This window comes from Acinonyx jubatus, chromosome D3 (assembly GCF_027475565.1).
Source record: "Acinonyx jubatus isolate Ajub_Pintada_27869175 chromosome D3, VMU_Ajub_asm_v1.0, whole genome shotgun sequence".
NCBI lineage: Eukaryota > Metazoa > Chordata > Mammalia > Carnivora > Felidae > Acinonyx > Acinonyx jubatus.
Window position 1 is genome coordinate 9,743,458 of NC_069392.1, and position 212,577 is coordinate 9,956,034.

The 212,577-nt window shown below is 44.5% G+C and overlaps 2 protein-coding genes and 1 long non-coding RNA gene across 12 annotated transcripts; 1 reads left to right on the forward strand and 2 right to left on the reverse strand.

The window, feature by feature from the left end:
- Positions 1-2,377: 2,377 nt before the first annotated feature.
- HECTD4 (HECT domain E3 ubiquitin protein ligase 4) lies at positions 2,378-191,784 on the reverse strand. Of its 10 annotated transcripts, none has more exons than XM_053206225.1 (77): positions 191,412-191,784; positions 133,378-133,895; positions 129,198-129,287; positions 128,046-128,176; positions 125,454-125,562; positions 124,416-124,554; positions 121,217-121,387; positions 106,772-106,964; positions 102,796-102,954; positions 98,676-98,789; positions 97,827-97,967; positions 92,366-92,598; positions 91,845-91,990; positions 90,223-90,293; positions 89,267-89,372; positions 88,566-88,686; positions 87,743-87,865; positions 85,686-85,810; positions 84,051-84,204; positions 83,434-83,534; positions 81,578-81,776; positions 79,351-79,497; positions 78,131-78,235; positions 76,861-77,024; positions 76,059-76,292; positions 74,890-75,082; positions 74,042-74,146; positions 73,455-73,543; positions 72,908-73,083; positions 70,663-70,798; positions 70,410-70,551; positions 70,143-70,309; positions 67,055-67,201; positions 66,276-66,460; positions 64,067-64,220; positions 62,857-63,137; positions 62,448-62,637; positions 62,248-62,322; positions 61,338-61,419; positions 59,466-59,668; positions 58,678-58,813; positions 57,442-57,624; positions 56,792-56,956; positions 56,228-56,397; positions 55,200-55,315; positions 47,855-47,958; positions 45,879-46,040; positions 45,617-45,765; positions 45,263-45,342; positions 43,317-43,480; positions 42,453-42,690; positions 41,357-41,493; positions 40,804-40,930; positions 37,323-37,460; positions 35,738-35,874; positions 33,056-33,216; positions 30,448-30,629; positions 29,065-29,270; positions 28,630-28,760; positions 27,884-28,089; positions 25,876-26,055; positions 21,968-23,274; positions 20,758-20,965; positions 18,340-18,563; positions 18,101-18,252; positions 16,624-16,730; positions 16,027-16,150; positions 13,603-13,793; positions 12,435-12,581; positions 11,757-11,876; positions 10,884-11,039; positions 9,408-9,511; positions 9,079-9,300; positions 6,619-6,782; positions 6,184-6,379; positions 5,380-5,602; positions 2,378-4,602 (listed from the first exon to the last, which is right to left on the reverse strand). In XM_053206225.1, the coding sequence occupies exons 1-77, from the start codon at positions 191,586-191,588 to the stop codon at positions 4,466-4,468; spliced, it is 13,350 nt and encodes a 4,449-aa protein (XP_053062200.1). In that variant the 5' UTR covers positions 191,589-191,784; the 3' UTR covers positions 2,378-4,465. The 10 variants fall into 10 exon arrangements, with proteins under 10 accessions (XP_053062200.1, XP_053062201.1, XP_053062199.1 ...); XM_053206226.1 differs by having other exon boundaries at positions 79,351-79,470; positions 87,737-87,865; XM_053206224.1 differs by having other exon boundaries at positions 16,624-16,727; positions 87,737-87,865.
- Positions 111,039-122,993, forward strand: LOC113595073 (uncharacterized). The gene is made up of 3 exons (XR_003415520.2): positions 111,039-111,231; positions 120,258-120,377; positions 122,533-122,993. It is a non-coding gene; the product is annotated as an uncharacterized LOC113595073 (long non-coding RNA).
- A 13,816-nt stretch (positions 191,785-205,600) lies between the features above and the next one.
- RPL6 (ribosomal protein L6) lies at positions 205,601-209,411 on the reverse strand. Its single transcript, XM_015080261.3, has 6 exons — positions 209,145-209,411; positions 208,950-209,048; positions 207,650-207,793; positions 207,072-207,120; positions 206,269-206,453; positions 205,601-205,791 (listed from the first exon to the last, which is right to left on the reverse strand). The coding sequence occupies exons 1-6, from the start codon at positions 209,379-209,381 to the stop codon at positions 205,639-205,641; spliced, it is 867 nt and encodes a 288-aa protein (XP_014935747.2). The 5' UTR covers positions 209,382-209,411; the 3' UTR covers positions 205,601-205,638.
- Positions 209,412-212,577: the final 3,166 nt, after the last annotated feature.

Genomic DNA, 212,577 nt, shown 5'->3' on the forward strand with positions numbered 1-212,577 from the left:
TTTACACCTAACATGGGGCTAAAACTTACAACCCTGAAACCCAGAGTGACTCTTGATCTACCAATTGAGCCAGCCAGGTGCCCCAATGCAGTACGTTCGCATACTATGTGCCATAGTTGTTTCTTGTTCTCATCTGTGTTATCTATTTTTGTTTGGTATTTCATGTTATAGACTCTTCCTCATCTGTTTCTTGCCTGTCTATATTTAACACTGGGGCACTAAAGATGAGAAGCTTCTTTAACTGTTCACGTTCACTGTAGGGTAACAAGCTGGTGTTTTCACTGAAGAACCCCCTGCTGTGAGAATCTATAGGTCTCATTTCTGGTTTCCTCCTGAAAGGGGTCTTCCAGTCTGCTGTGTAAACTCAGGGTGGGGCTGGGGTCTTAGCTGCTGGGTTTGATTCTCCCAAATAGGGCTTCTGACTTTCTGCAGAGTGGTGGGCTTGAACAACTGCTTCCTACATGAATTTCCAATCCTTGTTTTTCTCTTGGCAGTGGGGCCTCTAATTCCTTCTTTGCTTTGCAACGTTTTGGTTTTTTCCAAGGGACCTACAAGAAGCTTGCTGCCCATGATGTCCTCTTAAGTCATTTATTCTTTCAGTAGCTGTCCTTTGAGAAATTGTGGACTGAAATGATTTCTTTTGGTTTCATGAGGATGGAATGTGTGCTTTTATTTCCTGATTTCATTTTGTGGGTTTTTTTTGGCACGGAGGCATTGGGATTTTTTTTTTTTAAGTAGGTACCACCACCCAACATGGGGCTTAAACAGAGATCAAGAGTCACATACTCTACCAACTGAGCCAGCCAGACACGCCGGTCCGCTTGTATTTTTAAGAAACTATCCATACGGTAGAACATCCCTACAGAAAAGTGCATGGTAGCATAGGGTTCACTCAACACCTGTCACCACCACCCATATCAAAAACATTACCGGGACACCAGAACACCCCTCATACTCTCTAGCCTCCTCTCTGGGACCCAGAATAACCACAATCTTGACATTTTAAGATGTTATTTTTTTCTATTTTCAACATTTAAATGAACTCATTATTTAAAAGTACTCATACCATGAAGTATTTTTTTATGCTTGACTCCTCTGGCTGAACACTGTGTTTCTGACTCACCTATAGGTTGCAGGTGGCAGTTTGCTCTCCTTCCTGTATGGTATTCCATTGTGTGCCGTAACTTTTTCTACTTCAGACCTTCAACTTGTTTCTAGTTTTGGCTACTACTGTTATTGCTGCTGTATTTTTACACGTCTTTTGGTGAATATGGGTGGGTGTTCTGGTGGACGTACACCTAGAGGTGGGATTGGTCTAAGGGGTGCGTAGTGGAGGGCACCCAGGTTTCCAGAGTAGTTGTAGGTTACATTCCCCACATCCAGAGGAGAGTTCTGTTGGTTCCATGTCTTCCCCCAGTCCTGGTACTTTCCTTTTTGGGGGTGGTTGTATAGATTTTGTGATTTTAATTTGCTTTCCCCTGATGACTAATGAGGATGAATGTCTTCTATTATTGGATAGCGTAATTTTGAACATAGTTTTTTAAAGAAGCAACTCTTAAAGGAGATGGCCTCAGCCATCCTGGAGAGCAAATTCTTGCTGTGCTCAGCTGGGACTCTCCACACAAGGCATCCCCATCCACCCCAGCTTCTCTCTGAGTGGTGGCTTTTGCTGTTTCCAGCACCCTGAGGGGAGTTGTTCCTCACCCAAGAGGACCCTTGGTCTTCCTATAATAAAGACATAAGTGGGACACTTTCGCTAAAAGTTGGCATTTATTAAGTGTAAGAAAGGTAGGGTCAAGAGAAGAACTAAATGGGTCTGAGGACCTCCCCCTCCCATGGAGCAGGACCATGTCTGGGAGACTGGATTCTCCTGCATGCAGACCACAGAGCTCCCTGTGGGGGTGGCAAAGGACAGCTGTGCACGAGAGCTGAACATCAACCTTAGGAAAGCAGCCCTAAGTCTTTATCTTCTCTGCATTTCCCTTTTGTACAGTTCTAAATCCACTGCTGGCTCCCACCCCCTTCCACTGCAATTATCTGCTTGAGGAAAACCCTCCCACTGGCCTAAGAGTTCAGACTAGCTCCAGTATGAGCAGGGGGGGGCAGAAGATGCAGGGTGAGGTTTAGCTTTGACCTTGGATTTCCATCCCTTCAGTTATCCTTTCTGTATGACAACCAGGTTCGAGGGGCTGAATGGGGGAGGTGGGGGGGGGGGAGGATTAGTTGGTAAGCATGAGGGAGTAAGAATCACATCAAGTGTAGAGACAATAATTAGAAACAAATTCCTAACCTTTGGACCGCACTTAAGGATCAGAGCCGCCCAGTCCAAGCAGGTCAGTCATTGTATCTTTTCAGTGAGTAGATGACCACACAACTCTTACGGTAAGTCAAAATTAGATGAAGGTTATTTATTGGTGTGACTTTTTTTTTTTTTCTTCCTGTAGTGAGCTTCCTTTACACAGCAATGGTGTAAATAGCCTCAAACTGAATGAAAACTTTGTTAAATGCAACCATAAATAATTATAATAAATATACATCAAGTAACTTTACAGCACACGTTTTTTTAGGGCCAAGGTTTGGATCAGTCTGGACCTCTCAATGTGCTCTCTGGGAGAAGCGTGTTAGCAGCAGACATCTTACTCACAGCTGTCATCAAATCAAGTGATGGGCCAAAAGCAGCTTCCCAAAACCCCCCTTGGGGAGGTAGCTAACAATTCTGAGTCCATTTAAGGGATGGGAAGGATTGGAGGGGACCAAGAATTTAAAAATACAGAGAGGAAGAACCACTTCTAATAATCCAAAGGCTCTCGTTATGCAGAAATGAAAGAGGAGGATCCTTGTCAGGACTACGTCCTGGTCTGACCCCCAGGCAACGGGGCTCTGGCCCCCAGGAGGCAGCAGCCAACCCTCTTCCTTCCAAGCAGGGAGCCTGCGTGCAGGCCCTCCTCTCCAGACAGGACTGCTCCTGCATCAAACATAACTGATGCATCCAGTTTTAGCTTTTCCTTAGGTTGGGGAATCACTTCAGTAATGGTCCTTAACGCATTTCCTAAGAATAAGAGGGAGGAGATGGCTGCTAATGGCTCTAACTCTAAAATCCATACATCTTCCCAACAGGCCAGGGCCACAGCAGAGAAAGGAAAAGCACAGCTTTCTCTCCCCAGCATGCACACTCCAGAACCTTCTAGTCAGCACTCACTCAGAACCTTCAGTATTCACAATATTATACAATAAATACAGTGATGCAATTCCAGGAGAACTGGCAAGGCCCAAAATGACAGTGTCCAACAAGCCGGCATATGCTGCTCTTGAACAAAGTACCATTGGACAAAGACCTGTTTGGGGCACAAATGCACTGGGGCAGCGGGGGAGCCTGGAGCAGCTCCACCCTGGCACACACGCTCACATGGGGCGGCGAGGGGACAAGGGGCGGGCCTGGCCAGAGGGGCAGAGGGACCGCATAGTGGTCCTTGGAAGGTCTTGGTCACCGACGTAGACCCTGAATTGAGCAGAGCACCTCAGTCAGCCGCTCTTTTTAAAATGGGCGTGTGGCCCTTCTGTTCCTCCTGTCACCAACACTGTGGTGAGGAAGGGCCGTTTCTGAGTACAAAAGGGGGGGTAGGCTTGAATCATGTGCTTTCCTGTTCAATCAGTCTCAGAAAAAGCCCCCCCTCCCCCGAGCCCTGTCCGCCCCTCCTCCTCTAGGCGTCCTGAACTCCTGGAGCTGGGACACGCCTGGCTGTGAACTAAGGTCAGAATGAACCCTTTGGTCTCCTGAGCAACATTCAGCAGGAAACTGTCAGGTCAGGGGCCCAGGAGAGACGGAGAGCAGAGGGCTGAGGGGGAAGGGACGGGCAGCCACCGGGGTGCTTTTCCTCTGAAAAACCCAGACCATAAACAAGGTTCGAAAGCTGGAAGATGAACACAGAAAGCTCCCTGTGTGTCTCCCATGTTGGGGCCCAACCCTTTCAAGATGGAAGGAGGCCTGGGGGAGCTGCGTCCAGGATCAACTCCAGCTCAAGGCAGGAGGGGCAGGGCCACAGACCTGTGAAGATGCTGTGAGGAGACAACAGGATGCTCTGTGTGGCCGGCCCCAGGTATCTCACCACCACCTTCCTGCTGGGTGGTTCCATGATGTGGAACTAACTGGGGCCTTATGGCATCAGAATCCGGTGGCCATGAGAGACAATGTCCGGGAAGATCAAATGAGACACAGGCTGCCTGGGAATTAAACTATCCTACAAACATACCACAAACAGGTGTAAAAGAACCAACCCATCACAAAACATACAAATACAAAAGGTTAAGTCTTCCAGGAAGCCCTGGAACGTGGACAAAAGTTCGGAAAAGCAAAACGTCGCCAACTCCTCACGCAGGGCCTGGAGGGAATGTGCCCTCAGTGGCAGGCTTCCCAAGCCGGCGGAGCGGTGCCTCGGTGACAGACTAACTCCGGGGCTCCCTCCCCTCAGCCACTTAGGGGGTCTTCACGGTAGTGAATGGCACAACGAAGTTTCTCCAGCATGATTTCCAGAGAGGAGTACTGGGGAAGTTTGATCATGAACATGCAGGTCTCCACTCGGATGTAGCGAGAGTCTGGGGAACCTGCAAAAATAAAACCCCCACCAGGCCAGTGTCAGAGGCTGGGCTCTGATCCCAGGGAGACCTACTGGCCGCCCTGCTTTCAGGTTTGCTTCTTTGGGTAGCTTGAAGCTAACCGAGGCCCAAGCAGGAGGAGGGGCGGGGGCAGGGCAAGAGAAGATTCTGGAGGAGAAAATGGCACAGGAAGTTGTACGGCACAGGGAGCAGATGGCTGACCTGTGAGGGAATCTGGTGGTAGACAGGTTTGTTCAGTCAGCAAAGGGTTGTTTTCTTATTTTTCTACGTTTAGAAGTTGGAAAATTAAAACATTTCTAAAAAGCCCGTTAGCTTTTTAAAGTTATCAGAATGTAGGGGCACTTGGGTGGCTCAGTTGGTTGACTGTCCGACTTCAGCTCAGGTCATGATCTCACAGTTCATGAGTTCAAGCCCCACATCGGGCTCAATGCAGTCAGTACAATGTCGCCCCCTCTCCCTCCCCTGCTTGCACTCTCGCTCAAAAATAAATAAAACTTGAAAAAAAGAATGGTGAATCCTTTAAAAAAAAAAAAAAAAAAAAACCCAGAACATAGGCCAACCTTGGGCCTGTACTGACTCTTGGCCAAAGTCAGGTTTGGGAGGCACATGACAACCCCTTCCCCTGCGCAGGCCCGTCCCCCGATTTACATTTGGGCTCAGCTGGCCACTGATGTCCCTCCCTCCTGCAGGGCCCAGCAGCCCCAGCTCCCACTGAGAGAAGGGCCTGTGCGTCCCACTCGGAACACGACAAGGGGAAGGCGGTACCTGCTGTGCCATCTGGGGGAGCAATCTTCATGGGGTAGGGGGGCACGTGGGCTGTGTCAGGGCCCCCGTCTTTGCAGGGGCAGGTGAAGGGGATGCGTTCCTGGTTGCAGGCAAATTTGATGAACTTGCACAGCTCCTCCTGCGTGAACACCTCCAGTGCCCCCCAGAAGAACTCGATGTGCTGGTCTGTCTCCATCAGCCCCACCTGGTACATGGTGTGGGCCTGGGGAAGAAAGGCCCCCGGATGTGAGCGGTCCCGGCCTCTGCTCACCCCGCACCGCCCCGGGCCGGGTGGCTGCGGCGGGGAAACGGCCGCGGGACATAGGTTATGAGACCACGACAACGACAAAGGCCACGGAGGTAGTCGTGCCCGCGCCCGTCACGTGGCTGCGGCCCGGAGACCGCGCCCAGAGCAGAGGCTCCACGAGCGTTACCCCCCCCCCCCCCCCCACCGTGAACACACCGGGCAGGTCCTGTCACTGTCCCCACCAGATGTGAAGTCACTGTTCAAGGTCTCGCTGCCAGCAAGAAGCCAGCCTGGGAGGCCGGGGTGCGGCCTGAGGAACGGATGGGGCTTGGCAAGAACGGTCTTCGCCTCGGGATGAGGCTCAAGACCCGGGCCCCGGAGGCCAGCCGTCTGGGGGTGAGACCGACCCCACCGCATCCGGGCAAGTGACTCAAGCTCCGGCTTCCCCAGCTGTGACGTGGGGGGGGGGGGGGGGTCGCCGGGGGGGGGGGGCACGTGAGAACAGGGCACTGGGACACGTGGGGGGGGGGGTCCAGGACAGGCCCCCGCCCACCGACCTTGAGGAACTCGAGGTTGATGTACGGCAGGCCGCAGGTGCGCAGCTCCATCTCCAGCGGGCTGAGCGTGGTGAGCAGCTGCAGGGGGATGACGGCGCCCAGGCCCGCCCTCACGGCCGTCACGCACTCGGCGTTCTGGAGCTCCCGCAGCCGCAGGCTCCGGATGGCCGCCGCGTAGATGTCCTTGTTCTCCCACCTGCGGGTGCGGGGGGCCCGGGCGAGGGGAAACGGTTACCGGGCGTCCTGCCTCTCCTGCCTCCGGGCGTGCGTCACCCGCCTCACGGCTGGGGCCTTCTTAATAAAGTCCCGCTGCCGAACGCACGCCACCCTTCCTGGCACCCCGCATCCTGCCCCACAGCCGTCCCTCTGGTGAGATCCATCACCTGACCCGGCCCAGGCCGCCCGCCCCAACGCTCCCCTCGCGCACACACTCACGCCACGGGGATGTGCCGGCCGCGGCTGCACAGCTCCACTTCCTCGCCCGTCATGGTCAGGTACGTGAACCTGCAGCAGGGCTTGGGACCCTCGGGGCTCTCGGTGGCCAGGTGCTGGGAGGCGATCTCGGCACAGAGGGCCTCTAACTCCGTCTCATCGTTGATCTGGAGGGCGGAGGCAGACGGAGGCTAACTGCCTGTCCTGCTCCCAGGGTCCCCGGGAAGACGGAACCCGAATCTCTAGTCGGGCAGACACCAGGTACTGTTCGCACGGGACCACCCTTGGCCATTATGAACGTGCACATGGCACGGGCCTGGCCAATCGGTTTGCCGGGAGTTCAGGGTTAGGTATGTGGCCCAGGCCACCTGAGACCTAATGAAACCCAAATTGGAGGGCTTTTCCTGTTACCATTTGGAAGCAGCAACGCACTTTCACTGGTGTGGACACGACTCTAAGATGTACATCTTGTACTACTAGGGGCCATCTTGAAACCAATTACTGAGGACATTGTTTGAGCACCAGGATTCAGCCTTGCCTGAAGCCAAACCTACATCCGTGTTTAGTTTTATTTATTTTTTACGTGTTCGTTTTTGAGAGAGAGACAGACACCGAGTGTGAGCAGGGGAGGGGCCGAGAGGGAGACACAGAATCGGAAGCAGGCTCCAGGCTCTGAGCTGTCACCACAGAGCCCGAAGCGGGGCTCGAACTCACAAACCACGAGATCGTGACCTGAGCAGAGGTCAGAAGTTTAACCGACTACGCCATCCAGGCGCCCCGATCCATATTTAGTTTTAAAAGCAAATCATTTAAAAACACCAAAATTAGGGTCCAAAAGACACTGAGGTGCCTGCTGGGCTACTGAGGAGATGCTGGGATCTGGCCCAGAGAAGAACAAACTTGCCCTTCTGGCATGTTGAAGGTGACTGGAACGAGTACCAGAAGTTCAGAATCTCTCTGCCTGGTCTGTGTGCCCCAACCCTGCTGTAGCCTGGTGTCCCAACTCGCTCTGTGGCTCTGCCCAGCGCCTTCAGAAAGAAGTCTCGGATGGACGGTCTTCCTGGACACTGTCTTATATCCCCCCGCGCACCCCAGGCCCTTGCTGCTACCCATAGCCCCAGGAGGACTTCTTGAAGCAGTGCCGGGCAGGGACTCCTAAACCCCTCGCCCAGAGCGGCCGTCCTGCGTTGACCTTTTAGATAATTCCCTGTCAACCCCATTTCTGCCACTAATCCGAGATCCTGGCTTTGGTGCGCCCTCATGCCGGCTGCCCTCAAGTGGCGGCTCAGGGGAGGACAACAGACAGCCTGGCCACGAGGCCGCTCAGGGGGCCCTAGTTTTGTGCCTCCTTCGGCTGGGGTTCCCGTCGAGAGCCGCCTCGGCCCGGCCTCAGTCTGCTCCCCTGTGAACACAGGCAGCCGGGGAGTCAAGGGGGAGGGCCGGGGCAGGGGCACCACCACACTCTGTCTCTAGCTTGAGGAGGCTTTTCAGCCAGACGGGCCTAGGTTCCCCCCGGTGGCTCTGTTCCCAGCCCACCCTCCTCTCTGAGCCTCCCTTCCTCCCGGCCTTGTCACGAGGACTTGTGCACACAGCCCTTCCGAACAGGGCCTCGCGTATCGGGAGAACAACCTGGAAGCTTCCTATGGCTGGGGCGAGAGCCCAGAGCCCGGCCCACGGCAGGCTACCACGACGCTAACCGGTGGACAGACCTGAAGGGGTCCCACGGGCCCAGCTGGCAGCCTGAGCGCCGACCACACCCCCGCCAGGGGGCCGGTCAGACGTGGCGAGCTCTCACTACCTCTTTGTGTTCCCAGGCACGAAGAGGACAGCTACGTTCCCAACTCTGTCCCTGGCCAATCCCAGGTGACCCCCAAGAGCCGGTCTCCTGTGCTCTGAGGCCCTGAAGCCAAACTCTCTTTTGTTTATTTTTGAGAGAGAGTGTGAGCGGAGGAGGGCCAGAGAGAGAGGGAGACACAGAATCCGAAGCAGCTCCAGCTCTGAGCCCCGATGCGGGCCTTGAACTCACAAACCAGGAGATCATGACTTGAGCGGAAGTCGGACACTTAAACCACCTGAGCCACCCAAAACCAAGCTCTTAAAAGTGAAAGTGGGTCCGCTTGTAGGAGTCCCCACCCTGACATCCCTGCCTGCTCAGTCAGCTGCCGGGAACCCTTCACCCCTGTGTCCTTGGGAGGCCCAACAGCAGCAGATGGGCAGTGACCGACGTGCCCCATCAAGCAGGAAGAGAAGCCAGAGAGGCTTCTGTCCCCACAAAGCAAGCCCGGCAGAGACAGCTCACGTTCCCTAACGTTCTCTGGGAGACCCCGATCGGTCCTTGGGGGGAAGCCTGGGCTCCCGGGGTTTGGAGGCCCAGCAAATGGCAGATCACAGAGGCAGCCACGAGCCCCGGGGACACTGCTCTGGAGTTCTGCCGTCCCCAGAATAAATGCCTCACTCACTTACGCTCTCAAATTTCTTGACGTAATTGTAGGTGAGTATGTCTGCTTCCTGCAGGTCTTGGTCAGGGTCCAGAGGCTCACCCACCAGAGTCTTCCAGAAGGAAGGCAGGAGGTCCAGGGGAAGAGGGACATCTGCTCGAATCGCAATCCCCAGCAGCTGGCCCAGGAAGTGCAGGAGCTGCTCTTCCCCGTAGGTGATGGGGCTGGGGGTCAGGATATACTTGCCCTGGACACAGAGGCAGAGATGCAGCGACTGCCGGGCACCTCTCCTCCTCCCCGGGAACACAGGTCCCGGCCACTGCCCCGCCATGGCCCGCACCTCGGCCGTCTTACCTTGTTTTTGTTGACGGCTGAGCTGGGGCACAAGAGCAGGAGGGACAGTGAGGAGCTCTGCAGCTCTTTACACACCTGCCACAGGAAGTGCCGGAAAGAGCCGCCTGCGGGACACATGGAGGCTGATGGGCATCGGGGGCCCCGCCGGCCCGCCCTGCCCGCCCGGAACGGCAGCTCCTTTGCCGGCCTGAACTCGGCTGCGGCGGAGACAGAGCTCGCCTGAGGGTGGGGAGACCTGGGGTCAAGTCCTGCCGGGCCACTTACTGGTTGGGTGACCCCCAGGTCATCACTTCTCAGGGACCCAATCCGTCAAAGGGGGACAGTCACCGTACCTACGTCGCAGGCTAGTTTCAAGGAGTCAGAGAGACCGGATGCAGAGCCCTGCGTATCTGGCACCGCCGTGAGCTTACACGGATCCGCGGGCTCGTTTAATCCACCTCCGTCGCTCTGGGTTGCACCAGGAGTGGGGCCGCCCGTGCTACTCCGTGCTCCCCTCCCTCCCCCCAGGCCCAGGTGCCCAGTGTCTATCTGTTCGGTGAGCAGCGTCCAGCTGAACAGCCTGACGCACGAACGCCCGCAAAGGGCAACCGGCGATCATCAGCATCTCTGCTGCCGTCATTCCAAACGTGCCTGCGGTTTTCTTGCCAACTCCTCTCTCTGTGGCTGGATCCCCTCTCCCCTGTGCACCCCCTGTCAACGTCCTAATGTCAGGAAGCTCAGAGGACAGCTGTGCGTGCCCACTGCTTGGTCGGAGCCACGCACAGGACGCGCCTGGGGACAGATGTCCTCACTCAGCTTCCACGGAGAAGCAGGAGACCCCGGCCTGCTGAAGCCGCCAAGGGCTGGGCTTGGGAATCGGACAGACCTGGCTTTGAACCCCAGCTGGCTGCCCGACCTTGGGGACACTACTTGGGTTGGCAGCGTCCCAGTTTCCCCACCGGTCCAGTGGGACGAGGCCGGTCTCTTGTGCAGTGTTGGCGCTGTGAGGAGTGGAAGGTGCTGAGCACGCGGTCCTGAGAGCCGGCTGTGCCCGGAGCACGCTACGGTGCCGGTTGGTGGCTCTGGCCAGGCCCCCGAAACCGGCCCCCGGGCCCGTGGCGGGGAACCGGTGCTTGCCAGGGACCTCCGCCCAGTGCCGTCCCAGCTTGGGGACCCCACCTCTGGTGAGCACTAGGGGGGTGCCCTTCGTGCCGAACGGACACAACAGAGACACCCTCGGTTTGGGTCGGCCCTCTCCCCCGGGAAGGGCCGCTGGGCTCAGAGTTCGGATGTGTCCCATGGGAGACGGGGGCACTGGGGAGCCCTTCGGTCGTCCTGGCTTCCGCAGAGCAGGCTAACAAGGACACAGCTTCCTTAGTCTCGCCAGTGGGGGGGATTGTGGGCAGTTTAGACTAAAAATAACTCCAAAAATGCTCTCATTTTCAACACAGCCTCCACCCGAACTGGCTGCAGAGCCCGGCGGGGGCCGCCACTTACTGGTGCCATGCACCTCCTCCCCGGTGAAGCGGATGTTGAAGGCGTAGGTGGGGTCACCGCCACTGGCCAGCTTGACACAAAGCTGGGATGAGGGCACCGAGGCCAGCTGCCTGGCAGCCTGGCAGAAGTAGGAGTTTTCAGAAGCTCTGATCTCCCCTGGGAAGAGAGAGGAACCAGTAACACCCCCCCCCCCCACAAACCCCCGCCCCGAAGCACCTTCCTCTCCTTCCTCTGCTCTTCCAGCCCAGGACGGACACCTGGCCGGGCCTTCGCCTGCCTCCTGGCCCTCTCCCTGCCCCTGGTTCTGCCGCCTTGCCTTCTCTCCACTTTCGGAACATCTTCGTGCCTTGGCCGTGTGGCTCCCAGCCTTCCCTCTGTCCCCGGGGAGGGGGGGGGGGTGTCCTCCCCATCTGTGATCCTCTCCCCTCCAGTTCGTGTCATTTGTGGCACGTGTGGGTTCACGTGCCGTGGCAGACTCCTGGCTGCCTCCCCAGCAGCCGCTCGCCCCAGTTGCTTCGATGCCAGAACCCCGACTCCAGCAAGCCCACGGCCAACCAGAGTTCAGCGTACACATCCCAGCCTCCCCTGCTGTTAGGTGTGGCCACGTGGCAGGCCTCCCGGGAGATGGGAAGCCAAGGCGAGCCTCCAGGAAGTGGAGAGCTCCTCCCCTCACTCTTGCTGCCAGGAAGGCAGGCTCACTAGGGGACCCTGAAGGTGGGAGTCACACACTGGGACACTAGAGGAGAAAGACGAAGCAGCCAGATGGATATCTGGACTCCCTTCTTCTAGAGGCTTCTTTTCTGTGCAAATCAACTAAATCCTTTGTTCGATCACAGCTATGTTGTATTTTCTGGTCTGTACAGCTAACTTTACCTCCCACGATTTCCAGGGGGTCCAATGTGATCTCTGGAGCTGCATGGTCAGCTGTCCTCTGTGCGGTGGCATTTAGCACCCGATTCATGACCGTCACCTTCGTGTCGTAAAAGATGAGCCCTGCGGGGAGGAATGTGGGAGAGAGGCTGGGATGGGGCTGCTCGCCTTCCTTCCCTGTGGCCTCTGAGGCCCGGCGGAGGACATGCTGTCCCCTTTGGGTCTGTCTAGTCTCTCCTGGGATGCCCTTCAGGCCCCTGAGGCACTCGGGTGTCATAGTCCTGACCTTCCAGGAGGCAAGTTCATAGTATCTGCTCAAATGGTAACGCACGAACCTTGACTCTGTTGTGCCCAGGAACACCTAGTTGGCAGATAGCGAATCAGAGCCTTATGTATTTCTAAAGAACCCGAAAACTTTTTGTTTTTAAGCTTTATTCACTTAAGTAACCTCTACCTTCAGCATAGGGCTTGAACTCACGACCCTGCGATCAGGAGCCGCGAGGTCTTCAAACTGAGCCAGTCAGGAACCCTTGAAAACTTTAGAAAATTTAATTTTTCAAAGCATAGCTGAAGTAACCGCTCCTGGCTGGGAGCGCCGTTCCTGGGGACACACATGTAAAGGAGAAGGGTCATCCCGGGCAGTTGCTGGGTCTGGCAGCGGCGGCGGGCACAGGCACTGACCTTTGGCCTCCTTCAGCAGGGCGGCGATGCTGTGGGCAAACATGGGGGTCTGGCGCAGCTCCACCAGAGGCAGGAAGAAGGTCTCCAGCGTGGTGTTCAGGGACTGGAGCAAGGCAAACCGCAGGCGCAGGCTCTCGACGGGCACGTCTGCAGGGCACGGGGGGCGGTCAGGCGGAGGCTCTCGGTCACGAACAGACTCAAGCGGCCATCAGGAGAGGGCACTTAGGGGGGACCGGGAGGCTCCCGCAGGGGATCTCATCCCCGACGCCCAGAGACGCTCAGCAAGTGGGGCCCTCAATCTGCCGGAGCCTGTGCCGAGCAGAAGCAAAGGCGGGAGGCCCCGCCTGGCCAGAAGGGAGGCTCGGGCGCTCAGGGAATCCGAGGGCGCCCCCTCCCACCTTGGCCTATCTTTGGGGCCCTGCAGAGCTGCTATTTTTAATTTTCAACTTCAAAATAATGAGACTTCTAGGAAGCCACAAAAATAGTACAGAGTCCCGGGTACCTTTCATCTGCTTTCCCCCAAAAGCGACACATGTCAAGACCTGGACACGGAGATACTGGCACACTGTCTTACTTGTTCACGCTCACGTCCGTCTCCTCTCCAGCTGGGAGAGATGGACATCGGGACCACGTCTGGCCCACGTTTACCTTGGAAGTATCAGGAAGAGAGCAAAGGCCCAGGCCTTGTGGCTGAGCAAGAGTGGGCAGACTCAAAACCGCCTGTGGCACACACGTGCACAGGCACAGAAACAAGCCCAGCGGTCACCTTCCACGGACGGGTTTATGGAGAACGTCTGTGGGTGCATTTGTGGGCGCACACGCACTCCTAGCTTTTAGTAAAGACACGCCGCGCGCTCTCCTAATGGAGAATGCTTCTAACGCGCGGCCAACTCTGAGCCCCGCCCCCTCGCCGACTCCAGCAGGGCATCCACCGTGACCTCTGGGCGGAGGCCTGGGTGCGGTGATGGGGCGTGGTCTCCCAGCAGCACCCAGGGCTTCCTTGCACCGAGCACACGGTGAGGCCTTGTAAACTTTTAGCTCGGCCACAGTCGCAGCTTCGTGCCTTTCTCTCCCTCTTCTTTGCCCACGTGGCTCACGGCAGGCGCGCCTACCCCGGTGGCGGCGCAGGGGACGGTCCCCGAAAGCCAGACCCCCGGGACCCACATACTCAGGAGACAGGCCACTCTGGGGTCGGCGGCGTCTGCGGGGTCCAGATACACCTCGTGGGGGTGGAGCCTCGCGGGCGTGATGGCGAGATGGCGGCACAGCCGGTTGATGTACTGCACGAGCGCCACGTCCATCTCCAGCGTCCACTTCCTTGAGGCCTTGTGCGCGTGTCGGACATCGATGCAGGCACACCTGGGGCCAGGGGAGAAGGGCGAGGTGGGGCGGGGCCGCCGGGGACACGGGGGACTCCTCCTCCCTCCTTGGGATGCCGCCGGTCGCGACCCAGCGGGAGGAGGGAGCAGAGCAGGCCGTAGGGGCCTAGGGGCCGGAAGGGCACATCCCTGCTGGGGTTTGGCGACGCGCGCCCCCAGGTGCTCCCTCCTGCGCGGGGCGAGGGCGCCTGGCTAGGGCTGGGGCTCGGGAGCCGTTGGGCTCAAATCTCGGCCACCTGGCGACCCGGGCCACAAAGAAGCCTGCTTTCTGAGCCTCGGCTTCCTCACCTATAGGATGGAGCCATAGCGGCGGCGCTGGCCTCATGAGAGCTGGCTGAGGGCGCGCACGGCCAGGGCCCGAGAAGCCACCGGCCGCCGGCCTCACTGAAGCCGTTACCCTCGGCCAGCGGCCCCGTCCCAGGGTTGGCGCCGGGAGCTACGCCAACAGGCAAAGGTGTGTTTGTGAGGGCAGCGCTTTAACTGCAGCCACATCACACACGACCCAAGTGCCCACGGCTACAGGACCGCGGAGTCCTCTCCTGCGGTGACACTGAATGATGAGGAAGAACGAAAAAGGCAGACGTCTGGTCTGATCCCACTTCCGTAGCACTGAAAAACTCTACCCCCAGAAAATGTTGGGAGACACGTTTACAGAAGCCCCCTGGGCACCGAATCACAGGCCCTCTCCCCTGTGCCTGCCTATACTGCATGGGCTTTTTATTACGCGTGCACGTCCTTAACCTACAAACGTTCAGCTGCTCACCCGAGAGAGGCAGGCAGGCTGGTGGGTTGGATGGGTGCCTTAGCTCCAGAGCTCGCAGCACCTCAACTGGGGCACGTGCCGCACAGGGTGCATCCTGCCAGGAGGGCCTTCCTCGGGGCAATGGCAGAACCTCTCCGGACAGGCCTCCTCCCTCCTACCCAAGCAGTGCTTAGAGAGCGAGCTTCCTCTGTGGGGATCCCCTCACAGCCCCCCCACACTGGCTGCCCTTGGGCCCGGTGTCGGAAGGGGCTCAGGGCACAGGGTGGCCCCGTGACACGCCGGAACGAGCCCTTTAGCTGCAACAAACACGTCACTTGGAAATCCGTTTGTAGTCCAATTTGCACCCTTCCCACTTCAAATGCACTTTCTAGTCCAAAACAGGTGATTCTACTTTTCAAAAGCCCCAGAGTTCTCTCCCCTACTGGCTTAGTAAGAAACTCATTCCTGCCACCATGATGCAGGCCCATCCAGGGATGGACCCGGAGCCTTACGTGAAGGAACAAAATGGCGGAACCAAGCAGCAAATGGCTTCTGAATCCTGAAAGTGGCTTTTTAAGCCACTCTTTCCCTGACGCCGGGCACACCTTGCTTTGGGCGCCAGGGGTGAGCGCTGGAGTAGGGTAGGCAGGTGTCTTCCAGTTTGCAGACGTCACGCCTGCCTGGGACTCCCTTATGGCTAGAAAGGGGAAACCATCCTTGTCTGGCCCTGGGGACCTGGCGGGCAGTGACCTTGCTGCGCTCCTGCCTGGGAGGGAGAGAGAGTGGGCAACGGAGACTCGGAGACAACGCGGGACTCTGAGGAACAAAGGGTCTTTGGAAACAGAAATCATTCCTGTTAGGGGCTGAAGCGTATCTCCCCCCCACCCCTTTCCTAATGAGGTTAAAGGAGGTCATAAGGGCGGGGCCCAGACCAGCAGACTGGTGTCCTCATCAGATGCGGGCAGGCAGTGGCCCATGTGCGCGCAGTGAGAAGGTGACCTTCTGTCCATAAGGCAAGGGCAGAACTCAGGAAAAACCAACCCTGTTGAGCCCTTGACTTCCAGAACTGTGAGAAAATGAATTTATTGTTTAGAACAGAGTCTGTTTCCAAACAGGTTCTAACACCCACTTTAATAATTATGAAAAAGTTGAAAATAACTCAGTAGGCATTAAGAAAGGCAGACAGAATGGTTCCCTGGAAGGATTTTCTTGGGAATACATCCGGTGGCTGAAAACGATTTTTTTTTTTAAGAGAGAGATAGCATGAGAGCAGGGTGGGGGAGAGAGAGAGAAGAGCGAGAATCCCAAGCAGGCTTCACACTGAGCGTGGGGGGCTCGAACCCATATCCCTAGGATCATGACCTGGGCCAAAATCAGGAGTTGGACACTGAACTGACGGAGCCATCCAGGTGCTCCCCCCAAAAAATTTTTATACAAGGTATCAACTGGGTTGAGAGACATAACTTCTTACCTCTCAAAGTGAAGGTCATAACCGCAGGATAAAATCGCCCTCCAGACGCTACGGATGTCTTGCTTGGCTCGGTCAATGACAAACTTGTGAAATCCTTCCAAGGTCAGATACTTCTCCTCAGGGACTGATGGAGAAGCATTCAGACTGTTAGGAGTTTGGTAGAACCTCCCACTGCAGGGGCCCCACTACAGGCCCTCAGACGTCTCTGGCAGGGCCTAATCCACATAGTGCCCACCTCCCGCCCCTCCAGGGTCCGTCACCGACCTGGCACAACCTGCGACCTCATGAGGTCAGCAAGCCACAGCCTGACTCTTCTCCAGCTCTGCTTGGGCCTTTATGAAGCTCAAGTTCTAATGCCCAGTAAGTGCCTTCTGAAAGCGAATTTCTAAGCAGATCTCCAGATCTTTACTTTCAATCACCATCATCTACTTTTCATCTTGGATACATGGTATTTTGGGAGCTGCTATGCTGACCTCCATAAATTCACAAAGATGGCATTGAGGCCCTGCCTCACCTAAACCCCAAGGGAGCCCAGCCAGTCAGACAAATGCTGGGTCCAGGGGCCTACCAGTCTCCGGCCCCAAGTTACTCATTCACCTTCTTGTTTTTTGGTGGGTGACTTCTCTGGGTCCTTCTCATCTGGCTTGCTCTTTTCTGGGGACTTTGGCTTCACAGTTGGCTTCTTCTCACTTAAGGCAGTCCTGCTATAGACCAAAGCACTGCAATCAGAATCCCTGTGCCTACACCTTGTCCTGACAGAGGACATGCAGAGCCTCACACGCGCATTAGTTCAGACTCCCCCCCTCCCCCCCGGCACCCCCCACGGCCTGCAGTTCCCACAGGGCTGGGCTCAAGATCAGCTCTGTTCTCACCAAGGGGTTTACTGAGCAAATTAGGACAAAATGATGCCTTAACTATGAAAACTCTGAAAGAGATGCTTTTTGAATGTTCCTTCTACATACTTTTGAGCTGCACAAAGCAGTAGTCACTAGTCAGATGTAGCCAAAGTTTAAATTAAAATAACAAACTCAATTCCTTGATCATACTGGCCACATTTCAAGCGCTCAGTGGCCACCTGTGGCCAGTGGCTACCGCATTCAACAGCACAGACAGGGAAACAGCATAGATTTCCATCACAGAAAAGTCTATTGTACGGTTCTGGTTTGTAAGCACCACTTATATATAATTAATTAATGAAAGGACAGTTGATTTTTCTGACCCTTTAAACAATTCCTCTAGAGACTCCTGCCAGGTCACACTTTGCTATCGAAGATTCAGTTTTGAGTTCCTGAGAGTCATCTGCCTATGTCTGCAGAAAATTCTGTTAATTATGTGTGCACACCCACACACGAAATACTATGGCGCTATAAAAAAAAAAAAAGGGCACGAAGTTATTTTTGTGTTGATACAGGGTCATCCCCAAGATTAGTAGTAAATGGAAACAACAAGGGGTAGGCCCTGTGTACAGTATGGAGACATCTGGGAGAACGCTCATGTGCTTGTGTGTGCACAGGAGAGTTCTGGAAGGCTCTGGAAGTAACACTGGCAATCTCACGGAGGGCGGCAGGAAGGCTTAGATGGAGAAGAGGTGTCGCTTTTGACTGCATATGCTGTTGAATTTTGTACTACCTTAAAATTTAAGAAAATAATACATATGCACCAATAAAAGGTTATACACTTAACTGTTAAAAGCGGGTTGCTATATATGAAGTAACGATGTGTTTTTAATATGCATTTTACAGGTTTTCTGTATGACCTATGCATTCTTTGTGTGGTTAAAGAAGTCAGATTTTTTTTTTTTTTTTTTTAAACAATTCTGTACATTTTGGATGTCGTATTACTTCAGACTGGCCTGCTTTCCAGCCTGCATGGTCCAGATTTTACTACACTTATGGGTAAAATGGAACACTGTGTCTCTGAGTCGATGAAGCCGGGGACCAAGACGGCGCAGCAGCAAAGAAGAGCCAGGGTGTCTGCACCTCTGGGGAGCAAGGAGAGCCTTGCGGGGAAACTGTCAAGGCGGCGGCCCCGTGTCCCCTGGCGGACACACACGCCGGGCCCCTCGGACGCGCACCTGACACTGTTGAGCACAGCCTTGTCCTTGGCGGGCGGCTTGGTGATGGGCCGCTTGGTGCTCACCACCTTCACGGGGTGCTGCTCCTTCCCGCCCTTGCTGTACTTGCTCTTGTCGAACTTGGGCTTGGGCACGCCGTATTTCCTCAGGATCTGTGGGCACCAGAGGGAGGGAGGGTCCTCGGGCTCAGCCCAAGGCGCACCTGAGGCCCGGCACGCGGGGCGGGGCGGGGCATCTACCTGCGTGAGCTGGTCTTCCAGCACCTTTTTCGGAGGCCGGACGTTGGTGAAGAAGAGGTGGAGGAGGTTGCCTGGGGTCTGGGAGTTGATCTGCTCCTTGCTAAGATAAATGTCCGACACTTTGATGGGCTTTGCCGGTGTTAGGCTCAGCATCTGTTCCGAATGGGCACAGCTCTTAAATATCTCCGTCAGCACCTCCCTGGCACCGGGCACCAGCTTCTCACCTGTTACAAAACGGGGGAGGACCAAACAATTCTGCCGTGAACGTGCTACGTCAGGAGGAGCCTTGCAGCATTTTCTCAGAAACAGCTCATCTTGGAACGTGGGTAATAGACGTTTAGTGGCAGTGAGGAGCAGGCCACCAAAACCTGGTTTCCCCTTCGCGGGCACACACCCCAGCCGCACTCCCGGCCCGCCCTGCTGCTGGGTGTGGTCCTGGGACAGGAGACGGGAGCAATCCTGGGCCAGTCTGCCCTCATCCCCTCCACCGGCTGCACGGACACGGCAACCCCCTGGGACTCGGACCTCAGCACTCACCCTGGATTCTTCCATGTGCAAGAAACACACTTCCACTGGGTTTGAGCCACTGTCCTCTTAGGGCTACTTAGCGCAGCAGTTTAATCTACCTTAACTTCAACCACATGTTTGTGACGGGCAGTCCCGAAGGAACAAGAGAGTACAGAGTCTGCAAGTGCTTTTAGTGCAAAGCGCAAGCTGTCGAGCACATCTCGCATTATTAGTGTGCTTCAAGACTTGAGCAAGTGGGAAAACAAAGTTCTCTTAGATATAAGAAGATTGTCCATGAGCACAAGAAAAAAAAGTTGGATGCTTAACCGACTGAGTCACCCAGGCGCCCCTAAAATAAACAAACTTAAAAAAAATTTTTTTTAATTTTACCAGTTTGTTCGTTGTGGATATTTTGCATTAACTTTGACTTCTATAAGTACAGAACCAAAATATTATTTATCTAGATTACAGAGGTTTTTGGAGCCCATTAAATTTTGTGCCCAAGACCTCACTTCCCTCACCCTGGTCCCAGCCCTGAGGGAATATTTCAAAATTTTATGATTGGGGCAACAACAAAGCCCATATTTGGTATCATATTTTTGTACTTGTGGAACATGAAACAAATTCTATAATACTACTATGAAATTTCAAATATTCAAGATTTAGAAAAAAAGGACATGGATGAAAAATGTCGAGCAAGACTAGAAAAAAAAAAAAAAAAAAAAGACCGTAATCCTAACAAGAAAATAACCACTGTTTCTAAGTGAGGCGAGCCGTCGGCCTCAGACGGGAGTCTGCTGCTAGATTCTGCTCAGCGGGGCCTCGGGGCCCACGTCCTGGATGAACACTCCGTATGACACAAAAGAAGCGGGGAAGCCACAGAGGGTCCACCCCAAAGAGTCGTCAGAATGACAAAGTGGGACTTGGTGAATAAGGAGCTGGAACTGTTTCTTCCCCAAGAATTAGAGCAGAGGTGGAGACATTTACTGTCCTCAAGCAAATGACCAAACGATCACCAGACATGTGCTTGGTATGTTCCAGCTCCACAGCACGGAACAAAATAAATACACCTGAACTTGAACAGAGGGAAGCCTGGCTAGATAAAAAGCAAAACGGGACTTGAACGCAAGTCCATTCCGAAGAGAGTCGTGGCACAGCCGCTCCCGGCGGTCTCCTGGCTGGAACGCAGCAGTGCCCCGATGGCCCTCAGAACCCTGACAACTGCCGTGAGCCGGGCAAAGAACCTCTTGTCCCAAATCCATGACACCCTCCACATCATTTCTCAAATCACCAACCCCTAGAGGTGCTCCCCAAGGTTCCTTTCTCAGGTAAGAGGTTAAAAATAGGGGATATTGAGGGGCACCTGGGTGGCTCAGTCAGTTGAGCGTCCGACTTTGGCTCAGGTCACGATCTCACAGTTTGTGAGTTCAAGCTGTGCTGACAGCTCGGAGCCTGGAGCCTGTTTTGGGTTCTGTGTCTCCCTCTCTCTCTGCCCCTCTCCTGCTCACGTTCTCTCTCTTTCAAAAATAAACCAACATTGGGGCGCCTGGGTGGCTCAGTCAGTTGAGTGTCCGACTTCGGCTCAGGTCACGATCTCGCGGTTCGTAAGTTCAAGCCCCATGTCGGGCTCTGTGCTGAGAGCTCAGAGCCTGGAGCCTGCTTCAGATTCTGTGTCCCCCTCTCTCTCCGCCCCACCCCTGCTTGTACTCTGTCTCTTTCAGAAATGAACAAACAAAAAAAATTAAAAAAAAAATAAATAAACCAACATCAAAAAAAATTGGGGATATTAGAAAAAAAACAGGGGATATTGGGTACAAAGAAGGGAGGAGAGGACTTTTGCTCATTTTTTCCTGTAAATTTAAAACTGCTCAAAAAACAGGCTATTCATTAAGAAAAACATCCATAACCCACCTTTAATTGATTTATCATTGAAATAATCTTCTAGCCCTGGGCTCCCCTGAGTATCAAACAGACTCTGATTTACTACAGATACAGTGAGAATCTCCTCCGTTGACATCTCCATCAATTCATCTTCACCGTCCAAACTTGACAAACCGATCAAGTCATTGTTGTTAAATAAACTTGCTCGAATTTTCTCAATCTTGGCTCGGGATCTTATCTGTGCGAACAAAGAAAAGGGTCAGCACTGGAGGAGAGGAACGAATGGCCTTGTTTTCCTTCCCGCCTTTCCCTGAAACCCTGTCCTCGTCTTCAGTGCCAGTGCCGTGAGTGCGGTCTGACCCTGCTAGCTGGCCTCCTCCTGGTAAGGTCTCCGCCACATGCCAATAGCACTAACTTGGAAGGGAACATCTCAAGTGGAAATCTCTGTCGCTACTCCCTGGCCAGGTCTGTGGCTTTACTCTGATGCCCAGGGAGCTAAAGTCCATGCTCGGCTCGGAAAAAGCCCCCAGGCAGAGGGTGCATAGATTAAGAGAAGCGATTCCAGGGAAGAAGCCAACCACCAGGTTCTTGAGCTTTCCTGTCAGAGCTCCCTGGAAGAGGAAGGTGAGGCATGTTTCCTTCTGAGGGCCTTCCTCTCCGTGTCCAGGGAGGCGAGGACAGTTTTACTCTGAGCCTGAGTCCCCTTACACAAGGGTGCAGGAAGACACAGGAGGTGGGATTTCTAGACAAGGAGGCCCAAGAAGCAGATGGGATCTTGACGTGTAAATGTGACCTGGAAACTCAGAATCTCTCCAGCAGAACGGCAGGTCTGTTCTCACGCTCATCAGTGAAGATCCCTCCTGCCAATGGCAACATTTACAACGACCCAAGGCCACTCAAAGCTATACCGGCAGGCCTGAGCTGGATCGCGCTTGATGAAGCCCATCCGCCAGGAAAGGCAGGCCCCTCAGACCCCTCTGCCTCCCTCCCACACTCAGCAAGAACTGCAGGACTTCATGAGATCAGACTTGACATCACTCGCAGAGATGTGACCTCAAACACAGATAATCAACATAGTAAGTCACTGCGGTTTCCAAGAGCCGCTTCAGGGAGCTCCCTAAGTGCCCCCGGGTCACCTAGCAGTTAATCCCTTGGAAAGGACATTGGAGGGTTTAAAGAGGCTTGTGGGGGTTCAAGCCGCTCATGATTTCAGTGGTTGCCGAAGCGTGAGCGCCGTTACCTCCACGACCGCGAAGCCTTTGATGGGGCGTGCTGCGAGGGGCTGGTTGTCCAGGGACGTGACCGTGTACGCGGAGCCCATGTCCGACACAGAGGCCGTCTCTGCGTTGTCCAGTGGCTCCGCCAGGCTGCCCAGGCTGCCCAGACTGCCAGTGCTGCACAGGGAAATGTCTAGACTCTCCTGGCTGGACACCACGTGGGGCTCCAATACGCCAGGAGGGATGGGCGGCTCAGGGCCTGAGGGCAGCGGATCCACGGAGAGGTCACTGACTGTCTGCGAGATGCCCTGGGAGCTGCAGGTGGAGGCCTGGCTGGTGGAAGCGGACGCGCTCACGCTCATGGCAGGGGTCAGGCTGCTGGACGTGCTGACCTCCAGGCTGTCTGTGCTGGGGAAGCCGAGGGTCTTCTCCGCCTCGGCTTTTCCATCGCCGCCCTCGGCCTTGTCCTTCGGCTTCCTGGGGTCTTCGTCCTGCAGGGGGATGTAGATCTCGTCTTTGAAGACCCCGCCGTGGGCATTGCAGGCCTTGCGGATAGCACCTCTGACGATGCCCTCGTCCAGGTGGGTGGGGATCCCAGAGATGACCAGCAGGCGGCTGTGGGCGGTGGGGCCCACCAGCGCCTGGCAGGCGTCGGCGATGGCGTCGCTCGTCACGCCCAGGCCCTGCGGGTCCTTCCTGGTGAGGTGCCGGAGAATGATGAGCAGGGTGAGGGCTCGATGAAACCACAGCATGTCCTCGGGCTTGCTGCCCCCGATGCTGAGCATGGCGGAGTCGGACTCCACTGAGCGCGAGGACTGGCGCTTCCCAGAGGAGGAGGCCTTTTCCCGCTTCATCTTGACTTTTTTCCTCTTAGACAGGAGGCTGGGGCTCTGTGGCGTCTGTCCCGGGGAGGAGGACGAGGAGGACGAGGAGTCGCTGAGATTGGGGGCAGTCGTTGAGGGCACCCCACTGGCCGTGACACTCATGTTCGTGGGCAGAGTCACTTCAGCCACCGCCAGGCAGCCTTCCATGAGCGCGTGAAAGTAGGTGGAGAACCTGCCGTGGTCCGCGGCCGCCACCGCCCCGGAGCCTCCGCAGGTGCCGCCCGAGACCCAGCTCTGGGTCTCCTCGTCATACAGCTTATGGAGCTCCGACTGCAGGGCCATCAGCATGGCCAGACAGGGGTTCAGCTGGAGGGCGATGGACGAGGACAGGCCAGCAGGGTGCTTCCTCTGCTCCAGGGCATGCACCGTGCGCAGCAGCTCCGCCAGAAGATGGAAAACAAGCTCCTTCACACAGGCCGCCATGTCCGTGGTCCACAGGAAGTTTCCTGACGCAAATATAAAACAGTAACAGCAGCGGTCACTTGTACGGCCCCGATTCTGTACTAGGGACTGTTCCCGGCCACGTGACGCACTCCGCCCTCCCGGCAACCTCGAGAGAGGCAGGACCTACGCTACTCACCCCCATCTCACACATGAAGCAGAAGCAGAGGCTCCAAGAGCTGAAGCCTGGCCGGCTGGCCCCAGAGCCTGCGGCCTTAACCCCCGTGCCACACGATCGTGCAGAGCCGGCGTCTATGGCTCACACCAAAAAAAAGTCATTTTCTTTCTCATAAGGTTATCAAGTGAGTTAGTGACAAGTCACGAGAACAGGACTTCCCAAACCATGAGACGCTTACTCTGGGGGGCACACCATCCAATTTTATCAGCTAGCACAGAAATCCACACTGACAAGGTATCCTAACTCCTCTTCCAGCCCTGGTTTTTTCAACAAGAAAGCCTTACTGTGAGCTCGTGTATATATTATATATATATCATGATATATATATATATATATATATATCCTTGACAGACAGTGGGCCACAGACCCAGAGCCTCTGACAGGCAGCAACAGTCAGAATTTCCTAACAGTAACCATTTTTATCTCTAACCTTCTGGTTATAGCAAGAGATACTAATTTTCCACTTAAAGTAGCAACATAAAACTCCCCTTAAAGTTTAAAAAAAAAAAGAGAAAAGAGCTGATTGCCAGAAAATCAATAAACGCTGACAAACATGATTCACAGACATGGTGGAAATCACACAAAGAAGGCATGACAAGGACTGAAGTTCAGGAAATTTGTCTAGGACAAGATGGGTCACAGGTTTCTATCAAGATCCCTTTGTGCCAGATGTGTATCTTAAATTCACACACTCATGCTGTGGGCACGGAGCCCCAAGGGCCAGGTCAGCTGACTTATCAAGAGTCTCCAATCAGGCTCAGCACCTATAAGGGGAGGGGATTAAACTGCCTGATCTCTTAGAGGAGATGCTGTTTTGTAACTATTTTAAGTTTGTTTATGTATTTTTGAGAGGGAGGGCACAAGCTGGGGACAGGCAGAGAGAGAGGGAGAGAAAAGAATCTCTGCGCTCACAGCGCAGAGCCCAACGCGGGGTTTGAACTCATGAACTGTGAGATTATGACCTGAGCCAAAATCAGGAGTTGGACCCTTAACCGACTGAGCCACCCAGGCATCCATTTCGTAACTTTAATTGGAAATGAACTCAGGGTTGTCATGCCATGTGGGCACTCATGAAGCCATTCAAGAGAACAAAGGTCACCCTCAGATGCTCATGTGACGTCCTTCCATTGTCCTTCCTCTGCTGTTTGCCATTTATATAAGAGGACAGTGTTGGAGAGAATTCTTCTCTGCCAAGACTGCAAATGGCCAGTGAGTGGAGGCTGGTCACAGACATTTCCTTCCTACAGTGGTTCCCCACTCACCTTCCCTGATCCCTCACCCAGTGTATTTTAAGGAATTTGATTTCATTGCCAACATACAAAAACTGGAAAATTCACATCAACATCTGCATTACCGGTTTTTGAAATAATGCAGCAATGAGTGGCAGGGCTCAGTGATTGTCTGATGGAACATGAGGTGCCCGGGCCCACTTTCCTTCTATTTCCCCCATTTACGTCATCTGTCTGACCCCTGAGGGCATTTAAGTCTGCAATATCATTTCCCGTCAAACATTTTATGATAAAAAAATTTCAAATACATGGGGAGGCTGAACTACTTACACAGTGAATGCCCGTACGCCCACCACCTGGGTTCTCCCATTACCATTTTGCTGAATTTGCTCTTATGTACCTTTCTACCTATCTATTCATCCAGAAACTTATCTTAGGATTTGATTATTTCAAATTAAGTTGCAAACATCAGTCTGTTTTATCCCTGAACACTTAAGCAGCCATATCATTAATGAAGTTCAATATTTATTTAGAATTTGAGGTAAATTTACACATGGTAAAATGTAAAACTCTAAAGTTTACCATTCTATGAGTTTTGCCAAAATGCAACCCCCCCTTTAAAAAAACGTTTTTTCATGTTTATCTATTTTTGAGAGAGAGAGACACAGAGCACAAGCAGGGGAGGGGCAGAGAGAGAGAGACACACACAGAATCCGAAGCAGACTCCAGGCTCCGAGCTGTCAGCACAGAGCCCCTGATGCGGGGCTCAAACTCATGGACCGTGAGATCATGACCTGAGCCAAAGTCGAATGCTTAAGTGAGCCACCCAGGCGCCCCAAAATGCAACCCCTTTTCAACCTTTCTGGAACTAGGAAGTCATGATGTTTGATTTTGCAATGTCATTCACTTCCATACCACCTTTTACCTCCAAAGTTACAAAAATGGCACATACTTGGGTTTTACAATGAAGTATGGTAAAATTAATCTTATTTTCACGGTTAGTTGCTGCCCCTCAAAATAATGAAAACACCCCGCACGTCACGTGTTTAGAAGACTAGGCTATACCCTACTGTCCACTCTGCAAGCCCTCTTCCAATGACTGCAACCTGACAAGAGGCCACCAGCGTGCAAGCCCCTCCCTTTGGCACTGAGCCAGCTCGCCCAGGCCCGATCCTGGGGGGGGGGGAGGGAGGCCTTACCCAGCAGCTCCACCACTTGTAGGAGGACAGATGTTGGGATGGTGTCGGGCTCATCTTCGGATCTCCCTTCACTATCCTCTAATCTCCAGGACAGCAGCTGCTCCGCGAAGGCCATGGCCAGAGGGAACTCCAGAGGCAAAGAATGCAATACCAGCACGGCTCCGGGCGGTGGAGACACCCCTGGAAGAGGGGCCAAGGAGAAAGGCTCATAATTGGCAGCACTGAAGCCAAAATAAACCTAAGAAAAGGACCCACCAGGTGTGCGTGGAAGAACAGGGCCGGAAAGCCCACCTGCTCATCTGTTGGAGGGGAAAAGAAACGTAACCCCCGCCCCCCCCCCCCATTCCAGACCATCAGCTGCAGGTGCAGGAGGAGCCAGAGGCCATCCCTCCGAGGAGTCCATTTGTTGGTACAACAACGGGACAAAGGGCAGCAACGAGAACAGGGAAGGAGACACTCCCCAGCTGGTTAGACACCCACCAGCCGAACGACCCAGCATGGAAATACTAAGTCAGACTCTAAAGGTGCTTCATTGGAACATTCCCATTTTGGTAAAGAAATACTCAGCCGTTTGGTGTGGCTGCAATCCTGTGAGACCATTAAGCTTATAATTAAGTTACAGAGCGGACCAGCTAGGGGTGCCCCAGACTAGCACTACCAGGGCCTTGGGCTTTGATATTCTCTTATTACCCTATGTCACTGCCGTGGCCTGAATCTGGCCTGAGACGCAACAGTGAGAGGAAAAAGGCCCTGAGGTCTGATCCCCCCCTTGTATCCTGCACCGTACCCCAAGGCCCGCTACAAGTCCTGACCAGACAGAAGTCAGGGCGCCAGGGGCCTGGAGATCTCTGGACAAGTTCAGAAGGAACCATAGTGACTGGCCTGCACTTAGGGGTGAATGTTTATATAGTGATCACTGGGGAATGAGAAGATAGAGAACTTCTGTTTTACAATTATAAAGTTTAAAAAACAGTATAGGCAAAACGCGATGAAAAAATCGGTTCTAATAAAATGAGATCATAAAGTTGTTTAGCAATAACCAAATCACTTAAGTAGTCTCCTTTTGTTTCATTCCATAGAGACACAAGGACAGGGGCTGTGGAAAAGCCGAAGGCCCCGCCCCAACCCCCTGCCTTTTTTTTTTTTTTTTAGGGGGAGAGAGAGAGAGAGAGAGAGAGAGAGAGAGAGAGAGAGAGAGAGAATGAGCAGGGGAGGGAGCAGAGAGAGAGAGAGAGAGAGAATATCTTCAGCAGGCTCCACTCTCAGCACAGAGCCTGATGTGAGGCCCGATCCTACGACCCTGGTATCATAACCTGAGCCAAAATCAACAGTTGGATGCTCAATCAACTGAGCCAGCTGGGCACCCCTCTAATACATTTCATCGTGTCTAACAAACACACGTCCGTCTTTTCTTATCAAACGTGATGAGGAAGTGAGGTGGAAGTCTGTGACCAGGTTGTCCTTTCCTCTGTGTGTCTGCTCCGGACAGTCAGCTGGCCCCAGGACACAGGTTTAGCCTCACCTCAACCTAAAACCATGCAGGCTTAGCAAAGAATGCTGGGGAGACAACACCAACTAGGCCTCCCACCAGGCGGTTCACCGCTTAGACTGGGGGGCGGGGAGCAGACGCTCACTGTGGCCTGAACCCCAGGGGAGCCACTCGCACCGGAGAGAATTTGTTTTCACGGAGAACTTGAGAAACGCAGCTGGGAGTATTGCAGCTAAATCACAAGGCTGCTCTGTTCCCGTCACTCTAAAGAGCATCCACTGGCGATAAGAAAGGAACTGTCCACTGAGGTCCAGGCAGCAGGTGCAGGTCCTCCCTGGGCAGGAAGGGTGCTCCCTTCACCTCCTGTCCCTAAAATACACTATCCCAAGCGCTTCTGCTCTTTACGGACTGGGCACTGGAACACAGCAAGGTACAAAATCCTTTCTATCTTCGAAGAGAAAGAGAGCAGAGAGTAACCTCAAGCTGTGCTGATCACCAAGAGCTAATTCAGAGACCTACCCAGTTTGATGTGGACCTTGTCCGTGGACAGGATCACAGAGGGGTACTGGTTGGCGGTAGGCGGCGGCGTGAGGCCGGTGTTGGCCGGAGATGCATCCCTCGGATAACACACGGCCTCGATCAGGTTTAGCTGGCCGTTCCGCTTGACTTTGTGGCCAAGCCCGTAGACGAGCACCCGTGCCCATGGCGCCTTGTACAGGGAGGAGCTGAGGAGTGGAGGAGAGGAAGGGAGGAGAGTCAGCGGGGTCCGGGCGCACGTGCCAGGGATGGGGAGCAGACTCGGCCCCAGAAGGAGGGTCAGGATCGGGCATTTGTGAGTCATTCCCACCATTAAAAATTTTTTTTTTAATGTTTATTTATTTTTGAGAGAAAGAGAGACAGAGGTGTGAGTGGGGGAGGGGCAGAGAGAGGGAGAACAATCCGAAGAAGGCTCCGGGCTCCGAGTTGTCAGCACAGGGCCCGGCGTGGGGCTCAAACCCACAAACCGTGAGCTCATGACATTAGCCAAAGTCGGATGCTTAACCGACTGAGCCACCCGGGTGCCCCCATTCCCACCATATTTTAGAAGGTCGTTCTTCATAAAGACTAATTTCCAAAACACAGAAATATGGAAAGAACTATAGATTATTTTCAAATATAGTACGCATTAAACAATAAAAACAATCTGAGTTTTTCTTCTGTCCATTTCACCAGAATCCATTTTTCTCTTCTCTCCCGTCACCTCTCCCGGAGAAGGGGCAACTTACTCTTTGCGGAATCCAGACTGACTTTCTTTGCACGACACCACGACGAAAGCCGCCCCGGGGAAGTTAACATCCATGTTGACTTTGGACTCTGAGATGGGGAACTCTTCGGAGGGGAACTGCTCCGGGGCTGTCTGCAGAGACATTTAACCAGGAAAGGCACAGGGTACCCACAGGGGAGCATTTCACCTCCCAACTCCCAGGCAAGGGGCAGGGCCAACAACGCATGCGTGGTCACAGGCTCAGGAGGACCAGAAAGCCACCTGGGGCAAAGGCCAATGCAGACGGGACCAGGCGGGAAAGCCTCGAGGGAAAGGAGACTGGTTCGGAAGGCGGGGGCGGTTGGGGAAGCGAGAGGGTCATTCTCAGCAAACCAATAAGCCTTCCGATGAAAGGTGACAACCCAGGTTCAGGGAGAGTTGAGTGTCAGACCGGTACCTGCAGGAAAGAGCAGAGCTGTTTCGTCAGCTCCAACAGGCTCTCCTCGCCCTGGTGCAGGGTCCGGGTGATGGCCACGCTGAGCCACTCTCTCACTGTGTGGGAGCTGCCCTGGTAGAAGAGGTCTGTGGCCGAGCAGTTCTGGGAGCGCACGCAGTGCTGCAGGGACTGTGCCAGGAGGATGGAGCTGGAGCTGATGGTGCCATCTGGGGCCAGGAAAGAAGACCTAAGTTCCCCAGGACCGCAGCGGCCCATGGCTCCCAGGGAGAGCCTGGGAACCGACCAGCCACCCGTCCAGGTAGCCAGGCCGGGACAGCTCGGACCCGGCACCTCGGCTAAGATGTTGCCGATCAGATCCCGCAGGCCGGCGGGGGATTTCACGTCAGTGGTCTATAGTTTTGCTTTCTTTTAAGCAACAAAACCAATTCCTAAAATAAAATCTTAAGTGGAGACCCAAGTCTATCAAACACAAGTAGAGCAGCTTCGATGCAGGGATTCCCACAGCCTGACCTACTGGCGTGCCCTGGCCCGTCCTGGAGGCCCCAAGGAGCCGCTAAGGGAGTCTGTAAGGCGCGTGTTAGGCCATCAGGGCAGAGCTTCTTCCACATACATTTTAAAGCTTTCTGGGTATGTTTTGGAGCTTCTGAATTCTTGGGGTAGGCCAGGGGACCCCAGCACACACACATGGCCGGGACCCCACAGCTGGGAGGTGCCATCAGGCCTCGAGTGCCATCCGCCCTCTCACGCCTTGCTCCTATCTCAGATGCCGGGAGGTCGAGGGGAGCAGGCGGAGGCTGAGGTGCCGGGAAAGATGCAGGGACTCCTCAGTCTTGGACTGGGCTAAGCGGATCCATCGCTTAGCGTTCACTGGGGGAACCAACACACAGCATCGGGACTGGCCAAGGGCCCTAAGGCCAGCAGATACACACAACCTGGGCCATCAAAATGGCTCCACCCGAAGTCACAACAAACCACTCGGGTGTGCCGTGCAGGAGCTCGGTAACAGGAGCATTTTCCTTTTTGAATAACGCCAGAGAGAACGTCTGCGGCAATGGTGCAGTGACGGGATTTCCCAAATAATGCTAAATTTTCCTTGATCCACAGTTTGTTTGGGAAGCTCTATGAATGCTTAATAAAGCAAGGACTCAATACGTCATGTAGCACACTTGCACTTTTCAGAGTGAGAAAACACTGCCAGGGTCACTGGGACTCTTCAGGGCCACTTACCTCCACGAGTCCGAAGGCACCGTGCCACGCGGCGGGCGAGTACCTCACCACCACCCCACCACCCCAGGCTCCTGCCTGGGGCCGGGCTCACCCTCGGGGCTGTTTCCCCCCCTGGGCTGACTGCGCCAGTGGCTCAGTGGCAAAGCCGAGGCTCACCTGGGAGGGGAGGGGCCAGGAGCTGATTGGACAGCAGCTGCAGATGCTCCAGCGTGATGTCCCGGATGGCAGGGATGTGGAAGAGGCGGGTGAACAAGTGTGGCAGCTTGGGGGCAAAGATGTTGAGCAGGGCCATGCGGCAGTACAGCCTGGCCAGCGCGGCCTCGCACCGCAGCAGCTCTCTGTGGGGAAAGCAGGGAGAGGCGCTGAGTGCCGGTGCCCCGGCCCCTGCACGGGCTGGGCCACAGGCCTCTCCTCTGGCCCTGTGTTCTGTAGGCCAGGTCAGTCCCTGGGGTCTTAAATAAAAAGCCACGTTAAAGTACGTTTGGATTTTCTCTACTCAGAAATCACCGCGGAAAAAGCAATGAAGATATAGGTCCCCACAGAAACTCATGTCCACATCAGCATTATTCTTAGCAGCCAAAACGTGGAAACAATCCCACTGTCCATCAGGTGAGGGATGGTAAGTCCACACAGTGGAATACTGCTCAGCAGTAAGCGGGATGCAATACTTCGTGCTTCGACGTGGATGAACCTTGAAGACATTCTGCCAAGAAGAAAAAACGGCAGACACAAACGGCTGCATATTATGTGATTCCATTTATACAGATTGTCCAGAATCAAGCAAATCCACTGAAATGGAACAGAGCTGAGCTAGAGGAGAGCATGGGTACAGGCCTCCTTCCTAGGGTTATGAGAAGGTTCTAAGATCGATGGCACTGGTGGCCGCACACCTCGGTCTCTATATTAAATACCACTGCCTCGTATACTTTAAACGGGTGAGTTATCTGGAATGTGAACTGCAGCTCACTAAAGCGGTTCAAAAATATCCACCGCGAACGTTTTTTGTGTCATCAGTTTATGAAGTCATTGCCATTCACCTTGAATAACAGCTGATTAGTGACTAAGCAGGTCTCATTTAGAATTCCATCTCTTGGCAAATAATCTAATACTAAGCGTAGGGGAGCCTCCCTGTGTTTCTTTAGCTAGTCGCCATTATTAAAAAGTCTCCTGGTATTAAGCACTAAGCTAAAAAAGCAAGTTGGAAGCAGCCCTACTGTTTCTAGGAAGTGTCGGTTTAAAACCCACTTGGAGGCATCAGGGCTCATTCTGTGTCGCCCACTGAGCTGAACTAAATTTAACACTGGTCTGTCCTAACTCAGATTTGGGCACAACAGCAATGAATGAAGCCACCGAATACCTGATGAGTTTGCACAGCTACGAAGATAAACAAGAAGCAGCCAAGATGTGGCATCTGGGTGGTTTCTTTCTCATCCGCACCAGTCTGTAATCAGTTCGTGCCAGAGTTTGACACCGACCACTCCAGGCTTGGAGCTGTCAGCACAGGGCCTGATGTGGAGCTCGAACCCATGAACTGTGAGATCGTGACCTGAGCCAAAGTCGGAAGCTTAACCCACTGAGCCACTCAGGCGCCCCCTTCAGTCACTTTACTGATCAAACGAACCCATACAGCATGGTTCTTATTTCCCCCAATACCAAGATCACAGCCATAATACTGAGAATAAACATCCTACATCTGTAGCCTGCCTGAAACTCTACAAAGCACTGTGCCTTTTCACTCAGCTGCTAGTCAAAGGTCATTAACTTACATCTTAATTACATCTATCAGAGACATTTGCTAAAAACACAACTGATTAAATAAAGCTTTAAAAGCTTTTAATAGCATCACACTGATACTCAAGCCTATGCTTTGGGCTCCTTTTCAATAGATACTTCGAGTTTACAATGTGAGCCAGGGCCCACATTCGGCACCGGGGGCTCTAGCAAAGAATCAGTCTCTGCTATTAAGAACCCCACGTTCTAGGAGGAGGAGACAACCCAAGAAATGAATTTTAAAAACAAGCAAAAACCTCAGGTCCCGGAAGAGAAGTGAAAGGCAGTGCTAGGACGACACGTGGCTCCGCGCTTACTTCAGATGGTAAAGCGAACTCTCTCGGCAAGGGGGACGTACTGAGATCTGAATGACAAGAATGAGACACCCGTGCAAAGTTCTGCGCAAAGCACCCCAGGCCAAGTGACAAGCACACACGAGGCGCTGCCGAGGATGTAAGCGGCTGTGTAGGAGGCACGGGAAGGCCAGCAGCGCTGGCGGAAAGTATGTGGAGAGCGGAGGCTCTGAGGCCCCGGAGGGGTTCGTGAGGCAGGTTAGTGGCGAATTCTCCTCCAAGGGAGGTGGAAAGGCACGGAAGGTCTGAACTGGAGGAGAGAGACAAATGGTCTTTGGGTTTTAACCCACACAGTGCGGGCACATGTTTCCTTGGAGATCTCTGCCCGGTGTGAGGCACAAAGCAGGCGCTCAGGAACGAACACCGAGAAACAAGCTGGCTGTTCACACGGTGTCTGGACTGGCCTTACTCTTTACAGCTTTCCCACACGCGTGCCATCTCCACCCACCCCTCAAGCGCCTGTGGCACAGGCTGGAGGACACGGGATCCCACATTTCTTCCCAACTCCTGCAATTTTGCCGTTATTTTATAGCTTCCCTCTCTCAGCTTTGAAGGAAACCTCGCCAACAATGAATAGTACATGTGGTAAAACACAGTAAGCAAATTTCTGTGATCCCCTAGAAAGAAGGGCTCAATTTTACCTGTGAATTTGAAGGTTGGTATTGTCCAGCGTGACCAGCCCGTTGGTGGCGGTCCTTCGGTAGCCCGCCGGGGGCCTTTCCAGCATGTCAATGGGATACCAGTACCGGACCAGCACACCTTCACTTCGGAGGTATGTTTCTACCTGCACCAATTCGTTTACCTACAATAGTTAAAGGAAATATCTATTGGACTCTTTGGACACTGACCTTTCCCCTCCAAGTTTTAAAATACACGTATGTGTATTATATATAAAACCAAAGTTTTGGGGTGCCTGGGTGGCTTGGCCGGTTAAGCGTCCAACTTCGACTCAGGTCGTGATCTTGCGGTCTGTGAGTTCGAGCCCTGCGTCGGGCTCTGTGTTGACAGCTCAGAGCCTGGAGCCTGCTTGGATTTTGTGTCTCCCTCTCTCTCTGCCCCTCTCCTGCTTGCATTCTGTCTCTCTCAATAAAATAAACATTGAAAAAGAATTAAAAAAAAAAAAACCCAAAGTTTTGTAGTCATAAATGTTAGTTTGATGTCACTGATTGAGTCTAGAAGTTCAAAGATATATGGTTAGTACTGATTGATAGTGTGTTTAGGTTTTTCATACCAGTTTTAAAATTTTAACTGGTATGTATTCATGAGTTAGAAATGAATTTAGATCCTTTTTTTTTTTTTTTTTACTTTATTTATTTTGAAAGAGAGAATTCCAAGAAGGCTTCACATTATCAGTGCAGAGCCCAATGTGGGACTCGAACCCACAATCTGTGAGATCATGACCTGAGCCGAAATCAAGACTTGGACCCTTAACTGAGCCACCCCAGCACCCCTTTAGCTTTTACTTTTCAAGTAACCTCTATACCCAACGTGGGGCTCGAACTTACAACCCCAAGATGAAGAGCTGCAGCTCCACCAACTGAGGCAGCTAGGCGCCCCATGAGATAGAGATTTAAACACAACAGTGCTATAGTTCAGTAATAAGTCAGTACATATTATTTTACGTTCATTGTTCTTAGGTTAGTAATTTTGTAAAAGCAGGGAACCTGATTACTTTTTATTTTCCTGCAATAAAAGAGCTAACTCATGCATATACATTTTGGATTCAAATACAAACATTTTTATTTAGGATTACTGAAACAAAAAGAATCAAACTACTGGAGAAATAATAATTTTTTTTATTTAAAAAAATTTTTAATGTTTATTTATTATTGAGAGACAGAGAGAGACAGAGTGTGAGCAGGGGAGGGGCAGAGAGAGAGGGAGACACAGAATCCGAAGCAGGCTCCAGGCTCTGAGTCGTCAGCACAGAGCCTGACGCGGGGCTCGAACTCACACACTGTGAGATCATGACCTGAGCCGAAGTCAGACGCTCAACCGACTGAGCCACCCAGCACCCCAATAACAATTATTATTTTAAAGAAATTTCTATTTTTCTAAATTTTTACTTGTACACATTTCCAGTTGCTAAAAGCCAGTGTCAGTTATGTACTTTCTGATAACTAGGATCAGAAATGTGTATCAGAAGGCAGTGGGACATTAACAGTATCACCAATGGAATTTCCTACCTTTTTAAAATGTTTATCTTTGAGAGAGAGAGAGAGAGAGAGCGCGCACGCACAGGCAGGAGAGGGGCAGAGAGGGAGAGAGCGAGCGTGAGCAGGGAAGGGGCAGAGAGAAAGGGAGACACAGAATCCAAAGCAGGCTCCAGGCTCTGAGCTGTCAGCACAGAGCCTGATGCGGGGCTCCAGGTCCTGAGCCATGAAATCATGACCTGAGCCCAAGTCAGATGCTTAACTGCCTGAGCCACCCAGGCACCCCTGGAAATTTCTGAAGTTCACCCTAGTAAACCACCAGTCAGATAGCCTCTCTTAAAAATTTAATGATTCAAAATTAAGTTGAAGTACAATGGAGTCAGTAAAAGATGTAAAATTTTCCATTTCCAAGCATTAGTGGTACCTAACATTACCAGTGTCTGTATCTGCATCTCTATCTAGATAGATTCTAGTCTATGTTCATAGTGACAGATCCTTTTTTTTTTTTTTTCACCAGACTCTTAGGCTCAAACTACCGGCATTCATCAGTTTTCTCGCATGGGAAACTTCTCCAGTGTCAGCACGTGCATGCAACCTCAGAAACACGGTCATCGCTTTCACACAGGACCTTGTTTTCAAAAGAAAGCTTTGGCTTTGCCCTCATGCATCTTCTGTTCCTTCTTCCCCACCCGCGTCCCCCCACCCCTGCCCCATGGATTTAATAGATCCATGTTACATATCGGGAAGCTGAGGCTGAGAGGACCAGTGAGATGACGTGATCAGAGTCATAAAACTATTTCTTTGACTTGTGTCTGTAACAGTCACGACAATGACAGATCACCCATTCCTCAAGGACAGCGGGAGAGTTTTCCCTTGGAACTTGGGCAGGTATAATGTAGGGACGGTCTGAACACGGCTGACGGAAAATAATGGCGGAGGCAGTGTGGTCTGAAGGCGCTGACAGTGCTGAGTGTTAAGAGCTTATCATCTATCAGCCCTGATCCCCGGATCCGGGCCCTCGAGAAAACCTCGGGCAAACTGCTGGTGTGAGCACTCGGCCTGCTTTCTTCATCCCTAGTTGGGGAGTAATCCATCTACGTGACTGCTTTTTAAGGCACCTGGAGTCTGGACACGAAAGTCTCCGTGTATTCGAAAGGCTGTTTTACTCACTGAATCAACATCTAACACGACTCCATGAAGCCCAAAGGTTTTCAGCATCCCTCGGATGGCGAACTTGGGCAGAGCAGTTCCCACAGTACTGCTGGCTACGTTGTTGCTGTCTGGAGAGCGGGTCACCACCGTGAGACCTGAGGAGGGCAGAGGAAGAAGTTTCTTCAGAAGCAAATACCATTGTCATCTTGGGATCCTGTATTTCAGGGCCTAAAACAGCGCTACAGCATCCAACAATACCTCGGTTTGGTTGCAACTAAAAAAGGGACAAAGCTCGGTCTGAAAAATTACACAACTAAATGCTGTAAGAGCTCTCATAATAAAAAGCAAAGAAGCCGACCAAAAAATCGGCAAAGGATTTGAATAAACCTTCCTCTAAGGAAAAGTGAAAGATACGCATGGAAAGATTTTCCATTAGAATTAGGGAAACAGAAGTCAGAGCCACAATGAGGTACCACTCCACATCCACTAGGATGGCTGTAATTAAAAAAAAAAAGACAATAGTAAGTGTTGGCAAGATGTGAAGAGATTGGAACCCTTATACATTTCTGGTGGGAATGTAAAATGCTGCAATCACTTTGGAAAACCATCCAGAAGTCAAAAAGTTCAACTTATTCTATGACCCAGCAATCCCACTCCCACATATGTACCCAAGGAAAATGAAAACATAGGTCTGGAAAAAATACCAAAAAACCAAAAACAAAAAACCTGAACGCCAAGGTTCACAGTAGCATTCATTACTCATAAAAGCCAAAAGTTAGAAACAACCCAGGTGTCCAACATCTGATGAATGATTTTAAAAAATGGGGTATTATCCATACAATGGAATATCATTTTGCCATAAAAAGGAATAAAGTACTAACACATGCTACAACATGGATGAATCTTGAACTGTGCTATATGAAAGAGGCCAGATACAAAAGACCACATGCTGTAGGACTCCATTTATAGGAAATGTCCAGAAGAGGTAAATCTAGAGAGACAGAAAGTAAATTAATGGGGCTCAGGGGAAGGAGACGTGGGAAATGGTGGAGGACAGGACTTCTTTCTGGAGGATGAAAATGTTGTGGGATTAGAGGTAATGGTTTGGTGGTTGTACAACTTTGTGAGTATATTAAAAACTGAATACTGTAGAAGGGTGAGCTTTATGGTATGTGAATTATACCTAAAAAAGAGAAAAAAAGAAAAGCAAATATACACTTCTGCCCCTGTCCCTGATACTCTGATATTTTTATGAAAGGCTAATAATGAGTGGTTTCAATTTTTGTCTGTGCTTTTCTGGATTTTCAGTTCCTCAAAATCTGCAACAGATGTTTAATCAAAGGAACAAACACATTCTGTTAAAATTCTAAAAAGCGCAGGGCAACCACACATTCCTGGTTAATTAGCTCAGCAGCCATGATCTAACCAGGCCTACCTGGAACCCTCCACCCACGTCCCATATCCCCCTCTGCATAAGTGCGCCATCTGACTGCACAGGTCGGTGAGTTTGGGACATGTACAGGAGGCCAGCTGAGGCCGAGCGAAAACCCAACTTCTCATTCCACACACAGTTTCATAGATGAAGTAAGAGGGAAAGCAAAACCTTTTCGAACTTTATCAATCGTGAACTTGTTTGCTTCGTCTTTAATGTCTTCGATGGTGGGAAGATACAGGTCTCTTGGGATGCCACCGTTCTCCTCGTACAGGAATTCGACCGTCTGCCGGGCAATGTCCACCATGCCTAAAAAATATTAACCACACTGGAAACTCTCCAAAGAGGACCCGGTCTTCAGATCAACCATGACACTGACTGATACCGAGAGAATCTCCCCAACACCGTCTGTGGGGGGTACAGAGCCTTCTGAGGAAGGTGACTGTGCAGGGTCTAGCAAGTTTAAAACGCTCACTGCCCTGCCTGTAGGAACCTCTCAAATCTCTCCCACAGAAGCACAAGCACGAGTGTGTAAAGATACAAGAACACCTCCTGCGGCACTGCTGGGAAATCCCAAAGTAGGAATAACAAGATCATTTATCAATACAGAGCGGTTAAAAGTGATCGGACACAAAGGGCATGGCTGCACGATGACCTAAGAACTAAGTACGGGACAAACGGACAGTAAGAAGGAAGTGAGGAAAAGGTTTCTTTCTTACTTTATTCATTTTTGTACTGTGTGTGATTTTTACTACAGCAAACACGTGTTGCTTACGAAAGAGTTACATCAGCTTCTACTCAGTACCGGAAGTCGCCCTGTTCTTCCTTCCCAGAGGGAGAACACATCATTATGTTCAGCACAAACAGCCACTATTAATTAATACACCCAGCCCACAAGTCTCCAAAGCCCTGGTGAGATGGCACCGCGGGGAGCACAGAGAGGCGGGTACAGTATCTCCGTCTGCTGTTGCCGCCGTAGCTCGCACGCGGCTCAGGAAGTGTGGGTACAGATACGGGTGTGGACACATCTGCCTTCGCACAAGGCTTATTTCCATCACACTCGCCTCCTACTCCTTTATTTGCCAGCCTTGCTGTAGGGAAAAGGCACAATTTTCTGAGCACAGTTGAGGAGGCTGCAATTAGAGAAGGATGCTGAGAGAAAGAATTGTCAGAAGAAGCCAGAAACGTGGCCTGACACTGGAAGACTGCGGAAAAATAATCTTGGCCACATTTTCCAAAGGGAAGGGGGAGAGAAGAAAAGAAATCCTCTGCTGTCTACTAAGCAGGAGTTCGGGAACACGGGGAGAATGCCGAGCTCAATCACGCTCGGTGCGGGGGTCGTTCCACTAACCTTCCTCGGGGACCTGACAACAGGAGGCGGATGCACCGCACAGAGGTGGTCCTTCGGGGACCACGAGCCCTCCGCACCCCTCCTTTTCACTTCTGCCACTGCTACACTGAAGGAGGGTATGTTCAAAAGGTAAATCTTTTATGTTTGGATTGATATAGTTCATACGACTAGTCATGGCCACACGGATGGAACCCGAGAGAACACCTTGGCAGGATGCCGCCTCAGGAGCCAGAGGTACTTCCGGGGGAGCCTCTGGTCCAGGGGCCGCCTTTGGATGATCACATTTTCTGCTGTGCTGTCTAAACTTCCCCCTAACCGAACTGGGAGCGGAGAAGGCACACTCGGCCACAGACACCAGGGATGGCTCCGGCACCAAAGGGCGAAAGAAAAGGTATCCAAGTTGAAGCAGAACCTCGTCAGAATAAAGGCACAGCAACCAATGATCATACATAAGAGCTTTCCATTTGCATACCGTGAATTCTTTCCCCCTTTCTTACTCTCCCAACAGCAGGAAGTACCAGTCCCCCCCCCCGACAAACGGCGCTTCACGTTTTTCACGGTCAGCCTGCTGGTGGCGAGTTAGCTCCAGATCTCCGCTTAAACACCAGGTAGAGAAGCCACGCTGCATCGGGCTGCCCTACCTACACATGCTGGGGCCTCCTGATCTACCGCCCAGCCCTGACCACATGTCGTCTGCTGCTGCCCCCTGGGATATACGCGGTGAGAGAGGGGACCCTCTCCGTCTTGTTCCCAGAGGCTTTCTTGATTCCCCAGCCAGGGGCCCGATGCCTGGGAGTCGCTTGCTGAATGTGGGGATGGGTAAGTGATGAATTAATGGCTGAATAAAAGCCGCTAGAATAAAGCCCTCCCACCTCTGAATGGCTGCCCGCGTGCTCCCAGGTGGGCAGCGACGAAATCTGGCACCGAGCTGTCTGAGCAGAGGATGTGTTCTGCACTCTGGCAGAACACAAAAGGGCATTTCGCTCAGATGTTGAGGATGAATGCGGAAGAAAAACTCTCTTCTTATCTCTGGGATCGACTACATCGCATTACGTGGCTCATTTGCTTACCACCTCCCAACAGCTTCTGTCTCACACAGAATAAAATCCACAGTCCTCACGCACCCAACGCGTGTCCCTGCCCCTCCCTCGTGCTCTCCTCTTCGGCCACACCTGCTGCCTGGCCTTTTTGCTGGTCCCCCAATCACCCAAGCTCACCCCCACTGAGCGTCTTTCCAATGTTGCTCCCTCTGCCTGAAACTCTTGACAGAAGAGGAGAATACCATCTGCCCTGGAACTGGGTCGGCAGCAATCCCACCAGGTCACAGGAGGTATGGCTAAGGTTACGTCTAAACAAGATCTTAGCTTTGGGGATAGAAAGCATTAAGGAAATAAGTAAATAAAAACAAAGCCACAGCTGTACACATAACTGATTAGCCCTGGTGCCAATATGGGAAAAAAGAAATCACTGGAAATCTGGGACTCAGCCTATAAAATGGCCAAAAAATAAAGGTCTTGGTGGGGGGTGGGGTGGGGGGGTATCTTTATTGGGTCCTAGTCTCAGAACAAGTTAAAAGAGGAGCAAAGCTGCTCACATAGGACAAAAATGAAACTTCTTACACCCACCCCCCCACCCCTGCCCCGGGCCTCCATGTTGGGGGGAAAAAGCAGGTACTTCACAAGACGAGGAAAACTGAAGAGAAATTAGCTACCTGTACTCAAGACTCACTGTCTGGGGTCAAGCTCTGCATTATTCTTTGCTGGATGAACTGTGCCAGCGGGAGAAAAATGCCCATCGCCCCCATCACGGTGGCATCTGGAACCATACGAACCGAATGCTTCCTATGTCCTGGACGCGGCCTTTGGAGGAGCTTTATCTGTATAAGGCAGTTAAGTCTCATACACAGATGAGGTGGTGGTAACCACCACTGGTTCCCTCTCAAAGGTGAGGAAAGCCCAGAAAGGTGAAGTAGCTTTCCTGAGGTCGTAGGGACAGTAAATGGCATAGCTGCGCCTGGAGAGCCACCCACAGCATTTGGCCATCAACTTCCCGGTATGACCATTTCACTTCCATTTCAGCGGCCTATCGACGCCCCCACGTACACAGTTACGTGGACAAGCAAAGAAAAGCCTGGCAAGGAAAGCCGGCGACCGCAGAGTTCAGTAAAGGCACGGGTAGAGGACCCGGTTAGGTCTGGCCTGACTTCAGGCGAGCCCCCCTTTCCTGATTTACATCTACTTTCATCTAAGCACGTCTCTTCAAGTCACGAGTGGCTCCCGAGGAAAGCGCAAAGCACCACACCTAGTTGCAAGGCACCCTTTATCTGGTCCAGGCCCGACTTCCGCTCCGCCTCGTTGCGGAAGCGTCTTCGGATCGTAGGAAACACCTTGGTCTCCCAGGCTTTCACCAGCAGGGCGTAGTGGTCCTCCTGGAAGGAGAAGGCAAACGCATCAACAGAAGAGGAGCAGCTCAGGTGGGCACCAGCCCCCTCCCGGACGCACAGCTCTCACCCCCTCTGAGGCCAGTCGCAGAAACACCCCCTCAGATGCCAGGGGAGAAAACAGCCGGACTGCATGCGGCAAGCCCTTCCCTTCCCTCTAAAGCCTAATGAGCATCACGCGATCCCCGACCTCACTGCGGCATCAAGGTACCTCATTCCTCCCACACCCAGAGGAGTCCCGGGCAAACGAGCCCAAAAGGCTTCGCTACCGATACGTGGTTTGCAAGGTGAATGCTCCAGAGCCACTGCTCAAACACAGGGACGCAGCGGGAAGTGTAACCGCTCCGGCCTTGTACCCTCACATCAAAATCGTTCCCAGCGGCCTGTCCTGGTCAAGGGCCACGGGCCTCGCACCTGTGGGACGTCGTCATCGTCCTCATCATCACTTTCATCATCCGCAATGGGAGGCGGGTGGGGGTCTGGGCCAGAGGTGATGAAATTCTCATAGCTGAGTTCTACTTTATAATGACAGGAAGTGTCACTATCGTATTCTGTAACAGAGCACAGTGACAGTGAATTCTGAGGAAGAGCAGGCTGGAAAAATCACGAACTTCTGCCCCTCAGACAAACCACAGTATCTTCATTTGCATGAAGGACTCCCAGCACTGGGGAGGGATTTCAAAACACAAAGCCAAGGAATAACAAATCATGTATCGTTATCCTGAATCCTAAGATCGTTTTTATGGGTATAATTCATTCAATTCGGAGAAGAATTTGGAAAGTTCTTCATCATGAGAAAGAAGTAAACAGTCTTAAAGCAGTTTGCAAACCCGTATCCCAAGGGCCAGATACAGTCTGCAGATACCTTTAGTTCAGGAAGCTCGGTTTTATTTGATTATGAAGTTTTTCAAATAATCAGGAAAGTTTTTTAGTGCACATCTAATACCCACCACATAGATTCCACAATTAGTGTTTTCTTAGTCTTTGATGGCCTCAGTTTTAAAACAAAAGATAAAAGATTTCAAATAAAATTCTGAGGTTTTTTAATGTTTATTTTTGAGAGACAGAAAGAGAGAGGAAAGAGAGGAGGAGGGGCAGAGAGAGAAGGGGACAAAGGATCCAAAGTGGGCTTGTACCGATAGCAGAGAGCCAGACGCGGGGATCGAACTCAAACTGTGAGATCATGACCTGAGTCAAAGTCAGACTACTAACTGAGCCACCCAGGCACCCCTAAAATTCTAGGGTTTTTAGCTGTCTTACAAAAAGTGGACAATCTTTCAGGCTTGCGTTTCCAGGTGGCAAATATTCTGCCAGCACTGAGTCATGGCAGGCTTCCCGTATGTGGGAATGTGCTTTCTAGTCTCCCATGCTGCTCCTGCTCCCCATTTTATGTCACTGGGCCCATCGCCCCATATGCGACGGGCACCAGAACTTGCCCAAGTGAGAATTTATGAATTAGCAGCATCTGTACTCCCAGGAAGCAGTGGGGCCCTGGGAGGAGACGGCTTACGTTGCTGAGCAGTGGCCACAGCAGCAATGCGGCACGGCGGCCCGTGAGTGCCGGGGTCTGATGCAATACTGGTGCCAGCGTCGTTGTCACTGTCAGATGCCATGGCAAAGGGCAGGGCCTCAAAGTTCGCGCTGATCTCTTCTGCCAGATCGGTGCACAGGTCTGCGGCGTTGCGGTGGGCCTGCCCTTCCGCGTAGGCAAATGGGCGGGAGCCAAAGTTAGCGCGAGTCTTGGTGTTCTGGGAAGGAGGTCAAATAAAGGATTTGAAAGGAGCTAGGGTTGTTGACTTATTTTATTTATTTAACACTCCAAGGTGAAGGTCATCAGAAGAATGGCCCCGGCTCTGGGAGAGCATGTGGGGCGAGGCAGAGGGGCCAGTGTGACCACGTGCACTGGAGCGGAGACCAAGCTCTGCCCAGGCCGGTGCGCCCGCCCTCCCACACCTCACTCTCCCACTCGTTGCTACTCAGACAGCGACCTTTCCTGTTCCCAGCACTCTTCCCTTCCGTCTGATGCCACCGCACAAGCTGCTCCCTTCACTGGGGACATTGTTTCCCTCCAACTTTGCCAAGTTAAGACCAGTTAATAGCCTAGACCTGGCTCAGGCATTGCTTCTTCAGGGTCACATTTGCTCCCTAAGTCTACGATGTGCAATCGTACTGTGATGGTTAATTTAATCGTCAGCTTGACTGGCCGCGGGGTGCCAGACTCAACATTACTATGGGGGGTGTCTGGGAGGGTGCCTCTGGATGAGATAGCAACTGAATGGTGGATTCCGTCAAGGAGATTGCCCTCCCCGGTGTGATGGAGCATGGTCCAAATTACTAAGGAGAACTTGTTTTCCTTCCCAGTAAGAGAACCTGCCTTCTTCTGAATGTGAACCACAGGCCACATCCCACCAGAGACGTCTTCGAGATACGGGGACAGGCGCTGCCCGCAGTATGTGAAATACACCCGGCCCTTGGCTGGCTGCCCCGGAGGAGGTGGCGTCCCCTCGGTTCTCTCCCAGCCAATTCCTGCCACATCACCTATGGCAGAGAACAGGAAGGAAACATCTCGTTTTCCCTTTTACTGATTATAAATAAAGGGTGATCAGGCCACACGATCTCGGACTAGCTTTGTTTATGCCATTAGTTACAACTGAAAAAGGCACGGAGTTACATATTGTACTTAATATAAAGTAACACAACAGAAATAATTTTAAAAGGAGAAGTCAAAACTATTCAGAAGAAATACCTAGTGTCTAAATCAATTCCCACAATTACATATTAAATTCAGCTTTTATTTTCCTGGTAGCCAAGACAAAAAGGGAAAGCATTTGGTACGATTTTTTTTTTTTTTTTAAACAGAGGAATGTAAGTTTTCTTCTACTGACACATAGAGAATTACTTATGGCATAAAGTGAATTTGTGAAAGATTTAGATATGGTCTTAAAAATATAAACAGACGCTTAACCTACTGAGCCACCCAGGCACCCAGTTGAGATTTTGTTGTAAAAAAGTGAATTCTCGATTCCTACCCAGACATATTTCTCTGAGAAGGTAGCATGTTTACATGAGGTCCAAGTCCAAAAGTTCTCAACAACTAAAATAGGACCCAACAAAACAAATGACAGTGACAAATACAAATCCTGACTATCTATTGCTCCCACGTTCTCCCCAAACCCTCCTTGGTGCTTAAAACACTTAAATACTCAGTTGAAATGTCAGAGGTCTGCTCCAGAAAGAGACAAGTAACTGCCCGGAAGTTATCTCCCAGTCGTAACTTGACCATACCCGAAAGTGCTACGCCCCCTGGAAGGTGCAACTTAACAATCAGCTCCCCAAGTTAAGTGATGGCAAAAGTACCCCCAGTCAGCTATACTGGGGGTATACTGGTGGATGGAGTGACTTACTCTTCCCCATCTGAGCAGCCCAGACCATCGACCACGTACAGTGATTTTGGCTTCATTGATACTAAGATGCACTGTCTGAAACTATGTAGCCAACACATCTGGGGCTTCTTTTTTCCAAGTGTTTGTTTATTTTTGAAAGGGGGGGAGGGAAGGAGAGACAGAGCACAAGCAGGGGAAGGGCAGAGAGAGATGGAGACACAGAATCTGAAGCAGGCTCCAACCCATGAACCGTGGGATCATGACTTGAGCCAAAGTCAGACGCTTAACTGACTGGGCCACCTTGATGCCCCTGTTTGGGGGGCTCCTAACGGCAAGAGGACGGTGCCTACATTTTGTTCCTCTGCTGGATCAGGCAGGATTGATCCCAATTCATCCACACAGAGCAAGTGACTTATATGGTGGCTAAAAAGAAGAGGAAAATCTTTTTTTTTTTAATTGAATCGACTACGTAACCGAAACATCCGGGCAGATTTGCCGAAGCGGGACCTGACGTTAGGCTCCCGGGAACAAAGTCTACAGCACGTTATCTACCGATAGTGCATTTTCCAAGTGCCTCAGGGCTAGTGGTAGAGCTCTCTCCTTTTTTATTTTTTTAGCCTATTTATCTGCACGTCAATGAAAAGCTGACAAGGAAGCAAAACCTCAGATGGTTCCAACGATGGACAGATGGACACGAATGAAAAGTGGATGTGACTCCTGCCTCACCAGGTGGAGGCTTCTCAATGAAAACGGCCTCACGAAATGAGCGGTTGGGCACACACTAGCAGACAGCAATGACAAGTACGTGGCTTTCACTAACCAACTGTCCAGTTGCTAAATTAATTTACTTTCAACCTATTTAGACAAAACCAGGGAATAGCAGAAATACGCAGTGTAAAAAAAAAAAAAAAAAAAAAAAGGCTCCTGCTTCGCTCACCAGGAGAGAGAGTCACATCCAAGCGCACGCTCTTCCACTGCAATAAACTGGAGCCATTGTAGTGCACCGCTCGCCCGTTGCTATGAAAGAGAGCAAAGGAAAGTCAAAGACAAGGCTCCCTGGCCAACACAGAGGCAGTTGAGTCACGAACGGGCCCAGGGGCTTCGGTGGCATCAGAGTAATTCAAAGAGAACTCCTAAGAGCTATTCTCTTTCCCTCAATTTGAATATATTTCCAACTGGTATTTTATACACTTTTGGAGACTGAGATTACAAGGATATTATTTCAGTATTAAACACCCACACCCACTATTTTTTTTTTTTTTTTTAAGTAACAGCAATAGTAGCCACTTACTTATGGAAAAGACAAGTCCCCACTGGATTGGTCCAAGCCCCATCTCGTTTCTCTGCTTCTGTGGCAAAGCCAAAGGAAACTATTGGTCCCGTGTCGTCATCAGTATCTCCATAGGAAACAATTTCAATTTCCCAGTAAAAAGATGGGGCCTGAGGAAACACCAGAAGCAGGCAGGCAATCAGAGGGCTCAACCTGGGTTCCTGGAACTTACTTTTTCTTTCAAATATGAAGGAAAGAGGTGAGAGACCGTGTGACTTCTCACCTGCACTGGCAGTGGTGAGGTGGCATAGATAAATGTGCCCCGGGGCAGACCGCCCCCAGCGCTGGGGTCAGCCAGGAAGGTGACAGAAGTCAGGCGTGATGAGAACATGCAGGCTCGGACAGGCGGGAACACTCTCGAGGGGCTCCAAGTGATCTCTTTGGGCTGTGACGGGGGAAAGCGTCTCATTCAATACAACTGCAAACACAAATCTTTGTACCCCCTCAAAGAAGAAAAGTTTTTATCTTAGTGGCATTATAATATAGGTACATCTTTTAAGAACGTAGCTTGTTTTTCCAAAGGAAAACTTCTCTTTATTTAAAAACAAAGGCAGTCTCCATTGCTATGCCCAGCGCTGTTCTCTAGAAACCATCACTCTTGTAGCTCTTTAATGGTTCACTCTGAAACTTACCTCTCTTCTCCTTCTAGGCTTATAATGCCATTTTTAATTCCCTTCAGGATATCGCTTCTGTGATGAAAAACGAGGTTTTCATTCCTACATCTCTCCTTCTCCTTCCACAGACGCGTGCAGGCCCTCACCCCTGCCCTGTCTTCCTGCTTGTGCGATTACACACCAAGCTGCAGACCATCAGTGGTCACAATTTTTATCCCTGTGATTTACTATTCAGCTCAAAGCCAAGAAGTAATATTACATTTGCTTTTTTTGAAAAAATTGTCTTTTTCTTTCGTAACTTTTAATATATCTCATCCTAAACTTCATGCTACTCTGTTGACAAAAGCACATTTTTTTAACCTGTGAGTTTTGTTTTTATCCTAAGGAAAGGGCTGAAAGATGCACACAGTGATGAGCTCCAGTGTCATTCATCAAATCACTGTGGTGGAAACTAGAGACAATGCAGGGCAACAAGAAAAGCCTGCGTGGGGAAACTGAGGCACAAGTGTATGCTGGACTATGGAGTTGCTGAGGGAGAAAAGTTAGACGGTAAGACGGCATGCGCAGCACAGCCCCGTGGTCATGAAAAAGTACAGGTGACACATCACGTGGCTATCGTGACAATGTTAACCAGATGTTGAGATTTCAGGGGACACTTTGTCTTCTATATGTTTCTAATTTTTTATTTTGAAATAATTTCAAATCTACAGAAAAATCACAACAGCAATTTTTGTACACTCTTACCTAGATGCACTGACTTTTCGAGATATAAATCACGTAACATACAATTCACCTGTTTAAAGTGTACATACGATTCAGTGGTTTCTAGTCTACTGGAGTTGAGCAACCATCACCGCCATCAACTTTTTAGTGTTTCTGTCCCCCTAAAGCCCCCAGCCACTAGCAGTCGCTCCTCGTACCCCTTCCCCCACAGCCCCTGGCATCGCCCATCTGCTGTCTCTAGATCTGCCTGTTCTGGACACTTCATACACAGGACATCCTGTAGCACATGGTCTTTTGTGGCTGGCTTCTTTGGCTTGGCATGATTTCAGGTTTCTTCCCATTGTGGCATGTGTTACTACTTCATTACTTTTCAAGGCTGAATAACATTCCATCGGATACACCCGATATGCATACACGAGGAAGGCATCTTCGTTCATCAGGTGATAAACGTTTGGGTTGTTTCCACTTTGGGGCTATTACGAATAAGCTAAGAACATTCACAGAGGTATCAACTCTCAACACTTCACCACTTTTGCTTTTTAATCACCTCTCAGCCTCTCTCTACATACATATGCTTAATCCTCTGTAAGACAGACTATATAACTAAAGTTTTGAAAAAAGCTTTTCTTCTGTTACTGATACCTTAAGAAACTATTTACAAATGGAGTTCTGCTCCTTTGCCACCATCTTTCAATACTCAGGATGTCAAATCAATGTGCTCGGACATTCAAAGATGACAGCACGTCATCACGGAGTGCGTCCCTCCAAAGGGCTTTGTGAACGCTCGTTCTAAAGGTTACTAACGTGCCGGTCGGCATCCTTTAACGCGGTGCGCTGTGGCCTCGCACGGCACGGGGCTCACCTGTCTCCGGTCGGCCTGCAGTGGAGGGGGTGGGGGCCGAGCGCAGTCCCGGTAGAGCATCCGCAGCCGTTCACACTGTACCTCCACAACTGCCAGTCGCTCTCCTGGAGGGAAATCCACCACATACGTGAAAATAAGTCCCACAACCCCCAAGACAGTGCCAACCCTTCTGGAGTAGGGCTAAGGTGACAAGCGGCTTCCGAGATCACTCAAAATTCTTACAGAAGAGCAAATATCCTGAGACAGCTCTGTCTACCACACACAGCTCAGTAGCACAGCAACGTGGCCAAAGTGCACGTGCTCTGAAGTTGAGCTGCCTGGATCCAGAATCTGGCTTCATCACTCAGATATGTACCATCTCACTTCTGATAATGGGGGTTAACAATGGCACCTGTGCCTCACAAGGTTGTCACGAAGATGAAATGAAGTGACACAAGTGGAGCCTTTAGCCAAGTCCCCGGCTAAAGGGCCGGGCGAACACGCAATAAATGGAAGTTCTATTCCCATTATTGAAATTATTTTTAAAAAAAAATCTAGTATCGGGCACCTGGGTGGCTCAGTCGGTTAAGCGTCCGACTTCGGCTCAGGTCACGATCTCACGGTTTGTGAGTTCGAGGCCCGTGTCGGGCTCGGTGCTGACAGCTCAGAGCCTGGAGCCTGCTTCCAATTCTGTGTCTCCCTCTCTCTCTGCCCCTCCCCCACTTGTGCTCTCTCTCTCTCTCTCTCTCTCTGCCTATCAAAAATAAATAAAAACGTAAAAAAAATAAAAAAAAAAAAAATAATGAAAAATCTAGTATCTGAGGCACCCGGGTGGCTCAGGTGGCTAAGCATCCAATGTCAGCTCAGGTCACGAGCTCACGGTTCACAAGTTCAAGCCCTGCATCCGGCTCTGCACTGATGGTGCAGAGGCTGCTTGGGATTCTCTCACTCTCCCTCCCGCACTAGCACTGTCTCTCAAAATCAATAAACTTAAAAAAAAAAAAATAAAAACCTAATATCTATTTAACATCTATGGGCAAGGCACAGTGCTGATGCTGGAGAATACAAAGATACATGAACCAAAGCTCCCATTCTGGGAGGACAGAGGAAATGTGTGCATGCATTTACACATACAAGAACGAACACGGTCCAAGGCTGCAGTATGTGATATGATCTAAGCACAAACACAGGCAGGGAGGAGGGGGTGATCACTTCATTCCAGGACCCAAGATGGCTTCATAAAGACAGCATTAAGTTCGGTCTTAGAAAAGACAGGGTTTCAATAAGCAGAGAAGGAAGGAAATTCCAGGTGGTCTGGCAATATGGGAAATGGTCGTGGAGAGTCAGGAGTCAGAGGTCTTAGGAGTACCTCGTTCGACACACAAAAATTAACGCGAAAATGGATCAAAGACCTGAAAAAACCTTACAGCTAAAACTGTAAAACTCTAAGAAGAAAATATTGGTGTAAATCTTCAACTTTGGATTAGGCCACGGCTTCTGAGATAGGACACCAAAAGCACAAGCAACAAAAGAAAAATGAGATAAAGTGGACTTCACTGAAATGAAAAACTTGTGTGTTTCAAAGGACACTACCGACGAAGTGACAAGACAACCCACAGAATGGGAGAAAAGATTGATGTTATTATATCTGATCAGGAACTAACAGAGCTAAAATTGTAAAGAACTCTTACAACTTAACAACAAAATGACAACCCACTTAAAATGGGCAAAGGATTCAAACAGACCACACCCGCTAGGCGAACTCTAATCAAAAAGACAGGTAACCCCAAAGTTGGTGAGGGTATGGAGTAACTAGGACCCCCATACGATGCTGTTGGCAATGGAAAATGGCGCAGCCACTGTGGAAAACAATTCCTCAAAATAGAAAGCAGTTCCTCAAAAGTTAAATGCAGGATTACTATATCACCCAGCAATTCTACCCCTATATAGGCCCAAGGGAACTAAAAACATACATCCACATAAATTCTTGTATATACATATTTACAGCAGCATTACTCATAATCGCCAAAAAGTACAAACACAAGTATTCGTAAATTCATCAATGAGGTCTATGCATAATGGAATGGGATTCAGCCATAAAAAGCAATGAACCTCTGAGATCTGCTACAACATGGATGAACCCTGAAAACATTATGCTAAGTGAAGGAAATTGGACCAAAAAAGGACAAATATTGTACGATTCCACTGATGTGAAATACCCAGAAGATGTAAATCCATAGAGACAGAAGGTAGATTAGAGATTATCAGGAGCCGGGGGAGGGGAAAAAGGGGAGTTACTGTTTCATTGGCAAAGAGTTTGTATGTGGGAGGATGAAAAAGTTCTGGAAATAGATAGTGATGAAGACACAGCTCTGTGAATACACTAACACTTCAAAATGGTAAATTGTATGGTATGTGATTTATACCTCATTTAAAAAAAAAAAAAAAAAAAAAGAGGTCCTAGGAGAAATAAAAAGTAGTCCAGGGGCACCTGAGTGGCTCAGTCAGTCAAGCATCCGACTTTAGCTCAGGTCATGATCTCACTGTTCGTGAGTTTGAGTCCCACATCAGGCTCACTGCTGTCAGCATGTGAGCACAGAGCCCGGTTCCCATCCTCTGTCCCCGCACCCCCCCCTTTCTGCCACTCACCCCCTTGCGCTCTTCCCCCCTTAAAAAAAGTAGTCCAATGGAAGTTAAAGCACAGAGGTTGTTTAGGATATTGGTGAGAAATTTATTGACTTATACCTCACGGACAGACACTTGGCACCTAATGCGACCCAATGACATGGATTAGAAGGCAACAGGAAAGAGGAGACAAAGACCAAACAGATTTAAAGTGGAGGAAGAAGCGAGGCCAGGCCATGGGGTGTGTGGCCCCTGTCCTTTCTTTACACCTGGAGTGGGACACACGTTCAGGCCTATGCTTCCCAGGGGACAAATCAAAGAGGAAACCATTCAGTTACAAGGTTCATGAAGTCCGTTACATATGTATACTAGTCATAAAGAGCCCAGCTAACTTTGATAAACACTTTCTGATTATTGTTCAAATTAAAAATTTATTCCAAGAAAATTTATATACAAAATACCAGATGATCGAGGGAGTGACGTGGGCAACAATGTCCTTACAATAAAGCAGTAACCAGTGTCGGGCAGATATTTCAAGGATGATGGCTAGAATCCTATCAGGTAAGGGAAAAGCAATTCTTAGGGGGAAGAATGGCACTACCTGGCGGGGGTGAGGCACATCTACCATAAGATGGGCTTAACATGAGAGGAGTTTTTACGCTATCTACCGTGAGAATAAAAAGTTTCTACACTTCATATTCAGGAAAGGCAAGACTGACTGTACTACAGCCGGAGTAACAAGTAACAGCCAGAACTGGCTGTGAACTCATTCCAATCTGTAAGTGACAACTTCACAGTGGTAACTATGCTCAGGAAAGCCAGCCTCTCGGCGACGGCTCCATGCTCTTGAGGGCCACTCAAAGCAGGCCTTCAGGAAGCTAACTGTGACGTGGAAAGGCAAGATGCAAGCAGTAAAAGTTGGGAGAATAACACACATGTCTAAACACAAGAGAAAAAGCACCTGGCTTATGAAGCTGGTAATGGAAATGGGGAGGAAAGGGCTAAATCTCAGGAGCATTTCAAAGGAAGAAGAGAACATGGCAACTGATTGGCTATGGAAGGATAGGAAGGAGGGCTCTGTCATATTTGACTCCCTATCTGAGCCTCAAAAATAGTCTGAGTATGACCTAAAACTGGGAAGTCAGAAAGGAGAGCTGACTCTAGAGGAAATAATGACTGGTTTTAAATGTGGGGTATTCATGAGGCTGGGGGTCCCTCCAAGAGAAAGAGCTGAGAGGCCTGGATAGCAAGGGAGGGAATGCCCACAAGCAGAAGCCACAAAATTGAAGGTGGGTCAGGCAAAGCTTAGAGCAGGTCGGGGGCCCCTCCCATCACAACTGCCCAGGGTCACCTTCAACTGATGATTCTGACTTTTGGGTGGAGCTTGGGAAGCATTTTAAACCTGCTTCCCAGGGATTCCTATGAGGTTTCAGAGTCTGAGGGGAACCTCTGGCTCAGGGAATGTGTAGATTTAACAAGGTAGGGAGAAGGAAACATACCTGAACCTGAGAAGTTCTGGCTTCTGCAAGAATAAAAGGTGGGAATTTAGGGGTTTCTATATGCTTTTTCTTCAGTATCAATAGGTTTCCTATGCTATTTCAACCAAGGGATCCAGTTAACTTCACAGAAATATTTCTTCATGGGAAAAAGCTCTGTAGCATAGTGCTATCTGAGACCAAATGGAATTAGGTATTCTTTTCCTTGGATTAGAGAAGCTATAAAATTAAGATGGGGTAAGTCAACATGACAATGGCCAAATCTTCTGCTTCATTCCAGATGAAGTAAAATACTGGAAGAAATTCATTGAAAAAAAATTTTTTTCATTTGAAAGATTCAGATAGTGTGTATAAATTTCACATGACATTTTCATACACAAAATAAAAAATCTTGATACGTTAAAAAATAAAAATTGAAGAATTCTTTCCCTTCTACCCACCATCTTGAATCATTTATTAAACAGCATTTGTTGTAAGGACAATCTAAGACTCTCTTGTGGGCTAGAAGAATCCACTGTAACCCAGATGTAATCTAAACTACAATCCAAAGTAACCCAGGTGCAGGGTAGGTTTGTTGACTATTCAAGGGTAAAGGACTGAGAAGCCAGCAAACTTTCATATGTACTTTAAACCTCAGAGCTCTTTCTGGTAACCTAATAAATGAATTATTAAGTACAATTATATTTGACATAAGACACCATTTTCGGATATAAATTGATGTGTATAAGCTCACAGTTGTCTCTTTTGTGGCAATAAGTACTTCCTACCTATTTCTATCCAACTCTTTGTGACAACAGAGTTCTTTTCCATTAGGGAAAATGGGTTAGGTGGGTGACTGTTAAAACCATTTGAGACCACTGCTCCAAATTACGACAACTCTTAGCTTATACATTAAGTACTGAAGTTAATCTCACAGATCAAAACTCCCTTATTCTATAAAATGTATAAAAGGATACTCAGAGAGTCCTACAGAAAAGTGACTGATTTATTCAGCAAGTATATGCTGGCTGAAAAATCACTAATGTATGTCTTACGATGCAACCTAGGCTAGAATATTAAAAAGCAGAGGCAGGGAACTAAGGCCCAACCACAAGTACAAAGCCAAGTTACGGGCAAACATTTGGTCACAAGCAATTTCCCCTAAGAAGCCTAGCAAATTCCTTTCCTTCTGTCCTTATTCTTATGCTCGGGGTCTCTCTGAGGTTTATTAACTGGCTCCACAGCACTATCCTCAAAAAAGGAGGAAAATTTGAAGAGTAAAACACATACAGAATAAAGAGAGCAGAGACCAACCCACAGAAATTGATGCCACGTGAAAAAAAACAAAAATGTAAGGACAGTAAAGAGATTAGGGAGTGTCTGAAAAAGCAACAGAGAAATGAGAAATAGTAAATAATACGGATAATAAAAATGACTCACAGACATGAAGGATAAAACCAAAGCCATTATGGAAGTTAAAGGTGCTCATTTATTAGTTACAGTTCATGAAAAGGCCAGCTCTAGAGCACTGGAGGACGCTAATCTAACTGGGAACAATTTCATGCAGAGTCCAATTATACCCCTGGGGACAAACCACACGTCTTCCCTTAAAAACACCCAGGCCAACTACCCATTTACAAGACCAGTGAAGACAAGAGGACACATTAAATGACACCACACAGATTCAATCCACAGAATCCAGAATGTGGGAAACCTTCCAAAAAAATAAACTGCAAGGCAAAAAAGAACATGATGAGGGGAATCTAGATTTTGAAAGGAAATTCAAAGACATAGCAGCAATGAAGTTACAATGTAAGAATTTTATGTGGATCCTGATGCAAACAAATACAGAAACAAGTATGACTTTATGAGAAAATTAGAAACTGGAATGCTGACCAGATACCAATATTAAATAACTACTGTTAATTTTTCAGATGTGATAATGGTATTGTGGTTATTTTTTTAAGGGTCATTTTTTAGGGGTGCCTGGATGGCTCAGTCGGTTAAGCGTCTGAACCTTGGTTTCGGCTCAGGTGATGATCTCAAGGTTCACGAGACTGAGCCCCACATCAGGCTCCATGCTAGCATGATGACAGTGTGAAGCCCGCTTGGGATTCTCTCTCTCGCTCTCTCTCTGACTCTCCCCCACTTGTGCTTGCTTGCTCTCTCAAAATAAACTTTAAAAAAAAAAAAAGAAAGAGTTGTGTGGTGGGTCGGGGGGGTGGTGGGGAGGCGACTAGATGGCTCAAACGGTTAAGAGTCTGACTTGGATCAGGTGATGATCTCATGGTTCGTGGGTTCGAGCCCCAGGTCAGGCTCTGTGCTGACACCTCAGAGCCTGGAGCCTGCTTCCGATTCTGTGTCTCCCTCTCTCTCTGCCCATCCCCAACTCATCCTTGCGCTCTCCCTCTCTCTCTCTCAAAAATAAATAAACATTAAAAAAAAAAAAGTTGGTCTATTTTAGAGACACATACTAAAATATTTAAGAGTAAAAGGATATCTAAAAATATAATCCAGGAGGGTATAGCATAAATGAAACAGGACTATGAGTTGTAACTGTTGAACTTGAGGGTTCATTATACTAGTGTACCTATTTTTGTGTTTGTTTAAACTTTTCAACACACACACACACACACACACACACAGATGGATGTTAGTGCAAACTCCTGACTGAATTCAAACGTAGCCAGTGACAATGGTCAGAAAGTATCTGCAGCCTTATGGGTTTATAGATAGTTCTAGCAAGGAAACAAATACAATGAAATTAATGGAGGACACTGACATGGTCCTCAAGTTAAATTTAAAAATGCTGGTTTCCAGGGCACCTGGGTGGCTCAGTCGGTTAAGCATCTGACTTGGGCTCAGGTCACGATCTCACCATCCGGGAGTTTGAGCCCTGTGTCAGGTTCTGTGCCGACAGCTCAGAGCCTGGAGCCTGCTTTGGATTCTGTGTCTCCCTCTCTCTCTGCCCCTTCCCTGCTAGCACTCTCTGGCTCTTAAAAAGAAAATAAAAACATAAAAAAAAAATTTTCTTTTTAAAATGCTGATTTCCTACTTTGCATGTAGTAAAAGCTGTTTACTTTTCTACATCTGAGATAAAAGTTGTGATAAGTGCTGTCTGCAGAGCTCAGCAGTTTGATGTGTGTGTGTGTGCGCGTGTGTAAGTTCATGCATGTATACACAAATGTTAGCATTCCATCATCAAATTGGAAATGTACTGACAAACTCAATAAAGTCGGGTGGAAAGGAAAGCCACAGGTACTTACCCGCACTGCACTCCTGGGCTACTAAGTTGAGCACTTCAACAGCTGCGGGACACTGTTGTATGAATTCTTCACAAAACAAGCTGTCTTCTAAAAGCTGGGCCATGACCAGGCATGCTCTTAATGTTAAAAGATTTACAATATTTCAAGGTCATCAATGTTCATTCTCTAACAAGTTAACTGTGAAAAGCATTTCAGTCAATTCTGTCCCGTAATTTACAAAAAGATTCACAGTCCCCATTCCTCTTGCTTTTTTTTTTTCCACACTCCCCTGAGCTGGAGTGGTCTAACTTTCCTTGTGCCCCACAGTAACTGCTGACACTGCCGACAAGCAGAGAGGGGGAAAGCGGTTGCCATCTCTCCTAAATGCAGACACAGAGTGCCACGCGAGAAATCAGCATCATCTCTTAATGCTTCCTCATCTGTGCTCCTCGGGCAGTATTAGTGTTCTGGGAACGAGAGGGACCCAAACGCTTGGAAAATCTGTATGCTGATCTGTCACCTACTTCAAAATGCATCTTAGAACCTTCTAAGAAGTCCCATCGCCAAAAGAGAAACTTGTTGCCGTTGTTTTGTGCCAAATAAATGCATTCGCAAGAAAACGCTACTCTTCCTTCTGACACCAACAGTTGAGGGCGTTCCCTAGTTTTCTCATCATGGGTTTGGAAAGCGACAGACCAGATGTATGCTAATGCGGCCCAACCCATTTACATTAGGTAGAGTGGCAGAAGGATTCCCGGGACAGAACAAGGTACTTTTACCAAAGCAGAGCGGTGGAGCCTTAGGCACGCTTTCCATAGACCACGTCTTGATGGCTTACTTATATTCTTAGGGGAACAGCTAAAGTGTTTCAAAGTGTAAAAATTACACAATGCAACAGAACTTGCAGAAATTGGGGAATGTGACAAAAAGGTAGTCAACAAAGCTCAAGACAATGGTCTCTGTTCTCACGTTGGCATGGACTTCACCTGTGGACCCACTAAGCCGGGAGTGGAGTCCCCCCGCCCCGCCTCTGTGGCCTGGGTGCTCACCTTGTTCTTATTTCAGCCAGGAGCCGAACGACTGCCATCACAGGAGCTGACCCATCTCCTGTTGCAGGAAGTGAGGTATGAATAGAGAGACTTCCCTCCTGAGGAAGCAACATGGACTGGACTGCCTGTACTACCTTCTCAGTAATGGACAGTTTATGAAGAGGCAGTGCCTGATGGTGGTGGGGGGGGGGGGCATGGCAGAAAGTTAAATTCAAGTAGTTAGTTTATAAGAAATGAGGGCATTATTATCTGGAGTTAATTCTCACAATTTCAGTTAAAAAAATAAAATCACCATACAGAAAATAGCAAACTAGACCAAAACAATTAAAAACATAACACAATGTGGAATATTCCTAACCAAAGAGATGAATCTCGTCACCTAGGTGAAATTTTCACATAAATGTTACTATTAAATAATTATGCCCAATACATAAATATACATCCCAAGTAGCATTTAAGATAACCAGGTATTTGTGCCTCTGCACTATGAATGTGCATATTGCTCATTACGGTATGGTTACCATTTGCAGTGACATGTGATAATGCATTTAAAAATCACCTTACCTCTGATCTTGGAACACAAAGTCTAGACAATGGAATAGTCAATGTGTCTGACGCTTGCGAAGTCTTTCTACAGTCTATGGGTGGGAATCTGACTGTAGCTATACCTTCCTGTTCATTGATAGAAGCCACTACTCCGATGCTTCCTGATATTCCTCTACCTAAAACCTAGAGACAACGATGGATTAGAACTGCTGACCAGCAACGATGGTGTTCGTAACGCTCTCATGCGACAGGCGGGGAGGAGCAAATTCGCAGCTGTTGTCAGTTGGCATTACAAGAATGCAGGAATTACTGCATGTTTATTACAATGCAGGTACCATGCACTGAATGGGAGTTAAAATAATAGGCCCTAAAATCTGTGTCAAGGTCATCACAAGATGACAGACTCTCAAACTCCCAACTCTAAAATATTAGTGACACCATAGGGCACAAGTATTATAGTTAACATTATATAGTACTGTACTAATATTTAAGTAATCTGTAGCACAGTGTGGATTAGAATTCGTGAGTTTCTCAGATTCCTTGTTTAGCTCAAAAGAACAAGGATCTTTGTCCATTCGGGTGGATGATGCCATCTTACAGATGATCAATTAATCAATGGATGCAGTGACTTGGGGAGAGCAGTGACTTGGGAAACGCTGGCTGGTTACCTGAACCTCAGACCCTATCTTGATGGTCTCTTTGAATCCTCCGAGAGCACACAGTGCAGCGACAGCCTGGCGGGCGATTCTCTGAAGTTTGGCGAGTTTCCTGCCACTGCTGCTACCGTTTTCCAGAATGCTCTCTGCATATTTCCCCAACTGTGGAATGTACATCAGCGCACGAGACAGAACCTACGTTGAAAAAGCAGCCATGTAGTACGAGTTAAAGCTTTAGTCATTTTTAATTTTTTTTTTTTTAACGTTTATTTATTTTTGGGACAGAGAGAGACAGAGCATGAACGGGGGAGGGGCAGAGAGAGAGGGAGACACAGAATCGGAAACAGGCTCCAGGCCCTGAGCCATCAGCCCAGAGCCTGACGCGGGGCTCGAACTCGCGGACCACGAGATAGTGACCTGAGCTGAAGTCGGACGCTTAACCGACTGCGCCACCCAGGCGCCCCTAAAGCTTTAGCCATTTTTGATACTAAGAGCGATGAAGTGTCTGTAACAGTGCCTGGCTCCCGTGTCCCGAAGGAACTTCGGTTATGGGAGGGATGAAGTAACTACGAGGTATGACCATTGACTGATGCCGTATCTGCCTTATAGAATTAGGACTGCACACACACAACCTCAGCATATGGGACAAACACTGTTACCAGAACGAAAGCAAAATCTTAACCTGATGGAAAACCATCACAGCATACTGCCTACATCTCAATACCCACTTTCTTTGAGGACGTGCTATAAGGCACTCACTTGAAAAATGACAGTGGGAAAATGGGAATTGATTACAGATCCCCAGATTTTAGGACACTAGACTTCTGTTTGTAGTGATGAATTACTGATAGAGCAGTCTGGGGGTATAAATCACAGGGACCTCCTCAGGACTTAGTAAATACACTAACAAATCCAATAAACCAAGGCTGTGTGATTTCCTAGTGTCAGTACCAATCAAACACAAGCAAAGAGAAACAAGGAGTTCCGTTCTTTCCCTGAGAATACAGTCCGGTCTGCTAAATTAGAACTGGCAGCGACAGGGGACATAGATTAACAGAGGTGAAACCACTAAACCAAAGCAAATATGTGGTGTTGGTGGGGGTGGGAGAACAGCTAAGCAGTCTATCTGGCCAATTTGGGAAATCTCTCTTTACTAGAATATGACCCTTGCTAGGCAGGATTCAAATGCTGAAACACAACACAAACTTCCTCCTCGTTTCCTCGATGAGGCAGTGACACCGTGCTAACCTTTTCTGCTGTTGTGGTCCATATCTGAGCAGCATTTGACTCGGGTGCCATCAGCAAGCTATGAAGCAAGGCAATCACCTCTGCGGCCATGCTGTTCGCCACGTGCCCGCTGATGAAGGGTCGGACGGGGTCAGTCCTGCAAGCGTCAGGAGGGAAAGGGTCAATGCCCAGGGATGGTTAAGAATGCAGATGAGGGGGCTTTTAGGGTTATCATCAGATGGAAAAAACTTCTAATTATACAGGAAAAAGTGGATTCATTGAGAAAAAGTGATGCTAAATTATCATCAGGAAAAGAAAAATCACTTCATTCATATTCCTTCCAGTAGCTGAAGAATCCTCTGAAACAACACACCTCAACCTTGAACCGCGTAAACCATCAGGATTGAGGGAAGACGCCTAATTCCTGGCTTGAAAGAATAGCACACGTTGCAGACTTGTTGGAGGCAACACTCACTCCTCTCTACTCCTTAGAGTTATTGTATACAGTTGGGCTGGTGGGAAGTATCGTTTGGAAGAAACAGAGGCAGTAAGACCTGAGTTTACTAATGCTCAGAAAAGCCATAGCTGGTGTTCCTGGTGGCGGCCTTTCTCAGAAATACAACCCTCTGGCTATAGCTGCCCACTTGGCCAGCAGCGCCACCCTATTCACCCGCCACAATCTCGGCTGGGTATCTTAAGCCCTCAGTCCTCGTTTTCTGGCAGGTCGAGGGGATGACAGACGATAAAAACCCAAACCACAAGTCCATTACAAAGTAGCTCTGAAAAAAACGTGGACAGGGAAAGACTACCTTGCGAGCTCCGAGTTCCTCTCTCGGCAAATGGAGGTCTGGGCGGTTTTCTTCTTGTCGCCTGTGGACAGTCCGCTCACAGTCTCTGGGTTGATGGACTCTACAGGTGGCCCAACGCTGACAATGAGGCCAGACTGTGCCCACTTGGTTGCCTTCCGAAGAGCGGCTGCGGCCTCTTCTGTAATCACTTCACAGCAGCCGCCCTGGAGGGAGGTTTGAGACAGTCACCACACTCAGCTTCCTTACCTGTTAAAGCCTGCTTCCCGGTTACCAAGGCAACCCGGGCTCATTTCTAAAAATTCACATGTCAAAATACTATGTGTAGAAAGTTAATTTCCCATAAACATCCCATGTCCTCACCCAGTCACACAATTGTTAGTCCTCTAGATTTCTTTCCATGCAGTTTTTTTTTAATATTTATCCGTTTTTGAGAGAGGAGAGACAGAGCATGAGTGGTGGAGGGGCAGAGAGAGAGGGAGACACAGAATCCGAAGCAGGCTCCAGGCCCTGAGCAGTCAGCACAGAGTCCAACGTGGGACTCGAACCCACGAACCATGAGATCATGACCTGAGCTGAAGTCGGACACTTAACCAACTGAGCCAGCCAGGCGCCCCTATTTCCATGCAAATTTTGGCATACATAATCATGGATCTCACTTCACACAGTTTTTCTATTTATTTTTATCAGTTAACAAAAATATCATGTGTTTTGATATCAGTATATACAGATCGACCCAGCTCTTTATATAGTTGTATGGTATTTCATTGTATGCATAGAATTTAAATTTTTAAATTAAAAAAAAACTGAGGTATAATTGACACATAACAATTGTTTAATCAATCCCGTATTTAGGGGTATACAGATTCTACTTTGTTTTCTTATCAACAGAACATGAAGAGCATGGTTGTATCTAGATACTTGAGAAGGACTATTTACTCTCATCTTGACCGCAACAGGTATTCTCAATCTTAACTTCGTGTGACAGATGAAAAAGGATATACTACTATTTTTAATCCTTTGTTGTGTAATTTGTAAATGTGGGCATATTTTTCTATTTTTTATGAGCTATGCGTCTTTATTTCTTATCTATTACTCTTCTAACCTTTCACATGTGATCCCTTTTAAAGTATTATTAGGCTACAAAACTTCATTTTTTATTTCTTACTCTTAGAGCGAGAGAGAGCATGTGTGCAACGGGTGAGAGGGGCAGAGGGAGAGACAGAATTGTAAGCAGGCTCCACACTCAGCATGGAGCCCAATGCGGGGCTCGATCCCATGATTGTGGTATCATGACCCAAGCCAAAATCAAGAGCCAAAATCAAGAGTTGGACGGTCAACTGACTAAGCCACCCAGGTGTCCTGCAGTTTTAGGGTGCAAAATTTTTTTTTAATGTTTGTTTATTTTTGACAGAGAGAGACAGAGGGCAAGTGGGGGAGGTGTAGCGATAGGGAGACACAGAATCCAAAGCAGGCTCTAGGCTCTGAACTGTCAGCACAGAGTCTAACGTGGGCTCGAACCCACAGACTGTGAGATCATGACCTGAGCTGAAGTCGGACACTTAGGCAACTGAGCCACCCAGGTGCCCATAGGCTGCACAACTTTCTTAACAGAACTAAGAAAAAACTTCTAGGTCAAAACCAAGAGGTCTCTTTTATATTTTAACATTAATGACAAATTGATTCTAACTAGTTCTCTTGGAAACAGCTTCAGTTAAGCCAGTAACTTCGATTTCTCACCCTGCCTCCTTGTGGTAACTTGAAATTTTTTTTTTTTTTTTTTTTTTTTTTAAGTGTCTCTTGAAAACCGAAAGCATGGTAAGTGCCCTTCAATCGTGGGTCTTGTCAGGGCAAATATTTCCGTATCGGGTTTACCTTCGTCATGTCTCGATCCATTTTCACAACTTTCTCCATGTTGGCGCCAGTGCCAAGTCGGAAGGGCCGTCCTTCGGAGCTACTAGAAGGGAAGGCAGAGAGAGGGGGCCATCTTACGGGCAAGGTCAAGGTGGCACTGCATGCCCGTGGGGCAACCTAGTGCTGGTCGGAGCTGAACAAACTCGAGACTCCGAACCTATGATCCCAAGAAGGCCTGGGAGGCACTCGGGAAGTGATCTAAATCCCAAAGTGAGGGGACTTTAACTGCAGCATGAATTGGATGCCTTGGTGTGAATGACTGGATGTTTCTGATAACTCAGCTTCCTCTGCCTCTCCGAACACTCCTTCACCAAATTTGCACTCTAAAATCCTGCAATGCCCAAGAATGCTTCTTGGTGATTTCCACATCTAGCAGGACCTGCCTGGCCCTATTGGTTCATACAGTAGCCCAGGAGTGCTTCCAGCTGCCATGACGGCAGACAAGGGACCAATTATGAGGAGGACACCATCATCAAATCATTTATCTGGAAAAAAGTCTTCCACCTGAGACATACACAGGCGTCCTCAACTCCCTCGTGTGCTGTGGTAGGCCTTCCCATCACCCGGGCTCCCACTAACAGGGCCCCGGAGGTCTGTAATCTTTGGACAGTAGGTATATTTGTACTTTCCCGTTGAGCAATCATACCATTCACCTTCAGTGAATTAAAGTTTTAAAAAGTTTCTCTTATTTCTCCACCTCACAGTCAATGGTATCCTTAAACTGACCAATGGCTGAAAGATGCCAATAACTAAAACCAGCCTGCGTTATTCCTTCTCGAAGCCCAAATCACACCGCAGACTCTCCACTGAGCACAAACAATACATTCTCAACAGGGCTTTTGCTCTCTGTTGGGGTCTGAAGAAACAGTACCGAGTCATGGATAACAGCTTGTACTCTGCGGTCAGAGGCCTGCGTCTGTGATTCAGCTCTGCCTCAGTTTCTCCACTGTAACAACAGGGATGACAGGAATAGTGGTTGCTTCTTAGGGTTGTCAAGAGGGTGGAGATAGTTGATGTACATAAGGGGCTTACAGAGTCTGAGGACACAGAGCTATTACAATCATCAGTTACCTCAGTAACGGCTGGAGAACCTCATGGGACGACTGGTCTTCCCGCTTGTGGATAAAGATAGACAGCTTGCCATCCACTGCTTCACTCTCTTCTCCAGGATCTTTATCTCCTTTTAAGGAACTCTTGGGACTGGTTTTCGTCAACGTAGTGTCAGGTTCAGAAGCAGTTGGAGAGAGAACTGTCTGACATCCTTTGAAAGCAAACAGAAAAATCACAATGTTATTTGTGCAGCTCCCCGGCACAGGGCAAGCTCAGATTTTGGAGTCTCTCTTCCTCCCTCTCCCTTCTCCTCCTCTCTCATCATAGGAGGCACAGCGGCAGCTACAGGTGATAGACCGTGGAAAGCTCAGTCTGGCCTGCCCCGGGAAGTGGGTGCCACAGCGCCCTGCTGGGACCAGGAGCTGCTCACCTGGGACCACGTAATCTGCCAGCTTTGCTAAGAGCAATGAGGCTATCTTGGACGCTGGGTCGCTGGGATCCTCCTGCTCACTGTTTAGGGAGGGAACGGAGTAGCTCCACGGTGGGAGCTCCACGTTGCCACAGTCTTCCACGCTCATCAGCGGGAGTGCCGCCCGGCACAGCTGAAGAATGATAAGGACGAGCTTTGGAGATGGGCGCTGGTCAAGCAGCAGGGAGAGGAGTTTGGACACACAAGCTGGCTGGCTCAGGATGGCTTTACCTATGTGACTCCTGGAAAGAGGGAAGAAAAGGCGCACGACACTGGGCATGTTGGTCTGTAGAAGTTCAGACGTGAGAGTTCCGTAAACGAGGACGAACAAACGGATTCACGAGGAAGACACACATTCGGCATTGTGTTTTTATAAAGGAGATCTGAATCTGAGCTTTTCTGTAAATATCTAATGAAGGCTCACAAGCGACCACTCAAAACGAAACATTTCTGAGCAGTTGCTGATGCCCAATGTTTACTTAATTGCGATGCTACAGTTCAGCATGATTCACAGGGCACTACGACTCTGAAATCCAAACTAGGAGACTTTCCGTTTAACCTTTTATTCCTTTTTAAGGAGTGCTTCAAGACCAAAGATACCACACAGTATTGTATAAGCCTCAACAGTCTGCAATCTGTCCCAGCTGAACCTGTGACATCTCACTGAGAAGAAAACCAAGTCGAGCAGAAACCAAAGAACAGCAGCCTTATGTAGACAAGCCGCTGTGGACCTCACCACTCACCCAGGATGTTATCAACCAACCACCCCCTCCCCCCCCCCCCCACAGATTATCTTCTTTCTGAAGACACAGTATGAGAACATGAGTCAATTACAGGTCCTGACTGATTATTCTTTACCTTGCTATATAATGAGGGTAAGGATTTGGGGTTACTTAATGCAACTGTATCTACTTGAAAGGCTAGCAGCTGTTGCCAGCAAAACATTAAAGTAAATGATATCATTTTATAATGCAGATATTCACCTAAATAACCCTCACACTTTGGAACTACTATTTTTCCAATGCTTTTCTTCTCTATTGTTCTTGAAGCAGGAGCAGGTCAGAATGGCCTCATAATTTAGATGTTTCAAAGACACTCACCACCCAAAGGAACCCCAATCATTCAAGAGGAAAGCCACTTTCTCCCACAGCTCCGGCTGGGCCTTCCATACCTTGAGAGATCATTGAGAAGACTAAGGACATCCTGGAGGGCATCGTTCCCGGCGGCCTGGTTGCCACAGCACTCAGTTGCTCGGGCAAGATGGTTGGTGAGAAGGCTGGACACCTGACGGGCCAGCCCTGAGTGCACGGCCTCTGTGGAGCCACCTACAGAGTTTAAAAAAAAAAAAAAGAAAAAGGAAAAAAAATAAAAGAAAAGAAAAAGCAAGGTGAGAACCCGAGGAAGCCATGGCAAGCCTGCAGGCATGGTGAATCCTCCCTCTCAGCCTCCCTGCATTAAAGCCCTCCTCTTGCCCAATCTCTTCTCTAACCTACTCAGTATTCCATTAGCTACCAAAATAAACCGAACAGAATTCACACAAAACTAAGGAACATATTTTGATTAATAGGGAAGAATCACCATTTTCTTCCTGTGATGAAAACCTGTTGATTTTTATTTTGTTTTGAAAAAAATTTTTTAACATTCATTTTTGAGAGACAGAGTGTGAGCAGAGGAGGGACACAGAGAGAGGGAGACACAGAATCCGAAGCAGGCTCCAGGCTCTGAGCTGCCAGCACAGAACCCGATGTGGGACTTGAACTCACAAACCTTGAGATCATGACCTGAGCTGAAGTTGGATGCTTAACTGCCTGAGCCACCCAGGTGCCCCTAATTTTTTTTTTTAAGTAGGCTCCACACCCAGCGTGGAGCCCACCATGGGACTTGAACTCCCGACCCTGAGATCAAGACCTGAGCTGAGATCAAGAGTCAGACACTTAACTGACTGAACCACCCAGGTGCCCCGAAAACCTGTTGATTTTTAAAACTCCCACCCTACCTCTCCTCAAACACAATTAAACACCTTTTGGGATCTTTCCATTTTCACTGTAGATCCAGAGGCCCCTCCCCGCACCAAGCAGCTCTTGTAAAAAGCCACACAAATTAGCTGTCATTTCCTCAACTTTCTCTGCTGTCTTGGATCCCTGTGCCTACACACATTGTTTCTGTGCTCCCTCTGCACTTCACATGCACCTAAAATATGGCACTGATCACACTGTAATCATTTGTTCATTGGTCTATTTCCCCCACTGCACCCTATTTCTTAAGAGTAAGAGCAGTCAAAGTCTTGTTCATCTTACGCCTGGCTCTCGACAATAAAGTGCACAGTGAATGAATAAATAGAGAAGTCAACAAGCTGTATACGCAGGCCTGGGATATTATGGGATATTCAACTTCACTTTTTCAACTGGATTGGTAAAAACAGAATTTGGAAATGGCACTTGAAAATGCAACTAAACCATTTCATAAGAGTATTTATTTGGAGACTGTTAGCAGAATTGACAAAAAGGAAATGAGGTATCTTTTCAATTTCCTGGCTTACTGTACTCTTTCAGGTGATTATCATTCCCCATCCCCCCACCTCCCCAGCCACAGCTTTACTGAGGTATGACTGACAAATACAAGTCGTATACAATTTAGGTGGTTCAATGTGCATTTTTTAGAAGGTCTACATGATTATAGATATAGATATGTATATATACTCTGAAAGGATTACGGCAATCTAGTTAATATATCCACCAGCTCACTAATTACCTGTGTGTGTGTGTTTGTGTGTGTAGAACTTATTCACTTTGTAACTGGAAGTTTGACCCTCTGACCTACATCCTCCCATTTCCCCCTCCTCCTAAAATTCTTAGCAGCCACCATTCTACTCCTGGTTTCTAGGAGTTTGGCTTTTTTCTTTTTACTTAAAAATTTTTTTTTAATGTTTATTATTTTTGAGAGAGAGAGAGAGAGAGAGACAGAGTGCAAGTCAGGCAGGTGTAGAGAGAGGGAGACACAGAATCTGAAGCCGTCTCCAGGCTCTGAGCTGTCAGCACAGAGCCCGACATGGGGCTCGAACTCACAGAATGTGAGATCATGACCTGAGCTGAAGTCAGATGCTCAACCGACTGAGCCACCCAGGCGCCCCACAGGAGTTTGGCTTTTTTAGATTTCACATATAAGCAAGATCATTCAGTACTTGTCTTTCTGTGTCTGGCTTATTTCATTTAGCACAATGCCCTCTAAGCTATTATTTAACGTCAGTGTAGCCATAAATTTCCAGAGAACCGTGCTGACGAAGAGGCTCTCCTGAAATCATTAATTGATTAAACCCATAATTAAATAAACACATCAACAGAAGAAATCAATGAATTCTAAAACAGGATCCTGCTTCTTACCTTCTTCTTTTTCCCACTCAACGCAGCGGTTGGCAAGCACCTGGAACGCTGCCCAGGCCATGGTGGCTACCTTCTGTTTCTTGGTTTGTTTCTCACTGGAGCCGGACTCCGTCTGACTGCTCAAGCTACACAGTCGGTCCATGAGCTGCACAAGGCCACTGCGAACCAGGCACTTCTCTTCACTCCTGGGCCAGGCAGGAAGGGTACATGAAATAAACATAACTGACCAACCCTCAGGTTGGTTATCAAGGGGCAGAAAACATGCCGGTATCATTCTTTACCGCCACATATAACCAAACACAAAAGTACTTCTTTACGGTGAGGATTTCCTTCATAAATAAGAAACTTCAAGTTCTGGCTTGTTCATATAGAACAGCCAAGTAAAAACAGAAGGTTGCTATAACGGAAAAAAAGTTGTATATTTTATCACGAGGGGATTCATAAGGGTACTGAGAAAATAAATGTGCATTTGCAAAAAAATTTTTGCTGAACATATTAAATAATTTCCTAGAGGCCTTTTTCTTTCCTTCAAACCTCTACTTTTTGACCATGTGATATAATCCCTATTGGCCGCTTTTGATCATGTAGGAATTCAATAATATGGAATTTACATAGAAACGCTAGGTGTCTGTCAGGAGGTAAACTCATTTAATCACAGTGATAGTGTCACTGGATAATCAAAGCAAAAAAAAACCCAGGGTATTTCTTAATTTAGAAGTATTTTTATTTAAGCAACTACACTGCAATGCAATTCACCCACAGTAAAAAGCCTTGCTTACCTGGTGTAAGGTATGGTACACAAGAGTCCGATGCTATTTGCACATGCGATAGGGTAACGAGCACACAGAGAAACCACAGAGGTCATGGTCTCGCCAAAGGCTTCCTGGACCTGCTCGACCATCCCACCACAGGTTAATTCTTCAATTCTATGAAACAGAACCAAAGTGCAGGCTTCCTGAGCCATGGCAAGTGACCGTGAACATAAGAGCAGGCACGTTCTGAGAAATCCAAGAGTGTCTAGATGAATCCCAAACTGAAGGGATGTTAGAGATCACCAGTGTTTCCCAGACTGCAGGACCACAGAAGACTGTTAGGCAGCATTTCTTAAGTTGCCTCAAACACAATGCCCATGCTCTAGAGAAGTCTGGGGAATCCTAGGCTAAGTCAAGTCAAGCAGGGTTCTCTACTGTAGGACTACTCGGAGCCTTACAAGGTTAAGGTCCACAATAACTCTAAGAGCAAGAGAATGGCACCCAACATTTCCCAAACGTATTTAATAATGAAACCATTTGAAACAGGCCTGCAATATCCTATGCAGCACTGAATTCTGTAAACATAATTGTACTCATGAGAAAATCAAGGCCCAAATAGATTAGCTAAGTGTCCTTGTCAAGTTCACACTGTGATTATTAGCAGAGTCTGAGAATCCAATTGATATGAACTAAGACTTTCCCAGTGTAAAAACACGACCTGGGGGTGATTCTACAGCAATTCATATTAGTTGAAAACTGGAACTATCCGGATTCATCTACAAAGATAGGCCATAGAATACTGTTTATAATAACAAAAATAAATAAAACCTAAGGTTGAAAAGTAGGGATTGAGCCATAAATAAAGGTTCGGGAATACGATGCAGTGGCTACACAGCCACTAGAGACATACAGGAGGGATCTATGGTTAGAATAAAGACAGAACAAAAACACTAGAGTGTTAACAGGTTTTATCTTGAGATGCTGGATTTACAGGTGATTTTCTACTTTACACTTTGGGATTTTCTGCATTTTTTCAAATGTTTGACCTATGACATTAACAATTGACGGAAAAAGGAATAATGCTGCCAGCGTTGTGGAGAAATTATTCTGGATGGGGCGCCAGGGTGGCTCAGTCGGTGAAGCGTCTGACTTGGGCTCAGGTCATGATCTCGCGGTCCGTGGGTTCGAGCCCCACGTCGGGCTCTGTGCTGACAGCTCAGAGCCTGGAGCCTGTTTCAGATTCTGTGTCCCCCTCTCTGACCCTCCCCCATTCATGCTCTCTGTCTCAAAAATAAATAAATGTTAAAAAAAATGGATAAGAAAAATTATTCTGGAAGTAAGCTGTGGTAGCCAGTGCTACTCACTGTGCCTTGTGGCTTCCCTTTGGTTGGATGAGCATGTGACCAGCCTGGCCAATAAGCCAGAGCTCTGACAAGGGGACAGACAGCTTTTGAGACAGCAGTCGCCTCCTCTACTGGGCTCCTGGGAGTATCACAGGCTGGGGCGCACCTGCGCTGGACATGAGCAAGCACTGAAGTTTTGTTTTGTAAACACGGAGATTTGGGAGGGTTTTGCTTCCAAAGAATAACTTGGCCTCTCCTGATGGACACAGAAATTTCTCAAGATAGTCATGCGGGCTCTTGCTAGTTAACACATTTTGCTCCAGCCACCGACCCCTGCTTATTGGCCAGAACTCCTCAAAGAGCTGTCAGGAGACACAAGCAGCCCCAAGCATCTACTCTAGGATCTGTAGACAAATGCCTTTTCTATTTCTATCTGAAGATCTTTGAAGCCCAGTAGGGAACAGTATAGAAAAACTCCTCACAAATACAAAATGTTCTTCAAAGTTCTTATCTACGACTAGGTTTTTAGAAATTAATTTCGCCAAGGGGCGCCTGGGTGGCTCAGGTCACGATCTCGAGGTTTGTGACATCGAGCCCTGCATCGGGCTCTGTGCTGACAACTCAGAGCCTGGAGTCTGCTTCGGATACTGTGTCTCCCTCTCTCTACCCTTCCCCCATTGGCACGTGCTCTCTCTCTCAAAAATAAACATTAAAAAACAAATTTTAAAAGAAATTGATCCAGTAAAATAAGCACAAAAGTACACAAAAATATAGGTGTAAGAATGTTACTACATCACTGCTATTAATGCAAAAATAAAACAGAAAAAATGAAGGAGAGTAAGAGAAAATGAACCATGTGTCCACCAGAAGGGGATGAGTTAAATAAGACATAGCCATCCATATAACAGAGGTCCATGAAGTTCTTAAAAATGATAAAGCAGGGGTGCCTGGGTGGCTCAGCCAGTTAAGCATCTGACTCTGGATTTTGGCTCAGGTCATGCATCTCACGGTTTGTGGGATCGAGCCCCATGTTGGGCTCTGCGCTGACAGTGCAGTCTTCTTGGGATTCTCTCTCTCTTTCTGCCCCTCCCCACTCATGCAGGTGCTTTCTCTCTCTCAAAACAAACTTTAAAAAGAAACTATAAAGTTGGGCGCCTGGGTGGCTCAGTTGGTTAAGCATCGGACTTTGTCTCAGGTCATGATCTCACAGTTCGTGAGCTCAAGCCCCGTGTCAGGCTTTGTGCTGACGGATCGGAGCCTGAAGCCTGCTTCGGATTCTGTGCCTCCCATTCTCTGCCCCTCCCCCCCCCCTTAAAAAATAAACATTAAAAAAAATTTTTTTAACTATAAAGCAGATCTTGAAGTAATGACATGAGAAGAGATATATCCAACATATATGAGCAAAACAATTCTCATGGCAGTGTTCTATTGTAGTATAATATAATCTGAATTAAGGGGAAAAAAAATCACACACATACATACTTCTGTGTACAAGGAGAAACAGCCATTTATGTGTGTGTAGTTGATACAACAAGCTCTTAGTTAACAGGGTGGAATTTAGAAGAGGAGGAATAAAGGGACTTTTACTTTGTTACACATGCTGCAATTGTTAAAAAAAATTGTGGAATACTTTTACAAAAATAAAAATAAAGATATTGTTTTAGGGGAAAACGTTAGCAAATACCCGTCTAAAATATGGCCTCATGAATAATCTTTGGAATGCCTCTTGCACACTCCAGACAGGATGGTATGAACTAATAGAAACAACTGACCTGGGTCCTCCCTGAAGGACCATCGTCACTGGACCCACGAGGTGCGTCACACCCCCGACGCGCACAGCAGCCGTCAGCAATTCCCGCATGTGCACTAGGGCCTGCTTGCGAGTATTTCCCCTCCGCCACCTCGTCTGTGCAGCCAAAAGAAAGCTGCTGCTGGACACCTGAAACACATGAGAAGGAAGTCCACCTGACTCTTGCTGACTGCCACAGGCCCCCATGCCATTAGGTGGTATTCCTCTGTATTCAGCAAAATGGACATACAGCTTGGTCAGGGTTGGTGCCGATGAAAGCAAACAGCTGCCCCAGCAGGACACTGTAGGTGGGCTTGTCCCTGCTGTCCTCGATGGCCAGTGACTGCAGGAGTGTGAAGGAGCTGCTGCGGTGGCTGGTCACATGGCGCCGCCTATGGGAAAGCAAAACAGCGCTAGATCACAAAACCAGAAATTCAGGGAGCGTGTTTTGATGACTGTCTTCAGCTCACGTGGGAATCCAACCTTGGCCATTAGTCATTTACCTCTGATTTGCTCGAGTAAATTCCAAATCTTCATTACCAATCATTTCCAGGTCAGAAGGAGCCGACATGCTGCGAAGAAAAACAGGCTGTCGCACAGCATGAGATATCACCTTTGTTTCTGAAGCTGATTTACAAGCTGAAACAGAAAGCAATAAAAAGGTTGGCGTATCTGTTATCCGATTTGTAAGGACAGCAACGACAGCTACGCTATCAGTCTAAGAAAGATACTCTTTGCTTTCTAGGAGACTTCAGGATTCTCTAGGAGGTTCTAATCCAGCCAGCATTGCACACTGGTGACTTTTAGGCCCCTTCTTTAAAATCAAGATATTAGGGTTAAAAAGGCATTTCAGTGTGAAAAACTAGAATCTTTCTTATTAAATTGGGTTTCAAAAAAAGGCTGAAAGATTCATTTAATTTCATAAACTCTCAATGTTCACCTTCATATAAGCGTTCTAAAAAGGCAGAGAGGACAGAGACAGTAATTTCTAGAATAAAAAATTTCTTAACTGAAATAAATCCAAATACCGTTTTGTTTTTTTTTTTCAGAGACAGCCTTTGTTCCCCCTTTAATCCCAGATTTATTCAGTTGATTTACTGACATTTGGTAGTACCTTGGCTTTGATCATAGTTGGTGCGAGTAAACATCACACCTGAGCTAGAATCCGACTGGCCCTTCCTCTAAAATACACTCCTTAACGCTATCCAGGAAACTAGTTGTATTATAAAAGAATATTTAATGGAAGATGACAAAACTACATATTAAGATCATCTAAGAAAAAAAAAAAAGTCAAGGTTATTTTGAATTGGTCTTAAGAATGGTTACGAGCACCTGGATGGCTCAGTCGGGTAAGTGTCTGACTTCAGCTCAGGTCATGATCTCATGGTTCATGAGTTCGAGCCCCATCTCAGGCTCTGTGCTGACAGTCCAGAGCCTGGAGCCTGATGCAGATTCTGTCTCCCTCTCTCTCTGCCCTTCCCCCACTCATTCTCTCTCCCTCCCCACCCCCCCCCCAAATAAATAAAACATTAAAAAATTATTTAAAAAAGAATGGTTAGACAGCTTCAGTCTTAAAAAATAGTTTTTGAAGATGTTATTGCTCAGCAAACTATTGGTTCATGATCTCTGATGGAAAGAACCTCTTGGAAAGCATCATCAGCCTTACTGGGTGGTTATGTCTTTCTATAGGACCTTGAATTAACCAAAGCTCAGTGTGACTAAGGACGTGGTCAGCACACCGTCTCAGTATGTGATCACACTGCACACCCTGGTACATGTCCCCGGATGTTCTCAGCCAACAGTACCCTTTCACTAGGGGGTCAGAAACCTGAGTCACCCTGGACTTCTCTCCCATGTGAGGGGAGCCCTGGGCCCATCAGCTGGGATGAAAACAGTTTGCTTGCTTGGCAGGGTCCATCGGGTTAGATAACAGAGTCTCCTGTTTATTCATCCTCTCTCTCAAGGTAAGAAATAACACTTGTCGGGGCGCCTGGGTGGCTCAGTCGGTTGAGCATCCGACTGCGGCTCAGGTCATGATCTCACAGCTCATGGGTTCGGGCCCCACATCGGGCTCTGTGCTGACAGCTCGGAGCCTGGCGCCTGCTTCGGATTCTGTGCCTCCCTCTCTCTCTGTCCCTAACCCACTCACATTCTGTCTCTGTCTCTCTCAAAAATAAAGAAACATTAAAAAAAAAAAATTAAAAAAAAAAAAAAAAGGAAGTAGTAACACTGGTCATTATAGGCTATGCCCAGTGTTGGGGATCAGGCTTAAGAAAGAAGACTCATTGATTTTCCTGAGGAATGTCCTTTCAGGCTAACAATTAAAACGTGACCAGGAAAAAAAAATAGTGAAACTGATGTTAGAAGGTTCCACATAATGACTAAATGTGCAATATAAACTCGGCTTTAAGAGGAAAATGTGATGCATTACAAGATTCATAATGTTCACTAATTATGCACATTACTATGAAAGCGACAAGCCCAAAACTAAAAATCCACGTTACTGGGCTCCCAAGATGCTCCCAAGAAACACCGAGTAAGGCAGGTGAGGAGGCACACCTGACGCTCAGACGGACTCACAAGCCACCACATGAATTCGATGAGAAAGTAAAAGGTAGAATAAAAAAATGCTGAAATTTCTTTTTCTCCTTCCTATGAGAACACAAGAGTGATTTCTCTTTAAGGAGCTGGTTTGTATTTTCTACAAACGGGCTAGTGCAGAGAGCCCGTGCAGGGCTGGCTTTGTACCCGGAGTTTCTGCAGGGGTCCCCGAGATGCTTCTTGTGAGGCCGGACTGGGCCGCAATGGTGACATGTAACAGCAGCTCGGCTCGGTTCATCAAACTCTTGACTAACGTCTTCGTTTTAGCCAGTGGGTGCGACGGTTTCTGAGTAAGAGAATTCACTTCTTGTAGGAACTTCTCCCTGGAAGGAAAGGCTAATGTGCATTTAGTCGTTCTCAGCTTCACCGAAACCCAAGTTTCGTAATTATAAGGATACGAGAAGATAGGGGGAGACCAAGCCAAAGAAAGCTGAGAAACATCGCTCCCCTTCCCTATCAAAAAGGAGCAGCCTTGTCAACAGACCAGTGTCAGCTCCCTTTGCCCAGTTTCAGATGCACCTATGCTGACTTCTGAAGGCTAAGCTAAAAATTTCCATGTTTATAAACTGAGTTCCAACTCAAATATTCAGTGAATGCATCAGATTTTTAAAAAGTATCTCCTAAGAGTATACGTCATCACAGTGTAAGCATCACAGTAGTAAATTAGCTTTGTGTAGTTATTAACATCACTAACCTCAGTGATAGGACCATGTTTTCAAGATCATTTCCATCAAAGGAGACTTCCTTCATTGAACACAGAAGTTCTAGTTCTTTCATTTTGTTCTAAAGAAGGAAAAATCAAGAAAAGATGGTAGGCAGGATCTGCAAAAACTGAGTTTTACCGTTCATGTTAAAAGGAACAGAGAATTTCAGGGGGGGGGAAAACCCACCACCTCTGGTCCATATTTGTACGCCAGAGCACATTTGTAAGTAATTATTTGATATTTTAATGATTACAGATGGCATTGACTACTTTCCGGGGACTTCTCCAGTACCTATAACCGCCTTTTGTTTTTGAAGGCTTAGAAGCAAAATTTGACAACGCTGGTAACTTCCTGATAAAACTATTAATCAGTTAAGAACAGCCTAATGAATAATTTATTATTTGTATCATTGATATGTTGATCTAATCAATCTTATTTAATCTCTGTCAAGAATGGATACATTTTGGTGTGTGCGACATCTTAACAAGAATCATTATTTGGTCTCTACACATACATGATATATACCTTTGCACTGTAAATACCAAAGCCCCAGTGATCAAGCCTATAACTTGCTCACCTCATTAAAATGGTAATCATAGAAGAAGGGCATGTTGTTCTCCAGCTTCCCCTGCATGGCGTCATCAACCTCACTTTGCCATTTCTGTTCCAATTCTGCAACACTCTAATAGGTACATTTAAAAAATAAAACAATGCGAGAATAGGTACAAAACAAAAACCAGTGCTATCTGCAAATTTGGAAATCTTAGTCCTAATGTTTCAAAACTTCAGGTCACTTTTTTTTTTTAACGTTTATTTATTTTTGGGACAGAGAGAGAGCATGAACGGGGGAGGGGTAGAGAGAGAGGGAGACACAGAATCAGAAACAGGCTCCAGGCTCTGAGCCATCAGCCCAGAGCCTGACGCGGGGCTCGAACTCACCGGACCGCGAGATCGTGACCTGAGCTGAAGTCGGACGCTTAACCAACTGCGCCACCCAGGCGCCCCCCCCCCTTTTTTTTTTTTTTAAAGTAGGCTTTATGCCCAGCATGGAGCCCAATGTGGGGCCTCAACTCACAGCCCTGAGATCAAGACCTGAGAGGGAGAATAAGAATCAGGTGCTTAACCAACGGAGCCACCCACATGCCCCTCAGGTCCCTTTTAGAACTTCATTACAGGGGCACCTGGGTGGCTCAGTCACTTAAGCGTCTGACTTTGGCTCCAGTCACAATCTCATGGCTCCTGAGCTCAAGCTCTGTGTCAGGTTCCGTGTTGACAGCTCCAAGCCTGCTTTGGATTCTCTCTCTCTCTCTCTCAAAAATAAACAAACATTAAGAACAATTTTTTTAAAAACTTCATTACATTTCCAGGAAAGAAATTATTTCCAACAGTTGTAGGAGAAATCTAAGTGCTTTCGCCTTCACTTACCTGCAGCTGTCTCTCCATGGCATTGAGTTTCTTGAAGGTCTCTCCCATAATTTTACACAGTAAGTCATATTCCTCAGCATGTTCTTCTTGATACTGGAAATTTATTAGGGACTGCAGTGCATCGACCAAATTCAAGTGCTTAATAACACAGGAGACCACCATTTCCTCCATCACATCGGGCTGAATTACTTCTCTGTGATTACGAAGGAAATGAGTCAAGTATATGCCATGCTCTCAAATTACCAATCCCATATTCAATCGGTTGGAGGGTGTAGGCTTTGATTTAAATATATTAAATACATTAAACCACACCTTCTTTATTACAATAAAGAGGCACGACATTATGACGGCTTTCATATCAAGTTGGCAGTAATTTACTGTTTAACTGACAAAACTGACTTCAGCTGATAAAATGAAAGTCAAAATTAAAGAGACTTCATTTTCTATAATTTGTATATTTTGTGTTGGAATCGTATTAAAGCTCGAATAGGTCTAAGGATTAAAAAAAAAAAAAAGATCTTTAGCACCATTTATGCACCATTACAGCTTGTGATATTTGGATGCTGGGCTGAAAATGAATGGTACTTCTGTCTCTCTCTTTTTAAATTTCAACTATTCTTAAAATTTTTCTCCCTGAAATGGGCAATCGTGTCTCAGAAGACAGGGCAGAGGCCACCAGACTTGAAGCAAGAATACTACAAAGACGTTTGCAACTGCACAACTTCATGTTCTACATCAAAGACCCCTCACCATCTCTCTGGACTAAGGAAACCCAAGTTGAGGACAAGGAGTAGACGGTCAAACCACCATGGAAAAACCTAGAACTTGTCAAACCTTCTCATGCCTCAGAATCTTATGGAAAACTGGTCAAAACATCGATTACTGGGCCCCATCCTCAGAGGTTCTGATCCACTAGGTATGAGATGGGGCCCCAGAACTAATAAGCGCTCAGACAGTGTTAGCTGGAGGCCCACACCTTGAGACCTGAGGACCTGGAATACCACCTGGGGGTACTCCCCAGAGTATCTGGTTAGCATTCATAAGTAAATGCACAATTAAAGGCTCACTTGCTAGACTATAAAAAATTTACCCCCCCCCCACCTTCCATTGTCTAAACAGTTTTTTTTTTTTTTCCAATGGGAAAAGCAGAGCACCGTTTAGCAACATACTTTATACTTGGTCTGAATTGAGGTCTAGCACGCCCAGAAATTTCCCTGAGCTTTATCATGATTCCTGGAGGCAGCCTGATCCGGGGCAGGTCAAAGTAGTTTCCAACAGGAGGCACAAGGACGTCAGAGGGGTAGGTGAATTCTCTGTCTTCTTCAATGGTCAGTGGCAGTGGAGATGGGCTTGGAGTAAGGGCAGGTGAGATCACGCCATTGGCCTCCACCTGCCACTGGCACCTGAACAGACAGAAAAGAGGATCTTCACTCCTCTTCCATCTGAAAAGAGCTACTTAAAGTTTGCAGATATACCAAACATCTGAAGGATCACATTATATGTTAGGTATTCATCAAGCCTTCCCCAGAAGCTAAGGAAAATGAGCATTATATGAAATCACATCTTTGGGAATTTACCTTCTCCCCAACATTTTATTATGAAAACTTTTAAGTATATATAGCAAAGTTGAAAGCATTCCAAGGTTAACACCCATATACCCGCCGCCTAGATTCTAGAATAAACATTTTGATATGTTTGCTTTATCACTCATCTACTCATCCTTTAGGGGATCCTTTAATTTAATTATGCACTATTTGGGTTGGAGAAAAGCTTCTGCAGTTCAAGGCTGTAATTTCAAATTTAGTAAAGTAAGGGCCAAAAGGCACTTGTCGTCTTCTTTCTTAACGACAGTGACACCCTCGGGATTGTCAGGCAATATGCACAATGAGCTGGGAAACGGACTCAAAGTAGTTTGCCATACGAAGTTCTTCCGCCTTTGTGAGCAAAACTAGCCCTATCGGAGCCTTTTACCTTTGTAAAAGTTTGGACCGCAATAGTTCCTGACAGGCTTCTTCTTCTTTGGTGATTTCTGGTCCATTGTACAGGATTCTCAACATGGAGCAGGCTAACACGGACAGACCTAGAGCCAGGTCTACCAGAAAGGGCAGGCCTCCGGACACATCCTCCGACGACTCCTGCAACGCAGACAGGGGCAGACCACACTGGTCAGCGTGCACGGTGGAGCACTTCGACCCGTGTGCACCGCGCTGCACGGGTCCCCAACCACAGGGGCTCACAGAGCAGCGTCGAGTATTATGGCTATGGGACACAGGCACAGCACCCAACACCATGAGCAGAAAGATGGTGGCACAGAGTGAAGGCTGAACACAATTCTGGAGAGAGAAGAGCTGGTAAGACTCCATATTAGAGAGAGCACAAATCACATGCAAGATTCTTTGGGTCGATTCCTCTCTGCTGTGCCTATCCAGGTATAAATCACTACTTCGTTGGGTCACTTCCATCCTGTGCTCGAACCAAGACGTTGTCAATTCTCATACTGAGTTCATTCAACAAATATCTGAGTACCTACTGTGTACCAGTCATTGTTCTAGGCCCTTGCAATACAGCAGAGAACAAAGATTCCTGCCCTCACGGAGCTTCCATTCTAGCAGGTACTTCCGCTCTAGAGTGTGTTAGCTTGGTGAAACTTAAGCAATCTCCAAGTCCAAAGTAGGTTTTACAAATCAAGCAACTCAAGGGGCTAGTAGAGCTCCTACCACTCTCTCATTTTTTTTCCGGCTGGGACAAGAATTCACATAGATTCACGGGGAGGGAAGTAACTATCTGGCACTAAAAGGAGTAGACTGAACCTGCATACAGGGTTTCAGTGGACCATATACAGAGTATAACATACCCAATTAAGCAGAGACGGAGCCTTTGAGAATAGAATGAAAATCTGATCCTACCACTCTAAAAACCCGGAATCCCAATGCTTACTTCTGTTAGGTGTTCGGGTCTTCCTCACCTATGGAAAGATGCTAGAGGCAGATTACCTCTCCAGGCTTTGAAGATGGAGCCCCTAGCAGTGGGTTCTTTCTGTGCCGCTAAACGGATTTTAGGTCACAGCTAGTTTCAGTCCACAAAACTACTACTTATGAAAGTAGTCTACTACTGCCAAATGGAAGAGATGGATGAAACAGTAGCTCATATTTTGCCCGGTCTCCGGGCAAATATGACGTCTGTAAGCAAGGCACACAGGAGAAAGTACATTATGCCCACAGCGGTGGTTAGGTTCCAGTACCTGAGCGCGAACTGTGCAAGCAAAGCCCCACATAGCTTTATCGGGAGTGTTGTGTTCACGGCCACTTCTCATTTCAAAGGAGAAGGTGACTGTATCTCCTTCCACCTTAAAATTTAAGGGGGGGAAAATACACTTTAAAAAAAAAAGACACATGATTTTAAAGAGAGCAATGAATTTCAGAGATTTACTTTCAAAAGGGCCACAGCAATAATTCACTCCTTTTCTCAATCGCATGTTTGACTCAAACTCCATCCCCTCTCTCCTCTGGACACCAGCCTTCCGGGGGGTCTCTCCTGACCAGGTAGTCTGGGGACGAGGCATCTGGGAAACGGGCCACGATCACCCAATAGCAGGATCGGAGTATAGATTAAATCTTGACCATAATTTCAATCGATTCCTCCGACTTCTATTCTTTCTGCCCTCCCCCCTCCCCACCACCTCACTTGTGCCGGGAAGGCAGGCAAACGGCCTGGATCTTGAAGAACAGAGTGCTGCGAGACCTTGCTCTGTATTGCGGAACCAACACCACGAGTAATGAACAAAACATAGGAAATGAGAGAACGATTAAAAGTGTCGTGCCGATGCAGATTTGGATGCATCCAAACTACACCCCCTGGACATAACTTGCTCTCTACCGCTGAATTAAAGAGGGTAGGTAACGCACACGAGATACAAGCTTCCAGAACAGACTTTGGAGAGGTTTTCAGGTTTTAGTGGGCATTTCAGTTCATATGCATAGCCTAGGTAGATCTGTTGTAGTTCCAGGGCCCAGATTACAAAGCATGACTGGAATCTCATCCATCTGAGAAGGATCATTACTGTTGCTCCAAAGGCCCAAATTCATTCGAAAACACGGATTCCACACTTTTAACCTAGGGTGCCCATCACGGGAGAGTGCAGACAAGCAAGCTGAAAGAACTAGCAGGCCTTCATCTAATGGACAGGGAAGGAAATGCCGTGGGCACCTCAGTCCCTGGAGTAACCTGGGGAATGGATGCCAGTTCTGGAGCCGACAGGGGTCTGACAATGCCCTACAAGGCGGGTCATTCTGAATGAGGCAGTGAGTTCACAGACCTGGCAAGATGGCTCCAGCTCAACAAAAGCACCCACAGACCTTTTTTTTTTTTTTTTCCCCCTGGAATTAGAGTTAATACTCGGGCCTGGAAGGAACGGGAGTTCAGTTTTCTTTTCGAGGAAGTGAATCTGACTGGATACCATACCTTCACCAAGTCTTTGGGCCAGCCAGTTCCTAAGACACTACGGCTGCCATATCCCAGTGTGTTGCCTCCATACTCAGCAACCTTCCTACTGTTTGTGTTAGGCCCCGCATATATCACCAACTTCAAAACAGAAAATATACTGTTAGACTGTAAAAGAAAAACAAAAACAACATCTACAAATAAAAAGGCTGCAAAAAAATGTTTGTTTAAAAATACATTCATAACCAGGCACTGATGTCATTACAGGAAGAATATTCCCTGATTTTTTAAGGTATAACTGATACTAGTTTGGATGCAACAGGTATTACCACAATTTAACTGCCTGGGGACCTCACATTAACATAGGTCTACTCAGCTATTACACATATTGTTAAGTAGTTATTGTAATGCTAAGTAATGACGTATAACTCATTAATAACTGGTACAGTTTGCCCCCTGAAGTCTTCCCCCAAATTAATAAAGTGAGCAAATACAGATGGAAAGACGGTGATATCTAACACAACAAAATAAAGGCAAAAAAACAAAAAACAACACAAAACCCAAAAACTCAATGAATGAGGATTTTTAAAAACGCAACAAATTGAAAATAAGCCATACATCCTTTGAATGTTGCTTAATGGGGTAAAAAGAAAATGACATAAATTTAGGCCAGAAAAGGTGCTGCTGCTTCTTGGGTCAGTTTTCATGGATCAGTACTTTTCCACAATAAAGGTTATTCATGTATATGCAATTAACCAACTTTCTAATACACAGGAGAGATATTTAGAGGTCCCTTGGCATTCAAATACTTCCGCGGGAAGAATGAAGCTCTGGTTTCCGTAAACTCCAACTCCTGTCTTCTCATGTGCACTCTGACCACCTCTGACTGCACAGGAGAGCTCGGTTTGGATCTAGAGGCTACATTTTTAGCCCCTGACACTTATCATGTTGTGCTTTCTTACCCTTTTGGACCTTTTGCTGATACCAACCAGGGACCACTGGAAAAGTAAATGTTCCTTTTATCTGTGTAGGAAGCCTCCCTGTGCCTCCACATTTAACGCTAAACGTCTACCGCAGGTGTTGGTTAGCGTAGGTCAGAGGATGCAAATCACTGGTTTTAAAGGAGAAACAAAATGACACCGACTGATATGGCAACCTCTCCATTTCTATTTTCAATAGTCCTATCAGCTGAATCTAGGAAATGGGGGTAGCTGATGTCAGGAGCCATGAAGTGGGGCAGGCCGATGGCAAGACGTTTCTTTTTTGAAAGGCCCATGAAAGACCATTTTCTAAATTCTCCTGCTTCTAGCTAACCTGAGTTTTGGAGACAAATCTTAAGCCCCTCCCGACACCTGACAGTTTTCACTATCCTAAAAGATAAGGGGGAAGGGGACCCTATCATTTGCTCAGTGATGGGTTTCACCACCTCAGAATACATACAGTTAAGAAGTCCTTTATTATTTAACCTAAAAATCTCCCCTGGAAGGATTTAAGACCTTTCACCCTAACACTCTACAGAGGAGCTAACAATCTACATACAACTACATAAAAATAGTCCTGCGTATGTACAAAGCTAGTAGATAATCCTGCAGTTGTTCTTTTAGGAGGTTACACGTCACAGTCACATTCCTCTTTCCTCAGAAGTTCAACATGATGGTTTGCAACACAACAACATAAACAGAAGAAAACACTTCAACCCCTCAAATGTTTCCTTCCACTTAAAATTATCAAGCCACTACACATCAAAAACTACTCTTCCTCAAAATCTATGTGGGCCCTGAGGTACTGACAACAAAGAACAAATAATAAAAAGAAAACAGATCCTAGCACATCTGAAACTCTTCTAAAAGGCCATCTTCTCCCAAAGAATACGTGAGAAGCCCCAGAATGGGGCAGTACGATCTTTCTAGACGAATGCAAATCACCTGTCCACAGGAATTCCGAGCACCGGAGGAAGGCAGTAGGTAAGCAATAAGCAAAGGAAAACTTCCTTTGACTCTCAGATCTAAACTCTGAAAAGCTTACGAAAGTGCACTTTCAACATGTTGTGAAAACGCTGTTCTTCGAACACAGACATGCTGGTTATTTCCCCAACCACTACCCTTCAAGGCGTATCTTAAAGTTTTCCAAAGAGACATCTGCAGACAGAAATAAGTCGGGAATGGTGACCAGAAGCAAAGAAAAATAAGAAGCATCTAAGAAACCAGCCTATTGGCGGTGGAACCAATACTAAGCCAGTCTTGCTTACTTTGTCATAGTCATACTGTGAAGAACATCTACTATCAAATCTAAGGTACAAGCAGCGAGCTCCTGGGATGTGGACAGTTTCTTTAAATTTATAGTTGTCTCTGACAGGGTGGACGGTTTCCACGGTCTTTCCAGCAGCCCACGGAGCAGGAATCTTTAAACCAGTGAGAAAGCCTGGCTCTTCCTTCTCTTCCAGCATCCTAAAACCAGACACAGAGAAAGTGACTTAGCTTAGCAGCGGGGAGAGGAAAAAGAAGAGGTACACATGGTAAAATACAAAAGGTTAAGAAATGTCGCTTTCCTTTTCCACATCATGCAGTCTGACAACCTCAGAGCTTTTAAATGCTAGGTATCAGTGGCGATCAGAAGCACTGTAAAAGCTCCTATGTTTAAGGCTCTTTTGTTGTTGTCGCTAGAGAAGATACTTGCATTTCCCCCCTCTCTTTTCAAGGAGGAGAGCCCAGGAGAGGACCTCACCAACTCTCGAGTTACTAAAAACAAAAACAAAACAAACAAACAAAAAAAAGATGCTATAAAGGACCCTTAAGATTGGTCACTTTCCAAATCCCACAGGATTAGTATCCTATCAAGGTTCCTTTTGTTGATATCTAAATGTCAATTGTTGAAAACTCCATGAGTCTACCTGACTTTTTACTTTAATTTTTGCTAAAGAAGAATGCCTTCAAAGTCCTCTTGTCTACTATAATTAAACCCTCGAGGGCTTTGCAGCCCAAGACTGTGGTATACAAACTCCTAAGACCTATAATACTTGGCTTTTGTGAAATTAACACTCTTCTTTCAGCTCTGCACTAGCAATGTGGTGGCCACGGAGTCAAGTGTGGCCAGGTAGACAGAATCTGAACTGAAAACAATTTAAGATTCAGTTTCTTGATCACATGAGCGACACCACAAGTCATCATGAACAGCGTGTGGCTATGGCTGATGATCCTGGACAGCATGGGGGCAAAGTTGCGTCACTACGCAAAGCTGCATTGGATACCACGCTCTTCTAGAGAAACCTGCAAAGCCGCCCCTTTCTGATTGGCATTGTTGAAGACTGCTCTGATAGATGTAACTGACACGTAATCAACTGCCCATATTTAAAGTGTACAACTTGGTAAGTTTGGACATAGGTATATACTAGTGAAGTTGCCTTCCTTCGCTTGGTAATCCAGGCAATCATTTTTTGCTTTCTATCACTAGAAATGAGTTTACATCTTCTATAGTTTCCTATCTAGGGAATCATATAGCATGTTCTTTTTGAGGGGATCTGGCTTCTTTTGCGCAGCATAAGGATTCTGAAAGTCGTTCCTATTGTCGCATGTATCAACCATTCATTCATTTTTATTGCTGGGTAGGATTCCGTCGTAGGAATGTTCTAATACTCTGCAACTCATTTACCCCTTCCCCCGTTGATAGACATTAGGGTTGTTTCTTATGTTGGGCTCCTCCAAGTAAGGCTGTTATGAACCTTCATATACAAGTCTTTGTAAGAAGCTATGCTTTCCTTTTTCTTGTGTAAATACCTAGAGGTGGAATAGCTAGGTCATGTGGCAGGTATACACTTAACTTTTTAAGAAACTGTCAACCTATTTGCCAAAGTCATAGTATTTTACATCGCCATCGTTGGTATAGGAGAGCCTGTCAATCTTTAATCTCTTGATCTGTGGGGAATTTATTCTCACCTGATCCTATAAATCTATAAAGCAATTCTAGAATTATCTGGAAAACGTGACCCTAAAGTCTCTTTTCCCAGTTACAGAATCCTTGCTAGAATTCAGTGTCGTAAAAGGAGAACGAGGCTTTCACCAGAAGAAAACAAGGCAGGGGTTCCAGCAAGGAAGCAGCATCTTTCACCTCTGATCGGGGAACAGCCTGCCCTTCTGGTCTGATGCACCACATGGGGAACAGCCCACCTCGGCAAAAACTGGACACTGGGTTTTAAGCAGCAAAGCCGTCTGAAACACAAAACCATCATCATGTCTTAAAGTGCTTACTGTCAGTTATCTGGATGGTACTACAGCCAAATTTAGAATTCTCACTTAAGTCATCTTTTTACAATCCTAGTCTGTCCTCCTTCACGAAGAAATGCTTTGCAACTTAGACCACTTAACATCATTTTATTTAATGCTGTCATGGCACATATCCTTTCTATCAGTCACCGATAGCCCGCAAGGCCTCAGGAGGCTGAATACAATGGTAGGCTCTCAGTAGCATTGCAGATTAGCATTTTCACAGCTGACCAGCGATCAACACTTGCTAGAAGATCGCAGTAAGTAATTTAGTCAAACAAAACGTTTCCCCTTAATATTTCGGTTTCTTTTTTACTATGTTTTCCTTCATTCCACTATTATTTCCCTTGACTTCTGAAGGACATGGCCATGTTTACTCTGCCTTCAGTAAATGCACACAGCCGCAACGTGAGAGGTGGGCGGGCCGAAGAGCAGCTCACTTTGGCACCCCAGGGACCGTACCTGACTGGTATAGAGTACCAACTGGACCAGCTGAGGCATCAGGGCATCGGCCATGGTCAGAGTCTGTAAATTTGGATGCATCAGGGAAGTCAGTAACACTGGAAGAAGGTGACCAAGCATAGTAGCCTTAGTAACTTGTTCCAAGCCTTTTAACCTACAAAAAGTTCAAGAAAACAATGGCTTAAGCAATTCCTAATCACGTGAAGAAGCAACCGTCCTCTTTATCTGACAAATTCTCTTAAACTGCATTTCCTTGAACTGCTTAAGCACTTCTGGCTACAGCAGTTCGGTCCACAAATCTCCCACCTTCTACCACTGAGGGAGAGGGAGAGACCAGAAACCAAGTAAGAGATGTCACTGTCAACCCGAGTTGACACGGCACGTATCATAGCACCTCGGAAGCACTTTATCAGTGGGTTCTAACATGCAGACGGCTACTCTAGGTAGTTACCACAGGCAGAGTTCCCTTGGCACTGGAACTTTAGATCGCTGTGCTGTATGCAGTCTCCGACAGAGAGAAAGTAACTAGCTACAACACAGATTTTTCTTTTGTCTTTAAAATCACATCCCCCCATTTTACTGAGACAGAACAGTGTATAAATTTAAGGTATATAACAATTATTTGATAGATGTATATATTGTAAAATGATTACCTAAAATCACATTCTTGATATCCCAATCCTCTGCCAGAAGAATTAAGGTATGTGACTCACCCAAAGAAAGACGTGGGTTATAGAAATTCTCTGAGGCTACTTAGGGTACTGGGGTTGGAACAAGAAACAGACCTCCCATCTCCCAGGCTCTCAGACTATCTCTCCTCCCTGGCAGGCAGGGGGCAGGTGGGGGGTGGGGAGGCCAAATCTGTACCACAAGCCCCAGCGATGGGCCCCATAGGACTTAACAAGCCCTTGTGCAATGCCGATCTGGGTTATACTGCCCCCAGTTCCAATGTGGCCCCCTACTCTCTGGGAATGGGCAGGAAACAAGGGACATGGGGACAGACAGGGTTACCAGAGGAAAAATTACACTGCGGGGTTGTTTTGGATCAGCATCTCTAACATTAAAATCATTATCACACACAGATGCAATGGCAAACCATTAGCAGAAATTTTCATGGGGAGGGCTAAGAAAGAGCTTTATTACTGGGAGAGAGAAGATTACCCTCTACAGAGGTCACTCCTATACTTGAAGAAGTAAAATTACAGTAAAATTTTAAGACATTATGTCAGCGTCATCTTTCGCATGGCAGTTAATCCTCTGTGTCACTAAGTCACCTGCCTGTCTAAAGTACTTATCACGAGGACACCAAGTGCATGTGCTGCTGAGCTAGATGATGGAAGGAAAGGCCAGTTTGGGGGCGATGATGGTGGCAGACCCGAATGTCGGCGGGGAGGCTGTGCACCAGAGCCTCGCCGCCCCCTCAGACTCTGGCTGGCGGCCCAGTCTCACCTAAAAGCACCATTAAAGAATTCGATTGCACTTGGCATTGACAACAGTTGCCGTTTCAACCTAGTCTCACAAAAATCCCTCTATATTAAATGAACATTTGATGTTCTGTTCTAAGAGATTTTGCTTTCATAAGCAATTCTGCTTCCTGAAGGGCAGCAGGCCACAGCTCACGACCCATTTCCTCACCTCTGCTCACGGTCAGCTAGGTCACTATTTATGAGGGCAGTTGTGACCTGCTGTAGCATTTCCAACACTTCATCACATCCAGTCAGGATTTGGGTGGCAAGAGCCAAAATACTGACCTTTAGCTCCTAGGTAGAAAATACCACAATATTATTTTTTAGGCTTTGGGATGAACATACACTCACAACGACAACACGAAACGATGTATTTAATGATGCATTTCCAAACGAAATAATGAGGTGGCCAGAATCAGCCCAAAGCAGGAAGTTCCGCTAGGATGGCAAGTAGCAATTTGATTTGGGAGGCTAAGGTCTGGAGTGCTGACAGAAATACGCAGTATTTCACGGGGAGCACACCGAGTCCCTGGGAGAAAAGGCATTTCTCCCATCCCCTCCAGCACAAGAGAGCTCCCGGTGGCCAGCCCAGAAACTGTCCAGGTGGAAGATTGCCTTGGGTGGTATGAGGGCAGCTAAAGAGAAAAACAGAACAGTAAAAGGCGCATGTAGAGGCGGTGAATAAAATGAGACAAAAACACAACATTCTGAAACAGTACAAGTGACCTTTTTACTTAATGTTGTAAACCATCACACTTGAAAACAGGCAAGTTAAAAATTCAATTGAAGTAGCAGGCAGTTACAGGCTATCGAACATTAAAATTAACTATTAGAGAGTTCATGGGCATACAAATCCTAAATCGTGTGTTAAAAAGCACTCGTTAAAATCACACAAGTGTTTAAGCTTACAATTATTTTCTGTTAAGAAAAAATACAACCAACCTAACCTTCTAGGTGAAATCTGGGTTTTTAATTTTTCCCAGAGATACTGGATAACTCTGCCTCTTCTGCCTTTACCAAGAGTATTTCTCTCCGTGGACTAATTAAAGAATTTACAGAATTTAGCCTTTCAAATAGAAAACACTTGCTTCCATTGTTGGGACTTTTCTGGGGCCTTCTTTGCAATGATTAAGATGTTTTTATCATGAAGAGAAAAGGAATTCTGAACTGACAGGCTAAACCATGGTTTAAGTCCCACGGATCCCATCAGCTGCCATGTGCTGACGGCGCCCCCTGTGGCCGCACAGTGCATGCGGTTAGCATGCCTCCTCTGAGCCTCACAGAACCTTGCAAGGGAGACTTAGTGTCCTTTTTCACTGAGAAACTAAGGCAAGAGAAGTTAATCAACAGTATCAGCAATTTAAATGATTAATTCCTGCATTTTTGCCTATTTAAAAACTGATTTTAAAGTGAGATCAACTCAAGAATTAACAAGTGTATGGGTTTTAGAGTATCAGTGCATAAAGCAGTAAGAAAAGGGCGAAGCATAATGGCTTTTATCTCTATCGCTTCCTCGGTAAATTTCTCAGTGTGTTTCAGTCAACACTTTAGAGAAGAACCAAGTTCTTATTGATTTCTCTAATTCTCTCACAAAGAAGAAATTCTAAACAACAATGCAAGCAACAGCCTCCAGCATCTGTCAAAATTATAACCACCACTGCTATAAAAAAAAAATCTTTGGATTGCTATAAATTGCCATGTGGGAACAAATTATTGAGTTTACATAGAAGCTAACTTAAAAATAATTACAGAGAATGAAATGAACCGTAGGTTTAGAAATTATTCAATATAAAGGTTGTGAGAAAATTACCACCTTTTTAAGTTATTTGAATGGAGAGAATGTAATAAACCAGCCACAAAGTCAAAATTATTTCAAATGTTAGATTATTTTATCTCTATATACATAGATTTCAGATGTGTATGAGATCACTTGTAAGCGCAATACTTTATAGTCCTTTAAAAAAGGATGAAATAAACAAGGCACAAGAAGAGTGACAGAAGAGTGACATGAGCACATGGAGACACGTTATGAGAGTGTCACAAATATGGTAACCACTGTGCAAGGACATAAGAACCTATGAGATGAGTGACCTAATATTACCTCTCACAACAATATAGCCACATGGTGAAATGTGACATCGTAATACACAGAGTTAGCCAGCTGAGCTGCACTTTACACACTGGGTAGAAAGCATCGTTAGAAGAAAGCTTGGTGTTTACCTGTACCTTCAATGTCTCTCCCTGCAAGGAGCTGTCACTGTCCTCGTTCTCATCGGGTTTAATCAAAATAGTGTTACTGAGAAGGTGGTTCTGAACTGCCATCAGATAGCGCAGGCAGGAGGATGCAGCCTTTAATACAAATAAGGGCATTTAAATGATCTACACCTTACAGCAAAAAGGCTTCATGTAATCCTCATGTTTATAAGGGTTGGACAAGGGAAGCAGAAGAGAAAGTACAGAAAACAGACCAGGTTAGTTTCTCAGGTGACTTATTTCCACATGACTTTTGATATGTCATTTGACACATTTACCTTTCTGCCTTCTGCTGCCTAATTCGCACTAGTCACTCAGATACTTACTTGAATTTCTCCCACCCTCTCCCCCTCTCATGAATTTCCACTAGAAGAGAGTCCACCAGAACCTTGAAAGAATCTCTAGGTTCTTTCTAGTCTCTGGGGGAACGGTGACGTTTTAGAAAACGATACCACATTAACAATTAACAGGGAGGACAATCCTCACTATGTAAACAAAACGAAAACATCCAAATTCAGTCAAACAATTCACTGCATCAAGACATTTAAAAGCAAGAGGAATAAAATCTTAGAGAAAGCGATCCAAGTGGGTTTGTTTGGTTCTGTCTTTCCAGGACAAACACAGTCACCCACTGACTCCGTCAATTAAGACTGCCTTGGAGAGTGCATTACATCAGTGTGTATACACACATACACGCGCGCGCACACACACACACACACACACACACCTCAATACAGTAACATGAAAACAGGGACACTTGATACCATTTGGCTTCATTAAACACATTTTTACTTACAGGCACAGTCGAAAGGAGTTTTTGAAAATCCTCTTTAGAGACAGTTTGGCACTTGGTGATTAAGATACAGGATTCCCGTACAACAATCTTCAGAATGTAGTGTAAAAGTTCATCATTTAGTCTTTAAAATGCAGGAAAAATGTAACAATAAGATACGTATGGTTTAATAATAAAAGGATAAACTTTACACAATTGGAATGAGATGACAAACAGGAGATACAAAATTCACTGGCTCTGTAAGTATATCATCTTCCTCAGCAACAATGCTAACAACTAGGTGTACTATCTAAATCCAACTTAAGAAACAAAATGGTAACCAAGGACGTAGTCTGAGTACTTTTGTAAACGGCAAAGAAAACCAACACCTTCCTCCCCTTCCCAGCTCTCACCCACACCCTCACCCTGGCCCTCTCCCATAGCCCACTGAGTTGGGTGGCACCCTTCACCAAGATGTTTAAATAAGTTCCATCCATTCTTTCCACTGAGTACTTTGCTGAGAAAACTGAAAAATGCTATCATCGCCTTTTAGGGCAAGTGTGGGATATATGATCTTTTGACTGATCTGTGATTTCAACTTAACATGCTAATTATCATATTAGATATTATAGGAGACTTACGTTGCTCAAACGCATTTAATGTAAATTAGTTACTGAGAAAAACACAAAGAGAAGGCTATCAGTCAACAGCGTGACTGGGGTCACCTGTAATGCTCATCCTCCTCGCTGCCAAATCGGTTGTTTTGAAGCTGTTCAGCTAAATTGGTTAAGATCACATCCCGCAGCTGGGAGAGGCCGCTGTTTCTCTCTCCTGACACAGAACAGAGCTCCGTGAACGACCCTGGTGATTACACTTAGGAAACTGAGGCTATTAAAACAAGTTTTCAAATGAGCACACTGTTGACGATGTGGGGGCGCCAGGCACACGTACTCTCACAAAGAGCAGCAGCAAAAACAACCTCACAACCAAGCACTTCTTTCAACCAGCACATCCTTATCTAGCTGTAGTTTGCCTCTTCATATGTCACACAGTGGGATTTCTAATTCCTTAAATGCACGCTGCTTATAAACACAGAGTGTCTCTGACAGGGTGAGCTTTGCTGTAGTTGTTCGATCTAACTTTAAAAGTTGGGTTTTAATGTATGGAGGAAACAAACGGACTTGGCAACCCCTAAGAAGTCATTATCTGTAATGCACATTAAACCTCTACTATCAGGCACCTTCTGCTAAGCGGCATGGATAGAAAAAGGTTGATAAAGTTTGAAGATACACAGAACAGGGTTTCTCCTCTCAATCTAGTTGAAGCACTGGTGTACGTGCAGATACATTAAAAAAAATTAACACGGGGCGCCTGGGTGGCTCAGTCGATTAAGCATCCAACTTTGGCTCAGGTCACGATCTCACAATTTGTGGGTTCGAGTCCCGCATCAGGCTCTGTGCTGACAGCTCAGAGCCTGGAGCCTGCTTCAGATTCTGGGTCTCGCTCTCTCTGCCCCCCGCCCCCGTTCGCATTCTGTCTCTCTCTCAAAAGTGAACTTTGAAAAACAAATACTAACAAATACTAACAAACAAGAAAGGTCTATTATCATAATAATCCAGTTGGTTCCTCGCGGACAAAAAAAGGGATGGCTGTTCCAGAAGAAGTCAGGGATAATTCTCACCTTCCGTTAAGACCAGCTTAAGTAAGTTATTGATTTCGGTTTCACCTGGGTACAAGATATTTAAGCCAGAGCTGAAATGACAGAAAAGTCAAAAAGCTTCTCAACAAATATTCTAGAAAATCCAAACTCTAGATATTTTAATTTGCACTTATATTAAAGATGCCAGTGATTACATGAAACTCTGAGGGAAGTTTCATGACTAACAAAGTGGCTGAACCTAAATTCAACATCATGATACAGTCCATTCACCTCCCTGATCAGCAACCAACAGGCTCCCTCTCCTCCTGCGAGTTTCCAGAATGAGAACTTGTCTGAGGCTGGATATGGAACTGGTAAGAGAGAACTGAGCTGTAAAAAAGTCAGTGTAGCCGGGCCAGGTAGATATTCGCAGACTGTGCCCAAAAGCACATTTGGGAAGTGGCATTTCTAAATCTCAGCTTTTCCAAATGGGCAAGAGGAGCATCACAAGTGGTGCCAGAATTTTTTTTTTTTCTGTGAGGTTTCCACACAATAAAGTGAACATTTTTCAAGTGTACAATATGACAAGTTTTGACATATGGGTATACCCATGAAGCCATCACCATAGTCAGAACACAGCCATCACCTCCAGAAGTTTCCTCATGACACTAGATTTAAATTAGAAACAGGGGCATCTGACTTCAGCTCAGGTCATGATCTCGTGGTTTGTGAGTTCAGGCCCCGCGTCAGGCTCTGTGCTGACAGCTCAGAGCCTGGAGCCCACTTTGGATTCTGTGTCTCCCTCTCTCTCTCTGCCCCACTCAAGCATGCGCGCGTATGCTCGCTCTCAAAAATAAACATACGTTAAAAAAAAAAAAAAAACAAAACTTAAAAATAAATAAATTAGAAAAGATACCCAAAGCATAATCAACTATGGAAGGAAAAAAATCCCCTCCCTCTCTGCTCACCCCTGTCACACAGTTCTTGCAGACCAAGCATTCAGTTGTCCCTTGGTCACTAAATTATACTTGGTCACATTAAAACTATATTCCTGGATAACAGTTCATTGCACTCGGAAAACAATATTAAATATTAAACAATATTATTAAATAATAACAAACAGAAAATGGCCCATATATTCTGCCCTCTTCTCTAACAAGATGTTAGGTTTTAAGCAGAATTTAAAAGGTACTTTGCATTTTACTAAGCTCTCACAAACTCTCATAGTAGGTGTTATTTTTATGCCCATTTTATAGCTAAGGAAAAGGAAACCTCAAACCGAGCTAGTAAGTGGCAGAGCAAGGACTAGAACCCAGGTCTGCCGGCTGCCCAAAGCCTGGCTTCTTAGTCACTTTGTGACACTCTCTCCACACATGACAGGAACCTTCACTTGCAAACCATCAAAATACCCAATTAAAGAGCTAAAAATTTTTTTTCTTTCTTTTAAAATCCGAAAGGTAAGATGAGGACACATAGTTATGTGGCTTGGGGCCTCTGGGAGTGGGGCCACAAGACCTCTCTGGCCAAATCATCCCCTGTGCACGAGGCCCTGACTATGGGATGAGGTCAGAGGCTTCCAGGCCACCAGCCAGTAGAGTACAGAGGGTATAGGGTGGCACAGGAGACGCATTTTGCAGAAAGCATGAAGAAAATCATCTGATTACCTGATGGCAAGACAGACTTCCTTCTGAATTTCAGGGCAAATTTGATCTTTTGGTGCCATCAACAACTGCCAAAGCAGCAATCCAGACCGTCGAATGATGTCTCGGTTTCTTTCAGTTTGTGGGCTGAAGAAAAATTTAAATACCACCTACGGAAACATAAGGGGTGTATCTAAAAATGCTTATTCTACTAAGGATAAAATTATCCCTATGAAAAAAAGCACATAGTAGATATTCTTATGAACAGACATCCAGGTGGATTTTTAACCACACTCTTCTATTGTGTAATAGTGTAATTATAGTAAATATTTTACATCTATTAATTGCAGTGAGCTACATATAGCCATACTCCATTAACTGCAGTGCAACGAATATGATTATCATTCCTAATTACAGGATTAGAGTGTGGTTATGATGCAAGACGGGAATGTTATTAAATTTCTCTTTTGGTGGCAATTAGCTGGCTGAAAACAAGTTTTGTGTTTCTTTTTCTCTAGTATCTTATGTTGAAACGGTGCATTTACCTGAAAGACAACGAGAATACAGCGTATGATACAAGTATCTCCGTTAACCATGGCCTTCTCCATAATGTCACAAATACTGCTAAGATGGTGGGCTTCGATTGGATGCTGCTTGCCCAAGACACTTGTGATTGGAAGATTGGGGTTGGTGGCAAGAAGATTGAGTTGGTGTATGCACATCGCACCCACATGGTGCAGTAACTGGTTTATAACCTCATTCGTGGTTATAGCCTCTTCTAGAAAATGAAAAAGAAACTCAGTGAGGAAAGGCATCTCCATGGGTGGCCTCCAAGGAGCAGAACTCTGACTTACAAAAGGAACACACATACTAGGACAGAGGATCTTGGCTCCCATCTCTTCTACTACCTCTGGAGAATCCTTTTCCCTGCCACAGAGTGCTGGGGTGAAAATGAAAGTGCTAGGAAATCCCCATTTTTTTAAAAAAAATTAACGTTTATTTATTGTTAAAAGACAAGAGACAGAGCATGGGAAGGGCAGAGAGAGGGGTAGACACAGAATTTGAAGCAGGCTCCAGGCTCCGAGCGGTCAGCACAGAGCCCGACGCAGAACTCGAGCTCACAAACTGTGAGATCATGGCCTGAGCCGAAGTCAGACGCTTAACTGACTGAGCCACCCAGGCGCCCCTAGGAAATCCCCATTTTTAAAGGGCAGAAGTGACTAACCACTTAGAGAGCCCTTTCTATATGCCGGACAACAGGCTAAATGTTTTACATGCATTACCTTACAATACCGTTATAAAACTTAGACTATTTTAGCCCTGTTTTGTAGAGGAGTCAATCAAGGTCAGAGAGGTTAAGTAACTCGCCCTGGGTCACACAGATACTAAGTGTAGAGCTGGGATTTGCATTCAGGTCATTTCCGCTCAGAGGCCATGCTGCAACCAATCTAGTAAAATCTACCTTCTATGACTTCTCTGTGATGGAACACCACCCCCACCGCATCCCCACTCCCAGGTCCACAAACATCTCCTCCCATGGTACCTCAACATTTTTATCTCAGTCACCACAACCTAGAGAGCCATCAGTTCAACTGTGAGCATTCACAAGCATCCTCTTACATAATAATAAACAGCCCATGGACGGTCACAGCCATTCAGGAAATGGATGTGAAAGTAATCTAAACAGGCAGAGTGAAAAACAGAACAAAACAAAAAAAACCAACCCTGCTTTTCCCCCTTAAAGCAGCTGAAATTAATTGCCTACCAGGAACAGGAAAGCAGCAATCTGGGAGAGGCAGGCCTGGGTAGGGGGACCTTGGAGTCGCTAAAGGATGGTGGGCACTGGGGACTATGAGGAAGGACTCAAGGAAAACCAAAGAGAAGGTAAACTTGGCCAAAACTAAACTTTTCAATTGTATATTAACTGGAGGGCCAGTTCTCTTTTATGTCTTTGAGTCCCTTTGCTTTTAGGACAATAGAATTCGGGTTAATACTACTCGTCCTCACCAAAGACTTTCAGAAAGCCAGCCTCTGGGACCTACCCAAATAAATAAGGTCTTTGATTTTTACGCTGAGTTAGATGGGAAGCCGGTGGAGGAGTCTGAGCAGAGGAGGGACAGACCTGACTCCTGACACTGAGACTGGTTGCCGGGCGGAAAGGAGCCTACAGGGGCGGAGGGCAACCGTGGAAGAAGCAGGAAGACCAGTGAGCGGGCCACTATGAGAATCTGGCAAAGTAAAACCAATGCCTAGGCAAGAGGTAGTGTAGCCCGGGTAGTGCAAAATGGTTGGATTTGGGATACCTCTTGAAGGTAGGACCGGACAGGATTTGCTGATGTCCATTTGGATATGAGGTGTCAAAAAAAAGTCTTAGATGACCCTAAATTTGTGGGCTCAGCGTATGAAGCCACAGTGATCCCTCTACTAGCACACGGGGGATTCAGCAGGTATAGATCTGGAGAAGGGGAAAGCCAGTAAGTCTGTTTTTGACAAGCTGAAGATATCGATCAGATATGCAAGTGGAGGTGAATATATAGTCTAGAGAGAAATCTCCAAGCAAGAGGCTTGGAGAGAATCATTAGGGAGGCACTGATATATAGTTGACTTTTTTCTTCTTTTTGCTGTTTCTTTATCCCCCAATAGCTTTATCCAGATACAATTTACATACCATAAAATTCTCCCATTTTAAGTGCATAATTCAATGATTTTTAGTAAATTTACACACATACCGGAAGCAGGAACATAAGTAGAAAAATTACTACTGACTATGAAAATTAATTCTAAGGAAATAGTATGATCAACTTTACGCCAACAGTAAGAAAACTTAGGGGCACCTGGGGGGCTCAGTCAGTTAAGCATCTTTGGCTCAGGTCATGATCTCACAGTTTGTGGGTTCGAGCTCCGCATCGGGCTCTATGCTGCCAGCTCGGAACCTGGAGTCTGCTTCAGATTCTGTCTCTCTCCCTCTCTCTATGCCCCTCCACCACTCATGCTCTGTCTCTCAAAAATAAAAACATTTAAAAAAAAATCAAACCTAGGGGCACCTGGGTGGCTCAGTTGGTTGAGCATCCAACTTCGGCTCAGGTCTGATCTCACTGTTTCTGAGTTCAAGCCCCACATCGGGTTCTGTGCTGACAACTCAAGCCTGGAGCCCGCCTCAGATTCTGTGTCTCCCTCTCTCTTTGACCATCCCCCACTCACAATCTGTCTCTCTCTCTCTCTCTCAAAAATAAACATTTAAAAAAAAATTTAAACCTAGATGAAATGCACAAATTCTAGAAAGACACAAATTACCAAAACTATCTCAAGAATAAAAACTCTGATTAGATAACTGCAGAGCCTCAAAGTATCACCTTCCTCAAAGTATTAATTACTGTGGTAATTAACATAATTAACATATGTCCACAAATTCTGATTTTTTTTTTAATGTTTATTTATTTGGGGAGAAAGCGGGCCCAAGTCGGGGAGGGGCAGGCAGAGATGCAGAGACAGAATCCCAAGCAGGCTCCTTGCAGAGCCCCACTTGGGTCTTGAACTCATCAACTGTGAGATCATGACCTGAACTGAAACCAAGAGTCAGACAACCAACCAACCGAGCCACGCAGGTGCCCATCTTTGATGCTTTTCCTTTCAGGAAGTGGAACCTAATTCCTCTTCCCGTAAGTGTGGGCTTAATGACCGGCTTCTAACTGGAAAGGGAAAAATAGAAACTTTGCAGTGAAGAAAGCTGGCATTTAAACCAACTGATCAATTTTAACATGGTTAATAATAATAAATCCTGTTGACATTATGAACCCTGTGATAGGATGTAATGAGAAAAGCACTTCACCTCTGGAATTCCTCTCTAAAACCTCAGTTCCAATGAGAAAACGTCAGGGCACCTGGGTGGCTCAGTCCATTCAGCCTTTGACTCGGGTTTCTGCTCAGTTCATGATCTCGAGGTTCGCTGATCAAGCCCCACCTGGGGCTCTGTACGGACAGCATGGAGCCTGCTTGGGATTCTCTCTCTCCCTGCCTCCCCCCGCCCACCTCTCTCTCTCTCTCTCTGCCCCTTCCCTGCTCACATGCACGTGCTCTCAAAGTAAACTTAAAAAAAAAAAAAATGAGAAAACATCAGATGAACCCAAACCGAAGGACATTCTATAAAATACCTGACCAGTAGTCCCCAGAAGTGTCCTTTTCCGTCCTTCAAATAGGAAGACTCTATCCAGCTAGGTCCAAGTTGCGGATTTATTTTTCCCACCATCTCAAGCCTGCTGCTGAGCCCTCTTAATGATTTTTTCTCTCTTCAGTCACTGAACTGTTCAAATCCAGAATTTCCAACTGGTTCTTTTTTCAAACATTATTTGTGGACATTCTCTATTCTTAAGTCATCTTTTTCCACAGGGTTTCCTTTAGATCTTTCAGTATATGTATGAAAGGCTACTCTAGTCTTTATCTGCTAAGTCCCACTTCTGAGTTGTGTCTGCAGTGTGTAGCTACTAATTTGTTTGGTTTGGGTTTTTTTTTAATTCTCGTTTCTACGTTTTTACCTTCTTTCACCTGTTTACTCTCATTATTGTTTTTACTTTTAAGCCTGCTTTCCTAGGGGTCACCTAGTCTGAGTCAAAGGTTGTGCTCAAACACCTTGAGCCAGTAAGTCAGCCACCCTGGCTGGGTCTCTCTTTTGGGGGGAGCACGTCAAGGCTCATACAGCTTTCGGTTCTGCCCTGGATTTCTGTCGGGCCCCCTCACATCGTCACAGGTATATACAGGCTCGTGCTCGGCCAGGCCTGTGTGAACACGCTGGGTCCTCTCCAACTTCTTCTATGCAGATGTGCAGGGAGCTTACCAAGGCCCCGTGCAGCTTTCTCCCGACCCGGATCTCAGGAGCTCATCTCTGGCTAGTCCGCTGGCTCTCTGCTCGCCCTCATCAAAACCACAACCTCAGGCCAGCTAAGCCACTGGTCTTCTCAGCTGGCGTGCCACACAGACGAGTATTGTTACTGACACCGGGGTTGGGCAGGAGTTTTTTCCACGCTCTGCTCCAAATCGAGTCAGCCTCCTCCGGCAGCAAAGCTGCCGGTTGACATGATCTGCCCCATGCCGGTGGGGTCACTGACATGACCCGCCACACCCTGGGGGGGTGGGGGTCACTGCACTGACCGAAATTACAGTGGAGGACGGGAGCTTCCATCCCAGCTGAGAATACCACAGACTTCCGCTTCTCTTACCCAAAGTTCAGTGGTTTTATGAGGATTCACTTCTCAATTTGGTGTATGCCTTTGGTCAGTTTCCAGAGCCTAGAAATAGTTGCTTTTGGTAATTATGTCCCTTTCACCGTTACTGTAAGGGGGGAAGATGTGCTCTTCTATACCACTGTAACTGACCTTGAAGCCACTCGCTTTTAAGTTAATATTAACAATACATACTTAATTCCATCTAATTATAAGTTTATTTATAAATAAGTTATCAGTGTAAAACATTAGAACACCAAATAACCCACGGCAAGTACAAATCATCATTTTTCGCACCACGGTTGTGACAATTTCAGAGTGATGTAACAGTTTGCTCTAAAGAACTCTATGGACTGGGGCGCCCGGGTGGTTCAATCGGTTAAGCATCCATCTTTTGGCTCAGGTCATGATCTCGCGGTTTGTGGGTTCGAGCCCCACATTGGGCTTTGTGCTGACAGCTCAGAGCCTGAAGCCCACTTCAGATTCTGTGTTTCCCTCTCTTTCTGCCCCACCCCACTCATGCTCGGTCTCTCTCTCTCTCTCAAAAATAAACATTAAAAAAAAATTTTTTTAAGTCTATGGGACTAGCTCAAATCCTCTATTTACAGATTTATTTAATCACAAACCAACCAGGCAGCAAGGAGGTCAGGTTTCTAAGTTCAAAGTGGGAAGGCTGTTGACACATTTTGTCGCTTGGCCTAGGTTCCCACTTACTAGTACTGCTGTGCTCTCTCCTAATTTATTTCGTGAAGGAGAAGTCTTTTCCTATAAGACCATGAGTGCACTTCACCTTTGGGCTCTGTGATGATGTGGCTGACTCCAAGTCTCTGGCAGACATAATGGAAGGCCTGGTTCCCAGGGTTACACCACTGATCAATATAATCGTTTGAGCATGTCCACAGCATGTTGTTCACTGTATCGTAACAGGCACCTGCAAAGAGCACATTGTATTCACCGGTCAAGTCACCATCGGCCTGTATACAGACCTCCCAAAAGCACCGTTGCAGAATGCAAAGGCGATTCTCCCCACCACTGACAATCCATACCCCTAATTCCCACATCTTTGTTTGGCAAAGCATTAGAAGGAATCAGCACGAAGGCAGGACTCCATTTCTACTTGGCTTAACTCCTACGTGAGAATGGAGTAAGTCTTGTGAAACAGACGGTTCTTAGTAACGGACTTGTATGTGACCCTTTTAATTCCAAGAAGGATTTAAGTGGCTTAAATCAAAACCAGGACTTATGAACATTAACACCCAATTAGAGCCTTAGTCACCAAGCCCAAACCTAGGTATGAGCTTCCTAGGAGCCAAAGAGAAAATCCAATATATTGCATAATGTTCATTTCCTAACAATAAGGAGCATACTGATTCCTCATGGAAAATAAACTTTTTTACAGCATGAATTTGAGGGGAACTTGTTAAGGGCACCATCATACAACCTAACGGACAGTATCTTCAATAGCAATTTATGTGGAAGAATTTCACCTTGGCAGTTTCTTACATTGATCCTCAAAATTAAACAGTATCAAAAAATTCTTTCTTGCAAGGAAAATAGAAACCACAGGGAAATGACAAGATTTTTCTGCGAGAAACTGCTAAAATTTTGAATTTTCCAGGGAAACACGGACACGTCTTACCCAATCCTGGTACAAGAGCACCACGCCCAAGCGAGCTTCCAGCAGCATCTATGAGATCGGCGCGACTTGTGAACTGACCATCCGAAATGTTATACACCAAGCTAGAGGCAAGGACTTTGGAAACAAACATTAAGCTTGTTTAATAAGCCTTACGGCGATGGCCTACTTTTCAAAGTTTACACTTTAGGCTCTTAACAAGACTTTCACAAAAATCACACCTTTTGTTGTTGTTGCCTATTGGTGGGAACAATGAGGAGACAGAATACACACGTAAGACCACAAGAAAGAAAACAGTCACATCTTCCTAAATAGCGAGTCATACTTTTCCTCAGTTAGTTAAGTAGCCGACTCTTGGTTTTGGCTCAGATCACGATCTCATGGTTCGTGGGTTCACGCCCTGCATTGGACCCAAGCTGAGAGCACAGAGCCTGCCTGGGATTCTCTCTCTCTCCCCCTCCCTCTCCTTCTGTCCCACCCCGCTCATGCACACGCTGTCTCTACATAAACAAACAAACTCTGGGGAACCTGGGTGGCTCAGTCGGTTGAGCGTCCAACTTCGGCTCAGGTCATGATCTCACAGTTTGTGAGTTCGAGCCCCGCGTCAGGCTCTGTGCTGACAGCTCGGAGCCTGGATGGAGCCTGCTTCACAATTCTGTGTCTCCCCATCTCTCAGCCCCTCCCCTGCTCATGCTCTGTCTCTCAATAATAAATAAAGGTTTAAAAATTTTTTTGATAAACTTTAAAAAATAGCCATATTTCTCAAAGTGTTTTTCAAATGGCAACTTTTACATATATTTTTCAATACAGATTATCAAAAGGGTAATTGCAAGAGGAGTTACGCTCACTAACATCACCAGGAAATACCACTAACGAGAAATATCTCATATACAGTTGCTACTCGACAAAGGTTAGCAGACACTCAAACAGAGCTGGGATGCTGTCCCTCCAAGCACTGGCTCTAGAACTTGGAGACACTTTGGCCTTTTCTCTTAACATAGCATAGCATGGTGATGACAGGCACGGCTCTGGGTTTTCTGGGTTTGAATTCCAGTTGTACCAGTTCTGCGAGACCCTGGGAAATTTACCAAACCTCTCCATTTCCTCATGTACAAAGTAGAGATCATAGAAGCACCCACCTTATGTAGTTATCGTGAAAATTAAATGAGTTAAAACCTTTCTGCAGGCTCTACGCCAGCACAGCTGTACTCGCTATAACCATTTCTTTTCTGTTTTCAAACATAAAATTCTAGCCCTGTCTCTTAAGCTCCTCTTTCTTGTTCCCATCCCCCTGTAATCCAGGTCCTCACTACACCAGACTCAAGCTATACTCTAAACTGTACTGTATTTTCTACGTGCTGCTGTTCCAACCTGCACCATAACAAATCATCTGCCCCAAATCTCTTTTTCATTGGGTTTTCCCACAGTGGCCACTTACGTGAATAATACCTATTTTGCACAACTTAAACCCAAGACCTCAGGATGGATCTCCTTTCTAGTTCACTCCACAATGACCCTCTCTCTCACATCCTACAGCACGTCATCTCCCCACCGCTCAGGCAGTGATACGGCATTGTGTACCATTTTGTCCTTGTTCCACACACGCACAACATTTCTCCCGACCATGTAGCCTCCACAGTGACCAGTGTGGAACAGGAAACAAATTTAAGTATTTACGGATTTGTTGGGACTAGAATAGAATCACTATGTAAGCTATAGCCTCATGAAAAAATGGTGCTGTGAAGTCCTACTTTAATCAAATGGGGCCAATTTTCAGTGAGTGAAAAAGCCACGCCAGAGACTAAAAAAAGACTTTAATAAGACTAATGGTAAATAAATAACCCAATTTAAAAATGGACAAGGGATCTGAATAGGTATTTCTCCAAGGGGGACGTACAAATGGCCAATAAGCACAAGAAAAGATGTTCAACATCATTAGTCATTAGGGAAGTGCAAATCAAAACCACAATGAAATACCACTTCATACCCATTAGGATGGCTAGATTTTTAAAAAACCAAAAATAAATGTCAGTGAGGATGTGGAGAAATTGGAACCATTTTACGTTACTGATGAGAACGTAAAATGATGCATTTGGAAAACAGTTTGGCAGTCCCTCCAAAGGCTAAACATATAGCTACCATATGACGAACATTCTACTCCTATGTATACACACAAGAGAAATGAAGACATGCCCACACAAAAACTTGTACTAGAATGTTCATAGCAGCATTATGCAAAATAGCAAGAAAGGAGAAACAATCCAAATTTCAACAAAATGGGGTCTATCCATACAATGGAATATAATTTAGCCATAAAAAGGAATGAAGTCATGATTTTGTGCTACCAAATGGATGAACCTTAAAAACAAAAAGCCAGTCACAAAAACATATATATAATTCCATAAATATGAAAAGTCCAGGGATAAACTCATATAGACAGAAAGACTGATGGATGCCAGGGGCTGGGGTGAGGAGAGAAAAGAGTGTGGCTGCTAATGGGTATGGAGTGATAAAAACGTTCTAGAATTAGATAGTGGTAATGGTTACACAATTCTGAATATACTAAAAACCAGTGAACAGTATACCTAAAAGGTATGGATTTTATGGTATGTAAGTTAGATCTCAATAAAGCTAGTATTAAAAAAAAAAAGACTAATAGTAAATTTACATCATTTATTCAAGAGCTAAAGGGGACATTGTGGTCACATGAACTGCCAGAGATAACAAGCTGTTGAGAAAAAGTCCAACCAATTGGATTCTACAGGCGAAAGAGTTTTGAGCTATTATGAAGATCTAAATCCCCAACACATGCAAACTACTTGAAATGGCCCGAAGGTTGATATGAGAAAAATGATTTTGTATCAACTGCTGAGGTCCAATTTACATCTTCAGGCTTAGAGTACAAAATGCCTTTTTAAAAGTCTACATGTGAAATATAAATCCTTTACTGGGATAGCTGTAAGCAAATCATTTTAAGAGCACAGAATATGAAAATATTGGGAAATGAAAACAAACAGATTTTAAAACATTTTATTTTTCTAAACAACTTTCAAAGAAAAACTGTTACCATATATAAAAGAAACATTCAGGTTTTTGTTTTTTTAAAATCTCTAACATAACTTTCTTGCATATGATCATCAAACAACAGTGTGAGATACTATCCTTTTATTCTTTGTAGGTGGGAAAACTGAGGCTCAGATGGGTCAAATGATGTCCCTTAGAAAGTCAGAAAATGGCCATGTAAAAGAAACATTCTTTTAAGATATTTTTAAGTAATCTCTACACCCCACCTGGGGCTTGAACTCACGACCCCAAGATCGAGTTGGCATGTTCTACCAACTGAAGCAGCCAGGCGCCCTGAAATATTTTTTGATTCTTGATTTTGGTTCTATGTCTTATTCCATTTAACTATTTGTCTCCTCTGAAGCCAAAATCACAACACTTTATAGAGTATGCCTCCCTCTTTTATAAAAAATACACATGCACTTAATTAACAACATTAATTTCCAAATTAAGTTCCAAATTTTTTGCTTAACCTTTTGTTTACGTGCCCTAAAATGGAGGCACTTCACATACTTAAGAGCTTTGGAACTCTATTCATACTGGGTAGAGCTCTTGCTGGGTCATCAGTAAATACTGTGGCAACAGAGTGTTTTCTAAAATTGTCCTGAACTCATTATTTCTAGCAATTTTACAGGATGGTTTTGCAAAGTATATTATTATATCATCTACAAAAATTGTATTTTTAATTCCCCCTATCCTATGACTGTATTGATAAGTTTTTGTGTTGGTATCAAATAGCTTCTGCAAACAACTTTAACAAAGTTTAACATCATTAATAGAAAAGCCTTAAATTTCATTTATTTATTTATTTCAGAGAGAGAGAGAGAGAGAGAACACGAACGAGCAGAGGGGCAGAGAGAGACAGCGGGACAGAGGATCTGAAGTGAGCTCTGCGCTGACAGCAGAGAGCTGATGCGGGCTCCAACTCACGAACCGTCAGATCATGACCTTAGCCAAAGTGGGACTCTCAGCCGACTGAGCCACCCAGGCACCCCGAAAAGCCTTAAATTTTGAAGTTAGAGACAAATTGGGCAAAGTGCCACAGATCAAAGACACTTACTTTTTAATGACGACAAACCACTTGTCCCACCGAAAAGAGAACGGGTGGCAGAGCTGCCGGCGCCCCCTGGCGGGGGGACCAGCATCACCAAGTACGTGCCGCACGTATAGATGGGTGTCTTCCGCAGCATTTTCAGAGGCAGCCCACAGCTAGTATTTGCTGGTGAAAGGGATGAAAATAGTGTGTTTAACACGCAGATTTGATTAGAGTCTAACGAGGGGGCCCCAAATTCAAACAAGGCTATATCCGGATTCAGCAAACACAGCAAGAAGTGGTAAGCTAAGGAGAAATAATCTTCTGGCTCCATAGCCTGGCCCCAGGCCCCCAGGCCCCCCCCCCCACCGTTGCATGAGCTGAACATTTTCAAAGGTGTTCCCAATATTCAATACGCCTTTATGTCTCAAAACTTCTTTCAAAAGAATGAATCCTCACATGGACTAAATCTCAAAATGAAAGAAGAATCCTTCTGTTTGTTTCCTCTGGGAAACTGCACTCCAATAGACCTCTTTCCATTTTATACAGAACAAATTCTTCACGGGTTTGGGTTACAAACCGCTCTGAACATGAGGCCAGCCAGAAATTTCGACCTATATCTAGTTAACAAATGCTTTCACAATATCCAATTTTACACCTGCATGATTTACGATAACCCATTACATATTTTCTATTTTTTAGGGTTGGTGACATAAACTATCATTAAACAAATAATTATTGTTTCTAATCAAGAGGTATAAAATGCACGCTAATCTCTCTTCCTCACTGGCCGATCGGAAAATGCAAATTTAAGGATTTCCTCAGTCAGTCAGAATGCTTTACCTAGGGAGCCGTCAGGGCACAAAATAGAACTGCCTAGGCAGATGTCAAATTGTCTTTAGATGGTTTACATGAGAAAAGCAAACCTAATGTGTCTGATATTTGTTTTGAATGCTTGTTTCTAAACAGCTCCGTTTTTTAAAACTCCAAATCCTCAACAAGTATATTCTTCACTCAGGAAATAAATTCAGGGGCATGAATTTCCACAAGAAACCTAAAAGGGGCAATGACTGGAAAATAAGCAACTCTGTGAGCAGAACATTTTCACCAAGATATTTTAATAGACATCTTATCAACATGGTAATAGGTATCAGTTTATCCCGGAATAAAACATTCTAGACCCTATGAATGCTGGCTTGTCAGAAGTCACTTAGCTTAATAACTGGTGAATTTTTATGCAGCAACATCACGTTAATGAATATGCAGCGACTGTACATAAACATAGGAACTCACAGGTTTTAAATACAAGTAACAGTTTTCACAGAATTCTAAATATAACCTTGCCTTCTGAGTTTTCTTTTTGATTTCTCCCACATTTTCTCATCCAACAAAGATTCCTTTAGCACTTCTACTGTTCACAGGGTAGGATTCAATTTTCTCCCAAGGGATAAACCCAGATCAAGCCTTCAGCTGGTCAGGAAGCTGTTTATTTTAGAAAAAGGACTGTCCTCTACAAAGTATTTCTGCCATTCAAATTATCTGCATACCTAAGTTATAACAACTATTAATAATTTCCCTCCTTATATTTGATATAATAGAGACCTGTGAAAATAAAATTCTATCCTTAAATTCTAACACTAACAAGTAATCAGATAGCTTTATAATCACAAATATTCCTTCTTCTTAACATTTCAATATATAGAAGGATTAAAGCATAAAATTGCATTAAATTCATTAAACATATTAATTTAGATGTATTTTTCTACATGTGGCATATTTTCTTTTCTAGCCTTATCTTTTACTCCAGTTTAGGATTTGTTATAGAGTCACATGGTTGATATTTAATCTGTAAACTCGTCAAGAATAATGGTTCTTAACTTTTTTGGTCATAGATGACCTTGAAAATCTGGTGAAAATCAAGATGGATACACTTAAGATGTTATAGAAGAGGTTCATGTATGTTCGTGAATCTCTCAAAGGCTTAGTTCAGTTAAGAACTCTTTTTAAAAGTACACAGCAGGGTGATGGGTATTGAGGAGGGCACCTTTTGGGATGAGCAGTGGGTGTTGTATGGAAACCAATTTGACAATAAATTTCATATATTAAAAAAAATAAAATTAAATTAAATTAAATTAAATTAAATTAAATAAATAAAATAAATAAAATAAATAAAATAAATAAAATAAATAAAATAAATAAAATAAATAAAATAAATAAAATAAATAAAATAAATAAAATAAATAAAATAAATAAAATAAATAAAATAAATAAAATAAATAAAATAAATAAAATAAATAAAATAAATAAAATAAAATAAAATAAAATAAAATAAAATAAAAATAAATAAAAGTACACAGCAGTGTGCTTAGTAGGCTACCTTTGATTAAGAAAAGGAGGAAAATAAGAACACATAAATTTGTCTTTAATTGTATTTGCATAAAGAAATTTTGTTAAGTCAAAACTAATAAATATAGTTAGCCACAGGAGGCAGTGTGGGAGCAAAATGTATAATATGCCAAGATGATACAGTAAGATTTCTCTGCACATGCCTTTTTATATTGTTTTTACTTTCAAACTCTATAAAGGCATTATCTATTTTAAAATATTAAAGTACAAACATTAAATGATAAATTCTAGAAAAAGTAATCTTGTGGAAGGTTTGCCTCTTCCTTGTTTGACCAAGATTGTATTTAGTGAGGACATTGCTAAACATGAGCTTTTTACATTTATGAATCATATGCTAAACATGAAGTCAATTTACATTAACAGTAATGAGGTATCTATAAAGACGGAGTGGTTTTGAATTATTACAGGTTCACGTTAATTTACATCCACACCAACATGTATTACTTTGGAATAAGAAAATGGATGACTGGAAGGAGATAAAAGGGTGAACTATGTGAAGCAAAGTGCTTTGTACGGCACAATGGAAGCATTCAAGAAAAAGTACTACCCAAGGGGAGCCTGGGTGGCTCAGTCAGTTAAGCATCCGACTTCAGCTCTGGTCATGATCTCACGGTTCATGGGTTCAAGCCCCGCGTCGGGCTCTGTGCTGACAGCCAAGAGCCTGGAGCCTGCTTCGGATTCTAGGTCTCCCTCTCTCTCTGCCCCTCCCCCACTCACACTCTGTCTCTGTCTCTTAAAAATAAAAAACAAAATAAACATTAAAAAAAAAACCACTTTTTTTAAGTACTACCCAAATTCAAGAGGCAGCCTCTCACTAATCACAAGCTGAATATATCAAGCCATGGAAAGACATAAAGGAAACTTAAACACCTATTACTAACTGAAAGAAGCCAATCTGAAAAGGCTACATACTGTGTGATTCCAACTATAGGACGTTCTGGCAAAGGCAACACTACAAGGACTACAAGGAGTGGTGGCCAGGGACTCGGGAGAGGACGGATAAATAGCTAGAGCACAAAGAACTTCTAGGGCAGTGAAACTACAGTGTATAACCCTGTAATGATGAAGACGTGTCATTATGCACTTGTCCAAACCACCAAGAGTGAACAAGAATAAACTATGGTCTTTGGGTGATAATGTTGTTTCAATGTAGGTTCACCAACTGTAACAAAGGTACCACCTCCGGATAATGAGGAAGGCTGTGCGTGTGTTTATGGCATTTGTCTACCTTCCTTTTCTCTACCTTCCTTTCACTTTCGCTGTGAACGTAAAACTGCTCAAAAAAAAATTAAGTCTTGGGCGCCTGATTGGCTCAGTCGGTTAAGCATCCGACTTCGACTCAGGTCATGATCTCGTGGTTCGTGAGTTCGAGCCCCGTGTCAGACTCTATGCTGACAGCTCAGAGCCGGGAGCCTGCTTCCGATTCTGTGTCTCCCTCTCTCTCTGCCCCTCCCCCATTCATGCTCTGTCTCTCTCTGTCTCAAAAATAAATAAACGTTAAAAAAAAATTTTTTTTTAATTAATTAAGTCTTAAAATGTATGTCAACAGCTAAATGGAGCTACACAAGGCAAGCAGTGTAAGTGAGGGGCAGCATACCTGCTTGGTCCTCTTTCAGAGTGTTGGAGATGGTGGAGCCTGTGAGGGCAGCCAGCGTTGCGGATGGAGAAGCTCTGTAGCGTGAAAGTCTGCTCAGAAGCATCTCGTTAATGCTTTTTGCAGATTCGCCCTCTTTTCTCATTAGAATTGTACGTTCCTGAAGCGGATTGGCTACATATACACCATTTTCAACCTAGTAGTTAAAGAAAAAGAGGCCCTTAAGAGATAGTGGTTTCCCCCAAGTCGGCAGATTTCTACTTGAGAATTATCACCGCGATCTGTTTGCTCGAAAACACTTCCAAAGGGGCGCCAGGGTGGCTCAAGTGGTTATGCGTCCGATTCTGGATTTCAGCTCAGGTCATGATTCTCGAGGTTCGTGAGTTCAAGCCCCACATCTCGCTCTGCACCGACAGTGTCACGTCTGCTTGGGATTCTCTCTCTCCCTCTCTGTGCCCGCCCCCCCCCCACACCCCGCCCCCGCACTCTGTCTCTCCAAATAAATGTAAAAAAAGAAAAAAAACGCGTATTTCCAAAGCCTGCACCTGAGTAGATGTACGCCTCAAAACTTAAGTTCTATGGAAACTACTGAGAACAAAAGAAAGGCTGTGCTAAGTTCAAGAGCTTTCCTTTTTCATAACAGCACAGATTCTAAAAGCAGGGAGCCAAGTTTAATAGGATCTGCAAAAGGTTGATTAAAATTCCTTATATTGAATTCCACAGGCAGCTCTCGCTAATTACAAGCTTCTGACAGGTACAAGTAAGAGGAGAGGAAAACAAATCAATCAGTTTTTGATTCGCTATTAAGTATAACCAGGAAGATAATGTCTTCTTGAAATATAATTAGTGGCTAAAATCCAAATTCTGTATGAGCAGCAGTTAACATTAGCCCCAGCTGCTTGGGCACTGCACAGCAATCCTGGAGGAAGGCAGACTTTGTCTGCTAAAAAATACGTGCCAACATCAGCTGGATCCTTGCTGGTGCCCGCCAGTCCTTCCTTCAACACTTGATTGCCCAGCAGAATCTCTGCAGTGAGGATTCCAAAATTCCTGTACCAATCTCGAGCTTGACTTCAGCAGAGCGCCTACCTGTCTTTCTTGCTAAAAAGATCCAGACCACTTACTAGAAGTTTCTCCCACTCATCTCTCTTCCAACTCCAGTATCTTTGTATCCAGCTTCACTTATCCTTCCTTTCCTCTTAATTCAGAGGAAGAAGTGCACTCACCTCATGCAGTTTAAGGTTAATTCTTCCTCTTCTGTCCCCTAACTGCTCCCTTAATTAAGGCCCTTCTGCGCTGTTATCTGGCTGTCAGTCTCCCTATGGTCTTCCTTCTCCGTGGTTTCAAGCACACACAGACCTTACACAAGACTCGGGTGGCCCACTGAAGTACCATGCCTTTTCTCCACTTCCATTCACTGGCAAATGTCTCAAATTACATCTCCTCCAGTTTCGGCATCTCTCTGCCCCCTTCCAGACCCAGGCTCCTGGATCTGGCTGGAGCCTCAGACACTGGTGCCACCAGCAAAGCTGGGTGGGACTGGCCTGCAGCTGTGAGGTACAGAGACCAGAGGGAATAGGAGTGCAGAGAGGCAAGGCTCACAGAAGGAAACAAAAGGCAAAGGAGTCCAATGTAAAAGGCTGGCAACAGAGAAGAGAAAGCAAGTTCAGGAGCACAGCCAGGAAAGATTCCCAGGGAAGGCTGCACACAGTGGGGGAGACTCTTAGGATACAGTCACAAGTGATATGAGAGAGGAGTTCTTGGAGAGTCCAAAAAATGCTATTTCTATTTCCTCGCCCCTACTTCCTCCCCCTTTATAGCGACTTAACTTGGCCCCCTCTAATAAGTGGATGTGCTGAATGGTCCGTGCGTAACCTAAAACCAAAACCACGGACCTCTTCCTTGTCTTCCATGTGGGCTGTGCTGTTGCCATTTCTTTTTCCAGAACACGATCCTGTTTTGTGTCTTTTTTAATATGAATCCTTACTTGTGTGGAAGGTACTGTGCTGGTGAGCAGAACCAACACGGTCCCCACCCTCCTTACTCTCTTATTTTTTGGTTCCCCATCTTCACTTACTCAAACAGAAGCTTGCCTAGGATTAGACCCAACGTTTGGTGCCTAAGACCTCTGCCTCGAACACTCTGTCCCTACATCGTCTTGTGGCTGGCTCTTTCCAATCACTCAGGTCTCAGGTAAAATGCCACCTCCGCAAAGACCCCTTCCCTGTCTACTGATCTAAAAATAATCTCCTTCCCCCCTCCCCAGGCCAGAGCACGTCACCCTGTTTTGCTATCCACATGGCACTTACCGCTCTCTAAAGCTATCTTACTCATTAATTCACTCTTTTACCTCCCACCCCGACCGAATGCCAGGTCCCTGAGAACAGGGATCTCGGCCTGGCTTGTTCACCATAACCTCCTCAGCACTCAGACGTACTCAATGCCTTGCTGAATAAACAAACCAGCGTCCTCGCTTGAATCCGATCTCACCTCTTCATGGTAGGACTCCCACGTTCCTATAAAGAGACCCATCCCTGCTACTGAGATTCAGTCCCACCATCTCCGACTGCCTCCCGCTCCCAGGCATTTCCTCTCAAATAGCCTGCTGTCGCCGAAAATTTAACACATCCACGTCGTCCTCCCCCTCCCCCCCGCCATGCTACAGCAACTTTTACCAAGCATAGCTCTATTTATGTCACACAACTCTGGAAAGAACCCTTCAAAGGCATCCAAGATAAAAATCAGTCACTCTAAGCTTGGCATTCAAAAGCATTGCCCAATCTGGCCCCATGAGAAAATCAATGGAGACCTTAAAAAAAAACTACACCATTGTGTTCAAGTACTTTGAAAATACCGAGAAGCGGGGCGCCTGGGTGGCTTAGTCGGGTCACTGTCTGAAAACACGGAGAAACTGATAAAGCACCCGGGGAAGCAAAAAGGAGCGCGGTTTGGCGTACGAATGGTAAATCTGGGAACCTCTGCTTGGCAAAGAAGCTCTTCAGGATTGAAAAGCTACTGACCTAGAAAGGAGGGGAAGAGGCTGAGAGGAGTAAGCGGAGCAAGAGTTAGTGGTGCCAAGAAGCTTCCCTCCTGGCTGCCTCCCAGGCACAGGCCACCATCATCTCAAGCCTGAGGGCTGCACCAGCCTCTCAACTGGCCTCCCGTTTCTACCTCGGCACCCTATGCTCTCCTCTCTACACCCAGCCAATGATCATTCACCAGTGTAAACAAAACCACGTCCTTCCAGTCTCAGAACCCCACAGTGGCTTATTAAACCCAAACTACCATCAAGGCCCACATAGTCCGTCACTCACAGACCTCCCAGTCTCGCCTGCGTCTGCTCACCCTTTCTCACCACACCCTCGACTGCACTGGCCTTCTGTCCTGCCTCTAAAATGCCAAACTTCCTCCTAACTCTAGGCCTTGGGACTTGCTGTTCCCTGTTCCTGGATTGAGCAACTGTTCAGTTGGCCTGGGAATGTCCTAGTTTCAGCACCGACAGTCCCATGACCGGAGAAATCTCAGTCCCAGGCAAACTGGGATGGTTGGTCACCCTACCCGTCAGGATGGATGGTGGCTTATCATTCAGGTCTCAGCTCCAATGTCCTTCCTTAGAAAGGCCGGATCTGCCAGGTAAACCAAAGTGGCTCCCCACCTCCACCCCATTCACTGTCACATCATCTTATTTTCTTGCCTCCTTTACTTTTCACTAGGTGAAATGGTTTTGTTCTTATTTAATTTACTTTCTTATTGTCGAACTCCCCACACTAATGTGAGCTCCTTGAAAACAAAGGCCTGTTACCCCGCTACCCAGACAAAGCAACAGAGCAGGTGCAGAATTAATACTGATGAATGAAGGGTATCTCAGTCATCCAGATCACAATTTAAAGGAAATAATAAACCCAGGGGAAAAGAGAAGGGACCTAGCATGTCCATTACTATGCTGACCATATCTTTCAGAAGGGACATAAAGAGGACAAAATAGCAGTAAAATGGTCACTGAGTCTATCTAACGAACAGCCTTTTATAGAGAACACGTATATATGGGAGCAGGAAGAACTCAGAACAAAAGATGTAAAAAAAATATGTTCTGAAAAGGTAAAAAAAAAAAAAGGAGTTTTAGTTACTCTGTAGTTTTAAAGGCCAGAATCTAAGTGTTGGAGAATGTCAAAAGCCCGTGATCCCAAGCGCTAGGCTATCACGTTGGTGGCCCCAGGAGAAAGCTGCAACCTGGACTCAGGTCCTCGCCTAGTTCCCTCCCACACAGACTCCAGGCTTGGCCCTCGGAAGCAAGACACAAGCACAGGCTAGAGGAGCACTTGTGCTCTTGAAAAGATGGAGAATGAGAGGCCGACGTGAACATGACAGCCCCAGTCAAGCTCCAAGCTGAACGAGGCTGCAAGTATGACCTCAGCTTCCCCCACGCAGCGAAGAACCACCACCCTACTGAGCCCCATCAACCTGTAAGCTGTTACTGCTGAGAGTCACTTAGTTTTGAGGTCGCCTGTTGAGCAGAAGATAACTCAAACACCCCCAAAGTCAGAGACTGTTCATATTAATAGCTTCAGTTAGGCAGGGTATCTACTCCATTTCTTTCATACTCTAATATTTCTATAGTCTACCTTATGTAATGGTTACTTACCTATTCCACTCGGAGTTCGTAAGAAATCATTTTGAGACAAGCACAGCCAGTTAGTTAGTCCTGCTAGGATTACCTATTTATCTTAGCCAGGCTTCAATCCTTTAGCTTTCACTCAATCTTAAGTATCAACACACCTATTTTGCAGATCAAACTCCACTGATTTTTCGTAAAAATTGACAAGGAAGAACACTGGTGGTAGTCAAGGTTCCAAAAATAGGTTTTTAGTATTTCTTTCCTGATTATAAAACTAATACGGGGGCGCCTGGGTGGCGCAGTCGGTTAAGCGTCCGACTTCAGCCAGGTCACAATCTCGCGGTCTGGGAGTTCGAGCCCCACGTCGGGCTCTGGGCTGATGGCTCAGAGCCTGGAGCCTGTTTCCGATTCTGTGTCTCCCTCTCTCTCTGCCCCTCCCCCATTCATGCTCTGTCTCTGTCCCAAAAATAAACGTTGAAAAAAAAAAGTGACATTAAAAAAAAACTAATATGTGGTCTCTTCCATAGCTGTTTAATCTCTTATAGGATCTTTAAAAATTTTAATGTTTATTTATTTTGGCAGAGAGAGAGACAGACACACACACACACACACACATCATGAGCAGGGAAGGGGCAGAGAGAGGGAGACACAGAATCCGAAGGAGGCTCCAGACACCGAGCTGTCAGCACAGAGCCCGACGCCAGGCTGGAACTCACAGACCGCGAGATCATGACCTGAGCCGAAGTCGGACGCTCATCTAAGCCACCCAGGTGCCCCAAATCTTTAAATCTTGCTTTATTCTTGACCCAAAAGCTACCATGAACTTTTAAAACCAGATCCTGCTCAGAACTCTCTGAGCTCTCCATTGTCCCCTGGAATAAAATCCAAATACCAGTGGGGCGCCTGGGTGGCTCAGTTGGTTAAGTGTCTGACTTCAGCTCAGGTCACGATCTCACAGTTCCTGAGTTTGAGTCCTACATCAGGTTCTGTGCTGACAGCTCAGAGCCAGGATCCTACTTCAGATTCTGCCTCCCTCTCTCTCTGGCCCTCCCTGACTCGCTCACACACATGCTCTTTCTCTCTCAAAAATAAAAATTAAAAAAAAAATTTTTTTTAAAAATCCAAATACTGGGACACCTGGGTGGCTCAGTTGAGCATCCAACTCTTGATTTGGGCTCAGGTCACAATCTCATGGTTCGTGCGTTTGAACCCCATATTGCACTTCAAGCTTATGTTGCAGTGGATCCTGCTTGAAATTCTTCTTTCCCTCTCTCTCTCTCTCTCTGCTCCTCCCATGTGTGCTCGCTCTCTCAAAATAAAAAAACTTAAAAAAAAAAAAAAATTGGGAGTGTGGGTGCCTGGCTGGCTCAGCTGGTAGAGCATGCAACTTTTGATTTCAGGGTCATGAGTTCAAGCCCCACATTGATCATAAAGCTTAAAAAAAAAAAGTACAACAAATTACTATTTGTGTAAAAACAGAAAAGGAAAAAATTATACATGTGTAGTTGTACACGTTCATGTTATCTCAGGAAGAATACAGAAGAAAGTGTTAACGTTACTTGCCTGCAGCAAGGGAAACTGAATCAGGAGGCAAGGTGAAGGAGAGACTTTTGTACCATTTGAATTTTATAACTATGTAAATAGATTTAAAAATTTTTAATTTTTTTTTACTGTTTTTATTTTTGAGACAGAGACAGAGCATGAGTTGTGGAGGGGCAGAGAGAGAGGAAGACACAGAATCCGAAGCAGGCTCCAGGCTCCCAGCTGTCAGCACAGAGCCTGACGAGGGGCTCAAACCCACAAACTGTGAGATCATGTCCTGAGCCGAAGTCGGACGCTCAACCCACTGAGCCACCCAGTCGCCCCTAGAAATTTTTTTTAACTTTAACATTTGAGAGAGAGAGAGAGAGAGAGAGAGAGAGAGAGAGAGAGAACGTGCGCGTGCAAGCAGGAAACGGACACAAAGAGGGAAAGAGAGAGAACCCCAAGCAGGCTCTGCGTGGACAGTGCAGGGCTGGATCTCATGACTAGGAGATCATGACCTGAGCTAAAATCAAGAGATGTTTAATCGACTGAGCCACCCAGGTGCCCCATAAATAGATTATTTTTAAAAACAATGTATTCAAAACAATATAACGATCACTAAATTTGGAGAGAAATTTACCAGTACTTCCAAGTATCTGGGTGAAATCATAATTCACAGCAAACCTAACCGTTTCTAATGATTATCATCAGCCACATCTAAGTAGCAAATATTTATACTATTTAGAAACCAAAAGCTTTTGTGAATCAGAAAATGAATTTCAGCATTCAGCCTTTCAAAAAAGGAAATCCTGCCATTTGTGACAACACGGATGGGCCTTGAAACTATTATACTAAGCGAATAAGTCAGCCCAAGAAAGACAAACATTTTATGATCTCACGCCAGAAGATAAAAAGTCAAACTCACAGAAAGAATGATGGTTGCCAGAGGCTGCAGGGTGGGAGAAATGGGAGATGTGGGTCAAAGGGTACAAACTTTCAGTTAGAAAATGAATACGTCCTGGGGATCTAATGTACAGCATGGTAACTATAGGTAATCATAAATTTCGAAGTTGCTAAGAGTTATATCTTAATGCTGCCGTACACGCAGACACACAAACATGGTAAACACATGAGGCAATGGAGGTGTTAACTCGACGATGGTAACCATTTCACAATATACACATATGTCAAACCTTTACCTTGAAAGTATACCATTTTGTTAGGAATACCCCAATAAAGCTGGAGGGGGTGGGGGAGAATATCAGGGCTAAAAGTTCGAATCGTCTAGTTGAAAGCCCTCATTTTAGGAGTTTTTGTCTGGTTTGGCCAAGGCCATTTATCAGAGGTCTAAGGCTACGCCCTATAACCTGTCAGTCTTGAAGTAGAAGAGTTTATTATCTGTTCATTTAAAATTTTAAAAACAAAGTTAAAAATACTTCAACGTCCCCACGGTCCACTCCACTACCTCCCTCTCGTTTCTCGCTTTTTCATAACAAACTTCTGGAGAGATTTATTCTTGTCGTCTTACCCTCTTCACCATACTTGACCAACTGCACCTGGCTTCACCCCTCCTAACCCCCACAGCCGCTCCTGTTAAGGCTACCACCAAGAACTGCCATATTCTCCACCCAAAGACCTCTTTCAGCCTCAATCTTGACTTTCCCAGTAGAATTCAATGCTATTAGCCACATTCTCCTTTTATAAAAGTTTACTTATTTGGGGGCACCTGGGTGGCTCAGTCAATTAAGCACCCGACTCTTGAGCTCAGCTCAGGTCATGATCTCACGGTTTGTGAGTCTGAGCCCCTTGTGGGGCTCTGTGTTGACAGCGCGGAGCCTGCTCGGTTGGGATCCTCTCTCCCCCTCTCTGCCCCTTCCCTGTGTGTGCTCTCTCAGAATAAACAAACGTCTAAAGAGGAACAGTAAAGGTCTCTTGCCAGCACTGGAAGGACACCGATGCCATCAATTGAAAAGGGAAAGCCTGCGGGAAGAGCAGCTCTGGGGTAAAACCAGAAGTGTGGCTGGGGGCACATTTAGCTTGCGGTGATGATCAGACTGGAAGAGTCTCATATCCTGCACACATACAAACAAACACCCACGTCGATATGCAGCCAGCTCTCTGGGGACAGGTTCTGGCTGAGCAGCAGATTTGAGCACCAGCAGTAGATAGAGGTGTTTACAGCTACACGACAGGAGACCAGCCAGTGAGTAAGAGCAGGCAGCGACAGAAGGCATCCCGAAATAAGTCCGGAAGCACGTAATCGTTGAGAAGTAGGGAAGGTGGGGCAGGGCAGGAGCAACCACTGGCAGGAGAAGTCCTATGGGAGGTCCCACAAGGCAAGAGAAAGCCGCTTCAAGAATCAAATACTGCTAAAAGGTCAAGGAAAAAGACCCAAAGTAGACCTCGAACTCCATAATGTGCAAGTCCCCGGCAAACGTGGAAGAACTTCTCTGGTGGCACGTGGTAAAGATACGAGACTGACTGGAGCAGGCTCAAGACAGCATGGAAGGAAAGAACATAAAAACAAGAAGAATAAACGCTTCCAAGAGTAGTGCTGTAAAGGGAAGCCAAAAGCAGGGGACTGGAGGCGGGCACGGGTCAAGGCACTTTTTTGGGTTTTCTCCCCCCAAGACAGGATATCCTCTGATGTATCCGTATGCTGTGCTGAATGATCCGTCGAGAGGAAAGCTGTTAATGTAGGAGGGCGCTTGCAGAAGGAATCTGCACCCCCACTCCACCTTTTTATAGCAGGTAGGGAATGCAGTGTTCTGAAGCTAGCTTTATCGTGCTAAACGACAGAACTTGGCAATTGATCTGCTTGGTCTATGCGGATCAGCCTCGTTCTTTTTAATGGCTGTACAGTGTTCCATTCCGTGAAAGTACCAGAGGCACAGATACCGGTGTTTAGCTTCCCAAATCGGCATTTTAGAAACTGCTAAACTAGAGGCTGGTGAGGCTTAATTTTTTATTTGATGGAAAATTTCAAGCATGTAAAAATAGAGAATAGGCCAATGAACCTTCCTCCAGATTCAACTCTTATCCAGATATTGCCACACAGGCTTGACCTATCACTTTTTTGGCTCAAGCGTTTTATTTTTTAAAAATTTGTTTTAACATGATTCATTTTTGAGAGAGAGGGAGAGAGACAAAGCATAAGCGGGGTAGGGGCAGAGAGAGAGACATAGAATCTGAAGCAGGCTCCAGGCTCTACGCTGTCAGCATGGAGTCTGACGAGGGCCTGAACTCCCCAACCTCGAGATCGTGACCTGAGCCAAAGTCAACACTCTAATTCCACTTCCAAATATTTCACTACACATCTCTAAAAAATGTGGACATTCTCATAGAACCACAATGCCATTTGCATACTTTACAAACAAATTAAGAATAATGCCTTGGTTTTATCTAATACTCATTTTATATTCAAATTCCAAACGGTCTCCAAAATGTTCCTTAATGGTTTGATTCAGACTCCAAAAATGATTCAAAGGTTGTTCTTTTAATCTAGATCAAGTTCCTTCAGCCCCAACTTTCTATTTTATGCCACTGACAGGGGCTATTTTAGTTCTATTTCCTCCAGAGCAGGTATGGGCTTTTGATTGTATAACTGCGAGGTCTAGAAATCTCTGTTGTCTCTATACTTGATGGACACTTTGGAGAACTGCTAACTTCTGGGCTGGAAATCACTTTCCCTCAGAATTTTGAGAGTGCTACTCCATTTGTGTATCCAATAATGCTACTGAATAGCGTGGTGCTTTCCTTATTCCACATCATTTATACGTGATTTTATCATTTGTACACGATTTTCTCTGGAAGCTTCACAACCCTCTCTTTACACCACGATAATCTGAAATTTCAGGATGATATGCCACATGGTGGGCATTCTTCATTCACCATGTCAGATATCTGTTCATCTAGACACCTGTGCCCTCTAGTTTGACATTTTTTCCATATTCTTTGATCATGCTGCCCTCTTGGTTTTCTGTTCTCTTTTCTGGAACTCCTATCAACTAGGACTTTAGAGGGATTGCTCCTCCACATTTATCAACTCTTCTCTCATATTTATTGTTTTTATTTTTGCCCTTTGAGAGATTTCTTACATTTTTTTAAATGTTGACAGTTTTTTTTTTTTTTAACGTTTATTCATTTTTGAGAGAGAGAAACAGAGTATGAGTGGGGAAAGGGCAGGGAAGAGCAAGACACAGAATCCGAAGCAGGCTCCAGGCTCTGAGCTGTCAGCACACAGCCCGACGCAGGGCTTGAACTCAAGGACCGTGAGATCATGACCGGAGCCGAAGTCGGACATTTAACTGATTGAGCCTCCCAGGCACCCCAACAATCATAGTTTTAATTCCCAGGAGCTCTTGCTCATTTTTTTTTTTTTTTTTTTTTTTTTTAAGGAGCCCCTGTGCTATATTGTATGAATGCAAGATGTTCTCATATCTCATACAGCTAGGAGAATAAAACATTGTAAACCCTATTGGCTGTTCTTCTGATTTCATATTTTCATACTGGAGACTTTCCTAATTGGTCTAGAGATCCTTGGCTATCTGCTTTAATTTTTAATTTTTTTTTTAATGTTTATTTCTGAGACAGAGCATGAGCAGGGGAGGGGCAGAGAAAGAGGGAGACACAGAAGCCAAAGCAGGCTCCAGGCTCCAAGCTTTCAGTCAGCACAGAGCCCGACGCAGGGCTTAAACTCACAGACCTCGAGATCATGACCTTAGCCGAAGTCGGATGCTCAACCTACTGAGCCACCCAAGAGCCCCTAAGGAAATTCTTAAATAGGGTGCTTTTTAATTTTTTTAATTTTTTTTTTTAACTTTTATTTTTGAGACAGAGAGAGACGGAGCATGAATGGGGGAGGGTCAGAGAGAGGGAGACACAGAATCTGAAACAGGCTCCAGGCTCTGAGCTGTCAGCACAGAGCCCGACGCAGGGCTCGAACTCACGGACCGCGAGATCATGACCTGAGCTGAAGTCGGACACTTCACCGACTGAGCCACCCAGGCGCCCCAATAGGGTGCTTTTTTAAATGTACACAAGAGCTCCCCCCACCGCCCCGCCCCATGTACCCAGCACCTAGCTTCAATAATTTAAAAAAAAAAAAAAAAAAAGGTGGGGGGGGAGGGATTGGTGCCTAGGTGGCTCAGCCAGTTAAGCTTCTGACTTTGGCTCAGGTCATGATCTCACCAGTTTGTGAGTTCGAACCCCGCGCTGGGCTCTGTGCTGACAGCTTGGAGCCTGCTTCAGATTCTGCATGTCTCTCTCTCTCTCTCTCTCTCTCTCTCTCTCTCTGCCCCTCCCCCACTCATGCTCCGTCACTCTCTCCTTCAAAAATAAATATAAAAAAAAATTGGCAAAAATACAGATAATCAGATAATCTATTCCTCTTCCCCTCCCCACACACCTCTCCAAAGTTTGGGGTTTTGTGAGGTTGGATTTTGTTTGTTGTTTTTATTTTTTGTTTTGTTGTTGTTCTGTATGCATCTGCTTTTTAAACAGTTTAGCACTGATCAGGAATGCTGTGCACATGGTTGAGGCTTGCTTACTGGAAGACATCACTTGCGGGTGATTCACTAGGGCAGCAAGTCCTTTCCTTAAATGAACCCTAATGTCCATATACTGAGGTCTTTTTTCCAGAGTCACCCAGCTTATTCAGAAAATAAAGTCCAGCCTTCTGCCTGGGCAGCCAGTCTCTAAGCACAAAGGAGTACACCAGGAAAGGGATGGACAGTTCCTTTTATTAACGTTCGGCCTACACCCCTCTCACCATAGCTTTGCACCACACCTCGTGCCTCCCGCTCCCAAGACTCTCTGAAGTGGGCAGGGGAGACTCCTCTCTTCCCCTGAGCAAACATGCATTTTTGGCCGCGGCTCGCCCCACACTGAAAGACAGGAAGGGCCACTACCACCTCCATCAGCTGAGGAACAAGAAATACAGGCTTCACTGTCCGTTACCGAGATAACCACAAGAGGAATGAAAATAAGTAAAACACATTATGAAGAAGGAGGAAAGAGGAGGAAGTAGACCAAACCCTTATCTCCTGTGCTGCCTCAAGTTCTGGTCCACGTGCATGTATTTCTGATAGGCTTCTGTTAAAGAAAAAACTACCAGAGAAAGGGGAAAGCCTTCAATGTTTTCCCACTCTACTCACAATAAAGACCTAAATCATCCTTGGGCCAGCTGGCAGGTCTGTTCCAGGCAGCAAGTACTAAAACTTTTCTGACAACTCTGAACACGTGTTCAAGGAGTACAATCTCTAGCAGACCAATTCAAAGACACTGCAGCTGGAACATTTAAAAAAGATGATGATTAAGCTGAGAAACTAGATAGAAAAACAAGAGGATGTAGGCTTAAGGACACCAGACTCCTGACTGACAGTCAGCTGGCGGGATGGCTGACTGGTTTCCCAGAACAAGTTTAAAGCCTATTAAAATTCATTCGAAAATTACTTCGGTGTTTTTTTTTTTCCCCCAGGAATGCTAATTTCTTCCAGAAGGGGGCTGTAAATTACATCATTAAAACAGGTTTTGTCACAGATTGACTTGGGGCAATTTTTCTTTTATAAGTCTCTACAAATATTATTGAGACCAGCACTGTCCAGCAGAATGTTCAATGCTGACAAGTTCTAGATCTTGGATGTTCAATACAGAAGCCAGTCACATGTGGCTACTGAGCACTTGAAATGTGGCTAATGTGAGCAAACAACTGAAGCCTTAGTTTTCTTTTTTTTTTTAATTTTTTTTTTTTTTTAACATTTATTTATTTTTGAGACAGGGAGAGACAGAGCATGAACAGGGGAGGGTCAGAGAGAGAGGGAGACACAGAATCCGAAACAGGCTCCAGGCTCTGAGCCGTCAGCACAGAGCCCGACGCGGGGCTCGAACTCACGGACCGCGAGATCGTGACCTGAGCCGAAGCAGGCCGCTTAACCGACTGAGCCACCCAGGCACCCCACTTTTTTTTTTTTAATTTTTTTTTTTTAACATTTTATTTAATTCTATTTTAAGTAGCCACATGTGAGGCGCCTGGGTGGCTCAGTCGTTTAAGTGTCCGACTCTTGATTTTGGCTCAGGTCATGATCTCACGGTTTCGTGGGCTTGAGCCCCACGTCAGACTCTGTGCACTGACCGTGAGGAGCCTGCTTGGATTTCTCCCTCTCTCCCTCTCTCTCTGCCCCTCTTCCTGCTTGTGCTTTCAGATTAAAAAAAAAAAAAAAAAAAAAAAAAGTAAAAAATGTTCTAATAGCCACATGTGGCTAAGGGTTCCTGCACTGGACAGGTGAAGTTCTAGACTACCATGGGTCCTCCTCTTACACCAAGCTCTCCTTCCTTCTCTCTGCATTCCAGCCACAGTAGCCGGCTGTCATTTCCTGAAACACATGCTTGCTCCTGCCAAAGCCTTTGCACCTGTGGTCTCTTCTTCCTAGAATGTTCTACTCAACCCCTGGAAGAAGTTGGAGAATAAGGGTAACTACTACTTTTCCTTCAAAGACCTAAAATTCTCTTGTCCACTGATTTGCTCACTTGATTATGGTTAATGTTTTGTCACTCCACCACTACCACCCCAAGCCACCCACAGGCAGAATCCAAGCTCCATTAGAGCACGGAGCCTGCTCACCCTGCCCATCACTGTATTCCCACCACCGAAACACAATGCTGCCTGACTCACAGTAGGCATTCAGCTACCATCGAACGAATGCCTTCTCACAATTTTAACCATCATCACTCTGAGACTCCCAAGATGTACTATAGCCCCAATCTTGCCACTGCGATTTACTTCCAGGTTTCCAACAAGCCCCATGGGCATTTTGGCCTAAAAACCCCACTGTCTAGTGCCTGGGTGGCTCAGTCGGTTGAGCGTCCGACTTCGGCTCAGGTCAGGATCTCACGGTTCAGGAGTTTGAGCCCCACATCGGGCTCTGTGCTGACAGCTCAGAGCCTGGAGCCTGCTTCGGATTCTGCGTCTCCCTCTCTCTCTGCCCCTCCCCTGATGGTCCCCCCTTCTCCCCAAAGTAAATAAACATTAAAAAAAAAAACAAAAAAAAAAACCCCACTGTCTACACATTAAGTATTACTATTTCCACTTTGTTGCCAGATTAACCTTCAGAAAGCTTGACTTTATCTGTGTCCTACAATTCTAGACAAAGAAACCTTCAAAGAAATCCAAGAAAAACCCCAAAATTTGAGCTAAGAGTGAACACACTGCGCCTACTCCACCTTTCTCGGGTCCTTTTTAAACCAATACAAAAAGAAACCAAATTGAAATTTCTCTGCAAAGACACAATGAGACAGAAAGGGAACCTTACCCCGAGTTCAAAAATGTCCATGAAGACAGAATGCCCCTTGGGGGTTTTCTCATTCAGACTGGCAGGAGACCAGATCCAGTAGAAGTAAGTACCATCCGAAGAAAGGTGCACAGTGCTCATGGTGCTGCCAACCGGGAGGTGATTGGCTGGCATTGGCACCACCTGGCACACCTGGACATGGAAAAGGAAAACTTCATTAACGGGACACAGAACTTCCTATTCATTCCGTCAGTCCATCACTAACGCCGTTATGTCCAGAATCAGAACTCGGGCTTCTCGGTCCAAATTAAACTGACAGCGGGGCACCTGGGTGGTTCGGTCGGTTAAGCGGCCAACTCTGGGTTTCGGCTCAGGTCACGGTCGTGACACTGAGCCCCACACCGGGCTGTGTGTGCTCAGAGCCTGCTTCGGACCCTCCGTCTCTCTCTACCCCTCTCCCACTCACACTTGCTCTCTTTTTCAAAAATAAACATTAAAAAGAAATTAAACTGATACCTCTAACATATGAAAATTGCATGACAAAAATATAAAATTCATACAACGGCCCATGGGACAGATAACATAGGCCAAAGATATTTACTAAACGCTTTGAATCTGCTAAGCACGTGTGTTTTATCTAACAATTACCAAAAACAAAGCTTTAGAGGAACCGTACTGAGATTTCCTTAGTAAGCGAATTTCAGACTAAAAATTACATTAAAAGTACAGGGACTGTATCTTACTTTTATATCCCAGCAGCTAATTCAGAGTCTAACTCAAAAGTTACTCAATATGGAAGTAAAAAAAGAGGGCAGAAGGAAGAGGGGAGGCAGAGAAGAGAAGAGAAAGGACAAAGTAAAACAAATGAAGGCAGACCCTAGCCCAGCACATGAGGCTTTAGTGAAATGCATCAAGTCCATCATCAGGAAAGAGACAAACTCCAACTCTCTGTATTAGACACGAAGGCATGTGTTTCTAATACTGAGCATCCTTCAGTTTCAGAATAATGAATGAGCTTTGCATCATTTCACACTAAATGTGTAGTTACATACTAATTTTTACTGCCAGAGAAAAGCCCTTAAAATGAGAGAAATGGAGAACCCCCCCCCCCCAAAAAAAAAAACTGCTGGCTAGGTTTTTCAAAAATGCCAAGAGCAGGAGAAGTCAAAATTCAAAAATAAAAATAATCAGAGATGGTCAGATGCCTCTGGGAGCCCTAAGAGCGACCTTCTGTTATTCTGTCCCTCGAGGTGAGTCACTAGTTTCCCTAAGGTTACTTCCGACCCTTGAACTCATTTCAGATGAACTTTTTTCCAGACTTGTTTTGTCTATTTCAGAAGTTAAGAAGTAATGCAGTTGCTATGACCACACGTTGGAACTTGTAGTGCCAGGCAATCTACAATGTTGACAGCTACTGATTGGCCTCTGTCACCCCCAAACTGCTCCAGTGCATGTAACCTCGTTAGTGACAACAGGATCTTTTTGGTTAAGAATCAGAGTTTTCGCAAGAACACAGACGAAATGGACATTGCTTGAGATAAAAACCATGTTCTAGAATTGAACATCTGTTTAATTCCCAGGCTTATAATTCTATTTCAAATAAATACAGAACATATTCTCACATCTGTCTGCATTAACGATAAAATATGAAGTCAATTGGAGACAGCTGCCTGGCTCAGTCAGTTAAGCATCTGGCTTCGGCTCAGGTCATGATCTCACGGTTCATGAGTTCGAGCTGCATTGGGCTCTCTGCCATCAGTGCAGAGCCTGCTTCAGATTCTCCGTGTGTCTCTCTCTCTCTCTCTCTCTCTCTCTCTCTCTCTCCTCCTGTCCCACTTGAGCACTCGTCTCCCTCAAAATAAACTTAAAAAAAAAAATGAAGTCAATTGGGCATCTATTTGTCAATGTGCTCGTTTTATTCATCCAACAATTATCAAGAAGCTACTGTGTGCTTTGGAGATGCAATGGTGAAGAAGACACAGTCCCTGTTTACCAGGAAAGGCACAGTTGAGGGACAGACGAAAGCAGAAGTAACATTCCACTTAACTCCTGGAGGGGACTTCTCCCAGGGAATTCACTCCACAGATGGCAACTGTAACTATTCTGTTCAACTTCCATTGAAAGGCAGGAAGTTGTAATATAAAAAGCTCAGTCTAGTGCTAAGAACCATGGGTTCACGTTCTTATGCCACCATTAATTACTATGTGCCCCTGGACAAGCCCCATGACCTCTGAGCTACATTCCTTCCTCCAACAATAAACACTTGCCAAGGGGCGCCTGGGTGGCTCAGTGGGTTGAACATCCAACTCTTGATTTTGGCTCAGGTCATGATCTCACAGTTCATGAGGTTGAGCCCCCGTCAGGCTCTGCGATGACAGTGTGGAGCCTGCTGGGGATTCATGCTCATTCTCATTCTCCCTCTCTCTCTGCCCCTCCCCCACTTGTGCATATGCACAGTCTCTCAAAATAAATTTTAAAAAGAAGGAAAAAAACCCCACTTGCCGAGCACTTACAAAATGCCTCGACTCAGCTGCCTTGTCTGTAAAGTGAAACTGCCACAGTTTTACCTCATAGGTAGAAGAAGCGTATGTAAATTGCCTAGACCAGGGCTCGGCACAGAGACAGACACGGATAAATGACAGTTACTATTATCATCATCAATCAAATGCTAGGCACTGTGCTCCATTGTAAGCACACAAAGATAGGGAAGATAGGGTCCAGATCTAAAGGGATGCATGGTAGTGGGGAAGAAACACAAAAGCAGGTGATTTCAGCATAATCCAGCAAGTATGGTGACAGGGTGCTATGTTTGGAAGCAGTCAAGATGAGCTCTGAATGCCTCATCACATGAGGATTTTATCCAAACTCCTTTCAGAAAGGCTGTTTAGAACAAATCAAATAAGGAAATGATACCCTCCCCAAAATAGACCCGGCAAGAGAACAAGATAGCTCGTACGCGTAACATCTTTGACTCTCTAGAATTTTTTTTAATCCTAAAAGCTTGGTGACGGCCTTAGAAACTAGAGCACATTCACTTAGATCATGTGGGACAACTCCAAGACACCAGAGAAAAAACCAGAATGCCCCAATGGTGACAATTAGAAGGATGCCGCTGCGGCAGGAAACTACCTCAACTGTATGCTTCTTCCCTCTGATGAGGTCAGGAACTTCCCTTACGGTCTCCAAAACATAACAGACAAGGTCTTGGTTTTCTTTTTACCTGAAGGGTATTCTGGTCAATGACTTGGAAAAGGGAGTGAGGTTTGTTATCAAAAGATACAGGCCGGTGGAGAAGACCGCCGCTGCCGAAAGCGACCCATCCTGGTTCCAGCTCCTCGTTCCGGCAGTACACAAAACCTCTGCGGGAGGGGGGGGAAGAAAGCACACAGGCTGAGTAGCCAGGCGGTTGCTGGAAACCACACAATGCGCTACAGCAAACAACTTCCACCTGATTGTTAAAAAATGACTAAGTATGCAAAACATCTCAAGGAGAGTACGTGTATTACGTTAACTTTGCGACTGACACTACAGCAAATATTCATTTTCCACAACAAATTACAGCAAAAAAAAGTTGGGGAAAAGATCCAATTAAATATATAGAAGCCTCTCAAACTGTGGTTTCTTGTGGCAGCAATTCACAGATCTGATATCCCCACTGAAAAGTAGGGCTAATCCACGGTCAAATCCAAGTACACAAACACTGAACTAGGGGCACCTGGGTGGCTAAGTCAGTTAAGCATCTGACTTCGGCTCAGGTCACGATCTCACGGTTTGTGGGCTCAAGCCCCGTAACGGGCTCTGTGCTGACAGCTCAGAGCCTGGAGCCTGCTTCAGATTCTGTGTCTCCCTCTCTCTCTCTGCCCGTCTCTCTCAAAAATGAAGAAGTGTTAAAAAAAAATTTTAAAAAAAGACTGAACTAGAAAAATGTCCATTCATCAACATGGAGAAGGCACGAATATTGTAACAGTTTGGATCATAGAGGAATTTCTGGCTAGAAACAATGACCTGAGGGCTACCAAGCTGTTTAGAGTCCAAACAAAGTGAAATGCATTAACAGAACAAGAGTCTACTAATCCAAGAAAAATCAAATTACATGAAATTGTCCAGACTTATTTAGTTACTAGTCAGTCTTTGGGTGGGTTGGGGGAGGGGGGGACAGAAGGGGAAGATCTGCATCCCCAGGTATCTTCCTCACAGAGATTTATGGAAGAAGGGAAATGTTCCAGCCAAATCATTCAGCAAGTTCCATGCAACTGACCTGAGAGTACCATGTAATCCAGACCCCAATTTGCTTACTCCTCTTCCAACTGAGTTAGTAGTATACAGGTAGAGACCATCCGCCGTGAGACAGCGCCCTAAGTCAGCATCTGAAATCATTTTTTCACAGGTAAATTATATACATGATTTTTCTAATGAAATTATAAACATGCTTCTAGTGAAAAAGCCTTAGGAGGTTGAGTGAAAGATAATCTCCTACTTCTAAAATAAATGCTTCAGTGTGACTTCCAGGAAAGATGGCTCAAACCCCCAAATCAAGCCTCTAGAATGTATGTGGGATCAGGAACCAACATCAGGGAAAGAGGTCAGATAGATAATAGCAGGGGAATCTGGTTCTACCTGCCAGAAGTTTTCTTCTTGTCTTTTTGAATAGCAAAAATAGAGTCAAAGTTATGCACTCCTAATTCTAATCTGAGAGGACTAAGACTCGAGGACTTTCAGTAATGATCCGGTGGTTAAAAAGCCATGAGCTCTTAAGAGCTCTGGGCACTTATTAGTTGACCTTAGGCCTTTCTGAACCTCAGTTTCTTCATCCAGAAAATGAGACTACTCTGTACCTCAAGAGTCACTGTGATGGTTAAAGGAGATAGCACAGGGGAACACCCACAGGCCCCTGGTTCAAAACCAGTGTTCCATAAATGGCAAATGCTATTATGCTGGCATACCCATGAAACTGGTGGACCTAAAGTCTGCTTCTGTGGATTTCCCATCCAGTGACTCTGTTCCCCCTTAGCTGTATCCACTGCCAGCTAAAAACCGTATTACTCCATAGAATAGTAAACAGTTTATTAATTTACCCTCAAGAATTTGTCCTAAAGAGACAGCTTGTAAAACTTTCAGTGTTTTCCTCACCATTTCACCATGGTTAAGTTTGTCTACTACCTGTCCTATTAAAGGAAATCCAACAGCACAGCCCTCATATTTAGTAATGAATATGCTGTTATCTTAAGAATTCAGTCTACGAATCCCAGACAACTATAATTTGTAACTATTAGGTTCTTCAAAAGACCGTTAAAGTGAGTAATCGTTTTTAAAATATTTTCTTTCCTTAAGTATTTTAACTTGGAACCTATAAAGATCCATTTATTCGTTCCTCTTTAGATAGAGGCCTAGGGCCTTCTGAGGAGTCTGACAAGGGGTGGGAGTGAAAGTGACAGAGAAGATTGGCCCCGAGTTGATACTTGTTGAAGCCAAGTGAGGAGTGCCAGGGGTTGACTAAAGCATCCTCTCAACTTCTATATCTGTTAGATGTTTCCATGTTAAAAATAAGGTTACTTTTTAAATTCTAAGAAAAATATTCTCCAGGTGGAAGCAAAACTAAAAGTACAAGGGAGTGAAAACCAAGCAGACCAGTTTAACACCATCATCCCCCGTAAGAAACTACCCCAAGGTAGATACTAAAAGAAGTAAAGGGAGAAAATAAAGGGGTTTGGTTTCATTTGAAGATGTAAATTTCAGCCTATAATGTTTAAGAACTTCTTGGGTTTTACAGGCTCTTTGCTTCTCCTGTTGACTCTAGTTGCATCAGATCCATTTTACCACTGGTTCCTTTTACCAGCTCACATGACTATTTGGAAGCAACAGTGGACACGAAAAGACACGGGCCCCAGGATGAGAGGTGCAGCGGTGGCCTGCCTCCCAGACTGCATCCCATGCCCTTAAGGCTGTCCAGGAAGTTTCCCCATCAAGGGTGAGAAATGCAAGTAATCTCAAATTTCTTAGAGATTCACTTTGAGTCTTTCCAGAAGACAACTGAAGGTCTTAGAAACAGTTTCCTGGGGCGTCTTAAATTCCTATTTCATCGGTTACATAGCGTTGTTTAATGACAGAATACCAGCTACAACAACTAACAGGTTTGGGAGCAAGGTAGACAGACTCTTGGTGAGCCTGCACCTCCAGAGGAGGAAGCTAGAAGCAGCCTGTCTGGGGTGCCAGGGCACCGCTCACTACTTCTACCACACAAACGGAGAGGCCACCTTCATCCAACAAGTCAGGTAAGTGAAGGTCAATTAAGAGAAGTTCTGCCATTTTCACGGAGATCACAATAAACTGATATGGAAAACTTCTGAAAGTGTAAAAACATTTTAATCCAGCCCATTTTGTTAAAGGAGAGACTTAATCCATGCTCCTTTGAACAATCTTGTCTCCCCCCAATCCCGCCCCTTTTAGGACAGAGGGTTCAACCACACACACATAGTAAGTTACTAAAAGAAACAGCATCAGGCTTAGGCAGCAAGATCTGACCTTCTGTTCATGGACATAAAAATTTAACTTAAGGCTCCCAGGCTCAAACTCAAATACCCAGGAGTCCACTGCAGTAATTCATGGCTCCTTGGCTAAAGCGTATGGATGATCCCTTTCCCTTGCGATAGTAAAACCTATCCATTTTCTTACCTCCCTGAGCATCAGCTTTTACACTTTTACTGATAAAGCAGACAAAGAACTCACTGTATAGGATCCTAGCGCTTTTAGTTAAGAGAACAGAGTTCTACCCAAATCGTTTGCCACAATGATCCAAGGCCATTCTTTTCACATCTTAATTTCAGTCACAGGAGCAAAACCCCTACGTTACCTTTATTTTCAGAACTGGAGCCGGTGCTACTATCTGGTGCAGGCAACATGTCTTCATACCCCCACGATACTATGTGTTTGCCACCGAGCAAACAGGAGGGGGAGCCAGGCCCCCCTTCCAAAAGCAACAGCCTAAAAACGGGGAGATGGGAGAATCATGAAGACAAGGAAACTATCCATTTCAGCAAGAAAATGAAAGTCAACTCAAAGAGCAGATAACTAGTTTTGAACAAATACGTATCTGGAAAAAACAGTCATGTTTTTAAATTTAAAATTACAAATCCATGCTTACAGAAACATAATAAAAGTACAGCTGTGTATAGGGGCGCCTGGGTGATTCAGTCAGTTGGGCAACCGACTTCAGCTCAGATCATGATCTCATCATGGTCTGTGGGTTCAAACCGCGCGCCGGGCTCTGTGCGGACAGCTCAGAGCCTAGAGCCTGCTTCAGATTCTGGGTCTCCCTGTCTTTCTTCTCCTCCCCACTTTGTGTTCTATCAAAAATAAACACTGGGGCACCTGGGTGGCTCAGTTGGTTAAGCGTCCAACTGCAGCTCAGGTTATGATCTCGCGACTCGTGGGTTTGAGCCCCGTGTTGGGCTCTGTGCTGACAGCTCGGAGCCTGGAGCCTGCTTCGGATTCTGCATCTCCCTCTCTCTCTCCCCCTTCTCCACTCCCACTATCTCTCTCTCGCTCTCTCAAAAATAGGCAGTAAATGTTTATTTAAAAAAAATTTTAAGTACAGTTGTGTATAAAATGTATAGGTTTTATATATATGTAGGGAGGGTAGTTAGGGTAAGGATTGGGAGGCACATACACCAAAACATTAGGAATGGTTATCTTTAGGTAATGAGCTTATAAATGATTTTCAGTTTCTTCTTTACACTTTCACAGATCTTAAAATCTATAATAAAAATTCACTATAAGCGATTACATTTTAAAAAAACAAAATAGAAACTGAAAAACAACACGCTCTAGGAACACTTTCAAAAAAAGGAAAAAGGAGACAGAATTCTTAAGATGAATAGGATAATATTCTTATTTTAAAATATGAATCACTAATTAAGCATTTTAGCGCTCTACCTGTTAAAAGAGACTATGTACAAATCTCCCTCATGGAGGAAGAAGATAAGGATCCAAAGTGACAACTTACCTATACAGTACATCGGCTACAGGCAGGGACCCCAGATCAGTCTGTTTCTGTAACAGATGGACCGTATGGACAAAAGTCTTCAATGATCCCCTAAAAATAAAAGGAAGGAAAATCGTCACAACTGCTAAGTCAAATAAGAAGGTTGATTTTATTAGCCACGTGAGAAGGTTCCAGAAGGGGTCTGTTTCCACCAATCAGAAGACGTATTGTACAAAATATACTTGATTCCTACAGATTACCACTGACTCATACAAAAAGTTTTATGAGTGGCACCAATTATGCCAATTAGGATGTTCTCCTTGCATCTGTAAACGAGTTCCCCCCAACACAAAAGTTCAAAACAGAAGGCTCAAACACAAAGAACATATGGCGATTATGCTTGGACACCATTTCATCAAGTCCTTCTCTAGCCTAGGAGAGAGATTTTACAGAAGGCAGTTACATTTAATAAATAATCTAACAGTATTTCCAAGCTTAGTTTTTGTTTTATTTTTTAAGTTCATTCATTTATTTTGAGAGGGAGGGAGGGAGGGAGGGAGGGAGAGAGAGAGAGAGGGAAACAGGAGCTAGGGAGAGGCAGAGAGAGGGAGGGAGAGAGGATCCCAAGCAGGCTCCACACTGTTAGCCCAAAGCTGGGTTCAATCTCATGAGCCAGGAGACCACGACTAGAGCAGAAATCGAGAGTCAAGCGCTTAACCAACCAAGCCACCCAGACACCTCCAAGCTTAGTTTTTAAATATCTTTAAGTTTATCCATTTTACATAACTCTCCCCAAACCCCATCACATTAAATATGACTGAAGAAGAATACATTCCAGTAATTTTTAATTTTTTTTATTAAGTAACCTCTGCCTCCACATGGGGCTCAAACTCATGACCCTGACATCAAGAGTCACAGGCTCTACCAACTGAGCCAGCCAGGCCTCAAACAATTAAGATTTTGTTCTCAGAGGTGTTCCTTCTGCTTCCCTTGCTGTGAAGTATGTGATTGTAATACTCACAGAGCTCACCACTACCCAATTTCCTTTTGGTTCCCAAGACTCAAGACTCTGGGAAATCTAGAATATGGTCAGCAGGATCTAAAAGAAGGTGTTTTTAAGATGCATGGGACTTACCTGGCCAGATCCTAAGTATAAATCACCACAGAACATTTCCTGAACAAAATGATCACCTGTATCAGATAGGCTGACTTCGGATCGCTGCCTTATTCTCTTAGCCAAGGCTTTAATTGCTGGGTAGCCTATACCTCAACCCTAAAAGAAACAGGATACCGGACACTGGACCGAGTAAGGCTTAAAGTCCTCCTCTTAAGCATCCCTTTCACTACCTCTGGTGTTCAAAGAATCAAAACCAAAGAGCAATACAATATAAAGAGGGAAGGCAGCAGACAGGGTCTAAATGCTCAAGCTGGGAGTCCAGCCACTCACCAGCTGCCCCATCTCAAACCTGTCACTTAATTCCTACGGACTTTTGCTTCTTCATTTCTCCAACAGGGAGACGTCCCTGGGGTGCAACAAGGTTGAAATAAAGGGGCAAAAGCACACTGGAACATTTAAGGCCATGAAACCAACTGTAAGGTATAGTTACCTGCCACAGTCACTGGTTCCCTGGTTCCTAAGCTCCTCCAGGATCTGAGCCCTGCCAAGCTCCTCTCCTGTCCCTTTTCTCTCCCACTGCCTTCCAGCTGGTTACCTTGCTGTCCCCTCGACTACACCAAGCACAGAAAGAGCACCCGAGTTGTGCCACTTGTTGCTTTTCTTGACCACGACACTCGGTCACTGGCTGGCTTTGTCATCTTCCCGGCCTCTGCTCCACTTCAGTAAGGCCTTCCCTGGGCTCCAACGAATGCTGTCCCACCTCCACTTAGTCATTCTGTAGCAAAATATCCTGCTAGGTCTTCCTACAAATGAGCAGCCCTCTCTGAAGTGATCTTATGCATGGCAACTTTGCAATTTTAGGCACCAATGATCTTGCTCACTGCTGGATCCCCACTGCCTAGAAGGGCACCCTGCACACGGAAAGTGAGCAATAATTATTTACAAGGTGAATCGCCCAGAGTCCATTCAACTGCAAGGTATGAAACCATGAGTCACTATGTTCCTAAAACCTAGCAAGGTTCCTGGCAAAGGTGTTCAATAAATGTTAGTTGGCTGAACGAATAAACATCTTCAAAATATGAAAATATTTGGTCTTTGAAAGCATCAATCGCAGAAGTTCAATTAGGTCCCTAATAACTTCATTAAAGTAGATAACCCAACTGAAAAGCTTAGGACTTCTGAGGTAAATACAGTCCAGGGCGGAGGGCAATATTGGCAAGACAATGTAGGAACAATCTTTAAAAACAACACAAGGATGCCTAGGTGCCTTGGTCGTTAAGCATCTGACTTCGGCTCAGGTCATGATCACACAGTTTGTGAGTCTGAACCCCGCTTTGGGTAAAACACGAACCCCCAGTGAGCCCCACTTCTGTCTCTTATGGGATTCTTTCTCTCTGCCCCTCACTCACTTGTGCCCTCTCTCAAAAAACAAAACAAAACAAAACAAAAACACCAAGAGGAAACTAAAAACACTCATTTCAACATTTCTGAGTGGAATTTGGAAACTCAAGCACATGAAGCAATTCCAATAACTAGCAGATTGAATGTGGGCACAAAAAGTAAAGTTTATGATCCTATGTTCAATAACTACAAAAAAATGTTTAAAATTCAAGAGCTGATGATTATTCCTAACATTCTAAATCTGCCTTAAGACAGTTCTACCTAAAAGCATATTTTCTCTAAATGAGATTTTTGTATTAATAATAAATCTATTTAGGGCTTGTAAAATACAGATCAATCCAATATAAAGCCTTTCCAGGGGAACTTATTTCGGTACCACCCAGTAATGTCTCCAGAATTAAGCTCATGTCAGGATTTCCACAATCTACAGTCTTCAGGGATCTGAAACTAGGCTAAGACAGTTTGCTCAGGGCAAAGAAACTGACAAATACTGGTGCCATCTTGCCTTAAAAAATAGCTTGACAGTCAACCATCTGAAGGTCAACTCTGAAACCATAAAAACAGGGAAAGAAGTCTTATAGCTAAGAACTTCACAATCCTCCAAGAAGAATTTTCCCACATACACTTTGCTTTAAAAAAGGAAAAGAAAAGAAAAAACAAAGGGGAGGGGGGTGTTCCTGGGTGACTCACTTAAGTGTTTGACTTCATGAAGCTCAGGTCATGATCTTACAGCTTGTGAATTCGAATCCCACATCGGGCTCCATGCTGACAGCTCAGAGCCTGCAGCCTGCTTCAGATTTTGTGTCTCCCTCTCTGCCCCTCTCCTGCTTGTGCTCGCTCTCAAAAATAGACATTAGAAAAAAAGAAGATAAAGAGAAAAAAGAACTCAAAGAAAATTCTGAAGAAGAGGGACAGATTAGTGTGACATTAATTAGTGACACTAATCTGTCAGACCGTGGTCCCTAACAGGTCTCTAGACAACTAGCTTAGAAGTAAGGGCAGTGGACCTTTTTCTCACAAATATGTGCCAATGAACATACAGCTATCGGGCAGGACAACGTGGAAATCCTCTCCTGGAAAAGTCACTCTGAGCACATTTCCTATTGATACGAAATCAGTAACATCAGCTTACACACAAAGGATGGCACGCTATTAAATCTGGACATATACAGAGAGATCTTTCCATTAAACTAACGGAAGCATCAGGGTCCAGAAACAGAACTTGTGACCAAATCTGTGGGACTGAGTCCAGATAATAACCCACTCACTTGCCGACACGCTCCTTAGAGACACCCGTGGAAAAAAAAATTAAAAGCACTACAAGTTTTCTGACCGTCCTCCCAGGAGAGATACAGATATGCCACCCCCACTAACTACTGCTCCGAAAACGCTCATCATCCAAGGGGCGAGTAGATAACCGCAAGGGTTGGCTCTCCATTTTAAGCGGTTTCAGCTTTATCACGGGAGAGCAGACAGCAAAAACTGGAGCTTTAGCCTCCAGCTGGGGGTTCCTGGTGCCAAGTTTCGGTGAAGGCATCTTCTGCGCAGTCAAGGCTGGGGAATCCAATGCTGCCAACCAAGAAGGCCTCCTGGACACGACGACTTCATCAAATGGGCCTGCCCTCTTACTCACGCCCCACCCCCGGCAGCACGTCAGCGGGCGGTACGTCCGACTGCCCTTACCTGGCACATGCTAACGCCACCAGAGCGGCAGCAGCATTTTCCTTTTGTTTATGTGGGACGTGTCGGCCCGTGTCGGGAGCGTCCTCCAGCCAGGAGCACAGCAGAGTTTCGATGCCATTGAGACAGTCGGCGGGCTCCTTGGTCAGGCTCAAAGGCTGGCAGTCGCGAAGGCAGTTCAATAGCACCTCGGCAGTTATGTTACAGAGGGAGGGGTCCGTTCTGCTCTGGGACTGAATGAGGGGGAAGACCAGCAGGAGCCCCATCCGAGACGTGAAGGGCGCCTGCTCGGGTTGCTGCAGCAAGCCCTGGCGTTTGAGCAGGGCCAGGGTCTCTTCGTCACCCGAACTCTCTCTCTCGTGCTGTTCCTCCAAGGCCAGCTGGCGCTGGGCATTCCACAGTCCTCGCAAGGCGTTCAGGCGGTATTCCAGCAGGCGGGCGTAGGCGTTGCTCTGATTGCCACACACAGAGCGCAAACGTTCGGCTAATTCCGTCGGGTTCTTGGTCTCAAATGTTAAAATCTAAGGGAGGAAACAAACAAACAAACAAAGAAGTTCGTGTGCATGGTTTTCACCACCGCTTTCACCTGCGGAAGCAAGTCTAGCCAATGGTGTCTAAAAACAGTCCACGTAAATCATCCTGTGGCCAAATGTGAAAATATGTGCCATAAAGCCAGGTAGTTGCTGATGGAGATTTTTCTCCTTGTGGCGTTTCTGCTAGTGCTCCAGTTAAAAGTAATATCAGACCTAACTCAAAGAGCCCAAATCATAAAAATAGTGAAGGGTGGAATTCAGAAGTTACTTTGCTCTAGAAAATGGAGGTACAAATCTTAATTAAATGCTCGAGTTATCATGTAAGTCTGACTCCGCTTACCAGGTGGATTATACGTGAAAAGAACAAAGTTTTACCTTCAAAATCGAATATACCTAGTCAATAATTGATAGTTTATGGTTCTTTGATTTTGAAGAACACTCCATTTTTACTACTGTTAATCCATTATTTCAATCGGTGACATGGTATAGATTTATTCAGATTTATACGGACAGAGGAATCACTACTAGTTTCTTGCCAAAACCTACAATTACCAGGAGAGCTTCTCTAGATCTTCAGCAACTAGGGAAATAAAACCACTAAATCCTCAAGCAAGGAAGGAACCAGCTATCAAGATAGAGAATTATGGGGGGGGGGGGGCGGGGGAGGGGGCTGAGTCAGTTAAGCCTCGGACTTAGGATCAGGTCATGATCTCAGTTTGTGAGTTAGAGCCCCGCATCAGGCTCTGTGCTGACAGCTCAGAGCCTGGAGCCTGCTTCGGACTGTGTCTCCCTCCCTCTGCCCCTCCCCTTGCTCACACTCTGTCTCTCTCTCTCTCTCTCTCTCTCTCTCTCTCAAAAGTAAATACACATTAATTTTTTTTTTAAAGAATAGAATTAGGGCCTGCTGGGTGGCTCATTTGGTTGAGCAACCAACTCCATTTCAGCTCAGGTCAAGATCTTATGATATCCGAGCACTGATGGTGCTAAGACTGCTTGGGATTCTCACTCTCACTTTCTCCCCCACCCTTGCCCCTCTCAGGCTTGCACGCACACATGTGCTCACTTTCAAATAAACTTTTAAAAATAAATGAATTAAACTTGGTGATGCCAAAAGTTTGCGCATATAAATTCAACTAGGTTAAAATGAACAAACTACTGTGGGAATGCAAGCTGGTGCAGACACTCTGGAAAACAGTATGGAGGTTCCTCAAAAAAATAAAAATAGAACTACCCTGTGACACAGCAATTGCACTACTAGGCATTTATCCACGGGATACAGGTGTGCTGTTTCGAAGGCACACATGCACCCCCATGTTTATAGCAGCACTGTCAACAATAGCCAAAGTATGGAAAGAGCCCAAATGTCCATCAATGGATGAGTGGATCAAGAAGATGTAGTATACATATTACACACACACACACACACACACACACACACACACACACACACACACAGAATATTACTCAGCAATCAAAAAGAATGAAATCTTGCCATTTGCAACTATGTGGATGGAACTGGAGGGTATTATGCTAAGTGAAATTAGTCAGAAAGACAAAAGTCATGACTTCACTCAAATGAGGACTTTAAGAGACAAAACAGATGAACATAAGGGAAGGGAAACAAAAATCATAAAAACAGGAAGGGGGACAAAACAGAAGAGATTCAAATATGGAGAACAAACTGAGGGTTACTGGAGGGGTTGTGAGAGGGGGGATGGGCTAAGGGTAAGAAATGGGTAAGGGGCATTAAGGAACCTACTCCTGAAATCATTGTTGCACTATATGCTAACTAATTTGGATGTAAATTAAAAATAAAATAAAATCTTAAAAAGTTTTGAAAAGACAAAAACTAAAAAAATGAACAAACTACTGTAAGCAACAATGGAGGACACTCTAGGAGCAAACACATTAAAACAATATCAGGGGCCAGAGGAATCTGTTTCTCAGTAGACCAAAAAAGGGTGGGAAGAGGTTTGAAATAAAAGCAAAAAAAAAAAAAAAAAAAAAAAAAATTTGTCATTGGCACTGACATTTTAAAAGGTTATATAGTTCACTTTATTTCTCTCAGAAACCTGCAAAATAATTTTACTACCTCAAATTTTTCCCTTCAAAATAACCCAATAAAACAACAAGAACTTCCAGAACAATGTAAACCCTGTATCTGCCTTGCTTAGCCATACATGCAAGTCACTGAAGTGAAAAAAATGTTCAGTTTAAAAAGACATATTCCAGGGTGCCTGGCTGGCTCAGTCAATAGAGCATGTGATTTGATCTCAGGGTTGTGGGTTCAAGCCCCATGTTGGGTGTGGAGCCTACTTATAAATAAAAACCAAATTCCAATTCAAAAAATGTATTTCGTGTATCTGAAAACAGTTCATAGTTAAAAAAAAAAATAAGCAATTTGAACTTCAGTGCCAGCCAATTTCAACCAACAGGAGCACCTGGGTAGCTCAGTTGGCAAAGCATCCCACTCTTGGTTTTGGCTCAGGTCCTGATTTCACGATGTGTGAGTTCTAACCCCACACTGGGCTCTGTGCTGACAGTGTAGAGCCTGCTTGGGAGTCTGTCTCTCTCTCTCCTCCCCCCCCTCCCCCCCCCCCCCCCCGCCCTGCTTTGCTTGCTTGCTCACACTCTCAAACTTAAAAAAAATATATTAAAAAAAAATAAAGTTTCATGGCACAAAAGCAGACACTCAGATCAACGGAACAGCACAGAGAACCCAGAAATGGACCCACAAACATATGGCCAACCCATCTTTGACAAAACGGGAAAGAATATCCAAAGGAATAAAGACCGTCTCTTCAGCAAATGGATCTGGGAAAGATGGAGAGGAACATGCAGAAAAATGAACCTGGACCACTTTCTTACACCATACACAAAAATAAACTGAAAATGGATGAAAGACCTCAATGTAAAACAGAAAGCCATCAAAATCCTCGAGGAGAAAGCAGGCAAAAACCTCTTTGACCTCGGCCACAGCAACTTCTTACTCAATATGTGTCTGGAAGCAAGGGAAACAAAAGCAAATGAACTCATCAAAATAAAAAGCTTCTGCACAGCAAAGTAAACAATCAGCAACCCATGGAATGGGAGAACATATTTGCAAACAACAGGTCAGATACAGGTTTAGTATCCAAAACCTATAAAGAACTTACCAAACTCAACACACAAAAAACAAATAATCAATCCAGTGAAGAAATGGGCAAAAAACATGAATAGACACTTCTCCACAGAAGACATCCAGATGGCCAACTGACACATGAAAAAATGTTCCACATCACTCATCATCCGGGAAATACAAATCAAAACCACAATGAGATACCACCTCACACCTGTCAGAATGGTTAACATTAACAACTCAGGCAACAACAGATGTTGGTGAGAATGCAGAGAAAAAGGATCTCTTTTGCACTGCTGGTGGGAATGCAAACTGGTGCAGCCACTCTGGAAAACAGTATGGAGTTTCCTCAAAAAAAATTAAAAATAGAACTACCCTATGACCCAGCAATTGCACTCCTAGGTATTTATCCGAGGGATACAGTTGTGCTGTTTTGAAGGGACATTTGCATCCCAATGTTATAGCAGCACTATCGACAATAGCCAAAGTATGGAAAGAGCCCAAATGTCCATTGATGGATGATTGGATAAAGAAGATGTGGGGGGTGTGTGTGTGTGTGTGTGTGAGTGTGTGTGTGTAGTATTACTAGGTAATCAAAAAGAATGAAATCTTGCCATTTGCAACTACATAGATGGAACTAGAGGGTATTATGCTAAGCGGAATTAGAGAAAAACAAATATCATATGACTTCACTCATAGGAGGACTTTAAGAGACCAAACAGATGAACATAAGGGAAGGGGAACACAAATAACAAAAACAGGGAGGGGGACAAAACAGAAGAGACTCCTATAGGGAGAACAAACAGGGGGTTACTGGAGGGATTGTGGGAGGGGGGAATGGGCTAAATGGGTAAGGGGCATTAAGGAACCTACTCCTGAAATCACTGTTGCACTGTATGCTAACTAAACTTGGATATAAATTTAAAAAGTTAAATAAGTAAACAATAAAATTTCAACCAATGACTTAGCAATAAAAACGGATACACACAACTTCAATGAGTCTCGATGGCATTTTGTTGAGTACAAGCAGCCAATTTCAAAAGGTCGCATCAGTTTGATTCCATTTACATGACTTTCTGGAAAAAAAATAGAACTATCATGATGGAGAAGAGCTCAGGGATTGCCAGAGGTTAGGGGGAACAGTCAGATTATGATTATATAGGAATGGTATGAAGTTTTTTGGAATGAACAAAGGGTTCTGTATCCTGGTGGTGGTTGTGATGTGAATCTATACATGTGTTAAAATTCATACAACAGTATACCTTCTGAAAAGGTCAATTTCACTGTACGATAATTTTTAAACAAAAGGAAAAAAATTCCAACCAGGTTAGATCTGTATTTAACTAGGTTTTACTGGGTAAAGCTATATTGCAGGTCACGTTAAAATTAAGAACTAGGGCCATTTTTAGTTTTTAGTTTAAAAAAAATTTTTTTTACATTTATTTTTGAGAGACAGTGAGACAGAGCGCGAGCGGGGGAAGAGCAGAGAGAGAAGGAAACACAGAATCTGAAGCAGCTTCCAGACTTTGAGCAAGCGGTCAGCACAGAGCCTGATGCAGGGCTCAAACCCACGAGCCGTGAGATCATGACCTGAGCTGAAGTCGGACGCTCAAGTGGCTGAGCCACCCAGGAGCCCCCTTAGTTTTTAATACAACAGGATCAAACAAATAATGATTAAAGGTCTTACTATCAAGTCACAAACTGTTTTTCTACCTTTTGTCTGGATTCAAACATAAATCACCCTTTTATTTTTCACACAGCAGAAAGATATCATTTTTTTTTTAAGGTGCTTGTTATTTCAAGGGCAACCATCTACCTTGAAGCTGTAATCATATCCAAGGAAGGTAGACTGCCCTTTTGTTTTTTTTTTTCCTTTAAGGATATCAACTCAAAAGTCAGTAACCAACCTCCAATATTAACATCAACAATGAGGGGCACTTAGGTGGCTCAGTTGATTAAGTGCCCTACTCTTGATTTCCGCTCAAGTCATGATCTCATTGTGTGTGAGACTGAGCCACACACAAGTTGGGATCTGTGCCAACAGTGTGGAGCCTGCTGAGGATTCTCTCTCTGCCCCTCCCTGGCTTGCGCACACACACGCTCTCACAAAAGAAATAAACGTAAAAAGAATGAAATAAAATCAACCACCAAAGACCAAGGTATTTTTCAATGTTGTTAAAAAAAAAAAAAAAGAAAAGAAAATCACAAAACTTTAAATTTGTCTTTCCAGCTATGAACATCTAAAACAAGTTTTGTTGCGTTTTACAAGCCTTTCCAATACTGTTTTGTAATTTCCGCTGAATACAACTCTTTGATATAAAATACATGTCTTCTACATACGTTTTTACTTATGGTACACTGATCATCTCCTTAAGTTATATGAAGTAACTGTTAAAGATTCAATACAGGCTTTTATTACTCAAGAATCAAAGAGCTTAGTAACATTAAATTCAGCTATTTCTTTTTATTATCAATCTTAAACATAAGAGGTTCTAAAATGTGATATTTCATGGTTCATAAAATATGACAGAATCTATACCTAACTCCAAATATTAAGACTAGCTGAAAAAAAAAAAAAACTAATATACTTCTGCACTTTTTTGTGATTCTATTTTTATAAGTACTTCGGTTATATTTTGGCATTCCACTTGAAAGACAAATATTCTGAAAGGATCTGAGTTATAATTAACCAAATATTATATAATATACACACTTAAGTGACTTGTGTTTATTGATTTAGCAGTAGCTAAAGCACACTATGCTTTCAGAAATCCATTAGACTACTCAGCATTGTCCATTCCAATGGCCCCTTAGAAAAACTAAGAACTGTGCACTACATGGCTGTTTTTCAGAATTCTAAGTTTGAAGGTCATGGCCAAACATCAGCTCAAAGACCTCATACCTCGGAGTTTTAGTGAGTCCGCTATGAAGGATCTATTCTGGTACTTATGAATATTAAATGATTGGTCTCAGATCCTGCTATAAAACCACTGCTCTCAGTAACTGCTCGAAGTAGACCGAAGACCAGAATGTCGTTAGAAAAGGAATACTTTTTTCTTTAAGAAGGGGGAAAGCTATTTAAGACACAGGGAAGATCCCCGTCATCCTTAATCAGAAGGAAGGGTCACTAACTGTACTTTGGTGATAATGAAGTCACCCAACGAAAGGAAGGACTTTCAAAGCGACTTGTAGCCTTAAAGTACTTTTTAAAAAATCATAGGTGACACACACAAGTTTAAGCTAAAACAACAATCATTCTAGAAAGCCCAACAGGGTAGAATTTGCCAGCCAAATCTAGCTTTGAACAAAATTCCAGTATTTGACCCAAGAGCAGTTATAGAGGATCTGCTCACTTCAGCCAATTTCTTTCCATCTTCCACATGGAAAAATACACGAACATACACCTGCCAGCCATGATGTAAAATATGAAATGCCAACATGCATTTCAAGTAATTGTGGTAGTAAGAAAAAGCACAGAGAGGCTTTTAAAGTAGTAGAGCATGTTATATATAAAGAAATTAACTAAACCAATAATTAACAGAAAAGATTAGGGCATGAACTACTGCATTCCCCTGAATGTAAATATCCATATCCATCTACTTCACTGTTTGGAATAGGGATGGAAGTCTCTAAAAGGGTCAAGAAATTAAAAGATCTATTAGAGCCTACCTCTGAAAGAAATAAAGTAATCTCATTTCTAAGAATTTACCCTAAAAAAAAAAATTCCAGAAATAAAATATACAGAAATGTTCACTACAGTTTTATTTGAGTGGAAAGAACAGAAGCAATCTCAACATCTAAAGGGCAGTGTTCAGGGGTGGCTGGCTGGCTAGCTTAGTTGGTACAGCATACAACTCGATTTCAGTGTTGGGAGTTCGAGTCCCACATTGGGTGTACAGATTACTTAAGAACAAAATCAAAAAGAAAGAAAGAAAATAGGAATTAATCTTCGGCAAACCAGCATAGTAAAATAAATTGGGGGCACCTGGCTTGCTCAGTTGGTGGCGCATGCAACTCAATCTCAGGGTTGTGAGTTGAAGCCCCACAATGAGTGCAGATTACTTAAAAATAAATGAAACTAGAAAAATAAAAATTTAATGGGGCGCCTGGGTGGCTCAGTCGGTTAAGCGTCCGAGTTCAGCTCAGATCATGATCTCACAGTCCGTGAGTTTGAGCCCCGCATTGGGCTCTGTGCTGACAGCTCAGAGCCTGGAGCCTGCTTTGGGCTCTGTGTCTCCTTCTCTCTCTGCCTCTCTGCCTCTCATGCTCTCTCTCTCAAAAGTAAACCTTAACAAAAAATTAAAAAATAAAATAAAAATAAGATAAAAATAAAATAAAAATAAAAATTTTTAAAAGTGCTCAATTAAAACATGATATTAGGGGCACCTGGGTGGCTCAGTTGGTTGAGCATCCAACTCTTGATTTCTGCTCAAGTTATGATCTCATAGTTTGTGGTCTTGAGCCCCATGTTAGGCTCTGCGTGGATGGTGAGGAGCCTGCTTGGGATTCTCTCTCTGCCTATGCTCTTGCTCTCTTTCACTCTTGCTCTCTAAGTAAACTTAAAGATAACATATGACAATGGAATATTATGCAGTAACTAAAAAAAGTTGAAACCAAACAAAAAGCAGTATAAGAATTATATATGCCCTGGGGCGCCTGGGTGGCTCAGTCGGTTAAACATCTGACTTCGGCTTGGGTCATGATCTTGCAGTTCGGGAGTTCAAGCCCCACATTGGGCTCTGGGCTGACAGCTCGGAGCCTGGAGCCTACTTCGGAGTCTGTCTCCCTCTTTCTCTCTGCCTCTCCCCCACTCACAATCTGTCTCAAAAATAAACATTAAAAAAACTAATTATATATACCCTATAATTAGGACTATGTAAAACACGCTTGTTCAATTTAAAATGTCATTAGTATTTGTGGTAATAGAAACACGGGTCTTCTCTGTTTAAAAAAAAAAATAGTGGGGAAAAAAAAAGAGAAAGAAAAAGAAACAGGGGTGCCTGGGTGGCTCAGTCAGTTAAGGATCCAACTTCAGCTCAGGTCACGATCTCGCAGTCCTTGAGTTTGAGCTGCACACCGGGCTCTGTACCGACAGCTCAGAGCCTGGAGCCTGCTTCAGATTCTGTGTCCTCCTCTCTGCACCTCCCCCCGCTCACTCTCCATCTCTGTCTCTCTTTCTCTCAAAAATAAACATTAAAACAAACAAACAAAAAAAAACAGTGATAAGTTCAAGAGTTCATATTTAAGCAATCATAACTACAGGGGTGATTTTTCTAAAGCAAATGCTATTTTTAAATAACTGGTAGTCAAACAAATAGTGACAAGTGATATATTTAAAATTTGGGGGACATCTGAGAAAAAAAATCATGAAAACCACAGGCTACAGAGTCCTTACATCAGCTGACTAGTTCCATCTGTTGCACTTTGGCAGCAAATAATGTAGGGGCTGGTTAGATTCCTGGTTAGGAGGGAAGATTGAGTCGTGGGACAGGGAAGACACTGCAGATACTGGGAGCTATGAATAAACAATAAAACCTTTCACTCTCCAAAAAGAAAGGATACTTAAAACTCAGGACTATGCCTGCCTTGGCAGCACATACACTGAAACTCAGGATCACTCAAGCTCCAAACAGATGAATTACTATACTCCCTGATCGGCTACATTAACCAATTCATTAGATGTACCTGTCAGCTTAAAAAGGACTTTATACCTGGGTTGTTATTTCAAAGCAGATCAACTGGCTGGTCTTGCAAACTCAACACAAAACTTTTCAGGAAAGGCAATAGAATACGGAAACCCTCTCAAATGTTAGGGTGAATTTTTAAGTCCTTCTGTAAGTTTTCCCGTTTTTCACATTATGAAGATGGCAATCATGGCCAAATTGAATTGCATAATTGCATATGGCAATTCACAGAATAGAAGATCTCAAGTGAACCAAGTAAATGAATTGTGAATGGAAGGATGGAATTCTAGCTCTAATACAAAAGCCTAAATCAAAAGTGGATCACTTATCAATTAAATTAGACCCCAAATCTGCATATCCCCATCCAGTCCTAGAAATACACATGTTCAAATTCTTTCAACATCTATTTGTAAAAAGGGTCTTTAATGGATAACATGATTAAGTTGCATGCTTTAATTTAGGAGTTTAAGCCCCTAGCTTGGTGACAAAACTAGAATGGGCCCTGCCTTGTTTCCAGGTTGTTCGGCTTTGGATCAGCCCTGTGGAACTTGCTCCAGTGATTTCTCCCACATCTTCACACTCCTGCTGCTGACGGCACGATTATCAGAATTGTGAAGATTCAGGGAGCCTGCCTGGCTCAGCGAGAAGAGCACACAACTCTTGATCTCAGGGTCATGAGTTTGAGCCCCATGTTGGGGATAGAACTTAAATAAACAAACAACAACAACAAAGAATGGGGAGGATGCAGGATCTAAGGAATCATGGTTCCAATTCTTGCATGAAAGTTCTCTCTCAACCTGGCCCTGCCCGATTTTCTCCTCATCTTTTGTCATTTCCCCATGACCAGGGTCCTATTTTTTTTTTTTTTTCATCTGCCTGCTTTTGTTGCCTGAATATTCACCCCATCGGGCTAAGTCCTACCTTTCAAAATTCAGCTCGGTCACCTGCTTTTGAAAAAATCTGATTTCCTTACTTTTTTTTTTTCCCCTTTCCAGAATGAGCTTCCATGTGTGTCCACCAGGTCTAGTACATACCTCTATCAGAGGATCGGCTATAAGCTAGAAGGAAAAAATGCATCTGCTGTTTCAATAGGAATGGATCAAGGATTCGTTTGTTAGGACTAAAGAAAAAGATCTCTGAAGAGATGAACTTTGTTAACTGATTGCATCACCTACTTAAAGACTACCATACTGTGATCTATTCAAACACTCAGCATATATTTTAGTAAGAGGAAAAAAAAAAATCACTGTTCTTAAATATAAAAAATGTATCAAATTAAAGGAAATTATGTAACTCCAATATGTGTAACACCACAGGACTATAATGTGGGTTATTTACAGTCTCTCTCTTTCAACGAGCTGAGTACTAAAGGGGAAAAAAATTTTTTTTTAAGTTTTTATTATTTTGACAGAGTGTGTACGTGCACATACACACACGCGAGGGAGGGAAAGGAGCAGAGAGAGGAAGAGAGACATGCTCTCAGCACGAAGCCCAATGCAGGGCTCGAACTCACAAACTAGGAGAGAAGGACTTGAGCTGAAACCTAGAGTCGGCCGCTTAACCTACTGAGCCGACCTGGCGCACCAGGGGGAAACCAGATCTTATTCACATTTGTACCACCAGAGCTTAGCACAGTGTCTGGCACGTAAACATTTGCCAAATTAACGAGAAGATACATGAATTCCAAGAATAATTCTTTCAGGAGGTACATCTGATTTCCACTGTACATCTGAGTAACCCTTGCTCAGGTGGACTGATTAGAAGTCTGCCTTCTGGAGAAACAGAAAAGAATTCTTCCTCTTCCACATAAGAGCTTTTTCATCAGATGAAGAAAATACGTGTGATGAGAAGAGGGGACACCAGAATACGAGTTAGGGTCGTTGTTCTCAACCCTGGCCGCACATTAAAATTGCTTTGAGAAATTTTTTTTTTTTTGAGAGACAGAGAGAGAGAGAGAGAGAGAGAGAGAGAGAGAATCTGAGGCAGGCTCCAGGCTCTGAGCTGTCAGTATAGAGCCCGACATAGGGCTTGAACTCACGAGTCATGCATGAGATCACGACCTAGGCCAAAGTTGGCCGCTCAAACTGAGCCACCCAACTGAGCCAACCCATCAAGCCTCCCCATGAGAGCTTTCAAAACAATACTAATGAGTGGGCCCCAATCCAGTCAGATTAATTCAGAATACCTGGGGATGGAACCCATGGGTGTGTGTGTGTGTGTGTGTGTGTGTGTGTGTGTCTGTGTGTAACTCCACCAGTGAAAGCAATGGGCAGCCAAGATTTCCTACTGTTAGGGAATCCAGGTTCCAGCCCAGACTCCACAAATGACAATTTCCCCTTAGGGATTTTACTTTAACTCACTCAGTCTGTATTTTCTGCATCTCTAAAAATGAGGGCAACGCCTGCCTCCATTTACACAGTTAAGATGGAAACAAATGTTCAGGGAGCACTCTGAAAGGTTGCAACTACTGAACAATTGTTAGGATGTCCTTATTTTAGACCACATCACCACCAAGAAAGGGAATTTTTCCAGATTACCCTGAAAGAAAAAACCAGACCAGATGAAAGCTGGGAGTGTTGGGGGTGGGGTAAGAGAGGTATGGAATGAAACACGTGCTTCATTTGAGCCAACACCGTTTTTAAAATGCTAATGCAATCTTAAAATGCATTAGTAGAATGCCAGGGTCAGGAGCAAGGGAGGTAATAATCTCATTTATATTCTGCAATGGTCAAACTTTAACTGGAATATCCCGTTCAGTTCAGGGCACCTCATTTTAAGAGGTCATTAACAGACTAGTAGGGGTCCAGAAGAGGGTGATTGGACTACTCTGGCAATCATGTCATGAGAAATGGTTAAGGAAGCAGGGATGCGTGGCCTACAAGGGAGGAGTTGGAATGGGGAGCAGCGTTCATAAAACTGAAGGGCTGTCAGGTGGAAGAGGAAGACTTTACTGCTCCAGAGGCAGCAGAGAAAGGAAGTTACTGGGATGCACAGCATAACAAAGAACTTGGATAATAATTTGAAGAGCGTGCATCACAATTCCTGGATATACTTAAAACAGATTCTTGGGGGTTGGGGGATGGGTGGTGGCACTTGGGTGACTCGGTGAAGCGTTCAACTTCAGCTCAGGTCACGATCTCACGGTCCGTGAGTTTGTGACCCACATCGGGCTCTGTGCTGACAGCTCAGAGCCTAGAGCCTGTTCCAGAGTCTGTGTCTCCCTCTTGCTCTCTGCCCCTCCCCCACTTGCACTCAGTCTCTCGCTCTCGAAACGTTAAAAAAATTTATCTTAAAGTTTCTTGGGATCCACCTACAAAGACCATTTCAAGAAGTCTAGGATGTGCCCTGGAACCTACATCTGAAGAAGCAGGCTCTGTGTAATTCTGGGTAATTTTTAAAAATTTTTTATAGAAGGTTTATAATTCACATCATAAAATTCATACACTTAAGGTGCAAAAGTCAATGGCTTTTAGTATATTCAGAGTCATACAGTCATTAGCACAATTTTAGAACCCTTCCAACACCTCCAAAAGAAACTCTGTACCCATTAGCAATCTCTCCCCTTCCCCCAAATCTTACTTAGGCCTCAGCCATCACTAACCTACTGTCTAGATTTACATATTCTTCGCATTAAATGTAAGTGGAATGCTACTACGCCGTGGTATTTTGCATAAGTCACTTAGCATTAGGTTTTTGAGATTTGTCTATGTTGTAGCATACATTAGCACTTCATTCTGGTTTACTGAATATTTCATTCTATGGATAGATCACATCGTATTTATCCATTCATTGATTGGACATTGGAGTTCTACTTTTGGGAGGTTATGAATAACGCTGCTATGAACATTCAAGTTTTTGTGCGGACGTAGGTTTTCATCCCTTGGGGTTATTTACCCAACAGAAAAACCACGGAGTCATATGGTAACTCTGTTTTTACCCTATGGAGGAACCGCTCAACTGTTCTCCAAAGTGGCTGCACCTTTTAAATTTCCAGCAGCAATGTATGAAGATTTCAGTCTCTCCACATCATTGCTAACACTTGTTATTATCTGTCTTTTGATTAGAGCCATCCAAGTGGGTGTGAAATGGTAACTCACGTGCTTTTGATTTGCCTTCCCTGACGGTTAACGATGTTAAACATCTCATGGGCTTACTGGTCATTCGCCTATCTTTGGAAAAACAGTACGTTTTGTGAAACAGCGGTTTTGCTATGTCAAAAACAGTAACTCCAACGGACAAACACATCAAATACATTTAAACCCACAAGCTTATATTATGAAAAAGAAATCACCATTGGAGGATGTTGGTAAACCAGCTCATTTTGAAAAGTGGTTAATACAGGGAAAGATTCAAACATGTGTCCTGCCTTTCTCAGATGAACCGTACACCTAGATGAGCAAACCGTTGAGGAAAGAAAACTTCCCTTTACATAAGCGTTACGACTAAAAGTATGCAGGTATGACGGACCGGCACCATTTTGCGATCTCGATTTAAAAGATGTAGGCACAGGGCTTTAATAGCTGCAAACATCACAAAAAAGCAGCAGACATCATATGCCTATTGACAAACACATACACCACCACCTGAGAAGCAGTCTTGCAAAAAAAAAAAAAAAAGAAGACAAAAAAAAACCAAAAACAAAGACAACAATCAGACTTGAATTTGATCAAACCATGCTCTAGAAGAACAAAATTTTGTCAACAAATAAACCAGAAGGCCAGAGGTGGGGAGAAAGGAAACAGTTTAAAAGATATCTCAGTGTGTCTTATTTAGATCCTCAAACAACCTTTAAAAAAATATTAACAATTCTAAGACAATTGGAGGGGTGCCTGGGTGGCTCAGTTGGTTAAAGGTCTGACTTCAGCTGAGATCATGATCTTACAGTTCAGGAGTTTGAGCCCCACATCAGGCTCCGTGCTCACACAGCACAGCCTGCTTGGATCCTGTCCCTCTCTGTCCCCCTCTCTCCCTCTCAAAAACATTTTTAAAAAATGGAAATTTGAACACTGCCTATGTAATTTTAAGGAATGGTTAATTTTTTTTTCATTTTTTTTTTTTTTAATTTTTGAGACAGAGTGAAACAGAGCATGAGCAGGGGAGGGGCAGAGAGAGAGGGAGACATGGAATCTGAAGCAGGCTCCAGACTCCAAGCTGTCAGTACAGAGCCTGACGCGGGGCTCGAACTCACAAGCTGTGAGATCATGACCTGATCTGAAGTCGGTTGCTTAACCAACTGAGCCACCCAGGCACCCCAGGAATGGTTAATTTTTAAAGATACTATTATGTTAGGATTTTTTAAAGGAGTCTTTTATATATATTTATATATATATATATATATATATATATATATATATATCTTTAGATATATATTGAATATATATCTTTTAGATATATATTGAAGTATTTATGAATAAAATGATAGGTCACAGAAAGACATTCCATGCTCATGGATTTGAAGAGCAAGTATTGTTGAAAGGCGTCTACGATGCAAAGCAATCTATACATTTAATTCAATTCCTATCAAAATAGCAACATCATTTTTCACAGAACTAGAACAAACAATTCTAAAATTTGTATGGAATGACAAAAGACCCCAAATATCCAAAGCAATCTTGAAAAAGAAAACCTGGAGGCATCACAATTCCTGACTTTAAGTTATATTACAAAACTGTAGGATTCCAAATGGTATGGTGCTGGCACAAAAACAGACATACATGTCAATGAAACAGAATAGAAAAAGCCCAAATAAACACATCACTATATGGTCAATTCACCTTGACAAAGCAGGAAATATACCAAGGAAAAAGACAGTCTCTTCAACAAATGATGTTGGGAAAACTAGACGGCAACATTCAAAAGAAAGAAACTGGACACTTTCTTACGTCACACACAAAAATAAATTCAGAATGGATGAAAGACCTAAATGTGATGTGAGACCTGATACCATAAAACCCTAGAAGCTAACACAGGCAGTAACTTCTTTGTCATTGACAGTAGCAACTTCTCTATAGCGATTACAAACTATTGGGACTACATCAAAATAAAGCTTCTCTGCACAATGAAGGAAACAATCAACAGAACTAAAAGGCAACCTATGGAATAAGATTTTTGCAAATGACATCCAATAAAGGATTAGTACCTCAAATACACAAATATATACAAAGAGCTTATGAAACACCCCCCCACAAAACAAAAAATGGACAGTAGAGGGGCACCTGGGTGTCTTAGCTGGTTCAGCTTTGGCTCAGATCACAATCTCACGGTTTGTGGGTTCGAGCCCCACGTCAGGCTTTGCACTGAAAGTGCAGAGCCTGCTCTGGATTCTGTCTCCCTCTCTTTCTCTCTGCCTCTACCCCCCCCCCAAAATAAACATTTAAAAAATTTAAAAACTTAAAAATTTAAAAAAAATCAAAAGCAGACAGTAGACATGAACAGACATTTCCCCAAAGAAGACATACAGATGGCCAACACACACATGAGAAGATACTTATCATTTAACCATCAGGGAAATGCAAAACAGAACTACAATGAGACATCACCTTACACCTGTCAGAATGCCCAAAAATCAACACAAGCAACAACAGGTGTCAGCAAAGATGTGGAGGAAAAGGAACCCTTGTGCACTGCTAGTAGGAATTCAAACTGGTACAGCCACCGTGGAAGACAGTATGGAGGTCCCTCAAAAAGTTAAAAATAGAACTACCCTATGAGCTAGCAACCACAGTACAGGGTATTTATCCAAAGAATACAAAGATAATTGAAAAGGATACCCCTATGTTTATAGCAGCATTATTTAGCAAGAGCCAAATTATGGAAGCAGCTGAAGGGTCCACTAACTGATTAACGAGAAAAGAAGATATGGTGTGTGTATACACACACACACACACACACACACACACGAGTATTACTCAGCCATAAAAAAAGAATGAAATCCTGCCATTTGGAAGGACATGAATGGAGCCAGAGAGTAGAATGCTAAGTCAAACAAGTCAGAGAAAGACAAATACCATATGATTTCACTCCTGTGGAATTTAAGAAACAAAGCAAACGAGGGCAGGCACCTGGGTGGCTCAGTCAGTTGAGTGGCAGACTTCGACTCAGGTCATGATCTCGCGGTCCGTGGGTTCGAGCCCCGCGTCGGGGTCTGTGCTGACAGCTCGGAGCCCGGAGCCTGCTTCCGATTCTGTGCCTCCCTCTCTCTCTGCCCCTCCCCTGCTCACACTGTCTCTCAATAACAAATAAATGTTAAAAAAATTTAAAAATGAACAAACGTTTAAAAAAAAGACAAAACTAAAAGGCAACCAACAGAATGGGAGATTTGCAAATGACATATCAGATAAAGGGTTAGTATCCAAAAATCTATAAAGAACTTATCAAACTCCACACCCAAAAAACAAATAATCCAGTGAAGAAACAGGCAAAAGATATGAAGAGACTTTTCCCAAGAAGACATCCAGATGGCCAACCGATAACATGAAAAAATGCTCCACATCACTCATCATCAGGGAAATACAAATCAAAACCACAATGAGATACCACCTCACACCTGTCAGAATGGCTAACATTAACGACTCAGGCAACAACAGATGTTGGCAAGGATGCGGAGAAAGAGGATCTCTTTTGCATTGTTGGTGGCAATGCAAGCTGGTGCAGCCACTCTGGAAAACAGTATGGAGGTTCCTCAAAAAAATAAAACTGGAACTACCTACGACCCAGCAATTGCACTACTAGGTATTTATCCAAGGGATACAAGTGTGCTGTTTCGAAGGGACGTGTGCACCCCAATGTTTATAGCAGCCCTATCAACAATAGCCAAAGTATGGAAAGAGCCCAAATGATCATCGGTGGATGAATGGATAAAGAAGATGTGGTGTGTGTATACACATATACATACACACAATGGAGTATTACTCCGCAACCAAAAAGAATGAAATCCTGCCATTTGCAACAATGTGGATGCAACTGGAGGGGATCATGCTAAGTGAAATTAGCCAGAGAAAGACAAAAGTCATAGGACTTCACTCAAATGAGGACTTTTTAAGAGACAAAACAGATGAACATAAGGGAAGGGAAACAATAATATAAAAACAGGGAGGGGGACAAAACAGACAAGACTCATAAATATGGAGAACAGACAGAGGGTAACGGAGTGGGGGATGGGCTAAATGGGTAAGGGGCACTAAGGAATCTACTCCTGAAATTATTGTTGCACTATAGGCTAATTTGGATGTAAATTTTTAAAAAAATTAAAGAAAAAAAATTTTAATAAAAAAAGGAAAGAGAAAATGAGTAAAGGGAAATCAAGAAACTAGAGAACTGATGGTTACCAGAGGGGAGGTGGGTGGGGGAATGGCTGAACTAGGTGATGGGGATTACAGATTGCACTTGTGATGAACACCAGGTAATGTATGGAATGGTTGAATCACTATATTGTACACATGAAACTAATACAACACGATGTTAAAAAGTGTTAGGTCATGGATTTCAAAATAATACGGGAAAGAGATAAGCAGGTAGCAGTTACAGCTGAAACAAGATTGGGCAGGAGTTGAAAATCGTTCAAGTTGGTGATGGATATATAGGGGTCCATTATGCAATTCTATTGGGTTTTTTTGCAATTTTCCAAATGTTTTATAAGGTTTTTTAATGTTTACTTATTTTGACAGAGTGGGGGGTGGGGGGGCGGGGAACAGGGAGGTAGAGAGGGAACTCTGCAATGTCCGTGCAGAGCCTGATGCAGGACTCAATCCCACCATCATTAGATCATGACCTGATTGGAAATCAGGAGTGGGACCCTTAACCAAATGAGCCACCCAGATGCCTCTGTTTTGTTTTTTGTGTGTGTGTGTTCTTTAAAGCTATCAAGATGTGCCTGGCTGGCTCAGTCAGAAGAGAATGGGACTCTTGATCTCGGGGTCATGAGTTTGAGCCCCATGTGGGGCATAGAGATTACTGAAATAAATGAAACAAAAAAATAATAATAAAGGCTGTCAAAACTAAAACAGGGTGTACAGAGGTTGTAAGAGGCCCATCGTTAGCCATAATCAGGAAGAAACCAGATGGCCCTTTGTTATAGTCCTTGTAAATGACAAAAATTTCTTCTTCCAACGCTAGGACTCTACTCAAACAAGCAGTCTTTTAAAACAGATCTAGCTAAATCACCTCAATTCACCACTTAATTTTGCTAGTAGAAAGTTTTTCTTCAGACCCTCAAAACTGTTTGCAAACAGCTATTAATTCACTTTCCTAACATACCGGCTTATATACTTACCCTTAAGAAAAACAGAAAACAAATCAACCAAATGAGAAAATACTTTTTTTTAAATGTTTATTTTTGAGACAGAGAGAGACAGAGCACGAACAGGGGAGGAGCAGAGAGAGAGAGGGGGACACAGAATCCGAAGCAGGCTCCAGGCTCTGAGCTGTGAGCACAGAGCCCGACGCGGGGCTCGAACTCACGGACCATGAGATCATGACCTGAGCCGAAGTCAGATGCTTAATCGACTGAGCCACCCAGGGGCCCCAGAAAATACATTTTTAAATTCTATTTACAGTGCCAAATGCAATTCACCTCTAAGGTACAATAATTGTTTCTACGAGCAATAGGTTTATCACCAAATAACATACTTCACGAAACAAAGTTGTAATATGTATTCTGGAATTGATGACTAACATCTGTTCCTTCAAAATATATGCACCGGGGCACCTGGGAGGGCTCAGCCGGCTCAGGGTCCAACTTCGGCTCAAGGCATGATCTTGCACTTGTGAGTTCGAGTCCCTCAGAGCCTGGAGCCTCGTCCATATTCTGTGTCCGCCCCTCCCCTGCTCGTGCTCTTTCTCTCAAAAATAAGCATTTTTTAAAAAAAGCGTTTTAAACAAAACATATGCACAAATATACTAGCTTATCGAGTAGGTAGGTTATGGTTACTGCCCGTCCCCCAAAATACTATTTTACCAATCTATGTTTAGCCAAAAGGATTTTGTAAAATGCAACAGTAAAAATAGAAATAAACCAAACAGAAACTCAAGAGCATGCCAGTTCACACGAGGAGTGCCGAAGAATCACTGGATTCTTTTCTAGAGAAGGAAGAGTGTGTACAGAAGATCCTTACTGGTTAGGAGAGGAGACAAGAGAAAGAACAGGGGACCACATTATCTACAGCAGATTTAGAAGTTCAACCAAACCCCTCAACTTCATTATCATTTAACATCAACATTTTTACCTTATTAATGCACTCAGTGTTTTTAACTACTGAACTAAATGTTTCAAGATTTCTACTAGGTTTGGGGGAGCAGCGGGAGGGGGGAAATTGTCCTAGGTTTTACAGAATTGCTCAGTGAAACCTCCCACCGGTACAGTGCAATAGTACCGAATACTGACCAGAATGTGAAACAACAGGAATTCTTAGACGCTTCCAGTGGGAATATAAATTAGCACAGGCACCTTCGAGAAAAACTGGCATCATCCAGTTAAACTGAAAACGCATCGTCTTCATTTCCCAAGGCGGTGCTAACAAATCACTGCAAACCAGTGGCCTAAAACAACAGATATTTATCGGCTCACAGTTCTGAAGGCCAGAGGTCCACACTCACTGCCACGAGGCCAAATTCAAGGTGCTGGCAGGGCCACACTCCCACGAGAGGCTCTAGCAGGGCATCTGTCTCTTGGCTCTTCCACCTTCAGACGGCTGCTGGCGCTCCTCGGCTGTGGCCGCATCACTCCCTCTACGTGCACGTGGTCTCCTTTTATTCCCTGGGCAATCTCCCTTGGCCTCTCCTCTCACGAGGATGCTTGTGACTGCACTTAGAGCCCACCTGAAAAGCTAGGAAAATCTACCCAGCTCAAAATCCTTAACATAATGACATCGCAGAGCACCTCTCCCCGTAAGAAGTAACATTTACAGGTCCCAGAGATTAGCCTCCTTTAGAGGCTACCTATCATCCAGCCTACTATATGCATATAGCCCACAATCCAGCAATCCACCTCCGAAATTCTTACACATGAATACCAGGTGACAAGAATGAGAATATTCACAGCAACATAACAACAAAACTGGAAAAGACTCAAATATCCATCAACGAGAGAGTTAAATGTCATTTAATTAGGCAGCAGTGAAAATTAAAAGTATAGCTACACACATCAACACAGAAGAATCATCATACATGTGGAGCCAAGACAAAAGCCACCAAAAAAATACATATGGCAACTGCATTTATAAGGTCTCAAAACACAAGATAACTAAGCTCTATCACGTTTAGGGTTGCGTACGTATGATAAAACAATAAAGAAAAGCAAAAGACAGGGGTACGGGGGGTGGGGGGCTCAGTTGGCTGAGTGTCCAACTTCAGCTTGTCATGATCTCGCAGTTCGTGAGTTCAAACCCCACATCAGGCTCTGTGCTGACAGCTTGGAGCCTGGAGCCTGCTTCGGATTCTGTGTCTCCCTCTCTCTCCCTTTCTCTCTCTTTCTCTCTCTCTCTCTCTCTCTCTCTCTCTCTCTCTCCCCCTCCCCCACTCATGTTCTGTCTCTCTCTCTCTCAAAAAATAAATAACATTAAAAATAAAAAAAAAAGAAAGAAAGAAAAGCAAAAGACGATGCTCTAGCACTCTCAGAAACGTGGTGAGTGGTTCCTAAAACCCACTGGACTTTCTGTAAGAGTGTGGTAGGCACCAGCCCCACAAAGTGACAGAGTACAAGAAAGGCAAAGGTTCTCTTCGTGCCCAGGGAAAGCAGCATTACAACAGGGAGCAGAGTGGCTGTGGTGGGCACAGTAAGCCAATTTTCCAGAAAAAGGCTAAAATGGCAAAGAAGCCTGTCCGAGGCTTGGATGTGCTGAGCCTACCTGCAGGTCTAAGAGAATGCTGGCTGTTAAGAGAGGCAAGCCGTCTGAACTGGGAGGAGATAAGAAGATGAAGGGCTGACTCATCCAGGTCTAAGCTTCCTATTTTGTTATATTATGAAGACAATAAAATCTGGAGGTTACCCTGCCGAAAGGAGAGGAGAGGAGAGGGGAGGAGAGGAGAGGAGAGGAGAGGAGAGGAGAGGAGAGGAGAGGAGAGGGGAGGAAAGGAAGAGAGAGAAAGAGAGAGAAAGAAAGAGAGAGAAAGAAAGGAAGGAAGAAAAAGAAACACAGAATTCAGGATAGTAGCCTCCTATGTAGGAGAGAGGAAGGGCTGCATTGTAGAGCATGCAGGGGGCTTTAAAGATACCAGTATGGACCCATTTCTTGAGTGGTAAGATTACAGAATAACATACATTCAAAATTTTTTATTTATATATTCAAAAGCTCTACCCAAAATGAATATATTTTAATATATATTTAATAAAAAATGTTGTACTTCCTTATTATTGCAGCCCTGAAAAGCAGACCAAGATCATTATCCCCACTGCTGATAAACACTTATCCGTTTCCCTAGAGATGGCATCATTGCATAACGAGAGTACCGCAGTATAAGGTGTGAGTGGCCCAAGTGCTTCACATTTTTAGGAACAGTGTGAGTTGATACACAGACTAAGCTTTGAGTGATGCTGGAATTCTCTCTGCCTCTGGAAGGAGCTGCTGATTGTTTAGGGAAACTAGCTCCTAATGCAGAGACTTAAGGGAGGGGAGAGGAGGGAGCTGGGGAAGAGACCGCCTCCCAGGGGACATCTGGCAATGCCTACACACATTTTTGGCTGTTCTAAGTATAGAGGCACTACTGGTATCCGGTGGGGGCTGCTAAATAGCCTACAATACATAGGGAAGGCCCCACACCCGAGAATCACCTGACCTCGATGGAGAAACCCTGTTCTACAGTAACCACTTGATTTGAGCGCCTGCAATAAGCTAACTACTGCCACCTGACATTAAGTGTGACAATGAACTCTCCCATAAGGGATATAGAAAGTCCCAGTTGGCAAAATCTGCTGATCCTCAGAACTGTGCACAGAAGGGATTCTAATCATATGCTCACTTAAAATACCAGTTTTACAGATGATTATACGTACCAGAAGAATTCTGATAGATTGTACACTTAGATTCATTCATATCTTCTACCCTAAAATCTCAGTACATTTTTAATTGTTTCTCCAGAAATCAGGCACAGAGTACAGCACCTGGCATGCAGTAAGCACTCAATAGCATTAGTTAGTATTATCTGAAATTTAAAAAAAAAAAAAGAACTTTTTCAAATTTATTCAAACTCCATCCATACAACTTTGTCTATTCTGTTCCCCTAATGTGTATCCCATGCACATATTCTGGCACATAATAAGTGCTCAATAAATATTTATTGAATGAGCAAATGACCAACAATGCTACCTAATAGTACACCTACATCTCCCCCCACCCTCCAACAAACAAAACAACCAAAAGCAGCAGATACAATGAGGCACCACTTCCAAACACACTGCCAGGTCAGCACTGCTATCTGAGACTCCTGACCTCATCTTCCTGTGGTCAACATCAACAAGAAAGCTGAAATCAGTGTTATTCAAACTCTGATGATAAGATCAGAGATTAATTCGAAACCATGGCCTGTAATTGTCCGCTACGTTGGGCTAAAATGTGAATATGCACCAAGTGACTACTCAATAAAAATTACCAATGACCATGGCTGACCACTAAGTGTACGTCTAAGAAACGTGAGAAAGGCTGTGTCTTTTGTGCCACTGCGTCTTGCCCTTCTCGTCGATTCCTGCTCACAGCTGTGCCTGACTAATTAAAACTGCCTGGAAACCTTGTCTATCACTTTACTGGTTATTTCTTGTACTAAATCAAAAGACTCCGCTTTAGGATTCAAATCCATCTGTCTCTCTCAGTCTGCAAAGAACAAATGTTCAGAAAAACTAACCAAATAGCTAAAATTAAATGCACCTTTTCTAGCTAAGACTTAATATGTTGTTGGGGGCAGGGAACAAGGAATATATGTATAAACCATTAGAAAGAAGGTAACACAGAGCTTAACCATATAAATACTTAGATATTCATCTCCTATCTTAGCAAATCAGGGGTAAATCCAGAAACTCCTGGTTAAAATGTATTTACATCTAAAAACAAAACTTTCTGACGAAATTAATACATATCAACACATCGCTCATCCAAAATAATTACCTATGACTATCAATCCCAAAGGTTTGTTCATACATTTTCCTCTCATTTGGACTTTAGAAAGCCTGAATGGATATTTAACCTATGGTTTTACTTTTTGATATCTGAAATACACAAGATTCATCGCCAAGCTACTCGTCCTGTCCAATGATCAGAAAAACAAGGAAAAAAAACATCTACTTGTTATGGCCTTGATCTGGAACCATGATTTTAAATTCCTAAGAGTTTTGGGGAGCCTGGGTGGCTCAGTTGGTTAAGCGTCTGACTTTGGCTCAGGTCATGATCTCGCGGTTCACGAGTTCGAGCCCCACATCTAGCTGTGCGCTGACAGCTCAGAGCCTGAAGCCTGCTTCAGATTCTGTGTCTCCCTCTCTCCCTCTGTCCCTCTCCCTCTCATGCTCTGTCTCTCTCTCTCAGAAATAAATAAACTCAAAAAAAAATTTTAGTAGAATAAATTTCTAAGAGTTTTATCAATTACTAAAGCAAAATACATACAATTCCCCCTCTTTGTGCTGATTTTACTATCACTTCTGAGTCATAAAGTCCCTGCCTAGAAATGATACAGAATGAACCCATGAAAATATTCTACAACAATGAAAAAGACATAGCACACTATGTATTTCAACAGTCTGAAGTTACTTGTGAGATTTTTTTTACCATTTTTGCTGCCAAAGCCATATATACCAAATTATACCATGTTATACCTGTGTTCTGAAATGTCACAAGATATGTAAAGTTCAATTTCTCTTTCCAATATGATTTTTTTACCCAAGGAATTCATTCTTTAGTAAGCCATGTAACAGACAACAAACAAAATGAAGCATGAAGCACAATCACAACACTTTACATCTTAGAAAGTTATTTCAAAACCACTGTAATTCACCACACTGATGCACATTTAACTTACAACACTGTATATTACCCAGCGGTCACTGCTAAAATTAAAGATGAGATTCCTTCTTTTTTTCCAAAATCTATAACTGTAATTTTATAATTTCATTAAAACTCTTAAAACTACAGGCAAAATAACCTCCAAAAATATATCAATTTTTTAATTGCACTGGAAATGTGCTGTATCTGTATATAAAACAAAATAAATTCCACCAACTAAGACTTAATTTATTTGAGAGAGAGAGCGTGCACACGTGAGCAGGAGAGGAGCAGAGAGACAGAGACAGAGAGAGAATCCCAAACAGGCTCCATGCTATCAGTGCAGAGCCTGATACGGGGCTCAATCTCACAAACCGTAAGATCATAACCTGAACCAAAATCAAGAGTCAGACACTTAATCGACCGAGCCACCCAGGCACCCACCCACCAACTAAAACTTAAAAATATTTTTGTTATATGGATTTGTTTTAAAAGGGTTCAACGCGTATTTTTGATGTCCCAGACCACCACATAGGTAGCTAGTCATACTGACATTCTCTCAAAATTTTTGACAACACTAAAACTTGACAAGTACTACTGAATTCTATTTACAAATAAATAAAATAAAACAGTATTCTCCAAATTCAGTTCAACAAACTTCATTTATGATGTGGTGTCTGATGTATGAAGTGTTGATAAGTGCTTGTGAAGATTTAGAAACGTTTGGTGTACAAAGATACCGAATAGTGTTTTATTAAAGAAAAATTGAAATCAATCTAAAATGTCCATCAATAGAAGGGCTAAATACAAGAATGAGACTAAGCAATTCATATAGATATAATATAGGTATGTATAATTCATACTTATATACATACAATTCATGTATATACATACATGAATCAAGCTCTAAGAGTAGGAAAAAACAAGTTGCGGAAACATGCATATAGCATTGATGTTGAAAGATGATTACTACATGTATTCTGTAGTGGCATCTTCAGGCTTTGTTACTAAAGGATTCAGAACATGCCTGCAGGGGGCCAACTGTGGCAGGAAGACAGCGGAACCGGATTTGAACAGGCCTGAATGTGAATTCTAGATCTCTCTTCACAAGGACTTCTGAGGCAAGTCTGTAGAATGACTTAACCAATGTTTGTAATAAATTCTGACTCCCATTTACTTAAAATTGTCACTCTTGGGAAAACATAAATTTTTTAACTCTAAAGCATTCCCAACTTTCAATGGATTTAAGGAGGAAAATCAACAACCACCGTGGAAATATCCTACAATGTCGTCTGAAGCTGTAGGCCAAAAACTGCCAGGCTATATTATAACTGGTCCTGTGATTTCTGAAACAGCTTGGATGATGTTAAGCACAAAATTCAGCCAAGTAAACAGCCACACTGTAAGAAACTAAACAAGCCAGCAGTATCTGTGGTTCAGATATAAATTCTAAAACCAACTTAACTAGTTCATAAAAAGCTCAACACAGCAGAGGCCCATAGGTACTAATGGAAAAGAGACTGCAAACAAAAATGACAGTGGTTCCATGGACTATCTCAAGTTTTTCCTGTCGAATACAAAATTTTTGGATTTAGAAAAAATCAGAAAAAAATGAAACAATACAAAAACAATAAACAAGACTAAACCTTTGTTAGAGCATGTGACTCTCGATCTCAGGATTGTAAGTTTGAGCCCCATCTTAGGAGTAGAGATTACTTAAAAATAAAACCTTAAAAGGGGGCGCCTACGTGGCTCAGTCAGGTAAGCATCTGACACTTGATTTCAGCTCAGGTCATGATCTCATGGTTCATGAGTGTGAGCCCCACACCAGGCTCTGCACTGACGATGCGGAGCCTGCTTGGGATTCTCTCTCTTGGCCTCTCTCTCTGCCCCTCCCCTGCTCCCTCGCTCTCTCAAAATAAATAAACTTAAAATAAATAAATAAAATCTTTTAAAAAAGACTCTAAACCACATCTATAAAAACGAACAAAAACTAACCAAGTCAAAAAAAAAATACCTTAATATAAGAGACACAAATGTAAATAGCAAAATAAGCAATTCAAGTACAATTATTTCACAAAAGAAAATTACTAACTATATATTAATCACATTCTAACACCTGTCTACAGAGACTAGCAGTAAATTCATAAAATAATGGAGTACAAGTAATTTGTATTTTTCTTCCTTTTGCTCTTTCAAATTTTCTCCGTAGAACGTATATTATTTTGTAAGAAGTTATTTTAGAACAAATAGAAAGCACATAGTCTTTCCTGAAGGCTCTAGAAAGCTGTCGGTCAAGAGCTCACAGGAAGTCTGGTGGTGAGGGAACTACATTTACCAAAGGTTTATGTGCTAGAAACTGGGCTAAAAAGCTCCCATTTACTATACAGTCCCTAAGCATAGCATTCGATAGGTAAATAGTAATACTGTCCCCATTTTACAGATGAGGAAATTGCTGGTGTAGCAGATTAAGCCACCGGCCAAGGTCTTGTCATCAGAAAATGGTGAACTGGCATTAAAAGGTAGTCTCTAAGCTCAGAGCCCCCTTTCTGAACCACACCACGTGTTTCCCAGACATGCTGAGTCACCCTGAGCGCCAGTTAGAAACACATACTGCCCCTACACCTTCCATCAGAGGTCCTGGGAGTCTGTATATGTAATAGGCATCCCAGTTAATTTTTATCAAGTATGACTTGAAAAACCCTGTCCACCCTCTACTGCCACCCAAACTTTTTGTTTAGGATGAAGCCTAAAATGTGCATAAAATTACTAGGATGAAATGCCAGATACTGTACTCTCCAAAAAAAAAAAAAGAAAAAAGAAAATGGTTGAAGGTATTCTTGGGTTTCCAAGAGAGAAAAATGACCAGTTTATAACATGAAACAGGAGATAAAGCTTTTGTGCTGAGGCTGCCAGAGTTCTGAATTTCTAGAGCCCCCACAATGGCTCTGAGAGTCACTGGTGGCTTATTTGCCACCACAAACTCGGTGGCCAGGGGGTGTGGGTAGCCAGTAACAGCCCCACTTGGTCATTCTCTTTTGAAAACACGAGAAAAGGAGACCAGGGATTCATATTCCTAAATAAGCACTTTCCTAGTAGAAAGAGGTCATCAATTATTCAGATTAGTATTTCACACACAACGAATGGTAAGGTCCACGGCAAACTGGACAGTGCAGATCCCTCCTAAAGACGTTCAAATTAAAGTATTTCTGAAAACTCTACGTGCCAAACAAAAACTATCTGTGGATTGAACTTGGCCTCCTGACTATAGTTTATAATCCTTGCATTACAGTTTATAATCCAAATTCCTCATACCTCAGTTTCTTTTTCCATAAATATATCCATTTATTAGATAAAATATGTATTTCTTTTCTCGCGGCGGGGGGGCAGACGTTAAATTTTAAAATCTCTTGTTTGTCAACTGTACTTCAATAAAGCTGCAAAGAATCTCTGAAGATAAATGAGCTGGCATCTGCCAAGATGCCTTGACAACGGAAACTCTAGGACTGGGAACGCCCCAGTGACTGAAGTACAAAGCCAGGTAAATTTGAGGAATTTACTTATACTTCAGTCACCTACCACCAGCCATCAATATGCATACTGATATTAGGAATAGTATCGGACTCCTAGTGGATAGGACTTGGGCTACGATCCCCAAGTTTCCTTCGATTCCAACACAGCTGAGAGATAAATCACACTCTTCCCAGTCACAGTGGTTTCCTGAGGCAACGATGCTCAGGGCAGAAGGAGGGGGGGCCCCACGGCAGGTGTTAAGAATCGTGGATTTCGAACATATGGACCATGTGCTGGCCCGAGACTTACGAGCTTGCATGCCAACTGCTTGCCATACGAACTATGAACATATTCCGTTTATATGGATGACGTACAACAGGGCAATACACAGAATTCCCTGCTGGAGCTGTTACAGGCTATCACCTTATTGGCTCTGCCAAGTCCTTGCCCGGGCTTGAGCAGAAACAGTTCCTTCTTAGTTTGGACAGAGATAAAATGTTGGAGCACAGTGAACATAAAGGTTGAAAGTTTTAAACACCAAGCATTCTAACTGCAGATGGAAAAGCATTTTTTTTTTTTAATTTATTCAAAGCACTGTTGCCCAGAGAAAAGTTGATTGCTTTGACATTAAGACATAAACCAGATTGGGGTGCCTGGCTGGCTCAGTTGGAGGAGCATACATCTCTTGATCTCAGGGTTGTGAGTTCAAGCCCCACACTGGGTGTAGAGATTACTTAAGTAAATAAAATTAAAAATTAAAAAAATAAAATAAACTAGATTAACACAATGTTCTACAAGGAGATGCATTAGGAGGACCATATATTTTATCTCAGTGGCCCTGTTACCTGTTTTTGTAAGCAATCTCAAAAGCAACAGTTAAGGAACTGATCAAATTTATGATTGAGAAAAATAAGCTACCAAGCAGATTCTCTATGTCCTTAAAATAGGTAATTTTTTTTAACGTTTGTTTATTTTTGAGAGACAGACAGAGCACAAGTGGGGGAGGGGCAGAGAGAGAATGAGACACAGAATCCGAATCAGGCTCCAGGCTCTGACCTGTCAGCACAGACGCGGGGCTCCAACTCACGGAGATCATGACCTGAGCTGAAGTCAGACGCCTAACCAACTGAGCCACCCAGGCGCCCCTGAAATAGGTTTTGTGATGCTCCTTGAATGCTGTATCAAACAGAACTATGGATCAAAAACTTAAAACTTGTATGCATTAAAATGTTAGGAAGAGCATAATCCTGGTTTTTAAGTGTGCACATGTATGTTTTACATACAAATACATGTGTGTATATATACTGTGTATTTATAGAAGGGGGAGAAGAGTGGAACAGGTTCCAAAACCTTAACAGTGGAGGGTTATGGTCGATTTTTAACTTTTTTTTTTTTTCCCAGGTAGGGTCAACTAAACACAAATTGCCTTTGAATGGGATAGGGGATATAGAATATCATGGGGAAAAAATATTTAAAATATAACAGGCAAATAAAGGAGGCTACAAAACAAAATAAAATATTTTCAGTACTTTTTTAAAAATTACACACAGAGAGGCCTAGCAGGAAACTCTAAGATCAACATTTTAAAGATTTGCCACGTGATATTTCCATGTCAAGTTATTCACCAGTGAAGAGTCTAATTGGCAAAGATAAGCCATGCTTCTGGGCGTAGAAGTCAGACGAAACATCTAGCTTTGCTTCTCTCTCGTTGTTATATGAATCTCAACTTCTCCACGCTGGGAACAGATGGCAAAAGAAATTGGCCCAGAATTCAGCTGTGGCAGTACAAACATGGTGGTCAGCAGGAAATACATTATTCTTAATTTTAACCTTTTCCTGGAAACAGCGCCTGGAGTGTTATGGAGTAAAAAATGGGCGAGCAAGTGTAGGAGGATTTTATATTTGGTAAGGGCTGAGAGCAAAAGAGAAAAAACAAACTTGATTAAAGGAGCCTACCTAATTCTAGAATGCAATAGAATGATGGGAATACCTCAAATAATTTCCTATTTCTGAAAATATTTATATTTTTTTGGAAAGACCATTGGAAACAAAAACACGGCACTTTTTCTTTCAGCATCAGATGTCTTATTAGACTCAAAACCCAAGATAAACACATTGTTCTCACTATTAAAAGGAGGAAGGTCATAATCATTTCTGAGGAAACAACATACGTTATTAGAAGAAATGCCCTTTTGTGTCACTTTCCTTTTTTTGGTTTTGCTGATTTGGGGAGCAGTACTGTCATATTCCCATAAGACTCCAAATTCCAGAATTTGCTTCTTGGACGGTTAAAGTACCTATTTTGTTTTTCTCTATTAAGGATATGAAGCCAGTGAGGTAAAAGAAGTACTCCCCAATCTCTCGGTATATTTTTACCTAATAAACTTTATGCTTTAGTGTTCTTGGATGAATTCCTTTTTCTAGGTTTCAAAGGAATCAAACTTCTTTATAGTGTCCCTCAAGTGACTAAGGCTTTATTTTCATCATAATCAAAAATAATTCAATTAAAAAATTTTTTTTAATGTTTTATTTTTTTTATTTATTTTTGAGACAGAGAGAGACAGAGCATGAGCAGGGGAGGGGCAGAGGGAGAGGGAGACACAGAATCCAAAGCAGGCTCCAGGCTCCGAGCTGTGAGCACAGAGCCCGACGCGGGGCTCGAACTCACAAACCGCGAGATCATGACCTGAGCCGAAGTCGGACGCTCGACCGACTGAGCCCCCCAGGCGCCCCTTCTTTTTCTTTTTTAATAATTCAATTTTAAAAGCTTAAAGCTGCCAGCAAGACACACTCTCCATTTGTATTCTCCACAGACAGTCTGCTCCGATTCCTGATGCCAGTCCTCTTGGCCACACATTACACCACCCTTTGTTCTCCTGGTTATGAGACCTTTCAGTGAGAGGGCTGGGTCAGTTCTTTTGGCTCCCATGGCTAGCTCAGTCGATTAGAACCAAACGCTAAGTTGTGGTTTACCTACATTAAGGGCCTGTTAGTCTCCCTAAGCAGGAGCTCGATTCTGTGTCGGAAATCCAACTGAGTGTGAGTGGCAACATAAATCATCACCTTCATTCATCGGCCACCTCATTTCCTATTCCAGCCACCACTCAGCATGGGTAAGGGTTTGTATTCTCTACCCCGCAGACCTGAGAGATCTGTACCTAGCTTTCTGTGCAGATGCATCAAGGAGCCCGCTGTGCACGCCCCTCCTGCCTCCTTTATTAGTGTTTCCAAAGAATGCAAATCTCTTGCATCCAAAGTAATCCAAGTTTGCTGAAGGGAGATCCTCCGTCCACGAAGGACAGGCCTCAGCATCAGCTCTGACGCTATCGCTCGCACCAAACACGCCAGGGTGGAGTTTGTTTAGTGTCTGCCGAGACACAGATAAGGGCACACAGCTGCCCCTCCTTCTGCTCTCTCAGAATATTGCTCACAACACCATGGAGATCTTCCCTAGGTAACCAATTTAAATAATCTTTTAATAGTGAAAACCCAGGTGAGTCCTTTGGGAAAGAGAAGCATTTAGACAAATACCCCAACAAAGACAACTATGGAGATTTCCAGATCTGTCTATAAACTATCTGTAGTGGCTGGATAGATACAAATGAATCTCGTTCTTTAATAAACAGACACTTCTAGGCAAGGGGGTAAAAGTAAAAGGTTTAATGTAGTGTATTTAGTTGGGGTTTTTTTCCCCGTTAAAGCTACAGATAAATCATGAAAGCTCATAACAGTATTTGTACATAGCTTTTATACTACCCTGCCTGGCTTAAATTGTGCCAATGGGCGAGAAAGATACCATTACCAGGGACATATGCACCTACTTAGTAATGTAGCTTAGCAGATAAAATACCGTTCAGTGTGTTTAAGAGGCAGAAATTCTAATCCAAGGCATGTCAGCCACTAATCTTTCTGTTCCTCACTTTTCCTAGTCTTAAAAACACAGAATGACCCATACCTAGTTACCTCGCAGAAATGTGAACAAATAAGGTACATGCCCCGCATGCCCATTCTCTCATACATTATTGCTTTAGTGTGACTTGACAAATATTCAGCACACGTACCACACTGTAGGTAGTAAGAAGACCAAGGAGCCCTCATTCACAAATGCGCATGCAATTATGAAGAAACTGAGAACCTTCCCCATTAAGAAGCTTTTTGGTTTTGATTTTACAGAATGCCTCACTTAAAATATGTCGGGGTCTATGTCATAGTTTCAATATGACTTGGAGACGGGAAATAACATAAGACATAACATCAGTAAACATAAGACATCGGTTTAGTTTGTGTCCCATTACGTCCCTTGAAAGTAAAAACACAGAAAAAAGTAAAAAGAATAATGCAAAATAAGATCACTAGGTATGTACAACCCTTGCTAACCTAGGAGTTGAAATCAACCATTTAAACATATTCTTCTTCATAGCCCTCCTAAGTAATGGAAAAGCTGAGAACAGGAGGCTCGGAACAGAAACATCAAAGAAAAAAAAGATGTCCGACAAGTGAATTACTAAATATTAGATGACACACAAAAATGTGCTTTTGGGGTAGACTTTATTGTGAAGCTGCTGGCGGTGTTATTTTTGTTTGTACATGGTATAGAGATACAGAGATACAGTTTCTGTCTGCACAGAAACTACATCTTATGGTAAGGCTATATATATTCAAAGCTGCTCTTTTACTTCTCCATTTCTTTCTGCATCCATGCAAATGTGTAAGACAGAGCAAGAGACTCTGAGGAAAGGACGAGAGTAAACGGCCATCAGAAATCTCTGAGCTGCCCAGCTATGATTCAGGGCAAGAATACCTATCTCTTCCCCATTACTTTGAGGTAGGTTTTATAAAATTCACCAAAACAAAATTCGTTTAGATGCACTTTAATTATAAAAAATACATCTGGGGTGCCTGGGTGGCTCAGTCGGTTAAGCGTCCAACTTCGGCTCAGGTCATGATCTCGCGGTCCGTGGGTTCGAGCCCCACGTCAGGCTCTGTGCTGACAGCTTAGAGCCTGGAGCCTGTTTCAGATTCTGTGTCTCCCTCTTTCTCTGACCCTCCCCTGTTCATGCTCTCTGTCTCAAAAATAAATAAATGTTAAAAAAAAAAAAAAAGAAAAAGAAAAAAAATATACATTCAGAGGCACCTGGCTGTCTCAGTCAGTGGAGTGGAGGACTCTTGACCTCGGGGTTGCAAGTTTGAGCCCCAAGTTGGGTGTAGAGATTACTTAAAACAAAATCTTGAAAAAAATGAAAACATAAAAACATATTCAAAGTTCCACTTTTTGGACTATGTTGTGAGATTCAAATAGGATGGGTAATGAGCAAAGATAGGGTAGAAAATGGGGCACCTGGGTGGCTCAGTCAGATAAGTGTCCAACTTGGGCTAAGGTCATGCATGAGCTCATGGTTCATGGGTTCAGACCCCACATCAGGCTCTGTGCTGACGGCTCAGAGCCTGGAGCCTGCTTCAGATTCTGTGTTTCCCTCTCTGCCCCTACCCTGCTCAACTCTCTCTATCTGTCTCTCAAAAATAAACAAACATTTAAAAAAAAAAAGAATGGGAGAAAAACACACACTTTGGGAACATTTAACATTTTGTAATCAAATACTAAGAACCAAAAATCTTTGATGGTTCCTTGCTGCAGAAACTTAACCTACCTGCGAAAGTCTCTCATAAATATCCAAGAACACAATTTGATAAATAAGAATCTAATCAATAGTATGAGAAGCTAGGTAGCGGTGATGTCCCTTCCACCATGCTTTGAGGCCTCTTGTCTTTTCTTTAATCTAGACAGTCTTTTTCTATGCTTTTTTTTCTTCATGAAATGAGGCATCTTTACAGAAGAGCTCTGCTTTTCCTTACTGTGGTCTAAAAGCTTTGCTCAGAGTGCCTGGGTGGCTCAGTCAGTTAGCGTCCTACTTCAGGTCATGACCTCACAGTTGATGAGTTTGAGCCCTACATCGGGCTCTGTGCTGTCAGTACAGAGCCTGCTTTGGATCCTCTGTCCCCCTCTCTCTCTCTCTCTGCCCCTCCCCTCCTGCACACATGCACACGTGCTTTCTCTCTCTTGCTCAAAAATTTAAAAAATAAATAAATAAATTTAAAAAATAAATAAAAATTTTTAAAAAATAAAAGCTTTGCTCAATTTATTTTTTTAAGTAAATTCTATGTCTAACGTGGGGTTGAACTCACAACCCAAAGATCAAGAGTCACAGGCTCTACCAACTGAACCAGCCAGGCACCCCAAAAGCTTTGCTCAATTTTTTTTACAGCAAACCCTTTATAAGCAGAGGGTTTTTGAAGGAAGAAAGCTCTATTTGTCTAGTTTACAACACCAAATTGCTTCTACCATAAAACTGGATTTTTCTTCACCTTCTCAGAAGACTGAAACTTCATTTCCCTTTCAGAGTAAAGAAACTGGGCTATACTATGAAAAAGCACATGAAACATTTTCTGGCTAGAACCACATCTTTTATAGATCTAAAAACACATCTAATATTAATGTTAGTTTAAAGGTATATTTTTAGATAAACTGGATTGTGTGTGAATTTATTTTAGAAACTAAGAAGGAAGTGACTATCATTATAATCCTATAAGGACCGGGAAGCTAGAGATTTCTCAGAAAAGGTTTCATGTCTATTTTACTAACATTTCAAATCCTAGACAGGCAAAAAAACTAGCTATAATCACTCAGCTACAAAGGCAAGTTGCACAAGCTGGCTTTAAAAGTCACTAAAACGTTAGCATCACCTAGCCTCCCTCATGGCTATTAAAAACATTTCTAAGGTGGGGTGCCTGGGTGGCTCAGTCGGTTAAGCGGTCGACTTCGGCTCAGGTCATGATCTCATGGTTTGTGAGTTCGAGCCCCACGTCGGGCTCTGTGCTGACAGCTCAGAGCCTGGAGCCTGTTTCGGATTCTTTGTCTCCCTCTCTCTCTCACCCTCCCCCGTTCATGCTCTGTCTCTCTCTGTCTCAAAAATAAATAAACACTTAAAAAAAATTAAAAAAAACAACAACAACATTTCTAAGGGGAAACCTGGGTGACTCCACTGGTTAAGAGACCGACTTCGGCTCAGGTCATGATCTTGAATTTCGTGGGTTCAAGCCCCGCATTGGACTCTGTACTGACAGCTCAGAGCCTGGAGCCTGCTTCGGATTCTGTGTCTCCCTCTCTCTATGCCCCTCACCCACTTGCACTCTGTCTCTCTCTCAGAAAGTGGATAAACATTAAAAAAAAATTAAGGGGGGGTGCCTGGGTGGCTCAGTTGGTTAAGTGTCCGACTTTGGCTCAGGTCATGATCTCGTGGTTTGTGAGTTGGAGCCCCACATCAGGCTCTGTGCTGACAGCTCGGAGCCTGCAGCCTGCTTCAGATTCTGTCTCCCTCTCTTTCTACCCCTCCTCTGCTCATGTTATGTCTCTCTCTCTCTCTCAAAAATAAATAAACATTATTATTATTTTTTTTTAATTAAGGGGCGCCTGGGTGGCTCAGTCGGCAGAGCATCTGACTTCGGCTCAGGTCATGATCTCACAGTTCAGAGTCCGAGCCTCTCGTCCGGCTCTGTGCTGACAGCTGGGAGCCTGAAGCCTGCTTCGGATTCTGTGTCTCCCTCTCTCTCTGCCCCTCCCCCTCTTACACTCTGTCTCTCTCTCTCAAATATAAAATAAAACAAAATAAAAAAATTTTGTAATTAAACAAAACAAAAAAAGAAACACATTTCTAAGCTATAAAGAAACAAGTAGGGATGCAGAGGGAAAACAGGCAGTGGGGGCGGGTATCACCCAACCCAGTACAGAGCTGAACTTCATACAGGTCATCTCTACTAAAATACACAGAGCCCCCCAGGGATTTGGCCATAACACAGCCATGTAACAAAAATTTTCTCTGCTCTATTCAGGCACTTGAAAATACAGGAAGCAGAGGAGAACCTTTCTGTTTCAACTCTCAATCTGAGTTTTAAACACACAGAGCATAATTCTAATTGATTATTAGAACTCAATACCTCAAAAACTCAACAGCAGAAACATGCAAGGGTCATGATTAAGACCTTATGTGCAAGGAAGAAAACTTCAGAAATCCTACCGGAACTCAAGTCGCCCAAAGGCTGGAAGCATCACTGTTTTCATCTTAACAAACATCCAAAACAAGGACAAAGTCCTTGCCTTAGCCCAGACGAGACTAAGTCTGTCCTTAGCCCAGAAGAACAACCCTATGGAAATAAGCAGAAGGATTTCCTAAGAACTAAGAACCCAACTGGAGAGCTCCCTGACCAGCAGCCACCATTATCAGGTTAAAACTCTGCTGACCTCTCTAGGAATGCTATCTTGACAGTTCTACAGTTCCAAGGAGGCACATATGGCTTCCTTACAGTCAAGGGGCAATTTAAGAACAAGTGAGGGATTCTTACTAGGTACCTAAGTTAATGGATATTTCATCAAACCTGTACTGTTTCCCCAAATTCTAAACATGCTACCTGAGAGAAGAGGCTCTGAGATTATTAACCCACCTACATACTACTTAGTTTTTATCATCTCTCTCAGAAAAAAAAAAAAAAAAGAAAAACATCAAAAGAGTGCCAGTTTCTTACTTGTCTTTCTTATTTTCCAAAATGTGGCTCTTCCTTGGGTTTCAACAGTGACTGCCGAACATAGATAAACTGAGTTATTTTAAGAAACTACGACTAGATCCTTTCATGCGTCAAAGCAAAATCCCGAAATAAATTCTAAACTTTGAAAAGTTGGCTAAAAGAATCTTCATTTCCTGTCCCCCTAGGACCCACCTGCTTGCTAACATGATTACAGAAATGTAACTTTTAAAGTGCAAAAGGGTAATTTTAATCTCATCAGCCAGCATTTGCCAAAATGTAATATGCACTCGAAAGGATTAATAATAGCGGTTCTTTTTTCTGAAGTTCTTCAGCCTGGCTCCTAAAGGAGACAGAAAGAGGGGGAAACCTGACTGTATAAATCAAGTGGTCCTATTAAAACCAAGGAGCAACACTTTGAATAGCTTATTATTCTCAGTCATCACTGCAAAGCTCCTTACTCTTCAACCATGATATATGCTGGTTATGTCAAATCTTGGTTCAGTTTCAAACTTCTCAGATGTTAAGAATTTAAGCCTTGGGGCGCCTGGCTGACTCAGTTGCTAGAGCGTGCAACCCACGTCGTGAGCTCCAGCCTCATGATGAGCAGAGAGCTTACTTTAAGAAATTATAAAGAGGGGCGCCTGGGTGGCTCAGTCGGTTGAGCGTCCGACTTCAGCTCGGGTCATGATCTCACAAGTCTGTGGGTTCGAGCCCCGCGTCGGTCTCTGTGCTGACAGCTCAGAGCTTGGGGCCTGTTTCAGATTCTGTGTCTCCCTCTCTCTCTGACCCTCCCCCATTCATGCTCTGTCTCTCTCTGTCTCAAAAATAAATAAACGTTAAAAAAAATTAAAGAAAAAAAATTATAAAGAATTTGAGCCCTGTACAAATAAAAATGAAGCTCAAAACAAAGGAATCCTGCCCTACAGAGAAAATATTTATCCTATATCTAAATAAGCAGATTAGGGATATTCCACGTGGATTTTTAAAAAATAAAATGTGTCGTTTGTTTTAATTATAAGGACAAAGATTTACCCCATTATATTATGTGTAATGGTATCACAAAAAGGTAGACGATATCCCCAAGCAAAAAGCAATTCATTCAGGTTCCTTAACATTCAAATAATGTTTTAAACCTGCCAAAATGAAATCTACTAACTCAAAAGGACCTTGTTTCTAAGGATTCTTTGATGATAAACAGAAGTTTTAGGGACACCTGGGTGGTTCGATCGGTTAAGCACCCGACTCTTGATTTTGGCTCAGGTCATGATCTCACAGTTCATGCGATCAAGCCCTGAGTTGGGCTCTGCACTGATTCTCAAAATAAATAAATAAGTAAACTTTATAGACAGAATTTTCAAAGGGGTGGCATTTCAGGAAAGTCACCTGGCTCAGTCAATTACCTTTTTTTTTTTTTTTTAATGTTCATTTATTTCTTTTAAGAGAGAGAGAAAGTGTGCTCACTAGTGGGGGAGGAGCAGAGAGAGATAGAGAATCCCAAAAAGGTTCCACACTGTCAGTGCAGAGCAGGACATGGGGCTCAATCTCATGAACCTGAAGATCACAACCTGAGCCAAAACCAAGACTCGGACACTTAATGAACTGAGCCACCCAGGCACCCCCGTCAATGACCTTTATCCTTAAACAAGGAGTGGCAATTTCATGATCTTGAGTAGTATGAAAAACATGTCCCTTAAACCTGTAAACACCACGGTAAGCTAACTGCTTCTGACAGTCTGTATTTATTGTGTCACATATAAGCTCAACTACATTGGATTCAGTTAAAAAAACAGGACATGCTAATCTAGTTCCAAAGAATAGCCACGGATTCCTGAAAATGAAGGGCCACTGCATGTGGCACTAAACTGCGTTAAAATGGGAATGCCAAGTAATATTACAACCATGTACTTTCCAGATGCTGAGTGACATGAGGAAGCTGACAAAACCTGAGTGCTTTTCAACAGATCTTTCCCCCAACCTTGCAGAGCTGAGGGTATGGATAGCACGTTAAATGTTATAAAGTATCTCCAAGAATCAGTGAAAATATAAATTAGCTTTCTACTATGTATAAATCGCTCTTCAATGTACAGGCTACGTTTAAAAAGGAAAAAACTGCATTACTTGTATTTGAAAAACAGCATTACCAATTTTAATCACCTCATTTCTATAAAATAATATTTCCTTTACCTGCTACTCAGATTTCTAGCATCCTTACCCAAAGTAAATGCACACTTTGAAGACATGAGCAAGCTATTGGTTTTTGAGAGCCTACTATGTGCCAAACACTGTGTTAAATATCCTATATCAGTGCTTCTCAAACTGTCTGAGGTAAAGAACCAGGCTGTTGTTGTTGTTGTTGTTTTCTAATCCACTGCAGAACAAATCTTTTGTGAAATACAATTAAAAAGTTACTACAAAAATAATGTGAAAAAAAAAAGACACAAACTACAAGTCCCAAGTTTACTGTGTTCAACAGATACAAAATCAGCCCGCCAAACTGTTATGTTTCTAAATGCTTCACTCTCAATTTCTGTACTTCTCTTGTCATTATGGGCTCATGGTATGCAGACCAAACTGTGAGTAGCACTGCTCTATATGCAACCTATTTATTTTCCAAAGTACTTTTAAAGCCTCTGTCGTTTAGTACTGACCACAATAGGTTAAAGGACCTCTGAAAAAAAGCTGGATTAAATGATACTAAGATCCTTTCAGCCCCACAAACTTCAAGATTCTGAATGCTGAAGATGTGACGTGACTGGTTGCCTAAGGACAGCCATTTTTGTCACACCCATGGAGTGACTGAAAGACGAAAGGCGATGAAAAAGACAGGAGCGTAAGCTCAGAGGAAAGCAATGAGAATTTAACCGGGAGGCGGACCCCAAGGGTGAGGAGTTGTGGGCGAGCAGGAGGGAGAAAATGCCAACTGCAAGAACATTCACTTGGGAGCATTCAGGGCGGAGGTGCACTTGTCTTACCAATCAGTTTCTGGAAATCACACATAGTGATAATTAAGTCTAAGTCATGAAAAAGAGCTTAAAATATCTTATAGCCAAGAAGTGGAAGTTCTGACAGGTGGCAGAGCTGGGCTAAAAGTTGGCTCGATGTGTCAATGCCAAAGCCAAAAAGATTGACCACTAGGCTCGCTCTGTGTCCACACATCCCCTGAAGGCTCCTGCATTTTGAGGTCCCAGTTTATTTATCTAATACCGCACTCAGTACACTTTCCTTCTTTAAATCCCAAAGGGTACCATATTCTGTATGGCCCCACAGGTTAACATGCAGATATTCTAAAAACAACAGGCAGAGAAAGTGCCATATAATTATAGCATTTTACATGCTTTTAAAAACCAGTCCTGGGGCACCTGGGTGGTTCAGTCGGTTAAGCATCCTACTTGGTTTTGGCTCAGGTCACAATCTCACGGTTCAGGAGATGGAGCTCCACATTGGGCTCCGTGCTAACAGCACAAAGCCTGCTTGGGATTCTCTTGCTCCTCTCTCTCTGACCCTCCCCTGCTTGTGCCCTCTCTCTCTCTCTCTCTCTCAAGATAAATAAACATTCAAAAACAAAACAAAACAAAACAAAAACAGTCCTGTGCCAGGCACCTGGGTGGCTCAGTTGGTTAAGCATCCAACTCTTGGTTTCAGCTCAGGTCATGAACTCACCGTTCAAGGATCAAGCCCCGCACCAGTCTCCCAGGTGACAGTGCTTGGGATTGATTCTCTCTCTCCCTCTCTCTGCCCCTCCCCCGCTCTGCTGTGTGTGTGTGTGTGTGTGTGTGTGTGTGTGTGCGCGCGCGCGCGCGCACGCTCACTCTCTCTCTCAAAATAAATAAACCTAAAAAAATAATAATAAAAACCAGTCCTGTGCAAAACACGTATTTGTTTATCGTGTAAGTATCTGTTTAACTCCAGAAGCAGGAAGGGTGACATTTCAGCACCAAATGGGCACTGGATGCCCCCACCCACCCAATTATGTAGAATTACCACACAGTCTTGCAACCAGAGAACCTTTGGACTAAAAGTCCTCTGTTTCCTTAAACATGGTACTCGAAGTATCGATCTGTACTCTGTAGAACTGTGCTAAGCATATAACTATGCATCTAAAAGGATTCATTATTTGAGTCATTTCAAAACTTTCCCACTGGTCTGCTAAGAGAACTAAAGCTGCCATTGGCAATATGGCTGTTTTTGTTTTCTAATACGTCAAGTTTCCGATTATTTCATACTTTAAAAGTTTCAAAAATACCATCCCCTGTGTGGACTGTTGCCTTATGGAGGCTTATTCTGTCCAGGGAGACAAACAAAGGCCCTGGGGCAGGGAACATTTGGGCCCTGCCAGCCTGATTCATGACAAACACCAGAAGGCCAAGGTGGCTGCAGCGGAATGAAGGGAAGAAGGGGACACAGCAGAAGTCGAGGTCAGAGGCGGATCTGCTGTGCATCTGCTTGGACACCTCTGAGGGACACAGACCAGCTCACTACCCTGGCTGCTGCTGAGGAGACAAAGCTAGGAAGACCTTTCCCTGAATTTATTTTCTTTCTTTTTTTTTTTCTTAATTTTTAAAAATTTAAGTGTGTGTGTATGTGTGAGAGAGAGAGACAGAGAGAGAACACACATGCTAAGTAGGCTCTGTGCTCAGCACACCTGACACAGGGCTTAATCCCATAAATCATGAGATCATGACCTGAGCCAAAATCAAGAGTTGGTCCCTTACCCAGCACTTAGCTGACTGAGCCACCCAGGCACTCCCTGAATCTCCTTTTCAACCTTTGAAATCTTGAACCACGTGTTGCTCTCCTAAAAGTTTTAATTAAATAAAGCACCCCTTGAAACCACAGACCACACATATAATTTATGCATTCTATTACATGACAGGAAATATGAACTTTATGCATATAAAAATGAACAAACACTGCTATCATTGTATACAGTTAGAGCACAGTTCTGAAGGCTCACATTCTGACTTATGGCAAATAACCCTAGATGGTTATATATGTGTGGCCTACTTGAAAGAGAAGAGTCTCACTATTTATAAAGGCTATTTCTCTAACTTTTAAAACTTTTCAACAGAATTGACTAACTACCCAAAGAGAGGATTGGACAAATAAATCGTGGCACATTCATATAATGAAATGCCATGCAGACTTTAATTCTATGCAGGTATTAAAAACTATATTCTCAACCATATTGAGAACGGAGGAATGTCCCCTAAATGACATCAAGGTTAAGTAAAAAGGACAAGGCACGAAATGTATACACAATGAACCTAAATGCCTAGAAGATGTCTGTAAGGGTACATGCATACAAAAATGTCTGGAGGAAAATATGAACTATACTTATCTGTAGATGGTAGTAATACAAGTGATTTTATTTTCTTCTTCGTGTTCTTATGTCTCGCAAATTTTCTAAAATTCTTTGTTAAAAGATTTCATTTTTAAGTAATCTCTACATCCAATGTGGGGCTCGAACTCACAACCCTGAGATCAAGTGGCATGCTCTACCAAATGAGTCAGGCAGATGTCCTGAAATTTTCTAAAATTCTAACATTTTAATTAAAAATTTTTAAAGTACTTTATAATTTTTTTAAAGTTTATTTATTTATTTTGAGAGAAAGAGAGAGAGAACCAGCAGGGAAGGGGCAGAGAGAAAGGGGGACAGAGGATCTGAATGGGCTCTGTGCTGCTAGGGTAGAGCCTGATGCAGGGCTCGAACTCAAGAACTGTGAGATCATGACCTGCGTCAAAGTCAACGCTCAACCGACTGACCATCCAGGCACCCCTATAGATTGCTTTATAATGTTTTAAATAAATTATGCCTAACAGCCTTATTATGCTAATCAGTAACTAGATTTTACTAAATTACATAAAATAACTTTGTAACAGTTCCAGTCTTCAAGCACTGTCATTCAATAAAAGCTGGTAAATGGACATAGTTCACTGGAATCCCTGGAGAAAAAAATCTCTACATGGAAATGTTCAAAATAAATATAATAATGCTCAAGTTCAGGGCACCCGGCTGGCTTGGTGGGTAGAGTATGCAACTCTTGATCTCGGGGTTGTGAGTTCAAGCCCCATGTTGGGTTGCAGAGGTTACTTAAAAATAAGATCTTAAAAACAAATAGTGCTCAAGTTCACTACCTAACCATAAAACAACTAAGTTAAACAAATATTCATCCAAATTCATAAGATTTTTAGAATGATGATCAAAACAAGGTATTTTCAATTAACTCTATCTAATGTAGCTGTTTTCAAAAATCCCTCACGAATTCATTATTCTGTATGCAAAATTTGTTAGGCTGTATACAAATTCAAAGGTTTTAACTCCATGTTGCTTATCCATATTCCAGCATTAACAACATTCTTCATATCTCAAGTGCAAAGCATAAAAAACAAATAAACAAAAAACAAATTGCAAAGCATAACTGCAATTAAAATTCCTAAAGTCTTACCTACACTATTTTAGTTCATCAAAAACAATTACCTATTCTTATTCTCCATTAACTTGTATCCTCAACACATGGTATTATTAAATCTCACCCTTTCAAATTTGTCCTAAATACCCTTTCTAGCATTCAGTTCAATCCACATCTAATGTTTGAACTATATTAGTAGGTACACCATGATGTATACTATGAAGTAGCTGCCCTCCGAGAGATTATAATGTAGTAAGGGAGATCAAGCAAACAAATACATGACTTTATAAGGCAGTGCTACAGAAATACAGAGAGAGGGTGACAGCTTCTAACTGTAGGCACCATGAAAGTTTCGTGGAGGAGTGGCATTTGATCTGCATGTTAAAGAATAGAGTAGGGTTCTAAAAGTTGGAGTTGGGGTTTCCCAGAGCGACGGGACCTCATAAGCCAAGACTGCGTAGGAGAGAATATAGAAAGTGAGCTTGTGAAATATATGGTTCCTGGGGAGATAGAGAGTGATGAGATAAAAGGTTGGAAAGGTAGAATGGAACCAAATCATAGCTACCTTGAATTATTACTTTAGTTGCAGGAAATTGGAAGCCATAGACAGTCTGGGCAAAAAGTCAAGGTAACTGTGCTTTAGGAAGATTTCTCTGGTAGCCTGTAGACCTGGCTGTGTAGCTCTTAGTTAAAATAATAGCCATTAACTACTGTCTCAGAGATAACACGTTATCAAACTCAAGTGCTACCTAAATAGCAGAGGTAGAGTAGAAAATCACTCAGAACTAGATTCCTAACCCTAGCACTACCTAATTGCATGACCTTGGACAAATGACTCGGCTTCTCAAAGCCTTTTTTTCCTAAAATAGTATCTCCTCTACTGCTTCACAGAACCACTGAAAGGATGAAATGAAAAGCGTATAAATGAAAATCCCCAGAAGGCTTGCTGGTCATAAGGTCTCTGTCACAACCATTCAACTCTGCACGGTGGCATGAAGACAGACCATATGTAAACTAATGAACTGGTTTTGTCTCAATAAAACTTTATTTATAAAAACAGACTACTGGAGTACCTGGGTGGTTCCATCGGTTGAGTGTCTGACTCTTGATTTTGGCTCAGGTCACCATCTCACGATTGGTAGGACTGAGCCCTGCATTGGGCTCTGCACTGACAGTGAAGAGCCTGCTTAGAATTCTCTCTCTCCTTCTCTCTCTGCCCCTCCCCTGCTCACGCTCTCTCTCAAAACAAATAAATATTTTTTAAAAATGAAACAAAAAAAGAGACTGCTGGATGTGACCCTAAGGTATGGCCATAGTTTGCTGACCTCTGTATAAAGAAGTACTGTCCGATAGAAATAGGTTAGACATAAGTGGAATTTAATATTTTCCAGTAGTTATATTTAAAAACATAAAAAGAGGGGCACCTGGGTGGCTCAGTCGGTTAAGCATCCAACTCTTGATCTCAGCTCAGGTCACGATCTCAGGATCCAATTTGTGAGTGGGAGCGCAGAGCCTACTTGGGATTCTCTCTCTCTCTCTCTCTCTCTCTCTCTCTCTCTCTGCCCCCTCCCTCTCCCTACCCCTCCACACCCCAAATAGATAAATACACTTTTCAAAAAATAGTTCTTTACTAGCAGTGTAAGATCCTGATATAAAGCATATTAATGAGTTTTATTTAATGAATTTTTATTCACATAACTTCAGCCGACAAACGTTCTCCCCAGACAAGGGGGGAAAACCCAAAATATGGTGGGGAAAAAAACCTGTTCTATTTCAAAAGAATTTCTTGTCATTTTTTTAGCAGATATGTTACTTTCTTAAAAAACAGCTTCCTTAATGACACGTGCTGGGCAAATGGACAAAAATCAGATTATACAAGAGAACTACTACTAGTTAATAGCTTGCAGGCAGTAAGTAATAGAAAAATTTGTAGGATAACATTTTCTACCAAAAAAATACTAAAGAGTGTCAAAAATGTGGTCACTTTTATTTCAGAAAATTGCAAAACTATGCTCGTCTTCAGCAAACTTGAACTACAACAGGAGAGATGCTGGGAGCAAGAGAGGCTATCTCAGGGCCCTTCACCACTTGCTTTCAGTGAAGCCTGTGGACCCGTCTCAGATAACATTTGCAAATATGTAAAATAAAATACATAGCATTAGAAGTGCCAATTACAGCATACTGAAATACAGTTACCAAAATGCTTTATTTGTGCTATCAGCACAGGAACTTCATTCTTAGTACACTGAACACCAAACTCTAACATGAGCATATTTTTTTTAATTCTTATTTATTTATTCTGAGAGAGAGAGAGAGAGAGCATGCACAGGTGAGCAGGAGAGAGGCAGAGGGAGGGAAGGAGGGAGGGGGAGAGAAAGAGAGAGAGAGAGAGAGGGAGAGAGAGAGAATTTTAAGCAGACTCCAGGCCCAGCGCAGAGCCCGATGTGGAGCTCAAATTCACGAACAGTGAGATCCTGACCTGAGCTGAAATCAACAGTCCGATGTTTTAACCGAATGAGCCACCCAGGAACCCCAATTTACCATAATTTCTAAGTGATGGTGAGCATAAACAATATTTCAAGATATGTTCAACATCTATAATATGATATGAAAATAGCTATGATTTGTGTTCGTTGTACAAAGTTACAGGTTCTATCAGTACCACTGGGGTTCGTTGACTACATTCATATTTGAAGAGAATGCTGAATTTCACCTTAGGTATGAGTAAATAAAGATACAGTTTTCCCCATCCTACTTAACAGACCCCCTGCACTCTTATAGATGGTGCCCGGATTCTATTTTCAGGTTCAGAACCCCTGAGGGAAAGGCAAACTTTTTTTTTTATTATAAGCTCATCCAAAAATGCTTCCTCCAAAGTCCCCCTTATGTATTTTTACTTTTCGTCATTTGCTCCTTTCTCCATTAAATAAACCAGTAGTTGTTGTTGAGCTACACCACAACTAGATAATCACGAAGGAATCAGAATCAAGAATACTTCATTTCTTCTATTATCTACCACTGTTTAGATGAAAATATGTTGACACAGCTTTTCCTTTAACATTCTTAATTATTTTATTTCAACAGTAAGAAAAGCAACCATGTGAACAGAGATAGGAGGTCCAGATTTTCTATCCTGTCCTGTAAATGGTTACATCTATTATATTAGTGCTCTTTTGAAATCAGTAATGCAAACTACAAAGCACAAAGCCAATATAGTAAACACAGGAAAGATCCATTACAAATACACGCTAAACGTTAATATTTTGTTGGTGTAAAACCACTACTTGAATGATGCATCTGTAGTTATCAGCATTACTAAACCTACAATTTGCATAAAATGGTTTGCAAATTACGCATCTCCTTGTTGTTAATCTAAAATTGCTACAAACTGTGTTATGACCTAGTAATTCAGCCAACCGCAGGTTTCAGTAGAAACACGAGGGATTCAAGCGTGTCCACCCCAAGTGTCCCATCATGGAACATTAATTATTCTACAATTATTCTTAATAGCACTTTATAAACTCAAAGCTCCACAGAAACATTCAACATTATCGGGAGAGGAATCATACAGCACTATAAAAATCCCCTTAAATTATAAACTGCCTGTAGTAATGGATCGCAGAAACACACTAATAATTACTACAAATGTATAATTTACCAAACCTTACCAAACAAATAACAATAAACACTAAAACATTTTTGGCCTCCTATAATCTGGAATTATCCAAGGTGAGGCTCCATCTCACAAACCATGAAACCATGAACTTAGCTGAAATGAAGAGTCAGACACTTAGCCAACTGAGCCAGTCTAGTGCCCCTGGAATTATCTTTAAAATAACAGATGTGGCTGGGGCTCCTAGGTGGCTCAGTTGATTAAGCCTCCGACTTCGGCTCTGGTCATGATCTCGCAGTTCATGGGTGCAAGTCCCACACTGGGCTCTGTGCTGACAGCTTAGAGCCTAGGGCCTACTTCCAATTCTGTGTCTCCCTCTCTCTGTCCCTTCCCCACTCGTGCTCTGTCTGTCTGTCTCTCTCTCTCAAAAATAAATAAACATTAGGGGCAACTGGGTGGCTCAGTCGGTTAAGCGTCTGACTTTGGCTCAGGTCATGATCTCATGGTTCACAGGTTCAAGCCCCACGTTGGGCTCTGTGGTAACAGTTCAGACCCTGGAGCCTGCTTCATGGGATGTCTCCCTTTCTCTCTGCCTCTCCCCCGCTCATATTCTGTCTCTCTCTCTCTCTCTGTCTCTGTCTCTCAGAAATAAATAAAACATTTTAAAAATTTAAAAATAAATAAATAAAATAAAAATAAACATTAAAAAAAAATATTTTTAATAACAGATGTGGGGAGCCTGGCTGGCTCAGCTGGAAGAACATGTGACTCTTGATCACTCTTGATCAGGATCGTGAGTTCAAGCCCCACAATAGGTGTAGAGATTAAATAAATAAATAAATAAATAAACTTAAAAAAAAATAGCAGATGTGAGGAGAAAGCAGTAAGGTACAAGACAACTATAGTACATGAATAAATTACTATGTAGCCACTAAAAATTATGTTTATAAATTACTATGTAGCCATTAAAAATTATGTCTTTAGGCAGCACCTGGCTAGCTCAGTTGGTAAAACATTCAACTCTTGATCTCAGGATCATGTGTTCAAGCCCCACGTTGGATGTAGAGATTACTTTAAAAAATAACAATAATAAATAAATAAATAAAGTTTTTATTTTTAAGCTTATTTATTTATTTTGAGAGAGAGAGGGAGAGAATGAGAGTCCCAGTCAGGTTCCGCGATGCAAGGCTTGAACCTCATAAACCATGAGATCATGACCTGAGCTGAAGTTGGACACTTAACCAACTGAGCCACCCAGGTGCCCCTAAAAAAAATTATGTTTTTAAATTTTTTTTTTTAATGTTTTATTTATTCTTGAGGGAGAGAGAGACAGAGTATGAGTGGGGACGGGGCACAGAGAGAGGGAGACACAGAATCCGAAGCAGGCTCCGGGCTCTGAGCTGTAAGCACAGAGCCCGACGCGGGGCTCGAACCCACGAACCGTGAGATCATGGCCTGAGCCGAAGTCGGATGCTCAACCAACTGAGCCACACAGGCGCCCCCCAAAAATTATGTTTTTATTTTGAAATTATAAAAATGTACATGAATCAAGTTTTAATATACTATATGATGGGTGGGTGAGGCTGTCCATGTATCATTTCTTTCTCTAAATTCTCAGCCACAGTTTGGGAGTGCAAGAACTCTGTGACATTAACAAATTCAGTAAAAAGTAAATACACAGAAAAAATGTATATTTTTAAGTCTAATTTGACAAAATTGCTCCCAATAAGTGATTAAAGGATACAAAACTGTGTATAGTATATAATCTCAATTTTGTTTATATATAAAAATGTGAACTGAAGGAAATAGTAAAAAATTAATTAATATGACTATTTCTGGATGGTACAATCAAAGGATACTTCTTTTCTCTTTTACACATATGGGTGTTTCTCTGTTTACAACACTCATTTTTTACTTCTTTACAAGCAAAAAAGTTTTGCATAACATAAAAATACAATCAATTAATGAAATTAAATTAAAAGTTAATATCAAGTATTTTTCATAGTTTATTTATTTTTAAAATTTTTAACATTTATTTATTTTTGAGAGAGAGAGAGACAGACAATCCAAGCAGCAGAGGGGCAGACAGAGGGAGACAGAGAATCCGAAGCAGGCTCCAGGCTCTAAGCTGTCAGCACAGAGCCCGATATGGGGCTCAAACCCATGAGCCATGAGATCATGACCTGAGCCGAAGTCGGACACAACCGACTGAGCCACCCAGGAGTCCCTTTTCATACAGTTAAAAAAAAAAGAAAAGGAGAGAGAAGTAGCTGCACATAAAAGAAAATTTTAAGACAATCTGAGTCGAAACAGTCTACCTAACAACTACCATGCACTAAGAACACACTTCAGGGGCCAGGGTGTCTCTTCCCAGAGCGGGCAGCTCCCTGGCAATGCTGGCCTCTGGCAGCATCCCCAGATCATCAAAATAAGAAGTTGCTCTGTCCTGCCTAAACATGCACATGGTCTGATTAACTGGATTACTGACCAAAACGAGTGGATGTCAGAAGACAAGGAAGATCAAGCCACAAGAGAGGTCCTCTGAAGCGCAGGGATAACAGCGAGGCAGCACTAACCGAACACTCTGGCTTCTTTCAGCTGACCATGGTTCAGCATGCATTCCCAGGTACCCAATTACATCTACTGGCTTCCTCTTACAGAGCAAAAGCCATTGGCTTAAGCAAATAATAAAATCAAGCAAATCCATGAGTTCTAGAATAATCTCTATGAGGGTGTAAGGAAAAGGGGTCCTAACAAACACTGTCACTCAGGAGTATAAACTAAAACAGTCACTTTGGAAAGCAATTTGGCAATATCTATTAAAACTTAAAAAAGGGGCGCCTGGGTGGCTCAGTGGGTTAAGCATCCGACTTCGGCTCAGGTCATGATATCGCGGTCCGTGAGTTCGAGCCCCGCGTCGGGCTCTGTGCTCACAGCTCAGAGCCTGGAGCCTGTTTCGGATTCTGTGTCTCCCTCTCTCTCAGACCCTCCCCCGTTCATGCTGTCTCTCCCTGTCTCAAAAATAAATAAACGTTAAAAAAAAAAGTTAAAAAGATAAATAAATAAAACTTAAAATGGTCACCTATGACCCAGCAATTCTACTTCTCAGGAGCCACTGGAGAGAAATATTCCAACATGTGCACAACAGACATGCAAGGTAGGTACTGAAGGACCAATTTTCATAGTGAAAAACTGAAAACAACCAAAATACCCATTGTGGTAACCTGAATAATGCTCCCTACCGAGATATTTAAGTCCTAATCCCCAGAACCCGTAAAAGTGATGTTGGATGGCAAAAGGGATTCTGCAAATGTGATTAAATTAAGGATCTTGAGATGGAGAGATTACCCTGGATTATCTGGGGGGGAAAGGGACTCCAAAGGTCCTTACAAAAGGGATGCTGGAGGAGCCCATTAAACAAGACCTGTGATGACAGGCCAGAGACCAGACTGACACACTCTGAAGACGGAGGAAGGAGCCACTAGAAGTTGTGGTCAAGGCCAGGGAACAGATTCTCCCCTAGAACCCGCAGAAGGAGCCAGACGTACCCACAGCGGACTTGGACCCGGTGAGACTCATTCTGAACTTCCGGTTTCCAGAAACGTAAGAGTAAATGTAAGAACAAATTTGTGTTGTTTTAAGCCACTAAGTTTGCGATGATTTGTTAGTATAGCAACAGGAAGCTAATACACCCATCAGTCGGGGAATGGCTAAATAAACCAGTATTTCGGGAGTCCCAAGCAGAACTTAAAAAAAAGAAAAACGCTGTAAAAAAAAAAAAATGCGGTAGATCTATATAGAGAGATATAGGAAGGTTAAAACATACCATTTAGTTTAAAAAGTTACAAAACGAGGGGCACATGGGTGGCTTAGTGAGGTAAGTGACTGACTTCACCTCAGGTCATGATCTCACGGTTCGTGGGTTCGATCCCGTGAGGCTCTGTGCTGACAGCTCAGAGCCTGGGGCCTGCTTGGGATTCTGTGTCTCCCCCTCTCTCTGCCCCTCCCATGCTCTGTCTCTCTCTGTCTCTTAATTATAAATAAACATTTAAAAAATGGTAATAATAAATAAATGTTACAAAAATTTTTTAAAAAGTTGAATGCTTAACTGACTGAGCCACCAGGCACCCCTGTTTTTCTACTTTTTATGAGGATGTATTCATGTATTCATTTAAAAAATTTTGGGGAGGGGGCGTCTGAGTGGCTCAGTCAGTTAAGCGTCCGACTTCAGCTCAGGTCATGATCTCACGGTTTGTGAGTTCGAGCCCCACATTGGCCTCTGTGCTGACAGCTCTGAAGTCTGGAACCTGCTTCAGATTCTGTGTCTCCCTCTTCTCTGCTCCTCCCCTGCTCATGCTCTGTCTCTGTCTCTCAAAATAAATAAATAAACATTAAAAATTTTTTTAATAAACAAATAATAATAATACATTTTTAATGTTTATTTATTTTGACAGAGGGCAGAGAGAGAGAGGAGAGAGTGAATCCCAAGCAGGGTCCACACTCAGTGCAGAGCCCAACTCAGGGCTCAATCTCACGACCATGAGATCATGACCTGAGCTGAAATCAAGAGTCAGATGCTTGGAGTGCCTGGGTGGCTTAGTCAGTTTAGCATCCGACTTCGGCTCAGGTCATGATCTCGCGGTCCGTGGGTTTGAGCCCCACGTCAGGTTCTGTGCTGACAGCTCAGAGCATGGAGCCTGTTTCAGATTCTGTGTCTCCCTCTCTCTCTGCCCCTCCCCCACATGCACTCTGTCTCTGTCCCAAAAATAAATAAACATTAAAAAAAAAAAAAACAAAAGAAACTACCACTTTCTGAGAAAAAAACTTTTTTTTAAAAAAAACAAAAAAAGAGATGCTTAACTGACTGAGCCACCCAGGCACCTCCGTTTTAAATTTTTTTAATTGAAAAAAATTCTTAATTTAAATTTAAATTAAAAAGATTGTTTGATGGATACATAAATTGTGTTAAAAAATTCAAGATCAAAGTAGCAGTTATATAATATCCGCAGTCTTCTCTCCTTTTGAAGTAACTATGCATTTGTCCCATAGTTGGTCACCTGCTGTTATTTACATTTGTCTAGAACTATTGACTAAACATCTTAGGAAGCAGACGTCACTCCTTGTGTTCATCCCACAAGTACCGTTGTAAAACAAGATGGAAAAAGGGGAGGGAGGAGAAAGCACGGGGCCCTTTCGGGACTTGACATGCCTTTCATAATTATCGCCACAGGTAACTTATTACTTGGGAAAGAACAGGTGCATGACAATCCACCCAGTAGCCCTGGCCAACAGGTGGCATTTTGTGACAGTCAATATGGAAGCCAAGAAGACAGATAATAATCAAAACTGATTTATTTAGCAAGAGCTTAGACATCCAATTGGAGGAAAACTGAAATGTTATCTCATCTGTCTAGCCATACTGCAAACAATTGGGAAGGAAGAAAATTCCAGAGGCATCATACACACACAAAAACCCTACCATCTCCACTGTCCACTACAAGAAAATAAAATCCTGTTGAAGGCACAGTTTTGCTTTCATATACAATGCTCAGCTGACTGAATATGCAATAACTTCCCAACAATGTAGCACCTTATAAAGGCAGTTCATACACTGTAAGTATATAAATAAGCACATCCCTCCTTATCTGGTCCTTACGTTAACCCTGTTATTGCTCTCCTCTTACAGATGATGAGACAGTTAAACATGATTTTAAAGCCTGGACCCTGGGCTAGAGTCAGACCAGCTTTGCTACTCACTGTATGACCTTTGTCAAGCTACTTCATTTCTGTGCCACTGTCTCCTCATTTGTAAAGTAAGGGTAACAATAGTAACAACCTTAGAAGGTTTTTGTGAGTGCTGAATGAGATCATGGGTGTCAAGTGCTTGGCACAAAGCCTAGCACACAACATGCTGACACTGTGGTCAGGGTGGTAAGTAGAGGTGGGGACAATGATGACAGAGAAGTTGCAGTGGAAGAAGAAACCAGGGATTACTAAAGGCGTGGCATTTGCCCAAAGTCACACAGCCGGTAAGGGGCAGAGCTGGAACTTCAGTCCCAGTCTGACTCTTCAAACCTGACTTTGACCTCTAGGTAATTCTGCCTCCCACAGTCCTCAGGTACCTCATTCTAACTTTATAGCTAACCAGACAAACCTGAGAGCTGCTTGAGCCATTTGTCCAAGCTCACCAGCTCTTCTTCCAGTGCTCCTTTCTTTCTTTCTTTCTTTCTTTCTTTCTTTCTTTCTTTCTTTCTTTCTTTCTTTTTTTTTTTTAAGTTTATTTATTTGGGGGCAGGGAGGGGCATAGAGAGAAGCAGACAGAGGATCCGAAGCAGGCTCTGTGCAGGGCTTCAACTCACAAGCCGTGAGATCATGACCTGAGCTGAAGTCGGACACTTAACCGACTGGGCGCCCCTCTTCTTTCAGTGCTCATTAATTACATGGTAATTAATTCTACTGGTGAGCAAAGGTAGTTTTATTCACTTATTCATTAACTCTTCCCAATTGAGAATTTGGAATTCTATAAAAGTACATAAGCCCCTTCCAAAGCATTCTGACCAAAAGATAAAAAGGCTGGTGGTATCTTCCTAGGAGAAGACATCAACATTTATAAATCTAAATTATCATCTCAAAGGTTTCATGTGAGTGTATCCTAAGTATTCAGAGCCTTAACTTATTCCAGGGCATCTGGGTGGCTCAGTCAGTTGAGTGTCTTGACTTTGGCTCAGGTCATAATCTCATGGTTTGTGGGTTCGAGCCCCATGTCAGGATCTGTGCTGACAGCTGAGACTAGAACCTGCTTCTGATTCTATGTCTCCCTCTCTCTCTGCTCCTCCCCTGCTCACTCTCTCTCTCTCTCTCAAAAATAAACAAACATTAAAAAAAAAAAAAAAAGCCTTAACTTATTCCAGATGATCAACTCCTCCCTTACTTAGTAAAACAACAAACAAAAAATCCTCCTGAGTTCATTTCCTAGATAGTATCAGTAAAGCATACTGGGCTTGTGTGGAGTTTGTTTGTTTGTTTGTTTGTTTGTTTTAGTGAGATCAAACAGGCATACAGTAAACTGCATACAATTAAAACGTACACTTTGATGAGTTTTGACCTATGTATATATACAACCATAAATCCATCACCATAATCAAAACAGGGAGCACATCCATCACCCAAAAGTTTCCTCGTGCTTTTTTATAACCCCTTTTCCCATCCCTTCCAACCCACCTTCATTCCCAGGCAACCACTGACCTGCTTCCTGTCACTATAAATGAGTCTGCATTTTCTAGAATTTCATATAAGTGGAATCTTACAAGATGAATTCCTGTTCGTCTAGCTTCTTCCACTCAGTATAAATCGCACTTGTTTATCCATTCACCTTTTGGTGGATGTTTAGATTGTTTTTTCCAGTTTTGGGCAAGCACAAATAAAGTTGCCCTGAACATTCATGTTCAAGTCTTCTGAATTGGTGTGAGTATGCAGGTATGGGGTGGGTCCTTATAAACAGAATGAAAAATCCAGAACACTAACCAAAATGCCTGAGTTCAAATTAATCTCCACTGTAGAGTATAAAATATCTTGGCCAATTTGGGACAGTCAATTAGCTTCCCTGTCAACATCCATACATGCAATGCCTGCCCCCACTGGAGTTTATAAGGAAAATGAGATAGGAAGCGGAAATCTTTTGGAACTTCCACAAATAAGCTATTGCTTTTTTTCTTGTAAATGCCCTTAGAAAAACAAAAAGACTAACGTTCTATGAAACGTAATGCAAAATGCAATATTTGAGTTGTCATTTTTAAGTTCTTAAGAATTTCTTCAATTTATATTTATTTCACACTTAAAAACATTATTTCCTACATGCTTTCACTTTCTGCCAACAACATAAAATTAAAATAAACACAGGTAGCTATTTTAAACACCCCAAGGAAACCTCACTCTGCATTTCTAATCCACGGCAGTGGATTCAAAGTCCTCATCTACCAGCCCTACTCGATCTGCATCCCAAGCTCTCCATCTCCTATCACTGTCCTCTTCCCCTTGGCTTCCTGGGCTCAGAGCACCAAACTAAGGATGCTGAGGATGCTTCCCTCTGAGGGACTTGGCTCCTCTGTCTAGGATGTACTTTCCCCAGGAGCCATATGGTACACTCACTCTCTCCTCCTTCAGGTCTCTGCTCAAATGCCATCTTGTGCTTTCCTGTCCTGCCCATCCTACATGAAACGGAGCCCTTCCCCCCATTCCTCCCTATTCCTCCCCATTCCTCCTACCCACCTATACTTGTCTCCACAGCACTTATCATTTGACATATTACATATACATAATATGTGTTTGATTACTGGTTATTGTCTATATCCTCCCACTAAAATAAAAGTTTTTTAAAGACAAAGATTTTATTTTATCCTCTGCTGTGTCCTCAACACCCAGGACAGTGGGCCCCACCCACTGCTGAATTCTACAAATACTTCAAGAAGAAATGTGTTGATTACACCCTATTTATTGATTTCAAAAATAAATGCTGGGGGGCCTGGCTGGCTCAGTTGGAAGAGCATTGATCTCAGGGTCATGAGTTCAAACCTGCCCTTGGGTGTAGAGATTACCAAAAAAAAAAAAAAAACTTAAAAAAAAATTCTAAACTTCTGTTTAGAATTAACTAGGAAGAAATTTTAATTCAAATGTTGTGCTCTTGCTTAAATTAAAATGCTAAGTCAATGTTGATCTACTTCGTAGCATGGGTTCTTTTTTGAAATTGACATTTAACTTTGAGCAGCACTTACACAGTGAAAAGAACAGTGGAATTCAAAGGCAGGATAACTAGCTTCACTGCCAAGTCATAGCCTCTCCTGATCTCAGATAACTTCTCTCTAAAATGAGGAAAGCACTTATCTCCAAGGTCCCTTCTTGTTGCAAGGTTCTGACACTCTACTGTAGTCACTGCACACGTATGCGTTAAGTTTGCCAATCATAAATTTGTTGGCTTAAATGTTTGTTTTTTTAATTATTTCTGAGAAGAAAGGTGGTGGGGCGCGGGGGGAACCAGAGAATCCCAAGCAGGCTCCGTGATGTCCACACAGAACCCAACAAGGGGCTTGATCTCACAAACTGGGAGATCACGGCCTGCACCAAAATCCAAAGTCAGACACTCAACTGACTGAGCCACCCGGGCTCTCCATAAATTTGTCAGCTTAATCCAAATTTGTCATGATCCGAAACCGTCACCTGAAGGACTCTATGTCACTAGAAAACCCTGTGGAAATATGGCCACTGGTTAGCCAGGTGTCCACTGCAAGGAGAGGCTTGGAAGACTTTGCAGGGGTGGCAGCATTTCAAAAGTCAGTTTTTAAAAAGGTGATGCACTTCTAAGCTTCCTCAAATATGAAAAAGAACACATTACTAGAAAGGGAATAAAGATACCTGTTCACTACTCTATCTTTAGCCAGTTACGAAATTTTAAATAATTACAAATATGAGTATCCTACTGCATGGAAAAACAGCAGAAGATTACGATAAGAAGCAGATGTGTTGGAGACCAACAGACCTGGGTTAATGTCCTGGCTCCGCGTGAGGGATGTTGAGCAAGTCACATACACACTCTGCGTTTACTTGCCTCATCTGTACGGTGGGTGTAACATTTATAGTTGTTACAACGGGTAACAGTATTTAACTACCAGAATCCTTTGGGGAACTTAATAAGATGATGTTTGACACACAGGATACGCTTAGGATTGTCATTAAATAACTAAATGCAAGTACGCCCACACAAACACAAATCTAATAGCGACAAAAACATTCTTAGCTATCCATTTCTACTGATACTATATAGCCCGTATAACGTGGAAAGAAATGAAAAAAGTTCTTCACCACTGACAGTCATAAATATTTATCACCCATACACATACTGGTTTCTGAGAGGTCAGAACCTACATTTTCTTTAAGAGTGTTTTAAAATTCACCAAGCCAGAGAGGTTCTTTCTTGAAGATCATTCTTCTGTGGAAACAGCTGACAAATACTCAATACATTTATGCAGTAAACATCTTAGGAAAGCCAACTTAATAGCTCAGGTATTTTTAACTACTCCTACCTTCTTAATACTGAAAATAAATAAACTACATTACGTATAAAATTGTGGGATCCGTGAACTTAGTCTCTAAGGAACAAAGAGCATCCACTTCCCACATTTCAGATACAACAAAGTCAATTAAATAAAAAGATTCCACCATCATAGCATAATGCCCTTTGAGTTTTCAACCCATAAGACACTCAGACGCTTCCTTTTTCTAGAATAGGCCCAAATGAGACATAATAAAACTACGATTCCATGTTAGGAATTCCCTACCAACTTGTTATCTTCCCTTTTCGGTGGCCAGGAAGTCAATTAAGAGTTCACAATGGGAATGCTGCAGGCTCCAGCTCAAATCCAGACACAAAACACAGGGGAACGCACTCGCATCTCAAGCACGCCCAAGCGTCTTGGCCACCGCGATCTGATCGCTACCGTTTCCAGAAACACACAGTAATGGGTTTTAATCCATTTCTATAAACGTTCCTTGTGCTGCAAGCCAAAGTGCATGCAAAACCGCAAAACACAAAAGATTCCTCACATTCCGTTTTTAGCCAGAAGACAAGGCCATCCTCCCCGCGCCCTACGCGCCCTACCCCAGAAAGTCCTCCTTGCGACACTGAGAATTTCATGAACCCCCCGGTGCTACCTACACATCAAAATATCATCCCACAGAGTGGAGGGGGTGCAGCGTCAGCATTGGCTGGCCTCGATGAAACGATACAGCCAGTATTCTCACCTCTAGGCAAACACGAAACCAAGTGAAGTCGGTGGAAAGTTCTCATCAACCGAGCATATTTGGTTTCCTTCTGCCCCCAAACCCGACATCACAATTGCGGAGATTTGCTTTTGCACCTGCCACGGCCCGTAAGCCTCGGCTTCTCGGCGACCCTCGAGCTCACAAAAAAAAAAAAAAAAAGGCCTTGAGGCCTAAAGCGCCCGTGACCCTTTGCGGAGAGCGCAACGTAGGGCCCCTGAAGCATCACCCTCGCTGTCCACACCGCCCGCTTCCCTGACAAAGGCCCCGTGTCAATCCGAGGCACGGCACAGACAAGTTGCTGGATTGCCCATCACGGACCGACAGCTGCCACCAACCTCCCCCGGGAGAAAAAAAATCCACACAGAACTGGGAATGAAAAAGGGCGAGGTGTACAGCGTTAAAATTAAAATGTCCCCAGAGCTAAGCAACCTGGGTGTGCCCTGGAAGTGAGTCCGGGGGGTCCGTGGGGGAGGGGAGCGAGCGAGCCGGGGAGGCGCCGGTGGCTCCTCCAGAGCGTGAAGGCCGTGCCGGGTGACAGTCTAATAAAATGCCGGGTGTCGGAACGTTCCGAATGAAACCACAAACGCAGTCCCCGGCGGGCTTGAGGCCCCGAGGCGGCAGGGAGGCGGGCGGGCTGCGGACCTGCGGCCGCGGCCCCCCACCTGTCCGCCCCGCGCCCACACACCTGCCGGGGGCAGCCTTCGGGGGACCTCAGGGTCAGGGTGAGGCAGAGGCGTGACGACGGCCCCGATGCCGAGGATGCGGGGCGGGTGGGCTAATCTGCTGGCCGAGGCCGGGGAGCAGCCTCGCTCACCTCCAGGTCGGTGTCGGCGGCCTCCGGGGCCCCGAGGATCTCGCTGGGCAGCTCGGCCAGGTCGGTGACCCGGATCAGCCCGTCGTGCAGGAAGATGGTCTCCTCCTTCACCGAGAGCCACTGCGCCGAGTCCGCGGCCGCCGCCGCCGCAGCCGCCGCGGCCGCCGATGAGCCCATGGCCCCGGGTGAGGGCTTGGCGGTGAGGAGCAGCCGCCCGGCCCGGGAGAGATGCGAGCAGGAGCCGCCGAGATCACCAGTCCATAGCAGCAGCCGCCGCGCCCGCCTGCAGCGCCCCGCTCGCCGCCTCGCCTGTGCAGCTCCGCCCTAGGCGGTCCGATCCGCCATCCCCCCCCACCCCCGGCCCCGGAGACCCCAGCCCCGCCGCCACCGCCGCCGCCCTGAGGAGCAGGACCCGCCTCTGCCGCTCGGCAGCCAACTGTCAGTGAGACGCCATGTTGGGGGCGGGGCTCCCGGCATGCCCTGCGGAGCGGACAATACAGGCTCCGCCCACCCGCCTGGCCCCGCCCACTCCGGGCCGCCAGGGGCTCACAGGTCTGCAGGACCGGTGCTTCGCCTCTGGCTCGGTCTTGCCCTCCGACTGACCTTCCCCGCCTCCTCTACCCCTAGCCGTTTGGGGGCGCCCTGGGTCTGCTGTCCACCGGGAGAAGCCGCCGCCTCCCCTCCTCTCCCTACTCAGGTGTGCACCCCTTGCAGTGGCCAGAGCCCCCAGCCTGGGCAGAACATAGCGGTTCACTCCCTGCTGCTTTCACATTTCAATGAGATACGTGCACAAATCCGGCACGGTGCACGCTTGTTCACAAGCACTTGGGAAAGCCTTACAGTAGGTACTTCATAGTTACTAAAATGTCTAGGAAACAATAAGCACTCAAAACCTGATGAAAATAGAGGTGCCTAAGTGGCTCAGTCGGTTAAGCCGCCAACTTTGGCTCTGATCATGATCTCCCGGTTGGTGGGTTCGATCCCACCCTCGAACTCTGTGCTGACTGCTTGGAGCCTGTTTCAGATTCTGTGTCTCCTTCTATCTCTCTGCCCCTCCCCGGCCTGCGCTCTCTCTCTCCCTCTCTTTCTCTCTCTCAAAATAAATAAACATTAAAAAAAAAAAAACTAATGTAAATAAAGCACTGGTCACAATGCTTGGTGCCCCAAGTCTGGCACTGCATAAGTGTTCCCTAGTGGGAGTTGAAACTATTGTTATATTCCATCAGTATTTAACACTGATTGACATGCACCTTAAAAATAAGCACGCAGGCCCATTTTAGGAAAGAACTATGTGTGTAGAGAAAAATGTATGGAAGAACACATACCAAATTGTTAACATGAGTTGCCATGCAGAGAGTAATGGTTGAGGTGAATGTCATCTTTGTATTTTTTTTACAATTAAAAAAAAAAAGCACTCATTGGTATCACAGAACTTGAAAATGTATGTCCACAAAAAAAAAAAAAAAAACATGCACACATGTTTCTAGCAGCTGTATTCATAATTTCCCAAACTTGGAAGTAACCAGGATGCTCTTCAGTAGCATCCAGGCAATGGGATATTATTCAGAGCTAAAAAGAAATGAACATCAAGCCGCGAAAAGACATGGGGGAGACTTCAAGGCATATTACTAAGTGAAAGAAGCCAATCCGAAAAGGTGACATAGTATGTGATTCCAACCATAGGACATTCTGGAAAAGGCAGAACTGTGGAGACAGTAAAAAGATCAGTGGTTGCCGAGGTTTTGGGGTGCGGATGAATAGGCAGAGTGTGGAGGATTTTTAAGGCAGTGAAAATACTTTGATACGGAAATGATTGATACATGTCATTATTCATTTGTCCAAATGCATGGAATGTACACCACCAAGAGCAAGCCATAATGGAAACTATGGACTTTGGGAATGATAATGTGTCAGTGTGGGTTCCTCACTTGCAACAAATGTACCATCTGGTGGGGGATATTGAAGATAAAGGAAGCTATGCATGTGTGGAGGCAGGGAGTATGTGGAAAATCTCTGTCCCTTCCTCTCAATTTTGCTGTGAACCTAAAACTGCTCTGAAAAGTAGTTTTCATAAAGAATAAATAAGCAAATGAATCACAAGGACATTAAGGTGCATTCCCTTTGATCCAGCAATTCAGCTATGAGGAAGTTGTTCCAAGGAAATAATCAGACCCATTGTCAAGGATGCACACACAGGGATGGACAGGTCCGTATTCTTTATAAGAGAAAAAATTATAACCAGTCTAAACATCCACCAATATGGAAATGGTTAACCATAATAATGGTATATCCATAAGATGAAATATTATGAAGCCATTCAGAATAATGTTTGTGAAAAATATTAATGCAAGTGAATGTTTACAATGTATTGCTAAATGGAAAAAAATCAGGCTAAAATAGTAAGGAAAATTTGGAATTTAACTATGTCTATGTACCATTGCATTTTTTAAAAATTTTTTTAAATTTAATTTTGAGAGAGAGGGACAGAGTGCGAGTGAGGGAGGGGCAGAGAAAAAGGGAGACAGAATCTAAAGCAGGCTCCAGGCTCTGAGCTGTCAGCACAGAGCTTGATGCAGGGCTCAAACTCATGAACCAGGAGGTCATGACCTGAGCCAAAGTCGGCCACTTAACTGAGCCACCTAGGTGCCCCTACAATTGCATTTTAAAAATGACACAGCATGTGTGACTGTAGATACGGAATAAAAGACTGGAGGATATCATGCCTGATGACATATGGGTAAATTTCAGCAATGCACTGACTGGGGGACCTATGGTTTGTGCTTTGGAATGTTTTCCCAGTTTTCTTCCTAGAGTGTGTGTTACATTTGAGAAAAGCAAAAAAAAATTTTGTTTTAAAAAGCTATTGAACACCTAGGAATCAGAATACTTCTATTCATTTATCCACCATAACACCCTTCAGATGATTCATGAACAGCCCATTGTACAAGAACTGAAGCTCAGAATTAAGTGACTTGCACCTGCCTAGGAATTGGCAGAATCAAGATTTGAACCGATAGCAGGCTCCATCCTGCACTGCCTCCCTCCTAAACAAATAATTCTTATTCATGGCACTGTTAACAATCTCACGCCTCTTATAATGTTAAATTTCAATTTTATGATACTTATTCCACAAGCATTTGTTGAGCCTCTAGTAGATGTCAAATCCTGGGAAGCATATAGAATGGAGCTATATCTGAATCCTTGAAATAATACAGGAAAAATGGACTCCCTGCTCTCAGAGAGCTGGACAGTTCTAATAACGTATGTCAAAGATATTCCACAGAAAGATGGCTATGCTTCTCTTATTCTTTCAACAAATATTTCTTGATTCCTGATGTATAACAGACATTGTGCTAAGGCAGAAAAGTCTTCTCTCAAGGAAGACAACAATCTAGTGAGGGAGACAGACAAGGAGCAAAGAAATACTAAGTCCAGCAGTTCAGAGCAGATCAGTGCCATGAAAACAATGAAACAGGCCAATGGAATAAAATAACATTTCACAACAACCCTAGGAGAGAGGGAGTATTATTGTCGTCTCTTCCAGTTGGGACACCAAAGCTCCACTGGATACTTTGCTCAATGTCTGACAACCAATGACTATCAAAGCTCAGATGTGAACCCAGGTCTGTCTCATTCTACGATCCCAGCTTCCTTATTTTGGCTGTAAAGAAAGCACTTCTTTTCTTTTGCTTACAACTTCCCAACCTAATGCCAACCATCACAATTTTTAAAATGCTCGGGTTTTAGAATCTAAATAACCATCGGTGTAGCTCAGAGAAACATTCTCCTGCTCTTATTTTTATATTTCAAGATCAGGAGTCAAGATGCCCAGAAACTATTGTCCTTCACCCTAATTAATGAAAACAGCACATACCCAGGGCTGAAAGTCTTTAGACTGCATAATGAATAGTTATTTAATATTTTAGCAACAGTAATTAATTAGTCATAGGACTGCATGCCTGCCACCGTACCATGATGAGGCAGCTGATGAATTAATATTTATAGAACCCCCTCTGGAAAAAGACCATTTACTGGGAATTTCTAGAATGGTCAGAAAGACAAAGAAAGTCCCTGGTCAAAAGAACTCTATGCTGGAAGCCCGGATGCAGAGAATCCAAATTAATCAACACACACACACACACACACACACACACACACACACACACACACACCTATGCACACAGGAAACATCCATTCATAGGTTCATAGAAAAAAAGGTTTATGGTTTATGATTTCTTTTCTTTGGAATTGTCCTTTCCACTCTTCCATTCAAAAATGAGGTTGAAGTATCGAGATGGGAAGAGAAGAGAAGGTTTTGACTGGGCAACCCTAAGTGGGAAGCAAACAAGCAGCATGAGAAAGCAGGAAAAATAGTGTTGGTAGGTTGGACCTCAGTTTCTCTTGGGAAGCATCTCCCCAAGAGAGAGCAAGCTTGTTGATGAAGACCATCTCCCTGCTGCCCCAGCTGCTGACGTGATGTTCACTGGCCTCAGCTCAAGCTGGGGCCCCTCTGGGATTTTGCAATATCTCTCCCTTCTGCTGGCTTTTCTGTACCAGCTGACTGTCTAAAATGAGCCTGTAATCCTTACTGGGCTCACAAAATGCGAGTGTGGAGTGAAGATAAGTGGTCCTTGAAAAGCCTTAATAAAGCTTAAAATAGCTTTAAACAAAGCATCCATGTTAATTTTTAAGGTTTTTCAAAGCACCAAGGGAAAAAACACATGCACACATCTGCTAAATAGACACACACACTGACAGAAACTGTGGGGGAGATTGATTATTTCCATCTCACTAATCACAGTCTCAAAGAGGAAACATACACCTACTTAAAATCTTTTTTTTTTTCCAAATGATCTGGTAGATCTTGTTCTTTTTTTCTTTTTCTTTTTCCTTTTTTTTTTTTTTTTTAATTCAAGGAAGATTATTTCGGATCAGGGGTGGGTCTATGAAGCGGCAGGGAAAGGAAATCGGATGAAAGATGTATTTGAAAACGGAGAGGGAGAAATTCTCCTTGGCGCTCCTTTGAATTACCGTCGCTAAGGGACCAGCCTCCACGTTGATGAAAGCCCAAAGATGAGGCAGCATTGGGTGCAGCTCTCATTGGTAAAATCAAGCACCTTGGAGCTCTGAAAGTTGCTGTGTCCTCTCGCGCCCCCCTGTGGGCACCAGAGGCCTTGCTGCGTCGGAATTTAAAAATCTGACTTGCCGGGGCGCCTGGGTGGCTCAGTCGGCTGAGCGTCCAATTTTGGCTCAGGTCATGATCTCACGGTTTGTGACTTCGAGCCCCGCATCAGGCTCTGTGCTGACACAGGGCCTGGAGCCTGCTTCGGATTCGGTGTCTCCCTCTCTCTCTGCCCCTCCCCCACTCATGCTCCGTCTCTCTGTCTCAGAAATAAGCATTAAAAAAAAAAAAAAATCTGACTTGCCAATTTGCAAAAATCTCCCCTGCTGCAAAAATTTAGAGGAAGAAATGGTACCCCCCCCACACACACACACACAAAGGAAAAGTGAGCAAAAGACACAATCGTAGAGTTTTCACAAAAGGAAAAGCAAGCACTCTGTTTTCATTAATTCAGTGTTCCCTGAGTGCAAGAAGTCCTATCTGTGAGGGGGGGAGTGGAGCACATAGAGCAGAGACACCTGAGTCATATTTGGGGTGAGACTTGGGGGCCAGCAGGAGATCTAAAGCAGTGGTTCTCAACCGTGGAGAACCTACATGATGTTTGCCTACCAGGGACATTTGGCAATGCCTGGATGAGTTTTTTCATCATGAAGGGGTTGAATGCTACTGACATCTAGTAAATAGAGGCCAGAGATGCGGCTAAACATTCTAGAATGCACAGAACAGTTCCCCCCTTCATGTTGACATTTGCATGCCACCCCCAAATGTCATTAATGTGGAGGCTCAAAAACTGACCAAAAGTGAGGACTGTAGTCAGGGGAAGGGTAGCAGTAGAGTTTTCCAAGCCTTCAGAATAGCATGTGTAAAATCTAGGAAGTGAGATAATAATGTACATTTAAAATAAAATAGTATGCATCCATTGAAAAGAATAAATTTGAAGTTTTGACAGCAATATAAAATATTCATGAAATAGTATTCTACGAAGAAAATCAGATGTATGTAGAAATTTACATACATCCATAGGAACTAGATATGCACCTAGTAACTTGAAAATGGTTGTGTCTGATGAGCATAAGGGTATTTTCTCTTCAATATCCTTGTTACGAAGGAATTCGGTCTGAAGCAGCATTAGGATTCCAGAGTCACACCGGTGGGGGTTTTTATTCCCCACAATTTTAGTATAATTCAAGCTTGTGCCCTGGAAGTTACTTATTTTTGTGTCAGCAAGTTTCTTTCCCGTAAAAATTCACATCGGAGGTTCTAATGAGTTAAAAATCACTAAGCTGGGGGGCTCCTGGGTGGCTCACTTGGTTCGGCGGCCTTCAGCTCAGGTCACGATCTCATGGTCTGTGGGTTGGAGTCCCGCAACGGGTTCTGTGCTGGCAGCTCAGAGCCTGGAGCCTGCTTCCGATTCTGTGTCTCCCTCTCTCTCTGCCCCTCCCCTGCTTGCTCTCTTTCTCAAATAATAAACATCAAAAAAATTAAAAATCACTTAGTTGGTCAGATTCCTGCAACTGTTCATTTACTAACATATTTTAGTTTTCCCTTGTGTCCTCTAGACCCATGTCCATACAGAAGCTTTTGAAAATGCAAATATGATTATCCTCTGGCTCTAAAATCCTGATCTCTCTTGACTTCCTCTGTTGCCCCACAAAATCCTCAGGATCAAGCTCTTGTTGGGCTACAGCATCAGTTGTCATGGTCCTCACCCCCTCTCTACCCACTGAACTAAAATACTCCTAGTTCACAGACTAGACATCATCATCATTCCCTTCTCTGGGCTTTTGCTGTAGTCCCATGGTGGATTGGAAAGTGTCTTCTCAATTCTTCACTTTCTCCCTTTATTAAAATTATACAGCCATGCCCTTTGTTATGAGACTGTACTAGTTGGAAGAGTGTTCCCTCCAAATTCATGTCCATCCAGAATTTGTGAATGTTTCCTTCTCTGAAAATAGGTTACATTACAGATATAATCAAGTCAGAATGATGTTATGCTAGATTTCAACACCAATCCAAAGACTGGTGTCCTCATAAGAAGAGGGAAATTTGGACAGAGACACAGAGACAGAGATCGGAGTGATGCATCTAGGAGCCAAGGAACGCCAAAGATCACCAGAAGGAAATAACCCTGCTGACACTCTAAATTTGCACTGCCAGCCTCCTGAACCGTGGGACTGGATTTCTGTTGTTTTAAACCGCCCAGCCTGTGCCGCTTTGTCACTGCCGCCCCGAGACTAATAGGGCAATTTCCCCAAACTTCCCATCAGAGCAGGTCAAATAGATCTCCCCTCCCCACTGAGGTCTTGGCCATGTGACATGCTTCAGCCAATGGAGTTTTAGCAGATGAGCAGAGGTTAAAATGTCTTTGTGTCCATTGGTACCAGTCAAGAGGAGCACACGCTTTGGGAGTTGCTGGTCCCCAAATGAGACATGTGGCAGAACTGAGCCACCAGCCCCTAGCCTGGAGCTGAGCCCTCCAGATCCCAGCCCTGAAGTTCAGCCAACCCACAGCCTACCCACAGACCCTGGAGGGGTGAAACACATGCTTTTTATTGTCAACCACTAACAATACGGACATTTGTTTTTTGGTTAATCTCTAAATCCTGAGTGCCTGGCGTGGTGCTTAGAATAAAGTAGTTGCTCCATAAATGTTCTTAGTGCTGAATCTGAAGATGCTGTGCAAAAGACTTCACACATTCATTTGTAAGGTGGTTTTACGGTTTGCATGCGCTACCCGCTCCCTATGCTCCCGCCTCTCGGCTGCTTCTTCACCTCTTCTCAGGGTCCATTGTGATCTAAGAAGGTCACCCTCGCTTCTTTCAATTTCTTTACCAATTGTGTCGTTGTTCCTACTGCTTGGCCTTGGCACTTGCTGTCCCCTAGCCTAGATGCACTTCCTCACCTGGGAAGCTTGTCAAACTCCTCATCCTTCAGGTCTCACTACCTCACAGAGAACTCCCCTGACCTCCCCAAACATCACAAGTCCACCTCTTTCTCAACGTCTTTCCACACTATACCTCTTAGGACTAGTTAACTGCAATTAAATAATGACCAATACAAACGTAGATGCTGGTCTCCCTTGCTAGACTGTAAGACACATTATGTCTACCACAGTGCTTGGCACATAGTCCGGGCTTAATACACAGTCGAAGAATCACTAGAGGCACCTGGGTGGCTTAGTCGATCAGGCATCGGGCTTCGGCTCAGGTCATGATCTCACGCTTTGTGAGTTCCAGCTCCACGTCAGGCCCACTTTCTCTCTCTCTCTCTCACAAATGAATAAACATTAAAAAATTAAGGAAAATCAAAGTAAAAAAAAAAAAATCACTAAATGAATTAATTCCAAGTCATCTTTTTGTAGGGAAGTCCACATGTAGGGAAATTAATTGAAACAAGGCTCTGCTTTAATCATCTGAGGGGCAGCAGAGGACATGGTTAAGAGCATGGGTCCAAGGGCCAGACAATCCAGGTTCAAATCCCATTTGGAGGAATTACTTAACCTCTTTGCACCTTAGTCTTCCCATCTGTAAAATAGGAGTGATAGTGAAAAATACAAGAACCTGCTTCCTATAGTGGTAGTAAGGGAGTTAAAAGTATGTATCTTTGGGGCGCCTGGGTGGCTCAGTCGGTTAAGCGCCCGACTTTGGCTCAGGTCATGATCTTGCTGTCCATGAGTTCGAGCCCTGCATCGGGCTCTGTGCTGACAGCTCAGAGCCTGGAGCCTGTTTCAGATTCTGTGTCTCCCTCTCTCTTGGACCCTCCTCCGTTCATACTCTGTCTCTCTCTGTCTCAAAAATAAATAAATGTTAAAAAAAAAATTTTTTAAAGTATGTATCTTTTTAAGAAAAATTTTAAATGGTATTTTTAATGTTTATTTTTTTGAGAGAGAGGGGGTGAAGGGGCACAGAGAGAGGGAGACAGAGGAAACAAAGAAGGCTCTGTGCTGACAGCACAGAGCCCAATGCAGGGCTTAAACTCACGAACCATGAGTTCATGACCCAAGCCGAAGTCAGCCACCCAGGTGCCCAGGATTTAAAAGTATAGCTCTTAATGTGGAAAGCAGTATGGCGGTCCCTCAAAAAATTAAACATCATTACCATACAATCAAGCAATTCCACTTTTTCTTAAGATTGTCAACGCAAAGCCCAACATGGGGCTCGATCTCACAAACCATGAGATCATGATATGAACTAAAACCAAAAGTTGGATGCTTAATGGACTAAGCCACCCAGGCCCCCACTTAAGATTTTAACTAATCTCTACACCCAACATAGGGCTTAAACTCGTAACCCAGAGATCAAGAGTAACATGCTCCATGGACTGAAACAGCCAAGTGCCCACGCTTCTTTTTTAAAGGTACTGTTTAAAATAACTTTTTGGGGGGGCGCCAGGGTAGCGCAGTTAAGCGTCCAACTCTTGATCTCGGCTCAGGCCGTAATCTCAGTGTGTGGGTTTGAGCCCCACATCGGGCTCTGCACTGATGGCGTGGAGCCTGCTTGGAATTCTGTCTCTCCTCTCTGCCCCTCCCCAGCCTATGTGCTCTCTCTCTCTCAAAATAAATAAACTTAAAAAAAATTTTTTTAAATGTTTATTTTTGAAAGACAGAGCACAAGTCAGGGAGGGGCAAAGAGAGAGGGAGACACAGAATCTGAAGCAGGCTCCTGGCTCTGAGCTGTCAGCCCAGAGACCGATGCGGGGCTTAAACCCATGAACGTGAGATCATGACCTGAGCCAAAGTTGGACACTTAAACGACTGAGCCACCCAAGCAGCCCATAATCTTCAGAATTTTTATAACCTTGACACCCAACGTGGGACTCAAACTCATGACCCTGAGATCAAGAGTTGCATGCTTTACTGACTGAGTCAGCCAGGGGCCCCCAAGCAATTTCAAACATGATTGAAAGCAGGGACTTGAGTAGATATCTGTATGTCATGGCCACAATAGCTTTATTCACAGTTGCCAAAAGGGAGAAACAACCCAAATGTGCATCCATAGGTGAATGAGTCAACAAAAGGCAATATACCCACGCAAAGAAATATGATTCAGCCATAAAAAGGGATGAAGTTCTGACACCAGCTAGAACATGGATGAACCTTGAAGAAATTATGCAAAGTGAGATAATCCAGACACAAATACTGTGTGATTCCACTTATATGAGCTACATAGTATACTCTGTATTAACGATATTCATAGTATTCTATACCCAATCTATATCTGTATCTCCATCTAATATAGAGAGAACAGGTAGAATAGAGGCTACCGAGGCTGGGGGAGAGGGAAAGGGGAGTCGCACAGGACTTCAGTTTAGAATGACAAAAACGTCCGGAGATGGATGGTGGTAATGGTTGCACAATACAAACTGTACATTCAGAAAAGTTTAAAATAGTACATGTTGTTACATATATTTTACCACAATAAAGTAATTCTACAGAAGTACATACTTTACTCTGGCACATACTCAGGACCACAGTATTTGCTATTGTGATCATCTGAAAGGTAAGTGAATAAGCAGCAAAACAAGGATTCAAAACTAAGTCCTTTGATCCCCAAAGCTGACTTTAACCTCTAGTTTCCAATTGACCTGCACTCAATAGTTATTTTTTGAATGTATTATTCCACACCTTTTTCCCAAAGAAATTCCCATTTTATTTAAACGTGTTATTGTTGAGAAAGAGAGGAAGAGAGAGAACACACAAGTGGGGTAGGGGCAGAGAGAGAGACACAGAATCCAAAGCAGGTCCCAGGCTCTGAGCTGTCAGCACAGAGCCCGATGTGGGCTCAGAACCACATGGTCAGACACTTTGCCACCTAGGCACCCCAGAAATTCCCATTTTATACTTGTATAATGTATACTTGTACAATGGGGAAAGCCAGAGCATTATTGTGTCCTTACATGTCATTTGTACCTTGACACTATTTTTTTTGAATTACACATGGAAGAGCAGCACCGAACTCAGTACAACACTTACTAGAGCCACCAACACTGGGAATCAGGCCCTAGGCCTTGGTCACTACAGCTTGGGAGGTGATGTAGGCTGAATAATGGTCCCAAAGTGTGTCTATGGCCTAATGCCCGCCCCCCCCCCCCCCCCCCCCCCCCGTGTACGTTACTTCATTTGGCAAAAGGGATTTGGTAGGTGTGACTAAGCTGCACATTTTGACATGGGGAATGTGGTAGAGCACATAGATAGATCTGGTCTTTGTCCCCGATTCCTAACACAGAGCTCTTAAAGCCCATTGAATTTCCCAAGTGGTAGGGGTATCTTTTTTTATTGCTAAGAAGCTCCTTTAGATCATACCTGAGTGTATGCTGATGAGGTGACTTACAGGATGAGACCCTAGCCTCAAGAAGGGACCAATCACCAGAAAGCCCAACTGATTATAAGGTGGGAACTTTCAGCCCTACCCAGACTTAAGGCAGGGAGGGAATGGGGGTACTGGGCCTGGGCCTGGGGTTCGAAAAAGCTGGGGATTATAAGGTTTGATGAACTTCTGGGTTGGTGAACACGTCAGTGTTGGAGAGGACATGCAAACTCCATGCTACTCCCCACCCTTACCTTGTGCTATAGACTTCCTCCATTTGGCTGAGTTGTATCCTTTACAATAAATTCAAGTAAGGCGCTTCCAAGTTCTGAGTCATGATAGCAAATTATTGAATCTGAGGAGTGTTGTCAAGTAGCCAGGTCAAAGAGGGATGACCTGGGAGGTGGGAGGGATCTACTGCTTGTAATTGGTATCTGATGGGCCAGAGAGAAGAGTAGGCTGAAGAAACGGGCCAATCAGAGGGTCTTGTGTTGTGGCCAAGATGATTTTGGAACTGAACCTGAGTGATAAACAGCCACTAAAAGGCCGTAGCCAGAAGTGACATGTTTAGATTTGTTTCAAAAATGTATCCAAGCACATAGCTATGTATCTACTCAAGAGGCTAGAATTAAAAAGATAGGGCACTTGGCTGGCTCAGCTCATGATCTGAGTTTGTGGGTTCAAGCCCTGCATCAGGCTCTGCACAGTATGGAGACTGCTTTGGATCCTTGGTCTCCCTCTCTCTGCCCCTCCCCAGCTTGCGATCTCTATCTCTCCCTCTCAAAAAAATAAACATTAAAAAAGAAAAAAAAGTGAAAAAAAAAAAGACCATCATGGGGATGTGACATACAGCATGGTGACTATAGTTACCACTACCATATATTTGAAAGTTGCTAGATTGTGTAAATTCTCACAAAAAATTTCCTAACTACATACAGTGATGGATGGTAACCAGACTTACAGTACTGATCATTACATTGTACACCCGAATCTGTCAATTCTCTCAATTAACAAAACTGAAAATACCAAGCGCTGGCAAGGGAGTGGAGTAGCTCACACATTGTTGGTGGGATACAAAATGGAAGTCTTAGCAGTTTCTTACAAAGGTAAACGTGTATTTACCATACAACCCAGCAATCCCGCATTTTCATCCAACAGAAATGAAAACACATCCACACAAAAACCTGTATGTGAATGTTGATGGTGGCTTTATTCACCATCTCCAGGAACTGTGAACCACCCAAAGTTGTTTGGTGGGTGAATTTTAGGGAAGTTAATACAATGATATAATGGAGCAACAAATGACTGAAAAACCGAACCATGAATATGAACAAATCGCAAAAACGTTATGCTAAGTGGCGTATTATAAGACCTTCTGTAAAAGGCAAAACTACACCTTACAGAAATTGGATGACTGCCTGCAGTGGGAGCGGACTTTAGAAGCATGAAGGAACTTTGGTGGTGGTGATGCTTACTGAACTACATAGACGTCACTGGATCGCGAATTTCACCAAATATTAATCGTCAACTAGATCAACTTTAAAAAACACCCCACCAGGGCCATCTTTCCCTTATCTACTGCCAAAACCTCTAATCTGATGACCCCCTGTTTAGGGAGCCTGTGGAGAAATGAACCCTTTTTTAGAGACAGAGGTAGAGAATCCCAAGCAGGTTCCACGTCCACTGTGGAACCTGAGGCAGGGCTCAATCTCACGACCTGAGCCAAAATCAAGAGTCAGATGCTCAACTGACTGAGCACCCAGGCACCCCTGGACACTTTTATACAGACGCTAAACTGGTTCAAACCCCACAGAGGGCAGTTTGGCACAATCTATTAAAATCAAAATGCATAAATCCTTACTCAGCCAAAAATAATTCTTACCAGATACTCACTCACCTGTGTGCACACTTGAGAACTCATCTACTACTGTGTATGTATTTACAAAAGATGTAAACCCAAATATCCATATAAGGGAATACTATAGTCTGTATCAGTAAAGATGGGACTTTAAAAAAAAAAAAATTTTTTTTTTTTACATTTATTTTTGAGACAGAGTGAGACAGAGCACAAGTGGGGGAGGGGTAGAGACAGAAGGAGACACAGAATCCAAAGCAGGCTCTAGGCTCCGAGCGAGCATTCACCACAGAGCCCGATGCGGAGCTCGAACCCACAAACTGCGAGATCATGACCTGAGTCGAAGTCGGTCACCCAACCGACTGACCCACCCAGGTGCCCCTGAAGATGGGACTTTCTATGGAATGACCAAAACACACGGTTTGTCATCTGTGTAATAGTATGTACAGCATAAGGGCTTTTTGGTTAAAAAACAGAAAAAAAAAAAAAAGATGGTAAATAATTATACTCATTTGCTATGTTGCTATGTATGCTTTTAAAAAACCAGATATACAAGATTGCAATGATTATGGAGGAGAAATGGGTATTACTCATTCAAAGGAAAGTTTGTGGCCTGAAGAGAAGAGCTATTTTTTGTCCACATAGCCCAGTACTGACCTGCTCAGTAATGACTGGGGAAATGTCGCTATTTCCTACTGGTGGGTGCTGGGTGGCAAGCCAGACGGTGAGGAAGGCAAGAATGCTGATCCAAACCGATGACACAGTGGAGCTTCCACTGCAGCTGGTGCCAGCCTCCCGACCCCGACTGCTCTTAGCAGAGGCCAAGATGCCACAAGCATGCAGAGTCAAACCACATCTCTGGGCAGAGAAAGATTAAAAACAAAAAAGAAAAAAAAGACACAAAAGAGATGGATCTGTTATTTAATTAGGTTCTTTGTAAGAAATTTAGAACACCAATTTGTGAGGGTAAACTCCATTCGTGAGGGCAAACACAGAGCGGAGGTAGCCCTGAAGCTGAGGAACGGCTTTGATTTTTGGCAGAATTTGCGAGTCCACAGCTTTCTGATCAACCTTGCGCTGCTCTGTAATCTCATATTTCTAGGGGGAAGGGAGGGAAAAAAAAAGAAGAAAATCATTTAAAAGTAGGGCACAAGTACCACACTCCAGTCCTCTCAGGAATCCTAGCTCACAAATACTCAATCCCAGGGATATTTAGAATGTAATTTTAATAATCCTTTCCTTGGAGGGCTGTGAAATACAACCTGTTTCGAGTATAACAAAAATAGTAGCTCTTTTCCTTTTGTCTTTTTTAATAGACATCAAGGATAAACGAGGCTGAACTCCCATTAGAACAGTAGCAGTGAATTCAGAGCTCCACGAAAACTCTCAAAAAGATTCTGAGATGAGCTCTCAACTGCCATTAAAAATTACTGAATGCAGCAGCATCTGGAACACTATTATTCCCCAGACATTTCTCATGATTTACGACTTTTCTTCATCGATTCGTAACTGTATTTTCACTCCCACCCAGAGGAGCTGGAGCTATCAAAAACGAAGACAGAAAAAGCAGCTTACCTCTTTCTCCGTGTCGAAGATCTCACCTTCCTGGTGTCTGGGCTTACGCAGCTTCTTCTTCTTAAAGTAAGCATCAGTGAGGTGTTTGGGGATTTTCACATTGCTGATATCAATTTTGGTGGAGGTGGCAATGACAAATTTCTGGTGTGTTCTGCGCAGAGGAACTCGATTAAGGGACAGAGGTCCTGAGGGGGGAAAAATCAATACGCTAAGGCAAAAAGAAAGCAAAGACTTAGGAGACAGCAGTCACTCAAACACACTGGTCAAAACCACAGGTTCCTGACAAATTTAAACTGAGCGTTGCTTTCCAGAGTGAACAGTTCACTTTTTACCTGTTTAGCAACTCCACTTTGGTTCCAAGTGGAAGACCAATTACAAGTCTGTGAGATCATTCCTTGCAGTTAACAGCCAACCATTCTGCACTTTAGGTGGCAGATACTTGGTGATATGTTGCCACACAGAAAGTAAACACTTGCTTCCTCACAACTCAGGTATACATATGACAATGAAATAAGACACGGAACCACATAGCACTGAAAATTCCATTTAGGTGGGTACAAAAGTACACTTAAAAATGCCAAGCTTCAGGGCACCTGGATGGCTCAGTTAAGTGTCCAACCCTTGGATTTCAGTTCAGGTCATGACCTCATGGTTCCTGAGACCGAACTCTGGGTCAGGCTCTGCACTCACAGTGTGGAGCCTGCTTGGGGGTCTCTCCCTGCGCCCCCCCCCTCAAAATAAATAAATAAATGTAAAAAAAAATGCCAAGTTTCAGAGAGTATAAAATTCAAGGATTTTCTTACCAGTCACAAGTAGCAAGCCACTGCTCAGTTGCTTCAGGAAAACCACTCTCTGTGAATTAAACAGAAATCTCAGACATTTCTGCAATTACAAATGCACTTCTGAGTTAATCAAATCATAGGCTTATAAATTTGGTAAAGGAAATTTCTCAATACGTATCTGCTCAGCAATCTTGGAAGCAACTACACCAAACTACCAACAGGGATGACCCTTGGATATGAGCAATACTTTTGGGTGCTTCTTTTTAAGGAACAGCCATTACTTCTAATGCTTATTTAATATCCTTTAACTCACGAATTCCATCCCTAGAAATCTATACAAGTACTTTCAGATACAGGGACATGGGAATCATCTATAATAAGCCCAACAGCAGGAAATGGTAATAACTTATCGTACATTACGGACTAAATACGTTATGCTAGCGACTGGGCTGCTGGTCTTGTTATGGGCTACCCACCCACCGCGAACTAGTTACTGCAGGCAAATAAAGAATCCCACCTGGAGTGTGACCCATTACAATCAAGCACCTGCGGCTCAGACACCTGAGCCGAAGCTCCACGAGCCGAGGTGCTCTGCTCACCTTGCCTCTGTGGCGCCCAGTGAGGATGATCAAAATGGTCCCAGGAGTGATGCTAGCTCGCAGTTTCCTCACATGCTGACTAAAAGGTTTTTTGCCATGGCTCAACAGCTTCCGAGGCACATCTTCAGTAGGATAATACCTAGGCTGTAGAGAATCCATAGGTTCATCTTATTTAAACAAGCTCATCAGATTAGTAGAGCTGGTGGTCTCAGTGAAACACTTGCTACACCCTTTTCACCTACTTCAAATGCTGTATTTACACTATTACAGTTCACTTTCACTTGTCCGTAGATACTAAATTTGGCAAAGATCAATGCTGCTTACTCTTTCCATGTAAAACATAGGGTGGAATCCATTTAACAGAGCTGTGTGTTCAGGCAAAGATGAAAACCGTCAATCTGGGATTAAACCAAACCTGAGACTTCCATGGCAAGCTATCATACACGGTCCTAGCATTACACACGGTCCTGTGGCAGGGATTCTCAAGCTTTTCTGGGGTCCCTGACCTTAACCTAAACCGTCCTTCTCCAGAAACAACACGTCTGATCCACATTTTGCAGGTTACGAAGGAGGCATGGCTTGTTTTTCGATTCTAATTGTGTTCACACCCTCCCCGTCAACATGCGTTACTCCCATTTTATCCGTAAAGGAAACAAAACAAAACAAAACACAGTTTACATCAAGAGCACCAGTTCACTTACTGTGAAAACAAGACCCCACACGAAGACTGCTACTAAGGGTGTGACAAGTAACTCACAATAACCTCTTGCTTTTACTTCAAACATTAGTACCTAACAGAAAAACGAGCTCACAAAAAAACTGTGACCAGGAATCAAAGCGCCACTTTCTCTCTGGGGCAGTAATTTCCAACTGTGATGACTGTAATACATCTGGGCATGTTTCCATAATGAAAATTGCAGAGCAAACACTGAGAAAGAGTTGGGTCTTGTGGGTGGTTAAAGAGGAGCCAAGAAACCGTGCTCTGGTCCGCAAACGCTCTCTAGGCCTAGCAGCATCCTAGGCTTCATGCCTCAATTCTCACAACAACCCCGTGAGGCAAACCTTCATTCCCATTTTGCAGGCGAAGAAACCGAAGCACAGAAGAGTCAATTAATTAATTAATATCTGCTTAAGTAGTATCAGTTATTAATATCTACTTAATTAATGTCAACCAACCAACGTTTAAGGTCCAAAAGTTTACAAATGTTTGTAAGGCCAGAATCCTCCATTAGTAATTCTCCAGTAGGTAAACACACACACACAAAAACCCCTCCCACCATTCAAATCTTCCAAATCTTACCATTTTGCGAAGTTTCACCACTCGGGTACCACCATTCTTGTCACCACCAACTGGTTTTGTGACAGTAGCAAGAACCTTCTCCTTCTTTTTCTTTTCAATCTATCAGGACACAAATGCGTCAAAGTCAGAGGCAGACCAACATTCCTCAGGTTAAGAATGGTAAGTGATGCTCAGTGACTCCCCTTCATCCCTTACCCTGGATTTAGCTGCTGAATACTTCCTCTTGTACATGGCCTTTCTCGAATACATAGCCGATCGGGAATATCTGCCAATTCCTCTGACTAGGACCGGGTTTCGGCTGCAGTGGGGCTTCCCCTTCTTTGGCGTTTTAGCCTTGAGGTTACCCTTCTTAACCTTGCCACCAGCATCAGCCTTCTTGGCTTCAGGTTTCTTCTCCTTAGCATCCGGCTTCTCAGCTTTTTCGCCCGCCATCTAGCAATACACAGATTAAAAAGAAAGGCATTTCACCAACTACCTTATAACAAAACAGTATCTAAACTGGACACGGATAGGCTTCCGAGGGGAGGAACCCTCACTTTCTCTGTCCAAGTACCTCTGACGTTCTTTCATGCCTCCCCTGTAAGATAGGTCTTCCTCCAAAACCACACACATCTGGAACCGTCATAATGGTTAATTTTGGGGTTGTCTCCCGAATACGCTACAACTTTTTTTTTTAATTTGAAGAAATCTTACATCTGTTTGCTAAATATTTCGTGGTCAAAAGTCTCCATTCCATTATTTCACCATTACTGTTCTGGGAACTAGAAATCTGACAAATAAATCCCCACCGCTATGAAGCAGCGACGCTGTCCCTGAAACCATTCGCGTCCAGAGCTTTTGCTCTTTTCAGACTAATGGCTCATTCGAGAAATTCGGCTTAGGAGATGACACAGACACACTCAGCCCACACTCAGGCCAGACTGAAAAGAAGCGCAAAGCCAACAGGCGACTTCCGGGCGCGGACGTGGGAAGAAGGAAAAGCAGCATTTGGCCTCGGCTCCAAATCCCAACGTGGCTCAGACAAACTCAGCAGCATCTTTTCGAACCCGAACCCGGGATTCCAGAGCGCGCGCTGTCACCATGCTCCCCGAGGCCCCACTATTCCGCTACGGATCCCCAGAGGGGTCCAGTATCCCCAGCCCAGGAGGGTGGCGAGCAGCCGGAGTTCCGGAGCCTCTACGGCATCCTACCTCAACCTCTTCGTGCCCCTATGCAAACCCAGGCGAGAAAAATGAAGCGTCTGGGAGGCCTCTCAGTTGGCCCCGAGCATGTTCGACCCCCGCAGGTGCCTACTTGATTCCCTCTCGGTTCGGATGGTGAGGGATTAGGGACCCTGAAATCTAGTCTCGCAGAGAAGCCCCGCCATACTTACCTTGCAAGATGGAAAAGAGAACTAAGATCCCGGCTTCCGGTCTATAAGGAATCACGGGAGTTGTTGAGTCTCACTTCCTTCCGGAGCTGGGGCATTATGGGAAGTGTAGTTTTCCCTCCTTTGACAGTGCTACTGTGGAGAGCTAGGTGTCCTTATTAACAGGCAAAAAGCAAGGAACGTTTTGAAAATGTTTCACTTTATAGACCAATAAAATTCTCAAAATACTTCTGGAAGCCGACGTTACAACGTTTTATTTTGCTTACTAAGGACATTAGAAAAGACTTCCATTTTCAATATAAGAGAAAGAGAGAGAGAGAGAGAGACGAAAGACCAAATCTCCAAGTAAAGTGAAATCTTTCCCATGAAAAGCTAACTGGAAACCTTACACAGACATTTTCTCCGAAGTTGACTTAAAGTCCATATCCCCTAATTAGACTATAGACTATGCTCAATGGTGAGAGTCAGGGAAGCTAGAATTCAAAATGAATAAAATAGCAGTGCCTGGCTGACTAGTCGATGGAGCTTGTGACTCTTGACCTCGGGGTGGTGAGTACCAGTCCCACCCTGAATATAGAGATTACTTAAAAAGAAAATCTTAAAAGGGGCGCCTGGGTGGCTCAGTCAGTTAAGCCTCCCAGGACGGCTCAGGTCATGATCTCGCGGTTTGCAGGCTCGATCTCTCGCGGTTTGCCCCACATCTGGCTCTCTGCTGTCACCACAGAGCCCGCTTCAGATCCTTGGTCCCCCTCTCCGTACTCCTCCCCTGCTTGCGCGGTCTCTCTCTCAAATATAAATAAACATTTAAAAATAGTAATAAAACCCCTAAAAAAACCCTTAAAAAATAAAATGAAGACAATATATTCCTGCTCTCAAAGAACGCTCATTCAAAGGAATAACAAGTAGAAAAAATAAATAATTATAAGCTATTTCTTCCTGGAGGTTTAAGAAGGTTTTGCAAAAAGTTGGGTCTTGTGTTGGATTTGGCAGAATAAATACAAATTTAGCAGATCAAAGTGGTAATTGGAAGAATAAATGCAAGAGGTACAGAGGCATATAAGAACATAGTTGTTCATCCCTCCCACAAAAATTTCTGGCTACTTTGCACTTCATTTCTTTTCTTTTTGAAGTTTTATTTTACTTTATTTCATTTATTAAATTGTAGTTGACACACAATGTTACATTAGTTTCCGGTTTCTTCGTTTCTAAAATGAGGGTAACAATATTACCAGCCTCACAGGGGTGTTGGGAAGATTAAATAAATTACTATGCACAAAATCACTAAGAACAGTATTTGATGCATGATAAGTGCTAGATAAATGTTAGTTCTTGTTACCATCACCCCCCCCATCACCTCCACTGCACGCACCACTGTCATTATCATCATCATCATCATCAACATAGTTGTTAATGAGATCCTACTATGTGCCAAATATTCTGCTAAAGATTATGCACCAGGGATAATAAGAGCAATATTGTGGGGGTACCTGGGTGGCTCAGTCGGTTAAACGACTGATTTCAGCTCAGGTCACGATCTCATGGCTCATGAGTTCAAGCCCCAAGTCAGACTCTGCGCTGACAGCTCAGAGCCTGGAGCCAGCTTCAGATTCTATGTCTCCCTCTCTCTCTCCCCTCTCCTGCTCGTATTCTGTCCGTCTGTCTCTCTCTCAAATAAACATTAAAAAAAAAAAAACTGGACATGACTCATCCCCTAAGGTGGGTTCAGTTCCCCACTCCCCCTTAAAAAAAAAAAAAAAAGAACAATACAATATTGTATACTACATGGTTAGAGCTGCGTTGTGTGCCTTGCTTTATTTCATGTAATCCTCTCAACAACTTACAAAGGATACTCTTATGAGGCATCTGGGGCTCAAAGAAGTTAAGTAAGTTGTTCATAACATGGATCTGATTTCAGAAATTTCGCTTTTAACCATCCTCTGTAAAGATTAAAGAGATAACTAATGAAGATGAATAAGAGAGTTCTTTGCTCATATCAGAATTAAGAATAAGAATACTCAGTACATTTGCAAAATAAACAAAATATTGTATCTTCTAATTTTTTACTGTATCAAAGCCCTTAAGGCAACATGTACATTTTCGTGACAAATTTGGCTTGAATTTTCCAGTTCTCTTTCATTTGTTTGTTACTGGTGGCTAGAGCTTTTCACCCTGATTTTCTTCGAATTAAAAAAAAAAAATTCTTTTAACGTTTCTTTGTTTTTGACCGAGAGAGCATGAGAACAACAGAGAGAGAGAGAG

Excerpts from the sequence above, each read along its gene's own strand:
- RPL6 (XM_015080261.3), bottom strand. The coding sequence starts at position 209,381 with ATGGCGGGCGAAAAAGCTGAGAAGCCGGATGCTAAGGAGAAGAAACCT. Across the intron at positions 209,049-209,144 it reads ATTCAGCAGCTAAATCCAGG|ATTGAAAAGAAAAAGAAGGA; the intron begins GTAAGGGATGAA and ends GTGTCCTGATAG. Across the intron at positions 206,454-207,071 it reads TGGCTTGCTACTTGTGACTG|GACCTCTGTCCCTTAATCGA; the intron begins GTAAGAAAATCC and ends TTCCCCCCTCAG.
- HECTD4 (XM_053206223.1), bottom strand. The coding sequence starts at position 191,588 with ATGGGCTCATCGGCGGCCGCGGCGGCTGCGGCGGCGGCGGCCGCGGAC. Across the intron at positions 97,968-98,675 it reads TGCTCTTGTACCAGGATTGG|GTGCCTGTTACGATACAGTG; the intron begins GTAAGACGTGTC and ends TGCTCTTTGCAG. Across the intron at positions 67,202-70,142 it reads GTCCTTCAGGGAGGACCCAG|AATTGAAGAATTAACCTGTG; the intron begins GTCAGTTGTTTC and ends TCTGTTTCATAG.